General features: G+C 46.4%; 1 protein-coding gene across 2 annotated transcripts; it reads left to right on the top strand.

Annotated features, from left to right (window-relative positions):
* The first annotated feature begins 117632 nt into the window (after positions 1 to 117632).
* UBE2K (ubiquitin conjugating enzyme E2 K) lies at positions 117633 to 282082 on the top strand. 2 transcript variants are annotated; one of them, XM_069202022.1, is made up of 7 exons: positions 117633 to 117850; positions 160321 to 160414; positions 191117 to 191175; positions 203797 to 203879; positions 253432 to 253531; positions 262728 to 262856; positions 280538 to 282082. In XM_069202022.1, exons 1-7 carry the CDS (start codon positions 117788 to 117790, stop codon positions 280610 to 280612), a joined length of 603 nt encoding a protein of 200 aa, XP_069058123.1. In that variant the 5' UTR covers positions 117633 to 117787; the 3' UTR covers positions 280613 to 282082. The 2 variants fall into 2 exon arrangements, with proteins under 2 accessions (XP_069058123.1, XP_069058126.1); XM_069202025.1 differs by lacking the exon at positions 160321 to 160414 and having other exon boundaries at positions 117637 to 117850; positions 280538 to 281868.
* The last annotated feature ends 6276 nt before the right edge of the window (positions 282083 to 288358 follow it).

Raw genomic sequence — 288358 nt, 5'->3', positions numbered from 1 at the left:
TGGTGAAGGTGGCTCACAGTCAGCAGGCGAGGGTTCTATTAAGGGTGGAGATTTGAAGCCTGAAGTGCACATGTTCCATGTACGGAATGGCGTTCTCTGTGGTTGTTAAGCAGATGATGGCAAGTCCCTCCCCCTGTCTTCTGATGGTGGTTCTGTCATGCAATGTTGTAGCCTGCTGGGTCTGCTGTGATGATGTTCAGTGCCGATGTTGGGCTAAGCCACATTTTCGTTAGAAAGAGAAGGTCTGGTGTGTCATTGTACAGTAAGTCCCAGATTTCAGTTGCGTGTCTGCTGAGTGAGCGCGTGCTGAGTATTGTACGTAAGAGTGCATTTTGGGGTGTTGGTTTGCTGTTAGGTGATGTGTAGTGCAGGAGAATTGTTGTGGGAGCTGGGGCGTGTGTGGGGTTGCAGTTGGTAGCTGCTGGTGAAGCGTCAGTGGGCGCAGGTGAAGGCTCCCAATGAGGTGCGTGGCGTGGTGGCAACTGGGGGCGAGGCATCCCAGGTCAGGCGAGTGTAGGAGTGCCACAGTCTGTCACTGGGAGGTGGTAGGGCGGAGGAAGCGGGAGGTGGGAAAATGCACAGGAGGGCCTGGAGGCCAAAAGCGCACAGAGGAGAAGATCTGAAGAGCAGAAAGGGACTGGGGCAGAAAAGAGCTTAAGACAATAATTGTAAAATGGGCAGGAAACCGGGGGAGAGAGAAAAAGAGCAAACTAGCTGAAACAGAGCTAGAGTAAATGTAGAAACTAGCTGAAACAAAAGAGAAAATAACTGAAAACAGGCTAAAGCAAAGAGCAGAAAACGAGGTGAAAGCAGAAGAGCTAAAGCAAAAAGGGATGCAAAGAGCGTAAGCAAAGGCAAAAAGAGCTGAAGTGATAAACGGCCTGAGTGAGAGAAGAAAATAGCTTAAAAAGGGAAAAAGCTAACCCAGAGATGAGAAAGCGAGAGAAAGAGAAAGAAGATCAGAGAGTGAGAGTGTGGAAGAGAGAAAGAAAAAGAGAGATGAAGGAGAAGGGGCGGAGACTCGAGACAGTGAAGCTGGGTCCGGAATGGCCCTGGACTGGGCGAGATCTGGTCACAAGTAAGTGGGGGAGGGTTGGGCCTAGGCACGTGCTCCAGGTGGTGGGGCTGTCAAACACAGCTTGGCTGCTTGGTGATCTATATAAAGGTCTAAGTTCGGCCAATGTTTTTTTCAAACCCTTTTACTTAAAAAAAGACCACATTCAAGACTCTGCTAATTCACTCCAAAATTTGGTCAGTTATCTCAGAAAGATGGGTGATTACCAGATATACAGGCAAAACCTATTTAGGGTTAAATCCATCACTTTCCATTTTGTCCCATGAATCACTGCCAGTCAATTTGTCACATACTAATCAACGAAATCTAGGACAGTTCTTTGAAAACTGCTTTTTTAGTTCTTTCACCACTCTCTCCATTTTTAGTTCCTTTACTACACTTTCCTCTACGTTTGGCCTATCCTGAAATGGCTTTCAAAATAGCTACAGTTAAGGGATTTTATTTTAAAAAAACAGACTGAATTTGACCTAAATCCAGACAAATACATCGAAAGTATCTCATCTCTGAAACATAAAAGCCTCATAGGCTAAGTCTCTCAATGATTTATAGTGATTTACAACTGATGGCAGATACATGGTCTTTTAGGCTTAAGGAATTAATTTATTTTGATGAAATACACTGATGCATTGCTAAGTCATACAATTGTGAATGTGACACGCTTAAGAATACATCATCATAAATCATTACCAGACATATATGTTACTCGGAAAAGGCTACATTTATTTGGATCCCCCAGTAATTCTAACTGCTTTATGACCACGCTGATGCAGACACTGTGCATACCTTTATTAACTGCCCTAAAACAAAAAACTACTGGCAAGAAGTATTTAGAGAAATAAGGGACTGATTTCGAGTTTGGCAGACAGATTACTCTGTCACAAAAGTGACATATATCCCGTCCATCATATTAGAATTGTCACTGGATATAATGCACTTGTAATACGGTGGACAAGACAATACTCACATTTGTGACAGAGTAACCTGTCTCCTGAACTCTAAATCAAGCCCTAAAAAAAGAGTCTGTAATAACATGTATCCCTCATCTAAATTGTTACTTCTTTGTTTAACCCCAGATGTTCCTGTGAGAGTCTCCGGGATTATATTTAAAGTATTTATCCTAGCAAGACTCCAAATGGCCCAACACTGACTAAATCAGGATCTACCGGCAAAAAGTAAGTGGTGGAATGAATTTATTGGCCTATGAGGTCTAGAGATGGCTGTTATTTTAAAGAATCCAGAATGCTCCCACTTACTATTAATTTTTCAACCTATAATCTCTTTCATGGAAACATACACAGAGGGTTCACTCTTTTGCCACTAAATTTCATATTTTTTTCATTCTACTCCCTTAGGTGCAATGAAATATTTTATGACTATGGGCTTGATTTATATTTTGGTGGAGGGGTTACTCTGTCACAACGGTGACGGAAATCCCGTCCACCAAAAACTAAATCCCTTAGGAAACAATGGGATTTAGATTTTGGCAGACAAAATATCTGTCACTGGTGTAACAGAGTAACCCCTCTGCTGAAATCTAAATCAAGCCCTATGCCTTGCTTTGGATATTTATGAGTTGTTGACTATTTCCTACTGTATTGATTAACAGCTGTACATCTTCTCAAATGAACAATACAAAAAAAAAATAGTTTAAAGGCGAATCGCATTCAATCCACAAATTCTACTGTATTCTCTTGTTCTGGGTGTGTATAATCACTTAGTTCCGAATCAGCTTGCTGTCCATCAATGCAAATTTGCAGTTAAAAGCTAATTTATTAAGTGCAGATACATAGTCGTCGAGAGTCGTGCCCATTTAATGTAACCTTTTAAAGAAACTGTGCGTGTTACTGTAATATACATCATGATGGCATTTGCACACACAATAGTGTCCCCTGCCCTTCTTGCCCCATTTGCATTTGGTTTTAGACTCTGAGACCCTGAGGTCCCACTGAGGGCATTACTATTCTCTTTTTCTTTTCAGGAGACAGTGTACCATGATAATCCTCCAGTGTAGATAAATAATTAAAAAAATGTTTCTTACAATCTGCCCAGCTAATAGTGGGCTCACCAAGAGCAGGCTCCTTTTGAGAACTAAGATGAAAATGCTGCAACGACGAAGCCATGTAGGCCACAGTATAGCCATGAACTAAAACATAGCAGTAAGAGAAAACCATACCAAACACAGTTCCAGCCCAAGAACATTTATCTTGAATGCAGTTTTTTTTTTTAATTCACCACATCACAATACACCCAAGAGAAATATTGATTCCATGTGTTAAATATGAGTTGCTGGTCTCCCTTAGTGCATAGTAGAACTCCCCATAGGAGGCCAACATCATAAGCACAACTTTTGCGAGGAGCAGCAGACCTGCTGGTCTAAGCATTCTGCATGCGCAAAAACAATGCAAGCGGCAAAAAACAGTGCGATAAGAATAGCTTGAGGGTCACTCACAACAGTTCAGTTGAGCAGCGCCCAGTTAGCTAATGTAAATTGATGCAAATATGGGGCACAAAGGCACAGACACCATTTTACTTGCTTTGTGTAAAGAAATACCTTCACAGTACAGCTGCTGAAGGTTCCTCAAACCATTGATTCCTCCATAGAGGTATGGTGCAAAGTTAAAACCTTCCAGCTTTCCAGCACAATAATGTGAGCTCTGAATGGTTGTTCAAGCTCTTTCCCAAATTCTGAGGTAATTTCGACAGGACACAGGATGCAGTTGTGATCACTTTATTCACTGGAGCAGCTATGGTCAGAAGAGACATATCCTCTGTTCACCTCTCAGCTCCATCAAGCATCACTACTATAATCCCCAATCCTGCAAGTCCATCCATCCTTTATTACCTTATCAAAACCAGTTTCATAAAAGAAAAAGAATACAAGAAATAGAAAGGTGAACACCACAGGAAAGTTAAAGCAGTACCTAATAGTTATAGACAATAGACCCCGTTGGTCCATACTTGAACTTGGGGCATGCGGGCCGGGAATGAATGAAAGCCAAGATTGCATTCTTCTTTCACCCACATTACCTCTTTTACTGACTACCCATTTTAGCAAAAAGAACTAATGATGGCGATAGATAACATCTACCTGAATAAGTGGAGTGCAGATGTTATAGTGGAGCAAAAGGCATTTTGTACACTGAAGAAGTAAACAGTCCAGAGCTCACAGTCCCTCAGTATGGCAAAGTGGCAGGAGGATAGCTGCAAGGATGTGTGGTGGTCATAAATTTAATATCAGATTACTGGGCCCAGAAGGTGGGAGTGTGTGATGCAATGACTGGGCACTGGGGTCAGAGAACAGATTGAAGTTAAAATTGGCGTCTGGCAATGGGCCCCTCCCAGAGACTCACTCTGCTTCTGTGAGTGCAGGAGGAGCGTAGCTTCGGAGGGAGGGCGTTTGGGGTGTTACACCCCCTAATTAATGTATTTTCTGATTAATTCACGGTTGCAGGTGCATTCAGTCTGGTAAGGTGAGGGGTATGTCAGATTTCACAAGGAATTTTTACATATACACAGACAAAAACACACATACACTCTCTCCCTCTCTGTTTTGAAAGTCCTCACAAATGTTGGTTATTTTTCCAAAATATTGGGCCTGATTACAACTTTGGAGGAGGTGTTAATCCGTCCCAAATGTGACGGATATACCACCAGCCCTATTACGAGTTCCACAGGATATAATGGACTCGTAATACGGCTGGTGGTATATCCGTCACTTTACCGTCACTTTTGGGACGGATTAACACCTCCTCCAAAGTTGTAATCAGGCCCATTATGTTTTCTCAGGCTTAGGCCCTGATTTAAATATTGGCGGACGAGTTCCTCTTCACAAAGGTGACGGATATCCCATTCGCCGAAATATAAATCAGGCCCTTAAACTCCTACAAATCCGCATCCTCTCCCTTTCCACTGCCCCTTGGGCCCTTCGCATGCACACTGCTCATCCTATAAGGTATGATTAACAATATATGCCAGCGTGATTGTTGGGATAATCTGAAGCTCACCCCACCCCCCAATCTTACAAATCAAGCTATGCCACTGCCTGCAGAGGTGACCCTTCAGTGACCTGACTGACCCACATCACTTCACATCTTGTCAGGCTTTGGGTATGGCACGTGGGACCCAGTGCGCCAGCAGCTGAAGTCTGTTAAGGCATCAGACATACACTCTGTGTGCCAGTGATTTTATCTGACAGTGGCATTCTACTCCATTATCGTCCTTTGCTTTCACAAGTTCAAGTCGAATCAGCACTGAAACCTGCTGGCCTAAGGCTTTGTGCAGATTATCACTGATCTGGCTCTACAGTGGGCCCCGAGGCATGTATCAGTGATGTTCCAAATCTGAGACTCGCAACTGAACAGGTACACTTTATTCTCATCAGGAATATCACCTTTCTCTGAAAAAACGGGCATCTGTTTACATTTGCTATACTGGAAGGCATGAGCGTCAATTCACCAAAATGCCTGGGGTAGCGGAAGTGACATCATGCACCATTTGACCTCCACTTTCGTTCACAGACACATACTTACACATACAGACAAAATCATACTTACGAACACTCTCTCTCACATAAACACTCTAAATTCAGGTTATGCGGTTAAATCACTTATAGGTCTCAAAGCTGTGTGTGTGGTATTAGTAATGGAGTATACATGTCAACATCTTTTATTTTCAGTGGCACAACACATAGCTCATTCTAAGATGGCTCACTCTTATTGGTTCTGTAACAATGCAACATCCCTGGCTTTAAAATCTGCTGTGTCCGAATCTGGGGTATGACACCTGAGCACAGATCAGCAAACCCACAGTCATTGTGAAGTTTTAGTATCTGGGTTCTGTAGTGCATTCAATAATTTACATTGCTTTGTTGCCTAGCAATTACATGTACATGAAGTGTGCATGACGTTTTGGGAACAGTACATAAAATTACGCTTATTTATTCAAATGCAAAACCGGCATTTAGCTCTATATTTTAGTACAAACAGTATTCTCACATTCATTTTGGCCACAAGGGTGCACTTTGTGATTAATAGTAATAGTGCAAAAAATAAAGTGTTTTGAAAAATGTCCACTCACATCTTGATCATTCGTGTCGTTCCTGCTGTGCATAAGTTTGCTACGGATGCAGCATAATTATGCAACTTTAGCAACACAAAAGGATGATGGACGGAGTGCTGAAACTCTTCAAACACTCACCCCCTGTCACACGTCGTTCTTTTACTCACCATGCCACCCCATTTTGGACCCAGCCATATGCAAATCAGGCTTGACCCTGTTCCCCATGGGAGCAGTCCAGGCCGATCTGCCAGGCCAGGTCCACCGTGGACCGGAAACAAGCATCCTGGGATCTGTTTCAAGGTATCACCCTTCATCAGCCAGGTTAGCTTGAATCCACTGGTGTAGCGAGCAAGGGACCCATGTCTGGGCATGCCCTAGCCACTTAAAGGGCACAAGTTTTCACAAAACAAAATAAAATGATGGACAGAGTGTTGAAACTTTTCAAACACTCACCCGCAGTCACAGATCTGGGTTGACTCCATTGTTATTTTCTCCCAACGTCACCCCAGTTTGGACCCAGCCATATGCAAATCAGTCTTGATCCTGTTCCCCATGGGAACAGTCCAGCCCGTACTGCCAGGCTAGGTCCTCCCTGGACAGGAAACAAGTATCCTAGGACTGGTTTCAGGGTATCACCCTTCATCAGCTAGGCTAGTTTGAATCCAGTGGTGCAGCAAGCAAGGAACCTACGCCTGGGCATACCTTAGCCACTTATGGCGCACAGGTCAACATCACAAAAAGAAAAAATCCCCCATGGGGAACAGCGTCAAGACTGATTTGCACATGGCTGGGTCGAAAGTGGGGTGGCATGGTGAGCAAAAGAACGATGGATTAAACTGAGATCTGTGATTGGAGGGTGAGTGATTGAAATGTTTCAGCATTCCGTCCATCATCCTTTTGTGTTGCTAATGTTTCCCTAAGTGGGAAGGGTATGCCCAGACATGGGTCCCATGCTCAGCATGCCACTGGTTTCAAGCTAGCCTGGCTGATGAAGGGTGGTGCCCTGAAACCAGTTCCAGGATGCTTGTTCCCGGTCCATGGAGGACCTAGCCTGACAATTTGGGCTTCAACTTTCCATTGGTTAAAAATAATTCATGAAGGGGGAGAAGCCAAAATCGCACCCAAAAATGGACGCTCCGGGACGAGCTCCAGAGTAGGCCCCAGCTGAATCCAGAGGAAATCCTGCAGAATGATGGTGAATTTCGTATTCCCGCTTGAGGAGACATCGAGGTGCCCGTAGGGAGCTCGTTTGAGCCCCGGGAGTATGTAACGGTAAGAGGCGAATTAGTGGTCTTATTGCCGGCCTTGAGGCACAAAGAGAGGCAGACTGAGGCCTGGATCAGGGCCGCAACAGATGGCGGATGCCTTGGCTGGTCCCCGCTGCCCTCCGTGGGGGGCGAAGTAGATCGACTACCTGCTCCGGAGATCCCCTCGGCTCCCCATCCAGGGCGGAGAAATAATCCTTTCCTGAATGCACCTCTCTCTGAGAGGCGAGACTCTGCCAGCCTGACGGAGAAGGCCGCGGGCCATCAGCGACCACATTGTTCGGACCATCAGACCCCCTCTGGGTCAGCGATAGATACTTTGGAGACATGACGAGGTACAAGGAGCAACGCCCTACTCGCCAGAGGAAACTTGACAAATATGCAAATGTGGTGCCTTCCAATGCAGGAGACATTCACCCGTGCAGATAATACCGGACAATGCTGTGCTGTTGCAGGCCATAAGTCCTCCCAAGCCTCCTTGGAGGGTGGAGTTGATGAACTCGGAGCGAAGGTCTCGCTCCTTTGCCAGGATCTCTGAAACATGACCAAAAGAGTGACAACTGCTGAGAATAGAATCTTGGACTTAGGTGGTCCACACACTCAGGGAAGAAGCTACAGAAGCTAGAGCAACTACAAAAGACATATTGTGGCGTCTCGAGGATTCAGAGAACAGGGTGAGAAGAAATAACCTGAGATTTGTGGGGTTCCCGGAGGGGGTGGAGGGCCGGAATGCATGTACATTCCTGGGAGACTGGCTTATGCAAACGTTCTCGAAGTAGAGACTATCTACCTGCTTTGTGACAGAATGAGCTCACCGAGACCTAGCCAACAAACCACCACTCGGGCCCCACCATGACCCATGATAGTGCGGATCCTGAATTATGAAGACAGAGACTACATTTTAGCTGAAGCCAGGAGAATGAAAGAGGTGAGACATGGGAACTTGTTGATTCAGATTTCCCTGACTACACTAGAGAGGTTCAGAGTCAGCGCCGTACATTTGACTGAGTTAAGGCCAAACTGCGTTCCCTTTATTTGAAATACATGTTTCTCTTGCTGGCCAAGTTAAAAGTGTTATTCCAGGGAAAGGCTCACTTCTACCAGACCCCGAAGGATGGCTTGAAGAAAGGTCTCAGATGGTCAGGGAGATAACCAAGAATGGAGTGGGCTCAACCGACTCAGGGGAACGGACTGTACCAGGTGCCACAATAAAAATTCTCAAGTAAAGGGCCACACTCGACTCGGCGGTCCTCCAGATGCTGGGAACGCAGAACCCCTCACATCCTGATGTCACCCTCTGACACCACGGTAGTGGTGAAGAACAGTAAAGAGACCCCGCAACCAGTACTAACTGAAGATGATGCGACCGGAACAGAGGACAGGTGGACCCGGAATCGCGACACCACTTTGTGTCTGCCATAGTTAGTTTAGAGGAGGGAGAGGAGGCACCTGGCACGCTATCACCTGCGGATGGTGTGGAGCCGCCTGAGGGGCCACTCTCGCCTGCTAGTTAACAACGATTTCTGGGGCAATTTGATGACCAAAGGCCTCCTCCCCCCCAGCAACGGTGGCTCCAGCTGAAAATACCGTATCTGCACACATACCATCATTACCGTGCTTTAGGAGATGGCTTGCTGTTGTATTGGGTTATACAGTGCAAGTAGACACATTGTGAAGTTACGATTGGGGGGTATGTGATTACAGACCTCTACATCCTCTATGTGGAACAATTTGTTGGTTGGGGACCAGTTTCTCAGCAGGGAAATGTGGAAGGTGGGGAGGAGGGACATGGGAATTTTTGTGTTTAATGGTTCTGATGACTGGGTTGAAATGGAGACAGCGATTCGTAGACAAACACAACACTTTAGCATCAGACTGCAGCAGTTTTCGTAGTCAAGATACGGTCTGTTTGGCCACCAATAAGAGTGAGGCATGGTCCTAATGGGGGAAAATGAGAGGTACATTTTGTTGTCTTGGAATGTTAATGGCCTGGGCAGCAAAATTAAGAGGGGGCTAGTAATGAAATATACTTTCTTTTTCAGGAGACCCACCTTATGGGAGCCCATTGTCGCTTCTTAGGGAGAGGCCTATACACTGTTATCGCACACGTGGGATTCTCTATGGGGTCTAGAGGGGTTGCAATCCTGATTAAAAAGTCCCCACCATTCCATCCACAAAAACAAGGAAAGACCCCACAGGCACATCTGTGGCAGTACAGGGATACTGAGGTAGACAGGAGATGATGCTGATGAGGGGCTATGCCCCACTCAGGCTCCAGCAACAGATATACACCAAATTTTCTGAGGTCCTGTTGGAGTCAAATGCTCCACTTCATTTCATTAGGGGGAACTTCAATTATGTCATTTGTCCCAGTATGGATAGGTCGCAGCACAGAACACCTCCCCTGCGGGGAACCCCACTGGCTGACATGGTGTCCTCTCTGGGCGTGACCAAACTATGGTGGCGTCAACACCCTGGGGCCAAGCGCTTTTCTTACTTCTCATGGACTCACAGAGTTTTTCCCAGATTTGATTGTGTTCTGGCCCTGGTAGGAGAAGTGGCAGTTGTAGGAGAAGCAGAATATTTAGAAAGAGGGCTGTCGGATCACTCCCTCTTGTGGCTCACAATTGTGACCCGGGTGCCGAACAGCAGGAACTGCTGGAGGCTGAATTCAGGGGACCTAAAATATGCAGAAATAGCAAAGGGACTGAGAGTAGAGACTGAGCTGTATTTTAAGGAAAACAAGGGCTCCCTAACCTCAGCGATCACACTTTGGGAAGCATACAAACCAGTACTCCGGGATAGGGTTCAAAATATTATTGCCCATAAACGTAGAAGGGAACAAGAGGACCTAGAGTCAATAGAGAGTCAACTGCTGAAAATAGAGCGTGACCCCGATACCGCGACTGATTCCCATACCCAGCGCAAACTGTCGATCCTGCAGAAGGAATACAAGGCAATCGCGTAGTGTGAGGCGCAGAGCCTAGATCTAGCCCTATAGCACCACCTGTATAAAGTGGGGGATAGAGCGGACAAACTCTTGGCCTGGCTACGGTGACAAGAGAGAAGTGTGCTCGCATCTGTAATCAAAACGTTTGGCTGGTCTGGATGCATTGGCAGAGGAAATATCATGAAAGAGCCTGCAGAAAGGAAAGCTGCTAGAGCACAAACAAAGGGTTCATATTTAGGTTTGCAGGAAAGGGTGTATAGTACCTCCATCTCTCCCTCCTTATTATCAGGCTTCAAGAATCTTTTTAAAGCCTTCCAAGAGCAGTCAGAAGAACTAGGGCATGACATCACATATTTGTTGGAGGAGATAGAATGTCAAGTAGAATTCTTGCCAGACATTTCCTTCCCTTCATAATTTGTTCTTAAAAGATTAGAAAATGAATGCACTAAAGATGGCTTTTGTAGGGAAAGGACTGTAGGTACAGCCTGGAAGAAAATCTGTACATAATTCAGATAGAGATAAAACATTCTTTTTCTTTCAGGAAACATCAAGAAATTCTCCTGGTTCCTCTTCTTCTTCTTACAAAAATAGGGTATCATTGAAATAACCATCAAGAAGAGAGAACTTTGAAAGGAAACAGTCCAAAGCTTCTTTTCGAAGCTATCTCAAGAAGCAGTCAGGACTGGAACAGGTCAGTGTTCCTGACTATGCCTAGTCCCAGGAGATGGTTGAACAATTGAGAGGATCCACCATTTACTGGAGAGATGGAAAAAGACCACAACAGATGTATGGGTTCTAAAAATTGTGAGTCAAGGCTACCAAAAAAGTTTATTTCCAATCCTGCAGACTCAGAAACAATCCCAACTCCTTATTCTTGCTCTCCAGAGAAGAAGTTAGCAATAAAAGAAAGGGGACTCAAGCACTTCTGCAGAAGAGAGCAATTTTGTGAATGCTTCCATCTCAGAGAGGGAAAGGAATTTACTCAATAGTATTCCTTGTTCCCAAAGTCGAGAGAAAATACAGTTTTGTCACTGACTTAAAAGCCCTGAACAAATTCATCAAGAAGGTACCATTCAGAATGGAAACACTGCAAATAATAATCACACTAGTTCAGAAAGGTCATTACATAGTAACAATAGACTTGATTGATTCATACCTACATGTACCAATGGTGAAGAGTTATCAAAAATATCTAAGGTTTTGCATCCACAATCAGCCACAAGCGTATTTACTAAGGTAGTTGGTAACTCTTCTTCACACCGACGGTATTCCACTTTACCCATACTTGCACAGTGGATTGATCCATGCTCCAGAGGAATCAAAATTCTTTCCATTTATAGCAAGCAACTATACTTTTGCTAAGCCAACATGGGTTTCTTATGAACTTTCTCAAATATCAGATAAGTCAGAGAAGAGATCTGTTATTCATAGGAGCTAGGTGCCAAACAGATTTAGACAGAGTTTTTCTACCACATGAAAGAATGCTTCGCCTACACAAATTGTTGACTACACTCTTTCATCTGAAGAAAGTTCCTGCAAGGATTTGTATAATGATCCATGGCCACATAGCTTTATAAGTTTTTATAGTTGAATGGGAAAGGTTACATCTTTAACCCCTTCTGTGGCATCTAAACAGGTACCTACTATATCGTTATTGAGACCTGAAAATAATAATACCAGTTGTACAAGGGATCAAGGAAAATTTACAATGGTAAATGAATCAGGAAAGTTTACTAGGTGGAGTACCAATGCATCCAGACCAGCCTAAACTTTTGACCACAGATGCGAGCACACTTGGTTGGGGAGCTACCCTCAAAGGACACTTTGTACAAGCAAAAGAGAACCAGATGGGAACTGATGGCAGTACAACAAACTCTTATCAAGTTCTAGTGGAATACACCAATCACTAGGGCAGTACCCATTCAATGTCACTCAATGAGATAACATGTTTTCTGGGATCATGGGCAAAGAAGCCACTACTCTCAACTCAAGCAATAAATATCAATGCGGAAGACAATGTTGAGTCAAATTACCTAAGCAGAGTGTTCTCTTCATGACAAAATCTAGCATTATCAAACATAATGTAGAACAAGATTTGCAGAAAATCTGGCACCCCATTTCTAGACCTTTTTGCTTCTACGAAATACCATCTACTTCCAAGATTCTGCACCAGAGTTCAGGAAGAAAGAGCACGGGGTTGGATGCTCTGATAACACAGTGGCCAAAGAAGTTACGTTATACTTTTCTTCCCTTTTCCCTAATTCAGACTACTGAGAAAGATCGATCAGAAGAAAGCAGATATAATTCTGGTGGTTCCGTTCTAGCCTTACAAAACTTGGCTTGGAGACTGGCCATTCAGCTTTCATGTATTCTTCCTTTACTTCCTCTTCAGCTGAGAGGTGTGAATGAGTTGAATCACTTGACAATCACCCTGATGGTTTGGATGTTGAAAGGCTGAACAGGTTACAGAATGGTCTGTCATCAAAGGTTGCTGAAGCTGTTGAAAGTTTGAGATGATCTTCAATCCTAAAATCCCACACCAGACAATGGTTGATTTTAAATTCATGGTCTTTATCTCACTGTCTCTGTACCTTCTTGTAAAATTAATTTTTTCTTGAATTTTGGTAGTTGTTCACAAAAACATGTCTTTGTCAATGCTTAAGTTAAAGAGGTTCTTCATAAAGGCTTTCCATGGTGATGATTCCTCTCTAAAGTGATTGGAATCTCTTGTTTCAAGGCTTTTCAAGAGTTTCTACATTTTTAGACTTTTTTCTAATAACATGCTGCCTGCTTGGAATCCTTCTTTGGTTCTGAAATGCTAGCAATCTCGCTTTTGTGAACCTGTTGAACACAGTGGTTCTAACATTTCTTTCTGTAAAAGTATTGTTCCTTGTGACTGTCCCTTCTGCATGATGCTTAGATAAACTTTCAGCTTTTCTGTGTCATTCCCCTTTTTTGAGATTCTTGGATGACACAGAAGTCCTGAAACCAGATCCTTCTTTTCTACACAAAGTCAATTCAAAGTTTCACTCTAGCAAGAAATTGTTCCTACTTGTTTCTTCCTTTCTCCTGCCTCTGAAGATGAAATATTGTTACATTTACTGGATGTTAAGCATGCTTCGCCTATTTATATTGACAGATCTAGTAAGGATGGGAAGTCTGACAGTCTATTTATCACTTTTGGTTTACTTTACCTTCTTAAGGTAAGAAAGCTTCAAAAATGACAATAAGATGCTGACTAAAAGAGACAATTTGTTTTGCTTACACAAGTCAAGATTTACAATGCCCAAGTGACATTCAAGGACGCTGTACCAGGGGAATGGTAGCATCATGGACAGAATTCCAAGGTGTCACACATTCTAAAACAATACAGATTGCAAAACATAATACGTGAAGGGAAAATGTTTGGCATTGTAGTTTTGCAGTCTGCAAAAGAAAAACATTATGATGAGCTTTTTATTCAGACAAACATTTCAGAATAAATCATGTGGTGTAGACACGCATTTATTTGTTTCTGAAACTGCATAAACGTATGGTTATATCATTTCATCATTACATTGTTTTTAAAACTGATGGATTAAATGTCAAATGCCTTGTTGGCCTGGGTATACCTCAAGAGTGATGACTGAGATGAGGGTAGTAGAGGTAATAGCCTGTTTACTTACTAGTAATTTCATTACATCAAAGAATCTCACCAAACCAAATTCCTGCACCATGGACACTCCACAATCCCAAGACCTCTGCAACTCCCTCTCCAACTACTTCCACGCAAGATCGCAGACATACACAACAGCTTCACATTGTCATCACCCACCATCACCACCACCGATACAACCAACACCAATACACTCTGCCACACAATCCTACTGAACACCTGGACCCCCACCAACGACGAAGACAACATTCTCAACGTCTCCCAGTCTGGATTCCGCAAAAACCACAGCACCGAGACCGCCCTCATCGCTTGTACAGGCGACATCAGGACCAGATTGGACAAGGACGAGACCGTCGCCCTCATCCTCCTAGACGTCTCTGCAGCTTTTGACACAGTATACCACCAAACCCTCCGCACGTGCCTCTTCGACGCTGGAATTCACCACAAAGCCCTGGACGGGCTAACCTCCTTCCTCTCCGAGAGAACCCAAAGAGTTTGCCTCCCTCCTTTCCGGTCTACAGCCACCAAGACCATCTGTGGGGTCCCCCAAGGATCCTTCCTCAGCCCCACCCTTTTCAATATCTACATGGCTCCTCTCGCCAACATCATCCGCCCCCACGGCCTCATCATTTCATACGCTGATGACACCCAGCTCATCATCTCCCTCACGAGGAACACATCTACCGCCAAGAATAACCTACACGCCGGACTCCTCACCATCGCTAACTGGATGACAGCAAGCCACCTTAAATTGGACTCAGAAAAAAACAAGATCATCATCTTTGGCCCCAACAAGACAGCATGGAACGACTCTTGGTAGCCCACCACCCTTGGACCATGCCCACCACCCACGCATGCAATCCTGGCATCATACTGGACTCATCGCTCTCCATGACTCAGCAAATCAACGCCATATCATCCTCCTGCTTCAACACCCTTCGCATGCTACGCAAGACTTTCAAATGGAATCCTTTAGAAACAAGAAGAACGGTCACTCACGCCCTCATAAGCAGCAGACTGGACTACAGCAACACCCTCTACGCAGGGATCACAGCCAAGCTTCAAAGAAAACTCCAGCGAATCCAGAACGCAGCCGCACGCCTCATGCTCAACCTCCTCCAACACGAACACATCTCCGCCCACCTCAGATCCCTACACTGGCTGCCCATCAACAAAAGGATCATCTTCAAAATCCTTGTCCACACTCACAAAGCCCTCCACGACACCGGACCAGCCAACAGCTCCGCTCCGCTGACCTCGCCCTCGCTAAAGTCCCCCCCTTCCAACGCACCACCTCCGGCGGCAGATCCTTCTCCCACCTCACCGGCAAAACCTGGAACTCCCTCCCCACCAACCTATGCAAGACCTAGGACCTCCTAACCTTCAGAAAGCACCTCAAAACATGGCTTTTCGAGCAGTAAACCCCCCCCCCAGCGCCTTGAGACCCTACCGGGTGAGTAGTATGCTTAAGAAATTTGTTTGATTGATTGATTGATACTCTTAGTCCTACTCATCCTTGTCTCATTCATCACAAACCAACCAGCCCCTTACCTAGACCAGGCCTTTGATGTGGCTTGGTACTACAGGAAGTGCTAAAGGAAAGCCAGCCTATTATAACTCACAACTAAGGGTGGGTGGAGTTAGCCATAGCATTTCCTGTTTTGTTTTCTATTCTGAGGTGGGAGTCAGACGTCAGAAGTGATGAGCTGAATAAGGGCGTTTAGGACTAAGAGTAATGAAGATTACCGATAAATAATGGAGCCACTGTATGGCATTACAATTTGATGTATCATTATTAGCTTTAGAGAAATGACAAAAGTGCTTAACAAATTGTTTATGGTTGTTTTATCAATTTTGCTGGGCTTGGACTTGACACTCCAGAAGTATATATGGAATTTATGCATGCAATAAAATATGAAAATCATGGATTTTAAAGTTATCAGGTGTTATAACTTCCCCCTCTCCTGAGTTTTGTACTGAATATGCACGAACAAAAATCGCCAAGTCCAGATAATTCAGGCTTTGACCGCCACATTTTTAACAGGGGTGTGGCTTTATCAGCCTGTGTAATTACAGTGTGTCATAAATATCACACTGTTTAGAATTGGGATTATTCTACAAACCTGTAGTTGCACAAGGAACACAATTTTCCCTGGTCTCTCATAATCATGAAACTTCTTCAATTAAAATTAAATCTTTCAGCACAAAAGTGCTAATCATTATGAGTGTCAAAAAGGCAAGGTAAGTCTGATGAGTGTCCTTCGAGATTGCCTGATGAAAAAGAACTGCTCCCAGCAGCCACAGTGCCACCCTGTCCTGCTGCACAGAATACTATGCGTGTAAGGTGACAGGAGTCTCCTTTAGAGATTGCCAGCAAGGAGAAAACACACACATGGAGGGAAAACCTTCTTTGGTATCTGTCAAGATCTTGATTGATGATGTAGATTTCTTTGGTGATAATCAATGAGGCATCAAATTATCCCGGACAAGGATGTTGATCAAAACTGCTCAATGGAAAAGTACCAAATTAGCAAAAGATATACTAGACAACAGAAAAGAGAAATTTCCACACGGAATGATCCAAATCTGCTGGGAAATATCAGGGACAAAAATGTATAGCAAGGGGCCATTGTGACACATCCACCATGTCAAAATGTGGCCTTTTATATGTCAAAATCCGCCACTGACCTCAGAGGAATAGACTGTCTAACAGTGGTGGCTGCTGGCAATAACGGTTGGTGGGGTGAGGGGTGGGTCATACAGTGGGGGTAAGAGGTTTCAAGTGAGGGGAGGTGTAAATATATTTTTTTAAAAACACTTACCTGCTGCATGCAGCCTCCATGTTCCTCGTCGCCTCGGTGCTTCCCTGCTTCTTCTTTCCCACAAAATCCAGACGCGTCTCTCATGCTGTTACCCAGCATGAGAAAAATGCTTGGATTGGTCTGCGTGTGCTGAAAGGGCCTCAGCTGGTTACTGGGAGCCTGCACTGGTTCAAGGGGTGTACACAGTGTTTATGTAGGGGCAGAGAGAGGTGTGTGAAGCACTATAGAGCACTCCATACTCCTCAGTGCGCTTACATAAGTATGTAGCGCACCAAGGGGTATGTAATGCACTCCAGTGCAGTGCATAATCCTCAGTGCCCCTACATAAGTATATAAGGCCACCAAGAGGTATCTCCTCCAGTGCATACCCCTCGAAGCCCTTACATACTTATGTAAGGGCACCAAGAGGAACGTGCACTGCAGTGGTACTTAAACAAGGCTGGAAGAGGGAGCAGTCCCTCTATGTTTAAAAATCACCACGCCCTCAAAGCCCTGTTAACATACCATTACAGTGCTGATTTAATTCCACCAGCGGAACGTCAGAACACGCAGAATTACTAAATCACTCTATTCCGTCTGCGGAATTAAAATTCTGCCCACCTCTAGATATAGGGGGTCATTCTGACCCTGGCCGCCGGTGGCCGCCAAGGCCACTGACCACGGGAGCACCGCCAACAGGCTGGCGGTGCTCCCACGAGCATTCTGACCGCGGCGGTTCAGCCGTGGTCAGAAGCGGAAAGTCGGCGGTCTCCCGCCGACTTTCCGCTGCTCGGGGGAATCCTCCATGGCGGCGGAGCGCGCTCCGCCGCCATGGGGATTCAGACACCCCCTACCGCCATCCTGTTCATGGCGGGAAACCCGCCATGAACAGGATGGCGGTAGGGGGTGCCGCGGGGCCCCTGGGGGCCCCTGCAGTGCCCATGCCAATGGCATGGGCACTGCAGGGGCCCCCGTAAGAGGGCCCCAAAAAGAATTTCAGTGTCTGCCTAGCAGACACTGAAATTCGCGACGGGTGCTACTGCACCCGTCGCACTCCAGCAACTCCGCCGGCTCCATTCGGAGCCGGCTTCATCGTTGCTGGGTCTTTCCCGCTGTGCTGGCGGGCGGCCTTTTGGCGGTCGCCCGCCAGCACAGCGGGAAAGCCAGAATGGCCGCCGCGGTCTTGTGACCGCGGCGGTCATTTGGCGGTAACCGCATGGCGGGCGGCGACCGCCGCCCGCCGCGGTTAAAATCAGGCCCATAATACCTTAAATGGACCATGTGGAATATGTGGGCCATGTGGGACAATGGACCAAGTGAGATATTGAGTACCATGAGTTCCATCAGTAACTCATGGTTTCCATTATCCCACAAAGGCAAAATATGACCTTTCGTGAGCAATGCAGTATCTGAAGGCTTGCTGCACGCTCTTACCCGCTACCTGAAAGGAACTGCATCTGGGCTCCTGCGGGCCTGGAGAGCAACTCTGAATAACAGAAAGCCTTGAAGTGAACATGGTGTGGTGATAACTGAAATGCTGCACAGGAGCGTGTCACAGACTAATTCTTGTTGCTATGTCTTTGGTTTTAACCCTAAGTTTCTAATGCAAAATAGGAGTAAAGATCTTCTACTAAGTTCACATTTTTACTGGTTTTCAGAAGCAGATGCTCTTGAATTTGCTAGAACATTAGATGATTTTGAAATATGTAATTGTATATTGTACCACTTCCCAAATTTTGTGATGAGCTATTAGGAAAAACAATCGACGAACCTGATACATTCCAATAAACACTATTCAGTGGAAGACTCTCGATTTTTGAAGCAAACAATTGTATTATTTTGGCTGCCTCCCAACTGAAATTGCCTCTGCTTTAATAGAAGTCAATGGGGGGGACAGAGAATATATTCTCCCGCTTAACTTTTAAAATCTCCCACTTTCTTCTCTAAAACGTTGGCACGAATGGAACCTCTACCCAAAAATGTTGACATGACATGTTTTCTGTTTTTTAATTGGGCCAGTCCTTATAAAACCTGAAATGCTTCAGGATTGGAGGCTTGGGTATTACATCATAGTTGAGATAGAAATAGCACTACAATGTACCTGTAGTCTTTTACTATGGGATATTTGTTTCATGTTTAAACTTTTTCTTTATTGTATTTTGCCACTAGACTTTTAGGTAAAGAAAATTAAATAGCTGAACCTACCTTTTTGCTATAGAATTTGGATGTGGCATTTCGAATCAGATATGTTAAATACTTTTTTATATAATACATTTATTTATACAAAATAACTGAGCCACGGCTGGCTTCGGTTTCTGGTTGAATAACGTGTGAAATGAAAATTATATTTATAAAGCGCTCGAATGCCTCGGAGGCCTCTTGGCACTGGCTATTGCTAAGTCAACATAAGAAATTAAGTTAGTAAGAGGTGAGCCTACTATTTACTAATAACCATGTTTTTAAAGCTTTCCTGAATTGAAAGAGGTTTGTAATTTCTTTTAGTTTAAGAGGTAGAGTATTCCACAGCTTGGCTGTGCAGATTACAAAACTTCTACTTCACCATAAACTTTTGGCAATGCACAAGGCCTTAAAGGTGATCCGCTGTTTTTAATGGGTAACCAATGCAGCTCTTTGAATGCCAAGGATGCTGACTGATGCTTGGGAATTCCATACAGCATCCAGGCTGCCGCGTTTTGCAGTATCTGCAGTTGGCTAAGGAGCTTTAACTACAGATTGGAAAATAGCGCATTGCAATAGTCCAACTTCGATAAGACTAAGACTAGAGTTGTAATCACTGTTTTTTTCTGGCCCTTTGGAATACAGGGAAATATCTTCCTAAGCATTTTGAGACTATAAAAAGCAAAATATGCTACCAAATTAATTTGGCTTTTCAAAAGTCAACTTGTTGTCAAAAAGAATTCCTTAAATTCTCACTTTCTCAAAAGGTGTTGTTAGTGCACCTAATTCCTGAGGCCATCAGTTGTGTGACCAGACAGAGGTATTTTATTTTCCCAAACAAAAGCACTGTTTTTCCTGAGTTCAGTTTTAAACAGTTATTGTGCATCCTGTTCCCTATATGACAAATATAGTCATGAAACCTTGCTGCAGTGCTCTCAAAATTGGAGGTTTCTTCAACCTCGATCTGGGTATCATCAGCATATTTTATAGATGAGAAACCAAATGATTTTATAAGTCTGGCTAATGGGGTGAGATATAAGTTAAAAGGGTGGGGCTCAATGAAGATCTCTGTGGTACTTCACAAGAGAGTGCAAAGGGATCAGATGCAAATTTGGCAAAAGCTACACATTGATCTTGTTTGGATAAAAAGGATTTTGGAAGAGATAGGGCTGTCCCATAATCCCTAAGGAGTACAACCGGTCATGATTGACCATGTCAAGTGCAGCTGGAAGATCTAATAAAATCAATGCTGCATTTCCTCTTTTGTCAAGAATAGACCAAATATCTTCAGCCACCAAAATAAGGGCAGATTCCATGCTATGTTCACTTCTGAAGCCAAATTGAGTGGAATCAAGCAAATCATTTGTGTTTAAAGAAGGCCAACTCCAGATCCATGGTTTTTTCGACTATTTTAGCCAGAAAAGGCAAGCAAGAAATAGGCTGATAGTTGCTTGGATAAGCAGAGGAAAGACTGGCTTTTTTTTACTGAAGGCAGGGCAGAGGCTTTTTTCCATGCCTTAGGGAACTAGTCTGACCTGAACATTTCATTACAAATTTCATCTAAATCCGCACATATTATCTCTGGTACCTGTTGAAGAATTTTTAGAGGCCATGGGTAATTGAGGGAACCTGATTTCACAGCCTTAATTAAATTACACACTTGTTCAATGGTAAGCGACGAGAAAGATGTCAGCACTTCAGAATAAAGAATAACAGATGTCTTGCCATAAAAACTGGGGATCGATTAGGATTTACCCGTGAAGGCATTGTAAACATCCTCAACTCTGGCACGAAAATACAAAGCTAATATATTACAAAAGGAGTGATTTAAATTAATATTCTTATTTTCAGGGATGTTTGCAAGTTGCTTAACTATCTTAAAAAGCTCTTTAGTGGAGTTTTTAGCAGTTTTTATTTTTTTTTAGAAATAGCGAGATTTTTCTTCTATAATCATGGTTTATACTCTCTGATTAATTTTTTACATACTTATTTTTCATTTATTTCGTATCTATGTCTTCACTTACATTCCTGCATATGACAGCATTGCTTTTGAACCTTAAGTTTACCCGAGAACCAAAGTTCCAGCGGGACAGCTCTGCAGCTTAGATACTTTTTTTCAGGAGCTAGTTTAGGAGCTAGTTTAGATACTGCTTCCTCTGTCCAATAGTTGTAGTCGGAGACAGAATAGTCTAAATCTTTTGGGGATTTTGGTTTTGTTTTAGTGTGAGCCAGATCTAGCATGTCTGGTTCAATTTTATGCCAAGGACATTATTTTCTGGCCAGTTGAAAACAGTTCGCTAAGAGGACTTTGTGAAAATTACATTAAATATGACTGCCAGATGGCCAGAGCATGTACGAGGCAATCTCCTCTTAAAAAATAAGGAGGGATTATCCGAGAAAATCCCATTCAGTGTATGACTTGCCACATATGTTGGGGAATCCACCAGTTGTACAAGATCAAATCTGGCCATGATGTCAAGTAAAGATTCTGAAACTCTGTCTGACCGATTTTCCAGATGGAACTGAAAACCTCCAAGAACTGTGTAATTCGCAGCACACAGTGTGGATTCCAGGTATGGGCTAAAAACCTGGATAAAAATAGGGCAAGCACAATCGTCACCACCTTTGGCTTCTATGCATGATTACAGTGGGAGCCTACTGCACACCTTCAAATAACCGTCCAATACATCTTGATAGAAAGTTCTAACATGACTAGTATTCCAATGTGGGCCCCTGGGGGTACAAAGGCCTGTCTCCTCCCTGGACAACTTTAGGCAGTTGGGTCAGGCCAAAAGGTAGGGGGTCTGTGATAGGTTATGAGGGAGGTGGAGGGCGGGGCTTAGTAAAAGGATTTTACTGCATAGTATGTGGAGCCTTTTTTGTGATATCCATTTTGTGAGAGGGCTTCAGGGCAATTAGTTGTTAGGCATTACACTTTCTTTTACTAAAGAAGTTAGTTAATATACTTATTATAGCTGCTTTGGTGTATAGAGGACAATAAGTTCAAAATGTCCTGGAAGGTCTTACGCATGCTTTGGCGGCCAGACGGAATGAATTACTGAGGCCAGGAGGGCTGGAAGAGGAGTGGATCGGCATGCAGAGGCCCCAAAAGGAGGCGGCTGGTGGAGTAGCGGCTCAAATTGCTGCTTGCTTGCCACTGGCAAGCAGGTCCTAAATTAGGAGTCAGCGAAATGTATATTCAAAGTGATGGAGGGAGGAGAATAACAAGCATGCACAGACGTGTCTCCAAGAATGTCAAATGGATCTCGATTATGTCAGAATAGGCAGTCCTGCCAGGGGAGGGCCTGGCAGTGGGTGGCCTTATTGAATATGAAGGCAGCATGAAGCTGCCTTCCAGCCCACAGATGAACACTTCTCCTCACAGTTTGCTTCAGATGACCCCGGTCGATTTGCCGGGTTCAGTACGAGACAACGCTGAGGTATCAGCACAAGGCATTCTGGGAAATGTAGTAGCACCTGTTTCAATTTTTGCTGATTCTTCCAAGGGCAGTAAGTTTTTAGAAGAGCAAGTCACATGGCAGTAGACCCCCCCCATATGTTAATATTTCCAGAGTGGCAGACATAGAAGAAGGGAGAGCTAGTGTGGGGGCAGTCAGGGCTCATAGTGTGGTGCCTTACGTCAGTGCTCTTTTATTGGGGGGCATATCATCAGCTAGGAGGCATGACCCTAGGGCACAAGCTAGTACTAGCATGAAGGCTAGGCCCCAAGCGCCAGGAGTGCTGGATCCTTGGTTTGTATTTTGGAGGAGGAGGCCAGGAGGTCCATGCACGAAGCAAAAACGCATTGTGGGACTCATGGAAATGGAGTTGCTTCAAGTTCTGACGAACTAGGGTATGAAATTTGGTCTATACCAGCAGCAGGATACTCCAGAAATATGCAGAAGCCAGTGGAATATGGTACAGTTCCAAGACGTGGGCTTGAAGACATGAGTACGTCTGTGGTGGTTTGTCATCTGCAAGGGAGCTCCTTAACAAGAATCAACCAAACACTTCCAGTAAATGGAGGATTTATGATGGTGGTGTGTGATGGAGTGCGTCTGGGCAAAAGTGATTGGTGTGAGCCTGAGGCGATGGATGACTTGGTTTTGGATTATTGTAATGACAGTGACAGCTTGGAAGATGGTGAAGTGCGTGGCACTGATAACGAAGGGGTAGGAGTATGGAAGCAGTAAAGGGTGCAGCTTTCTTTGATGTGGCAGAAGTGTCATGGGATATAACGGGAGAAAAGAGGAGTTTTGGTGTCTTTCAGAGGTCAACGATGGATGAAAGGAAGACCAGTGATAATGCTGGACAATTGCGAAGGAGTAGATTGGAATCTAGAATGGAACCTGGGAGGCTTGTAACAAAGTTGCCTTAAGGTTCGGATGGTTGGTGGTCATTTTAGGATGCGGACAATGTAGTTCATGCTAAAGTGAGGAAAAATAGGTGGTGTGGAAGAAGGGAATACACATGAAGGAAGTGAACATGCTGCAAGTAAAAAATCAGCTGAGTCTAGCAAAAGTACAGGAGGGGAAAGAACTGAAAGAGCAAAACAAATGTGTGATAAAGAAATGCAAATCGATGCCAAGAATGATGGGGACAAGGATGAGGAAAAAAAGGATGAAGGAGAAAAAAGGGCAGCAACACAGAAAAGAAATTGCCATTAGGTTCTCATTTATCTGTAAAGACAAAAAATAAGATTTGGAAGGAAGAATTTGTGATTTTTTTTAAGCTCTTACACGGGGATTTGCAGCCTAAAGAAGGGCCTAAGGAAGAGGAGTGGGAACTAACGAGATGCCCTAGAGTACCAGTAAATGTAGATAATTGGACATCATCTTTTTGAATTTTGTCAGCACTTATTTGGTGAAATATATTGATAGAGAGGTTGCTATGTTAAAATATATAGGCATTATCTGTAACTATCTGTAAAGCTCAGATGCATTTTGGTGGGTATGCCTTGCTACATTACGATGAGGAGTACAGAGCTCAACTTAGTTTAAATCTGGGTAAACCATGGGGTGATGTAGATTCAGAATTATGGCAATAATGGATGTCGTCTACGCATCCACCGGCGACCACGCATACAGTGAGTGGTTTACCTATCACCTACTGGCTGTTTCAATATTGGCCTGTTCAAAAAGGTGAGGGAACACTGGGTAGGGAACAGGTCCTTAATTCAGGAGCGTGTTGAAGTTTCAATAAGGGTTTTTGCCCTAGGCAATTCTGTTGCTTCAAAAAAGAATGTTAAAAATGTGGGAGGTGTCACCCTCTCACACAAATCAAATCAAATCAAATCATTAATATTTATAAAGCGCGCTACTCACCCGTGCGGGTCTCAAGGCGCTAGGGGAGAAAAGGGGGGGGGTTACTGCTGCTCAAAGAGCCAGGTTTTTAGGAGTCTCCGGAATGCGGAGGGGTCCTGGGTGGTCCTGAGGCTGGTGGGGAGGGAGTTCCAGGTCTTGGCTGCCAGGAAGGAGAAGGACCTCCCACCCGCCGTGGAGCGGCGGATGCGAGGGACGGCAGCGAGTGCGAGGCCCGAGGAACGGAGGAGACGGGTGGGGGCGTAGAAGCTGAGGCGACGGTTGAGGTAATCCGGTCCCTTGTTGTGGAGGGCTTTGTGTGCGTGGGTGAGAAGTCGGAAGGTGATCCTTTTGCTGACTGGGAGCCAATGCAGGTGTCTCAGGTGTGCGGAGATGTGGCTGTTGCGGGGTACGTCGAGGATGAGGCGGGCCGAGGCGTTTTGAATACGTTGCAGGCGTTTTTGGAGCTTGGCGGTGGTCCCAGCATAGAGGGTGTTGCCGTAGTCCAGGCGGCTCGTGACGAGGGCGTGGGTCACGGTTTTTCTAGTGTCGGCGGGGATCCAGCGGAAGATCTTGCGGAGCATGCGGAGGGTGAGGAAGCAGGCGGAGGACACGGCGTTCACTTGCTTGGTCATGGTGGGAAGAGGGTCCAAGATGAAGCCGAGGTTGCGGGTGTGGTTTGCGGGGGTCGGTGCGGTGCCGAGGGCCGTGGGCCACCAGGAGTCGTCCCAAGCAGACGGGGTGTTGCCGAGGATGAGGACTTCCGTTTTGTCAGAGTTCAGCTTTAGGCGGCTGAGCCTCATCCAATCTGCAACGTCCTTCATGCCCTCTTGTAGGTTGGTCTTGGCGCTGGCGGGGTCCTTGGTGAGGGAGAGTATAAGTTGGGTGTCGTCACCGTAGGAGGTGATGATGATGTCGTGCTTGCGTACGATGTCGGCGAGGGGGCTCATGTAGACATTGAAGAGTGTGGGGCTGAGTGATGAGCCTTGAGGTACGCCGCAGATGATCTCGGTGGGGTCTGAGCGAAACGGAGGGAGGTAGACTCTTTGGGATCGGTTTGAGAGGAAAGAGGCGATCCAATCCAGGGCCTGGCCTTGGATCCCGGTGGAGCAGAGGCGGGTGATTAGGGTGCGGTGACAGACGGTGTCGAAGGCAGCCGAGAGGTCGAGGAGGATGAGGGCGACTGTTTCACCGTTGTCCATCAGGGTTCTGATGTCGTCTGTGACTGAGATGAGGGCGGTTTCAGTGCTGTGGTTGGTTCGGAATCCGGTTTGTGAAGGGTCGAGCAGGTTGTTGTCTTCCAGGAAGGTGGTCAGCTGTTTGTTGACGGCCTTCTCTATTACCTTGGCGGGGAAGGGGAGGAGCGAGATGGGGCAGACGTTTTTCAGGTCGCTCGGGTCAGCCGTAGGTTTCTTTAGTAGTGCGTTGACTTCGGCGTGTTTCCAGCATTCGGGGAAGGTAGCAGAAGAAAAAGAGGAGTTGATGACGGCCTGGAGGTGCGGGGCGATGATGTCGTCGGCTTTATTGAAGATGAAGTGAGGGCAGGGGTCCGATGGAGCACCGGAGTGGATCGAGTTCATGGTGGTTTTGGTTTCTTTGGTGTTGATGTGGGTCCAGTCATTGAGGGTGATGGTCGGAGGTGTGGGTTCGGTGATGCTTGGTTGGGTCTGGTGTCCGAAGCTGTCGTGGAGGTCGCTGATCTTGCAATGGAAGAAGATGGCGAGGGAGTTGCACAGATCTTGTGAGGGCGTGACGGCGTTGGCGTTGGCGTTGGGGTTAGAGAACTCCTTGACGATGCTAAAAAGTTCTCTGCTGTTGTGGCTGTTTTTGTCCAGTCTGTCGGTAAAAAAGTTCCTTTTGGAAGCGCGGATCAGGTGGTGGTGTTCGCAGGTAGCGTTCTTGAGGGTGGTCATGTTGTCAGCGGTGTGGTCCTTGCGCCAGGCCTTCTCGAGGGCGCGACAAGTTTTCTTCGATTCTTTGAGGGTGTCAGAGAACCAGAGAGGTTTTTTGGTGTTGGCCTGTCGATGCGTGCGTTTGAGGGGAGCAAGGTCTTCTGCGCAGTTGGAGATCCAGTTCGTGAGGCTGAGGGCTGCGTCGTTGGGGTCGGTGTGAGGGTGGGTTGGTTGGTGGCGAGTGGGGAGAAGAGTTGCTCTTCGAGGATTTTGTTCCACTGTCGACGAGGGATGGGTTGAGTGCGGAGGTGGCGGGTCTCGCGTCGGAATGTGAAATGTACACAGCTGTGGTCGGTCCAGTGTAGAGCGGAGGTGTTTGCTGGCGGAGAAGATGGGGTCAAGCGTGTGTCCGGCGATGTGGGTGGCAGTGTTCACCAGTTGCTTGAGGCCGAGGTTGGCGAGGTTGTCGAGCAGGGTAGTGGTGTTGGGGTCGTTGTTTTGTTCAGATGGAAGTTGAGGTCGCCTAGGAGGATGTAGTCCGGCGAGGCGAGGGCGTGCGGGGAGATGAAGTCGGCGATGGCGTCGCTGAAAGGGGCGCGCGGTCCGGGAGGACGGTAGACGAGGGATCCTCTGAGGGTGGTCCTGGGGTCGCTGCGAATCTGAAAATGCAGGTGTTCAGCGGCGAGAGGGGTGTCTTCGGTGGAGGTGGTGACGCTGATGGAGTCTTTGAAGACGATGGCGATACTTCCTCCTACTTGGTTGGTGCAGTCTTTTCTGGAGATCTTGTAGCCTTTGGGGATGGCGGTGGCGATGTCTGGAGCAGAGGAGGCGTTCATCCAGGTCTCCGTGATGAAGGCGACGTCCGGTGCTGTGGAGTCCAGGAGGTCCCAGAGTTCAACGGCGTGCTTGTGGACGGAACGAGCGTTGACCAGGATGCACTTGAGGTGGTTGATGGCGCGTGGGCTTGTGGTCGTGGTAGTTGCGTGGTGGAAGATGCGTTTGCAGGAGTTGCAGGCGAAGGGTCCATGGGTGCGTTTGGGGTGAGCTTGGAAGCAGGTGTTGGAGCGCCCTGGGTTGAGGGCGTGGAGGGTGGTGGGGTCGTAGCAGATCAGCGGGGCTTGGGAGAGCTGGGGACCAGGGGTCGTGGCGCTGGGCGCGGGCCAGGCGCAGACGGGCTTGCCTCTGGCACGCCACCGGCGCGCCCGCTGCTCGCTCGCGCAGCGGCCGCCATATGAGGTAGGAGGGGGGGAGGGGTCAGCTGGGGTCGAATGGGAGCTGGGGGGCGGGGGCGTGCAGGAGGTCGCGGCGGGAAAGCGCGAGGGAGGGGGGGACAGGTAGAGTGAGAAGAGCTGGGGAAGGGGGGTTTAAGGGTGGAGGGGGGTGAGTGTTAGGAGGTTTAGGAGATTAGGGAGAGAGATAGGAGTAGGGTTGTGAAGATAGGGGAGGGGGGGTTGTAGAGGTGGGTGAGGGTGAGAGGTAGAGTGAGAGGATAGGAAGAGAGGTAATAGTGGGGGTGGCGGGAAGGGGGGAGAGATAGAGAAATAGATAGAGAAAGTAGATAGATAGAGAAATAGATAGATAGAGAAATAGATAGATAGAGAGATAGGTAGATAGAGAGATAGGTAGATAGGAGGAGGTGGAGAGTGAGGGAGTTAGATAGAGAGATAGAGAGATAGGTAGATAGGAGGAGTGAGGGAGGTAGATAGCGAACGGGGTAGTTAGGTGATAGAGAGGGGGAGGCGAGTGAGGGAGGGGGATGAGGCAGGAGCAGGAGGGCAGGCGCGGGGAGAAGAAGACGGAGGAGGCAGAGGAGCCGAACACAGAAGATAGAAGACAGAAGACAGAAGACAGAAGAACAGAAGACCGGAAGGACAGAAGAACAGAAGACCGGAAGAACAGAAGAACAGGAGAACAATGTTTTGCCGTGGTCAATAATGGGGAAAAATGGGAATCCGGGAGAGGCAGAAGTCAACCAATTCAACCTATCCCAAAGGGCGCCTACACGAATTAAGGTGTCTAGACTGGTGTGGTGGCTACAATTCTAGCATAACAGAAAGAGTGTAATCTGTATGGCATTGTGTTTTCAAGAAGGTTTTCAGATGGTATACCAAGGTCCCAGGGTACATAGGTGGGCTCACAATTTGAAATCCGCAAAATAATTACTGCATGTGTTTCAGGAGAATCTAATTCGTTGTTCCCTCCTTGAAATATTTAGCCGTTTCCTACAGTGAGATTTTTCATTTTCTAGTTGCCATAAACTGGTTTGTCACTATTTGGATGACTTCCTTTTTGTAGGTAGGGTAGGGTCAGTGAGTGCCCTCGTGCTCTGCACTGTTTTGAAAACTTTGGCACAAGAGTTAGGTGTCCCGTTGGCAGCTGACATAACTGACGGCCTAACTTCTTTAACCTTATTAACAATAGAATTAAATACATTATTGAAGATTGACAAATTGCCCGACAACAAGGTGAAGGAGATGCAGATTTGTCTGGATTCAGTTATTGTGGCACGGTGCCATTATGCAGAGTACAGAAACTTCTTGTAAATTGTACTTTTGCATGCAGACTGATGAGAGCTGGTCCTACATTTTTTAGAGAGTTGGTCTTCACAATTTCGGAGTTTCTTTACCACATCACAGTATGGATCCCCATGGGTGTAAGGGCAGACTTATACATTTGAAGAACATTTCTGAGTGGCTTAAATGTGGTACACATTGGTTATAGGGATGATGAAACGGTACATATATTTTCAAAGGCAGCTGGAGGAAACAGCTATGGACTTTTCTGGGATGGCAGGTGGTGCTCTTAGGTATGGCAAACACTCTGGCTGAATCAGGGTAGAAGCATACCTTCCTGGACCTTTTCCCGCTATTGGTGGCCTTGAACATCTGGGGTGGGTAATTGGAAAACCGAAAGGTTATGTTTACTGTGGTAAACAAAACAGTAGTTGATTTGGTAAATGATCAAAAAGCAAAAAATATGAGAGCTCTGCATCTGCTGAGGAGATTTTTGCTTTTGCGTTTACAAATGAACATTGTCTTCAAGGCTAGACTTGTGCCCAGAGCGAACAATAATATAGCAGACGCTTCATCTTGTTCACAGTGGCAGCGGTTCCGCAAGTGGGCTCCTGGCGCAGAAGAAATGAAGGCAGAGTTACTGTTGAACATCTGGGCCTGGGATGAGTAAGAGTAGTTGAACTGGTAGAAAGATCTATATAAAACTCTACATAAAATACTTATCTGCAAACCTCATCAGGTTTTTTACACTTGGGTTGTTTTAAGTGCAAGAACCCATACATGGGTCAGAGTGAAAGGGAGAGTGACATTATCAAGTTCTTTATGAGTTTATTAGGTAAAGGTTTGTCACATAATACCATTGCTGGTAAACTAGCAGGCATTTTCATGTTATGGAAAGTTATGGTGGGGATACAATCCTGCTGCTGGTGAGTTAAGAGAGTGTTCAGTGGTTGAGGCTGAGAACAGGGCCATACGTACAAGCTGAAGGAACCATTTACTGTACATTTTTTGGCTAAGTTAATAGTTGATTTGCCTAGTTATTGTTCTAATGCATTTGAAGTGAAAGTTTTCCATTTCTAGTTTCTGGGCTGTTAGGTTCCAAGGCATGTGCAGGTTTGTTGTATAGTGACGTTTTGTATGAGACAGAAGGCCTGAGGATTTGGTTGAGAATCTCAAAAACAGATCAAAAGGGAAGGGGTAATTGGATTTGGTTATGTGAGAGTGAGGTGCCTGAGCTTTGCCCTGTGTGGGAATGGGAAAGTTTTTTGATGAAGCCGGGTCAGAAGAGCCTGAAGATATTTCGTCATGAGGAAGGGTCTCTATGACAGCCTCCAACTTGTTCGCAGTTATGTGAATGATGTTGTGCCATTTGGATTTGGACGAGGAGAAGTAGGGCACTTATTCTTTTAGGATAGGGGCAGCTACAGAGTCAGCTAAGTTGTATTTTTCAGGTCACATAATCAAGAGAATTGGTGGATGGAAGTCCTGTTGTTGTCAAAGATACATCAGAAAGCAGTTTTACTATGTTTTTTCATTTAGGTGTCCATATGCTGTGTTTTTGTTCTTTTTATGCAGGTTGCATCATTGGGCCAGCAATGGACAGGATCTGACCCCTCAGGATATTGCAGCATGGATTAACAAAATGTGTGGCACAATTAACTAAATTTAGGGGCACAAATATGGCATTTTTGTGGCATTTTTGCTGCACTTTATTTTGCAGTTCTTTAAGTACCAAGCACAGGGATCTTATTTGTATGTTTATTTACATTTTAGACAATTTGTTTTGGTCATGGTCAACACATATGACATAAACCTGTTAAGGATTGATACCCATGTAACCTGTATGCTTGCCTCCTTAGGTTTTAATCTTGGACATGTATATGCAATTCTTCTGAGCACCCCTAATCTAGCCCGATATTGTGTTGCTGATTATAATGTAAAAACAATAATGCTCGGATTGATTGTTCTGAGAGGGACTGACGTCTGGCTGACAAAATAATTTTGTAGATGCTGTTGCTCCTCTCAGCATCCTTAGAAGTGGTTACACAGTCCTTATACATAGATGCCAGCTGTGAAAGGACTGGAATTCGGTCAGCCATCCTACGCCAAAAGAGGTCAGTGCCAATCTCCCCTGAAACTGACGCCTGTACTGTTTTTGGGCCTACATGTTCAAAGCAGAGGTGAAGCTCCTGATCAGGCACCTTGCTCAAACCAGGAATGGCCAAATATGCAGTCTTGTCCTTGGGTAGTATGCACAGGCATGCAGGATTAAAAGACAAGTGTGCTTGTTTCAGGAATCCAATGCCTGGTTGGGCCTCCCCATGTACTTGCCCACCTTTTCAAGGCAATTTTCAAAAGCTGGGCTGTTATCATTTTTTTCTGTGCCAGAGTCAATGTAGCCCCTGCAGAAGTCTCTAGGAATGGTTGCAGTGACTCCAGAATGAGGGCTGAATTGTTTTTTAGGTTTCATGTGGAGGTCATCTAGATAATCATATACCTTCATTGTCATTGTTGTTTGACTCTGGACAATGTCCAACTGAACTTTAATACAGTTTTTCTGGTCATTGTTCAAAATCCTCCGCAGATTTTCAAGGGAATAGGGGGAGACTTGCAGAGTTGCATCTCAGACTCAACAAAGTGCTTGCAGTGGTACTGGACAGCAGCAAACCAAGAATTCCAGTGGGTACTGCAAGGGTCAGCTGCCATCCGTGTTTCATCCCATGGTTCTGAGCAAGGTGTTGCAGGTACCTTCGCTTTCTGCTACTGGCCATGTAAAACATTTGTGAGAAGTACAAAAGGAAGGCATTTTGCTCCACAAAAGGCTTCCGGAACGACTCGCCAATAAGGTTCATTATGTGTGCCAAACAGATGATTCGTATGGAGTTTGTCCATACAGGGTTGTATGCCTTGAGCATGTATGCTGCATTGTCTGTAGTAAAAGAAATTACATCCTAAAAGGCTATGTTGTACTCTGTGAGCACCCTCACAACTGCTTGCCCTACAGTTCTATGGTTGCACTGTGAGAGGAACACTATGTTTGCTAGGGGGTGTGGATTTGACAGCCACCTTGTGCAGAGACTACTGCAAATAAAACATCAAATACACATCGTCCTTTGACATCAAGGTGGTCATTACAACCCTGGCGGTCGGTGTTAAAGCGGCGGTAAAACTGCCAACATGCCGGTGGTAAAAAAAATGGAATTACGACCGTGGCGGAAACCGCCAACATAGACAGCCACTTTAACACTCAGACCACCAAGGCGGCACAAACAAACACTGTGGCGGTAACCGCCAACAGAGAGGCGGAACACAATGTACCGCCCATAGAATTCCAACAGGCCAATCCACCACCTTTTCCGGTGCGGATTCACCACGAACAAAAACACAGCAGAAACAGGACTTGGAAGGGGAAACGCTCACCTCTACACATCCCACGAGGAACCAGGACGCCATGGAACCGGAACTTCAGATTCTTCCAGCCTTTATCTTCCTGCTCCTCTACCAGGAGCACGAACGCCAGCGGCGAAGACCACGGTGAGTACTGCACCTACGACACAGGGGAGGGGGGAGGGAAAAAACAGTGACACACACACTCAACAAGCAACACTTCCACCCCCACCCTCACCCACAACAACAAACACACTAATACATCATAATACATTACAGTTACTCCCCCCAACCCCCCTGGAAGAATGCAAGGACAAAAGGAAATGAATCGAATGATTGTAATATATCCAAAGACTGTAATCAAAAATATATACATTTATAAAGATATTCACACTATAAACAAATATATACACCAAGAATACAAGTCCAAGGTATTCCACTATCATAGTCCGTGGACCACTGGGCCCAAAAGGCATGGGCGAGGCCCACACTCAGTACCCGAACAAGACGGAGAGAACACTGCTGGGGCATCAGATAGAAATAAAACAGGCACCTCAGGAGGAAGGGAAGTGGGGGGCACCTCAGCCGGATGAGTGCACGACGCCAGATCCACGAGGGGGCTCCATGCCCACTGTTCAGTCCTGGGGAGTGCAAAGCCACAGTCTCTCAAGTGGGTGGTTTGCCCACTGTTCAATCCTGGGGAGTGAAAAGCCACAGTCTCTCAAGTCTCTACAGTGGGTGGGTTGCCCACTGCTGCATCCTGGGGACTGCAAAGCCACAGTCTCTCAAGTGGATAACATTCTCCACTGGTTTCTGGAGGGGGATTTGTGCCCAGAGTGCTTCATCCTGCCAAGGACTGAGGTAGTGGATTTCTTTCTCCACTGGTTCTGGAGGGGGCTTTGTGCCCAGAGTGCTTCATTCTGCCAAGGACTGAGGTAGTGGATGTCTTTCTCCACTGGTTCTGGAGGGGACTTTGTGCCCAGAGTGCTTCATCCTGCGAAGGACTGAGGTAGTGGATGTCTTTCTCCACTGGTTCTGGAGGGGGCTTTGTGCCCAGAGTGCTTCATCCTGCCAAGGACTGAGGTAGTGGATGTCTTTTTCCACTGGTTCTGGAGGGGGCTCTGTGCCCAGAGTGCTTCATCCTGCCCATGGCGTCCTCAGTAGCATCGGATTCATTGGCGCTCACTGGCCTGCGGTGCTGCTGGCGGCGGTGTCCTGGGCAGCAGTGCCTCTGGCGGCGGTGTCCTGGGCAGCGGTGCTGCTGGCAGCGGTGTCCTGGGCAGCGGTTCTGCTGGCGGCGGTGTCCTTGGCAGCGGTTCTGCTGGTGGCGGTGTCCTGGGCAACGGTTCTGCTGGCGGAAGTGTCCTGTGCAGCGGGCCTGGTGGCGGTGGTGTCCTGGGCAGCGGTTCTGCTGGTGGCGGTGTCCTGGGGAGCAGTTCTGCTGGCGGCGGTGTCTTGGGCAGCGGGGCTTCTGGCTGCAGTGTCCTGGGCAGCGGGGCTGGTGGCAGCAGTGTCCTGGGCAGCGGGACTGGTGGCGGCGGTGTCCTGGGCAGCGGGGCTGGTAGCAGTCTTGTCTGCCGTGCAGATCTTCCCAGACTTGCCGGTTTTACTGTGACCCTTCCCCACCTTGGATGGTGGCGCAGCTGTCTCCACACTCCCAACTATACCCCTGGGAGCGGCTTTAGTGGTTGATTTCTTTCCCCTCTCCCGCCGGGCACTGGCCAACTTTTTATGCTTTTTCAGTTGGGGGACTGTCCGTGTTCTGGCTCCTTGCCACACTGGCTGTCCTACTGCCTGGCGCACTCCAGAAGCCGGTTACTACTGGCACCACTGGTCCCGCCGATGTTGTGGCTGAGGTGCTGGGTTAGTACCTGGAGAGTCGGGCCCTAGGAGACTGAAGGGGTGGGGGAGGTGAGGGAAAGAGGTCAAGGTTGGACAGGAAAAGTTTCTTAGGAACACTGGGACGGGTAGCTGGAGGGGGTTTGGGAGTGAAGGAAGAGGTAGTGGTCGTAGGAGGTGTACGTTTGGTGACTTTGGGTGAAGGTGCATGGGCTGGAGGCTGTCGTGAGGTGGATGGTTGTTGGGTGGGTGTGTGGCTGCGTTTGTGTACCTTGGGAGGTGGCCTCACAGACACACTGGGAGAGGACACAGGGGACGTGTGAATGGTAGTGGGGGTGATGATTGCACGTGAGCGGGGTGTGGTGGTGGGTGTGCTGGTGATGGACGTAGTGGCTGAGGATGTAGTGCATGCAGGTGTGAGTGGAGACGAGACAGGGAGGGAGGAGGGAGATGAGGAGGAGGGGGACACAGTGGAGGCAGTGGATGTTGGTGTGTCTGCATGTGTCTGATGCTTGCATGAGTGCCTGTGTGATGTGTGGTGCTTATGTTTGCCAGAGCTTCCCTTGTGTGTTGAGGTGTGTGCATGCTGGTCTGATGGCGTGCTTGGGATAGGCTGAGGTACAGGGGTTTGGGTCTGAGTGGAGGAAGTTGGAGGGGGAGGCTAGAGACAGGGACAATGGCTGTCATCAGTGCTGAGGCCAGAGTCTGAAAAGCTCGCTGATGGGCTGTCTGACCAGAGTGAATGCCCTCCAGGTATGCATTGGTTTGTTGCAACAGCCTCTCTACACCCTGGATGGCATTCAAAATGGTAGACTGCCCAACAGTGAGGGACCTGAGGAGGTCTTAGGCCTCCTCACTGAGGGCAGCAGGGGTGACGAGGCAGGGGCTGAGGTGCCTGGGGCGAAGGAGATGCCCACCCTCCTGGGTGAGCGGTCACGGGACATACACTGAGGGGCTGCTGGGAGGGCGGTGCTGGCAGGGGGGGTGGCGGCTGTACCTGTAGATGCGGGGGGCACAGATGTACCCGCCACCGCAAGGAAGCTCCCATCAAAAGGGAAGTCCGTATCGCTGGTGTCAGCTCCTGTCCCTGCCGTGGAGCTACCCTCGCCCTCCGTCCCACTGGTGAATTCAGACTCCGTAGTGTCGCCCTCCAGGGCCATGTGGGATTCAGCTCCCTCCTGCACCGGTGCCACTGCTCCTTCGCCTGATGATGCTAATGCACACAAGAACAGGGAGACCACAAAAAAGTGGGGGGAGACAGAAGAAAGACATGTTGAGTGCATGCAATACCGCTACTGTTGGCGGACACTACAAACAAAGAAGCCCCCTGCACTACGCCGCACACTTGGAGTTCCCTATTCAATCCCAGGGACATGGGTTACAAGGCTATGCCCGATTGCTGCACACATGGATGTCACAGGAGCCTGACTAGGTGTAGTTGGCACTGTACACAGGTGGGGTGGGGTGCCACAGGGCCTGCCTTAAGAAGGGTCCTTGCCTACTAAACTTGCCCTGGCCTAGGGGAACACACAGCCCACCTCCCCCACCCAGACACCTACAATGCACGCTGAATCAGCAGAATGAGAGTGTACTCACCCCCTTGTGGCTGCTGTGATGCCCTCAAGCGCCCATCCAACTCTGGGTACGCCACCGCCAGGATCCTGAACATCAGGGGGGTCATGGTGCGACGGGCACCCCTCCCACGTTGGGAGGCCAACCCCAGCTGGGCCTCCGCCTTCTTCTTGCTCCAGCGGTGAATGTCCTCCCATCTTTTACGGGAGTGGGTGCTCTGTCTGCGGTAGACCCCCAGGGTCCGGACTTCCTTGGCGATGGCACACCAAATATCCTTCTTCTGGTGGGCGCTGACCTACAGGAATAGTACAGGGGAAAAATAGAAGTTATTACCGTCCGCACCGTCACAGTCATTGGCCCGAATCCCTACCATTGCCATGACGCACATGCACTCACCGTCGTTTCATGCACGCCTCATTCTCACCCCCCCCTATCTTTCATCCACACCACTCCACACAGGCATTGCCCATACAGCATGCTCACAGTGTACTTACCTGTTTGTCTGGAGGACCGTAGAGTAGCGTGTACTGGGGGAGGACCCCATCCACGAGTTTCTCCAACTCCTCCGTGCATAGAAACCGGTAGAGTTACCATTCAATGAATGTGCAGATGGTGTGTTTGGCAGACCAGTACATCTCCCATGTGAATGCCAAATTCCCTGGCTCAGTGCATGACGCTTACATTCTGAGGAATAGCAGCATCCCTTATGTGATGGGGCAACTCCAAAGGCACCGTGTGTGGCTATTAGGTGAGGTCATGGACCCTATACAATGTGAATAGGTGTCTGGGTATGTCCCTATGAGTTAGTGTGTGTCTAACAGTTGTCCCTCGACATTTGCAGGTGACTCTGGTTACCCCAACCTGTCATGGCTACTGACCCCAGTGAGGAATCCCAGGACAAGGGCAGAGGAACGCTACAATGAGATCCATGGGCGAACTAGGGGGATTATAGAGCGGACCTTCGGCCTCCTGAAGGCCAGGTTCCGGTGCCTCCATATGACAGGTGGTTCCCTATTCTACTCACCAAAGAAGGTATGTCAGATCATCGTGGCCTGCTGTATGCTTCACAACTTGGCTTTGTGACGACAGGTGCCTTTTCTGCAGGAGGATGGTCCAGATGGAGGTGTTGTGGCAGCTGTGAAGCCTGTGGACAGTGAAGACGAGGAAGCAGAAGAAGAGAACATAGACAACAGGAACACGGTGATCCTGCAATACTTCCAGTGAGATACAGGTAAGAAGACAACACTGCCTGCTACATCTGATTTAATTCTACTACCTCTCATCTGTCTGAAATTTTCACCCAGTGTATGGTCACTGAGTTGTCACTTTCCCTTACGATTTCACAGATGTGGGTCCCACTGTGTGACATCTGCTTTGTTTCCGCATGGACTAGAGCTGTGTGACATAGGTATGTTGACATTAAATTTGATATAGCATTTTGCCACTGTAATTGCTAATACACAATTTCGAAATCACAGACAGACTGCTGATTTTTTTGTGATTTAAGGGTGTTTATTTAATTGCTCAGTATTGGAGGGTGTTGTAAAATGTTCAAGGGTGATGGTGGAGGAATGTCCATAACAGAGTCCAGTCTATCAGTCTCACAGGTGCATTGTCCAAAGGGGTATAGGAAGTGGAGCTGGGGCAGTTTAAGGATGGACAGGGTGACAAAGTGGGACAGAAGGATGACATTCAGGGTGGTCTCATTTCTTGGCGGGGGTCTTGGCATTGTTCCCTGTCTTTACCCTGGATCTCAGGGACTGCTTTCGGGGTGGTTCTCCAGCTGCAGGGGGTGGGGTGCTGGTGTGTTTGTTCCTGTGGCGGTGCCTCCTGTCCACTAGCGCCGGCGGAGGTGGTTCATCGTCAAGGCTAGTGTCAGGGGCCCCTTGTTGTGCCACAGTGTCCCTCCTGGTGTTCACGAGTTCCTTCAGCACCCCTAAATGGTGCCCAGGGTGGAATTGATGGATTTGAGTTCCTCCCTGAACCCCAAATACTGTTCCTCCTGCAGCCGCTGGGCCTCCTGAACCTTGGCCAGTACCGTTGCCATTGTCTCCTGGGAATGGTGGTAGGCTCCCATGATGTTGGAGAGGGCCTCGTGGAGAGTGGGTTCCCTGGGCCTGTCCTCCCCCTGTCGCACAGCAGCCCTCCCAGTTCCCCTGTGTTCCTGGGCCTCAGTCCCCTGAACCGTGTGCCCACTACCACTGCCCCCAGGTCCCTGGTGTTGTTGGGGTGTTGGGTTAGCCTGGGTTCCCTGTAGTGGTGGACACACTGCTGATTGACGTGTCCTGGGGACAGAGGTATGGGCCCACTGTGTGGGTGATGTGCTAGTGTTTCCAGAGGGGGGAAGCTCTGTAGTGGCCTGTGCCAGTGTGAGGGGAACCGACTGTCCCGAGGTCCCAGATGGGCCAGGCTGGTCATCTTGATCCAGTTGGACAGAGCTGCTGTCATCACTGTGGGCCTCTTCTGTGGGTGGACTGGACATATCTGGAACCTCCTGTCCGGTGACGTTGGGTAGGGGTCCTGCAGGGGTATAAAAGGATGTTTATTACATCTGTGTGTGCCATGGTGTGCAATGGGTGGGTGACTGTGTACCCCAGTGCTTGCATTCCTGTGTGGGACCTTGTGTGATGATGGTTTAGGCGGGTGTATGGGTATGTGCAGTGGGCATGCTTTGGTGATGGGTGTCCATGCTTTGGTGTTGCATGCAGGGCTTGGTGTTGGGATGTGTGGTTTCTGATGTTGGGACATTTGTGAGGAGTTGGAGTGATGGGGGTGAGGGTGGGGGTATGTGATGGCATGCAGGTAGGGTGGGGGACGTAATAGTTAAGATTTGACTTACCAAAGTCCATTCCGCCATCTACTCCTGCGAGGTCCTCAGGATGCAGAATCGCCAAGACCTGCTCCTCCCATGTTGTTAGTTGTTTGGGAGGAGGTGGGGGTCCGCCGCCAGTCCGCCGAACCACAAGGTAGTGTCTTGAGACCACGGAACGCACCTTCCCCCGTAGGTCGTTCCACCTCTTCCTGATGTCATTCAGATTTCAAGGGTTCTGTCCCACTGCGTTGACCCTGTCCACTATTCTTCGCCATAGCTCCATCTTCCTTGCAATGGAGGTGTGCTGCACCTGTGATCCGAATAGCTGTGGCTCTACCCGGACGCTTTCCTCCACCATGACCCTGAGCTCCTCCTCAGAGAACCTGGGGTGTCTTTGCCGTGCCATGGGGTGGTGTGGGTGATGTGTGGGGTGGTGTGTGGGGTGATGTGTGAGGGGATGTGTTTGTGTGTGTTGTCTGAGGTGCGTGGATGTTGCGTGAGTGATGGTGTTGTGTGCCAGTGGATGCTAGTATTGTTGATTGTGGTGTCTCTCTCTGTGCTTCTTTCTCAATTTTTGTCGTAGGGGTTTGTGGGTGATGTAGGTGTCTGTTTTATATTGTATTGGGTGTGTGGGTGTGGTGTGTGCATGTGTAACAGGTGTGAGTATTTTGAATTGTCCAATATGGCTGTGTTTTGTAAAAGTGTGTGTATTTTGGGCGCAGCGGTGTGTACCGCCAATGGAATACCGCGGTTGAAAGACTGCCGCGTGGATTCGTGTGTCGTGATAGTGTGGGCGTATTTCTGTTGGCGTGACGGTGGAAGTTTTGTTATCGCCAGTTTATCACTGACCTTTGGTGTGGCGGACTTGTGTGGATGTCTGAATTTTGGCAGATTTCCACGGCCGCGGCGGTGTGTTGGCGGTCTTCTGCACGGCGGTAAGCGGCTTTTACCGCCAATGTTGTAATGAGGGCCTATGTGTTTTCACCCACCACACCTATGCTGGCCAGTTTAGGAACACTGTTCACAAAGCCGGTGGTATTTCAGACAATTCCCCTGTAGAAGTGCTCCCATATTGCCCCGTTTGGCACTCAGAGATGCCCCCCAGGATTGACCCCTGGTTCCAAAACCTTCAGGGACAAGGTTAGAGAAAGAACGGACCAGAATTTCCTAGAAAATAAAGGGACCGTAGAGTCAGCTTGCATCTTATGAGAAGCCTTTAGGGCTGTAGTCCGTGGACATGTACAGGCCTTTATTGGGTAGACAAAGAAGGAACAGAAGTTAAAGACTGAAGCGCTGGAACACAAGATTATCACCCTGGATGTCTCTATACTGCAAGGAGGGTCTTAAGACTCTAGATTGCATCAATGGGCTCTGACTCAAACAGCACAAGTTGAGGGAATTTACTGAGAATAAGGCCAGGCCTATGCGCTGGCAACCCAGCATCACCGGTATGATGTTGGCGATAAAGCCGGTAAGCTGATAGCCTGGTTGGATAAAAGAGACAGGGGGCAGACCTGGGTTCTAGGAATCCGTGACGCAAATGGGGAACTAAACACGGCTGGGGCAGACATAGTAGAAGCATGTGCAACCTTTTGTGAAGCAATGTATGGATCCACTACCATTAGGTCAGGTGATGACTGTGCAGATCTCTTAAAAGACATCTACATTCCAAAGCACACAGACGAAGATAGTGGGGCGTTAGATCAGTACCTGACGGCAGAAGACCAGAGACTTATCCGAGACCAGCAGACTGGGAAGGCGGCTAGGCTTAACGGCCTGCCCATGGAACTATACAAACACATAGCTGACAAAATCGCGGGACCAATGTTAGATATGCTCCGGGCAGCCAAAGAGGAGGGCTGCCTGCCTGAGGATCAGAGAACTGCCACCATAGTAGTCATCCACAAGAAAGGTAAACCACGTATCGACCTATATCACTCCTAAATCTATAGGCAAAGGTACTGGCGAAGGCCCTTGCGACCTGGATATGAAAATTTATCAACACAGTGATCCATCAAGAGCAATCCAGCTTCATGCCACAGAGGGGAACCAGACTTAACCTACAGCACTTATATGGAGTGCCACATCTAACCACAGCCCCCCAGACTGAACGATTTGTGCTGCTCTCGGATGCCAAAATGGCATTCAATAGTATTGATTGGAAATACCTATTTGCAGAGCCCACTAGATTGGGATTCAGCACCAGGTTTTGTGGGTTGGTCAAACTTCTCTACCCGGTTCTGCTGGCAAGGGTACGTGTCAACAGCGGCTTGTCCCGGTCATTTGCCCTGCACGAGACAGGGATGCCCACTGTCCCCAATGATCTTTGCATTTGCACTTGAGCCATTGGCAACCTGGGTCCACCAACATCCACATACAAGTATTCACATGGTGGGGATAACATCATCTCACAGTAGACAGAATATTACATATTTTATACATTCTGAGACTACTCTGGATATCAGATTAAGTGGGACAAGTCTCTTGACCCAAGGGTAGGTCGCTCCCCCTGCCGCTGCAGCTCCTCCAGGTTCCTGAGTTCCTGAGGCCCACCTCACAGTAAGTACCCCCCACTTCCCAGCCCCTCGCCCTGCCCCGCGCTACTCACCCTCTCTCCTGCTCCTGCTTCTTTTCTTCTTTTCTCCTTCTCTGTTCTCCCTCCTCGCTCCTCTTCTGTAATCTTCCTCTGTACTCTTCTTTTCCCCGTCTTCTCTCTTCTTCTGTGTGCTTCTCTGCCTCTCCTGTCGCCTCTCCTCTTCTTCATCTTCTTCTGTGGTCTTCTGCCTTCTGTTCCTCGTCTTCCGTATCTTCATCTGTGATCTTCTGCTCTTCTGTGATCTTCTGCTCTTCTGTGATCTTCTGGTCTCCTGTTCTTCTGTTCTTCTGGTCTCCTGCTCTTCTGTTCTTCTGTTCTTCCGGTCTTCTGTTCTTCTGTCTTCTGTCTTCTATCTTCTGCCTTCGGCTCTTCTGCCTCCTCCGTCTTCTTCTCCCCGGGCCTGCCCTCCTGCTCCTGCCTCATCCCCCTCCCTCACTCGCCTCCCCCTCTCTATCACCCCTATCTAACCCGTTCGCTATCTACCTCCCTCACTCCTCCTATCTACCTATCTCTCTATCTCTCTATCTCACTATCTAACTCCCTCACTCTCCACCTCCTCCTATCTACCTATCTCTCTATCTATCTATTTCTCTATCTATCGATTTCTCTATCTATCTATTTTATCTATCTATTTCTCTATCTCTCCCCCCTTCCCGCCACCCCCCTCTATTACCTATCTTCCTATCCTCTGACTCTACCTCTCACCCTCACCCACCTCTACAACCCCCCTCCCCTATCTTCACAACCCTACTCCTATCTCTCTCCCTAATCTCCTAAACCTCCTAACACTCACCCCCCTCCACCCTTAAACTCCCCTCCCCCAGCTCTTCTCACTCTACCTGTCCCCCCCTCCCTCGCGCTTTCCCGCCGCGACCTCCTGCACGCCCCCGCCCCCCAGCTCCCATTCGCCCCCAGCTGACCACTCCCCCCCCTACCTCATATGGCGGCCGCTGCGCGACAGTGGTAGCGACCCTTGACCCAAGGGTAGGTCGCTCCCCCTGCCGCTGCAGCTCCTCCAGCTCCTCCAGGTTCCTGAGTTCCTGAGACCCACCTCACAGTAAGTACCCCCCACCTCCCAGCCCCTCGCCCTTCCCCGCGCTACTCACCCTCTCTCCTGCTCCTGCTTCTTTTCTTCTTTTCTTCTTCTCTGTTCTCCCTCCTCGCTCCTCTTCTGTAATCTTCCTCTGTACTCTTCGTTTCCCCGTCTTCTCTCTTCTTCTGTGTGTTTCTCTGCCTCTCCTGTCGCCTCTCCTCTTCTTCATCTTCTTCTGTGGTCTTCTGCCTGTCTTCTGCCTTCTGTTCCTCGTCTTCCGTATCTTCATCTGTGATCTTCTGCTCTTCTGTGATCTTCTGGTCTCCTGTTCTTCTGTTCTTCTGGTCTCCTGCTCTTCTGTTCTTCCGGTCCTCTGTTCTCCTGTTCTTCTGTTCTTCTGTTCTTCTGTTCTTCCGGTCTTCTGTTCTTCTGTCTTCTGTCTTCTATCTTCTGCCTTCGGCTCTTCTGCCTCCTCCGTCTTCTTCTCCCCGCGCCTGCCCTCCTGGTCCTGCCTCATCCCCCTCCCTCACTCGCCTCCCCCTCTCTATCACCCCTATCTAACCCGTTCGCTATCTACCTCCCTCACTCCTCCTATCTACCTATCTACCTATCTCTCTATCTATCTATTTCTCTATCTATCGATTTCTCTATCTATTTTCTCTATCTATTTCTCTATCTCTCCCCCCTTCCCGCCACCCCCCTCTATTACCTATCTTCCTATCCTCTGACTCTACCTCTCACCCTCACCCACCTCTACAACCCCCCTCCCCTATCTTCACAACCCTACTCCTATCTCTCTCCCTAATCTCCTAAACCTCCTAACACTCACCCCCCTCCACCCTTAAACTCCCCTCCCCCAGCTCTTCTCACTCTACCTGTCCCCCCCTCCCTCGCGCTTTCCCGCCGCAACCTCCTGCACGCCCCCGCCCCCCAGCTCCCATTCGCCCCCAGCTGACCACTCCCCCCCCTACCTCATATGGCGGCCGCTGCGCGACAGTGGTAGCGACCCTTGACCCAAGGGTAGGTCGCCCCCCCTGCCGCTGCAGCTCCTCCAGCTCCTCCAGGTTCCTGAGTTCCTGAGACCCACCTCACAGTAAGTACCCCCACCTCCCAGCCCCTCGCCCTTCCCCGCGCTACTCACCCTCTCTCCTGCTCCTGCTTCTTTTCTTCTTTTCTTCTTCTCTGTTCTCCCTCCTCGCTCCTCTTCTGTAATCTTCCTCTGTACTCTTCGTTTCCCCGTCTTCTCTCTTCTTCTGTGTGCTTCTCTGCCTCTCCTGTCGCCTCTCCTCTTCTTCATCTTCTTCTGTGGTCTTCTGCCTGTCTTCTGCCTTCTGTTCCTCGTCTTCCGTATCTTCATCTGTGATCTTCTGCTCTTCTGTGATCTTCTGCTCTTCTGTGATCTTCTGCTCTTCTGTGATCTTCTGGTCTCCTGTTCTTCTGTTCTTCTGGTCTCCTGCTCTTCTGTTCTTCCGGTCCTCTGTTCTCCTGTTCTTCTGTTCTTCCGGTCTTCTGTTCTTCTGTTCTTCCGGTCTTCTGTTCTTCTGTCTTCTGTCTTCTATCTTCTGCCTTCGGCTCTTCTGCCTCCTCCGTCTTCTTCTCCCCGCGCCTGCCCTCCTGCTCCTGCCTCATCCCCCTCCCTCACTCGCCTCCCCCTCTCTATCACCCCTATCTAATCCGTTCGCTATCTACCTCCCTCACTCCTCCTATCTACCTATCTCTCTATCTCTCTATCTCACTATCTAACTCCCTCACTCTCCACCTCCTCCTATCTACCTATCTCTCTATCTATCTATTTCTCTATCTATCGATTTCTCTATCTATTTTCTCTATCTATTTCTCTATCTCTCCCCCCCTTCCCGCCAACCCCTCCATTACCTATCTTCCTATCCTCTCACTCTACCTCTCACCCTCACCCACCTCTACAACCCCCCCTCCCCTATCTTCACAACCCTACTCCTATCTCTCTCCCTAATCTCCTAAACCTCCTAACACTCACCCCCCTCCACCCTTAAACCCCCCTCCCCCAGCTCTTCTCACTCTACCTGTCCCCCCTCCCTCGCGCTTTCCCGCCGTGACCTCCTGCACGCCCCCGCCCCCCAGCTCCCATTCGCCCCCAGCTGACCCCTCCCCCCCCCTCCTACCTCATATGGCGGCCGCTGGCGCGCCAGAGGCACACCAGAGGCAAGCCCGTCCGCGCATGGCCCGCGCCCAGCGCCACGACCCCTGGTCCCCAGCTCTCCCAAGCCCCACTGATCCGCTACGACCCCACCACCCTCCACGCCCTCAACCCAGGGCGCTCCAACACCTGCTTCCAAGCTCACCCCAAACGCACCCATGGACCCTTCGCCTGCAATTCCTGCAAACGCATCTTCCACCACGCAACTACCACGACCACAAGCCCACGCGCCATCAACCACCTCAAGTGCATCCTGGTCAATGCTCGTTCCGTCCACAAGCACGCCGTTGAACTCTGGGACCTCCTGGACTCCACAGCACCGGACGTCTCCTTCATCACGGAGACCTGGATGAACCCCTCCTCTGCTCCAGACATCGCCACCGCCATCCCCGAAGGCTACAAGATCTCCAGAAAAGACCGCACCAACCAAGTAGGAGGAGGTATCGCCATCGTCTTCAAAGACTCCATCAGCGTCACCACCTCCACCGAAGACACCCCTCTCGCCGCTGAACACCTGCATTTTCAGATTCGCACCGACCCGAGGACCACCCTCAGAGGATCCCTCGTCTACCGTCCTCCCGGACCATGCGCCCCTTTCATCGACGCCATCGCCGATTTCATCTCCCCGCACGCCCTCACCTCACCGGACTACATCCTCCTAGGCGACCTTAACTTCCATCTGGAACAAAACAACGACCCCAACACCACCACCCTGCTCGACAACCTCGCCAACCTCGGCCTCAAGCAACTGGTGAACACCGCCACCCACATCGCCGGACACACGCTTGACCCTATCTTCTCCTCCAGCAAACACGTCTTCTTCAGCCACACCTCCGCTCTACACTGGACCGACCACAGCTGTGTACATTTCACATTCCGACGCGAGACCCGCCACCTCCGCACTCAACCCATCCCTCGTCGACAATGGAACAAAATCCCCGAAGAGCAACTCTTCTCCGCACTCGCCGCCAACCAACCCACCCTCATCACCGACCCCAACGACGCAGCCCTCAGCATCACGAACTGGATCTCCAACTGCGCAGACAACCTTGCTCCCCTCAAACGCACGCACCGACAGGCCAACACCAAAAAACCTCTCTGGTTCTCTGACACCCTCAAAGAATCGAAGAAAACTTGTCGCGCCCTCGAGAAGGCCTGGCGCAAGGACCACACCGCTGACAACATGACCGCCCTCAAGAACGCTACCCGCCAACACCACCACCTGATCCGCGCTGCCAAAAGGAACTTTTTTACCGACAGACTGGACAAAAACAGCCACAACAGCAGAGAACTTTTTAGCATCGTCAAGGAGAACTCCAACCCCAACACCAACGCCAACGCCAACGCCGTCACACCCTCACAAGATCTGTGCAACTCCCTTGCCACCTTCTTCCATCGCAAGATCAGCGACCTCCACGACAGCTTCGGACACCAGACCCAACCAAGCATAACCGAACCCACACCTCCGACCATCACCCTCAACGACTGGACCCACATCAACACCGAAGAAACCCAAACCACCATGAACTCGATCCACTCCGGCGCTCCATCGGACCCCTGCCCTCACTTCATCTTCAATAAAGCCGACGACATCATCGCCCCGCACCTCCAGGCCGTCAACTCCTCTTTTTCTTCTGCTACCTTCCCCGAATGCTGGAAACACGCCGAAGTCAACGCACTACTAAAGAAACCTACGGCTGACCCGAGCGACCTGAAAAACTTCCGCACCATCTCGCTCCTCCCCTTCCCCGCCAAGGTAATAGAAAAGGCCGTCAACAAACAGCTGACCACCTTCCTGGAAGACAACCTGCTCGACCTTTCACAAACCGGATTCCGAACCAACCACAGCACTGAAACCGCCCTCATCTCAGTCACAGACGACATCAGAACCCTGATGGACAACGGTGAAACAGTCGCCCTCATCCTCCTCGACCTCTCGGCTGCCTTCGACACCGTCTGTCACCGCACCCTAATCACCCGCCTCCGCTCCACCGGGATCCAAGGCCAGGCCCTGGACTGGATCGCCTCCTTCCTCTCAAACCGATCCCAAAGAGTCTACCTCCCTCCGTTTCGCTCAGACCCCACCGAGATCATCTGCGGCGTACCTCAAGGCTCATCGCTCAGCCCGACACTCTTCAAAGTCTACATGAGCCCCCTCGCCGACATCGTACGCAAGCATGCCATCATCATCACCTCCTACGACACCCAACTTATACTCTCCCTCACCAAGGACCCCGCCAGCGCCAAGACCAACCTACAAGAGGGCATGAAGGACTTTGCAGATTGGATGAGGCTCAGCCGCCTAAAGCTGAACTCTGACAAAACGGAAGTCCTCATCCTCGGCAACACCCCGTCCGCTTGGGACGACTCCTGGTGGCCCACGGCCCTCGGCACCGCACCGACCCCCGCAGACCACGCCCGCAACCTCAGCTTCATCTTGGACCCTCTTCTCACCATGACCAAGCAAGTCAACGCCGTGTCCTCCGCCTGCTTCCTCACCCTCCGCATGCTCTGCAAGATCTTCCGCTGGATCCCCGCCGACACTAGAAAAACCGTGACCCACGCCCTCGTCACGAGCCGCCTGGACTACGGCAACACCCTCTATGCTGGGACCACCGCCAAGCTCCAAAAACACCTGCAACGTATTCAAAACGCCTCGGCCCGCCTCATCCTCGACGTACCCCGCAACAGCCACATCTCCGCACACCTGAGACACCTGCATTGGCTCCCAGTCAGCAAAAGGATCACCTTCCGACTTCTCACCCACGCACACAAAGCCATCCACAACAAGGGACCGGATTACCTCACCCGTCGCCTCAGCTTCTACGCCCCCACCCGTCTCCTCCGTTCCTCGGGCCTCGCGCTCGCTGCCGTCCCTCGCATCCGCCGCTCCACGGCGGGTGGGAGGTCCTTCTCCTTCCTGGCAGCCAAGACCTGGAACTCCCTCCCCACCAGCCTCAGGACCACCCAGGACCACTCCGCATTCCGGAGACTCCTGAAGACCTGGCTTTTCGAGCAGCAGTAACCCCCCCCCGCTTTTTTTCCCCTAGCGCCTTGAGACCCGCACGGGTGAGTAGCGCGCTTTATAAATATTAATGATTTTTTGATTATTTTTTTTGTCTTCCTTCTTGTTGGGGGTGCTCCACGCCTGTCACCGAGATGTGTGGCTTGGTGGTGCACTACAGATTTCACTATTTGGGCATCTGTAGCTCACAAAAGGCTGAGGAATTCTTAAAAGGAAATGTGCTCCCTCATTTAGATCGCATCCGGAGTGATGTTGCCTACTGGTGGACACCTATAGTGTCCCTGATGAGCAGGGTCATCCTCTTCAAAATGTTGATTCCGCCTGCTTTTTTGGGATGGGGCAGCTCAAGAACAGCAATCGGCAAACTCCAAAGAGAGGTAAATGAAGAGGGACTGGTGGGCTCTGACATGCTCAAATACTACTGGGTGGTGAAGTTAATAATAGTGTACGACTGGGTATTTGTGGACCCTGCTGAATCAGACTTTCTGGTAGACCAGAAGACCATGGGACATCAGGGCTACCCACCATTGCTATACAGGTAGTGAAGGGATGGGGCTCTGCCAACCCATGCACAAGCAGTGGTAAGAACATGGAGGGAAGCCATCAGGTTCTTTGGATGGGAGGGCAGATTGACAGACAGGACCCCACTGTGGGACAGCGATCTTCTATGGGAAGTTGGAGGCCTAGAGGGATTTTCAAAACGGAAACTGATTGGGATTGAATACCTGGGAGACGTCTGGAAAGAAATACAAGATGAGGGAGACAAGCGCTTTAGACATCTTTGGCTGGGGCATGTACCGAGGCATCATATCCTTGAGGGAGAACAATTACATGAGGCAATACCACTCGAGGATCACCTCCTTCTAGATCCCATGCCAGACAAAGCTGTTTCTTTGACATGGCATGACGAGGCATGGGAGGGAGACCTTTGCCTTATTGAGTACGAGGGTTAGGTGGAGGCGGTGCAGAGACCTCGGGAGGTGGCCATTCATTCTTGCTTCCATCTGGCCCAGCTGAGGATAATCCATATGTACTATTCTAGAATGCTTATCACCGACTTGGTAGGTGAGACTCTGATCTGTGTGCCATGGGTTGTGGTTTGATGGGCTCTTACTTCCATATACTGTGGGACTGTCCGGTCATCCAACAATACTGCAGGGGAGTAGTGCAAATTATGGCCCAGGTTACTGGACTCACTATCCCGCTAGAGGCTTGATGGCATCTCCTAAATATAATAAGCGAGGAGGTGTGGCCTAAATGTCAGAAAATCTGTCTGGCGCTGGCAGCGGGAGTTATAGATGTGATGTAAAGTCGTGTACACGCTGATGACTATATGCGTACTATGGATAATTCTTTTGGTTGTACTGTGACTTGTTTCTTTGAGATGCCTATTCTGCAATTTATTTATCAACTGTATGTGCTGTACGTGAGCAGCTGTTTAATAAAAAGATTTTTAAAAAGTTTAAGTGAGTGTATATATCTTTGTTAATGTATAAACCGAGAGATGAGTGACATTGTGTCCATAGTCACTGTGGCTTGGTCCATGTCCATAGAACAGCCTGAGGCTGTGTCTGAGATGTAAGTAGCAAACTTAAGTTGACACTTCCTCATGCATGACCCTTCATTATTGGGCCCAAGGTGAATAATCACATCAGGACATCCCCTGGTAACAAAGAGTTCAGATAGTTGTGAAGTCAACCTGCCCCATCTCATTCCACTTTTTTCCTTCCATACCATTTCCTGTCTGCTACTTGGAAGGCCCGTAGATATGCCATAAACGTGTTCCGCAAATTGTGCTGTGGATAAAGGAATGACCTATGATCCAGGTAACCATCTTGCAGACCCTCCAGGATTTCACGATTTGCCAAAAATTGAAAAATCCCGCACTTTTTACAAAAATGCCTCCAAAATGTAAAAGGAATGCGACCCTCATTGTATTGGTCCAGTGCGGAGCTACTTGACTAATGCAAGGAGGGTCTCACAGTAGGGGCAGGCCAGGTGGTGTATTTCTACTCCTCACTGCACCTGCCCTGCCTGCTGTTCATTCACGACGACGGAGGAGGACGTGGAAGTGGACAAAAAAGACCAGGCACCACAGGTAGGTAGCAGAACTGACACCCAGGTTTTGCGCAAGTTTCTCCACAAGCACGGAATGGTGGAGCAATACCTGGAAGTTATCAGCATCAATAACATTATTTACCAGAGAGATATGTAGGGGCTAAGGATGATCTGAAAAAAAAGCAAGATCAGTGTTATGTTTGACGAAACACTTGAGGGGTCATTACAACATTGGCGTTAAAAGCCGATTACTGCCATGCAGAAGACCGGCAACACACCTCCGCGGCCGTGGAATTCCGCCACGGTAATTATGACCCACAGCCCGGAATCCGCCAAAATCCAGACACCCACACAAATCCGCCACACCAAAAGTCAGTGATAAACTGCCGATAACAAAACCTCCACCGTCACGCCAACAGGAATACGCCCACACTATCACGACCCACGAATCCACGTGGCGAATCCACGTGGCGGTCTTTCAACCGTGGTATTCCATTGGCGGTACACACCGCCGCGCTCAAAATACACACACATTTAGAAAACACATTCACATTGGACAATTCCAAATACACACACCTGATACACATACACACACCACTCCCACACATCCAATACAATATAAAACACACACCCACATCACCCACAAACCCTTACGACCAGAATTGCGACTGAAGGCCAAAGAGAGACACGACCAGAAACAACACTAGCATTCACAGGCACTCAACACCATCACGCACACAACATCCAAGCACCTCACACAACACACTTCTAAATATTACCCCACACATCACAACACACACCACCCCACACATCACCCACACCACCCCATGGCCCGCAAAGACACCCCAGGTTCTCTGAGGAGGAGCTCAGGGTCATGGTGAAGGAAATCATCTGGGTAGAGCCACAGCTATTCGGACCACAGGTGCAGCACACCACCATAGCTAGGAAGATGGAGCTATGGTGAACACAGGGTCAACGCAGTGGGACAGCACCCAAGAACTAGGGATGACATCAGGAAGAGGTGGAACGACCTACGGGGGAAGGTGTGTTCCATGGTCTCAAGACACCACATCGCGGTTCAGAGGACTGGCGGCGGACCCCTACCTCCTCTCCCACAACTAACAACATCGGAGGAGCAGGTCTTTGCTATACTGCATCGTGAGGGCCTCGCAGGAGTAGCTGGAGGAATGGACTCTGGTAAGTCACTCTTCACTACTTTCACCCCCCCTACCTGCATGCCATCACATACCCCCACCCTCGCCCTCACCCCCATCACTCCAACTCCTCACAGATGTCCCAATATCACAAACCACACATCCCAAACCCAAGCCCTGTGTCTCACTGGAAATATTGCAGGATCACCGAGTTCCTGTTGTCCATGTTCTCTTCTTCTGCTTCCTCGTCTTCACTGTCCACAGGCTCCACAGCTGCAACAACACCACCTTCTGGACCATCCTCCTGCAGAAAAGGCACCTGTTGTCGCAAAGCTAAGTTGTGAAGCATACAGAAGGCCAAGATGATCTGGCACACCTTCTTTGGTGAGTAGAATAGGGATCCACCTGTCATATAGAGGCACCTGAACCTGGCCTTCAGGAGGCCGAAGGTCCGTTCTATTATCCGCTGTGTTCGCCCATGGGCCTCATTGTAGCGTTCCTCTGCCCTTGTCCTGGGATTCCTCACTGGGGTCAGTAGCCATGACAGGTTGGGGTAACCAGAGTCACCTGCAAATGGCGATGGACAACTGTTGACACACACTAACCTGTAGGGATAACCCCAGACAACCATTCCCACTGTCTTGCTTCCAGGTTCTCACCTAATAGCCACACACGCTGCCTCTGGAGTTGACCCATCACATAAGGGATGCTGCTATTCCACAGGATGTAGGCGTCATGCACTGAGCCAGGGAACTTGGCATTCACATGGGAGATGTACTGGTCTGCCAAACATACCATCTGCACATTCATAGAATGATAACTCTTCCGGTTTCTGTACACCTGTTCACTCCTGCGGGGGGTACCAAAGCCACATGTGTCCCATCAATGGCACCTATGATGTTGGGGATATGTCCCAGGGCATAGAAATCACCTTTCACTGTAGGCAAATCCTCCACCTGAGGGAAAACGATGTAGCTCCGCATGTGTTTCAGCAGGGCAGACAACACTCTGGACAACACGTTGGAAAACATAGGCTGGAATATCCCTGATGCTATGGCCACTGTTGTTTGAAATGACCCACTTGCAAGGAAATGGAGCACTGACAGCACCTGCACTTGAGGGGGGATTCCTGTGGGATGGCGGATAGCTGACATCAGGTCTGGCTCCAGCTAGGTACACAGTTCCTGGATTGTGGCACGGTCAAGCCTGTATGTGATGATCACATGTCTTTCCCCCATTGTCGACAGGTCCACCAGCGGTCTGTACACCGGAGGATGCCGCCATCTCCTCACATGTCCCAGCGGACGGTGCCTATGAAGGACAAAAGCGAGCACAGAGTCAACCAACTCAGAGGTACGTACCCACAGCTTACACAGAACACAAATCCTAATCCGAAAAGTGGCCTGTATGTGTGTTGAGTCTAGGTCTAGGTATGTGTGACGCAGTTCAAAATTAAGCCATGTGGGCCCCTGAAATGGCGGCTGCCTGACCTTTAAAGTGGGACAATGGGATGAGAGGTAACTGCGCTGGCGTTGTACACCGTCACGGTAGGCGGTCAAAGACCGCGGCGCAATGCTGCATTGGTTAACATTGGACCCTATGGGTCCCAGGAGCCAATGACGATGTACGCCGGGGGTGACGGTACGCACCGCCGCGGACGTGACTGCCATTTTCTATCTGTTCAATCACTCGATACCTGATCTTCGACAGGAGAGGACCTACACTGCAAGTGCTGCTGTGACCTCGGTCTGGAAAGACAATGGCTCGAGTGGCTGGGGAAAGGGCCCCTGCCTTCACATCGGAGGAGTTGGAGAAACTCGTGGATGGGGTCCTCCCCCAGTACACGCTACTCTACGGTCCTCCAGACAAACAGGTAAGTACACTGGGGGCATGCTGTATGAGCTATGCCTGTGTGGAGTGGGGTGGATGTAAGATGGGGGGAGATTGGGGCGTGCATGAAACTACGGTGAGTGCATGTGCCACATGGCAAGGGTAGGGATGGGGGCCTATGACTGTGACGGTGCAGTCGGTAATAAGTTTCTCTTCCCCCTGTACAATTCATGTAGGTCAGCGCCCACCACAAAAAAAGATATTTGGCGTGCCATCGCCAAGGATGTCCGGACCCTGGGGATCTACCACAGACGGAGCACCCACTGCCAGAAAAGATGGGAGGACATTCGCCGCTGGAGCAAGAAGACGGCGGAGGCTTAGGTGGGGATGGCCTCCCAACGTGGGAGGGGTGCCCGTTGCACCATGACCCCCCTGATGTTCAGGATCCTGGTGGTGGCGTACCCGGAGTTGGATGGGCACTTGAGGGCATCACAGCAGCCACAAGGGGGTGAGTACACTCTCATCCTGCTGATTTTGCGCGCATTGGAGGTGTCTGGGTATGGGAGGTGGGCTGTGGGTTTCCCTAGGCCAGGGCGAGTTTAGTAGGCAAGGTACCTCCGTAAGGCAGGCCATGTGGCACCCCACCCCACCTCTGTAGAGTGCCAAGTACACCTAGTCATGCCCCTGTGTCATACATGTGTGCAGATGTCGTCTATAGCCTTGCAGACCATTTCCCGGGGATTGAACAGTGGAGCCCAAGAGAGCGGCGTAGTGCAGGGGGCTTCTGTGTCTGTCGTGTCCGCCAACGGTAGCAGTAATGCATGCACTGAACATGTCTTTCTTCTGTCACCCCCCCCTTTTTGTGGTCTCCCTGTTCTTGTGTGCATTAGCATCATCAGGCGGAGGAGCAGTGGCACCGGAGCACGAGGGAGCTGCATCCCACATGGCCCTGGAGGGTGAGAAAACGGACTCGGAGTTCCCCAGCGACACGGAGGGCGAGGGGAGCTCCACAGCGGGGACAGGAGCTGGCCTCAGCGACACGGACTCGTCCTCTGATGGGAGGAGCTCCCTTGTGGTGGCAGCAACATCTGTGCCCCCGCATCAACAGGTACAGCTGCCACCCCCCCTGACAGCACCGCCCTCCCAGGAGCCCCTCAGCCTTTGCCCTGTGCCCGCTCACCCAGGAGGGTGGGCATCACCACCTCAGGCCCTGCCCCAGTCACCCCTGCTGCCCTCAGTGAGGAGGCCATTGACCTCCTCAGGTCCTTCACTGTTGGGCAGTCTACCATTTTGAATGCTATCCAGGGTGTTGAAAGGCAGTTGCAACAAACCAATGCATTCCTGGAGGGCATTCATTCTGGTCAGGCGGCCCTTCAGCGAGCTTTTCAGACTCTGGCCTAAGCACTGATGGCAGCCTTTGTCCCTGTCTCTAGCCTCCCCCCTCCAACTTCCTCCACCCAGACCCAATCCCCTGTACCCCAGCCTATCCCAAGCACACCTTCAGACCAGCATGCACACACGTCAACACACAAGGGAAGCTCAGGCAAAAATAAGCACCACACAACCCACAGGCACTCACGCAAGCATCACACACATGCAGACACACCAACATCCACTGCCTCCACTGTGTACCCCTCCTCCTCGTCTCCCTCCTCCCTCCCAGTCTTGTCTACACTCACACCTGCATGCACTACATCTACAGCCACTACTGCCATCACCAGCACACACACCACCACACCCCGCTTACGTGCAGTCACCACCCCCACTACCATTCACACGTCCCCTGTGTCCTCTCCCAGTGTGTCTGTGACGCCACCTCCCAAGATACACAAACACAGGCACACACCCACCCAACAGCCATCCACCTCACTACAGCCTTCAGTACATGCACCTTCACCCAAAGTCAGCAAAGAACACCTCCTACAACCACAACCTCTTCCTCCACTCCCAAACCCCCTCCAGCTACCCGTCCCAGTGTCTCCAAGAAACTTCTCCTGTCCAACCTTGACCTCTTTCCCACACCTCTCCCACCCCGTCCGTCTCCTAGGGCCCCACTCTCCAGGTCCCAACCTAGTACCTCAGCCACAATATCTCCGGGACCAGTGGTGCCTGTAGTCACCAGAATCTGGAGTGTACCGGCCACCAGGGCAGCCAGTGTGGCACGGAGCCACAGCACGGACAGTCCCCCACCTGTCAAGCATCAAAAGTTGGCCAGTGCCTGGCGGGACAGGGGGAAGACTCCAGCCACCAAAGCCGCTCCCAGGGGTCCAGGTGGGAGTGTGGAGTCAGCTGCGACACCTTCCAAGGTGGGGAAGGGCCACAAGAAACCCGGCAAGTCTGGGAAGAGCAGCACGGCTGAGGAGACCGCCATCATCCCCGCTGCCCAGGAGGCCACCGTCATCATCCCCGCTGCCCAGGAGGTCACTGCCATCATCCCCGGTGCCCAGGAGGCCACCGCCAGCACCTGCCCTGCTGCCCAGGAGGCCATCACCAGCACAAGCCCTGCTGGGCTAGAGAGGATCGCCAGCAGAAGCCCCGTTGGGACAGAGAGGACCGCAAGCACAAGCCCCGCAGGGACAGAGAGGGCCGTCAGCACAAGCCCCGCTGGGCTAGAGAGGACCGCCAGCACAAGCCCCACTGGGCTAGAGAGGACCGCCAGCACAAGCCCCGCTGGGACAGAGAGGACCGCCAGCACAAGCCCCGCTGGGCTAGAGAGGACTGCCAGCACAAGCCCCGCTGGGCTAGGGAGGATCGCCAGCACAAGCCCCGCTGGGACAGAGAGGACCGCCAGCACAAGCCCCGCTGGGACAGTGAGGACCACCAGCACAAGCCCCGCTGGGACATAGAGGACCGCCAGCACAAGCCCCGCTGGGCTAGAGAGGACCGCCAGCACAAGCCCCACTAGGCTAGAGAGGACCACCAGCACAAGCCCCGCTGGGACAGTGAGGACCACCAGTACAAGCCCCGCTGGGACATAGAAGACCGCCAGCACAAGCCCCACTGGGACAGAAAGGACCGCCAGCACAAGCCCCGCAGGAACAGAGAGGACCGCCAGCACAAGCCCCACTGGGCTAGAGAGGACCGCCAGCACAAGCCCCGCTGGGACAGAGAGGACCGCCAGCACAACCCCCGCTGGGATAGAGAGGACCACCAGCACAAGCCCTGCTGGGCTAGAGAGGACCACCAGCACAAGCCCCATGGGACAGAGAGGACCTCCAGCACAAGCCCCGCTGGGACAGAGAGGACCGCCAGCACAACCCCCGCTGGGATAGAGACGACCGCCAGCAAAAGCCCCGCTGGACTAGAGAGGACCGCCAGCACAAGCCCCGCTGGGACAGAGAGGACCGCCAGCACAAACCCCACTGGCCTAGAGAGGACCGCCAGCACAAGCCCCGCTGGAACAGAGAGGACCGCCAGCATCTGAGTCACTGCAAAGGAGCCCGCCGCCTCAAGCACCGCTGAACAGGGCACCGCTGCCTCAAGCACCGCTGAACAGGGCACCGCTGCCTCAAGCACCGCTGAACAGGGCACCGCCGCCTCAAGCACCGCTAAACAGGGCACCGCCGCCTCAAGCACCACTAAACAGGGCACCGCCGCCTCAAGCACCGCTGAACAGGGCACCGCCACCTCAAGCACCGCTGAACAGGGCACCGCCGCCTCAAGCACCGCTGGCCCATGAGCGGCAAGGGTACTGACGCTACTGAGTCCGTCACGAGCAGGATAAAGCACTCTGGGCACAAAGCCCCCTCCAGAACCAGTGGAGAGATACATCCACTACCTCTGTCCTTAGCAGGATGAAGCACTCTAGCACCATACCCCCTCCAGAACCAGTGGAGAGATACATCCACTACCTCTGTCCTTAGCAGGATGAAGCACTCTGGGCACCATGCCCCCTCCAGAACCAGTGGAGAGATACATCCACTACCTCTGTCCTTAGCAGGATGAAGCACTCTAGGCACCATGCCCCCTCCAGAACCAGTGGAGACTGTCATCCACTACCTCTGTCCTTAGCAGGATAAAGCACTCTGGGCACCATGCCCCCTCCAGAACCAGTTGAGACGGTCATCCACTTGAGAGACTGTGGCTTTGCACTCCCCAGAATGCAACAGTGGGCAAACCACCCACTGTATAGACTTGAGAGACTGTGGCTTTGCACTCCCCAGGATGGAACAGTGGGCAACCCACCCACTGTATAGACTTGAGAGACTGTGGCTTTGCACTCCCCAGGATTGAACAGTGGGCAAACCACCCCCTGAATAGACTTGAGAGACTGTGGCTTTGCACTCCCAGGATTGAACAGTGGGCATGTGGCCCTCTCGTGGATTTGCCGTCGTGCACTCAACCGGCTGAGGTGCCCCCCCCCTTTCCCTTCCCCAGAGGTGCCTGTTTTCTTGCTCTCTGATGCCCCTGCAGTGTTCTCTCCGTCATGGTCGGGGATCTTGTGTGGGCCTCGCCCATACCTTGTGGGCCCAGTCTTCCACGGACTTCATTGGAGCACTACCTGGACTACTAAGCTTGGTGTATATTTTGTTTATGGTGTATATATATATATATTTTTGCGTACTTGATTTAAAAATATTACAATGGTTACCCTCATTTCCTTTTGTCTTTGCATTCTTTCAGGGGGGTTGGGGGGTGTAACTATAATGTATAAATATGTATTAGTGTGTGTGTTGTAATGGGTGAGGGTGGGGGTGGGTGTGGGGGTGTTGCATGTGTGTGTCCCTGTTTGTTCCCTCCCCCCTCCCCTGTGTCGTAGGTGCAGTACTCACCGTTGTCTTCGCCACCGGCGTTCGTGCTCCTGGTAGAGGAGCAAGAAGATGAGGGCTGGCAGGATGTGCAGCTCGGGTTCCATGGCGTCCGGATTCCTCGTGGGGTGTGTAGAGGTGAGCGTTTTCCCTTCGAAGTCCTGTTTCCTCTGTGTTTATATCCGCGGTGAATCCACCCCGGAAAAGGTGGCGGATTGGTAGGTTGTGATACTGTGGGCTGTACTTTGTCTTCCGCCTGTCTGTTGGCAGTGACCGCCAAGCTGTTTGTCTGTACCGCCGTGGCGTTTGGAGTGTTAAAGTGGCTGTCTTTGTTGGCGGTTTCCGCCACGGTCGTAATTCCAATTTTTTTAACGCCGGCCTTACCGCTGCTTTAACAACGTCCGCCAGGGTTGTAATAACCACCATAGTCTAATCAGGAGCATCTCCCGTGCACAGTAAACATTGGTGTGAATTGTTGTGCAATCGGATTGTATTCCCTCTATATACCTATCAGGCCCATAGCATCTATACAGACCCAAAGGGGGCTGGCCCCACCACTAGCGGGGGTTATAGGCTCTCTGTCTAACTCTAGAGCCATTATAGCATTCATATCCCCGAGGACTAAAACATCAGGGGCTAGCTCCCACAACAGAGCACTGAGTGTGGGAAGAGTGTCTACGCGAAGCCGTGGTGGTGCATAGACAAAGCAGATGTTTAGGGTTGTTAAAGTAAGCCTCAGCAAGGCCTACTAGTGCAAGGGGTTCGCCCTTCTCTGCACAAAGTCCTCAGACCATATAGGAAGAAGTTGGCACAGAAACTAAAATAAAAGACAAAGTTTATTAAACCTCATGAGGTGGTACTACAGTTCAAACAGCACCCTTCGGTAATGTTTGAAGTAGCACACTGAACTAAGAGAGCATGCTCCTTTTATACCCACGCAGGGGCTAAAAGAAGGTGGTACAATTATAGAAGCAAGACTTACATACAAGTAAGGTCATATGGAAATGCACAGTCGACAGGTAGGAGGGGCTAACAGTTTCAAGGACTAGTTGATACATTACTGTCTGTTACTGATTACTAACAGCTGCAGATCTTACTGGGCATGTGCGAAAGTGGGAGATGCTAAATATAACTTGTCACTAGACAGATTTTCAAGAGTAGTTAACAGAAAGGTAGGACAGAGCACATGGCGAGCACATGGCAGAGAAAATGGCTGCCATGAATACAAAATGGATTCCGCCAAATGTTCACAATAGTTGCTAAATACAAGATGTCTTCTGCTAATGCTTAATCTAATCACTATTAAGTTACAACAGACGACCCTCTCAGCATTAGCTGAAGACATTCGTCTTTCGGGATAATCTAAATATTCATCTTGTATATTTATGCTCATCATTTCAGCTATTTCCTTATCTAACATATGTTGTGCTTTCATTTCTGTAATATTTCGTTTGGTAGGCATACAAGCAGTAATACACATGGAGCAGAACATTGGACCACACTGTATACAGATACAGCATCTGAAAAATATTGCAATCATTACACACAGGATAGTCAGTAGTTTCCAGCTCCAAGCGGAAATAAGAGCCCAAAACCATCCAGAAAAAAGTCCAAGTACCAGTCTCTGTGTAGATTTCTGCAGCAATTTTATGCAATTTAGATATTGCATCATATACTGAAGGTGAGTGATCTGGAATAAAAACACAGCAACTATTACCGATGATGCGACATGAACCACCTCGATCAGCTAATATCACATCTAGTACCATACAATTTTGTAGCGCTACAATCCTCGCAATTTGGAGCTCATTTGTAATATTCCCAAGTGCCAGAGCTGCCTGATTGGTAACAGCTTCCACAACCCTAGTCAATCGTCTCACTTTCCTACTGTTTAACGCAGCACCCACAAAGGAGAACAACCCTAAATTAAAATCAACATATTGTTGCAGGCTAGTATCCGTTTGGTCTACCTCATTTGTACTTATTGTCCTTTTATATCAATTTTTAATGATGTCATTGAACAGTTTAAAATCTCGGTGATATGATGCAGGGGCCAAAAACACAGGGGGTAATAGAAAATATACATAACACACACCTGACCACCCAACAGGTAGTTGGTAATATCCATAGTTACCACAAACAAAATATGTATTATGTGAAGCTGTAAAACTACTATTATTTACACCCTCAATAGTTAAAATCAAGGTACAATCGCTTATCCTTACTGGAATTCGCCTACTGCTACGTATACATAAATCTGCTTTAGTTTTTGTAACAGAAATCACAAATTGTTCTTTCTTGTCAGAGTCTCTTATATTTGTGAAGACATATGGTATTGAAACATTGTCTGGTTGATACTCTTCCCATTCCCATTTAGTTCCTTTGGCTTGGGGATACCCATCTTTGTCTTGGTAGCATACTTTATTAAGGTGAAAAAGAAGTCCGCCCTCTGTACGTTTTCCAGATCCAAACAAAAGCGTATACCAAGCTTGACAAGAACCATTGTGTGAAAAAGGAAGAGGAATGAAAGGTGTTCCTCCTTTCTTTTGATGGGCAGATATCATTCCACATACCCAACAGTTAGTAGTATTTGTAGCATTATGAGTATGATGCAACATCTGAATGAAAGTATTATTGAAGTACGATTGACGGTGCTTCTGCTCCTGATAGGGAAGCGTAAAGTAATAGTGATCCTCTGGTACTGGAGTAGTGGCAACAAAAAACTCATGAGCAGGAGCCTTCTTTTCAACAAACCAGGTAATTATTGCTATAACCACCAAAACAACAACAAACCCCATAGTACTAATGATCAGTTTGTTATTCATTTTAGCAACAGTGATAATCGACCCTTTCAGAAATTAATTAAAAACAATCGTTGGAGCTCTTATCCCTGGGCAGCCGCTGATTTCTTCACCACGGGCCAAGACGGGTGTCACTACTCTAATGCATGGCTGATTCCCACCCCCCTTGCCACATTGGCTCTCCATTTCACTAACCCAGGGCGGTAGCTCAACCAGTTTTCTCCAGCACTACGGGGTCTTTCCTCTGTCTCAAATTATATTGCGACACTCCAGAAATCGTATGGTCCGGGAAGACCTCCGCAGATTTGTCAGGTGATATAGCACAGCCTTTCTCCGTAGTCAAAATCTCTCGATGATCGGTCAGCACAGCAGGTTCCACTAAGGTAGGTAGTAATTTTTTGCAGTGAGTACTATGGACCCAATTCTTTCGGTTCGTCACTCAAACTGCTGTCCTTGTCGCAACGAGCACCTGTTCTGGGCCTCGCCACCTTGGTTCCAAGCTGCTTGATCTTTCAAAGGACTTAATCATCACCTGGTCACCAGGTCGGAGTTCATGGTCTTCACCTGTAGATCTGTCAGGGAGTGCTTCTCGAACCTGTTGATGAATAGAAACCAAATTGTCAGTTAACTGTGCCAAATAATCATTCATCAGGACACAAGATACATCATATACAGAATTTGGCTTAGGAACTCCCCAAATGTTCATTGGCCTTCCAAACACCACTTCGTAAGGACTAAGGCCGATTCGAGAGTGTGGCACTGACCTAATAGGCAATAATGCCAACGGTAATGCATCCGGCCAAGTTAACGATGTGGAAGCCTGTATCTTCGCTAACTTCAGCTTCAAAGTAGCATTATACCTTTCCACCAACCCTGCTGATTGTGGGTGGAAAACCGCATGGAATTTCTGTTTGTTCCCTAATCCTTTCAGGACATACTTAATAACTTCCCCAACAAAATGAGGTCCGTTATCATTCCATAAAAGTCTGCAAACACCAAACCTAGGGAAAAATTATTTCAAAAGCACCTTCACTGTGGTAATGGCAGTATTATCCTTTGTGGGGTACGCCTCTATCCATTTACTGAAGCGACATACCACCACCAAGACATAATTTAAATTGTTGCAGCGTTCAAGCTGAATATAATCCATTTGTAGAACTTCAAAAGGTGCAGTTGGTGTAACAAACCCTCCCGCAGGAGTACGTGTCCCTTTTCCAGGATTGTATTGTAAACAGATCAAACAAGACTGTACTACTCTATTAGCTGTACTGGAAATTTCTGTGTGCTCCCAAACTTGCGGAAGCAACTTTGTTATTGTTGAAGCTCCAACATGTGCCAGCCCATGTGCCATCTGAACCATAGATTGTACAAAAGCTATAGGCAATTTCCATTTATCCATCTGCTTATTCCGCCAACAGCCCTCATCATCCAATTCTCCTTCTTCAGACCATTGCTCACGTTCTTTCACAGAAGCAGATTTCTGTATATCTAATACGTCTTGTCTAGCATTATGCCAACGTTCAGCTTGTGACTTCACTACATACATAGAAGTAGTACTTCGCTGCATTGCACTCTCACGTGCTACGCGATCCGCAAGGGTATTACCTTGACCTATCTTATCGGTCACTTTCTTGTGTGCACTACATTTCACAATAGCTAGTTTCTTTGGATATGTCAATGCAGTCAAGAGGTTATGCACTAATTCTACGTGCATTATCTGCATCCCGTGGGATGTGAGAAAGCCTCTCTCCTTCCAAAGCAAACCAAAATCATGAGCCACTCCAAAAGCATAGCGGCTGTCTGTATAAATGTTCACACATAAGTCAGTACTAAGCTCACATGCTCGTGTCAAAACTATTAGTTCAGCTGCTTGAGCTGACTTCTGTGGTATACGAGCTGTCTCCACTACCGTGTGTATTGTGGTGATTGCATATGCAGCTGAGGCCGTACTGTCTGGCAACTTCAAACAAGACCCATCAACCCACAATTCCCAGTCTACATCTGGAAGGGGCGTATCTTTTAAATCAATACGACCCTTTGTCTGTTCTTCGGTAAGGAATATACAATCATGTGTTTCTTGTGACTGAGGCTGAGTCACCGGATATGGCAACAAAGTGGCTGGATTTAGTGTTGCACATCTCTTCAGTGTAATGTGAGGAGCCAGCAATGTCAATTCATATCCTGTCAGGCGAGCGCTAGTTAAATGTTGTGTCTTTGTTTGATTTAAAAGAGCATCAACCGCATGGGGTACTAACACCAACAGCTTATGTGACAAAACTATCCCTTCACTCTGACATATTGACTCAGCTGTTGCGGCAACTGAACGAAAACACCCAGGCAACACTCGAGCGACAGGACCAAGTACTGCTGAAAAATATGCACAGGGACGCTGCATATCGCCATGTGTCTATACTAAAACTGACAATTTACATCCATCTTTCTCATGTACGTAAAGTGCAAAAGGCTTCATGTAATCTAACACTGGTGCTGAACAAAGGGCTTGTCGTAGCTGCCGGAAAGCAGTCTCACATTCATCTCTCCATGGGAGGGGCATTGGAGTATCTTTAGTCAAAAGTGCTAGCAAAGGTTTGACAATGTAAGACCAAGGAATGCACGAACATCTTTCTGAGTAGAGGGTACTGGTGTGTCTAAAATTGCTTGAATACGATCTGATGTAAGTGCACGGCCCTCCTTAGACAAAAGGTGACCGAAATAGGTTACCTTTGGTCTACAATATTGCAATTTCTTTCGTGACACTTTATGATGGTGTGAAGCAAGAAAAGAAAGTAAGGACAAAGTACACTTTTCACATTGCTCAGGGGTATCAGCTGGCAACAAAATATCATCGACATATTGTATGAGAGCCACACCTTCAGGCAAAACAAAAGAATCAAGTTGTCGTTTTAACGCTTGACTATAAATACTTGGACTCTCAGTATAGCCTTGAGGAACTCTGCAAAATCTATATGATCGTTTATTCTTCCATCGCAAGATCAGCGACCTCCACGACAGCTTCGGACACCAGACCCAACCAAACATCACCGAACCCGCACCCCCAGCCTTCACCCTCAACAACTGGACCCACATCAACACTGAAGAAACCAAATCCATCATGAACTCTATCCACTCCGGCGCCCCTTCGGACCCCTGCCCTCACTTCATCTTTAATAAAGCCGACAACATCATCGCCCCGCACCTCCAGGCCGTCATCAACTCTTCTTTTTCTTCTGCTACCTTCCCCGAATGCTGGAAACACGCCGAAGTCAACGCCCTCCTAAAGAAACCTACGGCTGACCCGAGCGACCTGAAAAACTTCCGCCCCATCTCTCTCCTGCCTTTCCCAGCCAAGGTAATAGAGAAGACCGTCAACAAACAGCTGACCACCTTCCTGGAAAACAACAACCTGCTCGACCCTTCACAAACCGGATTCCGAACCAACCACAGCACGGAAACCGCCCTCATCTCAGTCACAGACGACATCAGAACCCTGATGGACAACGGTGAAACAGTCGCCCTCATCCTCCTCGACCTCTCGGCTGCCTTCGACACCGTCTGTCACCGCACCCTAATCACCCGCCTCCGCTCCACCGGGATCCAAGGCCAGGCCCTGGACTGGATCGCCTCCTTCCTCTCAAACCGTTCTCAAAGAGTTTACCTCCCACCGTTTCGCTCAGACCCCATCGAGATCATCTGCGGCGTACCTCAAGGCTCATCGCTCAGCCCGACACTCTTCAATGTCTACATGAGCCCCCTCGCCAACATCGTACGCAAGCACAACATCATCATCACCTCCTACGCCGACGACACCCAACTTATACTCTCCCTCACCAAGGACCCCGCCAGCGCCAAGACCAACCTACAAGAGGGGATAAAGGACGTCGCAGATTGGATGAGGCTCAGCCGCCTAAAGCTGAACTCTGACAAAACGGAAGTCCTCATCCTCGGCAACACCCCGTCCTCGGCAACACCCCGTCCACGCTGGGACGACTCCTGGTGGCCCACGGCCCTCGGCACCGCACCGACCCCCACAGACCACGCCCGCAACCTCGGCTTCATCTTGGACCCCCTTCTCACCATGACCGAGCAAGTCAACGCCGTGTCCTCCGCCTGCTTCCTCACCCTCCGCAAGATCTTCCGCTGGATCCCCGCCGACACTAGAAAAACCGTGCCCACGCCCTCGTCACGAGCCGCCTGGACTACGGCAACACCCTCTACGCTGGGACCACCGCCAAACTCCAAAATCGCCTGCAAAGCATTCAAAACGCCTCGGCCCGCCTTATCCTCGACGTACCCCGCAACAGCCACATCTCCGCACACCTGAGACACCTGCATTGGCTCCCAGTCAGCAAAAGGATCACCTTTCGACTTCTCACCCACGCACACAAAGCCCTCCACAACAAGGGACCGGAATACCTCAACCGATGCCTCAGCTTCTACGTCCCCACCCGCCTCCTCCGTTCCTCTGGCCTCGCGCTCGCTGCCGTCCCTCGCATCCGCCGCTCCACGGCGGGTGGGAGGTCTTTCTCCTTCCTGGCAGCCAAGACCTGGAACTCCCTCCCCACCAGCCTCAGGACCACCCAGGACCACTCCGCATTCCGGAGACTCCTAAAAACCTGGCTTTTCGAGCAGCAGTAACCCCCCCATTTCCCCTAGCGCCTTGAGACCCGCACGGGTGAGTAGCGCGCTTTATAAATGTTAATGATTTGATTTGATTCAAAGTAAAACCAAACAAATATCGGCTGTCAGGATGAATAGGGATCGAAAAGAAAGCATTCTTCAAATCTATCACAGAGAACCTAGTTGCTGTCGGGGGAACCAAAGCAAGAAGTGTTGTGATGTCAGATACCACAGGATATTGTGGTATCACAATCTTATTGACTTCTCGTAAATCAATAATGAATCGGTAAATCCTAGTATCAGTATCCTTTTTCAGAATAGGAAGAATCGGACTGTTACAAACATTATACGGAACTTCCTCAACAACTCCAACTGCAATAAGATCATGCACAATTTGTGTGAGCGCTTCTTCGCCCTCCTGTGAAATTTTGTATTGAGGCAAACGTGGCAATACAGCTCCCTCCTTGACACTAATATGTACCGGAGGAATAATCATTTGTCCCACATCAGTATCTGAAGTAGCCCACAAAGTACTAGGGAGTGAAGCTAATGCAATATCCTCTTTAACAAGACAAACTCTTTCCATCACAGGATGATTATCATTTAAAATAACATGCACCCCTTCAGGAGAGCATCGTATTGTAGCCCTGAAATACCTGAGCATATCAAGACCCACAATATTGTCTGGTGTATTTGGAGAAAGCAAAAATGGACATGGAGCAGTAAATTTATCAACATGGAATGCAAGTGGTTGTGACAATGGGCTAGGGGAAGGTGTTCCATCGAAACCTATCAATGTAATGGTTAAGCCAGACAGGGGAGCCCTTGGAATCAATTGTTTAGACAAGGCGCTACGAGTAGCTCCTGTATCAACCAGAAACTGATCAGTAGAACCCAAAACATGTGCTGTAACATAGGGACCCCTCTGATCTACTGGAACTTCAACTGATTCCTTACCCCATCCTAGGCAATCCTATGCATAAGCAGAATCTTGGAAATCAGGCTGCACATGGTTAGACATCTGGTATTGGTTCCGTCTATCAAAAGTGTTAAACCCATCCTGCCCTCGTACATTAGCACCAACCCTAGCATGATCATTCGTGCTTCTTCTAGGCCCTGAATATCCTGAGCGATTTCTCATTTGTCCCCGACCACATGAACACTGCTGAACACGTAGTGCTGAACAATCGGCAGCCCAATGCCCAAACTTCTTACAATACGCACACTGATCAACAGACAAATTTGAACGAGTGTAAGAAGAACCATAAGATCCACGTCCACCTCTATCACTACCTCTAAAAGGCGGACCATAAGCTTGAGCCAACATAACCTTTGTCTTTAATTCCTTAATCTTTTTATCCTCGCTACCTTTTGCTTCTAATTCCTGACGTTCATAATACTGAGCCATAGTCAAAAGAGAAACCAGGGTAGAGGTAGTCCATGAACTTTCACTAGCTTTTAGTCGACTAGCTATTCCTGGTAACAGATTTGCAACATATTTATCGACAAACAAATGTCTGCCCGTATCATCTGACAATAACTGGCCGCTAAAATCATGAAATGCTTCTTCAAAGCGTGTAAAGAAATCAGAGACCGATTCATCTGCCTTTTTCTTACAAGACGCTAAAACAGTCCAATCTATCTTTTTAGGGGGAATAATCGTTTTTAACTTAACTAATATGGCTGCGGGAAGATCTAGAATCAACTGATATGGCTTTTTCGCAGGTTCCCTATCCCAGTCCATCTGTTCTAATTCTTTCCATGACGCCCCAAAAACTACATGATCATCAATTTTACAAACAGTTCGCCACATATCTGGCGGTAATATCAATCCGAAAAATAAATCAATGTCAGCCAAAGTCATAGTACAAGAACTAATTGCTCCCTCAACTTCCTCATAAAAGGCGGCTGGATTTTTCCGCGGGTCAGGTAATTCTGTTTTAAGTGCCATTACATCTGCCCTATTCCAAGGAGTATACACCCAATTATAAATAAAATAACCCTTAGCATCAACAGAAGTTTTATCATCACTTGTACCCAATCCTTTAGGAGGAACATACAAAGGCGCGGCCTCCCGCATTGGTTTCGCGTGTACTATCATAGTCTTATCTGTTCCGAAGATGGAAGCTTGCACCCCGCCGGTTTGAAATGTCCATGCAACTACGTCCACGCCCCTTTTCTCCTCTTGCAAACGGACTGCCACAACACATAATTTCATCAAACGCCTAATTGCATCAGCCACCTGGGAGAAAACAAAAAGACCATCACTCATTTGTTTATGATCAGCTGCTACATCATCGGGCTCTAACTCATCAGAATATTTCCGATATAGTTCAATAACTTCTGTGCCAAATGTCTCAGTAAAATATAGCTGCTCCTTTTCCGCCAACCCTTTCATGTTGTCTAAAAGTTCAGAAGCAGAGACAACGCTACGAATTGTTTTACGAGCAATAGATCTAAGCTCAGACGCACGGTCAGCAGGCAACATACAGCGACTGTCTCGTATCTTCTGTTGCTCCGAACCGGAGACCTTAGCTAACTCATGAGGGGCAGAAGGAACGACATACGGAGGTGGAGGGCGATCTAGTAACAAAAAATCATCGTGTGGTTTATTAAGGATAGGATAGAGAGGTTGCCTAACGGTGTATTGGCCAGTTACCTGTAATTTACGTTCTTTCTCTTCTAGCTCCTTTAGGTCATTTATTTCTTTCTTTCTCATTTCCAATGTTTTCACATATACATTCTTCCGCTCTCAAGCAAGGCTTGCTCACGCTTCACTCGTCCACGCACTTCTTTCTCCCACATTCGTACACAGTCAAACATATCTTGCCTAGACTTTCGCTTACACATACATTGTTCCACATACTCAATCTTTTGCAAATCAAACGACCCATGCATTAGGCCAACGTAACTCAGGATCCGCATGAGTGTATTTATTCCATAATGTGCTGTACATTATAGAAGAAAGACCATGTTTAACATACATATCTCTATTGGGCGTCCCCTCTGGGGGTGCCGGTTGTGATTCTTCCAGTCTCAAATTGGTACCATTACAAAAGCAACACATCCTACGAAGTGCGCTAAAAACAGGCATGCCAAAAATAGTGCAGAATATGCAATATTATAATCAAAGTAGCACTTAAGGTGCCGTTCAAATCAAAATTAAATTGGAGAAAATTCTCCTCATTACCTGCCTATATAAATTGCAATTTATATATCAATTCAAAGGACACAAATTGACTAGTCACCCAAAAGACGAGAGCCACAGTAAGTAGTGCTAAACTTCATTACCAAACAAAGGCATCAAAACCCACAGCAAGTGCCGTAAAATGGCTCTTACCAATCACAGGGTGTCCAGGTTCCAACTGCCAAGTTCTAAAATCGACCAAATGGTCACTGCATGACGAATGAACAAAAAGGATCTCAGTCAAGGACCGGCGCCACCTGGATGGTCAAATCAGAAAGAAGGGAAAAACGCCGTGGTTGCCAAGACTCGGGTCTCCTCAGGCATTGATCGTCCGCAGCGAGATCCCAATCCTTCGGCGCAACCAATCCATTGGGCGTCCGAGTCGCCGATGAGTCCCTATTCGGGCGTCAATTTGTTGAAGTAAGCCTCAGCAAGGCCTACTAGCGCAAGGGGTTCGCCCTTCTCTGCACAAAGTCCTCAGACCATATAGGAAGAAGTTTGCACAGAAACTGAAATAAAAGACAAAGTTTATTAAACCTCATGAGGTGGTACTACAGTTCAAACAGCACCCTTCGGTAATGTTTGAAGTAGCACACTGAACTAAGAGAGCATGCTCCTTTTATACCCACGCAGGGGCTAAAAGAAGGTGGTACAATTATAGAAGCAAGACTTACATACATGTAAGGTCATATGGAAATGCACAGTTACAGGTAGGAGGGGCTAACAGTTTCAAGGACTAGTTGACACATTACTGTCTGTTACTGATTACTACCAGCTGCAGATCTTACTGGGCATGTGCGAAAGTGGGAGATGCTAAATATAACTTGTCACTAGACAGATTTTCAAGAGTAGTTAACAGAAAGGTAGGACAGAGCACATGGCGAGCACATGGCAGAGAAAATGGCTGCCATGAATACAAAATGGATTCCGCCAAATGTTCACAATAGTTGCTAAATACAAGATGTCTTCTGCTAATGCTTAATCTAATCGCTATTAAGTTACAACAGGGTGTAGCCCTCCCATGTACCGCAGTGTGCAACAAAGTGCCCCAGTGGGTCGTGCCATGTGCGGCGTGGAATGAAAAGAACTCGGGTTTTTATAAGGATACCAGATCCCCCTAGATTTGGAAGTAAAACCCACATGCGCCAATAGCATATATCCAAATCAGTCCAGCACCTTATAATGATGTTCCTTAATGTGTGTCTTCTGTAGGAACACCAGATTTGGGGCATGCCGGTGGAGGTATTGTGACACTCTAGAGCACTTACTTTTAATGCCAAGAATGTTGACATTCCACGTTACAATTTTCAACATCAACTGAGATTTGTGTCCCTATGGCATGTTTGTAAGCAAGTGTGGTCCACTCCATGTTGAATGGGGAGCTGGCCATGTCCCTTTTAACCTGCTCATCTCTGATTCTCTACCATGAATCATTGAGCTAACAAAAACATAGTGAAAAACTGGGGATATAACATAATAACATTGTCTTCCCCATTCGAATAACTGCCCCCCCACCCTGCCTCCCTGCACAGCAGGCTCAGAACTGCCCACATCCCCAAATTGACAAGCGCCCAAACAAGAACATATAGAATGGAACAGGGGTGGCCGGCACCACTTTAACGAACCGAACAATTAGAAACTTTAAATGATGTCCCTGCAATGACAATTTATTGTTTCACATCTGTCTAATATATATCGGTAGCCAAATCCTCCACAGCAGTCCCTGTCACCCGGCAAGGCAGGCATCCACTGTCAGTCAACACCTGAAACTCGTGTACCGCCAACGTTGTGCTTTTTAGCCTTCTTTTCCAGTGGTCCATTCCTCTGGTGTCATTATAGAGCGTAGCAGCAATACAAACAAGACCTGTGTTCATGTTTCTTTTGTGGCCTCTGCTCCAGCATGCCTTCCAGGTTGCCTAGGGAGGTCCTCGCCCAGTTTTCCAACTGATTGTCCTTTCTTCCACTCATGTTTGGCCCAAAGGCCAACAGAACACAAGACCTCCAGTCAATCCCAAGCTTCTTTTGGTGTGGTAAAGTGCCAGGACTTGCCTTCCGCCAAGACCCACAGTCTTGCTGGATAGAGCATCATATACATAAGTTGTTTGGTCCGAAGGACCTTTTTGACTTAGTTGAAACTGCGGCATAACACCTGCAGGGTGAAGACCAGGAAGAACTGGATAAGGATGTTCTAATAATGTAGGTCGCTGTGGGAGCAGCCACCTGTAAGATAGCATCTCTACTACAGTAGTTGAATATCTGGGCAACAACTATTCATGGGGGGGGGGCCCGGCTTCGGCAGCGGAACCGGTCCCCTATGGGTTTGTTGTATTGAGAAGAAATTTGATAAGCGCTTACGGCTAAGGGTAGTGACCCCCACCACCCTGATATTGTTTCTAAGTGCCCTGCCCTCCGGATCTTCAGGTTTAGTTGCTGCAGTGCCATTTTGCTTTGTTAGAAACTGGACTTGTTCTGCCAGTTTTTTGGGCGTGGATTGTAGAAGTTGATGTGGGTCTCAGCCGCTGTGACTTTTTCAAAAAATCTTTTTGAAGTCCACCCTGAGAAGGGTGACATCTACTTTCACAGCATCTATTTTGGGTTCTATGGTGCTTTTAAAGTTGCAAATTGCGGCCATGATGGCACTGAGGAAGGACTCCACAGTTTCTGTGTGATTGGTTGCTCGCTCAGCTGCATCCACTGTGATATACAGCCTCAGGGTTCCCAACAGACCTTCGGATCAGGGACCCCCCATTATCCACATGAGCCAGTCAATGGGGGTATTCAAAAGGGAGTGAGGGGGACAGAGAGCAGCGAGCACATCCCTGAACATGCCGAGGGCCCCCGCACCCCAGCTGTAAGATGACACAATTTGCCTTACCTCCTCAAGGAGGACAGATGTTGTGGGAATCTAGGTGCCCAGTGGCCACTCCGCAATGCCTAGTCCAACAATAGTCCTGGGGCCTTCTCTTATGACATGGATTAAGTCTCCTCCAGTAGCACTAATGTGCCAGACATTGCTCCCCTCGCCAGAGCTCTGCAGCAGCCAGGTGACGCCCTGGTAGTCCAGTGTGCCTCCGCCAGGCCCGCCCATCACTGCAGTGTGGGCCTCCAAGTCTCGTCCCAGCCTGCAGCCACCAGAGGCCTTCCTGTCCTCATCAACCCTCTGTGTTGCACCGCGGTACATGCTCCGAGCAGCCCTCCGAGGCACCGCTCCCCAGAGTTCTGCAGCAGTCGGGTCGTGTCCGGATACCTCAGCGCCCCTACAGGCAGGAAGCCCAGACGAGGCCCTCTCAGGGAAAGAGTGAAAGGAGTCTGGAACCCCAGCCTCTCCAGCATCTGAACAGGTCTGGCCCCACTAGAGGAACTGTCAGCACTCGCTTTGTTAACTTGGGCTGCTAAGGCGGCAGGCCCAACCATGAGGCAGATCTCAAGCGCTCACAGGTAGCTGTGCAGTATCCATGATCAACAGCAAGGGGGAGGTTTAAACACTCTCCCAGGGCCCGCAAAAGTTACTGCAAACTCCAGTGAACAATACGGGACAGACAGGAATGGAGATGAATACGGATGGTAGAGTTAAAAGGAGCAGTTGCCAAGTAGCTTAGTTAGTGTGCAGCCATCTTAGCTGTCACTAAGCCACGCCCCCTCACTTAAAGTTATTGAAGCATAGAGCCTATAGTAATAACAATGAAATTAAGGGTCTGAAAGAGCAAGCAAATATATATTGGAGCATTACGTGAAAAGACACTTGTTGCAAGTGCTAAATAAGGAATGAAAAATATATCAACACAAATAAACATTTGAGAAGCACCGGTATACATAACTAACTGGGAGGGCTGAATACTTGTAAGGGGAAGAAACCAGCAGAAAATAACTTTTCTTTAATATGGTTATATTAACTAGGTAAGCACTCTTCAAAGAAATGACTGACACTCAATTGACCTCATAATATTTGAGATGAAACTGGGGCAGTGCCACCTGCCCACTTGTCCTAACATATACCTTGCACTTATTGTTCTCTGGCCTAGTATATTTCCTACTCGTGGACTTATCGTCCAACAGATGTTCATCTCTGATTTCCATGTCTATCTTACTCTGGACTGAAACTTTCGTATTCAGATTGTGCCCACCAGGCCCCCCAAAGTTGACACCTCTTCCCATATTCCATATCTTCCCATCCTGAGTCATGACCGCATTACAAAAAAGTTTAATCATCTTCATTAGTTCTGTGAACTTTTACCCCTCTTTGTGACCAGTGGGGATCTCACTTTAACTCATACACCTAGCTAGAAAGTTTATTATCTTGGTCTTGTGTGCCTGGTCATAATGTTTCTTTTGTTCAACTTGACTGGTTTGTTTCTATCTTCACCTAACCTTTTTACCACTTCTTCCACCCAAGGACTAATCTGGAGTTGGGTCTCCTACTCTTTAATAGTTCAAAAAGTATCTTGCCTGCGACCTGGTGTGGAGTGAGATGATAAACTTCTCACCTACGCTTTACTTCCTCCTTCAAAGACACCCCATCTGCCTCTGCCAGTTGGATACCCTCCTCAAGAGATTTATTGAATCTCTCTATTACTCCATTCCTTTCTAGACGGTAGAGAGCACAGAGTTTGTGTTTCATTTCATGGCACACTAAAAATTCTTTGGTTTCTCTTGAGCAAAATTGTGCCCCATTGCCTGTCAATAATGTGTTGGGAAGATCATCATGCAAAACTATGATCACTGTACTAGAACTGATGTCTGAAACCATTTTCATTTCTGGCCATCATGAGAAGAGATCCACTAATACTAACATATATATGGAGAACTTCTTTCTCCGGACAATGGCCCCACTATGTCCATGACCACATCCATCCAGGGTCGTCCAGGTACACAGTCAACACTGCACTGGAGGAGTGTAAGATTTTAACACCTTATCACTGGCACCAAAAGATACACACTCTCTGACCACCCTTTCTAACAAAACTATGATCACTATACTAGAACTGATGTCTGAAACCATTTTATTTTCTGGCCATCTGGAGAAGAGATCCACTTATACTAACATATATATGGAGAACTTCTTACTCCGGACAATGGCCCCACTATGTCCAGGACCACATCCATCCAGGGTCGTCCAGGTAAACATTCACCACTGCATTGGAGGAGTGTAAGATTTTAACACCTTATCACTGGCTCCACAAGATACACAATCTCTGACCCCCCTTTTGACCGTTCCATCTATCCCAGGCCACCAGAAGTCAAGAAGCAATCTCTGTTTGGTTTTAGTGATGCTAAAGTCGCCTTCATATGCCAGTTCAATAAACCTCATCCTCAGATGACCTGGTGGAATTAACTTGGTACCCCTTGTAGGAAGTTGGCTTTGTATATACTATCTCAAAGTAAGAGATAGCGAGCACAGAGTCCAAGGGCTCCCCTTCGAGGTAAGATAGTGGCAAAATTAGATCATTCTAATGCTCTATTTTGTGGTAGTGTGTTCGAGCAGTAGGCTTATCAGAGGGTAGTGTTAAGCATTTGTTGTACACACACAGGCAATAAATGACGAACACACACTCAAAGACTTAACTCCAGGCCAATAGTTTTTATATATAAAAATATATTTTCTTAATTTATTTTTAGAACCACAAGTTCAAGATTTGAAGTAAATACAGAAAATACAAGGTACTCCACACCGGTAAGTTAGGAACTTTGAATTAGAGCAATAACATACACAGTTTTTGTTAAAATGTCAATAAGCTATTTTAAAAGTAGACAGTGCAAAAATCAACAGTTCCTAGGGGAGGTAAGTATTGGTTAGATTGTGAGGTGAGTAAGACACTTACAAGTCTCAGTTCCTGGGCATAGGCAGCCCACCATTGGGAGTTCAAGGCAACCCCAAAGTTACCACACCAGCAGCTCAGGGCCGGTCAGGTGCAGAGGTCAAAGAGGTGCCCAAAACACATAGGTGCCTATGGAGAGCAGGGGTGCTCCAGTTCCAGTCTGCCAGCAGATAAGTACCAGCGTCCTCGGGGGCAGACCAGGTTTTTTTTGTAGAGCACTGGGGGGGGGACATAAGTAGGTGCGCAAAACACACCCTCAGCGGCACAGGGGCGGCCGGTTGCAGTGTGCAAAGCAGGCGTCGGGTTTTGTATTGGATACCATGGAGGGACCCGGGGGTCACTCTAGCGGTGCAGGCAGGGCACAGGGGGGCTTCTTGGGCCAGCCACTGACTCGGCTAGGCAGAGGGTCGCCTGGTGGTCACTCCTGCACTGAGGTTCGGTTCCTTCTGGTCCTGGGGGCTGCGGGTGAAATGCTTGGTCCAGGCGTCGGGTCCCTTGTTACAGGCAGTCGCGGTCAGGGGGAGCCTCTGGATTCTCTCTGCATGCATCGCTGTGAGGGTCCGTGGGGGTCGTCTCTGGCTACACACGAGGTCGCAGTCACCTGGGAGTCCTCCCTGTGGTGTCGGTTCCCTGGATCTCAAGCCGGGGCGTCGGGTGCAGAGGGTGAAGTCGCACGCTTCCGGCGGGAAGAGTAGGGTCTTTGAAAGTTGCAGAAAAGTTGCAATATTGTGGCTGTTTGTTGAGCAGAGCCGCTGCTCATGGGAGTTTCTTGGTCCTTAGGTTCAGGGCAGTCCTCTGAGGCTTCAGAGGTCGCTGGTACCTGTTGGATGCGTCTCTGTTGCAGGTTTTCGAGTCAGGAGACAGGCCGGTAGGACTGGGGCCAAAGCAGTTGTCATCTCCATCGTCTCTGCAGGACTTTCAGGTCAGCAGACCCTCTTCTTAGTTCAGGTTGCAGGAATCTGATTTCCTGGGTTCAGTAAACTCAATTTAGGGGTGTGTTTAGGTCTGGGGGCAGTAGCCAATGGCTACTGTCCTTGAGGGTGGCTAGACCCTCCTTGTGCCTTCTCCCTGAGGAGAGGGGGCACATCCCTATTACTTTTGGGGGAATCCTCCAAAGTCAAGATGGAGGATTTTAAAAGGCAGGGGTCACCTCAGCTCAGGACACCTTAGGGGCTGTCCTGACTGGTGGGTGACTCCTCCTTGTTTTTCTCATTATCTCCCCTGGACTTGCCGCCAAAAGTGGGGGCTGTGTCCAAGGGGCGGGCATCTCCACTAGCTGGAGTGCCCTGGGGCATTGTAACACGATGCCTAAGCCTTTGAGGCTCACTGCTAGGTGTTACAGTTCCTGCAGGGGGTGTGAAGCACCTCCACCCAGAGCAGGCTTTGTTTCTGGCCTCAGAGGGCACAAATGCCCTCACCCCAGGGGGGCAGAAACTCATCTCTCAGCAGCAGGCTGGCACAAACCAGTCAGTCCTGCACTGAAGGATTCGGTAAAATACAGAGTGCATTTTTTTATACATCCAGCACTGGCATCAGTGTAGGTTTATTATTCTGAGAAGTTTGATACCAAACTTCCCAGTATTCAGTGTAGCCATTATGAAGCTGTGGAGTTCATTTTGATAAACTCCCAGACCATATACTTAATATGGCCACACTGTACTTACAATGTCTAAGAATAGACTTAGACACTGTAGGGGCATATTGCTCATGCAGCTGTGCCCTCACCTGTGGTATAGTGCACCCCGCCTTAGGGCTGTAAGGCCTGCTAGAGGGGTGACTTACCTATGCCACAGGCAGTATTTTGTGTGCATGGCATCCTGAGCGGGATGCCATGTCGACTTGGCCTTTTATTCCCCACCAACACACACAATCTACAATGGCAGTGTGTATGCGTTAGGTGAGGGGTCCCTCGGGGTGGCACAACACCTGCTGCAGCCCTTAGAGACCTTCCCTGGTCACAGGGCCCTTGGTACCACTGGTACCTTTTACAATGGACTTATCTGTGTGCCAGGGATGTGCCAATTGTGGAACAATGGTACATTTTTAAGGGAATAACACTGGTGCTGGGGCCTGGTTAGCAGGGTCCCAGCACACTTCTCAGTCAGGTCAGCACGAATATCAGGCAAAAAGTTGGATGGGGGGTAACTGCAACAGGGAGCCATTTTCCTACCACCCTGAACAGACACCCATCTGACTCAGACAATTCCTCTTTGATCATCCAGTATGGTTGCGCCTGTTCCTCAATTTTCCCTTCCAAGTCCTATCCCTTAACTAATTTTTCCAGAACTTTTTTGAGAATGTGATCTGCTTGCAATTCTTGTTTCCAACAGCTCTCTACAATGGCATGCTTAGTGATTACATAGACATCTTCTTTGGGTACATAAACATCCTCAATACTGTTCATTTCATGGTCACACTCTATATCTGTTTCTTTTACTAAACGTGATAAACAATTGCAGTACAGTTTCTAACCCCTAGAACATAGTGAACATCAAAGCTGAACTCTGATGTTGAGTATGTTCCTCTTCTTTCTATTTGAGATTGCCAACAAACCTTTCTTTTGTAAAAACTTCCTTATGAGGGATGTGGTTAGCCCTTACCTTAAATACTGCACCCCAAATTAAGTGTCAAAATTTATCAAGGGCCCAGTTTACAGCCAATGCTTCCTTCCCGATCACAGAATAATTGACTTCTGCTTGTCTAAGGGCTCTGGACGAAAAGGCTATAGTATGTTCACATATGCTGTGCTCCTGTAGGAAGACTGCTCCAAAGCCTTTGAGCTCGCATCAGTCCCCACTATCATTTTCTTTCCTGGCACAAATTAATTCAAACTGAATGTGTTGCCTAGGCTTTCTTGATGTCTTCAAATTCATCCTCACACAACTTGTTCCAGGGGTAAACAACGTTCTAATTAATTTCCTTATCTCAGATGTGCAACTCGCAAAATTGTCTATATATTTACTGTAGAACTCCACCATTCCCCAAAAAAACTTGGAGAAACCAAGTTCAATATAATGTTTAACAAGTTTGATTTAGGTAGTATGCCTTGTGATGATATTGTGTGTCTTAGATAATTGATTTCTGCACATTTGATCTTACATTTCTCCTTTTTGACTGTCAGCCCATACTCTCTAAATTTTGTGAGAACATGTCATAGTCTTTTATTGTGTATAGTCTTATTGTCACCAAAAGCCAATACATCATATTTTTAAAAGACAATCCCTGGGACCCCAGCTAGTATGGATGACATGGCTCTTTAGAACACTGATGCCACTGACACCAGGCCAAACGGCATCCATTTAAACATATAAGCCCCATAGGATTTGTAAAAGCCTGTAAGATCTTGAGAATCAGCATGCAAACATATTTGGTGATAAGGTGAAGTTATGTCTAATGCTGAAAAGTATTTAGCTCTAGGTACTTTGGTAAAGATTTCTGTAATTTTGGGCAATGGGAACTTGTCTACTACAACTTCCTTGTTAAGGGCCCTAAGATCTATGCATAAGCAAATTTTCCCATCCACTTTTTTAGCCACAAGTGGAGCCAATCATTCTGTTGCTTCAACTGTTAACCTGCATAATTCTTCCAGCTCAGCCCTGACTGCTTTGTGTACACTTAAGGGAAGGCTTATTGCTTTTGCTGATATCGGGGTTGCAATATCCTTTAGCTTTAATTTGTGCACAAATGTTTTCAGGCAGCCTAACTTTTCAGGGAAAACATCTGGAAATTCATTTTCATGTTTCCCATTCCCTGACTGTGATATGTTTGGTACTTAAATTTGTGGACTAGAGTTTGGATTGAGAAACACACCTTGATAATTTTGCACAAGCAGCCCTGACAATTGTTGCCATGCCAGACACACATATCCTACTTACTGCATATCTGTTCTTGTATTCTACCTTTCCAAGGAAGTAACTTTTCATTTTATGGGTTGTCCTCAATAGCCTGCTTAGAAATATCCATTTTGTGGAGTTTAACTTGTCCCTTGTGGATTAAAATGAACACCCCTTCTGAGAAGATTGTTAACCTGGAGAAAGAGTCAAACATGATTTCTACATCTCTGTCATCTATCTTTATCCAATCTTTTGAACTACTCATGCTAGTATCTGACATCTGTAATACAATCTCATTGTAAATTTTTATTATCATTTCTCTTTAAACTTCCCACCCCTCCAACATACCATGTAATGTCCTTTTTTCCCTACACTTGTTGCATTGAGCCTTGAGAGCCGGTCAATCTTTACTATTTGCCAGATGTCCAGAACGGCGACACCTGAAACACCGTCCTTTGAACTCATCATAAATTTTCTTCCCATATGTAAGATCTTTATTTTTTACCAGTTGAACATTAATTTCTTTTGTTTCCAATTGATGCACACTTTCTGTACTCACATTATCCATTTTTATCTCATTCACGCACTTCAACATGTGCTCCACTTCCCTGGCTACAATTAACACCTCATTTAAGGGAGGTTTGTCCTTAAGCCACAATTCTTTTCAAATTTTCTCGATGCTGCAATTTAACAAAAGCTCGTCTCTGATAAATTCATCATAACTAACCCCAAAGTTGCATGTGGCAGCTCATTTCCTAAGTACAGATACACACATACTCTTCTACACTTTCTCCCTCCTTTTGCGCATGATTGCTAAAGTGGAATTGTTCCAAACTTTTGCTAATTCTGGTCAGAAAATGATTATCTAACTCTTTTACACAAATTTCATATTAATTTAAACCTTTTGCTACATCAGCCCCTAGATCAGGAAGATGTTCCATTATTTCTTGCCCCTCCGCCCCTAAACAATGGAGTATTAGTGCTGTTTTAATGTCCAACCTTAAATTGGGTCCACACCCTACAGCGTAGTTATGGGAAAAAAAAATCCACTTGCTCAATCTCAAAGGTGGTTCACGAGGGCACGATAAAAAGAAAGAGGAGGTGTCACACTTGCTTGTTAGGAACTTTACACCTGTGGTGGAATTATATATTACAGCAAAATTGTGCCACTAATAACTGATTTAAACTTATCAAAAACATATTCTGTCAAATTAATTTGACTCAGAAATTAATGTCACATATAAGTGTGCAAATCACTAAATTAACTTATATAGTACTTTAACAGTATTCACAATGACTTTCTAGCTTATGGGTGTTTACACTATTCACATAAGTGTGTGACTCATTGAAGACTCTCCCTCAGTCACCCGCCATGTGATTTTCACACCTGAATAGTGTCAATCATTTTAAAGTGTGCGAATCACTGGAGAAGAGTACATTCATGTGTCCACAAAGACATGAGTGTTCACGAAGTGTGTAATTTTCTTTATAGAGGAAACTCTATCAAATGGCAGATCCTCCAAAATCCATTGGGTGGCAGTAGAATGGAAAAATAATGTACTAGGTACAGCTAAACTGTCAAGAGACAGAAGCCCTCTCTCTCTGGTGAAACAGCCTGCCCCTTCCTCCTGTGCGACTCCCCCCACCAGAAGTAGGAAACTGAGGAGGACACAACTCTCTCTCCCCAGTGACAACTGAACCCAGATAAATCTTATGACAGTTTATTTTTTGTTTACGTATGTGGTACCACTTACTGAATAGTACGCTGACACTCTGCGAGTGCATTTCCTTCATTGCACCTCATACCACACAGACGGCCTCCCACATGAGAATGTTGATAGGCGACATGCAAATTGTGTTCGCTCCACGGAAGCGGTCTGTGGAAAGGCTTGGCGGTACAAAGGACTCTGGGCCATGTGTATAGGGGAAAAGAAAGGTTTTTAATTTTTTTATGAAGGCGAAAAGGTAAAGAATGTTCGTATAAGGTGGCAACAAAAATGACTGATAGTAACAGTTCCACTTGGGTTCTTCTTCTCTTAATGTCTCTGTCCTTTTCTTCTCCTTTAGGTGTCTTGCGGGTTGTTGGGTCGCGCAACGTCCCCAGTGGAACCGGAAAAACAAAACACAGGAGCAAACAAAAGGTAAGTGGCTTTGTGGGGCTCTGGCGGAGTTTTAGTAGGGGAAAGTGCAGGGGGGAAGAAAAAGGAGCTGGTGAGATAGGGGTGAACAGGTATAGAAGTATGCCGGATAGTGAGGGGTGGAGGGTTTTCTTAGGCACTTGTGCCAATCCGCTTTTAGTGCTCAGCCCACCGTCTCACCCGTTTTGATTCCGTCCCCTGTGACCCCCCCTGTCTCAATCCCCACCCTCTCCTCTTTTCTACCACCCCCCTTGTGCTCAATATTATCTATAGTGTGCCGCCGTCCTTGTAACAAGGACCGTACCTTGTTAAGGCACGACCCTGGAGGGTCGTGGCGGAGACTGCTTCCGTCTGTATCTCGGCTTCCCGGTTCGTCGTCTCTGCGCCGTGCGGTCTTCACCTCTGATCCGGACCCGGCTTCCTCCTCTCGCGGCGTTTGACTCCTCTCCCGAGGGAACTCCTCCTCTCCCTTCTTGAAGTCCGTCCTCAGTTTTAACCCCGGAACCCGGAAATCCGGTCTTGATGTGTCCGAAGCCGTTCGCACGTCCCCATGGGAACGCGCGAGGGCTCCGGGTGACGCGCGCAAAAGGCACCAGTCTGCAGAGTTGTAGGACGCGGTCGAAGAGACCCGTCTACACTCCCCATCCCATGATCCGGGCTGGTAGAGGACCGAAGAGTCGGGACACCGGGACAGAAAATCGGCAGGGCCCGGTTGAGATCCCGGAATGTGGGGGGTGTGGCCGGGCCACGAAAGAAGATGGCCGCCTAAGTCCCGAGCTCTGCGCCGCAGTGACCCCAAGGAGGCGGCGGGGGCCCTATGGAGGCCGAAAAATCGCCTTAACGCACGCCGAAACCCTCCCACAACCTTGAGCTTCCGTCCGAACCTCAACAACTGGCCGCCGAGACCCTATCGGCCGACAGCGCGCCTCGGAGGGAAAGGGGGAAAATGGCCTACAGAGAGGGAGGAGCCGCGTCTCCTCGACCAGAAAACCATCTCTCTTAAGGACGGAGGAACCCACTCCGGAAGACCCTGAGGAGCCCCCCAAAGCCCAGGACCTCCGATCTTGAGTGGGGACACGCTCCGGAGCATCAGGGGACCTAGGGTGCACAATATCGAGGTAGGCCCAACTGCGGGGGAGGAGCCGCGCTCTCGAGCCGAGAGAGGAGCCGGCCTCCCTACCATTACGGCGACTGGAGTCGCAGGCACAGTCCTTCGCATCCTATTTCCAAAGGGAGGCGGTGAGCACTTATCCTCTATTTGGCCCGGGAGAAGAAGACAATACCGCGGAGCGGCGAGGGGAACAAGGTGAGGAGGCGAGGAGGCGAGGAGGGGCGAACCAGGACAGTAAACAATAGAAAGGAATAAAGACACGGAAACAAGAGAAGAAGGGGAGTAAGGGAAAAATAAAGGGAAGGAGGAAGAAAGAGCAAACAGAAAAGGGAAAGAAGAGAGCTAAGAACCAAGCTAAACAAAGAGGGAGAGGGGAGGCGAAAGGGGGGGAAGGAGGGAAAGAAAAACAAAACAGGAGGAGAAGACAGAAAGAAAGACGAAACACACCAAAAAATTCCCACACATCCGGGAACAGAAAAAGGACCAAATAAATTACCGCCTCAACCCTAAAATCCCCCCAAAACAAAACAAAAAAAGAAGAGGAGGGGAAAAAGAAAAGGGAAAAAAAAAAAGGGAGAACATCAAAAGTCAGAACACGTCAAGAGCCGGCTGACTGCGTAACACTGCTTTCGCCAGACTTCGAGGAAAACTCCGAAACCAGTTGGACAACACACACAGACGGACGAGGCGATGCCCGGCAGCAAAACAAACCAGAAACCCACTGGTAAGTCGGCACGACAATTATTATTCTCCGAAGCTCTCCATCACAAGCGTCCAATATCTACGATAACAGGACCTCACTCACCACCCTCCCCAACACAATCCACCACAATGTCTGACAAGGAACAATCAATAACCATGGAAAAAATACTACAGGAGATCACCGCTGTCAGCCGCCGAATAGAGGGAATGGACCCTTCTCTGTCTTCACTGACCCTGGAAACCAAATCTATGAGATTAGACATTGCAGGTTTTCAAACCAGGGTGACAGGCCTGGAACACCGCATGGGCTCATTAGAAACGCAGATGACCACTTATCGAAACAGAGACCAAGACCTCCTTTACCTTAGGAGTAAACTCACAGACCTAGAGGATAGGAGCCGAAGAGATAACATTCGCCTACTGGGAATCCCGGAGCATGAAGAAGGTACAGACATGCAGGCCTTCCTGGGCTCCGTTCTCCCCAAACTAATCTCCCTGGACTTTGACCCACCGCTGGAATTCCAAAGAGCACACAGAGTAGGCCCGAAACGTTCTGATACATCTTTAAGACCCATACCGATAATCGCTTGTCTATTACGCCACAACCATGCCCGACAGATATTACAAATGGCGCATAAACAGGGCCATTTCCGGATAGGCCAACATGACATCCGAATAACAGCTGATTACTCCAAGGACACCAACGAACGAAGAAAAGCCTTCCTAGCTCTAAGACCTCGACTTCGCCAAATGGGGATGAAATTCGGCCTCTTCGACCCCGCCAGAATGTGGGTCACCAATAACAGTATATCCAAAGACTTCTATAATCCAGACGAACTGAGCCTTTTCCTTGACTCTTTTCAACATCAGCCTATGGACTCTACCAATCCAGACTGTTCACAAGATACCGGGAGAGAAAACGAAGGGGGAGGACTCTTACCCCCGGGCCCAGAGAAAGAAGGCCCGCTCCATCATGACACCGACCTCAATCAAAGGGGCAGGGACACAGAGAGGCTAGCCAGACTACACGACGACAGGGGTCAGGTTCTCCACGCTGTGGCAACCTACACCGAACTGTCAGAAAGAGACAAATCCAGATCACCTCTAAAACCAATGACTGTACCCCCCTGAAACACCGATCCCTCGTTGGGTGCATGTGAGATGATTACAAGACATTGAAACCGGAACGACGAGAACTCACGGAAGGATGAGTACAAGCCCGGGTTTTGTTTGTAACCATTATTACTTAACAATCGTCAATAACTTTTTTTTAACAACATTAGACGACCATTATGTTTACATGTTCTACAAGATAACACGGGGCTTATTTTATAGCACTGTTGCATAGATATCCACTGTATAACACGAAACGCACAAGCCGGATCTTGCAGACCCCACAGGTGATGCAAACACATACATCGGGACCTTGCTCAGTAGGGACAAGTTCCCACACCTAAAGAGAAGCTACCACTCAACCCCTCACAGCACTACTACAATATAGAATATTTGACAACACAACACCACACAATAACAACAAGACTACATGAACAGGCCCGATCCTGCAGACAAGTCGTAACGCTGTCTCCTCTCAGCTAAATCTACCACCCTCCACTTCTCCCTTAAACGGCCGTTCCGGGAACGAAACGAATGTAATATAATCTACATGCAATAATACACATCCCGACGATCACTAGAGTACTGCCACAGGGGACGATAAGATATAATACAACACAACATTACATATTACGGAGATGCACCACTACTTCTTACGGGAACACTATGTGGGACATTCTGACCCTGGCGGTCAGTGTTAAAGCGGCGGCCAACCCGCCAACAGGCTGGCGGCCCAAAAAATTGAATTCTGACCCTGGCGGGAACCGCCAACACAGGCCGCCGCATTAACACTCCGACTGCCACGGCGGGACAAACAAACAGCGCGGCGGTCACCGCCAACAGGCAGGCGGCAGACGATGTACCGCCCACCCTATCACGACTCACCAATCCGCCACCTTTTCCAGGGCGGGAGCCCCGCCGATAAAAACACGGCGGAAACAGACATCTCCAATGGAAAACGCTTACCTCGACACACTCCACGCGGAATCGGAACAGCATGGAACCCGAACTCCACATCCTCCCGGCCATTGCCTTCCTGCTCTTCTTCCAGGATCACGAACCTCGCCGCAGACGACAACGGTGAGTACTGCACCTACGACACAGGGGAGGGGGGGAGGAGGAAAGGTTACGGGCACACACATACGCCACACACCCACCCCCACCCTCACCCCCACCGAAATACCTACACACCTATGCAGATAAAAAAGTCAGAGTGACACCCCCAAACCACCCCCCCCAAAAAGCAAAGACAAAAGGCAATGAATGTAAAAGTAGAACTATATTATTGCAACAATAAAGTATAGCGACCTTAGCAATATATGAAGAATCAATACACATCTAGAACTATATCCATACAAGTAGCAAAAGTCCGGGCCAGTCATTCAAAGTTCAAATGTCCGTGGGCCCATGTGCAGCAACACATGGGCAAAGCCCACACACGAGATCGAGTCCATTGGAGAGAACACTGCTGGGGCATCACAAAAATAAAAAAAACAGGCACCTCAGGGGGGAGGGAAGGGGGGGCACCTCAGCCACATGAGTCCTCGACGCCAGATCCACGAAGGCCCTCCATGCCCACTGTGCCATCCTGGGTAGTGCAAAGCCACAGTCTCACAAGTCTCTACAGTGGGTGGAATGCCCACTGTGCCATCCTGGGGAGTGCAAAGCCACAGTCTCACAAGTCTCTACAGTGGGTGGATTGCCCACTGTGCCATCCTGGGGAGTGCAAAGCCACAGTCTCACAAGTCTCTACAGTGGGTGGATTGCCCACTGTTACATCCTGGGGAGTGCAAAGCCACAGTCTCACAAGTCTCTACAGTGGGTGGATTGCCCACTGTTACATCCTGGGGAGGTCAAAGCCACAGTCCATCAGGTGGATTACAGAGACCACTGGTCATGGAGGAGGCACGGGGGGCAGAGTCCGTCGTGAAGGCCTGCCCGACACAGAACCGGGACTGCCAATGGGCCAGCGGTGCTTGACAGGAAGGGCCCAGCGGAGCAGTGCTTGAGACGGCGGTGCCCAGCGGAGCGGTGCTTGACAGGAAGGGCCCAGCGGAGCGGTGCTTGACAGGAAGGGCCCAGCGGAGCGGTGCTTGAGACGGCGGTGCCCAGCGGAGCGGTGCTTGACAGGAAGGGCCCAGCGGAGCGGTGCTTGACAGGAAGGGCCCAGCGGAGCGGTGCTTGACAGGAAGGGCCCAGCGGAGCGGTGCTTGAGACGGCGGTGCCCAGCGGAGCGGTGCTTGACAGGAAGGGCCCAGCGGAGCGGTGCTTGACAGGAAGGGCCCAGCGGAGTGGTGCTTGAGACGGCGGTGCCCAGCGGAGCGGTGCTTGACAGGAAGTGCCCAGCGGAGCGGTGCTTGACAGGAAGGGCCCAGCGGAGCGGTGCTTGACAGGAAGGGCCCAGCGGAGCGGTGCTTGAGACGGCGGTGCCCAGCGGAGCGGTGCTTGACAGGAAGGGCCCAGCGGAGCGGTGCTTGAGACGGCGGTGCCCAGCGGAGCGGTGCTTGACAGGAAGGGCCCAGCGGAACGGTGCTTGACAGGAAGGGCCCAGCGGAGCGGTGCTTGACAGGAAGGGCCCAGCGGAGCGGTGCTTGAGACGGCGGTGCCCAGCGGAGCGGTGCTTGAGACGGCGGGGCCCTGGTCAGCGGTGCCTGTCTTGTGTTTCCAGTGAACCACACCTGGCCAATACTTGCTGCTCAGTCTGCATCGGACCTTTCCGTTGCAGGGCCCTCCTGTGATGGAGTCCTGGGGCCCTGGGTCTCCTCCGATACCCCCGGAATGGGGCTGGTGGGGCCCTCATGGCCAGGTCGGCTGCTCCCTGCCTTTTGCTCCTTGCTGCCCTTGCCCTCCTTGGCAGACTGTCCGTGGCCCTTGGCTCCCTTACCCGATGTGGCAGGTGACGGTGCAAGGCTCCCCTCCTTGGGGGCAGGCGTATCAGGCCTGTCGCGCCTGCCCTTCAGTTTTTTGCTCCTCTTCCCAGGGGGGGGGGGCTGGCTGTGCCTTTGCTGCTGGACGATGTCCCAGCCCAAGGAAAGGGCGGACTCCAAAAACCTGGCACGACGTTCTTGGGAGTTGCTGGGCTGGTGGTGGCTGAGGTGTTTGTGGAACTCTTACGGGATGGAGGGGGTGGGTCAGGTGAGGAAAAGAGGTCAATTTTAGAGAGGAAAAATTTCTTTGGAGCTATGGGAAGGGTAGCTGGAGTGGGTATGGGAATGGAGGAAGAGGATGTGGTTGTAGGAGAGTCAAGTGTGATGTCTTTGGGTGCAGGTGCTTGGGCAGGAGGCTGACGTGAGGTGGATGGCTGTTGTTTGGGTGCCTGCCTGCGTTTGTGTGTTTGGGAAGCGGGGGTGACAGACACACTGGGAGAGGACACAGGGGACGTGTACATGGCAGTGGGGGTGGTGACTGCACGTGTGCGGACTGGTCTGGAGGGTGTGCTGGTGATGGGTGCAATGGCTGATGGTGGTGTGCTTGCAGGTGTGTGTGGAGACGTCACAGGGAGGGAGGAGGGAGCCGAGGAGGTGGGGGACACAGAGGAGGTAGTGACTGTTGGCATGTCTGCATCTGGATGTTGCTTGGGTGAATGCTTGTGTGTCCTGTGGTGCTTATGTCTGGATGAGCTGCCCTTGGGTGTTGAGGTGTGTGCAGGCTGGTCTGTAGGTGTGGATGGGATAGGCAGAGGAACAGGGGAGTGGGACTGGGTGGTGGGAGTCAGAAGAGGGAGGCTGGAGACAGGGACAATCGCTGCCGTCAGTGCTGAGGCCAGAGCGTTGAACGATCGTTGATGGGCAGCCTGACCCGAATGAAGGCCCTCCAGGTATGCATTGCTTTGATGCACCTCCCTCTCCACACCCTGGATGGCATTCAAAAGGGTAGACTGCCCAACAAGGATGGTCCTCAGGAGGTCAATGACCTCCTCACTGAGGGCAGCAGGGGTGACTGGGGCAGGGCCTGAGGTGCCTGGGGCGAAGGAGATGGCCGGCTTCCTGGCCTTGCGGGCATGGGCCGAAGGCCAAGGGGCTGCTGGGAGGGCGGAGCTGGTGCGCTGGGTGGCGGCTGTACCTGTAGGATCGGTGGGCACGGATGTTGCCGCCACCGCAAGGGAGCTCCCTTCCGAGGACGTGTCGGTGTCGCTGACGTCTCCACGGGTCCCCGTGGTGGAGCCCCCCTCGCCCTCCGTCTCACTGGTCATGTCGGAGTCTGTTGCATGGCCCTCCGGGGCCATGTGAGATGCAGCTCCCTCTTGCGCCGATGCCACTTCTCCTCCGCCTGATGATGCTAATGCACACATTCACAGAAAAACAAAGAAAAGGGGGGGGGTGGAAAACATAAAGACAAGTTGAGTGCATGCATTGGGAACACCGTTGGCGGAGAGGACAGACACAGAAGCCCCCTGCACTACGCTGCGCACTTGGGGTACACTACTCATTCACTGGGACATGCCCTACAAGCCTATGGGCGACAACTGCCCACACAGTATACACTGGTCCATGAATCGCGTTACTAGGCACCCTTCAGAGGTGGGGGGCGGGGGCACAGGACCATACCTCACGGGCGGGCCTATCCTACAGAAATCGCCTTGGCCTAGGGATACCCACAGCCCTCCTCCCCCACCCAGGCACCTCCACTGCGCGCAAAATAGCAGAATGTGCTGGTACTCACCCCCTTGTGTCTGCTGTGATGTCCTCAAGCGCCCATCTAAATCGGGGTAGGCCACCGCCAGGATCCGGGACATCAGGGGGCTCAAGGTACGACTGGCACCCCTCCTAGGTTGGGAGGCCATCCCCAGCAGAGCCTCCGCGGTCTTCCTGCTCCCGCGGCGGATGTCCTTCCACCTCTTGCGGCAGTGGGTGCCCCTTCTGTTGTGGACCCCCAGGGCCCGGACGTCCTTGGCGATGGCACGCCAAATGTCAATCTTCTGATGGGCGCTGACCTATGTGACATGTACAGGGGGGGAAGAGAAACATCATCACTTTTCTGCATTCTCGATGTGAGTGGCCCCCCCTCCCCAACCTTGCCATGTGGCACATGCTCTCATCTGTCGTGCCATGCATTCGTCATTCGCTGCCCTCCCCTCCATCGTACATCCTCCCCACTCAACCCACGCATTGGGCACTATGCATTGCCCCCCGTGTACTCACCTGTTGGTCTGGAGGCCCGTAGAGTAGCGCATACTGGGGGAGGACCCCGTCCACGAGCTTCTCCAACTCCTCGGAACTGAAGGCGGGGGCCCTTTCCCCAGTCGCAGCAGCCATTGTCACTTCCAGACCGAGGTCACAGCAGCACTTGCAGTATAGGTCCTCTCCTGTGGATGCTCAGGTCTCGTGTGATCAAGCAGATAGAAAATGGCGGTTACGGCCGCGGCGGTGCGTACCGCAACCGCAGGCGCTCACCGCCATTGGCTCCTGAAACCCATAGGGTTCAATGTTGTCCAATGCGCCTTTGCGCCGCGGCCTGCGATCACCTACCGCCACGGTGTGCCACGCTTGCGCAATGACCTCACTTCACATTGTCACACTTCACAGGTCAGGCAGCCGCCATTTCAAGGGCCCACATGGCTTAATTCCTACTGCGTCACACATGGCTTGGCCTTGCACCGACAATCATACTAGCCATTCAATCCAGAGAGATTTGTGTACTGTGCATGCTGTGGGCACTTACCTGTGGGTTGCTTGACTCTGTGCTCCATGTTGTCTTTCCTGGGCATCGTCCGCTGGGACTTGCGAGGAGACGGAGGAATCTTCCCGTGTACAGACCGCTGGTGGACCTGTCGACAATGGAAGAAAGACACGTCATACTCACCTACAGACTCAACCGTGCCACTATACAGGAACTGTGTGCCCAGCTGGAGCCAGACCTGATGTCACCCATCCGCCAACCCACAGGGATTCCGCCTCTAGTGCAGGTGCTGTCAGTACTGCATTTTTTTGCCAGTGGATCATTTCAAACTACCGTGGCCATTTCATCTGGGATGTCTCAGCCTATGTTTTCAAAGGTGTTGTCCAGAGTGTTGTCTGCCCTGATGAAATACATGCGGAGCTACATCATTTTCCCTGAGGTGGGTGACTTGCCTACAGTGAAGGGTGATTTCTATGCCCTTGGACACATTCCCAATATCATTGGTGCCATTGATGGTACCCATGTGGCCTTGGTTCCCCCAAAAGACGATGAGCAGGTGTACAGGAACCGAAAAAATTATCATTCGATGAATGTCCAGGTGGTCTGTTTGGCTGACCAGTACATCTCCCATTTAAATGCCAAGTTCCCAGGGTCAGTGCATGACGCGTACATCATGCGAAATAGCAGCATCCCTTATGTGATGGAACAGCTACAGAGACACTGTGTGTGGCTAATTGGTGACTCTGGTTACCCAAACCTGCCTTGGCTATTGACCCCAGTGAGGAATCCTAGGACCAGGGCAGAGGAACAGTACAATGAGGCCCATGGGCGTACCAGGAGGGTGATTGAGCGGACCTTCGGCCTCCTGAAGGCCAGGTTTAGGTGCCTGCATATGACTGGTGGATCCCTAATGTACTCACCAAGGAAGGTGTGTCATATCATTGTGGCCTGCTGCATGCTTCACAACCTGGCTTTGCGACGCCAGGTGCATTTCCTGCAGGAGGATGGTCCAGATGGTGGCGTTGTGGCCACTGTGGAGCCTGCGGAGAGTGAAGAGGACGAAGAGGACGACACAGACAACAGGGACAGAGTGATACTGCAGTATTTCCAGTGACACACAGGTAATAATCTACTCCTGCATTGTATTATATCTGTAACTGTAGTGGCTCTCTACTGTCTGACCTTTCACCCCAATGTATGGTAAACAGGCTGGCGGTGCTCCCAAGGGCATTCTGACCGCGGCGGTACAGCCGCGGTCAGAAACGGAAAACCGGCGGTGTACCGCCGGTTTTCCGCTGCCCTGGGGAATCCTCCGCGCCGCCATGGGGATTCCGACCCCCATACCGCCATCCTGTTCCTGGCGGCTTTGGCCGCCAGGAACAGGATGGCGGTATGGGGTGTCGTGGGGCCCTGGGGGCCCCTGCAGTGCCCATGCCAATGGCATGGGCATTGCAGGGGCCCCCGTAACAGGGGACAGTGCATAGCAGACACTGAAATTCGCGACGGGTGCAACTGCACCCGTCACACCCTTTCCACTCCGCCGGCTCCATTCGGAGCCGGCATCCTCGTGGAAAGGGGTTTCCCGCTGGGCGGGCGGGCGGCCTTCTGGCGGTCGGTCGCCCGCCCGCCCAGCGGGAAACACAGAATGACCGCGCAGCGGTATTCTGGCGGCTCCCGCCGGCACCGCGGTTACCGCGGCCGGCGGGAGTCAGAATGACCCCCTTAGTTGTGTATATCACTTCCTATTACAGTGCTCTGATCCCCACGGAGTGCCCTCTGGTTTTTTTCCCCATGGACTGCCGCTGTGTGACACTGGTATGTTGTCATCACAATGTAACTAGAAATGTTTTGTTGGTTATATCGAATACATTTGGTTTAAATAAATAGATAGCAGAATCCAGTTGGTTTTTGTGCAATAATTGTGTTTATTGAAGTTTTCAAATAGGTGTATAGTTCAAAAAGGGTGCTGGGTGATGGTGGAGGCATGTCCATGGCAGAGTCCAGACTCTCGTTCGCACAGGTGCATTGTCCATATGCCTGTGGAAGGTGGAGCAGGGGCAGTTCAAGGTTGGACAGGGTGAACAAGTGGGACAGTGGGATGGCATCCGTGGGTTTCCGTGCATGGCGGGGGTCTTGACATCCTACTCTGTCTTCTTCCTAGATCTCAGGCCTTTCTTGCGGGGTGGTTCTTGTTCTGCAGGGGGTGGGGTCCGGGTGGGCCGTTGCTGTTGTGTCGGGGCCTCCTTACCACTAGCGCCGGCGGAGGTGGTGGGCTGTTCTTCCTCCATGCTAGTGGCAGGGGCCCTTTGGGGGGCCACATGGTCCCGCAATGTGGTGACAATCTGGTTGAGTGCCACCACGATTGTACCCATTGCGGAACTGATGCTGCGCAGTTCTTCCCGGAACCCCATGTACTGGCCCTCCTGCATGGCCTGGATCTCCTGGAACCTGGCCAGGACCGTCGCCATCGTCTCTTGGGAGTGGTGGTACGCTCCCATGATGGTGGTGAGGGCCTCTTGGACAGTGGGTTCCCTAGGCCTGTCCTCCCTCTGTCGCACAGCAGCCCTCCCAGTTCCTCTTTGTTCCTGGGCCTCTGTCCCCTGGACGGTGTGCCCACTACCAGTGCCCCCAGGTCCCTGTTGTTGTTGGGGTTGTGGGTTACCCTGGGTGCCCTGTACTGGTAGACACACCGCTGCTTGACCTGTCCTGGAGACAGAAGCATGGGCCCGCTGGGTGGGTGCTGTGCTGTTGTTTCCAGAAGGGGGTAGGTGTGCTGTGGCCTGTGGCTGACTGAGGGTAACCGACTGTCCAGAGGTCCCCGATGGTCCGGGCTGGTCATCAGGTTCTAGGTCGACAGAGCTGCTGTCATCACTGGGGGCCTGTTCTGGGGGTGGGATGGACAAATCTGGACCCTCCTGGCCGGTGTGTTGGCGTTCGGGCCCTGCAGGGGTAAAATAGTATGGTTATTGATTTTGTGTGTGCCATGGCGTGCGATTTGTGGGTGCCCTTGTCGCCCAGTGCTGGCAGTCCCATGTGGGAGGAGTTGTGAGGGTGGTTTGTGGGGGGGATGGGTAGGTGCAGTGGTCATGCGTAGGTGATGGGTGTCCATGGTTTGTGTTGGCATTCAGGGGTTGGGGTTGGGTGGGTTGTGCTGGTGAGACATTAACAGGGAGTATGTGTGCTGGGGGTTAGGGGTGAGGGTGGGGGTGTGGGTTGGCATGCTGGTGGTTGGGGGGGTGAAGTAGTTGAGATTAGACTTACCAGAGTCCATTCCTCCGCCTACTCCAGCGAGGCCCTCAGGATGCAGGATGTTCAAGACCTCTTGCTCCCATGCTGTGAATTCGGGTGGAGTGGGTGGGGGTCCGCCGCCAGTCTTCTGCACAGCGATGTTGTGTCTTGACACCATCGACCGCACCTTCCCCCGTAGGTCGTTCCAGCGCTTTCGGATGTCTTCTCGATTTCTGGGATGCTGTCCCACAGCGTTGACCCTGTCGACGATCCTTTGCCATAGCTCCGCCTTCCTGGCTATTGTGGTGTGCTGCACCTGTGTGCCGAAGAGCTGGGGCTCTACCCTCATTATTTCCTCCACCATGACCCTGAGTTCTTGGTCCGAGAACCTGGGGTGTCTTTGGGGTGCCATGGGGTGATGTGGATGAGGTGTGGGGTGGTGTTTGTGGTGATGTGTGTGGTGGGGTGTGGTGTTTTGTGCGTAGATGTGGTGTGGGTGATGATGTTGGGTTCCTGTCTGTGTTGTGGTTTGCGTTCCCTGTGCTCTCTCTCTGTGTATTGCGCCTTGTCTCTGATTTTCGATTTGTGGGGGTTTGTGGGTGATGTGGGTGTGTGTTTTATATGGTGATGGGTGTGTGGGAGTGGTGTGTGTATGTGTATCAGGTGTGTGTATTTCGAATTGTCCAATGTGGCTGTGTTTTGTAAAGGTGTGTGTATTTTGAGCGCGGCGGTGTGTACCGCCAATGGAATACCGCGGTTGAAAGACCGCCACGTTGATTCGTGGGTCGTAATGGCATGGGCGTGTTTGTGTTGGCGTGACGGTGGAGGTTTGGTCATCTCCAGTTTATCGCTGACCGCTGATGAGGCGGCCTTCAGTGGATGTCGGGTTTTTGGCGGTTTGGCAGTTGTGGGTCAGAATGACCGTGGCGGTTTACCGCAGCCGCGGCGGTATGTTGGCGGTCTTCTGACCGGGGGTAAGAGCCTTTTACCGCCGAGGTCAGAATGACCCCCTCTATCTCCATGGAGACATGACAAACAGGTCGACATTCAAACGTATTCCCCAGAATCCTCCCCATGAGGGGATACAACCCCCCCATATACTCGCGATGACACCTGACCACGTAGATGATGAGCAGTAGACCAACCACTTGTATACACAACCCATGTTCCACCCTTCAATAACAACACCCACGCAGGGGCTGGTCCCGCGACATATAAACTAAGAGAATGTAATAAGATTATCTGTGTGGAAATAAGTTATATTGCATTACGTTATGCTATATTATACTATGTTATGTTATACAAATTAACAGATTGCAGTGACATTATGCTGTTTGACATTATATTGTTTGACATAACGATATTATGCTATATAAGTATAGTAATATTTCAACTGTTATTATGTACAAATGTACTCCAATATCCTGATCTGAACCGGCATTATGTTACTTAGCTCCCTCCCCCCCCCGCCCTCTCCTCTCCTCCGGCCCTTTAGACACCCACCCCTTGATCCCACAAATCACTTCTCCCCCCCCTTACACAAATACCAACACCTACGGTAACATCTAAATTACAACCATTACCACATTTATATCTATCATTATAATCATGATTACAAATACACACCCTGATCCACACCCACCCCCTCTCCTCGACCAATATATACCCTCACAACATAGAACCCACTGCGATGACATACATCAAGTACAGTGATCGCTAGCCCCCTTCCACTCGAAAATAGGATAAACATCTACCCTATTAACTTAGACACCGGACACTGCGAGGTATCAACTGGATCCTTCTCCATCTCTTAATCCAGGCCAGTGCGAACTCCCCCTCTACCACCTTTCCCACTGTACCCACCCCCGCCATATTAAAATTATGTCACCAAATCCTACACATCATACCCTCCCTCATCAACATAGCTACTACCCTCTCCCGGCCCACCCCCCCCCCTTCCATAATATGCCCATGGCTTCCTCCCATATCCGTTCCCCTCCTCCGGAGCTCAGCTCAGAACTTGTGCATTCGCCCACCTTGGATCAATACTGGCCTCCCCCTGCCCCAACGCCGCCTCCTCGGCAGAGAGGCTGCATCGACGGCATTAGGAGGTCGAATAGGACTCGGACTCGCCGTTTACAGACCGTCCCTAAGGGAGCATAGTACTCCCGATCCTCCCTATATCCCTCTAACCTCTTCCCCTCCTAATCATCACATCCATTCCCCTTTACAGATAAACGCTAACTCTAGCCTTCTTTCCTCCCATATTATCCCTTTCCCCTCCCTCACCAACCCCTACACGTTCTTGTTTCTCCCCCCCCCTTTCTTGTCGGGGTACCCGACCCTCATCAGCTGCCTCTGTCTCACCCCTCGAACTCCCAAATATTCATATTACAGCGAACACAGTACCACACGATTACCACCCCCAGTATTGCTGAAATTCCTTCCTCTAACTCAGTATGCCAGCGACAACCCCCCACATAGTACACCCTCTACGAATCCTCTCATGGAATGTTCATGGCATGACGAATTACATCAAACGGAAAAAGATCTTGTCATATCTCCAATCTAAAAAAGCAGACATAGCCCTGATCCAAGAAACGCATCTTGATAATATAGAGTCCGACAAACTCAGACGTGACTGGGTAGGAAAGGTCATCTTCAGCTGCTGTCCAGAAGATCAGGGAATCAAGGGAGGCACTCCTCGTAAATGTGGCGTAGCGATAGTAATAAGTAAATCCCTGCCGACCACGATCATTAAAACATGGAATGACACAGAAGGGAGATATACATTTGTCAAACTGAAAATAGGAAATACCTTCCTATGTGTGGGCTCTGTCTATGCACCAACCGGACCAAAGCGTTCCTTCTTCCTACAACTCAATCGCGTACTGACCGAAATAGGGACCACACGCTATATCATCGGAGGGGATTGGAATCTTACTAGAGATGCCATACTGGACAGGACAGGCCCCATCGATGTGGGCAATAACACCCGATAGGGCCTTACTGACGGACATCACAGCAGATGTAGGTCTAGTCGACTGCTGGAGACTAACACACCCAAAGGACAAGGAATTCACATTCATTTCGTCCGTCCATGGCACCCAATCACGCCTGGACTATTTTCTTGTATCACATACCATAATCCCCCAAATACTAGACACTAGCATCTTAGATAGCGGACTCTCAGACCATTCCCCGATTTCAATCTCTATTCAGGTGGGCTTGACCTCTCCTGGTCGTAAACCATGGCGCTTTGCCATACACAGATACCGTTCCCCCCAGGGGAAAGAGCAACTCAAGGCCCACATATCCACATACATGACCGAAAACATAGGCTCTGTGACATCCTAGCGGGTCTTATGGGCAGCGGCTAAGGCCACTCTGAGAGGGAACATGATGAGGGACGCAGCACTGGCCAATAGAGATAGGGAGGTCCGCTACCGCACCCTAGAAGACACGATCCAACGCCTCACCAAACAATACACTACTCAACCGTCCCCAGCGCTGCGCCGCTCCCTCGAACAAGCCCGAATGGCACACAACGATCTTTACACAACGCAGGCAGATATGCACTACAAAGATTACGTCACCGCCACTATGAACAAGGAGAAAAGGCCGGACGCCTCTTAGCGGCACAGCTCCGACAGAGAGATGCTGCCTCAGCTATCCCAGCTATAATGTCTCCCTCCGGAGCAGTACTGACCCGCCCGCAAGACATTGTGAATGAATTTGCTACATATTATCAACTCCTTTACACCCCGAAACCCCGACCAACCAGGCACAGACAGAGGCATTTCTCACTGCGGCAAAATTGCCCTGCCTATCAGAAGCCGTCCGAGCTCTCCTTGAGGGCGATATAAGCAAGGAAGAAATTATACAGGTTATCACAAAATTCCCATACCATAAATCCCCGGGCGAAGATGGATTCCCAGCGGAATTTTACAGATGGTCAGGAGAGGAGACAACCACGGCAGTACACGAGGCACTCATGGAGGCGTGCCAGGAGGGCTCTCTGGGTGCCCTGTCCAACAGGGCCACGATTGTCGTCCTGCCTAAACCCGGAAGGGACCCCCTACTTTGCAGTAGCTATCGCCCCATCTCCCTTTTAAACAGAGATGTTAAATTACTAGCTAGTGTCCTTGCAGCACGTCTACGCAAAGTCATACCGTCCCTAATACATCATACCCAGGTGGGATTCGTACCGGGCCGCACTTCCAGAAACCATATGCGCACACTATGCCACACCCTGCTTGAATCGTTAAACCTACCAGAAGAAGCCTTGGCACTATCCCTCGACGCGGAGAAGGCATTCGACCGCATCGAATGGCCCTATCTATTCACCACCATGAAACATTTTGGTCTCGGAGATCAACTTATTTCTAAAGTCCGATTATTATACGATCACCCTACGGCACAAGTTAACTGCGGGGGCTTTCTGTCGGACCCATTCCCCATCGGAAGGGGCACTCGACAGGGCTGCCTCTTGTCTCCGCTCTTATTCTTACTAGCAATGGAACCGCTGGCGGCAACTATAAGGAATTCTCAACAGATAACAGGTATCTCCTTACCAGGGGGTTCCTCCAAAATCTATCTATATGCAGACGATAGTCTGTTAACCTTGTCTGATTTAGAGAGATCCATCCCATCCCTACTCTCTATCATAGAAAGCTTTGCACCCTTGTCCGGGTATTGAGTAAACTGGGACAAGAGTGAATCGTTGCCCCTATCTCGCGTAACAACGAGAGCTGCAATCCATGGCCGCCCATTCAAATGGACCCCAACCCACCTCAAATATCTGGGGACATATATTAACCGAGGCTTAGAACACATGGTCAGGGACAACCTAGACCCTCTTATATCCCGGATGAAACAGGACTTTGCCAAGTGGACCTTTCTCGGCCTATCTATGTGGGGCAGAACACAGGCGGTGAGGATGGTCACCCTCCCCCGCTTCACATATGTTTTAGGTATGCTTCCCCTACAGATTCCGCTCTCTCTTCTCCGAAGGATTGATACTTTGATAAGGTCCTTTGTCTGGGGTTCTATACGGCCAAGACTAAAACCGGGGACAATATTAGCGCGCAGACCCTATGGAGGACTAGGTCTACCCTCAGTAGAACAATACGCTCTAGCCCTACAACTATCACAACTAGCCTACACACTACCAGGCACTCCAGACCCCCCACAATGGACAATTACGGAGAAACACATACAGGGACAACACTCCGAACTAGGCGGGATATATACCGACTACTCTCACTCGTCCAATCCTATCCTCGCGGCCACAAATACAGCGTGGCGCAGAGCCCACTGGCTACTGGGAGTGCACCCTTCTCTACATGCTCAAGCCCCTTTAGCAGGAAACAAATGTATAAAAATAGGGGGAAGTACCCTAAGATGGCCCCAGTGGAACGACGCTGGTATCCACAACATAACTCAAATAATAGATGGCAATGATTTCCGGTCCTTTGAATCCCTACAGGAAGAGTTCGGAATCCACAAAAATCAGGAATGGAGGTACAGGCAACTCATGCACTGTATGCGCAAGGCCCTAGGACCCCCCGTGGATGATTAAAACCTCACCCGTTGTCAATTACCTACAGAAATGGGGCCGGCACAGAGGAGTTATGGCCGGTCTATACGCAGAGATTACGAACCATCTTTATTCGCAACCCCTCCTAGAACGACTGCGTCTCAGATGGCAAGATCGACTAGCGATAGCCTACACAGTAGAAGATTGGCAAGACATAATCGAAGCCCTAGACAGAGGGGTCCGCGAGGCCCGCCTGAAATTCTGTCTCTTCAAAATCCTCCAGGACTGGTACTGGACCCCCACAAAACTCTTCAGGGCAGGTCTGATACCACATGCGAGGTGTTGGCGATGCGCAGAGCTCCATTGTGATCTACTTCATATTCTGTGCCACTGTCCGACGATACAGCCCTTATGGGAAGCTGTGTTCCAGACACTTAGGGATTTCATATCAATACCAAACCTGTCACCGATAACACTCATTATCTTACACGACATGCGCCCATGCCCCTCCCTATCACGCCCCCATAAACGACTACTTCACACGGCAATTGCCACAGCGAAAATCTGTATTCTTCGACACTGGAGGTCTACTGTTGCCCCAACACCAACGGAATGGATGACAGCCATGTTCCAAACAGCTACCCATGAGCGAGTCATTTATAACCTACAGGATCAAGCGGCCCTATTTACAGAAATTTGGAGCCCCTTCCTGACAAGACCATGAGGCAGCTGGCTGATGGTCAGTGGATGGCAGTTGACACCCCACCATCTTCCTTTCTCTAATTCCCTCGCTTCCCTCCCTGCTCTCGTACCCCTTTCCTCCACTCCAGAGACTATTCATCCCAGAGAACATCCTTTACACCATGCCATATCGACCCGCTTAAATACGTACTAGAAACTATCTTTCCTGGCTTTGCTCGATCAGAGGCTAACTGTCCAACATTAGTAGGCAAAACCGGATTCTTTATACATTTAATCCTGAATCCACACAGATACTCTCCCTTGTCTACCCTCCCCTGGAATGGCCCTCTCCCCCCCCATAACTATATCCTCTTGGCTCATCCTACAATACACGTTGATAAATGTATCACATGGCACAATCCTATAAGATCGTCGGCAAATGACGAGGAACAACCGGAATATTCATCTAATAACCCAGAAGCACGGAGCCAAAATATTTGCCTTTCCCCCCTAATATTCTACCTAACCCTCCTACTTCCCCGTTCTCCTCTCTATCACTCTTTTCTCTCTCCTGCTCCCTTCTATTACAATTTGACCCCCAATAACCTCTACCCCCTTCCCGCACCCTTCCTAATTTTCAAACCATAGTCTATGTCGACGAATCAATGTACCTATTAGACAATGTACATTCAGATATAATTTGTAAAATTATCATCTGAACCACGGATTACTGAAAAATGTCAATGCATACTGTGTATCGTCTTATGTTTTTCTCTAATAAAAAAATTTACAAAAAAAAAAAAAAGAGATCCCGGAATGTGGCGGACCTGGAAAGTAAAAGGCTGGAGCTCAAGAAACCAACGTAAGACCCTTGAATTAGTGTCCTTATGTGAGGCCAACCACGTTAACGGGGCATGATCGGTGTAGAGGACAAAAGGCCTGCCCAAGAGATAATACTGCAAACATTCTACGGCCCACTTAATAGCTAGACATTCCTTCTCAATAGCCGGGTAGTGACACTCCCTGGGAAGAAGTTTTCTGCTGATGAATACAATAGGATGTTCGTGACCCATACTGTCGGGCTGAGAGAGAACAGCGCCGAGACCGACGTTGGAAGCGTCGGTGTACAAGTGGAAGGGCATGGAAAAATCCGGACACTTCAACACAGGTTCAGTCGTAAGGGATCGTTTGAGCTGGTTAAAACCATGGTTCTGAGAGTCGGTGAAAAGGGGTAGTTTGGTGGGGTAGTGTTTGTTTAGGAGATCAGTCAGGGGAGCTGCAATCGTGGAGTACTGGGGAATGAATCTGCGATAGTACCCCACCAAACCTAGAAAGGAACGAAGTTCTTTCTTGGTTTTGGGCACAGTTACTTGTAAGATGGCCTCAATCTTATCTTTTTGTGGTCGCCGGACCCCGTTACCAATAAGGTAAGCGAGATAAGCAATTTGCGTGTTTCCTAAAATGCTTTTTTTTGGATTGGCCGTAAGGCCGGCCCCTGCTAAAGTGTGGAACACCTCTTCTCGATGATGCAGGTGTTCAGTCCATGAGTCGCTAAAAATTACGATATCGTCTAAGTATGCTGCCGTGAACGCTTGGAACGGTTTTAAGAGCTGGTCCATCAAGCGTTGAAATGTAGCAGGTGCTCCGTGAAGGCCAAAGGGAAGGACAGTGAAATGATAGAGACCAGACTGGGTTGCAAAGGCTGTCTTCTACTTGTCGGAACAGGCTAGTGGGATCTGCCAGTACCCTTTCATTAGGTCCAGGGTGGACATGTAGCGGGCACTTCCTATTTTCTCCAGCACCTCATCCACTCGTGGAATAGGATATGTGTCAAAAAGAGATATGTCATTCAACTTTCGGAAGTCGATGCAAAACTGGATAGACCCATCCGTTTTCGGAACGAGAACAACCGGGGAGCACCAGGGGCTAACATTTTAGCTATTTCTTCTTCAATGAGATGCTTCTGTGCTTCAGGAATCCGGTAGGGCCGTAGGCGAACGGTTTGGCCCTCCGGTGTTCTGATATGGTGTTGAATCAAAGAAGTTCTACCGGGTGTCTCAGAGAAAAAATTAGAATATTGTTGTAACAATGTGGATAGTTGGGCTTTTTCTATTTTGGAAAGAGAGCTGTTTACACAGGGACTTACCCACTGTTCTATGCTTGTGGTGGGATAAAGGTCCAGGCCTAACTCAGTGTTTGGTGTTATTAGGAACCCAGTAGCAGAGGGGCTAGGAGTGTCTTTGGGTGTTTCCCACTTTTTCAGAAGATTAATATGATAGATTTGAGTCCTTTTTGGGTGTGTATTTATTTCAATAAGGTAGGTGACGGGGGAAACCGCTTTTAACACTCGGTATGGCCCTTGCCATTTAGCCAATAGTTTATGTTCGGAAGTTGGCCGCATTATCAGAACCTGGTTGTTAGGTTGAAAAACCCATAGTTTGGTCCCCTGGTCGTAATACGCTTTTTGATTTTCTTGTGCCTTCTCTAAATGCTTTCGTACATCTTCCCAAACAGTCTGTAAATGTGATTTTAACTTATGGATATATTCTAGTAGGGGTTTTTCTTCATTACCTTCTTCTTCCCACATTTCGGCAGCCATGTCAAGTAAATTATGGGGTTACCTCCCAAACACCAGTTTGAAAGGACTATGGGGGTCATTCCAACCCTGGCGGTCATCGGTGGAGGACCACGGAAGCACCACCAACAGGCTGGCGGTGCTTCCGTGCCCATTCTGACCACGGCGGTAAAGCCGTGGTCAGAAAAGGGGATCCGGCGGTTTCCCGGCGGATTTCCCCTGTCTGGGCTGAATCTCCATGGCGGCGCTATGGAGATTCAGACCCCCTTCCCGCCACCCTGTTTCTGGTGGTTTTTACCGCCAGGAACAGGATGGCGGGAACAGGTGTCGTGGGGCCCCTGGGGGCCCCTGCACTGCCCATGCCACTGGCATGGGCAGTGCAGGGGCCCCCTGACAGGGCCCCAGCATGATTTTCACTGTCTGCTTAGCAGACAGTGAAAATCGCGACGGGTGCAACTGCACCCGTCGCACCCCTGCAACACCGCCGGCTCCATTCGGAGCCGGCTTCTATGTTGCAGGGCCTTTCCCGCTGGGCCGGCGGGCGCTCCTTTGGCGGGTGCCCGCCAGCCCAGCGGGAAAGCCAGAATGGCCGCTGCGGTCTTTTGACCACGGAGCGGCCAAATGGCGGTGACCGCATGGCGGGCGGCTACCGCAGCCCGCCGCGGTCAGAATGACCGCCTATGTCCGGTGGACGATTGTTCATGAGTCCGGATAGCATAGAGGACCAGAGGCAGTTTCTGGTCCCAGTCCTTTCCGGAGTCATCCACTGTTTTCCTCAGTAATGTTTTAATGGTGCGGTTATAGTGTTCCACTAAACCGTCTGTTTGAGGGTGGTATACTGCGGTTTTTATCTGAGTGATCCCTAGTGTTTTATATATCTGTTTCATAAGGGCCGATACAAAAGGAGTACCCTGGTCAGTTAGGATCTCTTGAGGAAAACCTACTCGGGAGAAAAAGGTTATCATGGCTTGGGCAACTGACTTCGTGGTCATACTAGTAAGAGGGATGGCCTCGGGATATCTGGTAGCGTAGTCTACTAAGACGAGTATATAGGTGTGCCCTTTGGATGATGGTAAGAGAGGTCCGACCAGATCCATACCCACGCGGTTGAATGGAGTGTCTATAATTGGTAGGGGTTGCAAAGGGGCTTTCCTCAAGGCTCCTGGTTCTACTAACTGACACCTAGGACACTGTGTGCAGTATTTTCTGATGTGGGCATGAACCCCTGGCCAATAGAATCGTCTCAATAGATATTCCTCAGTTTTTTCTCGACCGTAATGTCCACCCCTTGGCTGGTTATGGTCTAAGAATAGGACCTGAGTCCTGTAGGTCTCAGGTACCACCAGTTGTTTCTTTTCTCCGTTTGTGGTCATAGTGACTCTATATAGTAGGTTTTTTTGAATTAGGAAATAGGGACCCACCTCCCCTGTGGATTCCGTTTTGGCATTTCTCCATGCATGCACGAGGGTGGGGTCCTCCCGCTGGCTAGCTCTAAAAGAGACGGAGACATTGTCAATACGGGCTACCAGCCTCTCTGGGGAATTTTCAGATTGGGCTGTTGAATAGTTTCGTTTCTGTTGTCTTTTCTCTTTTCTGGTTAGTTTCCTCCGAACTGAAGGCCCCTCAATTGGACTGTTAGCAAATGGTGCTTCGGACCACCAATCAGGAGATTGTTCGGGTTTTCTTGTTTGGTCTAAGAGATCAGTGAACCGAGAATAATCTGTACCGATGACACAGTCTTCTATTCATTTGTCCATAATCCCTATGGGAAGGAAATCGTGATACTCTCCCCATTCTACTCTGACCAGGGGGTAGTTCGCTTTATCTCCATGAATGCAACAGATAGTAACACACTGGCTCGGGGTCGGGCTCATTTGATTTAACAAGTCCCTGCGGATCACTGACTGATTACAGCCTGAGTCGATCAATGCTTCTATTGGTGTTCCATTTACCTTTACGATCTGTTTGAACGTACGATTCCCTCTACCAATACACAACACTCTACCCCGGGTAACCCCTATTTCCATAGGTTCTACCCCTTCGTTTTTCCTGGGACACCCTCTTGCAATGTGGCCCCACTCCCCGCAACTAAAGCATTGCGGTTGTTGCATGGGATTAGATTCTCCGGTCCTATAATATCCTGGTTCCTCTGGTGTCTGTCGGGGAGGATATTTGAGTGGTCCTACGGGCGGTTTGATTATGTTCCTGGAGCTTAAAGTCTTAACATCAACAGACCGGTGATAGGCGCAGGCTAGATCAAATGCCAGTTCTGTGTCTATCTTGGGATGCTGCCGTATCCAATTCCTGGTAATACCGGGGAGTCTAGGTATTGTTCCAGGATAACTGCTTTGATGACGTCTTCTCGGTCTGTTCCTAGCGGCCCCAGCCATTTCAGTCCCAAATCCTTAACCCTAAAATAGAAAGTACGGGGATCCTCGCTCTGTCCCCATTTCACTTTTCTAAACTTCATCCTATAATACTCGGTATCATGACCCACCCTTTCTAGAATACTTTTCTTAATATCCTTGTAAGGGGTAGTGCCACCGGGATTTGCAGCCTGATAGGCTGTTTGAAGGATACCCGTTAGGAGGGGTGCGATGTACTGGTCCCACCGTTCTTCAGGCCATTGAGCCGAGGAGGCCACACGTTCGAAGTTTGTGAAGAAGGAGTCAGGGTCTTCTCCTTCTTGGAACTTTTGTAGTACCGAGCTGGGAACGTTAGGGTGGACTTTGCTGGCTGTGATGGTGTCAGTTAGTTTCTGGAGCGCAGTCTTGTGTACCAGCTGGTTATTAGCCATAATGATGGCTTGGCTTTTTAGTGCTGTTTGAAGGGCCTCTCGGTCTTCTTTTGCCTCCCTTTGATGGGCCTCCCATACCAGTTGGAGGTGGCGCTGGCCCTCTGCCAACTGCTTGATCATATCCTCCAGCGTGGGTTTCTTCCCCATTTTGTCCGCCTATATTTACTGCCAGGGGACTTAATCCCACTTCTGACACCACTGTGGAAAGGCTTGGCGGTACAAAGGACTCTGGGCCATGTGTAAAGGGGAAAAGAAAGGTTTTTAATTTTTTTATGAAGGCGAAAAGGTAAAGAATTTTCTTCTCCTTTAGGTGTCTTGCGTGTTGTTGGGTCGCGCAACGTCCCCAGTGGAACCGGAAAAACAAAACACAGGAGCAAACAAAAGGTAAGTGGCTTTGTGGGGCTCTGGCGGAGTCTTAGTAGGGGAACGTGCAGGGGGGGAAGAAAAAGGAGCTGGTGAGATAGGGGTGAACAGGTATAGAAGTATGCCGGATAGTGAGGGGTGGAGCGTTTTCTTAGGCACTTGTGCCAATCCGCTTTTAGTGCTCAGACCACCGTCTCACCCGTTTTGATTCCGTCCCCTGTGACCCCCCTGTCTCAATCCCCACCCTCTCCTCTTTTCTACCACCCCCCTTGTGCTCAATATTATCTATAGTGTGCCGCCGTCCTCGTAACAAGGACCGTACCTTGTTACCCTCCAGGGTCGTGGCGGAGACTGCTTCCGTCCATACCTCGGCTTCCCGGTTCGTCGTCTATGCAGCGTGCGGTCTTCACCTCCGATCCGGACCCGGCTTCCTCCTCTCGCGGCATCTTCTCTTCGTCCGGCGTTCGACTCCTCTCCCGAGGGAACTCCTCCTCTCCCTTCTTGAAGTCCGTCCTCAGTTTTAACCCCAGAACTCGGAAATCCGGTCTTGACGTGTCCGAAGGCGTTCGTACGTCCCCATGGGAATGCGCAAGGGCTCCAGGAGAGGCGCGCGAAAGGCGCCAGTCTGCAGAGTTGTAGGACGCGGTCGAAGAGACCCGTCTACACGGTCACAATCTCTTCCGTTTTGAAATATAATACAGCTGCAATGCAGAGGCTGCTGTAGTGCCACAGCAAAATCAAAGAGCGCTCTTCACCCTTCCCTGCCAATGACCCAGCGGTGACAATACCGCAGACTTGAACAAGACTGCTGCACTTGTGGTAGCACAGCTGTGCGTGTAACCAATTTTCAGCTATCACTCAGCGCGCCAGCCTCAGGCACAATTGCTGCGCTCCCTTAGAGGCTGCCATAGAACGCTGGGGTACGAGAGTTCTATGGAAATGGAGCAATCCACAGTGACTATAGACAAGATGTCACAGTTTCTTTGTCAAGTTTAACTTTACAGAAACAAATGAAAGATGATCTAATGCTAATTAAAAACATTTGGGTAGGGTAGAACACATTTATTTATTTATTTATACTTATACAGCACATCAAACCCAGTGGGCATCGAAGCACTAAGTGAGAAAAAGGCCCTCTGCAACAGGCTACAGCCCTACATCTACACCATCTGTCCTAAATAGCCAGGTTTTGACTGCCCTGCGAAATTCCAAATGTAAATCCAGCCTCCTAATGTCCAGCGGTAACATATTCCTGAGCCTGCCTGCTGAAACTCAGAAGGCTCTCCCGCCCCATCTGGCCTTCCTAAAACTAAGGATATTTACCTTCTTATTGCCAGCTGATCTAAGAGCTCTCCTGGGGGAATACCAAGTGAGAACAGTTGTCAGATATCCAGCACCAGTCTGATGAAGTGCTTTGTGCACCAGACATACTGCTTTGAAGCTAACCCACTTCCTGATCGGGAACCAGTGTTAGCCCTCAAGCCCTCCCTAACTGAGTGGCTCTTAGGGAGCCCAAGAAATAAATGTGCCGCCCTATTTTGGATCAATTGCAGCTTATTTAGGAAGTACTGAGTAATATTTGAATTAAGGGTGTTATAGTAATCTAGGTGTGATGCAATAAGTGCCAGAACTACAGGAACCGTTAGCTCCTCGTGAATTAATTGCTAAATCTTTCTCAGCATTTTAAGAATCCAATGGCATGTCTTCACTGTTTTACTGACCTGAGTCTCAAAGGTCAGTTCCTGGTCAAAAACCATTCCTAAGTTCTTTATTTCCTTTACCAGAGTAAGTAATGGACCACTGGCCTCCGGCCACCAGCTAAAATTCCAATTGGGGCTACTGGACCCGAACAACAGAATCTCTGTTTTATCACCATTCAGTTTAAGCCAATTTTGCTTCATCCGGCTACTGATCTCCGCCATGCAGGAAATAAATCTCATATCCACCTCTGTCCAATCCTTACCAACTGGCACAATTATTTGTGTGTCATCCATTTAGGATGCCACCTCTAATCCCCAAGACTTTATCAATTGTGCCAATGGGGTGACATACAGGTTAAACACAGTAGGACTGAGGGAAGAGTCCTGTGGCACCCCGCAAAGAAAATGAAATGGGGAGGCTCTGAAATCTCCACAAGTGACGATATTTGTCCGATTCCTAATAAAGGATACAAGCAGTTGCAGAGCCCTCCTCCCTCAGTCCAGCCTGCTAAATACCAAAGGTGGAGAAATGGTGTTGAAGGCTGTGTTACGAGAATGACTGCATCGCCTTGTTTCACCTGATGACAGATGTAATCAGAGGCTGATAGTAATGTGGACTCCGTGCTGTGATTGATCCTGAAGCCATGCTGAGATGAATCTAGGCATTCAGTCTCACCCAAAAAACAGGCTAGTTCCTCATTCAGATGTTTTTTTAGTTTTTTGGCTGGCGCGGGTAATAAGGTGATGGGTTGAAGATCCTTCAGATCATTTACAAATGTGCTAGGTTTCTTTTTAAGTGGGTGAATAATGGCTTCCTTCCAACTCTATGGATAGTCCCCCGTAGTCAACACTTTTGAGAACTCTGCTACTATCTCAGGGACCATTTGAAGCACTCTCAGTGGACAGGGGTCCTCAGGTTACCCTGATTTTCAGTAACAGAAAAACAATATTCTCTTGTGTAAGAGGAGCAAAGGCATCAAGTGTAGGCCTATTGGATTGTTCAGTGGGCCCTTCTCCCGAAGACTCCTTCCTCTGGGGCTCTTTAAAAGCTGGGAATATTGAGTGGATCTTAAGGATTTTATCCTTAAAATATAACGCTACTTTGCCACAGAGCTCCTGTGAGTTCCCCAGATCTAGTTGAGACTGGGGGGAATATAACATCTTTTCTGTTTTAAACTGTTCGTTTGGAATATTTATAGCCTTGCTAATTTTCTGAGAAAAAAAGGTGGTCATTACTTCCTTAATTGCAATCTTGTATATTTTTAGCAGACCTTTATGTTCCAGTTTGTTCTCAAATCTGGGATCAACTCTCCACCTCCTTTGTTGTCTGCGGCATTGTCTTTGAAGTCTTTTCAAGTCATCTGAAAACCACTGCGCCAAGCTTTTGCTCCTACCCTTCTTAGTTTCTCTAATAGGAGCTAATTGGTCAAGTGTGGCCAGTAGCCAATCTTTAAAGATACTGCCAGATCGGTCTCATTAACCCCAACACTCCTGACCATTTCAACCAATCTACGCTCCAACTCCCTACTAGAGAGGCAACCTAATTTCCTGGCTGCCACAATCCTTCTGGCTGTAGGGGCTTTCACGATCTTCCCAGCAAAAGAACATAACATCACTCTGTGGTTTGACCAACTGAGTGGCAAAGAGTTCCCAAACCACACTGCACCACTATTGGTAAATATGTCATCAAGTGTGTGGCCTTGCTGTATGTGTAGCTGTATCCACTATTTGGGAAAATCCTAAGTTGCTCATCAGGTCCAAAAAAACTTAGCTTCCTTCTCCTCCTTTGTTTTTAGGTGCAAATTGAAGTCACCCAAACAAATAAAATTATTATTAGTAATATCAGGCCCTATTAATTGGTGCCAGTTTTCAAGAAATTTACCTTTGGGGCCTGGAGGGCGATACACCAATAGCCCAGACAGAAGAAGCACTTTCTTTTTCTAAAGTCTAAAGGAGCCCACCTTACAACTGTCCCTAGCTCGAGAGCCCCTGGCTTTCAGTGTGCACCTTAACTCCTGGCGAAAGACAATCACAAGCCCACGCCCCTCTATGTCCATCCTGACAATAGCATACCCCTTGTGGACAGCATTTGCCAGGTCCGGGCCTGAGTTTTCCCTTGCGTAAGTTTTGGTGACGAAAAGACAATCCAGGCTATTGTCCTCAATTAAGTCATTGATCTCCCAACTGTGTTTGGGCTTTGACCGAGCATTAGGCAAGGCAAAATAAAGTATATGATTTGGCCCGCAAGCTCTCAGAATTTCACTATTTTGGTCCTTATTTAAATCCTCCTCCTGTCCCCAGTCATTCTTCTCTGAATTCCAGTTACAGACAGGACACCAGAAACTCTCAGTGTACAGGGAGTCCCACTTAACACAAGCCCCTTGCATAGTGAGTGGGTGTAATTCCAAAATATCCTTCCTAGAATACATGGACCTCCCGTTACCTTTAGCCAAATTGGCAGCCTCCCTGGCAGTGTCCTGGCGCAGGCGGGCTTGCTTTGTGTGTACCTTTGGAGCAAGCACATTGGCGTGCCTAAGAGCAGGCCCTGAGGTTATGTGACCCAAAACACTACAGCATGCCCCCAAATTCTGCGGTGTGTCCAAAAATGGCCACTACACCTACCAGTGAAAAAACAGGCTCTAACAGGCCCACACCAAAAGCACAGAATGCAGGCAGACCCACCCTCCAATCTGTTGTAAAAAAACACTAAAAATGAGCCAAGTCAGACCAAAGTAGAACAAGAGAATAAGTGTTCCTCCCGCTGGGGATTTCATCCACTCAACAAATGCATCCGCGCATCTGGGCGCCTAGGTGCAGGCTCGAGGTCATGTGACCCAAAACACTAAAGCTTGGCCCCCCGACTTCTGGGGCGTGTCCAAATATGGCTTTCATATCTATCAGTGAAAAAACGGGGTCTAACAGGGCCAAACCAAAAGCACACAATGCGGACCCCCAAACCTCCAATCAGTTTTAAAAAAAAACTTAAAAATGAGTCAAGTCAGACCAAAGTAGAACAAGAGAGTAAGGCCCTCATCATGACATTGCCGGTAAATCCCGCTTACCGCTCCGGTGACGGCCGCCAACATACCGTTGCGGATGCGAACATCCGTTCGCCATATTATGACACACACACACACCAAACTGACAGAATACTGCCACAAACACATATCTGCCAGACCAAAGATCAGTGTTAAAAAGTCGGTACGAACACCCATACCGTTACGCCAACAAAACAACGCCTACCACATTATGACCCACGAATAACCACGGCGGACATTCAACGGCATTAAACCATTGGCGGTACACACTGGCACGCTCAGAATGGCCACCCAAATACAAAACACAACATTGGCCAAAACGAAAATCACACACCTGACACTGATCCACACACCCACAGCACTATAAAACACACACCCACATTACCCACAGCCCTTTATGAACACCACAAATTGCCAAGAGACAGACAGGAAAATCCCTTTGACAACTACACCCATTCATCCGTCACACACCCCACATCCCACCACATTACTCAACACCCTCTGCACAACACACACCACCCATGTCCCCACTAAAGCACCCCCTATTCACTGATAAGGAGCTTTGGGCCATGGTGGACGAAATAGTCAGGGTAGAGCCACAGCTGTTTGGAGCACAGGTACAGCAAATATCCATTGCCAGGAAGATGGAGCTATGGCGGAGGATCATGGACAGGGTGAACGCCATGGGACAGCATCCAAGAACAAGGGACGACATCAGGAAGAGCAGGAACGACCTACAGTGAAGGGTACGTTCCTTGGCAGCAAGACACCTCCTCCCCCACAGCTCACAGCATGGGGAGAGAAAGTCTTGGCAATACTGGCAATACTGCATCCTGAGGGACTCACTGGAGTAGCCGGAGGACTGGACTCTGGTGAGTCAATATTTACTACTTACCACCCACCATACCTACATGCCATCTCACCCTGACTCCCATCGCTCCACTCCATCCCACACACAGTGCACCTACACATGTGACTAACCCCAATGCCAAGCCCTGCATGCCATACCAATGCATGTACAGCCCTCCCAGCCCTGCATGTACACCCATCACCAAAGCATGCACAGAATGCAGTACTAACAATCACACAATACATCACCATACACTAACAAAGGTGGCAGGGCAACAGCAACAATAGAGGGGAAGCTAGGGATGTACAATATGTCACAGACATGAAGCATTATACATCGCTTACATCCCCACAGGTGCACCAGACAATCCTAGAGAGAGGTGCCACGACTATCCAGTCCCCCAACAGAAGATGCCCCCCATGATGACAGTAACTCTGGACTTCAGGATCTGGATGAACTACCTGGCCCATCAGGGACCCCTGGTCAGTCGGCCACCCCAGCCCACTCCCAGTCCACCACAGAGCCTCCCCCCTCAGTATCCAACCCCACATCACCCACCCAACATCCCCACACCTCTGTCCGTAGGACGCATCAATCAGCAGTGTGCCCACCTGTACAGGGACCCCAGTCCACACCTCACCCCCAAGACAATCAAGGTCCTGGGGTCAGTGGCAGTGGGCACACCATTCAGGGGACAAGGGCACAGGGGGACAGGGACACTGGGAGGACAGCTGTGCGCCAGGTGGAGGACAGGCCCAGGGAACCGACTCTCCAGGAGGCACTCACTAATGTCCTGGGGGCTTGCAAACAATCCCAGGACAAGATGGGCCAAATCCTTACCAACATGCAGGAGAACAAGCGGCAGCAGAAGGTACACCATCAGGAGATCAGGGAAGATCTGCAGGCCCTCAACACCACCATGGTCTCCATAGGAGGGGCGCTGGCTGATATGGCTACATCATGAGGAAATGGACAGCACACCAGCGGGCCCCTGCCACTAGCCATTCTACTGACCAGCCCTCCACATCTGCTGCCGCTAGTGGACAGGAGGCCCTGCCACAGGACTCGCAGGCCACCAGCACCCCTCCCCCTGCAGAAGGTGAACCACCCCGCAAACGTTCCCTGCAACCCAGACAGAAGCCAGAAACACTTGCCAAGACCAAGACCACCGCCAGGAAATTAGACCCTCCTGAATGTCCCCCTTGTGTCCCACCCTATCACCTTGTCCACTTTGAACTGTCTTTGCTCCCCTTCCCAAGGCCCCTTGAACCCTGGACCTGTGCAACAAACAGACTGGACCAATACCCTGGACTTACCTCTACCATCACCCCATTCCTTTGCACTTTCCATCTATATTTTGCACTACAATAAACAACCTTGAACACAACTTGAGTGAGAATGTTTTATGTGATGAAAATGTGCAATTATGGAAACAGTCACATATTGTGCAAATGATCTGAACACTGTGATAGCATACAAATAATGACCTGTAGCTGTCTGCAACATCTGCAAAATGAGAAGGCATAGGTGACAGTCAGTTGAGATGCAAAGGAAGTGAATGCCATCCTGCTACAGCCACAAGAAAACATCAATAGTCAGAGGAATGGTCAGTTCCACTGTCTCACCTGTGTGTCATTGGAAGTATTGATGTGTAACTGATGTTCTGTTGTGTACATCCTCATCCTCACTGTCCTCGGGGTCCACTGCTGCCACAGGGGCATTTCCAATCTCCTCCTCCTCGAGATAGGGCACATGTCGTCTGAGGGCCAGGTTGTACAACATGCAGCATGCTACTACTATTTGGCAGACCTTCTCAGGTGAGTAGCACAGGGATCCACCTGTTAGATGGAGGCATCTGACCCTGGCCTTCAAGGGGCCGAAGGTACGTTCGATGATCCGCCTGGTTCGCCCATGTGCATTATTATACCGATTCTCAGCCCCTGTCCTGGCATTCCTCACAGGGGTCAGGAGCCACGATAGATTTGGGTAGTCAGTCACCTGCAATATTGAGGGACAAACATTAGCCTTACACAATGGTATGGGGATAACTCCTGAAGGCATACACTGACATACATTGGGTGGGGACTCAGGCTCACCTATTAGGCACACGCTGTGCCTCTGTAGTTGTACCATCACATTTGGGATGCTGCTATTCCTCAGGACCAAGGCGTCATGCACCTACGTAAGATATTTGGCAGTGACATGGGAGATGTACTGGTCAGCCAGGCACACCATTTGCACATTGAGTGAGTGAAAACTCTTCTGATTTCTGTACACCTGTTCATTTTGGCAGGGGAGACAAAGGCAATATGTGTTCCGTCAATCGCCCCAATAATATTAGATATATGTCCCATTGCATAGAATCCTGCCTTCACAGTGGCCAAATCTTCCACCTGGGTGAAAGCAATGTAGCTGCACATTTGTTTGACCAAGGCAGACAAAACCCTTGCCAGCATGACTGAGAACATTGGACGTGACATTCCTGCTGCCAAGCCCACTGTCACTTGGAAAGAACCAGTTGCCAGGAAATGGAGCACTGATAGAACTTGCACAAGAGGGGGGATCCCAGTGGGATGACGGGCAGCTGATATCAGATCATGCTCCAATTGAGCATACATCTCTGTGATAGTGGCCCTGTCCAGTCTATAGGTGAGTATTATGTGCCTGTGCTCCAATATAGCCAAGTTCACAAGGGGTCTGTTCACAGGGTCTTGTCTCCTCCTCCTATTCCTCCGCAGTGGTAGGTATCTAAGGGACACAAGAGTGAGTAGGGTGTCACAATTTGAACAATGGAACCACCACCTCAGTGTACATAGAGCATTAATGTGATGGGACAATGGGAATGGCAATGTATGTGCAATTTACAGCAATGACGCAGTGCTCGATTATCTGAATGTTGTCCACCACCATAAAATGGCGACCGCCTGTTCTGTATGTAGGGACAGGTGGAAGTGAGGTAACTCTGCCAGCTTTGGGCGTCATGGCGGAAGGAGGTCTTGCACCACCGTGCTAAAATGGGGCTCTATGGAGTACAGTAGTCAATGGGGATCACCGAAGGCAGTGACGTGTACACCGCCGTGGATGTAACCACCATTTTCTGTCTATAACCTCACTTGATTCCTGACTTTCCACAGGACAACACCTACACTGCGTGTGCTGCTGTGACCTGTGTCTGGATCCTGCTATGGCCCATCTGACCGGGGAAAGGGCCCCTGCCCTCACTTCGGAGGAGTTAGAGCACTTGGTGGATGGGGTCCTACCCCAGTATGGACAGGTGTATTGGCCTCCAGACCAATAGGTGAGTACACCATGGGCACAATGCATGTTACAAGGTTGCATGGAGAAGTCAGTGCAAGCATAGTGTCATTTGGCGGGGTGGTATGTCTTGTGGGAGTGTACCTGGCGGGCGCCTGGTGATGTATTTGCCAATGGAGATGGAAATGGGATTTGTGGGCCATGTGTGTGACAGACTGGATTGTATGTTTCATGTTGTCCTCGTGTCTGTATTACCTCTGCAGGTCAGCGCCCATCAGAAGAAGGGATTGTGGCATGCCATCGCCAAGGACGTGCGGACCCTGGGGGTCTACAGCAGGTGGAGCACCCACTGTGGAAAAAGGTGGGAAGATCTGAGACGCTGGGCCTCGAAGATCGCGGAGGCCCAGCTGGGGATGGCCTCCCAACAAGGGCGGGGTGCCTGTCAGAATCTGACCCCCCCTGATGGCCCGCATGCTGGCAATGGCCTACCCAGAGCTGGATCAGTGCTTGAGGGCATCACAGCAGCAACAAGGGGGTAAGTACAGTGCGCGTGACAACAATTATTAATAGGTGGCATGGGATCCTGGTGGTGGGTTTCAGTTACTGGGAGCCCCTTAATGCCAGGTCAGACATTACAGTATGATCCAGCTCAAGGGAAATGGGTGTATTTCAATATCTGGTGACCTAGCTAGGTTGCATTCCATGTCAGACAGGGCTTAGTGGGAGGGGTACAGGTGGCAGTGGTTGGCTCTCATCTTGCTGTGGCACCTAGACAATTGAATGCCAGTACGGTGCATAGTTCACAATCCTGATCCCTGTGTGTGATGGTAATGTGTATGCCAACTGTGGTGTTGGTGCTGTAATTGACCCAGTGTTCCCTTTCTCTCTCACCCCACACTTTTTCTTCTGTCATCCTGTCCATATGTGCATTAGCATCATCTGCCGGAGGAGCAGGGGCACCAGCGAATGAGGGAGCTGCATCGCACAGGACACAGGAGGTAGAGTCCACCGACGCCGAGGGGACCAGTGGGACGGAGGGCGAGGGGAGCACCACGGCGGAGACAGGAGGTGACAACACTGAGTCTGATTCCTCCTCTGATGGAAGTTCCCTGGTGGTGGCAGACACCTCTGGGACCATCCCAGCTACAGGTACAGCCGCCACCCCTGTACCAGCACCGCCCTCCCAGGACCCCCCCACCGAGTTGCTCGTGCCCACTCGCCCCTTAGGGTGGGAATCTCCTTCGCCACAGGAACTTCAGGCCCTGCCCCCATGACTCCTGCTGCCCTCAGTGAGGAGGCTATTGACCTCCTGAGATCCATCTCTATAGGGCAGTCAACGATTGTGAATGCCATCCAGGGGCTGGTATCCCAGATGCAGCAATGCATTCCTGGAGGGCATCCACTGTGGATTGGGGGCCCAACAGGGATCGTTTCAGGCTCTGGCCTCCCCCTGAATGGCAACCAGTGTCCCTGTTCCTACCGTCCCCCCTCCAACTACCACTTCCCAGCCTGCCACCTCATCCCCAACCCATCCCATGCACACATACAGACAAGCATGCACACAAAACCTCACACAAGAGTAGCACAGACAATCACAGGCAACACACTTCAGGCCACAAGCACTCACATAAACAACAGACAGTTGCACACACAGCAACGTCCCCTGCCTCAACTGCCTCCCCCTCCTCCTCCTCCCTCACAGTCACATCCGCACTCAGACCTGCATGCACTGCATCAACAGCCACCACCATCATCACCACACCAAGCAGCACACACCTCTCTTGCAGACACCGCCACAACATCCATCTACGCGTCCTGTGTCCTCTCCCACTCTGTCTGCCCCCCAAGAGACACAAATGCACGCACTCAGACTCCCAACAGCCATCCACCTCACATCAGCACACTGCCCATGCACCTGCACCCAAATCCAGCAGATGTACACCTCCAAAAACCACTCCCTCAACCTCCACTCCCATCCCTCCTCCCTCATCCCGCCCCAACGTCCCTAAGAAGCTTTTCCTTGCCCAACTTGACCTCTTCCTTCCCCCTCCACCCCCTTATCCTGCCCATAAGAGCAGGGTCCCAACAACCCAGCCCAGCACGTCACCCAAACAGTCTGCCACTGCTCCCATCAAGTGAACAGCTGCTGGCACAAAAGGGGCCCCAGAGTGTGACGGCTGCCACTCCTACTGTGAGCACACCTCCACCTCAGAAAGGAAGGACTAGGGTGATAAAACCCAAAAAACATGAGATGGGGAGAGTGGAGGCACCTCCTAGTCGTGGAGGCAAGAAAGGGAAGGTTCCCACTCCACCAACCAAGAAGAGGAAGGATCCCACTCTACCAAGCAGGAAAGGGAAGGATCCCACTCCACCACGCAAGAAAGGGAAGGATCCCACTCCACCATGAAAGAAAGGGAAGGATCCAACTCCACCACCCAGGAAAGAGAAGGATCACACTCCACTACCCAAAAAGTGGAAGGTTCCCACTCCATCAACAAAGAGAGGCAAGAGGCCCCCTCCACCAGCAGTGGGCAAGGAGCCCCCCCTCCAGCAGAGCCAGGCAGGCTAACGCCTCCACCAGCAGTGGGCAAGGAGCCCCCACCTCCAGCAGAGGCAGGCAGGGTAACGCCTCCACCAGCAGTGGGCAAGGAGCCCTCACCTCCAGCAGAGGCAGGCAGGGTAACACCTCCACCAGCAGTTGGCAAGGAGCCCTCCCTCCAGCAGAAACACAGCAGCCATTACCTCCAGCAGAGACACAGCAGCCCTCACCTCCAGCAGATGGCATGTAGGCCACCCTCCAGGGACGTTGTACAAGGGTCCCCCTCCAGAACCAGTGGGCAGGTTCCCCACCTCAGAGACTGTGACCTTGCACTCCCCTGCAAAGAGAAATGGGCATGGAGCCCCTCCAGAACCAGTGGGCAAGTTCCCCACTTCAGCTGAGGTGCCCCCCACCCCTCTTCCCCCTGAGGTGCCTGCCCATTTCCAACATGATGCCCCAGCACAATGTAATCCGGATGATGTCAGGAAACAAATTTGGGCTTGGACTGTGCCCTGTGGCCATTTTGTACTTTGTTCTGGCCATTGGCCCTTTCTGCACATTTACTCATATTTTTGTTATCACATGGACAATATGGTGGCTGTTGGCATCAAATTACAATATCAGTTAGACCTAAATGTAGTCCTTGCGTTATTATTGCGTGTCCTGTGACATTGGTTTTCCTCTGCAGCTAGATGTGTGTATGGTGTGTGTCTGAATGGTGTGTGTTGTGCGTGCGTGTGTGTGTGTGTCACTCTCCTTTTCCTCCCTCCCTCCCTTGTGTGCTAGGCGGCTGTGCTCACCGCTGTTGTCTTTGTTGGCGTTGGTGTTCCAAGTGGAGCATGGCGTAGAAAAGCATCAGGAAGACTTGTTGTTACGGTTCCATGGCAGTGGTGGTCTTCTCAGTGTCTCTGATGGTGAGTCTTTCATTTACTTTGCAGTGTTTCCGCCAGGCTTTTGATGGTGTTGGTACCGCCCTGGAAATCGTGGCGGTTTGCTATGTCATAATATGGTGGGTGGCACCTTGTCTTCCACCTGGTTGTTGATGGCTGCCACTGTGGTCAGTGGTGTTATCGCCCTGGCGGTTGGTGTGGTACATTGGCTGTCTATGGGAGGTATCACCACCATGGTCATAATTTGGCAGTAATTACCGCCAGCCTGTTGGCGGTATTACCGCCACTTTAACAGTCACCGTCATTGTCATAATGACCACCTAAGTGTTCCCCTGGGACTTACAAGTGTGGTCGAGACTGAATTTGTGCCAATAAGATTTTGGAGGGGTACCATGAAACATGCGGCGGTTGACAAGGTTTGACAAAACTTAAATAGAGCAATGAGGGTTTTTTGCCAGAATATTAGAGTAAAAGTGTTAGCTCATACTCATATAAAGGAAGAAGAAGAGGAGTTCTTGTTCAGGGCTGATGGTGTTCACTTGTCAAAGTTTGAGTATTCTTTTTATGTTTTGGAGTTACAAGAGTTGCTTGCAAGGACTTGGAATGAGGGATTGTGGTGTGGGTACTGAGAATTGTAAAGTTGTGAGTTACGTTTGTAAAATGGGGCGGGACAGGAAAACACCTTTTTCAGGGTTTTCCTAGGTGGTGTTTTGGGGGGGGTGGAGAATCAGGTGCTGGCATATCTATCCCACTGAGGAGGGGAGAACCCAGAGGGGGTGAAAAGGAGTTCGTTGGAGAAAGGGAGCTTGTTTGGAGATGATTGGTATGCTGGGTGAATCAGTAATGCAAGAGAAGATCTGGGACTGGAAGATGAAAAAGATGATGAGGGGAAAGCAAGTTAATTTGTTCTGGGGAATTGTTGCAAAGTTTGAGGCTCATTAAGTGAGGGGGGGTGTCAGGAATCTTCATGTATTAGTGAGGATTTTTTATGGTTTGTGTATTGTTTTTTATAGTAATAAATTTGATGACTACAAGCCTGTCCTAATAAAGTGGCCTTTTATGCTATACAGGTTTTTGTCAGGATGCTAACTGCAGGATGTGGGCCCGTGGGTAAGCAAAGGCCACAATCTCTGGGCAACTTCGAGCAATTCGGTCAGGGCGAATGGTAGGGGGTCAGGGATAGGCTGTGAGGGACGTGGGGCTTAGGTATAGGTATAGATATTGATGTGTAGCCTGAGCAGCCTTTTTGTTGTATCCATTTTGGGAGGGACGTTGCGGGGCAATTAGTTGTTAGGTCCACCCATCCACCCTAGATAATATTTTCACCAATGTTGTTTGTTGCTAAGGCTTACAAGGTAGTACTTCTTTCCTCAGGGTGGTAGGAGAGTCAATTGTGGGAGCTATCACCACTCGGAGGGAGGGGGGACTGAGAAGAAGGTGAAGAGGAGTTTGTTGGAGAAAGGGAGTTCGTTTGGAAATGATTGGTAGGAAGGGTGAAACATAGATTTGGTAATGCTAGGGAAGGTCTGCGAATGGAAGATGAAAAAGATGATGTTGTGGGGATATTAAGTTAATTTGTTCTGGGGAACTGTTGCAAAGTGTAGGAGTCTTTAAGGGAGGGGGGTGCCTGGAAACTTTATGTATTATTGATGATTCTTTCTGGTTCATGTATTTGATAATAATTAATTTGATGACTACAAGAGTGTTCTAATAAAGTATCCTTTAAAATTATAAGGCTTAAGTATGGATTCTTATTCAGTGATGTCACAAGCCCTCCAACTTTTTGACACAATATGTGTACTTTTCGAGGGATTGTCTGGGGCGGGTAATGGATGCACGCCGTATTTTGCAATTGAAACAAATCAACCCATTTCCCACAATTTAATAAAACCAGCATTTTTGTACACTTTCACTTTCGATATTATAGAGCTTTCCCAGACCAAGGATGATGACGCGAACCTGGCCCTCATACCCACACTTATACATTTTCAGCTTTCTAGCGAAGCGTCTAAGGACTCTAGGGAATGGGTGCCGGACCTTTTGTGCAGCGGGGCTTCTACCGCGGTCTGACAACAACAGACCTACTAGCGATTCGATTATGATGCGGTAGAAGCCCCATCGCGCTCGAAAGCGAGGCCTGTCCGAGTTCTCTACCTGCGACGCCCGCCATCACAGTCCCCATCATCGTCCGGCCTCCGTAGACCAACCCTCCTCTCCTGTGTAAGCACCTCCCCTACCAGTCTAGGCCGCCCCTCACGATCTACGGCGCCGGTGGAGACGCCGCACATGAGTGTCGTTGTGACAGGCAGCAGTGCGCATGCGCGGTCGCCATTTTGGCGGCTGAATAGTAGTCGGGGCGGATAATAGAGCGGCGGAGCCAGGGCCCGCACATTGCACCGGGCGCGGGACGGACAACGGCAACCGGGCCATAGCGAGCAGGAGGAGGGGCGAGAGGAGGAGCAGCGCCCGGCGCCAGACATGGCCAACATCGCCGTCCAGAGGATCAAGCGCGAGTTTAAGGAAGTGCTCAAGAGCGAGGAGGTAAGTGCTGACAGCTCGCGAGCCCACGGGGAAACTACTTGACCTCCTCTCGCAGTGACACCTTGCGTGGTCTCACGGCCAGCCTTTCTGGGAGACATCCTGCATGTAACGATACCCTGCTTCTCGGGCATCCTACTTCCCCTTCCATGGGAGAGACCTAATGTGGAGGAGAAATTAACTCCCCCACCCTCTCGTAGGTAAACATCCTGAACTCACCCCGCAGAGATCTTCTGTTGAACCACATTAGGTGTGAGTACTTTGTAAGTCGTGTGTTCTGCGCATTTTGGTACTTGCCGTTTCACTTTGTGATTCAGAAATCCCCTTCTAGTAGTACCTTGCTTAAAAAAAATAATGAATGGAATAAGTGGCTCTGCCGACATCTGGCAATCTAAGCTCTCTAGCCCCGAGATCCGTCTCCCACGCACGTGGAGTTCCCCTTGTCCCTTTGGCCCGTGGTTCCCCGTGTTTCATCACGTGCCCCGAGACAGACCGTAGTGTGTTGGATGGGCGTTGTGGTAGTCAGAGGCTATGCTTTGACAGGAAGGCTTTTGACACGTGTGTGCAGAGCCCACACTCCCAGTCGCCCCAGAGATCTTCGAAGATGCTTGCAGCACGGATAGGTTATTTAACAGTACGTAGATCCCTGGCTTTGAGAAAGGCAGAGCTGGTGTTGGTCTTGGAAACATGGGGTTATGAGCTGAAAATGGCTGATATGTTTTCTGCGGCGACCAATAAGTGCATTGACTCGTTATGTAGAAGGGCGGGTCGCACCGGTTTCTTGTAAAGGTTCGGGCATGCAAGTGCTCAGAATTGGGGATAAAGTTAGAAATTAGGTTGGATGAAGGGTTTATTATTCTGCTTTGCAAATTGAGTAGCCGTATTAGAACGTTCAGTGCAGTAGAACTAACTCGCTCTAAGATCACTTGATGAAAGTGATCAGCTTTAAAAATGAGTTGTTTGAGCACCTATTTTATCCCACCGTGCCAGGAAGCTGCATGCTTGGATACAGGATGAGTTGTAAATACAGGATTAATTATATTTCCTGATGCGGCCAGTTTGAACGCTAGGTGTGCGAGCTTGACATGTCCTTCCCAATGTAGGCTCATGTTAAATAAAGTGTTTGGTGGGTACAGGTATGCAAAGTCTTCATCTTCACTGCTTACTTAAGGTCGTTCTGAGTCTTGGTGGCAGTGTAAGATAAGGAGCGACACCTGCTGCGGGTGCGATGGATGTGGTGGGTGTGTGCACGGCGCTGCTCGTGAGGTGGATCTCATGTGTATTGTGAGTATGTGGAAGTTCAGTCGATGATTGACGTAGGCTGGTCCTTGATCATGCAGAGGTTTGTTAGGTGTGTGAGGTTCTTGAAATGGCATCTTTTCTGGATAGGTAACCAGTGGTGGTTTCTGAGGGCTGGGAGTGATGTGGATCTGTTTGGGGGAGTCCAGGATGAGTCTGGCTGTGGCATTCTGTATGGCCTGTAATCTTTTGAGGAGCTGGGTGGATATGCCGGCATATAGTGTTACCGTAGTCACCAGCAGTAGTCGAGGTGGCTGGTAACAAGGGCCTGAGTGACTGTATTTCTGGAGTTAACTAGGATCCATCTTAAGATTCTACGGATTGTGCGAAGGGTATGGATTTGTTGTTTCATGGTCAGTTCACTGTCGAGGAAGATGTCTAGATTGCATGCATGGTCTGTGAATGTGGGTGTTTGTCTGGGTTCTGCTGGCCCTCAGCTGTGGTCCCATATGGATGTCCTTCCAGAAAATCTGAACTTCTGTCTTGTTGAGTTTAAGGCAGTTGTGTCTCAAAGTTGGCTACGTTGGCCATGGTGTTGCAGAAGTTTATTCTTGTGGTGGAGGGATTTTCGGTTAGTGAGAAGATAAGTAGAGTGTCGTCTGCGTAAGAAATTATGTTGAGTCAGTGGGATCTGATGATGCCTGCGAGGGTGGTCATGTAGGTGTTGAACAAGATAAGGGCTGAGAGATGACCCTTGGGATACACCTCATAAGATGTCCTTGGGATCAGAGGTGAAGGGAGACAGCTGGATGCTGTGTGTGTGTGTCCTGTGAGGAAGAATTCGATCCACTTGAGGGCATTTTGCTGAACGCTGATGTTGTAGAGTCTGTTGATGAGGGTGTGGTAGGAAATGGTGTTGAAAGCAGCAGAGTGGACGAGCAGGATCAGGGCAACCGTCTTCCCCTGGTCGAAGAGGGTTCTGATGTCGTTTGTGGCAGCGAACGGGGCTGAATTTTATGTTTACCATTCTTTGTTCTCTTGGCTTTGTGTTATAAACTATATATAAATTTGCACAGTGGCAGAAGTAACTACATAAACTCACATACAGTGGTTATGTTGGTTGCAATTTAAGTGTATAGCCTTCAGTTATTTGTCATTAGTATGATGAATCAGCACAAAAGGATTTCCGGGTTTGGTAAATCCAGATTCTATCTTCTGGGAACAGTCTACAACTTCACTTTACTCATTCACCTGGTTAATTCAGTCTCTCTCTACTCTACAACACCCCATTACTATTGGAATGAATAAAGCACCAACACGTTAGTCTTATTTCATCATATTATGTTCTCTGAAAATGTCCACGTTTTCCTTCTTTCTGCAACTTAGGAATCAGAATTTCTCACTTTAAATGTTCCATTCTGCCTTTGACTGCTTTTGAAGCCTCCACATTCTTCCTTTTAACTTCAGCCATCAAGTATTCAGTCTTGTCACATTCTCATGTTCTTACATCATTGTCCATTCTGCTAGCCAATGTATTTAAATCCATTATTTAATTGTATTATTCAACTTTAATTTCTCCTTGATACCAGTCGCTTCTGTGACGATCCGATTTCCAGCTAGTCTTGCCGTAATGCAGTCGCTTTGTTCTGTTATTCTGCCACATGTGACCCTCTATTTAGCTTTGTCACAGTTCTTTCTTGTTGCGCAGGGCCTTGCTGTGTGGCGGCATATCTTTTTAGCTTGTACTTGAGTTGGAGTCAAGTCTCTTCAGTACACGAGCTCACAGGGACCTTCATGCACAAATCTGATATATATTTTTTTTTGTGTGACAAGATACAAAGATCATGCTTCCCTGTTACATTCCATGCAAGTTAGTCCATAGCTGGCTTGCACTGATCCAATGTATATGTTGTTGTTATTCATTACAAGTCCACAGAATAATTGGTCTACGTGTCTTGCACAGTTCAAAGCCTAATACAACTGCCTGTCCACCACATCAATTGCTGAACAATTAAAACTGCCCGTTACTGTCAGCAGGCATTGGTGCAGGATAGCTCCCAAGACTCTGTGGGGTAACTTCTTTTCAGGTTTTAGCTTAACAGAAAATCTTTCTGCAAATAGTAATGGTGGCAGCAGAGTAAGTGCTGTATTACACAAGTAAGGAAACTCGCCCAGTTGCCTAAACAATAATTGGGTACCTGTGGTCTAGCAGCTGCACACCCTAAACAAACAATTATGGAGTATGGTACCAGTAATGAGCTATGGTAGAAAATGGTGCCCAAGTGGTATCTACTCCCTGCTACCATAGGGTGTATGATGATCACACACTGAAATACAATCACTAAATTATAAATGATTCAGAAGCACCTAACACAAAGTTCAATATACAAGAGTCCATCAGCTTAGTATTGCCAAAAGAATCCTGAAGTACTTATTCTAAACATTAGTAATTGCAATAAATCAAGCCGTGATGTCGTCACTCATCAGTTTAGAGGAAACGTGATGATGTATGTTGCTCTTCGCAAATATGCCAGTAGAGCTCTTACAGTTTGAAGTTGGGGAAATTGAGTGGCAGTCATGTGGTTTAGTAAGCTGTTCTTTTCATTGACTAGTTTATTGTATATTAATATAAGGAAAACTTGGGTCTTGAGTTGTATCTAAATTCGGATGTAAATAAAACTAAGGCGAATTGAATATGCACAATAAGGGCAGTGAGTCTTTCAGATATTTATAACACATGGTACGTTTTGGAGATTGCATTGAGTGAAGCATAGCAGGCAGAATGATGACCTCAGCTGTACTCCTTGGTTTTTGCCTTTGAGAAACCCATTCGTCACTTCCATGCTGCTCCCCCATGGTACCTGTTGGATAGTTAGCTACAGGGTTTATAGTGATACGAGGCATCAACATCATCTTGTGCTTCAACTTAATGCCTTTGCCTTAAGCATGTATGATCTTTCACCATGGACCTCATTACATGATGGCAAGATGTTATAGGGGGAACCTTGAGTTGCTATAACTTGTGAATACGGATGTGGAATTAGTGTTCTATGTCTTAGCCAATTTATACATTTTAAAAACTGATTTAATCACACATCATCTCGTAGATTATGATTGACAAGTAGACATTCACAGAGCAGAAGTACATATTGTTCTGAGAGAGACAACCTTGTACAGAAGTAATGAATCGAAAAAAATGAGTATATTTGGTTGGTAGGAGTGTTGGCATGATCTGCGACCAGTAGTTGATGCTGCTTTTGATATAAGGTGAGGGTGGGTGTTGAAAGAGGCAGAGCAGTTATGAAATTTGTACTTTGTGAAGTCTTGAAGAGAGCTGATGACAGGTCTAGAAGTACAACATAAACAGCTATGAAAAGTAATTGCTTCTATAGGATTGCATAGCGCTATCATGTATATAATAAACGTTATTTGTTGACTAGTAAGCTATATGACTGAGAAAGAATAAGTTATTGGCAATATATGGTCATGACAGTCACAGACATAAATCCTCCTAGCCGTAAGGCTATTTCAGACCGCAAAATACAAATCAGCAGTTTAAATGCATTATAAAGAATCACCTCGAATTCACCCAGAATTGCATTTGCTTTAATATAGTTTTCTTCTTGTACATATTTAAATGTCACCGAATAGGCATATAACTTACACGTATTTAACAATAGAACAGGGATAGTATTTAAAATAAAAACAGAGTTTAAACACACACTCTTTTTTTTTTTGACATGGGGTGGTGGACACTGATTTCACCCAAATGATTTTTTCTTGCAAAGATTGCTAATTAAATTAAATATATGCAATTCATCTGTCTTTACCTTGAAGGCATTTCAGGAAGATGGCGATCTCTAAGACATTTGCAGTTCTTAGTACTACACATTATTTGTTTATGATGCATTTATTCTGTTAATTTCCATTTTGTTGTCTCTAACAACTGTATGTCTAGGGGATATATATTCTTACCTATCTGTAAGGTTGCATCCCATTCATTTTTTTTTTTTTTTATGGCACATGTACTACACAGCCCAAACGCTTTGTTTTGCGACACATTGAGGCTTCCCAGGAACATAAAGAGGCTCTTGGAGACTGTCTATTGCTTACCATTATTTGGATTTCTTTGTCACTAATTTGCCTGCTTCTTATTGGTGTCCCAGAATTGTCAGTTTTTATTTGTCCCTCCCATGGTGCATTGCCTCGTTACTATCTCTTTGGTTGGCTTCTGTGCTTCTACTGCTTGCTTTTTGAGCGTTACTTGTCTCTTCTGTTTCAGCCACTCCATGAGACTGCATGTATTTTCCAGCTTGTTTCTGCTTGTGTACTTCTCTTACCCTGAAGTTCTGTTGCTCTCTTCCCCCCCGTTTCCTTTGAGCCCCTTCCCATGTTGCTTTGCCGTTCTCTCCACCATCCCCTTGTGTTGCTTTGCCTCCACCCTACATTCTTCTGTGTTGCTTCCGATCCCCGACTGCTCTTTGGAAATAAAATAAAAAAAATCTTTTGCACGTTTTATTTTCTTTTTAGTTACCAATCCAACTCAGGTTGGTAATTAAAAATAAATCAAGCATTGGCAAAGCCAACGGGTCTCACCTAGGCAAGAGTTATTGGCTTTGCCAATGTGTTTTAGCCATGTTGTAAACCAGCGTGGCTGATGTTCAGCATTGCTAAAAGTTACTGGCGTAGAGGATAGTGGTGTGATGCAGGGTAGAGTGGCGCGGAATGGAGTGGCACAAGGTAGGGGAGTAGGGTGGAGTGGCGCAGGTTGGAGTGGCATAGAGTGTAATAGCGTAGAGTACAGCGGATTGATGTCGAGCAGACGTCGAAAAATCAAAAAAGTTTTAATAGACCTGCAGGTCGTGTAGCTGGACTAATCTACTCAACCTAACGGTGATGTACTTGACCCGGAAACGGGTCTCAAATTGTGCGATCCTAGGCAAAAATTGTATTTTACAGTCACCTTTTTCTTCATTTTCACGAGTACATCTTCAAATATGTGAGATCAACATTCCTGCTGTAAAAAAAAAAAAAAAAATCCTCTTTTGTTTGATTAAATACATAAAACGTTTGCTCCATGTATAATAAATCTAGCCCACATATAGGGTGCGCATGATCCATGCATGACTTGCCTCTTAGTTTAGTGATAGCTTTACCATCAGGGCAGGAGTGTTTCTCAGTTTATTTTTAAACACTCACTTTTAATAAATATGTTACTAAAGCATGATGTGGTAGCGCACTGTCATTTACAGGCAGTAAATTTCAGAGAAATGTCCAAAAATCTTCCCACTAACTTGCACCTTTACTGATAAAACTATATAGTGTGTTAACAATAATCTATGAACATTGGGTTTTAGAAAACATGTATAATTTGCACATCACCAAGTAAAGTGTTCTGACTTTTTTTTTCATTCTATTAAAATATTTTTTTCATTGCACAGAAGTAGAAAAAATGGTCTTTCACAGCTACTGAAATATATTTTTAAATGTTTGTAAAATTGACTTAGTTATATAAATGTTGTGTGTTAAGAAAAACCTCATACCAAAAGCCTTTCCTTTCACATAGGTCAGACAGTTCACCTTACAAAATCCTGGAACACTGCAGTCACAAGGAAAAGTATTTGCATTGCAAGAAGACAAACCGACTTTTGACTTCTGTCTCTGAACACAGAGCAAATGTGAGAAGAATAAGATTTAAAGGCATCTTCGTTGCTAATTCAGTTTCTGGCTGAACAGAACACATGTTCTTTGTCCACTTGCCAGAAGGGTTGAGTGGAATCTAAAAAATAGCTGGACCTCATAAAATAAAACTGAGTGAGTGATCGAGTAGATTTTTCGAGCCCTGTAGAGTGCAGGGGCCTAGAGTTGAATGTTAGAGTAAAGTGCATTGGCGTGGAGCAGTGGTTCCCAACCTTTTGACTTCTGTGGACCCCCACTTTATCATTACTGGAACCCGGGGACCCTCACTGAATCATAGTTAGAATCCGGGGACTTCCCTAAATCTGTAAATCTTATTTAATTTTCTAAGCAGTCGTGGACTCCCTGAGAAGGCTTTGCGGCCCCTCGCCTACAGGTTGGGAACCACTGGCGTGGAGTGTATTGTTAGAGTGGACTAGCGTAGAGTGGAGTTGTGCAGAGTAGATTGTGGCCTAGACTTGAGTGTGGTGTAGAGTGCATTGGCATAAAGTCGAGTGGTACAGGGTAGATTAGAAAGGCGTTGAGTGGTGTAAAGTGAAGTGGTGCAGAGTAGAGTGCAGTGGTCTGGAGTGGTGCACAGTGGAGTGGCATTGAGCGGGGGTATTCATGGTAAGGTATTGCACTGCCATTACAGCCTACACATTTTCAATTGAAATGACCATTATATTTGCACAGACATAGTTTTATTAATAAAACTGTACAGTTCACAGACAAAAATGTGTGGGAATTGCACCGCCTGGTGTAATGATTTGTTTTGATCATATTAAAGTATGTTTCAAGCATACTTCAGACATAACAGAAAATGTGCTTCATTTGTGTTCTTAATTCTGGATATATTCTGAAGAGCTTACACAGTTCATTTAAATGTTGTTGTGTGCTAGAAGAAATCTCGTCCCTAACACCAATGTCTAGCAAGACTGTCATATAAATCCTCACTTGGAAGTTTGGGAAAGAAAAGTAAACCAGAGCAGAGGAAGACCGCATCTGACATTTAACCTTGGCAAATGTGACAAGATAAGAACAAGATTTACAGGCCTGCTTACAGAAAGGGTGCACTTTGAAGAAAACTGTAAATAAGGTTTAGGCAAGGGAAGGTACAAGCTCAAGCTGGACGGCCTAAAACAAATAAAGCCAGCAGATACAAAGCAAGAAAATGTGAGCTACAAAACCAGTGGCAAGCATCAGGCAGAAGGTGTTCCTCGGCCAGCTTGCCGTCTTTACCAAACCAGATGGCTCTGCTGTCTGGCAGGCTGTGACCTGAAAAGTGCCCTTATCCTCTTTTAGGCAAGTATGTGTCTGGTGTGTGCACCTACAAAATCACACAGGTGGTGGCCACGTCAAAGGTTTGGTTTTTCAACTTTAGGCTGCACGTCATCGTGGATGCTGTGCAGCTTGACTAAAAACCATTGGTAAGACCTGTAGCTCACAAAAGTGAGACCTGTTAATTGGCTTTGCCAGCACTTGTTTACTTCCGGATTTGATGGCTGGCAAAGCATGAGATGCTGCTTGCCAATGTCACGAATGTGAGAGGGAGCTTCATCTCATCTGGATAGGAAAGGCTCTACTATTCGTACAAAATCAGAGATAACAGTTTAAGAAATGATGAATAGAAAGTCTGGCATGGGTATGGTAGCAGGTTTTCTCAGTGACAGAAAGCTCCTTCCTCACATTTGGCCCAGTGCTGGTGAGGAAGGTGAGATCAACCAGTTTGTTTTCATTGATGCTTTAATAGTTGTAGCTGTGGTAGTTTTAGAGGCAAGCTGTGATGTTGTGTGTACCCCACAAAGAATTGACACTGAATAACATTATCATGCAAGTGTTTACCTGGCAGTTACAACCAACCTTTTGAAGTCATGTAAGTGTCATGAGTGGTTGTTTTCATTGAGGTTAAAATAACTTTCCCTTGGTTTCTAGAGCGTACATCATTGTCAGAGGTTTCATTGAAATGTTTTACATTACAAAGAGGTTGCTGACAAAAAGCAAATGTCCGCAATGATCGCGTTGGGTGCTATTGAATGACATAAGGCTCTGAAGTTGCAGTCGGCAATACTTTTCAGGCATTCAGTAAAATAAATACTTCAGCTTTGACCTACACATTTTGATTACCTCACTACTGGCATTCATTTTTTTTTTTCTTTTATAATATTCATGTAATTTCTTGGACAAACATTCGTTTTATCTGGATCAACCTGCACAAGTGAGTTCTGTTTTTTTTTTTTTTCAGGATTCAAAGGTATAGTTGCCTAAGAATGTCTCCTGAATAGCTTGTTAGAATAATAATGATTGATAGGTAAAACTCGCGTCAGTTGAAAGGTGCTTGAATAAGTGGAGAATACATTTTAGTTATTAATGATTGAGAACATTTATTAATTGGATGTAATTCGTGTTTTGTTCTGCAAAAGTCTAAATTCCTGCAAACAAAAGTAGATACAGTCAAGTTTCTTGTATTTAGGCACCTGTGCCCACTCTAATAACCAGAAATTGGAAGCGGGGGAGGTGTTTATCCTTGTGTGCCCCATCTGTTTAGTTACCTTTCTTTACCTGCCTGCCTGAACCAGTGGATTCCATAAGTAGCATGTACAGTAGGAAGTTTGTTACTCACAAAAGCTTAAGCAGCTTATCGCAGAAGGTGTTATATACTGGTACTGTGGCAATATTTACCACCTGCTTGTGTCTACGTTCTTTAAATCCTGAACAAGGAATTATTTGCTAATTGCACATGTATTCCCCCCCCTTCATAAAGATTGCAGTGCCCACACAAGTCAGTGCACCATTTAAAATCCAGAGTTGTGCGTTATTGACTTTTTGTACTCGTATCAGGATTAGCAGAGGAAAGAACCCCAAGTATGATTTATTATAAAGATGCACAATCCCTTACAATTTTGAGGTAGCTTAGAGACTTTAAAATGAATCAGGCATGTTTGCGAATATTCTCTGTATCGAAATCTCCTCTCTAACCTTGCATGATGGAACATGTTGTACGCTAGTGTGGCTGCTATCCTGCATGGCTAAAAATGAGTGGCTTGGAGTGGGGAAGTAGTGTTATAGAGTGTATTTGTTATGGGCAGAGGGGAGGAAGTAGTGTCGTAGAGGGGAGTACAGTTCATTGGCAGAGTGTTGTGGAGTTTGGTGGAATACGGTGTAGTGAGTTGGAGTGGATTAAGGTAGGTAGGTGGATTGGGGTAGAGTGGATAGGTGTGGTGTGGATTGAAATGGGGTAAGGTGGTTGTATTGGGGTGGATTCGAGAGGGGTGGATTATATTGGATTGAGGTAGGTGGTTTGGATTGTAGTGATGGGGGGGTTTGGGGCAGCCTTTTGAATTGAAGTGAGGCAAACTGGAGTGGGGCAGATTAGATTAGGGTGGGTTGGAGTGGATTGGATTAGGGTGAGGTGGATTGGTGTGGGGTGGATTGTAGTGTACTGCACGATTATATGTGAAAGTATAATTTCCGACATTATTAGACATAATAAAGAAACAATGTATTGTTGCAATATTTAGGACAGGATATTTGTCCCCCTTTGGATAACAGCGCCCACGAACAAAAAGAAAACATGAGTGCAAAGTGAGAAAAGACGATTTAGCAACATAAATAAAAGTTTGCTATAAAAAAAATAAAACTTTGCAATTTTGTTTGTCCTGCTGGGCACGTTTTTGACAATCACACGCCTACTGTTTGTACTTTAATCTAGAAGTTAAAAAAGAACAAAATAGTACCTCAATCATGTCAGCAGCAGCAGACGGGCACTGATTAAGTTGAATCAATCAGTGCTTTGTCCCTGCTCCACACAGAGGAACGGAAATAATGCCAGGCCTGCAGTGATGACATATGAGGCTGTAAAACAGAGTGCCATGCAAACCAACAAATAGTAAGCAACAGGTGGGCTCCAAGTCCTTTACTGTACACACAGAGTCTCGCTAGCGCATGCCCTCGCAGGCTCGACCCTAATAACATGTTTTTTGTAAAACTTTCATGGTTTGCTTCATGATTGGTAATTCGAACTTGGTTTGGGTTAGACACACATACTTTGGTATTGACTTTAAGACAATTTCAGCTGCTCATTTTCCTAGTAAGAAAGAGGCAGCCATTTTCCTCATAGTCATTTTAATCATTTTGAGCTGGTAGAGCAAAGTCAACTCTCCATGGTCTATGTTGCTAAAATGACTGCTGTAATTACCTATGTTGGGACAATACAGTTCCCTGAAGTGTGTAACCTTTTGCCTGTAGAAAATTGAAAGATTTGGATTTTATGGTGGCAACCTTTTTGGACATGTCTAGGCCAAATTGTTATATCTTTGATTAAGTTGCATTGATATAGTCATAAATGTACTCATGTCAACTTTGGAGTCATATTACTATTGATCCAGTTTTTGGGCAAAACTGGTACCTAACTTTTCTTGTCCGAAAACAAACAGTATATTGTGGTACCTTCTCCTGTAAGTGAATTGCGGAGGTTCAGAGTAGGATTTTGTTAAATTTCTGGTTAGCATGAAATGTATTATGCAAACTAGATGTTCAAGAGGGGAGTCTAATAAAATATTTAGTACACTAAATTAACTTACACTAGTTTAGTAATCTGACTTAATTCATTATGAATTGTATTTCTTTTTGTTTTTTGTAATGTAACTGAACTTAAATGTCTAACTGCATGCTCTCAGAAAAATATATGTTGATGAAGTTGGGGTTTTGGAACGTACAATCACTTTGAAAGTGAAAAAAGTGATGATTGCCAGAAAGCCCTTGTGAAGTAAAATATGTCTGAGACAGTCAAACAGCCATGATTGTAGACCTCTTTTGCACTTTCTTGTACTCTAGTTTGCTACTTGGTAGGCTTGTACTTAAACAACTTTGTGTAGAGTAACACATGGTTGACCCTTTCCTGTGTGTGTGTGTGTGTGTGTGTGTGTGTGTGTGTGTATATATATATATATATATATATATATATTTTTTTTTTAAATATTAAAGTCTTGGAGCCTTCTTAAGATGAGTCCCTGCTTGATTACCTTGTATTATACAGAGAAGGTAGAACTATTTGCACTGTGATTGCTGGCAGATTTTGATTCCTGTTTTATAAAAAACTCTTGATATTATTTTGTGTTTAAGTGTAACATTTTACAGGGTTGTATAGTTAACAATCATGGACAGTAATTTAGGGCTTATATATTAAGCATGTTCTTTATTGAACTAAATGTCAGGTGTATTTGTGATTGATTTTGCTGTTGTCTGTACCCCTGTCCATTTTTGCTACACCATATCAAACTTGAATGATAAGTGCTTTTGTTAGGTGGCTTCTCAAATGGCCTTTTCTATGGTGAAGTTTAACAGCCCAATATAAATGAGATTTATAAACAAGATGTTTGAGTGAGGAGGGATGCTTAGTGTACACTAGTTTGAACTTTCATTTACTTATAGCATTCAAATTGCTACCCCATCACACAAAGGTTTATTGAGATAAAATATGTCTTGTTTTGTCATTTAGGACTTGACTAATGCTATTTACCCCTAGCATGAAATAACAAACGTTTACAAAGCTAATTATGTTAGCATTTGCATAGTGGTCGGTTTTGTCAAGATTTACTAGTGCCCACACAGCAGGTGCACCATTGATAGTGGCAGTGAAGGTACCACTCACACATAATGGGTAGAGCATATTAGCAATGCAAGCTTAACTCGCACAGAAGAGGCACACATATGCACTTGCAGTGGAAGCTCCTCATCCATGCGGGTCAGATGCAGTACGTGCTGTGGTGAAACTCCCCTTTCATACAGGAAAGGTACTGTGCAGGCAGCAGAGGTGCACTACACCCAAGAATAATGGAGGTACAGTGAATATGGCAGTATAAGCGTCGCTCCCAGGCATGGAATAGGTCGTTCAGCAGCAGTTCAAACTCCATTTGTGCAGAGAACATGGAAAGCAACAGTACAATCTTAAACACCCAGAGCCGTGACACATTATGTATAGTCCGCCATTAGAGAGATGCACACCACCTTTATGTCCTCCTTGCCAGATAGCTTACCGCAATCGATGGAGGGGGAAACACACACACATTGTTAGACCTGCCAGGCCACTCAGCAGTAGAGTTGCAAACACAGATTCATATACACACCACTTGCAATAAGGAGGCACAGTGCCAAACCTCTCTCAGCCCCCATCACATAGTTTCCAGACAATAGTAGTGGGACTGACATGCACCACCATCCACTCACCAGATGGGGTGGGACACAGTAGAGTGAAATGTGCTCTTTTCCTCTTCCACTCAGTCTGTTTCTGTCTCCCTCTCACATTTTTGTGGCACATTGAAAATGTAAGGTGTGTTTTGGGGTGATTTTGAGTAGTACTGGTATTAAAAGTGGGTCTAATGGTGTTTCATCTTATTTCTTTAGGTCTAGCATGCCAGCTGTATTCACCTGAGCTTATATGATCAACAGAGAAGGGGATTTCAGGAAAACTACTGGGAGAGAGTGGCTTGGGTTTAGCTCAAATGTTGGTTGCGTCAACTACAGCAGTCTTTGGGGCAGAAGTGTGTACTCCACTGAGAGTGCATTTATTGCGCTTTTTGCTTTGTGGAAAAGACAATGCTGTGCTCAAAACCACAGAACTGTATCAGTTATGGTGGCAAGCCAATGATCAAGAATATAGGGATGAATAGGCCGAACATTCATTGTGAAAATCATATATTAATGTCAATAGGCAGTCAAAGGTGGATTGCTGCTACTCTATATTAAGATCTTCAGAGAATTATTATTCCATGAAATCTCCCAAATTATCATAGCAGGCAAAGACGTTGGTGTTGATTACCCTCTTAAGAAAAAAAAAAAAAAACTATAGGGAAGAAAGATTTACACTGTGATATTTTTTTGGTCCCTCTCTGGAGAGGGACTGGTATACTTTACCAACTATAGCTTTGTATACTTTGTAATTTTATGCCTGTATTATAAAATGTTTTGACAGAGGTATTAGGCCTGGCTTATTAATTGTGAAACATTTATTAAAGCCAATACACCTTTTTGAACATTTGTCCATTCTTTTGTTAACCACTTTGCTGCTAAGCCTTTCCCCCCTCTTGTGCTAAGCCTTTTTGGCTATTTGGGGTAGTTCGCACTTAGGCCCCCATAACTTTTTGTCCACATAAGCTTTTCACGCCAAATTTGCGTCCCTTTTTTTCAATCCTGGGGATTCTAAAGGTACCCAGGGTTTGCGGATTCCCCTGGTGGGAGCCAAGAAATTAGGCAAAATAGAGCTATAATTTTTTTTTTGTTGGGAAAAATGGAGAAACAGTGCTGCGGATGAAAACATCTGTTTTTTTTCTTCCTACGAATGGCATCAACGAATGGATTGTGGTGCTAAAATCACCAGCATTCAGGAACAGGCAAACTAGAATCAGAAAAACAAATTTTCAACAAATTTTGGGCATTTTACAGTGACATCCCCATTTTTCCTTGTTTTTTCTTTTTTTTTTTTGGGTGCTTTTCAACCTCCTACCCAGTTAGTGACAGAAATGGGGGTGAAACTAATGGTGGATCTCGGAAAGCTATACATTTCTGAAAAGTAGACGGAATTCTGAATTCAGCAAGGGGTCAAGAAAGCATATGTATTTCGAAAATGGGCAAAAGAAATGGATTTTAAAGCAGTGGTTATTTTCCCATCTCAGAATTTGGGGGTACCGAGACTAGCATATGAATTACAGGGCTTTTTTTTTTTTTTTTTTGTATTCATTGCCTTAAATTTGGAAGGCGCAAATGCAGCGAAAGGCAATTGTTAATACCACTTATTCTGCTATTGTGTTCCCCCAAGTTTCCTGATAAAAATGGTACTTCACTTGTGTGGGAAACCCAGTGCCCGTGACAGGAAACGCCCAAAGACATGAGATTTTCCACTAAAAACTGAAGCGTTATTTGCAGAGTGCATAGCTGTGGATTGGATTTTGGGCCCTGCACCTAGAGGAATTCAGGATGGGGTGACTTGTGGGGCTTTAACCTGGTTCTGTCACCCAGAATCTTTTGTAAACCTCAATTTGTCTAGGAAAAAAACATTTTCCTCACATTTCGGTGATGCAAAGTTCTGGAATCTGAGGGGAACCACAGACTCCCATCCACCCAGCATTCCCCCCAAGTCTCCTGATAGAATTTTTTTTTTTACCTCACCTGTGTGGGTAGGGCAAGTGTCCACGACAAGGAAGGGCCCAAAACACAATGTGAACACATCAGAATTATCTATCACAAAACAACCTGTGAGTCATCTGCGTTTTTGGTCCCGGCTCAGTGTCCATCTGGGGAATCCTAACAAACCCAGATAATTCAGAAAAGTAGACACCTGAGAGCGTCCAGGGAATTATGGTTTGACTGGGTTCCCCAGTGTTTTCTAGGGGTAGATAATGGCCCCCAAGGGGGAGTGGGGGGGTAGAAACAGCGAAAATATATGCCCCCTAAAAGGAGCGACCCTTGCCCAAGGCACTATCCACAAAAATCACCCAAATTAATAATTCTCTGGTGTCTAGTGGTTTCAGGCCCCCTTGGGGGCAGAACATCCTAAAAACACGCCTCCCTTCCCTCCCCCACCCAATGTGGGGGGCAGAAACGGCCAAAATATACGTCCCCTAAATGTAATGACCGTTGCCCAAGGTGTCGCTCCCAAAAATGTCTACTCCCTTATGGCCTAGTGGTTTCCACCCACTTCATGGTTAGATCGGCATAAAAAAAAAAAGGTGATCTGACCCTGCCCACAGGGGTCAGAAACAACCAAAATATGTGCCCTCTATAGGGGAACGACCTTTGCCCAAGAGGCTATTCCCCATACATCTGAACACATGCAATTGTGCAGCTGGAATCCGTTTCATAGAGACATTGAGGGAAAGCGAAAAACTCACTCTCCTTTCCCATCAGTGTCTTTGATCCCCCTGAAACAAACCCCAGAGAGAACAAAACTTACCTGTTCTCTCCGGTGCTCGAAGCAAGTGGTTTCCAGCACCGCCAGCCTGCTCTGATGATGCCAGCACGTGGGGTGTGCGCCAATGTCATCAGATCGCTGGGGGGAGAGGTTGGGGTGGCTGCGGAAGTACTGCTACTGCCATCCCTAGTGGTGGTAGTGGTGGTGGGGTGAGAGAGGGTGGGACCTAACAACCTTGGGCAGAAATAGTGGGGTTTCATACACCTTGAGATGATCTTTGCTTATATGCTGCAATGTCACATTGCACGGGGTTGGATGATTAGTTATAATATTCTCTTGTAGTGATTGGCAATAATCTGCTTATCTATCCGGTGTGTACTTGAGTGGATTGCTACTCCCTTTTTTAAAAAAATTTTTATTCTAATATTTTCGATGATCATGTTGCATCGCTTTTGTTGGTACTTTGTACTTATGCTAATAAATCCAAAAAAAGAACTTGAAAAAAATAATAATAATTTCATGTATGGATTGGAAACATTGACCATCACATCATGATAACCTAATGTAATTTAGGACTAGTACATATTACCCAAATTCAAATCAAATCATTGACATTTATAAAGCGCGCTACTCACCCATGCGGGTCTCAAGGTGCTAGGGGAAAAGGGGGGGGGGGGGTTATCGCTGCTTGAACAGCCAGGTCTTTAGTAGTCTCTGGAAAGCGGAGTGGTCCTGGGTGGTCCTGAGGCTGGTGGGGAGGGAGTTCCAGGTCTTGGCCGCCAGGAAGGAGAAAGATCTCCCACCCGCCGTGGAGCGGCGGATGCGAGGGACAGCAGCGAGTGCGAGGCCAGAGGAGCGGAGGAGGCGGGTGGGGACGTAGAAGCTGAGGCGTCTGTTGAGGTATTCCGGTCCCTTGTCGTGGAGGGCTTTGTGTGCGTGGGTGAGAAGTCGGAAGGTGATCCTTTTGCTGACTGGGAGCCAATGCAGGTGTCTCAGGTGTGCAGAGATGTGGCTGCTGCGGGGTCCGTCGAGGATGAGGCGGGCCGAGGCGTTTTGAATGCGTTGCAGGCGATTTTGGAGTTTGGCTGTGGTCCCGGCGTAGAGGGTGTTGCCGTAGTCCAGGCGGTTCGTGACAAGGGCGTGGGTCACGGTTTTTCTGGTGTCGGCGGGGATCCAGCGGAAGATCTTGCGGAGCATGTGGAGGGTGAGGAAGCAGGCGGAGGACACAGCGTTGACTTGCTTGGTCATGGTGAGAAGAGGGTCCAAGATGAAGCCGAGGTTGCGGGCGTGGTCTGTGGGGGTCGGTGCGGTGCCGAGGGCTGTGGGCCACCAGGAGTCGTGATCAAGAGTGTATGTTTTTTTATATATATACATATCCACAAAAAAGTTGTCTTCAGCTACAGTTTACTGTAGCTAGAGGAGATAACTATGCTTTGGGTTGTTCATGACTTTCATGTTCCATTGCTTTAGCACCACTGTAGCTCAATGCTTATTTTCTACATTGTCATTCGCAAAAGTTCACAAAGGCTCATTGATGTCAAGGAGTGTCCACTGAATAGAACTTTGAATTGAGGGTGTCGTCGGGCATTGCAGCGTCGGCCCGATGAGCATGCTATATGATGAAGCATGACCTCCATCTGGATGTGAAAGCTTTTGCTCCTGAGCAATTGGATGCTCTGTATCTGATTCCACAACTGTTATACCGACCTGTATTTTGTCTTACTTTATTCTTCTCTACAGGAACTACATACTCCCCTTTTGCCACTTTAGAGTTATTTGGAGCACGTATGCTGGACCTTTATGCATTAATTGTCTCCCTAACCACCCTCCCTTCTTGTATATGGGGAAAATTGTCCTTTACTGGTACATCTCTACCACTCTGCCCAGGCTCAAATATGTGATTGTTGCCCACAGGTGGCATAGAAGGCAGTCAGGGTTCCACATATTCCGTATATGGTGTTTGGGTGGCCACAACCCAGGCGGACCTTGGGTGTGCTTTAGTAGCATGACAAAACCTTTCAATAAAAGTGAGACAGGAGAGGACTGCCAGAGAAGGAACAAATTGGGTGTAGTGGGTACCGATGTGAAACATCTGTAGCAGCAGCAGGGGGGGTGGAGTTATAAGGTGGTTACTGGGTTTCAGGGACCCGTGGCATTGGCCCAAACACTTGTGGAATCTGTATTTGGAAGAGATGGTTGTGATGAAAAAGATCCAGCAAGTCCTATTCTATATGGCTTTTCTCTTAAAAAATAAATTAATAAAAAGCAAAATAGCAGAGCTCCTTTACTGCTGGGCTGTTGTGGTTAGACATAGCTCAGCAAGCGCTGCAGTGTACAAAAGGAGCAAGGTATGACGCACAGTTTAAGTAGCATTGGTGAATCTGCATATGTAAAGTACTGTGGCTGGCCATGATGAGGCACAATGTTGGGTTACGGGAGGTCAGTGTGCAATATAAGATGCACAGTGTTTGATTGTGGATGGGGTAGAGAGTTGGGGTAAGGCACTTGAGCCAGTGTTTGATTCCAAGGCGTAAGTCTCCTGGCAGGTCTTAGACCCCGTCACCCCACCACACTACCCCATCCTGTGTTCAGATTAGAGCCAGTCCAAGACCACCCGTACTATTGGAGGTGGCATGAGCACCTGGTTATAGCACCTCAGACCATTCGGTACAAATGGAGCAAACCAAGAATCATTCTTGAAGGATGTGGAAGGATCATGTTAATCTTATTTCAGTACATATATAAATTGAAGAAGGATTATTACAGTATACTTTTACTGTTTGCGATGGGTGCACAATAGACTATTAAAAACAAGACTACTTCTGTTTTCAAAGAATCCGATTTGCTCCAGTGTTCACTCACTTGCAGACTCCCATTCTTTCCCAAACATTATTTCCTTTAGGACTGAGTAAAAAAATTGAGAACATGCAAGCGTGAAGCAGGAAGGAGCGATGCAGGCACGATTTAACTGCAGTGATGTGTGGCAAATATTGGATTAAGCGCGTCTTAAAAATATCTAAAAGCGTATATATCTGATAGTTAGGCTTAATGGGATGACACCCAAACCTATAAAAAATGTAGAATTCAAATATAGGCGAAAATTGTATGGTGGGACATACAGTACCTGTGGACAATGCATGCAGAGGTTGCATCAATATAGTGCAATACTCCTAGAATGGTATAAAAAAGATCTTGAGTAACCATGATGGCACGCAGCCTGACATTTTAGCTTTCTGGAGTGCATAATTAGTACGATATGCCCAAAGAAAGGTAGAAAAATGTAAATAGGTAATGGGGTGTCTAATTTGAAAGTGTAAAGAAAATAAGCTATTTTACAAAGCTCTGGAAATTATAAATATTGGCATGAGGATGGAGAAAAAAGTAAATATGCATTACTGCAATTAATAGGAGATGAACAATAACGAGAAGTAGTAGTAGTATACAGAATGAATTACAGCATGAAGATTTACAATCCGGATCAGCGCAGTACTGTGTGTGTGTGTGTGTGTGTGTGTGTGTATATGTGTGTATTTAGATAGATAGATAGATAGATAGATATATTCCTTTGACCACCCGTCTTCACTGAAAAATACGAACACCGGCACAGCTCAGGTTCACAATGTGTGGACAGATGTATTGTCAATGCGTGGCTTAATACAATGGTTGATGCGTTTCAGCCGTAAATGCGGCCTTTCTCACAACCCCACCGTGATCACCTAGTGCAGTCTTTTTTATTAGTGACGTGTCTCCGCCAAATGGCTTGTGCACCCCAGTATAAAACAGAAAAAAAGACTCACAAGAGTACAGGCTAAATCTGTTAAAAAATGTACATCAGTTGCTCCCCACACATAGGCCCTCATTACAAGTCTAGAGGTCCTGGGACCGCTAGAGTTGCGGTGGAGGTTAGACCGCTGCCAAAGCAGTGGTCAGGCCTCCACATTACGACCGTGGCGGAGCCACCACGGTCCGACCTTTGGCGCTGCCAGTCAGCGTGCTGGTGGTATTAAGTTTGTTGGGGATTAAAAGACCCCCCTCCGCCATCTTTTGCATGGTTGTCCCACCACCATGCAAAGGCTGGCAGAGACTGGGTGATTGGGGTCCTGCACTTCCCATGCAGTGCGGCCATTCCTTACTTTGTCCGTGCTCCCCTTCCTGAGCCACAGTGTCTAAAACATCCTCCTTGCTGAACATTTTTCAGAAACACTTGCTCTGCCTAATCCATTCTGCCGCCATTGCCACTGACTACGGACCACAGTTAAATACTGCTCTCCACTCTCCCCAATACCTGTTTCAACTGCACATTTTTGGCTTACTGTGAATCCAGGCGTCCTCTGATACTCCAGTCTCACTCGCCTTCCTGCCCTCCGTCTTTTGGTCGGGGGGTATTCTACGGCGTGTAATTTCATACAGTCCGCCATTAGTCGACCGTAGTGCTCCTGAACGAGAGGGCATATCAGTTTCCAGCACCAGCCAGCTTGAGCCTACATTCCTTCGACTGTCCATCTTCACCGCTGAAAAAAAACGAACACCAGTGCAGCTCTGGTTCACAGTGCGAGGACATATTTATTGTACATATGTATGTGTGTGTGTGTATAATATAATATATGAAATGCTTTTTGGATCACGAGGTGTCCAACAATCTTACTAATAACTACGGGTTCTTCAAGAAAAGTGGACTATAGAGTGGAATAAATCCTGGGCCACAGGCACTTATGGAAGGAAGAAACGAGGAACATCCTAAATAGAAGAAATAATGGAACACTGATTACAAACCAGTGAAGTACGAATGGAGGCATGCTGTTGTATGTGAGGAAAATAACGGATAAAAGGAAGAAAGTTAATATAATATCCTGTTTATTAATGTACAGTACCTATCATGAAGACTCCGTTTAAGGTAGCGGAAAGGAGGATTTGAATGCCTTGGGATAGGAGAAACTAGTAATATTGTTTCCAAGAAAAGTAGTCGCCAAACAGGGAATTACTTAAATAGTGAAGATTGGAATTATTATTTGGATTGTGTAGGAAGGTAGCCTCTTTCTAGCCTTGTTACCCCAACTTTTGGCCTGTTTGTGAGTATATGTCAGGGTGTTTTCACTGTCTCACTGGGATCCTGCTAGCCCAGGACCCCAGTGCTCATGAGTTTGTGTCCTGTATGTGTTCCCTGTGTGGTGCCTAACTGTATCACTGAGGATCTGCTAACCAGAACCTCAGTGTTTATGCTCTCTCTGCTTTTAAAATTGTCACTGTAGGCCAGTGACTAATTTTAGCAATTCTGATTGGCACACTGGAACACCCTTATAATTTCCTAGTATATGGTACCTAGGTACCCAGGGTATTGGGGTTCCAGGAGATCCCTAAGGGCTGCAGCATTTCTTTTTCCACCCATAGGGAGCTCAGACAATTCTTACGCAGGACTGCCACTTCAGCCTGAGTGAAATAACGTCCACGTTATTTCACAGCCATTTTTCACTGCACTTAAGTAACTTATAAGTCACCTATATGTCTAACCCTCACTTGGTGAAGGTTAAGTGCAAAGTTACTTAGTGTGTGGGCACCCTGGCCCTAGCCAAGGTGCCCCCACATTGTTCAGGGCAAATTCCCCGGACTTTGTGAGTGTGGGGACACCATTACATGCGTGCACTACATATAGGTCAACACCTATATGTAGCGTCACAATGGTAACTCCGAACATGGCCATGTAACATGTCTAGGATCATGGAATTGTCACCCCAATACCATTCTGGTATAGGGGGGGACAATTCCATGCATCCCCGGGTCTCCAGCATAGAGCCCGGGTACTGCCAAACTAACTTTCCGGGGTTATCTCTGCAGCTACCGCCAACCTTAAGACAGGTTTCTGCCCCCCTGGGGCCTGGGCAGCCTAGTCCCAGGAAGGCAGAACAAAGGGTTTCCTCCTGAGAGAGGGTGTTACACCCTCTCCCTTTGGAAATAGGTGTGAAGGGCCTGGGAGGAGTAGCCTCCCCTGGCCTATGGAAATGCTTTGAAGGGCACAGATGGTGCCCTCCTTGCATAAGCCAGTCTACACCGGTTCAGGGATCCCCCCCAGCCCTGCTCTGGCGCAAAACTGGACAAAGTAGCAATAAGACTACCAGCAACATTGTAACGCCTCATCCTGCCGGCTTTCTCAACTGTTTCCTGGTGGTGCATGCTCTGAGGGCTGTCTGCCTTCACCCTGCACTGGAAACCAAGAAGAAATCCCCTGTGGGTCGACGGAATCTTCCCCCTGCCAACGCAGGCACCAAATGTCTGCAGCCCCGGTCCTCTGGGTCCCTTCTCATCCTGACGAGCTTGGTCCCTGGAACACAGGAGCTGGGTCCAAGTGTCTTCGACAGTCCAGTGGCCCTTCTGTCCAAATTTGGTGGAGGTAATTCCTTGACTCCCCACGCCAGACAGTAATGCAGTGTACTGCGTGAACTGCAGCTGCTAGGGCTTCTGTGCACTCTTGCAAGACTTCCTTCGTGCACAGCCTAGCCCAGGTCCCCAGCACTCCGTCCTGCATTGCCCACCTCGCTGAGTTGGACTCCGACTTCGTGGGACTCCCTTTTGTTGTGCTGAGTCGACCGCCATCCTCAGATCTTCTAAGCGCCCGTTCAGGTGCTTCTACGGGTGCTGCCTGCTTCTGCATGGGCTTTCCGTGTTGCTGAGTGCCCCCTCTGTCTCCTCCTCCAAGGGGTGACCTCCTGGTCTTCCTGGGCCCTGGCAGCACCCAGAATCCCCAACTGCGACTCTTGCAGCTAGCAAGGCTTGTTTGCGGTCTTTCTGCGTGGAAACAACTCTGCATCCTCCAGCACGCCGTGGGACATCTTCTGACCAAAGGAGAAGTTCCTGGCACCTTCCGTTGTTGCAGAGTCTTTGGCTTCTTCCACCCGGAGGCAGCCCTTTTGCACCTTCATCCGGGGTTTAGTGGGCTCCTGCCCCCCCTGGACACTTGCGTGACTCTTGGACTTGGTCCCCTTCCTTTGCAGGTCCTCAGGTCCAGGAATCCGTCTTCAGTGCTTTGCAATCAGTTGTTGTCCTTGCAGAATCCCCTATCTCGACTTTGCTGTCTTTCTGCGGTAGTAGGGTAACTTTACTCCGACTTTTCAGGGTCTTGGGGTGGGGTATCTTGGACACCCTTAGTGTTTTAACCACTCCCAGCGACCCTCTACACACTACACGAGGCCTGGGGTCCATTTGTGGTTCGCATTCCACTTTTGGAGTATATGGTTTGTGTTGCCCCTAGGCCTCTTGTCTCCTATTGCATTCTATTGTGTTCTACAGTGTTTGCACTACTTTTCTAACTGGTTACTTACCTGATTTGGTTTGTGTGTGTATATTTTGTGTATATTACTTACCTCCTCAGGGAGTATATCCTCCGAGATACTTTTTGGCGTATTGTCACTAAAATAAAGTACCTTTATTTTTTAGTAACTCTGAGTATTGTGTTTTCTTATGATACAGTGCTAAGTGATATAAGTGGTATAGTAGGAGCTTTGCATGTCTCCTAGTTCAGCCTAGGCTGCTCTACTATAGCTACCTCTATAAGCCTAAGCTTCTAGAACACCTCTAATCTACTAATAAGGGATAACTGGACCTGGCACAAGGTGTAAGTACCACAAGGTACCCGCTATAAGCCAGGCCAGCCTCCTGCAGATTAACCTAAGGTTTTAAAAAAATATATATATATTAGGCTAAATCTGAGGATTAATGTGAAGGCGAAAGGAAGCCCCTTCTGTGCAAGACCATGATAAACTGCAGAGAAAAGAAAAAACTGCAGGTGTACAGGTAAAATTGTCAATATTGGCGATATATAAATACGAATTTGAAGATAATACATTGTACATATGTGTTGGAAAGGATTTTTTTTTTTAACTTAATTGGATAGGGGTGGCAATATGTGGTCCGTCTCCTCAAACCTAGAAAAACAGGACGTTTGAGGGATATTATTGTATGTAAGATTATTTTAATGGCAGTGTTTTGGTAAGTAATGGTTCTCAGTCTCCCAGAATATTGTGTGCTTTGTAGAAGTATGTGCTGATGAAGGTGGTGTAGACCAATTTGAAAACCACTGAAATGCTGCGTCAACAGATTTTTGGATTTTAAATTGTTTGAGAATCTTGTAATTGTGTTAAAATTGATGCATGGACTAAAAAAAACTGTTACTCTAATTATTATACTATGTATATTGTACTGTAAGAAATGTTGATTAATTGCATGTCTTTAGAGTGTTAGGCATATCATTTTAATGGGGTACCGAACATACGAATTTTCAATATAAGACTAAATGAATATTTTTATAAGGCTGCAGTGGGCAGAGTTTTTTTTTTTTTTTTGTGTTTTTTTTTTTTTGGGTTTCAATTGTTACAGATTTTTTGATCATTGCGTTGTATAATTAAGATTGTTTTGTTGTAGCGTAAATTGTATACTGAGGTTTTATCTGCTTGGTTCAGAAGATTGGTATGGTATGATATATGCACACAAAAGGGAACCTTGTTTGTTGTTGTAGTCATAAACTACCCTGCCCTTTGTTGGTGTGGCGGGCGACACTACTTTGGTTTTAAGAAATCAGAATACACCTTTGCGCTATTTGATCCAACACCTGCAATACTGGTTTTATTGCAGCAACCAACTATGCATTGTCAGGGCTCACCGATTTCTTTAACCACATTGTGCCCCATAATGTTCTGTCCCACAAACAACCATTTTCCATATTCCTTAGCTGCCCATTCTAGAGTAATTTGCAGATTGGCACTCTAATTTTGCAGGAGATAAGAACAGACCAATCACTCCTTTACTCTGGAGCCATAAAGAGGAGTTCACACCCGATATAAAATCCATCATATTTCTTTGCATGTCTTCTAGATCTATAGAGGTTGGTGAGCAGAAGTAATTACAATTGGTTGATTAATATAGCAGGCATAATAGTTTTGGCATTATTAGTTTCAGAAAGGTTTCCATGCTATGCGATCCTCGTTGATTTGCTTACAGAATTTGGCTATCCGAACCCTCCTCTTCGCTTGTCTGTTTTTAACCCAGGTACCTAATTAATTTGGTTGCTCAACAGAACGGGAAAATCTTCAGCACTGTTTGAGCAGGAAGTGAGAGATTCAGGATTAGATACTTCAGTTTGTTTATATTGCAGCCTTGCAAAATTCCAATTTTTTGTAATGTTTTAGGATTTTTCAAAGTGTTCCGTGTGACATGAGCGAAGACGCACATTCTACAAGCTTTCGCATCTCATTTATCTCCGGGTTCACTCACACTCTAACTGCTAGGGACTCTACCACCAGTGCAGATAATGGCGGGAATACTCTGCCTCATCCTCTGTATAATGGTAAATTCAGAAAACTCGTCAGATGGCTCTAATCTCGCCTAGTTTTTGGGACTTTTTAATTCCCTTCAAATTCTTTCCATACATGTGCTTTGGAAAACTGCTTCCAGAAACATTCCACTCGTGATCTCGTGAAAGAGATTCTTTCTGTCAACCTTTTTTCACCAAAAGTGCATGTATATGCTAAAAAACGACTTGGTTAGGTTCATCCAGGTATGGTAGCAGATGTCCAACAGATTTGCAAGCACTTAAGTGACGATCTTGGCTTTCATGTTTCATAGTGTATCCGCCTGTGGAAGGCGGGCTATTCTGGGTTTGAATATGAGTGCTGCATCTGCCTCTGACATAGTAGCGGGGAGGCCTGTAGATTGTTTTAAAGAAGATAAAAGGGATGATTTATAAAAGATTATGGGGAAGCCTCCTGGATGCATGGTTTTGTTAGAATATATTGTTTCACATGCTGCACGGATTTCTGCTACGTTTAGTTATTTCTTCAAGGACTCGATTGTCCCTCTTAGGATGTTGGCCATGTCACATCAGTCAAGATCGGTCCATATTTCAATACTTTTTCCGGACTCCTTGCTGTTGGAAGAGAGAGAGGCAGAAGTCTGAATGTGTTTAATTTTGTTCCATCAGTGGCTTTCCTGAGCCTTACTGTCTGCTTTTAGACTTCTGAAAAAGTAGGATCCTAGCCAAGAGCATCCCAACTGTATCTCCTGTTACCTTACCCCAAAAAAACAAAAATCGTCTTCCCAATTCTAGGAAAGTAGATTACACCCTTTGGTCTTCACAACATTGCATTATTATATTGATTGAGACAAGTGGGATTTTATTTAATTTATTCAAGCTAAAGCAAACTCTTCCCACTAGGATTTTATATGTATTAAAGGTGTCCATGAAAGGGCTAAAGCAGGAGCTCTTAAGTATTGGAGGCCACCCTCATTCCAATGGCCTAGAAAGAAGTCCTGCTGGGGTAGACAACCTTCTCAGTCCAGGGTTTTGATGATCTCATAGAGAAAGAGCTTAAAATAGTAGCAAGATTGGAAAGACTAGAGCTGGCAGTTTAGAGGCCAAAGTAAAGTACAACTTTGTTCGGAAGACCTGGCTTTCCTATGCTGGGGAGCTGATATCCAAAACAGGCCTACCAGTTATCTCCTTGGAGTTCTGGGTCAGCAGCACAAATTATAATTTGTAATCCCTCTACCTATTGTTTACAGTATAATTAGTACTATATACTGTAAATTGTAAAAATATGTTGGGAAATAATACTAAGTTTCTGCCCTTAGACAATACCCAATCAGTGACAAGGGACTGAAAACAAATATTGCTAAAATATAAATCAAAGTAAAATTATGCATACCTCTTGCACAGTCTTATTTAACATTTTTCAGTGAGAACAGCATCACTCATAAAACAACCCACAAGACAGCAGCAACATGTACACAGATATAACAACCTACACAAACAGTTGTTGGACATAGACAAGTATCATAATTACAGGAAGTACTACAAGGAGAAACACAGAATAATTATTTTATTATTCTGCATATATCAATGTTTCAGTTGTCTGTATTAATTAATAATGGACCATCATCAGGAAGGAAACGCTAATGCCCTAACTCCTTAATTATTTTCTTTTATTTCCACCTGATATTTGTATTGAGGGCAGATTTCAGTCTGGTTTGTGAATTCACTTTATCCCAATGCCTCCTGTCAACTCGCAGCTGGCATCACACTGACTTAAAGACCAAATTGGCCCATACATACAAACAGAACATATTAAAAATGGCCTTTTATTTCTATTAACTTCCACATTCGAAACAATAAATAAACCTGTAACTTAATGGAATTTACTGCATGTATAAGGGTCAACTTAGTGACTGTCCAAACTGTGTTGATGAACATCTCTACCTTTGAGTACCCATGCTGTATTCTTTAATGATGGCTCTGTTGTCAGTGACTAATGTAAAATTGTGGAAGAAGTATTTAATTACAGTTTTTAATTTTATATTCTTTATATAGTCCTTTCTGATTGTGTACTAAGTGTGAATGTTGAGTGTTTTTCCAAATTTGTTTAAAAATAATACTGCTAGGTTATTATTTGTAGTATTTCTTGGGGGATGGATGGTTCTACAGCTCGATTTTTAACATATTACGTCCCCTCTCCTTTTGTGTATCAGCAGTCTGACACATGGTGAGCTGACCCAGCAGGGTTGCCTCCTTCTTGCGTGTCTTCAGACATTAGCACCCATTCTGTCTTCATTGGCCTGCAATGGCCTTGCTACTTGTCCACACTAATCCCAGGCACTTATGTTGGGGGAGACATCTTTTTCTATGGTGTTGTCCCTGAACCTGACGCATGTCTTAGTTGGAGTCGGGATGCCTCTTTGTCCTGCTTAGGCTTCCATTCTTCTCTGCCAGGACATTACCTTTGGCTAAATGGCACCTCTTCATTTCGTTATTGTGCTCATTTGGTATGTGGAAAGTGTTCTCATGCTTTCCCCATTCTTCCATATACACATGCCAAGACCTTTTCTAAAGTTACCTGCCACACTACCATACATTGTATAATTAAAGCATGGGGTGTCTGGCATTCGCCTTGCTATGTATATGCACATCCATGATCCTCATGAAGTAGCCATTTTGTCAATAATGAAGTTAAACTCTGCCAAAAGATAAAATATGATTTTAAACATCTGAAATTTTGTACAATTAAAATAATTGGATCACTGTTGCTTTAACCATCGGGCTATAGACCTGGTGTATAAACAGGTGGAAAACAAAAGGAAAATGTTTTAGTGACATCACTGAACGTGTAAGCAGAATCATTTAGAACAGTCGTCATTTCTGCTGCCTTCTGAAATTTCCCCACATTGTGTTAGAATGTGTAATTGTTTAGTTTTAGTTGAAAGAAATATCTTGCATAAAATTTTCTTTTCATGGTATTTCAGTTGGTGGTGGTTCATGGAAATGTAATTATCAGTGTTTATCTCTTTACACTGATCGTCTGATGGATACAACTACCTGTGGATTCCTCACCTTATGAATTCTCCCGTGCGCCAGCATTCGACGGAAAATCTTCTTCCCAGCTCTCCACGTCGACGAGGACGTCACAATTGGACGGCTCCATGCGACTCAGTCTGACGTCAACGTACCAATAAGAGGTCCTCGCCGGCGTGCTGACGTCCGTTCCCTTTTTTCTGTGCCTTTGACAGTAACGGTTTTCTCCTAGCTCTCGCTACTGTTATAGGTGTTCAATCTTGTTTCTGGTTGCAATGTCTCCTCCTAGGAAGTCGAAACTTAAGCCCTGTTGAGAGTGCGGGGTCGCATGTCAGTTACTGACCCTCATGAAGATTGTCTTTGGTGTTTAAGCTCCGAGCATGACGTCGGAGTGTGTATCCTGCCAGAGCATGAATCCAACAGCTCTGAAGGAGAGAGAAGCCAAACTCTTTTTGGCTAAGGCTAAAAAAGGACATAGGTCATCACAGGTCATCTTCTCACACTTCGTCGAAGAAGCACAAAAAGCAACGTCGTCCTGACTCAGCGTCGTTCGGCTCGGAGCCGTTCAAGGTCCAGGTCTCCATCTATGCGGCGATGTGGGAGGTTAATCTGCTGTGATTCCGCAGCATCAAAGCCCTCCGGCTTCTCCGGCGCCGTCTGTCTCCAAGGTGGTCGCGCCTCCAGAGAGTCCTCGCTTTTCACATGTGGCGCAGGATTTGGATGCTCAACCGGTGCAAGTGCTGCATGGAGACCAGCGGTATCCTGCCTTCCCGGCTCCGAGAGTGGATCCGGTGGCATTTTTAAATGCCATGTTTTTATGTTTATTGCTATGGCTCATGCTGGTGCACCGGCTGGTCCCACGGGTCCTTTGGCATTTACGTTGGGCTCACCGGCTCCTTACAAGACGGCGCCGTTTATGCCCTTCTATCCGGCTGAGGGTGCTGGTTCGGTGCCGATGACGTCGCCTCAAAGACCTGCGGCTCCATTGACATCACCTTTTAGACCTGCGGCGCCGATGTCATCACCATATAAGTCAAGGCCGATGACGGAGCCACAGGTGACCATGGCGCCGATGGGATCTGCTCCGGTGCCAGATGGCTCTGGATTAGACCGTAGTCAGCCGCCTTCTGGTCCGTGCCTTTCAGTCCTGAAGCCGTGTCATCGATGTCTGTTAATTCTGTGTCAACACCACGGTTAGAGGCCAGGCTGAGGTTGCGCAGAAAAGCTTTAAGACTTTTGGAGGAACAGGAGTACCAAAGGCAGTTGCTGGAGGAAGAAGAGATTGTGGAGCCCTTGGGGGAATATCAAGGGCTTGACTCAGCCAGTGGGCTTGACACTTCCCCGGACTGGGACCTTTCTTCTCCAGGGGAGTTTACGGAGGAGGGGGCCTCTTTTCATACTGTGGTCAGGAAGGCGGCAAATTTTTTGGATCTTCTGTTGCCTGATGCAGAGATCAAAACAAATATTCTAACTGAGATCCTGCATCCTTCTTCGGCTTCAGCGGATCCATTTCTTCAGTTTTAATGATGGTTTTACGGAGCCTATTTTAGAGGTATGGAGGAAGCCTGTGTCGTCCTCAGCTGTCAACAGATCTGTGGCAAGGAGGTATAGGGTGGCTCCTGGAGATACGGTATTTTTGTCTAAACATCCTACCCCGGAGAGTCTAGTTGTTCAAGCTCCACACGGTCTGCACCAGGCTCCTTCCCTGTGATTCCGTCGGACAGGGAGTCCAAGAAGATGGAGCAGTCAACGAAGAAGACTTTTTCTTCTTGTAGTATGGCCCTCAAAGCAGCAAACTCTACCTGTGTATTAAGTAGATATGTGCACGCCCTGATGGATTCAGCCAGGGCTATGGTTCCAGACCTGGCGCAGGAGGTGGAAGGACAAATAAGGGAACTCCAGTTGGATGCTCAGGCAGCAGGAAAGCAGATAATCCAGTCTGGTCTGGATTCTACAGATTCGGTGGCCAGGGCGATTGGTACCTCTTGCTACCAGGAGGCATGCAAGGTTGAGGTCCTCTGGCTTTTTCTCCGATGTCCAGTCTGCTCTCTTGGACTTGCCTTTTGATGGGGAAAAGCTTTTTGGTGCTAAAGCTGACTCTGCCTTACAGATCTATGAGGACAGTAGGGCCACAGCAAAGTCTTTGGGTCTGCATGCTTCCACTACTACCCCTTTCAGGTCCTTTCAGAAGTTCAGGGGGTTTGGGCGTGGAGCCGTTTACCGTGGGAGACCTCAGTCCACAGTCAAACAGCCTGCAAGCCTCCCTTATCGGTCCTTTAGAGAATGGGGGAGGGTTCGGACAAGAGGGGCCACCCTGCATCATACTCTTCCTCTGGAGGACAACAACAAGGGAAGCAGCCCTAGTTTTCTGCCCATTTTCAGCCATACTTCTCCTGTAGGGGGAAGATTACGTCTTTTTCTCAGCGAGTGGGAGTTAATGATATCAGACTCCTGGGTTCTGAACATTGTGAGTAAAGGATATGCTCTTCCTTTTCAGGAGATTCCCTCTCCCATCCCTCCCCGTCCCTCGTTTTGTTCAGAAGACCATCTCTTGTTGCAGCAGGAGGTTCAAATCCTGTTATGAAAATGTGCGGTGGATTTGGTTCCAGAGCAGGAAATGGGTCAGGGTTGTTATTCGAGATATTTCCTGATTCCCAAGAAGAATGGTCGATTGAGGCCAATCCTGGACCTGAGGATTTTGAATTGGTTCCTCAAGCAGGAGAAATTTAAGCTGCTGACTTTGGCGCAGGTGCTTCTGGTGTTGAACAAAGAGGATTGGATGGTGTCTGTCGACTTGCAGGATGCTTACTTTCATATCCCTATACTCAAGTTGCACAGGAAGTATCTCCGGTTTGTGGTGTGGTTGCAACATTTCCAGTTTGTGGTCCTTCCGTTTGGTCTTACTTTAGCACCTCGAGGCTTCACGAAGGTGATGGCAGTGGTTGCAGCAAGTCTCAGAAGGAAGGGAATATCTGTATTCCCTTACCTGGATGATTGATTGATCAAAGCCAAGTCTCCAGAGCTCGTGCTTCATCACTTACAGATGACAACTCAGTTGTTGTTCAGTTTGGGCTTTTCGGTAAACGTGCCCAAGTCTCATCTGGAGCCCTCTCAGCACCTCCTGCTCATAGGAGCAGTACTGGATACAACATTGAATCGGGCCTATCCTCCGCTTCAGCGGATTCAGGGCATCCACGCGTTGGTTCCAGTGTTTCAAAATGGAGCCGTTGTTCCAGTCCTACGCCTGCTCGATCTGTTCACTTCTTGCATTCTGTTGGTCACTCATGCACGTTGGCGCATGAGGGCTCTCAAATGGTGCCTCCGCAAGCGATGGTCTCAACACAAAGGGGATCTCGAGGAGTCCATATCGATCTCCAGAGACGCTGCAGTGGATCTGCGATGGTGGGCTGTGGACGGCAACCTTTCTGAAGGAAGGTTATTTTCACTACCACCTCCAGTGGCTACGGTCATGACGGATGCTTCCACTCTAGGGTGGGTAGACCATCTGGGGGACCTGGAGATAGAGGGGCGTTGGTCTCCAGTGGAACAGGCTTTTCATATCAATCTGTTAGAGTTGCGGGCGATACGTCTGGCTCTCAAGGCCTTCCTCCCGTCCCTTCGCGCTCAGTCAGTTCAGGTCCTGACTGACAACACTACCGCAATGTGGTATAAAAACAAGCCGGGATGATTGGGGTCGTACCTTCTCTGCAGAGAGGCTCCGCGGCTCTGGTCCTGGCTTCAGGATCATCGGATTTGCTTGGTAGTGAATCATCTGGCCGGAGTGCTCAACGTATGTGCGGACACTGAGTCGACATTTCTCGGGCCAATCATGAGTGGAGTCTCAATCCAGATCCGGTCCTTCACATCTTTCAGATGTGGGGTTCTCCAAGGATAGATCTGTTTGCCACTTGGGAGAACATGCACTGCCCGTCATTCTGCAGCCTCCAGTATCCGGTGCAAGGAGCTTTGGGGGATGAGTTTCAGATCTCCTGGTGCAACCAGTTGCTTTACACGTTTCCCAGGTTCTAAGGAAGATCTGCCAAGATCAGGCTTGGGTCATTTTAATAGCCCTGGATTGGCCAAGAAGGGTGTGGTACATGGACCTTCTCCAACTCTCACTGTGCCCTCCGCTCCGTCTCCCTCTAAGGGCAGATCTCCTCTCGCAGTCACAGGGGCAGGTTTTACACCCCCACCTCCAGAGCCTGCACATTCATACCTGGAGATTGAACGGGGCAATGCGAGTTCTTTTTCTCTCCCACTAGAAGTAGTGGATTTTATTTTATCAGCCAGGCGACACTCCACTAAGACTGTTTATGCCGGCAGGTGGGCAAAATTTGTGCCTTGGTGTGGAGTGAAGTAAGTTGATCCTTTGAGGGCCCATCTGTCTGATGTTCTGTTGTTTGCATTAGCTTTAGCACCGAAGGGTTGTGCAGTTGCTACTGTTTAAGGCTATTTGGCGGCACTGTCAGCCTTTCTTTGCCTGCCGGATCAGCCCTCCTTGTTTTAAACCGCCTATTATTATTAGGTTCTTAAACGGTTTAACTAATAAATTTCCTCCCACTCCTTTTCTTATGCCTCAGTGGAATCTGAATCTCATTTTAACTTTTTTTTTTAATGGGTTCACCGTTCAAACCCATGCATTCTTGCCCGTTAAGATTTTTAGTTCTTAAGACGGTTTTCCCGATAGCTATAACATCGGCTAGGCGTGTTGGTGAGCGTTAGGCTCTTAGTGTTAAACCTCCCTTTACTTTATTCTTTCCTAATAAAGTTGTGCTGAAAACCAGGGCGGCTTTCCTACCTAAAGTTGTCTCTCCTTTTCATATGGGGCAGACCATTACCCTTCCATCTTTCTACCCTCCTCCTCGCCCCTCGAAGGAGCAAGAGAGGCTCCATTGTTTGGACCCCAGTAGGTCTCTCCGTTTTATTTTTTATATTGAGAGGACAAAAGACTGTCGCTTGGAAGACCAACTATTCCTGGGATATGTTGGAAAGAGGAAGGGCAGAGCGGTCCATAAAAGAACCGTATCCAGGTGGGTCATTCTTTGTATCAAGGTTTGCTACTCGTTGGCAAAGAAGGTTCTCCCTGAGGGTATTAGAGCCCATTCAACCGGGGCTAAGTCCGCCACTTCGGGCCTGGCTAGAGGGGTTCCGGTGATGGATATTTGAAAGGCAGCAACTTGGGCGTCCCTCCACACCTTTGCAAAGCATTATTGCTTGGACTTGGAGGTTAGGTGGGACGGCTGTTTTGCACAATCTGTGTTGCAGGATTTCTTGGTGTAACCAGTCAGACACCCAGCTCCGAGTGCGGTACTGCTTTGGGACTCTGCTCATAAGGTGAGGAATCCACAGGTAGTTTGTACCCATCAGAAGAACAAGTTTCTTACCTTCGGTAACGCTTTTTCTGGTATTTTAGAATAGGGCAGCCAAGCGACTGTTAATTTTGATACAGTCTACTAGGTGTGGGAAGATTAGTGTAATTCACCAAAACATCCCTTCTACATCTCTCCTTCTCAGGCAGATTTAGTATGTGAGGCCATTTGGGTGAATCAAAGACCATTTACGAATCTTTACAACAGTATCATATATGAAGTGCTGAAGAGTAGAATGTATGCAAATTATCAGAGATGAAGCCCGTTCTGGAAGCATTAGAACCCACACTTAAGGCTGCCACAGTACCACTATTACTTTCGCCAGAATTTCTTTGTGTGTGTGTTTATCCGGGACCATGGCTTTTAGAATGTGCTCTGGCTTGGGTGTTTCCCAGGCTTTAAAAGCAATGTATCTATGGCATCGCATAGCATTGGGGGAGGTGGAGGGGAAGAATGTTGAAGTCGTAGCTGCCCCCACTTGCAGGGCTTGCTGTAAACTTCTAACTAGTGCATCTATTTACCCATCTGTTTCTGGGGCCTTGCAGGTAGCAAGTTGGTCAAGTAAAGCTGTCCTATTGTACAACTTGGCCAGACTGGCACCTGAAAGATATTCCTCTATTCAGTCTTTGGGAATATTGATCTCGGCTATGTATAAAACTGCATAGTAGTTAGTACTTACTTTATGGTATTTCAGGTGTTGTACAATGTGCTTAGTTGGATATGTCGATTCGTGAAATGTCTGTGGATGCCTATTTGGGTAGTAATAGCCTGACCAGTGTCCTGCTGAATTGTCGCCCTCATCATACCGATTTGTCAGTGGTTACTTCAGGGTTGTGTCATTTAATAAAATATCTACTTGTCCATGGGACAGGTTGCTTCATAAATCTACTTGTCCTATCAAAAGAAATCTACTTATCCCTTTGGTGCCATGTAGTGCGGCGACAAATTATGGCAGCAATCTCATTATGTAAGAGCTCTGATAATAGCCTCTCTGATTAATGCCAGGTTTATTACTGTAGTAGGGCTTGAATACTTGCAATTTCAATCCCTACTATAGCAATTTCCTTGTTTTGCCACCTTTCCGCAGATCTCCATACTAGGGCTGGAGGAAGCAGTAAGCAGTAGTTCCAGGGCTGGAATGCCTTTGAGTCTGCAAACCTACTAACATGCATTTTACCACTGGTTTTTCACCTGCTCTTCTGTAATTGTTTCCCATAATGAGAATTTGGAAATTTACTCCTGACAATAGCAGAAGTAGAAGTTCTTCCAGGGTTGGAAAAAACGTGGTTAGAGGGAAAGTGAACATGTAAACATAGGCAAATCTAAACATACAAATTTGCTCATGCCAAAATACAGTTCAAAAATATTTGATAGGAGTATGATTCCTTGGTCTTCTTCTGTAAGTTCTTGTGAATTCACTAAAGCCAGTAATTCAAAGACCTATACTATGGGTGCACTTTTCTGACTTTCTTTAAGCCTTTGGTCCCCAGTTAGGTCCGGCGTTAACAAAGACATTTTGTTTTCATTAAACTTCTTTTTCTCTCTCTATCGGTTGACTTTACTGTGAGTGATCACATTCTGTTCTTCCACAAGGAGCATAGTGGCACGTAAAGTAGTTTTGTTCAGTGCCAGGAACTACTGTGGCAATCGGTGGCGTAACAAAACTGGAGGGGGGCCCCCTGCAAAGAACATGGAGGGGGACCCCTCTCAGACTCACTCAGGCAGGTGCTGTGCTGAAGGGGCCCCCTGGAGGGGGGCTGTGGGGCCTTTGTTATGCCACTGGTGGTAAAGTGTGCTTTTTGGGATCAAAAACTTGTTTTTGCCAGTGTTTGTTGCAATGGTGGGGGCCTTGCAGCATAAGTGTTACAAAAGCCATGTCAAAACAAGTCACGCATTGACAAAACCAAAAGACACAAAACAATGTTGAATCAGTTGGCTTTGTCAGTGCTTGTTTATTTGTATGCTTCCCACAATCTTGTTGAAAATTGTTACACTGATTTTCCATTAGGAATATTTTACTAGCATGCATCAACACATTTTACTAAATGACACTTCAAAGAAATAGGACCTAAAATGTCATAGTAGTGAAACGTATTTTCCCCTGCTTTATTTCCTGAACATTTTATTTTAAAAGCATAGATTCGTCACTTTTGCTTACAAGCTTCTGAAAAATTTGCATTTAATCAGAGCATTCTGCGACCATTATATATAGCCTTATATTAAACTTTTTCAAAAGTATGTACACTTTTTTTTTCTTCACTTGAACCACTGTCCGTAGTGCAGTGTGACCCTAAAAAGTTTATTTACAGCACTCTTCCTAATAATGAAGGCTTTTCATTAAAGAACCATGAATACAAGTTCAAACAGCATTAACTTATTGACACACATATATTACCTCAACTGCATACAGTTTCCCCACTGTGTAAACTGGCAGCCAAAGGGTTTGTGCTGCAGGGGATTGGGCCTGCTTACCCCAAGGACAAAATAAACATGAAAACTTGTTGACCTTGACCCCAAACTATATGTTCCGGGCACTCAGCTTTTTCTCAAAACACCGATAGTGGCTTGTGTATGTCTTCTCCTCCTTTTCTTAAAGCATGTTGGCCTACTGTTATCTTCTTACAGGACTTGTAACTTCCTTTCTAATGCTCCACATGGTGTGTATGGACATGAGAAAGCCAGTTTGCTTAGAAATTCTACCACTGCATGAAAGTCTCCCATAATGTAGCACTGCTTACAACTGGGCTCTCATTTATTTTAAAAGTCTACAATTCCTTGTCTGAGTTCCTCTCTAAAGACAGAGGCCGATAGTACCCTAGAAGGAAAAATCTTTGACTGGTGGGAGCTAGTGTGTGCTAGATGCTTCAAAAGCAACATCACTGCTTAATTTTTGGCTAAGATACAAGGAAGAATCTCTACCTCCAGTGTTTATATACAAACATTCCTGGTCACAAACTGGTAGTCACTCAGATAAATATTCTGCCTTGGTTGCTGCTTTTAGGCTTTTAATTGGAAGATATTCCTTTACAAAATGAGAAATTAATGCATACTTGGACGGTGCTGGAGGTGTCATAAAGTGTCTGTCCTAGTGTGTTCTGTTGTAGGGTATGGCTCTGCTGTATGCATGGTTATACCCAACTATATGGTGGTTTCCTGTTTAGATTTACAGTGTTCGATCTATTGTGCATTATTGGAAAGTTATGCATATTATATATTAGTAATCAAAGATGTATACTCTCGTGAGAATTGTGATACATAACTTGTTGCTTATCTGTACTATATTTGATGTGTGTGTTCTATCTGAAATGTTATGCTTATAGGAGTGCATACCATACAAAATTATAATGGGTCCTTGAGGGCTTTTCAAACAATTATGACAATTGCATAAGTGAACGAAGTCGTTTTTATCAGCCCTTTCACATGAAAAGCAGTTGGTGGGTGAAGTCAGAGATGTAGGTTACCACTAAAACTACTGCTGCAGTTGAATTGAACTGTGGGACCAAAATGAGGGTTGCCAGTCTGTTGTTGAGATGTGGTGGTATGCCAGTGGTGTTCACAACCTCAGTTTCTATTACGGGCTACTATAATGCCCTAGTACTCCAAGAGTAGACTTTTATGGTTAAATGGGGTGCAACTTGAGCTCTCCGAGAGCAGGGATTTAAGGCAAAAGTAAGAGAGCGATTCACTGTGACAAGCGACAAAAGGAGTAACAAAAATGTTAGGATAACATAGAAAGCTTGAAGAATAATGTCAATCTTGGCACCCTGAACAACTCAGGAATTCAGAAGCAGCCACATGATTTTATCTGGGTATGATAATAAAGAGCACCCTACCTTGCATGCAAGGGCAATTAAAATACTTCTAAACGGGAAGGCGGGTGGCTTGGAGGAGAAAGAAGATTGTGGCTCCCCTGTAAGTTTCTGTGAAACTTTTGTGCTGCCTTAAAAACCCATTTGCAGAACTGTATGGTTGCCTCCTTTGTTCCAAACAGTGTCAAAACGTGGGGTGAACAAGGGTTATGTTGGGTTCTTGAAAATCCCTGTATTGTGGTGAGCAAAATGAAGCCACACACTTTACCTATTTTCAGTTGGCTTTTCAATTTGGCAGTTCGTTAAAGTAATGCTGTCATGAAATAAATTGCACCTGCCAAGCATTCCAGCTCACCACAGTTATGCCATCTTCTCCCCACCTTTGCTAAACACTCCAAGACAGCTCATCTGTCTGGGCCAGCCGTTACGGCAACCTAGGCAGCATGCCTCTGCTGCCTTGCTGAATCGCTCTGTCTAGACCACGCTGGACCAAATCATTACCCGTCTGCACTGTCCGCTCTTTATCAACTGAGGTTTATCACTGAAACACACTCATTTAAACACTGATAATGTATCTGTACTGATGCGGCCCCAGACACACTAAATGGTTGGGCAGGCTCGATGATCAAAGCAAATGGTGCTGTGCCACACTAAATGAACGTTACCCAAGCAATGCTAGTCCCCTTGGCTGTGCCTTGCATGTTGCCTCAACATTACACAACCTCAACCGCTTCATTACCTTCCCTGTTTCTACAAAAAAGCTCTTAAGAGCTATGCTACATTGCTCCTGAACATCAATACCACCACTGTTGTTCATGAGAGAAACCAGTGGGACCCGGGGACACAAGTCTGCATGTAGCAGGTTACAGTACACCTTGTGATAGTGTTGGTTTTCTGCTGTTAGTCTAGATTGAAGGCATTCATCTTGCCTTGCAGTTTTGCATTAGAACCTCCCAATGTTAACCCAGACACAAATGTGAATGTCTGTTTGGTGGGAGTACGAGTCTCTAACACAGTGGGTCATTTGCAGCAGCACCGATATGCTCACCAGCAGTTTTGCATCTTGCTACTAGTTTGCCCCAAATAAATCTTTACGTCATCCTTTGGCAATGGTCTCCCAAATATAATTGTACAACAGCTACTAGGGCTCTGCTGAGAACCATTTTTCTCAACACAGTGCAGCACTCAAGATTCAACATGAACCCCACCCCTAAACCATAATTACCACTGCAGCTTGAACGTAGTGAACCTCACTGCCATCCAAGCTCAATCATTTACAGCCATACAGATAGTCTTGGTTGACGCAACAGCTAATCCTCAGCGAGTAACACAAACCCGAAGCAGACCAAAAACAAAACATCCTGGTTCAGCAAGTAAGATCAAAATGTGTGCACCCACAATTTATTAAAAAATAACATCTTCAAACAATAATGTTGCTTCAATAACTAAAACAGATTAAAGGGGTAGTTATACTGTTGTACAGCTGCACAACTCTGAACAAGCATTTGCTTGAGTTAGAGATATTAGTGTTGTAAATTCCTAACTGGACTTTTTTTGCCATTGGAATCGAAAATGAAAAGTAACAGTTGACAAAAGCGAGTCGATTCAAAGTGCAAGGCCGCCATGAGCGCGAAGTAGAGACACAAAAAGAACAAAGTTAGTTCTCAATCAAACAGCAATCGTGCAATTATCCATGCAACAGGGGCAGTCTGCAAGGGCGGGTAACAAAACCTCCCTAAGGAGGGACAAACGTAAAACATATACCTATGATAACAAAGGATTTTTGAAAGGCAAACCCACGAGCGAGTGAAAGTGATGGGTGTGCAGTGGGTGTGGTTTAAAGCCCACAATTCTTAAAACCGGTCAAAGCGCTTGCACACTCGACGTAAAAGTGGGGAAACATGTCAAAGAATCTAAGGACAGCCTGAAAAGATATAAATTGGATCCCCTGATCCCTGAATCTTACCCCCTAGCAAAATTCGGAGTGCAGCTAGACCCAAAATGTAATTTTGAAGAAATTAAATGCAGTTCATGATATTGCACAAAGACGTATTACATGCAGAAGTGTATAGGATCAGAAAAAAAGATCCACACCGGGATTGCAAGTACAAAAACGGTAACCTAGACGACAATGATAATTTATACTCAAAACGCCTCCAAAAAGCAGTCCACATCCGTATGAGATCACAGACCTTGAAGACTGCAACATAAGAAGTACAGAGGAGAGATCCAGAGCAAAACGAACAAAGACGGTCTACTGCAGGTAGCCTCCAGCACCTAACAGCTAACATTCTCCAGAATATTAAGTGATAAACTTGTTTAATAGGTGTATAAGTAGCCAACTTTCTAACTTCTTTGTCATACAGTAGTAGTACTATGGTCATAATTGATTTACATGTACAAACTAAAACCTAGTTTTTCCCTCCATTGCAGTAACCCCTTCACTTAACTAGTGCCACTGGGGTTGATGTACAATTACCTTGACAAACCCACTTGCGTATATCCTAAAATGTGTTCTCTGATGGTCATTTTTGTCCGTGTATACCTGGAAGTGTAGATACAGGAGAGAACACTAAATGATTACATTGCTATGTAACGTTATATTTACTAAAAATACATAAGATTGATAATGTATAGGTTGCAATTGTACAAAATTGTAAAGTTTACATTAAGAGGTACATCAGCGCATGGGGTGAAAATTGACAGATGAGCCACTGCATGCCCATTAAGCTAATTTGACTCTTCCCCCTTCTTGCATGTGTTGTTCATTTGATGATGTGTTATGAAGTGTTTCAGGGAGAGAGAAGTTCTAGTGTCTCTTATTCGAGTTTGAGAATTTCCTCTAGTGGATGGGTAGGTAGATAGTTGGTTTTTGGTTTATATGGGTTAGAGTTTCTGATTACTACTTTTTGTTTTATCCCCTTAAACGTCTTAGGTCCATTGACTACCCTTGTCCCTCTTTTGCTAGTCAAGTGTCAATGCGAGTCTGTCACAAATCGCATGGAGATACCAGCGTAGTACATACACTTAGCCTTGTTCCTCCTAATAGGCTCACAAGCCATCCTGCACCACTTGTGAAAGTGGTCTTGACTAGAATCATCTTGGAGACTGCAAAAGGCTTCCACAGAACATCATTCACAAATGCACCCATTATAATTTCACACAAAGCCATTATAATTCTCTCACTAAATATGAAGGGCCTCAACCACCTATTCAAAAATTGATTACTGTAATAAATTAAAAGGTGACATAATATTTTTCCAAATAAAATAAAATTGGCTAGCGCAGATACAATTGTGAGATTGGGATGGGTAGAAGTCTCAATCAGCAAGACAAATTGGAGTAATCACATTAATATAAAGGCACTGTGACCTCTTAATCATTATGAAGGAACTCGACAGTGAGGGTAGATGGCTTGCACCAAACTTGAGAATGGTGACAAGGAAATATACGCTATTAATGTGTACTCGCAGAACTCCTGTGCCTACAGTTCTGGCAATCCCTATTCATAACGCTATCAAATCTTTACCCTTGGTGCCTTCATCAATCTCTGAGACGACTTCAACCTACCCATGAACGGGACATTAGAAAACCGCTAACACAAATCCTGACCATCCAAATGGGCCAAACAGATGAGCAACATCTGCTCTAGGCACAAGCTTAATGTTGTCTGGAGATATCAAAACCCAGATGGTAATGAATTTACATTCTACTCGCTTCTCACTGATGCTATTGGAGTATTGACTATTTACTAGTAGTCTCTAACCAGGTGCGATCAGACACAGTAACCTCAGTAGAACCAGTGATTATCGTAGGTCAAGCACACATCACTGACACACAACAAAACAACTCAACAACCACTAAAACCCAATCCTATTTTATGAATTCAGAAATACTAGAAAATAAACTGATGTGATGGAATTGGAAAAAGACATTTGTTTCTTCATAAAAACGAAAAACACAGCTTTATGTCCCTCACCAGTCACTGTTTGGGATGCCCTTAAATGCAATATCAGAAATGTAATTATCAGCTGCTTGTCTGAGAAATCATACTGAAATTAGATATCCTAGCCAATGTAGTTAAAGGAACAACATTGGGAAAGTGAGTTCTAGAAGTTAGAAAAAGCCACCCTTCCTGATAAAACACGTTCTGAAATCTGTAACAAAAAAGTCATCCATTCCCTTTTCCAGTCAAAACTGTTCACACTCAACAAAGTGTAGACTACTGGGAAGCTTGACAAACTAAATCTAATTGGCTCCAACCTGATCCAACCTAAATCTGATCCCCATACTCAAACACCCACTGAACCCAAAGTGAGACACCTGCAACATTCCCACCCTGCCTCTCTGCTCACCTTGTCCTGTCTTTCATTTCCAATTTCACAAACTAGACCTTTGCTTATCTCACTACACAAGATAATTGTGTTTTGCTTTCACATCCAGGAATCTCCTCAAAAGTCTAACTCTTATTGTTTAAAGTATTGATCTTGATAGATTCAATAGAATCAAACTGTCTATGTACTTTCTCAATGCCAGGTTTTGAGACATAGCACTTTTGAGACACTGTACCTCTCTTGCATGTCTGCATCCATACTTGCTGTTATTCCTTTAAACATTGTTTTCTCAATAAAAATATCTTGAAGGGAAAAAAGAATACAACTGAACCTAAAGCAGTCCATTTTTGGTAGGCGCTTATCATCTTAAGGTGCATCTTAATGGGACCTCCACAAACACCTGCTTGTTCCCCACAGCAACTTACTTTAAGATTGTTTTATATTAATATGCTGTTCTGAAACTACCATATTTAAAAAGTTGTAGCTTCTAGGTTTGTTCAGAGTTTCTGGGTTTGGTAAATATAAACGGGATGAAGTAATGGGTGCAGTGTTTAACTTTGCCGAACTGTTCTCTCCTTGTTAACATTTTGATGTTTAACTGTTTTAATTGTTCAACAATTAAATTTTGTAATCTGCATAGATAAAGCTGTGAGAAAAATGTGGCACCTGTTTTCACATGCCGAGTTAAAGAATGGATGGGTTAAATTATGTTTTACAAGTGTTTTTATCAATATATACATTGTTTGCAGTGCATCTGTATTCTTGCTTGTTATTAATGTGTTCATTATTTGTTTGTTTGTTTTTAAGACCAGCAAGAATCAAATAAAAGTAGACCTTGTAGATGAAAATTTTACAGAGTTAAGAGGCGAAATAGCAGGACCCCCGGATACGCCATATGAAGGCATGTATAGCTTTTGTATTTTAACCTTATTGAGTCCTCAAACTTCATAATATTGTAAATTTTATTACGATTTGCACAGCCCAGATGCTTTAGGTCATCAGTCAAGTAATACATATAGAAAGCGTTTTTTGCAATTCAGCATTCTTTTATCAAACATGCACAGTGGTAAGATTCCCTCCGTTGTTCCTTATGTTCAAAGACATACAATGTTTTAGAGTCAAAACCAAAGCTTTCGATGCATGCTCCTACGGTTGAAAAAACTCTAATCATTTATAAATCGGTGGTCAAGTGACTTTGACTCCTTCAGCGTATAGCACGGTTTTGTTCTTTCCAAGCCGGACCAGTCATATTAAAGTTTATTTAATTCTCAGAAGCACTTTTATTTTAAATATTACCTGAACAAACAATTAATATGACTAAGTAATTCATATGAGATGCACAAACTATTCGCAATATTGTGTGCAGCACATCAGTACTAGTAATGATTGACTGTCAATATAACCTGTACTTGAAAATACTTAGAGAAATGTTTGTGTAAATCTTGCGTTCATGTCTTAATTTTTAGGATGTTTACGCCTACGCAATATCACATAATGTTTCTAGGAGCTAATGTATTGTGGCTAGATGTTTGTGGCTGATTGAATGTGTAATGATTGAGATCTCATCCTGACAGCCTAGTGCGTGGCAAGTAATCTGTGTGTTTGTGCGTGGCATTGTATTTTGACATTTGTTGAATGACTGAAGGCATCAATAATTGTGAAGTTCTTGTAACTCTCTCAGGTATCATAAGACGATCCCTGGCTGATAGAAATCTTTATAATATTTGATTAAAACCCTAGCTTGTATCCTTCTCGTGCTAATATTTAGAGGGGACGTCTGGCATCAATATTCATGATTCCAAATGGCAGAACCCGCCCTTTCTGACCTACAGAAGTAATTGATGAAAAGTTTGACTCTGTGACTAGGGAACTGCAGATGATCTGCAGGGTTACTTTATAGTACTGTTGAAAGAATGTCTCATTTACCTTACAGGGACTGTCCAACAGATCGGACTGTCAGAATGTGCAAAGTGTGAATGAGAGCTGAGGAATTGCCTACCTTCTTAGTGTCTCTGTTTACAGTAGTTGGCAAATTGTTGTTAGGCTAAGATATCTAGGGTGTTTCAGTCCATAATTAGAAAGGGAGCTCTAATGTATTTGTGCTGCCTTAGCTAACTGTCCGTATTCCTTTAATTAGGACTTAATAATTTTTTTAAAATGTGAGTTTGTTTTCTAAATCAGTGGCGTATTTCATTGCAGTGACTTTATCTTGCAACTGCAAACCAACCAAGCTTAACAGCTGTTTTGTAACAAGAGACATTTGTCTTTTTTTCAGATTTCATATTTTCAAAAAAGGAATTTCTTTGAGCCTTAGACATTGTGATAATTATTGGTTTATTATTGGCAGGTATATAAATATCAAATCACCCTAAAGACAGAAATTTCTGTTTTAGTCAAAAGCTGAAATAATTCAAACGTTAAAGGTAACTCAGTATATCTGCTCATTTTTTGTTGTTGTTTTTTTTTGTTCAAAGGAAGTACAATTGGATCTGAAACCATGACCTGTATATCCAAACCTGGTTTTATAGTTGGTGATGAACATTAGGAACTTAAACACTGAGAGGCTGTCTAATTTCTGAGTTTTCCCATTCCACATTCTGTGCAGATTACCCTTGTTTAACCTCGAAAATAATCGACAGGTTGTGGAGGATTCTGTGAGATTCAACTGAGGTTTATCATTGAGACACACTCATTTAAACACTGATAATGTGACTATCTTTTATTCAGCTTCACAGTACAGCATTAATACAGGTACAATACCCTCGCTTCTGTGAGTTAGTTCTCCCTTTCTCAGTTGGTTTCAACACCATTACTTAGGGCTTGACATCTACTGACTGTTATTATGTAGTGTAAGGAGACCTAAAGCAATATATAAAACCTTTCTTCTGTTGTGTGTGATGTCAGTTGAAAAGTGGTTCTGTTTTTTTAGGTTTATGTAGCATGTGTTCCTCACAGGACTGAGCGAGAACGCAATTAACGCTCCTGTTTTTAAATCATTGTATAAAACGTTACACAATTAGAGGTTAAATAATTTAAAAATGATGAAACACCAATAAGACACATTAATAGAATTTACTTTAAATGCAAATGTAAAGAGCATCTTAACAGGTTATATGTTTGCCACAAACAAACATGGGTTTGAAATACGTCTCTGGTTTAAAAAAAAAAAACAAAAAAAAAAAACATAAAACTTGTATTGTTAGCGTATATAACCAAATAGTTCTGCTACCAGTAGTGATTCTGTAGCGCTAGGAGACCTCAGAGGAGACCGTGCACTTTATAAAACCTCCACATCATTTCAGAATAAATACCTGCATCTTTGTTCATACCTACTATTACAAATAAATAACGTGCATTTGAAATTCTTTCTGAAACCATTAGCAGCTTGAATTGCAATACTTGTGCTTCTTGAATTCCAGCCAGGCACCCTTATCCCGAACCAGGATTAGCCCCACAGACCTCAAGTTTAAATGTGTTGCAGCTTTGACTTCAATGATGCCTAAAGTGAAAGTTGAATATTAACAGATTGTTGGAAATGGCCCTTTTTGCCCGCAAACCTTTGCCTTCTTCCTCCTATTTTTTTCAGATCTCTTTTTGCTGGTTTATTGTCTCTGTGCACTTTACCACTGTTAATCAGTGCTAAAGTGCAGGTGCCCCCTATATAAATTGTACTGTTGATTGGTTTATCCATGATTGGCATATTTGATTTTCTGGTAAGTCCCTAATAAAGTGCACTAGAGGTGTCCAGGGCCTGTAAATCAAATCCTACTAGTGGGCCTGCGGCACTGATTGTGCCACCTACGAGTAGCCCTGTAAACGTGTCTCAAGCCTGCCACTGCAGTGTCTGTGTGTGCAATTTGTAAACTGCCAATTCAACCTGGCAAGGGTACCCACTGCCAGGTCCAAACCTTCCCGTTTACTACATGTAAGGCACCCCTAAGGTAGGTCCTACGAGCCCCAGCGGCAGGGAGCAGTGTATGTTAAAGGTGGGACATGAACGGATGCTTTTTACATGTCCTAACAGTAAAATACTGCCAAATTCGGTTTTCACTGTTGCAAGGCCTATCTCTCTCTTAGGTTAACATGGGGGCTGTCTTTAAATACCCTTAAAGTGCAGTTTCCTTTTAGAGCAGATAGACATCTGGAGTTTGGGGTCTCTGAACTCACAATTTAAAAATGCATCTTTTGGTAAAGTTGTTTTTTTAAAATGTTTGTTTGAAAATGCCACATTGAGAAAGTGGGCATTTTCTTGCTTAAACCATTCTGTGCCTCTGCCTGCTTGTGTATTCCCTGTTTGGGTCAGACTGACAGCTGGGCTGTTGTGAATTCCCTCTAGACAGTGATACAAAGGGAGCTGGGGTGTAGCCTGCATATCCTGATGGGCCATCTGGGCTAGAGTGAAGGGAGGAGTGGTCACTTACACCTGAAGTGGCTTTGCCTGCCCTTACACAATGCAGTCTTCAACCCCCTGGAGTGTGTCTGGGGCCAGTCCTGGGCAAGGCAGGATGTTGTGAACAACAGAGACTTTCCTTTGAAGTATGCCTACTTAAAAGGCAGAAAGGGGTATAAGTAGTGGACCCAAAACCGCAGACTTTAGAATCTTTCTTGATCAAGAGGAACCTCTGCCAAGGAGAAGAGCTGAAGGAGGAGTACTGCCCCTTTGCTGTGTTGCTTTGCTGGGTTGGCCTGCAGTTGCTGCTTCTGCCGTAAAAGAGAGCAAAGGGCGAACTGTGCTGTGTATTCTGCTTGAGAGTTCTCCAAGGGCTTGGAGTACAGCTTGCCTCCTGTTGGAAGTCTCAGGGACACCAAACACTTCAGTTAATCTGCCCACAGCACTGGGAACTGTGCGTTTTGTGCAGTTCAAGAAGAAAAACCACACCGACGCTGCTGGCCTGCACGGTGACCTGCTGACGCTGCACTGCCCCGCTTCGCACCTGGTCTCACCGACGCTGCCATTCGATGCCGCTACCGAGCTTCTGCTTGCACCATGACCTGTGGGCCCGCACTCCGGCATCGCCTTGCTAACACCGCAGCCTGGGCATCTCCGAAGATGTCGCTCCTGCTGACACCGGCGCTGCTGCCTGCATCATGGCCTGTGGACACCGCTTGTGAGGTACACAAAGCCCCGTTCCGCACCGCAGCCCCAGCCCACCGATGCCAGCACCATTGACTCCAGTGTCGTCATCAGATGTCCCTGTCTGCACTACAACCCAGGGACGCTGCACGAAGCCCGTCGCGCGTCACCAACTTGGGCCTACCGACAACATTGCTTCAGCAACGATGATGCCTCTGCCTGCACTGTGACCTGGTGACACTGCATGTTGCACCTCCCCGCTTACGACCACAGCCCTGGTCTCACAGACGCCGCTGCCTGCACTATGACCTGTGGGCACTGCACATCGCATTGTCCCTCTTCGCAACGCAGCCCTGCTAACATCCATGCCTGCGCTCCTGACTTCTTCAGCCCGGAGTTTGATCCACAACGTGTGTGACTTCAAGGGCCCGACGACTCCCCACACCTATCTCCAGAACAGATGCCTGTGACGCCACTCTTAGGATCTCATCGCGAGGATCACAATGCCCTACATTTCTGAAGTATGTTTGTGGGTCTTCCCGACACCGTAGCTAGCCCCCGGGCAGCCTGAACTGTTGGATTGGTTAATCACAACACCGTGATAGTCCCAGATAGAGCTATCAACTTCAAGTAACAGTATTTCGAAGTTAATTCGTACAAAATTCATCGTTATTATTGTATGTTAGATTTTTCTCGTTTTAGTCTTATTTTGTATAGATAAATATTGGCTATTTTTCTAAAACTGGTGTGGTGTCCTTTTGTAATGTTTTCACTTGTTACTGTGTGCTCTGTGCAAATGCTTTACACATTGCTTCTGAGATCGGCTTGACTGCTCGAGCAAGGGTTATCTGATCGGGTAGCTACCTTATCCTGACTAGAGTGAGGGTCCCTACTCAGACAGGGTGCAAACCAACTACCAACTAGAGACCCCGTTTCTAACACAGATTAATAAAGTGTATATAAATGAAGACGCAAAAAGTCATTTTGTCAGTATAAAGGAATTTGAAATTGGAGGCTAAAAAATGTTAGTTTGAGTTTATCAATTTATGAAGCGTGAACATATGCCTATGGGTGTCTCTGTGCTGCCTCTAATGCCTGGGGTAGAGATCAGCTACTTAGTGCTGCATAGAGTGGTTAAATGGCAAGTTGTTAGGAGTTTCCTGAAAGGTAGCAAATTTGGCTGGTTCCTTATGTGATCTAGGGTCATATGTACGAACATATTTTCCCATTGACACATCTGGCCCCTAGTATTTGGTTCCAAAGATGGAAAGTATAGTGGCAGAAACTCCTACTGCCCCAGGATGCTTGAAAAATTCTCGGGTGATTAACATCCTTGCAGTAAATGATCTGGGGTTCTGAGAAGGAATGTGTAATGCGCTGCTATTTTTGAGGGGAGCTGAGGCAGTCTGAAAAAGGGGTTCATGGACAATGAAGAGTGAGTTAAAGATGACTCTTTTGATAATGGGGAGCCAGTGTAGTTTCCCTTTGGCCTTGGACACTGAGTCATATTTCTTTAGGTCCTTTAATAGACGTTCAGCCGAGTTTTGAATTCCTTGCACTTTAAGAATCCCTGTTTGGGCTCCAGCATATAGAGCATTGCAATAGTCCAGTTGAGAATCAACTAATGACGTCACAACAGCTTTCTGTAGTTTGTAAGGTAAGAAATGAGAAATGTGTATTTTCTTTATTATTTTCTTTTTTTAAATATTTTTCTGTTTTCAGTGTGTGGTTTGTGAACAAGAGCTTGGTGTCCATAATGACAACAAGATATCTGACTTTAACTACTGGGGTAGGCGGCGGTCCCAGGAAGTGTGGTCACCAGTCTGAGTTCTACATGGAGGCTTCAAGACCAAGGAGGAGTACCTCAGTTGTGTCCGAATTTAGATTTAGACAGTGAGAACTCATCCAATTGACAATCACAGGCATAGAGTTCTTAAAGCGCAGGGCTATGTTGCTAATGTCCGTAATGGGTAACACGTCCCTGCAGCTGACCCTGATCTGTGGTGTATAATCCTGCCCTAGTCTGTGGTGTTTGATCCTGCCCTAGTCTGTGGTGCTTGAATCCCGCCCTAGTCTGTGGTGCTTGAATCCCGCCCTAGTCTGTGGTGCTTGAATCCCGCCCTAGTCTGTGGTGCTTGAATCCCGCCCTAGTCTGTGGTGCTTGAATCCCGCCCTAGTCTGTGGTGCTTGAATCCCGCCCTAGTCTGTGGTGCTTGAATCCCGCCCTAGTCTGTGGTGCTTGAATCCCGCCCTAGTCTGTGGTGCTTGAATCCCGCCCTAGTCTGTGGTGCTTGAATCCCGCCCTAGTCAGTCTGTGGTGCTTGAATCCCGCCCTAGCTAGTCTGTGGTGCTTGAATCCCGCCCTAGCTAGTCTGTGGTGCTTGAATCCCGCCCTAGCTAGTCTGTGGTGCTTGAATCCCGCCCTAGCTAGTCTGTGGTGCTTGAATCCCGCCCTAGCTAGTCTGTGGTGCTTGAATCCCGCCCTAGCTAGTCTGTGGTGCTTGAATCCCGCCCTAGCTAGTCTGTGGTGCTTGAATCCCGCCCTAGCTAGTCTGTGGTGCTTGAATCCCGCCCTCCCTCACGCCCTAGTCCGTGGTGCTGGAATCCTGCCCTAGTCCGTGGTGGTGCTTGATCCAGCCTGTGAGAAAAGGCCTCTTTTTGACATGGTTAGCCACCCACTTTTTGTCTGATAAATGATGAAGCCTAGAATTTGCCTGGTGCAAACCAAAAACACAAACTCAACATGACACACTGCCTGTGTGCCCTGCCCACCATACACTTCATTCACAATGTATAAGACACCCCCCTGGGAGGCCTTCCAGCCCTAAGGCATGGTGCACCACATTATATGTGAGGGCATAGCTGCATGAGCAATATGTCCCCACTGTGTCCTTGCCAAATCTGTGACATAGCGAGAGAACAGAGCAGCCATTTTGATACATGTGCTGGACACTGGTCAACACGAGTCTCTCAACCACATGATGGCCACACTGAACCCTGGGTTGTTTGGCATCAAACAACTCAGAATGATAAATCCAAACTGGTACCAGCATTGGATATATCCCTAAATGTACCCAGGGGCCACCTTAGAGGTGCCGCCTGCAAAAGCTAAGTACCCTGGCATGGTTTCTGATTGGGTGTCTGGAGGTGGAAGACTGGATAGGACCAATCTACAAACCTTGGGGGGGAGAGACCTGGCTAACACCCCCTCCAACAGGAATGTTCCCTGCCCTGGCGGCAAGCTTCAAATGGCTTACCGCCTTTGTAACTCAATTACCAGGTCTGTTGCTAGCAGCAAATGGTCACCCCCTTTGCAAGCCCCCACTTTTGGCGGGAACAAAGGCGGGACACTACACAGAGTAGGAGGAGTGACCCCACCTGGCATGCACCACCCTTAAGGTGTTGCCTGCGAGGTGGGCTCTCCATTTCAATTTCCTCCGTCTTGGGTGTAAGGAAAATAGCCAATCGGGGATAGGAAAGTGACCCTTCCCTCTGGAAGTGGTCAATGTAGGGGGTGTATCCACCCAAAGGTAGGTGACCCATTGGTCACTACCAGGTTCCCCCTAAAACACCTACTAAATTCAGTATTTAGTGGGCATCCCTAGACCAGGTAATCAGATTTGAGGGACAAAAGAAGACCAGCACCAAGAAGATCCAAGGCACGAGAATTGTGGACCTGCTGCGACAAAGGAAAGGTGCCAAATTCTGCCTACTACACCCAGGGCCCGACAATTGCTGCTGAGGAGCTGCTGGAAAACTGGAAAAACTCTCAAGAACCCCAGGCTTAAAAAATCACCATAACACTCCCTCCAGAGTGGAAGTACCACTCTACAGCAGGAGGAAACCCAGCAAGTCAGTGAGGGTCACATCACTGATTAGCTGCTAACTCCCGAACCGGAAGCTGCAGTTGGACCAAATGACACACCAGCGACCGCAAGGACAAGCCCTACAAGTGTGCCAAGTTTGGTAGCACTGCACCCTCCAGTGGTCAAACCGTACCAATACCCTGTGTATTGGTCAGCCAGCGCCGGACATCGAGAAATCCAGCCCGCCCTGGGCTAAAGAAGAACCAGGAGGAATCCCCAGTTGAGGGGCTTCAGGAACACCCCAGACCTTCCACGAGAGTGCCCCTGTTGTCCTGCAAACGACCCTTGAACCAACTTACCACCTGCTCCAGAAGGCATCCTTGCGCACAGCTCCTGGCTCACCGATTAGCTTCGCAGCCGGCCGCCCTGTACCGTAGAACCTGCCGTGCCTTAAGGATCTCACATCCCTTGCGACCTTGAGACTCCAAGAGGACCCCAAGGAACCATCTTTAAACTTACCTGTGCAGTGCCTTTCAAAGTGCTTCTCCCACAGTGGCTGTGCAGCAGCTCCAGAGACCTTTCATTGCTCCTCCCTTTGGAACCAGGAGCTGCCTGAACTTCTCCAGCTGGCACTGGTGTGCTCACCGTCGACCTCAACCAACCTGCAAAATACTCTTTGTATTTTTAAAGGTGACTTTCCATTGATACCTATGCTGTGTAATTATGCACAAAAAGTCTATTTTTTTATTAAATTAAAAAAATCATATCACAAAAGGTACTTAACCAATTTTAATAATCTTGGTCTTAAAATTTGCCTAAAAATCTGAAGTGCTTTTATAAATTGGTCTTGAGTTATTCTTTTTATTGTGTGAGTTGCAAGATTGATGCTGTGAGTACAACAAATGCTTTGCACTTCTCCAAGATTGGCCTAACTGCTCGACCAAGCTACCATACAAATTAGAGCATTGGGTGATCTAGTTTTTACTCCTGTAAACCAACATGTGGTTGCCTTGACCTCCTGCACAATGTGCCTTGCTTTGCACACTACATAAGGGGCCAGCCACCTACACCACCCTAGCCTGTGGTGCTTGATCCCACCTGTAGCCTGTGGATCTTGCCCCAGTCGGATTGCCAGAAAGCGGCTAGTAGGTCCTCCTTTCTGTGCTTTCCATGTGGATATTGCTGCCGTTTCGGTTGCATCTACTTTGGTGTTCACGTCACAATGGGCAAACTTTACCAGTTGACATTTCAGCCTCTGGCTGTGGTCTCCCAGCAGTCCACCAAGAGTGCTCATGATCCTCGCTCTGTGACCATGAATGTGAGCGAGGAACATAATCCTGTCATCCTCAGACAAACCAAACAATATACTGCCTGCCATTAGGAAGAAAAGAAGCCACTCAAACATAATATTGCTACTGAGGCCCTCATACTGGACTACTGATGATGTATCAGGATTTTTGCTGAGCACTCGAGTTCCTGTAAATGAGTGAAAGTTGATGATGCTCCAGCGCAGAGTGGAGGAGATGCACTGTCTGGAGTTCCATTCTGAGGATGCAGCTGGTTGCAGAATTCATGAGCTGAGTAAATGGGCTGGTTGATTTGGTGGGGGTTAGGTACTTACAGATTCTTTGCCCTGTTTGTTATGGCAGCTGGCATGGTTATCAGGGTAAGTGCTTGCCTGTGTTTATGTTCTGATCATATTTAGTAGATGGTAATTTGACCATTTCCTGGAGGATCTGCTCTTATTTTATTGTGCAATCTGCTGAATAGAGACACCTCCTGGAATGTTGGGGGGGCTTGTGGGATTTATTCTAAGAGCATAGGATTTGTGCACATTCTGAAAGGGACAAAGTTTTACCCTCTTAGAAACGCATGTGACTAGGCTGAATGGTGAAGGATTACAATCCTTATTGTTTAATACTTTATATTAATCTTATACAAGAAGGGCATTGTTGTAGATCAAACCTGGGGTCTCCCTTGTGGTTGTTAATATTGCTGAAAATGATGTCAATATACGCTATGATGTGTACCCATATCAACAAACTTGCATCACAGTTGTCGAATCCACTCAATGTGACCTTCTCATTGACCCTGGGTCAGAAATACTTGGTCAAACAAGCTCTGTGACCTAGACCTGAAGTAACTGAGTGACAGATCACAGCTGGGGTGACGCGTAGCCCATAGATAAACATGCAAACAGGAAAAACCCAAGTCAATCCCTTGGAAAGGCAGCAGCACCACAATGGTCCTAAGTGATTGGCCCCATATAAAACACATTTAGCCAGAGGGGTGCATGTTCCCAAAACAGCATAAACGTTAGATGCCACATGGAGTTAAGAACACAGCACGCACACAACATGCAGTGATCACTCGCTTCCCATGCCGTACGTCTGAACATGTTACCTACTGGCCCACATTATGTCCATGCAAGGTCGAGACCCACCTGCGCACTTTATCAGATGGTCAGATTTATGACACAGTGACTATACCCGAATTCCTTTCTCCAAAGAATGCATAGAATTGTTTTATGAAGCTTCGAGAAATGTATATAATGTCGCTCAGAACCAATGTACCTTGACAGTCATCAGACTCCAACTCCGTACTGCTCTCTGACCCGCTGCGTTTAATTAAACCAGCTGTTCCTGGTTTGTCAAAAGCCTCTTGTCTTTTATTCTTTACGGTAAATCCACATTTGAGCAACACTTTGACGAGCCAGCCAGGAGACATAGTTTTTTTTTAACCCGACTGCAGCTGAAGAAAAAGAACCCCACCCGTACGGATTTACATCTGTGTAACAAAAGAGGTGAGCAGACACTGCTATTGATTGAAAGTTCTGCAGAAACCGCGGGGTGGTGGTCCACCCTGAAGCCACCGTTAGTGGGTAAGAGACTACATCTGATCCTTACTCCCAGCATTTGGTGAATGGCAAAATTGGAATAAGTGTAAAAATGTAACCTGAGCGCCCTGCCACTGAGCGAAATCTAACACATTGCACATTTAATGTATCCAAACTGAGTAGTTGAAAGGTGACCTCGGTGGCGAGCCTGCCAAGGTCACCTTTTTAGTCACCACACGGCTTAGGAAATTTAGTGTTTAGTTGCTTGGACCGCTGTGCGTGACACAGATGACATGCTTGAGCCCTAGGTGTGATACAGAGTACCGCTTTGACCGCGGGGTATGGCACAGATGGTATGCATTCCCCCGGAGTGTGATATAGGGGTGAGACATCACTGCTTGGACTATTGGACGTGACACAGACAGCACATCTTAAGTCAACACCTCAATCTTCTTGTTTTTGTTTTGTTTTTGTTTGTCTAAAAATGTTTTTATATGTACCTTCAATTTCTTAACATTGGTGGAAACTGAAAGAAGTGAAAGGTGTTATTTGCTTGGACCTCTAGGGGTGACACAGATGGTACGCATGACCCCTGGGCGTGACATAGGGTGTAATTCGAACATTGGGGAAAGAGTTGAATCTTCAAGATTAGGTGTAGCGTGGGCTTGGCATAGGGGAGCCTGTAGTTGTTGAGTTGTCCCTTCTTCTCTGCCTAAATAGTTTCTCAGTTTCTCACCCCCTGTCTGATATTGATGGACCATCGGGTTCAGCATGTAGTATGAGCGTACTAAGGGCTTCCATTCTAGCCTTCTGAGCTCTAATGATCTTTGAGCCAAGCGGGCGTAGCTTTTGCGAGGGATTGCATTAAATCTGGGAGAAGTAATCACAATTGGGATTTCACCTACATGCAGCAATGCCTCTCGTTAGGTGGGAGAGAATACAAGACAAGTCATGGTAAGAAAGGAAGTGAAAGTAAGTAGAAAGAAGATGAAACAGGACCAGAAATGCCGGTGCAAAATACTGGAACAGGGAAGCACTCAACCATTGGTTAAAGCTGCAAAGGTGGCGGCATCAGTAAGGGTATCGTCGCAGAGGTTCGGGAAGAATTTAGCATGTAGTGACTAAATTCATGGAAGTTGTAGAGAGTACCCCCAAGGCCGGGACTGAGCCGCATTCCTCTTTCCGCTCACAGAACCAGATTAACAGCAGGGTCGGCATGAGTGAACCCCTGCGCTGGACAGGTGAGACCACCATTCTCACATGTCCCTTATCGGTAACCCGATGAGGAGCCCACTGTAACAATATTGATAAATAACATACCCTACAGCTTCCTGATTGAAACAGTGGCAAAAAAGTACTACCTAAAGGAAGGGATTGTGTCCCTGTCCAAGGACTTCATGGACATGCAGGGGGTTCTCAGGCACAATCATGAGGGTTCCCTTCACGAAACCCCTAGAGTTAGACGTGGGAGGCAGCTGCATGAAAGGGGAAACTGCTATAGCGCCCCTTATCCCTGACTAATCTTCTAGTAAGGGACTTGATGGCCAAACTAAACATGAACATTAGTTTCTCAGAGAACGGGACAATGATGTGCTCGACCTCTGAGGTTGCCCTGTCAAGACTTATGTCCTTGATTCGCCCACATTGCACAGACAGACCAGCAAGAGTGACAGCCGTCGATCTGCCGGCCTTCACTAATGCCATCCTCATCGCTAACACACAAGTGCTGTCGGGACGGAAGCTGCAATTGTCCCATGAATTTGGGTTTTGCCGGGAAGGTCACCACGATGCAGGACCCCAAGGGGAAGCACTGATCATCCTGGAGGCTGTCTAAATACAGCCCATATATGGGATCCAGCCAGCAACCGACCAAGTAGATGCATAAGAGGCATGTGTCTGCTTCGTCTCACCCGGCCTCAGCATACAGGAGATAACTGATGACCAGTTGCTTCTGAGTGCCTGAAGGTCTCAGAAATCTTTGCCGATTCCATCCAGGTTAGAGTGGAGTCACGGAATGGGGCTCCGTCACCAATGGTTGTACTAAAAACATTGCAGGAACAAGATTTGGCCACAGTTGTGGGCTAATGGGCCCTTTGATGTAGGGCTCATAAACGCCAACCTGTACGGATAACACTGCGAAAAAAGAGCTATACTACCCCGGGTGCGCCAGTACCCGCTCTCCATGGAGTCAGATGAAGGTATAGCACTCAGGATCCAAGCGCTAATTGATCTAGGGGTCTTAACTTTACCAAAGCGTGTGGCTGTGGTAAAAAAAAATGTGATGTGTCTACCAGGGGCAGGGACTTCATATCTCGGGGAGAATGCGTTAGCTGACCAGATTGCGAAAAAGGTTGCTTACAGAATGGTCAAACACACACATGGTCACCTCACTGCAAACTACAGAGACAGGACCATCATGGACAAGCCATACACTGAGACAGCAAGATTATACATGAGGGAATTGCAGGAAACTGCACTTCCCGATGAAAATTGGCGATGGTTAGCCAGTGATTGCGCACAAACTGCCACAACCTTATATACTGACATGTACCCAGAGACTAGTCAATGTACCCTTACCCCAATTGCACTTACTGGCACACACGGCAAAAGGTAACATGATAGCTGAGCGACTGGTTTATACCCAACCTTACTGAAGTGGAAAACATGTATTTAAATAGGTGTACCATCTGCCTGCTATACTCACCCAAACCTGCACTGAAGGTCGTGTCATCAGCTATCTGTCGACCAATAGGACCATTCAAGACACTGCATATCAATTTTATCAATATGATTGAGCGGTGTGCTCGCTATTGATTTCTGATAACAATGGTCTGCTCATACTCCAGGTGGATTGAAGCCAGTCTAGCATGCAGAGCAAGGCAGCAGCCACGTTCCTCGTCAGGGAGGTAATACCAGGGCGGGGGGGGGGGAGTGCAATACCAGAGGTCATCCCATCAGACAATGACAGGCACTTTGTCAACTCCCATGTTTGACCAACTCTGCATCTTTTTAGGTATAGTGCACAAATTGGCAGCAGTATAGCATCCCCAAAGCAGCGGTGTCTTTGAGAGACTCAACGGGCTGTTGAAAAACACAAATTAAACTAAATGTTTTGCAAGTCTTAACAAAAAGTGACTTTACTGTCTGCCCCTTGCCTTGTTCACACTAAATACACGCCTAGCAGCAAGCACCACCTTACACCACACCAGACTGTAACGGACAGACTCATGGGAGTATCCATCACAAAGACACGGACCAAATTAAGGGCTGAGGTGAGTTCTCATGTACTATGGGACAAGCTGCATGTATATCGGAGTTAATCAAACATGCCAAGTTCTTTTCTAGATAGGTCTGCCACCAGAACTCCTAAGTGCACTGTCCCTAGGCTACCGTACCAAACACCTCAACCTGGGCAGGAAGTTTACATTCGCAACTTCGTGAGGAAATGGAAAGAGGACAAGTTTGAAGGGCCCAACAGAGTAATCTTTGCAACACCTACTGCCCTTAAAGTGGAAGGAAGAGGGGCCTGGGTCCACTTCTCTGACGTGCGACTTACACCCTCACTGGCAAATCCTCCATAACTATACCACAGACTTTTTTTTTTTTTTTACAGACATTCTTCTATTAACTCTTTTTCCAAAAGCAAAGGCACCCCTGGTACCGCAGCACCTTGACAGAGCAGAGACACCCCCCATTCTCCAGAAGACTACAGATGTTTTCCCCACAAAGCCATCTTGAAACCTGCAGAGTTCCAAAAGTTGTGTATTTTTGCACTGATGTATACCCTCTGTTTGCTGTGGGTGTGGCCGCATCCGCATCTATCCATACCAGAAATCTGCCTGGTCACATAGAACTTACCTTGACATTTCTACTGCACTTGCATAGGGGTCTTTCCCACATCACTTATAATTACACTGAACCTAATGTTAGTATTCCACACAAACTACACAGCGCACTCTTACGCAACACATGTTATCAGCATGTGACCACTGTGGGCACCCAGACATCAGCCAGACTGTGCTATGTCTGTTCACTGATCCCATGCACCATAGGTGCAGCTAGGCTTTATTCATCGCAGGATATAGTCCCCGATGTCTCATCCATCTGTACCTATATGGGATTAGGGCCAAGTTACAATGTAGTAGAGTGGAACCTCATAGGGTAGTAGTAAACGTCACTCAATATGGAACCAATCCCACTAACACTGTACCTTTTACACCAAGCCTAGCGATATTCAAACTGAGCTAGACAGGATGTGCAGGTGAGACACTGTAGGGGAGGACACTGTTTGGCCCGAAGACTTTCCAGAAAATAAGTTCTTGGAGGTAGCACAAATGTGTCCGCTCCTGCCTCCGTCTGTGGTCCCACAGTGGCCCTTAGCATGTCTGGGGCAGTCTTATTTAATAACAAATGGACATTGGACATGAAGTTCCTGTGTAGGCCCATCCACCTCAATGATACAAGAGGAAATGAGCCTCATTTAGGAGGATTGAATATCAGCATAGGTGCCTCATGTCAGGAAATCTAGGATGCTGAAATGGATAGGTACACGCTGTTAGAAGGGAATGGGCAACCCCTAATTGTACGAAAACTTGCACTGTATTCCTTGTGTTTCAGAGGCAAAGGGGCAATCGCGCTCAGCACGAATTAGCTTTGTGAAGTAATACTGCATGTGAACCAGACATGCAGTGGGGCACCTCCGCGCTGATGGACTTCTTCTGACAGTGTGGAGAATTTGCCTACGCACAGCTTGTCCCCGGATGGCAGGGCCTCTGCTCCCTCATGACCATACACACACCAACACTGCTCATCCCTGGAGAAGGCCTGTCTGAGTTCTTCCAACATCCGCTACAGAAGAAAACAACTCTGTTGAATCAGGCTTGAGAGAAAAGAACTGATTATTTTGTCTGGGCTCAGGACAAGAACATTGCTGAAAAATTTAGACTATTCATTGACACTCAAGTAAACGCAGGAGGGTCCATACCCTCCTTCACCCTACAGACAAAACAACTGCCCGCTGGTTGCAAATAAGGTGAAAGATGATGAAAATCATCAACAATGCTGAGCTTGGCCTAAATGCAATCAAGGAAGAATTAAGAGCCATCCACCTCATGATGATGCAACATTGGTTTGTTTTGGACTTGATGACCGCGATGGAGGGTGGTACGTGTCCCAGGATCGGTGCATTCTGTTGTACATTTATCCCTAGTCACTACTTGACCAATGGGACACTACCTTTTGCCATCCAAGCACTGCATCATTTACTAGCTGACATAAAGGCGTGAGGTGCCTCTGAGCAGTACTGGTTATTTGATTGGTTTTCCTGGCTCCCCTGGTGGGTGACCAGACCCCTCCTGCTGTAGGGGAAAAAACTGTTGTCGAATCCACCCAAAGAGACTTCCTCATCAACCCCAAATCGGAAATACATAGTCATGCAAGCCCTGCGACCTAGGCCTGAAGGAACTGATTGACAGATCACAGGTAGGGTGACGCGTATCCCGTAGACAAATGCACAAACAGGAAAAACTCAGATTGATCACTGAGGTAGGCAACACCACCACAATGGTCCTAGGAGATTGCCCCCCCAATAAGACACATTTGGCTGGAGGGGTGTGCTTTCCAAAAACACCATAGAAGTTAGATGTCACATGAAGTTAGAAACACTCAGCCAATCAACACTTCACACACACAACACGCAGTGATCATGTGCTCCTCATGCCCGACATCTGAACATGTTACCTACTGGCCCACATTATGTCCACCTAAGGTCGAGATCCACTTGCGCACTTTATCAGATAGTCAGATCTGTGACTCCGTGACTAGGCCCAGATTCCTTTTTTCAAAGAATGCATAGAATTGTTTTATGGCGCTTTGAGAAATGTATATAATGACGCTCAGAACCAATGTACCTTGCGACAGTCATCAAACCCCAACTCTGTACTGCCCTCCCGGCCTCTGGGTTTAATTAAACCAGCTGTTCCAGTTTTGCCAAACGCCTCTGGTCTTTCATTCATTAAGGTAAATCCACATTCAAGCAACATGGTTAAGAGGGGGTAATCCAACTGCTATAGCAGGCATGTCATAGTTGAAGGCCTATAAGATGGGGATGTGTTGCCTTTGTGGAAAAGATGCCAGCTAGGCTCTAGCTTCTAACAGGGCTGTCCTTGAACAGCTTCCTGTAACTAGTACCTAACTGAAACCAGTTGAGCTTCGGGTAGACCGCAGGAAAGACCTTACCTGCTTGCATCAATCTTTTGAACTTTCGTGTTCGATGCACCACACAGAAGCTTTCAGTGAATTTAACTGTCCTCTATTAGTACGGGCCACTGCTCCATTGGGAGCAGCAACCACCGTGGTGTCCGAGCTGGCCCTGCACCTCGCAGGCTTGGAGTCTGAGACTTCCGCTTCCACTATTGTAAACTGTCTGAACTAGCCCTGTATTCAGCATGTGGATTAGATGGTGAGGCAGTGTTGCTCTACTATAATTTAGCCCATGGTTTGAGGAAGCAAGAAAGCTGGAGTGGATGCTGAAGGGGGCAGCAGTGAGATGGGGTGGTGGGGAGGGAGTGCAAGCAAGTTAACAGTGAGTGGCAACCATGTTTCCAGTATTACCCCTGTTAGTTTTGTTTGAAAGGTAGGTAGAAAGAGCTGGTCAATTTGAAAAAAGTTATTGATGACTCTCAATTCCTGGCCACATCCCTAATAATGTGGCAGTGCCAGTTAAAACATCTTTGATGGACAAATAAATCTTTAAACTGTACTTACATTTCTGACAACTTAGCTGAAGCTTTGAGCTATAGTTGCTCTACTGTGTAAAAAGGCTCAGTATGTACTAGTAATGGAACAGGGAGTACAAGTAAACATTTAAAATTTGCCAAAGATGCCTGTGTTAGTGAATATGTAGTATCCCATGCTACTTATCTGCATACAGTAACAGCAAAGCAGAGCTTTCCAACCTGTATAACCTGCAGCATGATTTTAATCTGGATGAAAGAGTAGTAGAGGTAGACGTTACAAGTGCACAGGCGGTTGGTAACAGCCAAACAGAGAGAGAAAACTGTTTCCCTGTTGTTGGTTCTTCCTCCCAGGTCACTCCGTTGCCACGATCCAAGACGGGTAAAAAAAAACTGAAGAGAGATTTTATATTATGTAGTTTGAAGCTTCCGTATCCTGCCTCCAGAAGTGGCTGTGATACAGACCCTTGGGCTGGCAATAAAACGCTTGGGCTTAGAGCTAGTCCAAAGGGTTATAGTTATTACAGAATCTTGCCTCAAGTGATTCTTTCTTATAGTAAAATGCCGACACCCACAGCATGTAAGACCACTCTAGACGCTTCCTCCGCCCCCCTTTGCCTGACTCTCCAGCTGTAGTTGTAGCAGTTTGGGGAAATGAAAACGAGGACCAGGGACAGCATCTGATAGTCTTAATCCTAAAGCCTGTGAGCCTACGTGCTCTGAAATATTTCAGTTTATTTAAAATCATGGAGAAGAAATAGAAATCCACTGTGTCGAGATTAAGTTCAATCATGCTAAGACCCTGAAAATTGTACATTGGCCTGCAGAAGATGTGGGAACAGTTGTCGAACAAATTAGAGTTTGATCACAGACCCACTGGGAATGAGGTAGCTCATTGTTGACAAGGAAGAGAATGTTGACTAGAAAGATCAGAAGTTGAAGGACATGAGGGGAAAGATCGAACATTTGGAAACAGACAATGACTTGAAATAGAAGGCAGCGAAGGGAAACTTTCCAGATCCATCATAGTCTAATTGTTCATGAAGGCTTTATTTTTTTATATATAAAGGACGGGGATTCTCAAATTTAACAGGCATGCATGTTTCCTTTTCAGCAAGACTTCACACAAGGAAAGTACCCTCCACATCCTCTACCCCCATTCTGATAAATGTGGATTATTTCATCTTGTTTCAGGATTTTTTTTTTTTTTTTTGCTTGTAGGCCAGGGTTCTCCAGCATAGATAATCGGGTGCTATTGCTAGCTCTAAAGCTACCTTTGAGTAACTCTCCTGTTTGTAGCCCAGCCTAGTAAATTAAAGCTTTGGTTTCATCTAATTAGGTTGAAAATTATGTATGTAGAACTAAAATGTGTGTATTTTCAGAACTGATGCTATTTAAAAGGTATTTTAACACTGTTTCTGAGTCTTTCTACCAGTGTTCTTTCTTGGGTGCCAGGGGGCATTAGGTAAATAACTTCTATGACATGTAGAGGCATTCAAAACTGAAATTGATCAAACTTTTGTGTGCAAGGTGGAGCCTGAAGCTAAAGACTTAATAATCTGATCGTCCAGAGTGCCTAAATCCACAGCTGGATACCAGTCACATATTCAGTGCCGTATTAATTAGACCAGTGGTTCCCAACCTGTGGTCCGGGGACCCCTGGGGGTCCGTGAAGCCTTCTCAGGGGGTCCGCAAGAACCTAGAAAATAAAAAAAAATATTAACAAATATTGACAAATTAGATCCCCAGCTTCCAGTGATGACTCAGGCGGGGGTCCCCGGATTCCAATGATGATTCAGTGGGGGTCCCTTGGTTCCATTAATGTGGGGGGTCCACAGAAATCAAAAGGTTGGGAACCACTGAATTATACTAATTCTTGACATACCCTAACTGATGTTGAGTAAGGGGGTGGAGTATAGGAGGTAAGGCTCTGGTATATAGAGAAACAAGTACAATGAGTATAATGACCTAATTTTCTCTTTCAAATTATGATTACTATGGCCACGATATATTGATAAAATGGGTTCAGTCATGATTACACGCTTGTTTTTTTTAAGAGTGTTGCGATTAGGCCTTGTTGATGCCATCTATCATTGACTGCAGAGGAGAAGTTGATTTTCCCCGGGTGGTTGAGGTTCCCTTTGGTGAGCACAGGTCAGGGTACTGTATTTTAGGGAAGGGTGCAAAGGGATACAGCTGCAAAAGAAATGAGCATTTGCAATGCAGCGGGTCTCACATTCGCTTGAATGAGACCTATTAGCGCTCTAAACTCCAAACTGGACTTTTCTTGCCACATAAATTGAAAGAAAAAAAACACGATCGCGCTATGTAAAACCCATCGCGATCTCACTGAAATTTAAAACCAAAAAACCCAGTGTAATTGCGCTGTGTAAAACCCAGCGCAATCACGCTGAGTGGAAAATAAAAATGTAAAGTAGCGCAGAAACCAAACTGGAAACATGGAGCCTCGTATGTTTTCAGTAGTTGGCGGTTGCACTCGAGGAGGGCTAAACACCAGAAAAGGCATGACGTATGCATGCCTTTCACTAAGGAAATCAAGCAGATTTTAAAATGCAAGCCCACGAACCAACGGAAAAGACGGGCGTGACATGGGCATGGTTCAAAGCCCAAAGAGATTACAATAGGGAGGGCGCGCTTGTGCACTCGACCCTACAAATGGCAGGTGGGTGATGAAGGTGCTCAGGGTCTGCAAAAATTATACAGCTAACATGAAGTTTAAGGGAATAGTAATTGACAGATATGACAGGTGCATGGAAACTTAATTTGCGGCAGTGTGAGGTTCAAATAGCTCTCATAAGCGAAGATTAGTAAATGAAGTATTTGCTACTTATAATGCTGATATCGTGTGTATGCTTGAAACCCCTATTGCTTACTAAAATAGACCTGCATACAAGCAAATGAGATATGAGCAATTAGTATGTGTCTCGGAACAGATGTCTTCATGGGGTATTGCAGTTCTTAGTAAAAAGTGGAGTGGCATATGTGTGTTATGACAAATAGCTGATAATGAAGGGTGCTAGGCTATAATCAAATTAAGGTTATGTACTAGATATTCATGTTAAATTCAGTGTATTGTCCTAATATGGATAATCCAGATATTCATCAAGCTTTCAGTTGAGCTTGCTGGGTGGTATGGTGACTTAGAGCCTGATTTAGGTATAGGCAATAAAGTTACTCCGTCACAACTGTGACGGATATCCAGTCTGCCGAAATCTAAATCCCATTATATCCTATGGTATTTAAGTTTCATTGACGGGGATTTCTGTCACCAATGTGACTGAGTAACTCATCTGCCAATATCTAAATCAGGCCCTTAGTTTGACTTGATGATTTTAACTGTTGTGGATTATAAACTGAACTCCTCTAATAGATCGGAGCCCCCTAAACATTCTTATAGTATGTAGTGCACTATGACAGTTAACATGCAGTGTCTCGGATATGGTATTTGCCAGCCTTAAATTAATGTCCCATGCTACTATGGACATCTGCCTCATGACCATATCGGACCATAACCCAGTCTTTAGGTCTTGCCTGAGACCGCATGTGCTATATCTTGTGCAATTTGTTGTTATCTTAAAACTGGAAAAAAAAATGTAAAGGAGTTCAAGCCTGCCCGTTACTTACCATTGGTTGGCTTTGTTGTCACTCATGTTTTTTTATTGGTTAGTGGTAGCATGTTTTGTTTTTTTTGGTCTCGTTAGAGACCGCTTTAAGAGGATTTTGATTTCTCCTTTACATCCGACACACACATCAGAGCACTGCAGGGAAATCCTGTCCATTTGCTTTACAAGTCCCATCCCCTTATTCGTTACAGTTCATTACACAGATAAGCACAGCTGCCACAACTTTCCTTTCTGTATGGAGAAAAACAAGGTAATAAAACAGCCTCTTGTAAAGAAGAATGTGCCCCTTTTAACTTCTGCATAACAGGCAGAGACTCTGCAGCTGGGAACAGTATGTTGTGTCAATGATGAGCCAATGTCTCAAGGCCTTAGGATGAGAAGGGCCCATGGTTACTTGAGAGGGAGCAGAAGCCTTTAGACAGGAAGGATGTACATGGTTCTTTGACTCGTAGCCTGATGTCATATGGGGCATTTTAGTGTCTTAAAGGCGGGCACAGACTAAGGAAACCAACAAATTCAGGTACCCGAAGTAGATAAATGTAAAGGCCTGAAGATCAAGTATGACGACCTTTGGGTGAGTTGCAGTAGAGTAAAGGTGTTTGTAGTCTTGGACAATGCTATCTTAGAAAGCTTAATTAATTGGAGATTTCTCCAAAACGTATTCTCCTGATACTAAGCTATGTTTCATGAAAGGTCATTATCCACAAACGTGGGCCACTTTTTCTTTGGTTACCCAGGCCTAATTTTAGTCCCAATCCAGCCCTGCCATGACTATTCTGGTGCTACATTTCTGGCTGTATTTTTACTTCATTATCCATGCAATGTCCTGAAGAACCGGGTAGTTTGTACCTTTTGGGTTTATTTGAAAATACTGCTACTGTTGAGGCTGCACATGGCTCAGAATTGCATCCACTCTTGAAAATGGTAGGTCGAATGTGTTTTGTTTTCAATGTTTGCCTAATGACATCACACACTTGGGGAGAGAGGTGCTGGCTTCTGTACATACTATGACACAAAGCACTAAATCATACGAGGACCCCCTGTATGATAACAAACAACAGGGCATTTTATACACAGCTAGTCAGAAGTACTAGTTCTTCAAATCCTTAATGTTTTGTTACATACCAAGGTAGAAGGGCTGCCATCTGTAAGTCCTCTAAGCTCTCTAGTCCCACAGGGTTGAAGGCCTCTACCCTCTTCCGATCCTTAGAACAGTTTACACAACTGATAAAGGGTTGTTGTTTTCCTCGGATATGTTTTTTTTTATTTGTATTTTTTATTTTTTTTAAACCACACACCCTTATATATTGAGTTTTCCAATACAGATAAAAAAGCGACAGACCTAGAACAGATCGTCTTGTATACTATGCTTTTTCAGTGCACTTATTCCGACAAAAATATGAACTCTCTGATCATTCGAAAAGGAAAGAGTGGGTGAGTGAGAGTGTTATGGAATGATGTTGATCCGCCATTACCTAAGGGGCCTCGTCTCACGAGCTGTATTACATGTGGTAGGGCACCATTAAACCAGTTTTGACGTTCTTGATAGGTATTTCAAGATACTGGTATGATCAGTACCATTGTTTGACATTAGCTATTTTGTAAGTGTGGAATGTATGTGATCGTTGGTCTTCCTCAGGGAAGGTGACCCAAGAGTAGAATGTTTCTGCTTGGTAAGCTTCATTAGCTTCTACTATGAATGTGACATCCCCGCCCTCATCTGTTAAACCATGCGCTACTAGGTGTAACTTTAATGCTGGTCTAACATTCTCAGGAATGTCTATGGCATTGGCCATATTTTGTAATAGGTAATAGAGACCGAACACCAAGTGGGGAGAAAAGTTATTTTAATCGTAGAGCCGAACAACCTACAGCCTAGTTAAGTGTTCCCTGTTGAGCTGAGGAGGATCTTCCCCAAGGCCACGGAAGTCTCCGTATAACGGTACTTAGGGTACCTTTTTTGTGTGAGACTGTGATAGTCCGGGTATCTGTGAATTAGTGCCTAAACACCATGTTGTAGTTTGACTCTTGCAGTAGGCAAGACTGCTGGTTTAAGGATGACCGTACTTATGTTTGTAGGTGGCTATGCCTGTCCTACGACAAGTCGCAACTGTCGTCCCAACCCTCTCGGCTCACAAGTAGTACCTCCCAAAAAACCCAAATAGTAAAAGGTGATTTGTGGCAGCCTTTACGCATGGACTCGAATGCACCATATCGGGAGTGTTGTGGTTAAACGGAGATGACCCCTTTCTCACATGCACAGCATGTCTCAGTCAAACACACAGGCAATGAAGGAGATGCAGTAAAAGCTTAATAGGTTTTTATTAATAATCCTGCAGTCTACGGTAAATTGCATGGGCTGCAATAATTAGGATAAGGAACAGTGCAAGAAACAGAATTGTGAAAACAAGTCATTAGTACAAAGACCCTCCCCACCCCACCACAATGTGGCTATAATATAAAATGACATGAGATGATATGTACTAATACTCTAACATGATGAACCTAACCTAAAGAGAGCTAAACTTAATCTGCCAATGTGGTGTCCATGAGAAGAGGGCCGCCCCCAACCCTTGTTACCTTGGAATGAGGTCTCTAGCTCAGACTCTGTGGGGAAACGAAGACTGGGTCAGCGTCAAGGCGACGTGCAGCATAGATAGCAGCGATGGAACCTGGTCGGAATCCCTCTGACTATTTATCTGTGTGAGATGTATTTATACAGATCTGATCGGACCCCTGATGTAGGTCTGTTCCCAAACACTAGATAGCAAGATATGCTTGGGGTGGCACGTTATATAAACAATTCCCTCGAAAGCGCAAAGAGGGAAAGTACCTAATGTGAATACCTATAGTTTGTTTATCTTTGTCGCTTGGTATTGACGCCTTAGCGCGGTGGCACTGATAACATGAAACTAAAACATTGGCCTAACTAGAAACAGTGCAGCCATCTTGAAAGATATAATTAAATAAATGCACTAAAATAGAGCAAACTAAGTAGGGTAAAAGTCACTGGGTGATAGGGGCATGAATCTACAAACCAGAGGGCTAAGCTACCTCCTGCTTCCCATTAAAACAAGATCGGATTCACTACACCCCCTCTAAGTCCGAAAATCATGATTTAGATCATAAGGAGGATTAAGGTGCATGAGAGAGTCCCATCTGAGGGGAGACATTGATAGCATTATCAACAAGAACCATTAAATCAAATGATAAAAGAACAACAACAAAGTACTGTGGGTGGTATGGCAATAGCCTGTTGCCCAGACTAGGTAACCAGCTCATCCTGTGGGGCGGGGCGGGACAGGAAGAAGAGTGTCCAGGTATTGGCCGGGGATCCAGAGTGTGGACGGTTTGATTGAAGGGGTGATCCCCACCCAGTCCAGGAGAGGATCCAAACCTCGGGGGCTGGCAAGTTTAATTCTCTGGTTTGAGCCTTGGCTAAGTCATCATATACGATGAACCACCATCAGTCTATATAATGCTGTCTGCTTTTGGGGGAGTGACCTGTTGGAGCAAGCATGGGTCCAATAGGGTAAAAGCCCGGGAACGTCCGGTTCCTGATATGACTGACAAGGAGAACTCCTGGTTTCTAATATGACTGACGAGGAGTCTGAATGACCCCCTTGGGAGCCGCCACCACTTCAGGAGCAGATTGGCGGGCATCCTTGACCTTCTCTGGGAATAGTGTCTTTTTGTCTCTGTTCCATCGACTGGTTGCCCCTTCTCTATCCATCGGCTTGATTGAGAGTGACGCCATAGCCTAGAGCCAGTCCCAGGCCTTGGAAGGCTTTGAGGGGAAAAAAAAAAGAAAAGATTTATTGTCCCAATCACTTTCAATTTCAAGGGGATCAGGAAGGTGTATTTGAGGCCCAGGTCTCTTAGTTTACATTTGACCCCAAAAAAGGGCACCGGTTAGTGCGATCCGCCAAGGTTTAGTTTGTAAAAAGAATATAGTGCTTGTCTTGGAGGACCGAATTTAATTGTCGAGCCACCAGAAGGATCGCAACGCAGTCTTTAAAATGTAGGAACCTGGAGACGATCGGGTGTGGAGGTCCCTCTGGAGTGGTGTGCCTTGTGGGAACTTGATGGGCGCTCTTGATAAAGAAAAACTGTGTCAGTTCCTTTGCAAGCACCAGGTCGCTAAACCAGTTTTCCAAGTGGTCTACCACATTGGGGCCCTCGCTGCTCTCAGAAAGACCAGTTATGCGTATTTTGACATGCCTGGCCCACCTCTCTGTTTGCACCTCGTGGAGTTATACGTGCTCTTGCAGGTCCCACAGTTGCTTTTGCAGGTCCAATGTCTTAGGCTGGAGGTCATCTAGAGAACTCTCCATGAGTATCACTCATTCAGACCGCTTTCTCCGATCCTGTCTGAGTAGGTTAATGTGTTCAGCCACTGTGTTCAGCCACTGTGTCCACTTTCATTTCCAGGAGTACCCTCGAAGTCTTGATTGCTGATAAAATGGCATTCATTTAATCTTTGTGGTGGATCCGACGGTATCTCTGGATTGCGCTTTGGGAACTGCATGGATTGCGCCAGTATGTTAGCTGGTTTCATGCACCCCATCCTGTGATTCTGGGTTTTGGTAGGGTGCTTCTCGTGCCAGCTTGCCTGACTGTTAATTATGTGCAGGCAGATGAGGCAGCACGAGTAGCTCTATGCTCCTGCAGGAAGAAGGGGGGGGGGCACTAAGTATCCCGTGGGGCAGGGCCTTCTTATCCTTCCTGTAGTGAAGTAATGCAGGGCAGCACAAGCACACTGGGTGGTGCAATGGAGGGAATTGCCCATGGGTGGGCGCAAATCGACTGCCTCCCCCCTGTGCCGTGGGGGGCCTGTGGTATAGGTAGCCCCTCCCCAGTATCCACAGGACTTGTTCCCCACACTTCAGCTTGGTGGAGGCAGATATTCATGGATGTGGATAGACCAGGAAACCCGATTTAGGATATGTCTAATCAGTGCAGCTTGAGCCTTAATGAAGATAAACTCCTCTTCCGCTGCACAAAGAATAAAGAAAACGAGGATTGGCAAAGGAACTGTATGGTTACAAATTAAACATGGATAAGAAAACAAATGATAATAAACTGTGCACCCACAGGATTAGGACACAAGGGTGGTTAGAGTTGCTGTCTATCCCAATATCCAGATATGAAGCAATATCAGGCAAATTGTGAAAATATTTTTTGATAATGCACTTGAAAAAATGTGTTTGACACTTCCGCAATTGGAATAGGCTTCCTATTACCCTAATGGGGCCGTGTAATGTTAAGATAAGTATTCTGCCCAAATGTTTATAATGTTTAGCTTTGCCCCTGTGTGCATCCCCAATTTGTATTTGAGGCACCTGGAGGCAGCAAGTAATAGCTCTGTATAGGGCTATCGAAAGGCAAGAAGAGCTATTTGTATCGTTAAACTGCTGGCATGAAGGGGAGATCCTGCACTGCCAGACTTAAATGTGTGTTATTGGGACACTATGGTACAATACATACATGCATTTTGTACCGATATTAATGATATATTCTCTACAGGGCTTGGTTAGAATATTTACTTTTTTGAGGTACCTCAGTGATCTGAAGTTTTACAGAAGAGTGCACTTTAAGATTTTACTACCGGCAACAAACCTGTGGAACTAATGGGTCAGTTCTTGTGACATCACATCTTTAAATGTGTATTCTTCTCTCTCTGATAACCCATTGTTACCTTGTATATTTTAAGATTGCACTATAAAATCATGGTCGAAGTCTGGACTTAGTCCAGTTGGACAATTATTTTGTAATGGCCTTTTATCATCTGCTGTGTTGTTAATGACTTAGAAAATCTCTCTCAAAAGTGGTTTTCTGGTTTTGGCTGGGAAGTTTGTACTGCCGATGTTATAAAATAACTAATAATTGGTTTTTTTTATACATTCAGAGCATCCAGTCTTCACTTACATCATGTTCAGAATCTTAAATTGTTGTATTTCATAACATAGAAATTGCTTAAATGGAACTGTTGTGAAGCTTCCAAATGCTTAAAATGTAACACAGAAGGTGCTGATGAACTACATATGCTTGTACACAATGGGTGCTAGATCTAATTCTAAACTAAAGTAGCTAGTACTGTTTTGGACCTAAAACATTCAGATATTACTTTAACAACCTGTTATTTTTGGCTTGGACAGTGAAGGAACAGTGTTCTACCCCACTTTACCTTCAATGCTGTGGTACTGGCTAAATTTAGTTTTGCCCTAGAATGGATTAATTATTACCCCTGAGGCCAAACAATTAAATATTGGCGAAGAAGACTTTTCTTTAAAAATAAAATAAAAAAAGACCACTGATGACAGTGGACGTCTAAGGATTATTTAGGTGTCAGTCTTCTTCTGCTTTGCACCCTTAATACTACAAGTATCTAATGCACTTTGTGTATCTGCATATAAATGTAGATTATTTATGTACATTTCTCTGTCAAGTACATTTTTTTAAAAAAAAGATGAGGGTCTGCAATTTGTATTCTTGTGCCATCTTTTGCCATTAAGTACCAGTATTGATCAGGGGGAACTTTGAGAAGGGTCTTTCAATGTATTCATTACAAGGCCATTCACCTTCATGACCCTCCCCTATATGTACCCTCACTGAAAAATAGGTGACTTGGACTGGGGTTTGAAGTTTGACTGACATATGGTGGCTGCATACCCTCTTTCTAGGGAATATTCAAAGTTGTCTTCCATACATGAGGTACACAACAGGCAGGATATGATAGTCTGTTCCCTACACTTGTGAGGACTTTTATCACTAACTGAATAATTTAGGAAAATATTTAGGATTGTATTCTCTCTTACTGCTTACCAGTATTCCTAGTTGGCGGCTATAATCCCTACGCACTTAGAGATGAACTTACAGGGTCACTATTAAAGATGTTATGCCACTATTCCTGGAGAAAATGCTTTCTCTGTGGCTGTCACTCATGTTGAGTGGGAAGCCTTTAAAGTCTACCTAAATTAAGGTGTTGAAGATAGACTGGACCATGGGCAACAGAATCTGCATGTGGATCTGTATGTGCATTGCTATAATCTTACTGGTGCTTACCAAGGTAGCATGTTCATTGCAGCTTAGATCCGAGAGGTTGTACCTAAAAGCAATGTCTCTGGCATTAATATAATTATTTAAACGGCTCAGATTCTCAGCCTCATAATGCCTCAGCCACCAAGAGCAACTTCAAGCCACGTTTCTCATACCAGGGGCTAAAGGAAGTAGTCCATATTTGGGACTGAAAGTTAAAGCTTCACAAGACGGCTGGTGCAGACTGTCTCTAGATACTTCAGCCAGTTAAACGGGAACTGCATTCATGGCGTCCTGAAGGCCTATCGGGTCTTTACAATAAATATATTAAAGGCCCTCTTTCTGGATCAAACATCACACCACCAACAGGCATTATGGGAAAACGTCAGGTGCTAATTGAAGACTTCATTTGGGGGTGATTATTTAAAGGTCATGCCATAGTCGCCCAGAGGAAGGAGGCGTGCAAATTCTGAACCTGATCGGCTGCTGCTGGCTGGCTCAACTCTTATGTTAGAGGAGATCAGAGAGTGGAAGCAATCACCAGATCGTACATATTTGAAAGATCTCATGGCTACTATAAAGAGTTAGGGTATGGGAGACTTAATTCCTTCCTGGTATTGCGGATCAGACTGGAGACATGGCATCTGGCAGCCGTAAAGAATGGGCTTGAGACTTTCACCTTCAGTATAATGCCTTTAATTGACAGTCCTGATTTTACCTATGCCTTGGAGGGGAAATCCTTCATGGAATGGTAGAGATCAGGCGGAAAAGAATAGGGGGATTCTATCATGAGGACCTCACATTGTTTGAGGAAATAAAACCTGATTATGGGATTTCAGAAAGGAGAGTTGTAGCGAACTGGGTTCTGGTTGCAGTACCCCTCACTTTGTGCCTGGCTTTTAGATGAAACTGTGGCTGAAGTGCACTGGGTCCCTGCTAACCAGGTCCCCAGGGCGTCTTCCCTAAAACTAGACTCCTGGTCACTTGATCCCCAAGTGAGCAGGTCCTTCGCCCCCTCTCCCCCTTAAATCCCTAGTAAATGGTACCCCTGATACCTGGGGCATTGGTACTGACGAGAGCCCCTCAGAGCTGCAGCACAACGTGTGCCACTCTGAGGGACCCAGCACCAACCTTATACAGACTGCCATTACAGACTGTGTGACAAGGTGCTCCCAAAATTGAAAATACGATATGGCACACACTTGTGTGCCATGACCCCTAAAACAGTGCTTGTAATATCTTTAAGTCACCCCTACAGCACGCCTTCATCCCTAAGGCAGGGTGCATGATATTACAAGTGAAGGCATATACGCATGAGCAATATGTCCCTACTATGTCTTTGTTGATTCTTTGACATAGTGAGTGTGCGGGAAGCCATTTTAAGTACATGTGCTGGATACTTGTCAGTACAAGTTCCCCATCTACATGATGGCTTCTCTGAACCTAGGGATGTTTGGTATGAAACATCTCTTATTAATAAACCCTCACTGATTCCAGTGATGGCTATTAATATATGCACCCAAAGGGTATCTTGGAGGTGCCCCTTGAAAAACCTACTAACTGCCAGTGAGCTCACTGAATGAATGGTTCTGGCCTGCCTGCTTTAAAAACAGACAAGTATCTGACCTCCCGGGGAGGGCCGCCGCTTTCGAGAGGTCAGAAACAAAAGCCTGTCTGGGCTGGGGTATTACCCACCCCTCCCCATAGGATGACTTGCATTCCAAGGCAGGAGCTTGGAAGAATCCCACCGCCTTAGATATGCAGAACTGTCCTTCCTTCCCCCCCGTGCCCTAGGGTCCCTCTGGCACCTGTACAGGCTGGAAAATTAGCTATGCAGGAGCCATGTCACACTTCCAGACTGGGAACACCCCTAGGGGTGACCAGCCTGAAGTGGACACAATTTAAGAAATCCCGCTATCTTGCATGTGGTAGAAATTAGCAGCTCTGGATAGGACTCAATCAGATTAACTCAATCTGTCCTACATCATTACATTTCTAAAATCGTCTCAAATAGCATTTGGCCCCCGAAAGCTCTTGAAGGCATGGTAGAGTACACTTAAAGTAAATGTACAAAGTACAAAATAAAGGCTTTGGGATCTTAAGTTATAACACCATCTTGACCTCTGTATGACAAATTTGACAGTTTGATTTCTCACTTGACAAGGACTACTTCGCTGTTCTAATTTGCAGTAAAACTTGTAATTTCTCAGTTTTTAAGACCACATACTTGGAATTGTGATTGCTAGAAGTTGGAGGTATCAAAACAGGGATGGTGATTGTAAATTGTAAAAGGAAAAGCATTCAAAAGAAAATGCGGATAGTCAATGTTTTAATCCATTATGCTTTGAAATGTGAACCTCTACCTTAATCATTGTTAATGTTTTTAAATTGAGCACTCTGATTACATTGAGTAATAACTGTGTATTTTTCTCTCTCTCTATATATCTATATAAATATATATACATATGAAGGTGGACGATATCAGTTGGAGATAAAAATTCCAGAAACATATCCATTCAACCCCCCCAAGGTAAGTGTTCCCTTACAGACTGATTAATTTTATTAGTATTCAGAGATTGAAGGCTATAAACTCTGCAGTTGGTACACTGTTTAATTTGATAGATGTTTCACACTACTTTTCAGACACACCACTTAATGACATTTTTGTAGGTCCTATTTCTTTAGCTGGTTTGTTTGTATCAAAGACTGTTTAAAACACCTTTTTGTTTTTTCTCTGTTTAAGAGGAATCAAGGGCTTTCATTGCACTCTAACCCAACGTGATATATTGTAGATAATTCCCCTGTGACTTTTCTTTGATCTGCTCTGGGGTGATGACAGTGATTTAGCATGAGAAGCCATAAATAATGGTTGCCTAAAGGCAGTTGTAGTGATTGAACTAAGTCTTCCAGCACCACCCAATGTCACTTTGTCAGAAATGTGAAGGAACTGTGCAGGTGCTAAGGACATGTTTGTGCCTTTGAACTCTGGTTATACTGCTAGTTTTGGATAATTTTGAGCATTGTGCATACTGCTTCCGAAGGTATACACTGTCTTCTGCTGGCAGGATGCTCATTTCAAGTTTTGTAGACAACTGCAAAACAAATATTTTCATTGAGCCTTAACTTTGCCCTCCAAAAAGTAAAAATGCAATTGGTGGAAACTACCCCATACCCTTAACCCCAACCCCTCCCTAACGCGCCCCCCCCCACCCTCGGGTGCCATAGGGACCCTCCACCCCATATGTAGGAGCGTGCGTGTGGTTCATAGAAGATGCCCCACTCTCATTGCTCTGGGGACTTCCACTCTCTGAAAGACGAAGGAGACGTAGGTATTTAGGGCAAGTCAACTCTTGAAAAACGGGTGCCACAGATCTCTGTAGGATTGGTCCCGTGCCTGTAGGGCCCACCAGAAGCCTCACGGGACCTTGGGCGCTACCCCTTCAGCTACGGGTGGTCCCCATCCGCCGCTGCTGCCTCTGTCTCGCTGCCACTCCTCCACCGGGAGCCGCGCGGCCAGGAAGCACACTCCCCACTAGCCTCCGCAGTCGCTTCCCGCGCCTTTCACCTCCTCACAGGTACCGCTGCCCCTCTCCTCACTGCTGCTGGCCCCACCGGACCCCATGCGCCACCTCTTCCCCTCGCGTGTGCCCCCCCCGGGGCTGGTGCCATTACTTCATGGGGGCCCCCGCAGGGGATACCACTACAGAGCTGCGTGCCCGCAGGGTCCCCCATGCTCTCCTCTTCCCAGTCATCTGCACTGCCACTTACTGGGCCGCCGCCAGATCACAGTCCGCCCCCTCCTCTTTATTATTGTGGGGGGCCGGGGACCGTGCCATTCGTGTCCCGGGGCCCCAAAGGCTGCATGGTTCGCAGGCGGCGGGCAGGGAGGCACTAGTCCTGGTCCCGCCCGCCATCTTAACGAGACGAACGGGGACCTCCTGGCCCAGTCACCGGCCCCACCTCTGTGACCCGGTCTGTCGCTGGGGTCCGGTCATCCCAGCTACGACGGGTGCAGTGCTTTTCCTTCCCTAATGGGCTCACTGGCGGCGTGGGCCTCGGGCGGCAGGCAGACAGACACCAAACTCCGTCTCACCTGTCTGCCATCTTAGGGCGTGTCCAAAACAGCTTTCTTTAACCCCTTCGCTGCCAGGCCTTTTCCCCCTCAGGTGCCAAGCCTTTTTTTGGCTATTTGGGGCAGTTTGCGCTTAGGCCCTCATAACTTTTTGTCCACATAAGCTACCCACGCCAAATTTGCGTTTTTTTTCCAACATCCTAGGGATTCTAGAGGTACCCAGACTTTGTGGGTTCCCCTGAAGGAGGCCAAGAAATTAGCCAAAATACAGTGAAAATTTCGTTTTTTTAAAAAAGAATTGGAAAAAGGGCCTGCAGAAGAAGGCTTGTGGTTTTTTCCCTGAAAATGGCATCAACAAAGGGTTTGCGGTGCTAAAATCACCAGCTTCCCAGCTTTCAGGAACAGGCAGACTTGAATCAGAAAACCCAGTTTTTCAACACAATTTTGGCATTTTACTGGGACATACCCCATTTTTACGACTTTTTTGTGCTTTCAGCCTCCTTCCAGTCAGTGACAGAAATGGGCATGAAACCAATGCTGGATCCCAGAAACCGAAACATTTCTGAAAAGTAGACAAAATTCTGAATTCAGCAAGGGGTAATTTGTGTAGACCCTACAAGGGTTTCCTACAGAAAATAACTGGAAAAAAAAAATTTGAAATTGAGGTGAGAAATTCTGCAATTTTTCTCTACGTTTTACTCTGTAACTTTTTCCTGCAATGTCAGATTTTTGAAAGCAATATACTGTTACGTCTGCCGGACTCTTCTGGTTGCGGGGATATATAGGGCTTGTAGGTTCATCAAGAACTCTAGGTACCCAGAGCCAATAAATGACCTGCACCCTGCAGTGGGTTTTCATTCTATACCGGGTATACAGCAATTCATTTGCTGAAATATAAAGAGTGAAAAATAGCTATCAAGAAAACCTTTGTATTTCCAAAATGGGCACAAGATAAGGTGTTGAGGAGCAGTGGTTATTTGCACATCTCTGAATTCCGGGGTGCCCATACTAGCATGTGAATTACAGGGCATTTCTCAAATAAACGTCTTTTTTACACACTCTCTTACATTTGGAAGGAAAAAATGTAGAGAAAGACAAGGGGCAATAACACTTGTTTTGCTATTCTATGTTCCCCCAAGTATGCCGATAAAAATGATACCTCACTTGTGTGGGTAGGCCTAGCGCCTGCGACAGGAAATGCCCCAAAACACAACATGGACACATCCCATTTTTTAACAGAAAACAGCTGTGTTTTTTTGCAAACTGCCTACCTGTAGATTTTGGCCTCTAGCTCAGCCGGCACTTAGGGAAACATACCAAACCTGTGCATTTTTGAAAACTAGATACCTAGGGGAATCCAAGATGGGGTGACTTGTGAGGCTCTGACCAGGTTCTGTTACCCAGAATCCTTTGCGAACCTCAAAATTTGGCTAAAAAAACAAATTTTCCTCACATTTCGGTGACAGAAAGTTCTGGAATCTGAGAGGAGCCACAAATTTCCTTCCACCCAGCGTTCCCCCCCAAGTCTCCTGATTAAAAATGGTACCTCGCGTGTGTGGGTAGGCCTAGCGCCCACGAAAGGAAATAGCCCAAAACACACCATGGACACATCCCATTTTTTTTTTTTTTACAGAAAACAGTGCCTACCTGTGGATTTTGGCCTCTAGCTCAGCCGGCACCTGGGGAAACCTTGCCTACTTGGGGGCAGATTCACCTAAAATCGTCTGATTTGCCCCCAAGGGGGGAAGAAATGGTCTAAATACAATTTGCCCCTCCAGGGGAGCGACCCTTGCCTAAGGGGTCGCTCCCCATCTCTAAACAAACAAAAAAAACACACACAAAAAAAAAAATTTTTTTTTTTTTTTTAGCCCTGGCGCCTAGAGGTTTCTTCCCCCCGGGGGGGCAGGTCGCCTAATAACAAGGGGGGGCAGAAATGGCCCAAAATAAATTTGCCCCCCAGGGGGGACGACCCTTGCCTAAGGGGTCGCTCCCCTTACGTGAAATTCACGAAAAAAAAAAAGTCCCTGGTGTCTAGTGGTTTCTGTCCCCTTTGGGGGCAGATTGGCCTCATAAAAATAGGCCAATCTGCCCCCAAGGGGGGCAGAAATGGCCTAAATATAATTTGCCCCCTATGGGAGCGACCCTTGCCTAAGGGGTCGCTCCCCACATCTAAAACAAAAAACTAAACAAAACAAAACAATTTTTTTTTTTTAATCCCTGGTGCCTAGAGGTTTCTGCCCCCAGGGGGGGGGCAGAAAAGGCCTTAAAAAAAAATGTCCCCCCGGGAGCGACCCTTGCCCAAGGGGTTGCTTCCTTATGTCAATTTCATTTTTGAAATAAAATCCCTGGTGTCTAGTGGGCGTTTTGACAGCCGGATTGCTTTCAATCCGGCTGCCAAAACGCAGAGAGATTTTAAAGGGAAGAAAATAACTTTACTTCCCTTCGAAGTCTCTCTCGGCCTCCCCCACGTGATCGGAAGAGAAATGCAAAGCATTTCTCTCAGCTTCCAGCGCGATGGGAGGAGACCCTGTGACAAACAGCGTGCAATCACGCGCTGATGTCACACGTGGGGGGGGTCAGGGGTGGAAGGGATTCCCCTTTCAGCCCTGGCCTGGGGGGGTGGGTGGCCCTCGCGGGGAGCGATAGCGCTTCCCATGAGGGCCGGTCCCAGCACGTAATGGTTACGTCCATGGCGCCACACGGGCGCAGCCATGGACGTAACCATTACATCCGTGGCGACGAAGGGGTTAAAGCATCCTCATACATCTGTAGTTGGAGTTAGACACCTCAGTGTTGCAGTCTGGTGACATGTGGACATTTGTATGACTAACTAAAACAGGACCACTTGTACTGTGTTTTTTTTCTCTAAGAATTTTTTTTCTTGAATTAAAAAAATAAAATAAATAAATAAGTTGCAGTACCTAGCTGTACCTAGCAGCATTGTGCTGCACTTACCAAGGTAGCCTATAATCAAAGTATCTTCGAACCTCCCTTCAGAAGGAAAGAAAAATGGAGAAAAAAGTTGCCTATCCGGTCAAATGTGCATAGGTTGCAAACATGTTCCTTTTAAGAAGCCAGCAGCTTCCATCTCAGAGTATGCACTCTACTGGCAGTTTGGCTCACAGCCCTAGTTCTGTTTTCTGCCTCGTTCTGACTGTCTCGCTGAACACTCGTTTTTTTTCTTCTTTTTCCCCCTTCAGATTGTTAACATTTTCAACATCATTTGCTGTCTTTCACGTCTTAGAATAGGTTCTCACTCTTTTCCTGTCTTTAAAGGATTAAAAGATTTTTTTTTCTCATAGAATGCCTTCACTCTTTGGGAAGTACCGCTCCTACCTTTATACATACTGTAAAGAAGTGTTACTCTGTCAGAAAATGACAGAAAGAAATCTGAAAGTTTACAAGGGGAAGTTGCCTCTGAGGAAACCTAGAAGACCTCAGGCAGAATAAGAAAGAAAAAAACCTTATAGAGCATACGCCCTCTAAATCTGTGGCATCTCATGACACTCTCCTAGAGGAAGATCTAGGGAGAGAGAGAGGCACCACCAGTTTAGGCACACCTGCCCACATCCAGAAATACCAGTCACCCTTGAAACTGGGTGGGGCGCCAGCCTGCTTGCCATCAAGGAGTTTGACAGCAGCACTGACATTGACACCAAGACCACAGTTACTGAGCACTCTACAACAGATCTGGGGACTGTAAGGAGATGCCATTGGTCGACATCGAGCAGTTCTAACTCCATGTTGTCAAGATCACCATAGAGAACATCGAAGCCAAGTGGTTCGACTTTGAGCCACTCTTAAGCCCTTTTTTAGCCACATTTTCTTGGCGTCAGCCCACACCCCCACCTGCAGAAACACCATTGTTTCCTTAGATCCTGAGAGTGTCTTTGTTATGCGTCTTGGATGAGGTTTGAAGCTAGACTCCCGTCTTAAAATTATCAGTCTCCCTTTTGCTGAAGCTGTCCTCTTTGAATTTCATACTGGTGACAGACTGAGAAGATGAAGGAAGCAGTGACAACAAAAGTAGTGGGTTTAGAAGAGAAGTACACTTCAAAAGTGTTTTTTTTTTTAATGAGGTTTATACTAGAAAGGTTTGTCCGTGTGCTCCCTCAATCCTTGCCTCCCAACCTCACCCTGAATCCAGTGAGGGACAAATCAGTGCTTCTGATTTTGTTATGCAAATTTCTTTAGAGGGGAACTAGGATTACAGGAAAGTAACTTACTATTCTTCCATTTAAAACACAGTATTGCTCTTATCACAGCTATCGTGCATTCAAGACTTGATTATTGCAACATAATCTATCGGGGAGCTCCTAAAATAAATTACTTCAAAAGTTGCATCAACTGTAGAGTCAAGTAGCAAGTTTGTCTAATATGATTTAATCAAGCATCAGCCCAGCACTCAAAGAACTTATTTGGCTTACTAGCACCTCATAGAATTAAGCTCATACTTGTGTGCTCATTCAGTGTCTAGTCCAAAGAAAAAGAAAAATGGGCACAAAACTGTGTGCTTCAGATTAAAATCCAACATTCCTTTGGTTTATCACATCCCTGATTCTTTGGTTGTACCCCCAGCAAAATCAAAGCTTCATGCTCGTAGTTGAACTTTGTGAACTGCTCCAGAGAAAGAAAGAATAAAGTGGATGCTTTTGGTGTAGTGTGCCAGAGTTCCTTGCTAGACCAGTATGCAGTGTTCTTCCCTGTGTCAGAGGCAGGAGTATGCAGACTTTCTGGCTGTCAGCTTAGCAGTTTTTATTACTTTTGATTTCAACACCAAAAATGCCCTAAACAAAACCTCTGAAAAAATACAGGTGGAGTTCCCACCAAGCGCGTTCTGTTTCTTCTGATGAAGAAAAATATACTCTCCACTCCATTTGGAGAAAATAGTTCTAAATTCAATGCCTATCTATGCATCAGGAGAAAAGGGGGTGGGGTTTTTATACAGTGTAATAGGTATTAGCCAAGGCAGCTAAGCTATATACAAAATTACCTATGGCAAAAACAGATTACAGTATAGCCCTGCATGCTGGGATTCTACTCTGAACTACAGCCATGTGTCCTGGGATTCTACTCTGAACGGTAAAATTGTCTAAGGAACCAACTGCTTCCGTACTTCATTCTAAAACTGAATACCGCAATATCTGCCTTAAGTAGACAGTGCACTTTTCCTGTATCTGATGCAATCTGAAACATATCTTCCTTATATTTCACCTTTAAAAAGATGTGCCATTGTTGTCAGTGATGCTGCTTCTTTTGTGTATAAACTCGTTTTTGTATTTGAATGGGTTTTTAATGCATTTGTTTTTATTGAGATAGGAAACCATGCCTTGCATAGGTATTGTCCTTTGGGGAGTTTTTTTTTCCTCTCCAGCTTTTCTGTTAAAGTGCTGTGAAATCTTCTTGATGAGTTTAGAGTTTATTCTGGGCTGAGAGTCCACAGGGGCAAAGATAGTCTCCACCTGGGGTGGGTGGGGGGAGGTCACAAATACAACTGATTGGGCCACCTAAGTACAGCTGAGAGTATTAACTACAGTAATACTTTACTTGAGAATACAAATATTAGAGAAACCTGCTCAATACCGGGACAGCAAGATCTCTCCCTTGATTGCCCGTAGCAGCACTGGTTGCCCCTTCCTATATTCCTTTTGTGTTAAGGGTGACTGTGTAAAATTGTGGAACTATCTAGGATATTATATTTTCTGGAAAATGTCCATCGCAAAGTACCCCAAAAATGTTTTAGGCTCCATACAGCATTGGTCCACACTTTCCTGGGCATCATTGGGGCACCCTGGGGTTCTACCAGCAACTGAAGCTGTTGCCATTGTCTAGAGTGATGTGACAAAGAATATGGAGTGTCAAGGGAAGCGGACAGCACAGATTCCTTGGTAGATGGTAATAACTATGCTGTTGGGGTTTTAAAGCTGTTTGGAGTTTCTATGCTGGGAGATGTGGTCTCCGCTAACACTGCCAGGGCCTTCTCAGAGTACAGGGTGAATATTGGTTATTAAATACCCAATTGATCAGGTACCTACATCTTCAGCATGTTGAGACCGAATATGTTGCTGAATTAGACAACATTACTCAGTTTAGTTTATTGTAGGCAAAGGTTTCCATGGCCCCCTTTCTAGGGAAGAAATCTCACAAATATGCAAAAATTGGGAATCCACGCATTAGATTTCCTTTCAAGCTCTTCTGTTTAATTGGGAGGCAGACATGGGTCCAGTGGACGATGCAAACTGACAGACTTCACTAATGACCCTTTGCCAGCTTTATTGAGGTGCTGAGGGCTGCAAGGGTTTCTTTCATTTGGTGTGTGATTGTTTGACTTTTAGGCCTTAATGGGGTAGAGTGGCCAGAATACTGTCCAAAATAATGGGGGTTGTCATTGAAGCGATGCCTCAACTGTCCTTGTTTGATGCCTTCGATGATGTAAACCCTGTTAGGTACTTGACGCTTTTTGTGGGGCTGCGGTTTCCTGATGGCCAAAACTATCCTAGACTTGAAGAGCTGCAAAAGTTTCCCCCACTGTCAAAGTGGAGCTTGGGATAGACTTCTGTCAGAAGCTAGAAAAGCAAGTCTGAGACTTACGAAGATGCCTGCAGAAATATGAACACACTTGGTAGGAGGGTTGAGTACAGCAAATTTGGCAGAAATCGCAATCGGCGGCTTGGAATGCAAGGTTGAATTGGGAACTCTAATATATGATGGAGAATGTTGATTTTAATGTAGCCATATCTTGTGTTTGAGTTACAGACGATGCTGTTACATTTTTATTTTAACATAAAACAATTTAATTTTTTAAAAAACTTTCAGGATTCTCACAAAGGTCGAAATAAATCAGCATTTGTGAATGTAATACAGATCAGTGTGAACTGGCAAGTATCTCCCACCAGTTTATGTGGTCTGTGTAAGGAAATTTAAACTATATATATATATATATAAGGTACTAACGTAATGGCTCTGAAATGCCCTGATACACAGGACTCTATGCATGCATCGTGACCCTTAAAATGGTTAATGTTTAACTGGTGTGACCAGAATTGAAATAGCCTAACTTACTTGTAAGTCCCTATTATACAGGACGAGCGGTAGCCACGGCCTGTAAGTTAGTGTCTCCCACAGGGATTGCAGTACTTGCTGTGCCACATTGAGTGGTACAAGGTAAATCATGGCTACCAGTCTGCCAGTAGAGACTGGAAGAGCTAACTCAACTTTGCCATTTAAGGTAATGGCAAAGCCCAGACCTCCGTTTTAATGTATATGTTACCCCTATGGAAGGCCTAACATGCCCTAAGGCAAGGTGCTGTACGTTAAAAGGTGAAACCTGTATTTCTTCATGTTCCACAGCAAAAAAAACTAAAATTGCTGTGGAAAGGATAATAACCCCTTTGGTAAGTACAGATTTACAAGCTGGCACCCCAGCCCCACTAACCTCTGAATAGGACTGATAAGATTGGTACTGTTTGGTATCAAAAGAATCAGTTAATTTAATTTGTTTTGATAGTTATATCCAATATAATGGTGGGCAAAATGCAACTTTAGAAGTTGCCATTTTAATTGCCTGAGGTTTTCATTGCCCGGTTACTGATGTGCATGGGACTTGTCCTACATATAGCTTTCTGCCATCCTGGGGAGACGTGCTAACAACTCCTAGGAAAGGACACAAAGGCCTGAATGGGAGAGAGGTGTTGCCTCCCCTCCCTCCTCCAGGAAGCCACATGGGTGTTAGCAGAAAAGATGAGCTTCAAAGGAGAAGCTGCCTTTCAAGGGCAAATGGGTAACACTTGAGAAAGAGGGCTGCTCTATTGTTTAGCCAGACTGTAGGAAGCTGGCTCTGTATATACTATATCAAAATGAGATGTAGTGTGCACAGAGTCCAGGAGTTACCCAGAGGCTTAACAGAGGGTAAAGTAGATAACACTAATGTTCTCTTTTCTGGGAGTGTGGTCGAGCAGTTAGGCTTATCAGAGGGTAGTGCAAAGCATGTGTTGTACACACACACACACACACAGGCAGTACATGAAGCACACAATCAATGACTTAACTCCAGACCAATGTTTTTTTGTTTTTTTTTAGAACCACAAGATTCAAGTTGCAGGTAAGTACTTCAATAGATTTGTATTTCACACATGAATCAACAGTACTTTGTTTGAAATCGATAAGTTATACAGTTTTTGAATTATTGGCAATTATCTCTTTTAAAAATGGACACCGCAATTTTCAGAAACAAATCTTGGGGCGGAAGAAATGTTAGATCTTTTTACAGGTAAGTACAATACTTACAGTTTCAGTCTATGGGTTTTAGGAAGTCCACCGGTTGGAGTTCAAGTTAACCCCAAACACCCACTACCAGCAACACTTGGCCGGCCGGGTGCAGAGGTCAAAGTTGAGCAAATTTAACGTGGGCTCCTATGGAGATGGGGGACTCTGAATCAGGCCTGCCTGCAGGTAAGTACCCGCAGCTCGGAGGACAGACCAGGGAGGATTATAGGAGCATTGGAGGGGCCACAAGTAGACACCAAACACACACCCTCAGCGGCACAGGGGTGGCCGGGTGCATACGGGACGTCAGGTGTCGCTGCAGACGAGGACCAGGGTGGTGTCTCGGACACACTGCCGGTTGGACAGGGAGGATGGCCACCTGCTGAACGTGGCTGCCCCAGGTGTCTGTTTCTACGAGGCCTGGGGGCTGCAGGTGCAGTGGGTCCTTTGGTGTCGGATATTTTCATCCGGAGCTTTCGCGGTCAGGGGGGGTCCTCAGGATTCCCTCTGCAGGCATAGTCGTGGAGGGGTCAACCCAGGGTGGGCACTTGCTCGGAACCACCTGGGTATCCTCTCTAGCTGGTTCGACCACCTGGTCACGGGCTTTGGGCGTCTGGTGCAGAGTGGTTAGGACTCACACATTCGGAGTGAGGTGGGAGTCCTTGATTGTTGGTTTCTTCTTGGACAGGGCCACTGTCCACAGGAGGTCTTGGTCCTTTAGGGTGCAGGGCAGTCCTCTGGAGCTTGACAGAGGTCTCTGGTCTTGCTGGATGCGGTGCTGTTCTTTTGCAGGTTCTTTGAAGCAGGAGACAGGCCAATAGGGCTTCCTTCTTCTCTGCTGGGGTTTTCAGCTAAGCAGTCCTTCTTGTCAAGTCGCCAGGAATCTGGTGAGCTGGGTTCAGAGAGGCCCTTAAATCCTAGATTTAGGAGCATTTTAGGGGTCAGAGGGCAGTAGCCAATGGCTACTGTCCCTGAGGGTGGTTACACCTTCCTTGTGCCCACTCCCTTTGGGGAGATGGGAGCACAAACCTAATCCTATTGGTCCATGTCCATTAAACCAAGATGGAAGATTCTGCAGAAAGGGTGTCACCTCACCTCGGTACACCTTAGGGGTGGTCCTGGCTGGGGTGTTCTCGCCTCCCTGATTCTCCCGCCAGAATTACTGCCAAAAGTAGGGCTTTGCCAGGGGCAGGCAGCTCCTCTAGCTTGAGTGCCCTGGGGCACTGTAATCCAAGGCCTGATCCTTTGAGGCTCACCGCCAGGTGTTACAGGTCCTGTAGGAGTGAGGTGTGACTCTCCTCCACCCAGGACAGGCTTTGTTTCTGACCACAGACTGCCCTCACCCCATGTGGTCAGAAACTTGTCTGAAAGCGGTAGGCTGGACCAGACTGGTCAGTCTGACACTAGCAGTTTGGCTTACATTCAGGGGGCATCTCTAAGATGCCCTTTGTGTGCATTTTTCAACAAAATTCCACATTGGCATCAGTGTGGATTTATTGTGCTGAGAAGTTTGATACCAAACTTCCCAGTATTCAGTGAAGCCATTATGAAGCTGTGGAGTTCGTAATGACAAGCTCCCCGACCACATACTCAGTATGGCTACACTACACGGATGGACTTAGACACTGTAGGGACATATTGCTCATGCAGCTATGCCCCCACCTGTGGTATAATGCACCCTACCTGTAAGGCCTGCTACAGGGGTGACTTTCCTATGCCACAGACTGTGGTTTGGGGGCATGGCACCCTGAGAGGGGTGTCATGTCAACTTTCTTTTTCTCCCCACCAGCACACAGAGGCTGCAAGGCAGTATACATGCACTAGGTGAGGCGTCTCCTAGGGTGGCATAATACATGCTGCAGCCCTTAGAGACCTTCCCTGCCCACATGGCCCTTGGTACCATGGGTACCTTTTACAATGGACTTAACTGTGTGCCAGGGTTGTGGCAATTGTGGAAACTAAGGAACAGTTTTTGGAAAGAACACTGGTGCTGGGGCCTGGTTAGCAGGATCCCAGCTCACTTTCAAAGTTGACATAAACACTAGGCAAGAAATGTTGGGGGTGTGGGGGTAACCATGCCAACAGTGTCACTTTCCTACACAGACAGATTGGCAGTGGGTACAGAAAAGGAGAATCTACTTGTTAAACCCTTTTTTGCCCCCAATTGTTGGGGGCTCGGAGTGTTGAGAGAGGGTTTTTGCTGTTTTGGAAGTCGGGAGGTTAATGCATCCTGGGATAACCATATGCCACACTTCTCAAGAAGTTGTCATCAGGAAGTAGGTAACACAGTAGCCCGTTGCCTATCAACCGCATCCTACCTTTAGGGCATTTTTTGAAGATAAATAGGGCATCCCTAGATGGACTGCCACGCTGCACTGAGTTACCAGCGGAAAAGAGAATGCACAGACAACTGCACCTGGTGGCTAGCGAAGAGAGAGGGAGACTGCTTGACGTGTGCTGCTCAAGGAGAAGCCCTCTCTGGAGCCCAGCCAAGATAAGAGAACTCCAACAGCCAGCTGACTGCTCTCTTGGTCTTGAGCTTTGTAGATTTCTTCTTTAAGTGTTTTGGTATTATTTAAATGTTCAACACTTGTTCCTCTATGTAACCCTTGCTGCTCAGTGCCACAGCTACCCAGAGTTGAGCTGACGGTTTTACAGACAAAACCTACTGTCCCCAATGAGGGCTGGTAACCGCATTAAACGGTGAGGTTGTACAACCACACCATATAATACACTCAATTTCCTCACAGTCTAATACTAATAGTTTGCTGTTTTACTTTTGTGGTTGTTTCATAGTATTATTTTATGTTCTAGGTGCGGTTTATAACCAAAATATGGCATCCCAATATTAGCTCAGTTACAGGAGCGATTTGTTTGGACATCCTGAAAGATCAGTGGTAAGCCACGTTATATGTTTAACACCCTATGTAAATGGCATTGACAGACTTTGAATTATTGTTAATATTTTTATTTTTATATAACAGTTGCTCCCACATCTTTCTAGCATTTTGAAGGAATCAGTCCTCAAAGTATATTTTGTGATTTAATCTAGACGGTGCTAACATGAATGAGCGCTGGTTCCAATCGTCTGTATTTATTTTAAGTTGTTAACCTTATATGATTAAATTATAAACAGTCATTTGATAACTTCGTTTAGCTTGCCAGGTTTTAATTCAATGAGTATTGGTTCAACTGTTTAAGTATGCCAATAACTGATGTGTGTTATGTAGTGAAATAATCACTTCTGCATATTAAGGTTTTCACTGAGTCACCCGTCTGAAAAGTTGGCATTAAGGAAAGTAGGCAGGATCTCTCCAGGGGCTAGATACCGATTTTACAGCTAGTCTCTGAAAATCACTTCTTTTGCCAGTTATGCTGTCATCCTTCCTTACGATCTAGCATTTTGGTGCTCTTTGACTTTCAGCCTCTGTGCAAGATAATTGGGTAGGTTTTTTGCTATTGGTCAGGTACAACGTAGCTTGACCGCCACACTATCTGTACTTTTTCCCTTTGTAATCTGGAGTATTTCACCTATTTGTGCATGCCTGCTAGTTTTCTTTATGCAGGCCAACATCTTTTAAAGGCAATTTACTGTGCGTAGAGTAACTAACTAGAGCCATGAGTTTTAGAATACAGTATCTTCTTACTTGGCTGCCTGGCTGTGTTAAGGTGGAGACGTTTAGGATACTCGTCCTCAACGAGAGTACCTGGGCCTCTCCTCAGCTAGCTATTGTAATTTCAAGTATATCAGAATAAAAACAAGTAAGACTACACAAAACTAACATACCCCTACCAGCACATGGATGATTGTGGTCATTGATGTCAACTTATTTATATCAATTCATATCACTGTTTTGGTAGTTGGGTCAGAGGCTATATATATGTTTGATGGCATGTGTAGCTGCAGATATACATGCTGTGCATATAGTTCTGTCATCTAGTGTTGCGTTCGGAGTGTTACAAGTTGTTTTTCTTCGAAGAAGTGTTTTCGAGTCACTGGATTGAGTGACTCCTCCTCTTCGGCTCCATTGCGCACGGGCATAGACTCTATTTTAGATTGTTTTCTTTCCGCCGTCTGGTTCGGACGCATTTCCTTTCGCTCCGATAGTTTGATTCGGAAAACTTTGAAAATGCTTCATATCTCGTCGGTATTGTTTCGATCGCGTTACATCTTCTATCGACAATTAGGTACCGTCGGAACAAACATCTCTACTCTCCCTTCGGGGCGCGTGCGCCCAACTCGGGCCTGGTCAGGCCAACCGCGTGGAAGCCTCATGGATCAGACTCCATTCCGATTCTGTCCTCTGTGCTATGCTAAATTCCCTTATATAGACCAACACCTCGTCTGTAATCTTTGCCTTTCCCCAGATCATCAGGAAGAAAATTGCAAGGCCTGCCGATCCTTCTGATCAAAAAAGACACTTCGGGACAGAAGAGCACGAAGGCTGGAGATGGCGTCAAAAAGCTCCGAACATCTCGACGTCTAAGTGGAAGAGATCATGCAGACCGCAGTCTTCGTTCGAGGATCCGACTCCAATCAGGATTCCGAGGAGGACAGACCGGTCACGGCAGGACAGCACGTTACCAGGCCTGCCCCTGTGCCTGTAAACCAAAATTTAAGGCCTCGGGGACGCCACTGCCGGAAGGCCGTGGCTCGACCCGAAAGAAGACACCCGGTGACCAAACCCCCAGTTCGGCACCGAAAAAGACCACTCCTCCGAAGCCATCGGAGTCGACCAAAAGCTCAGTCTCTAACTCGAGTAAACACCGCTATTCCGAGTCGAAAGTTCGAAAAACCCTTTCGGAGCAGAGACCATCCACAACGCCATCTTTTTCAATACTGAAAAAGCCCGCTTCGGAGCCGAAAAGAGCAGGTTACGCTGAGGAACGTTGGACTTTCTAAGACACTCAAAGAAAGCAATAAAACTACTGAGGAGGACTCCCAAATACAGCCAATTCTGGAAGTAATGGATGAAAGGCAAGCCAGGATTCATATCCATAAAGAAACTGGCAGAATTGTAACAGCACCTCCTCCAAAACCTAAGAGGAAATTAGCCTTTCAGGAGGAATTGGACACTACACAGCCTCCAGCTAAAGTGCCAAAGACAAAGGAGAGACCTTCTCCTCCTCATTCTCCTCCTCATTCTCCTCCTCATTCTCCTCCTCATTCTCCTCCTCACTCTCCACACGTGCATATCTCTCCTATTACCAGTACTACACCAATGCAGTCACCATCACATTCATTTGACTCGTAGCAGGACAATGTGGACTCATGGGATCTTTATGATCCATACCCCATTTCTGACAATGACCCTAATTGCTATCCCTCTATGCCTTCACCACCTGAGGATAGTACAGGATACAATCAAGTGTTAGCTAGGGCTGCAGCATACCATAGTGTCACCATGCACACGGAACCATTGGAGGCCGATTTATTGTTTAATACACTCTCCTCCTCACATACAACATACCAGTCGCTCCCGGGCATGCTAAAATATGCTGATCAAATATTTAGCAAGCCTGTTAAAGCAAAAATACTAACTCCTAGAGTAGAAAAAAAATACAAACCACCTCCCTCTGATCCTGTCTATATAACTCAGCAACTCCCTCCAGACTCAGTAGTGGTAAGTGCTGCCAGGAAGAGGGCAAACTCAGTTGTCAGGTGATGCACCCCCACACCCCCAGACAAAGAGTAGAAAATGTGATGCTGCAGGGAAGAGAGTGGCATCCCAGGCAGCCAACCAATGAGGAATAGCCAACTCTCAGGCGTTGTTGGCTAGATATGACAGGGCCCATTTGGACGAGATGAAAGATATAATTCAGCTTCTCCCCACGGAACATCAAAAGAGGGCACAGCAGATAGTGGAGGAAGGGCAAGCCATTACCAACAATCAGATTAGGTCTGTTCTGTCCTAGATTCAGCAGACACAGCAGTCAGGAGCATCAACACTGCTGTCACAATCAGGAGGCGTGCATGGCTTAGGTCCTCAGGGTTCAAACCCGAAATCCAACAAGCTGTGTTGAATATGCCGTTCAACAAAAAACAGCTTTTCGGCCCAGAGGAGGACACTGCAATTGAAAAAATGCATAAGGATTCAGACACTGCAAAAGCGATGGGTGCACTATACACCACACAATACAGGGGATCCTTTCGGAAACCCTAGTTTAGAGGTGGATTTAGGGCTCAAACTGCACAGGCATCCACATCGCAGCCAAAACCGGCCTACCAACCTCTCAATACCAACGAGGTGGTTTTAAGAGCACATTTAGAGGCCAGTACCCCAGAGGTACAGGGAAATATCAAAGACCTAAACAAGCCTCACAACACAGTAAACAGTGACTTGTTTCATTCCCTTCCACTCCTCCCCTGTGGGAGGGAGACTACAAAAGTTCCACACCAATTGGCAAAACATTACCACAGACAATTGGGTATTATCAATTATCCGCAATGGCTATTGTCTAGAATTGATATAAACTCCACCAAAACCACCCAACACATCACTCTGTTGCAGGAAGAAGTCAAATCTCTATTACTCAAACAAGCAATAGAACCTGTGCCACAAAATCAAGTAGGGACGGGAGTTTACTCACTGTATTTCCTCATCCCCAAAAAAGATGGCACCCTACGGCCAATATTAGATCTCAGGACCCTCAATCTCTACATCCTGTCAGAACACTTTCACATGGTAACTCTGCAGGATGTTATCCCATTACTCCAAATACACGATTACATGGCAACATTAGATCTCAAGAATGTGCATTTTCATATACCCATCCATCCAGCGCACAGAAAATATCTCAGGTTTGTCATTCAAGGAAAGCACTATCAGTTCAAAGTGTTACCCTTCGGAATAACAACACCGCCAAAGGTTTTCACAAAGTGCCTAGCGGTAGTAGCAGCCTTCCTAAGAAGACAACATATACTTGTCTTTCCGTATCTAGACGATTGGCTAATAAAATCAAACAGTCATACGCAGTGTCAAAACCATGCGCATTACGTAATTCAAACCCTGCACACAATAGGATTCTCAATAAATTACCAGATGTTGCAACTACAACCTGCACAAATACAACAGCATTTAGGTGCAATGCTAAATACTCAAAAAGCGCTAGCAAGTCCAAATACACAGAGAATACAAGCAATCCAAAATATAATTGCACACATACAGACAGGTCAACAGTACACTGTCAGATTTGTCATGAAAATATTAGGGATGAGGGCATCATGTATTACAATTGTTCCACATGCAAGACTAAACATGCGGCCCTTACAAGTGTGCCTAGCACAACAATGGTCACAGACACACAGTCAGCTTCAAGATCTAGTGTTGATAGACCGCCAAACATCCATGTCCCTTCAGTGGTGGAATTCCACAAATCTAAACAAAGGGTGGCCATTTCAGGACCCTGTGCCTCAGACCATAATTACAACAGATGCATCAATGATTGGCTGGGGAGCTCACCTCAACAATTACAACATCCAAGGACAATGGGATGCCCAACACAAACCGCTACACATAAATTACTTAGAGTTGTTAGCTGTCTTCCTAGCACTCAAAGCTTTTCAGCCTCTTCTCACTCAGAAGAATGTCCTGATCAAAACAGACAACATGACCACCATGTATTACCTAAACAGACAGGGATGGTCACATTCGTCCCAACTCTCCCTCCTAGCTTAAAAAATTTGGAAATGGGCAATACACAACCAAATTCACCTGACAGCACAATACATTCCAGGGATTCACAACCAATTGGCTCAGTTCTCAGCAGAAATCAACAACAAACACACGAGTGGGAGATTCACTCTCAAGTACTTCAAAAATACTTTCAACAATGGGGAACACCAAACATAGATCTGTTCGCCACAAGCGAAAACGCAAAATGCCATAACTTCGCATCCAGACACCCATATCCAAGGGCAATGCTCTATGGATCAATTGGTCAGGGATTTTTGTTTACGCTTTTCCCTCCTCCCACTCATTCCATTTGTAGTCAACAAATTGCGTCAAAACACACTCAATATGATACTCAGCACCGACGTGGGCACGTCAACCGTGGTACACAACATTGTTACTACTGTCAGTAGTACCACACTCCAAGCTCCCAAACAGACCAGACCTGTTGACACTAAACAAAGGGCAGATCAGGCACCCAAATCCCAACACACTCAATCTGGCAATTTGGCTCCTGAGGTCATAGAATTTGGGTATTTACAACGACCATCAGAATGTATGGAAGTGATTAAGCAAGCAAGAAAACCCACTACTAGACAGTGCTCTGCTAACAAATGGAAAATATTTGTATATTACTGTCAATCTAAACAGATTGCCCCTCTTACAGCATCAATACAAAATATTGTATGCTATTTACAAAAATCAAATTCAGCGTTCTCTTCTATAAAAATACATCTTACTGCAATTTCAGCATATTTGCAAAATGTACAGCACAGCTTTTTATTTAGAGTTCCTGTTATCCAAGCCTTCATGGAAGGCTTAAAACACATCATTCCACCCAGAACGCCTCCAGTTCTTTCTTGGAATTTAAACATAGTGCTTACTAGACTTAAGAGCCCACCATTTGAACCTGTGCACTCATGTCAAATGCAATTCTTAACATGGAAGGTTGCCTTCCTAGTCGCAATTACATCATTGCGAAGAGTCAGTGAAATTCAAGCTTTCACTATTGAAGAACCGTTCATACAAGTACGCAAACATAAAGTTGTACTACGAACTAACCATAAATTTCTACCAAAGGTGGTATCGCCTATTCATATTAATCAAACAGTGCAACTACCAGTCTTCTTCCCGCAGCCAAATTCTGTGACAGAAAGAGCTCTACATACATTAGACATTAAAAGAGCACTAATGTACTATATAGATAGAACGAAACCATTCAGGAAAACTAAACAGCTGTTTGTAGCCTTTCAAAAACCTCATACTGGTAGCCCCATTTCAAAATAAGGATTAGCAAGATGGATAGTAAGATGCATCCAAACATGCTATGTTAAAGCCAAAAGACAACTCTTAGTTACTCCAAAAGCACATTCCACAAGGAAAAAAGGTGATACAATGGCTTTTTTAGGAAACATACCAATGGCTGAAATATGTAAAGCGGCTACTTGGTCAACACCACATACATTTACTAAACGCTAATGTGTAAATGTTTTAGCAACACAGCAAGCCACAGTAGGTCAAGCTGTTCTCAGAACATTATTTCAAACAACTTCAACTCCTACAGGCTAACCACTGCTTTTATGGGAGTACTAACTGCTTTGTAGTTTATGCACAGCATGTGTATCTGCAGCTACACATGCCATCGAACGGAAAATGTCACTTACCCAGTGTACATCTGTTTGTGGCATGTTCCACTGCAAATTCACATGCACCCTCCCACCTCCCCGGCAGCCTGTAGTCATTTAAGTTAACAACATTTGTACATATGTAGATGTAGATGTATATAGATATGTTCGATGGCATGTGTAGCTGCAGATACACATGCTGTGCATTATCCTGCCATCTAGTGTTGGGCTCGGAGTGTTACAAGTTGTTTTTCTTCGAAGAAGTCTTTTCGAGTCACAAAACCGGGGGACTCCTCCCTTCGGCTCCATTGCGCATGGGCGTCTACTCCCTCTTAGATTGTTTTCTTTCCGCCATCGGGTTCGGATGTGTTCCTCTTCGCTCCGTATTTTGAATCGGGAAAGTTAGCTAAGCATCGAAAATTCAACGGTATTGTTCGCGCTCGGTACCGGTTTAGTGTTAGTATATCGACACAGATAGTAGAAGCGCTCCGGCGGCCCTTCGGGGCTTCCACTCTTCAGCGGGGCCTGGTCGGACCGACCGCGTCCATCGTCGAAACCCCCTTCCGCTTCTGCCCGAATTGCCACGCCAAGTATCCTTATACAGACCAACACTTGGTCTGTAATCTGTGTCTATCACCGGAACACAGGGAGGATACTTGCGAGGCCTGTCTGGCATTTCGATCGAAAAAGAGCCTACGCAATCGAAGAGCAAGAAGACTACAAATGGCGTCGACACCGACAGAACAGATCGATGTCGAGGAGGAGGAAAGAATCTCCATACAAGGAACGGACTCGGACGACTCTGAAAGTGAGCTACCGATGACAACGCAGAAAACTGAGCAAAACTGCCCCGTCCAAGTCTCACTCCAAGATCATAAGGGCCAAGGGGATGCCACTGCCAACAGGCCATGGCTTAACCCAAAAACACGGTGACCAACCATCGGCACTGAAAAAGGCCACATATCAACCGAAGACATCCGACTCTGTTCGAGATACAGGCTCCGAACCATCTCAGCACCGAGAGTTCGACACACCCAAGGTGAAAAAGGTTACCTCGGAACCGAAAAAGACTGTTTTGAAACCTTCGGTACCGAAAAGGTCAGCCTCTGAGCCGAAAATAGGCTCCTACATGGAAGAGCACGGGCTTTCCAGCCAAATGCAAGAGCACAGATTTGAGCAGGAAATAAGTATGGGGGACCAGACCATACTCAAAGGATGCTGCACATCCAGAAAGAGACTGGTAAAATACAAACTCTTCCTCCAATTAAAATAAAAAGAATCTGGCATTTCAGGAGTCAGAGATGCAGCCAAAGGCAAAGGTGGCAAGAGATAAAACACCACCACCAAGGTTTTCGCCACAGCCTTCTCCACTACATTCACCACAGCTGTCCCCGGTAACAACACCCCCAATGCAGTCACCGACACACACGGGGATGACACAGGATGACTCGGATGCATGGGACTTATATGATGCACTGGTCTCCGACAACAGTCCCGATTGTTACCCGGCAAGGCCGTCCCCTCCAGAGGACAGCACTGCATATATGCAGGTATTATCGAGAGCAGCTACTTTCCACAATGTAGCAATGCATGCAGAGCCAATAGAGGATGATTTCCTATTTAACACCTTGGCATCCACCCACAGCTCCTACCAAAGTCTGCCAATGCTCCCAGGCATGTTCAAACACGCAAAACAGGTCTTCCAGGACCCAGTGAAAGGCAGAGCTATCACGCCTAGGGTAGAGAAAAAATACAAACCTTCCCCAACGGACCCTGTGTTTATAACACAGCAACTGACACCAGATTCGGTGGTCGTGGGAGCAGCAAGAAAGAGGGCAAACTCCCAATCATCAGGAGACGCACCACCGCCTGACAAGGAAAGTCGGAAGTTCGATGCCGCGGGCAAACGAGTGGCAGCACAGGCAGTCAATCAATGGCGGATTGCTAACTCGCAAGCTCTACTGGCTCGCTACAACAGGGCACACTGGGATGAGATGCAGCACATTATACAGCACTTGCCCAAGGAACACCAAAAACGTGCCCAACAGGTTGTTGAAGGTCAAGCAATTTCCAACAATCAGATAAGGTCTTCATTGGACTCTGCAGACACAGCAGCACGGACAGTCAACACTGTGGTAACCATTCGCAGGCATGCATGGTTACGGAGCTCAGGTTTTAAACTGGAAATCCAGCAAGCTGTGTTAAATATGCTGTTTAACCAGGAACAATTGTTTGGGCCGGAGGTGGACACGGCAATTGAAAAACTAAAGAAGGACACAGACACGGCCGCGCTCTACTCCCCACAAAGCAGAGACACTTTTAGAAAGCCACAATTTAGAGGGGGGTTTCGTACTCAAACCCCAGAGCCTTCCACCTCACAAACTAGACCCACCTATCAGGGGCAGTACCAGAGAGGAGGGTTTCGAGGCTCATACAAGGGTGGACAATTCCCAAGAGCAAGGGGGAGATTCCAAAGCCCTAAAACAACTCAAGCCAAACAGTGACTTCAATGTCACAAACCCCCAACACTTAACACCAGTGGGGGGAGACTTACTGCATACTACAAAAACTGGACAAACATAACTACGGACGCATGGGTCCTAGCCATTATCCAACATGGTTATTGCATAGAATTCATAAATTTCCCACCAGATGTGCCCCCAAGAGCACACAATATGCCCAAACAACACTTAGACCTATTACAGCTAGAAGTCCAAGCATTGTTACAAAAACAAGCAATAGAGCTAGTACCCAACCATCAAAAGGGAACAGGTGTCTACTCCCTATATTTCCTAATTCCAAAGAAAGACAAAACGTTGAGACCCATATTAGACCTCAGAACGCTGAATCTCTACATCGAATCAGATCACTTCTACATGGTAACACTTCAAGACGTGAGTCCCTTGCTCAAAAAACAGGACTACATGTCAACGTTAGATCTCAAGGATGCATATTTCCACATACCCATACATCCTTCTCATAGGAAATACTTAAGGTTTGTAATCCAGGGCGTGCATTACCAATACAAGGTGCTACCATTTGGGAATAACAGCCCCAAGGGTATTCACAAAATGCCTTGCAGTAGTAGCCGCTCATATAAGGAGACCGCGCATGCAAGTATTCCCATACTTAGAAGATTGGTTAATAAAAACTAGCACTCAGCAACAGTGTCTTCTTCACACACAATACGTTCGAGAAACTCTACACAAACTAGGGTTTTCTATAAATTACCAAAAATCGCATCTAAAACCATCCCAGATACAACAGTACTAAAAAGCGATTGCCACTCCAAGTCTGCAAAAGGTACAAGCGTTCCAAAATATAACATTAAACATGCAGCCAAACCAGCACTACCAAGTGAGGTTTGTAATGAAACTCCTAGGCATGATGTCTTCATGCATAGCCATTGTCCCAAACGCAAGATTACACATGCAGCCCTTACAACAGTGCCTGGCAAAACAATGGACACAAGCACAGGGTCAACTCCCAAGATCTAGTGTTGGTAGACCGCCAGACACACTTCTCGCTTCAATGGTGGAACCCTATAAATTTAAACCAAGGGCGGCCATTCCAAGACCCAGTGCCTCAATACGTGATCACAACAGATGCTTCCATGATGGGGTGGGGAGCACACCTCAACCAGCACAGTATACAGGGACAATGGGACAATCAACAAAAATAAATGCACATAAATCATTTAGAACTGTTGGCAGTGTTTCTAGCATTGAAAGCATTTCAACCACTGATAGCCCACAAACACATTCTTGTCAAAACCAACAACATGACGACAATGTATTACCTCAACAAACAAGGAGGGACACACTTGTCACAACTGTGTCTCTTAGCACAGAAAATTTGGCATTGGGCAATTCACAATCACATTCGCCTAATAGCACAATACATCCCAGGCATTCAAAACCAGTTAGCCGTCAATCTCAGTCGAGATCACCAACAACCACACAAATGGGAAATTCATCCCCAGATCCTACAAGATTACTTTCTTCGCTGGGGAACACCAAAATAGACCTATTCGCAACAAAAGAAAACGCAAAATGCCAAAACTGCGCGTCCAGGTACCCACACCCTCAGTCCGAGGGCAATGCGTTATGGATCAGTTGGTCAGGGATATTTGCTTACGCTTTTCCCCCTCTCCCACTCATTCCTTATCTGGTAAATAAAAACTGAGTCAAAACAGACTCAAACTAATACTCATAGCACCAACTTGGGTTCGCCAATCGTGGTACACAACACTACTGGACCTATCAGTAGTACCTCGCGTCAAATTACCAAACAGGCCAGATCTGTTAACTCAACACAAACAACAGATCAGACACCCGAATCCAGCATCGCTCAATCTAGCAATCTGGCTCCTGAAGTCTTAGAATTTGGACACTTAGACCTTACACAAGAATGTATGGAGGTCATTAAACAAGCTAGGAAACCTACTACAAGACATTGTTATGCAAACAAATGGAAAAGATTTGTTTACTACTGCCACAATAATCAAATTCAACCACTACATGCTTCCGCAAAGAACTTTGTAAGTTACTTATTACACTTACAAAAGTCTAAACTAGCATTCTCTTCTATTAAAATACATCTCACAGCAATATCTGCCTATCTGCAGATTAAACATTCAACATCGCTTTTTAGAATCACAGTTATCAAAGCATTTATGGAGGGAATAAAGAGAATCATACCCCCGAGAACACCACCAGTACCTTCGTACAACCTTAATATTGTATTACCACAACTCATGGGACCACCATTTGAACCCATGCACTCTTGTGAAATGCAATACTTAACTTGGAAGGTAGCCTTTCTAATAGCTATCACATCACTTAGAAGAGTAAGTGAGATACAAGCATTTACTATACAAGAACCCTTTATACAAATACATAAACATAAAGTGGTTCTCTGTACAAATCCCAAATTCTTACCAAAGGTTATATCAACATTCCACCTAAACCAAACAGTGAAACTCCCAGTCTTCTTTCCACAACCAGACTCAGTAGCCGAAAGAGCCTTACATACATTAGACATAAAAAGAGCACTAATGTATTACATTGACAGAACAAAACAGTTTCGTAAAACAAAACAATTGTTTGTAGCCTTCCAGAAACCTCTTGCAGGAAATCCTATATTCAAGCAAGGCATTGCCAGATGGATAGTGAAATGTATTCAAACTTGCTATATTAAAGCAAAAAGAGACCTACCTGTTACACCAAAAGCGCATTCCACTAGGAAAAAAGGCACCACAATGGCTTTTCTAGGAAATATACCTATGACAGAAATTTGTAAGGCAGCCACATGGTCTACGCCTCATACATTCACAAAACATTACTGTGTAGATGTGTTAACAACACAACAAGCCACAGTAGGACAGGCTGTATTAAGTACATTATTTCACACAACTTCAACTCCTACAGGCTAAGCCACCGCTTTTTTGGGGAGATTACTGCTTATTAGTCTATTCACAGCATGTGTATCTGCAGCTACACATGCCATCGAACGGAAAATGTAATTTACCCAGTGTACATCTGTTCATGGCATGAGACGCTGCAGATTCACATGCGCCCTCCCACCTCCCTGGGAGCCTGTAGCCGTTATAAGTTGGATGAAAATTGTAAATTTGTAAATAAATACTTTTTTAATACACATTATGTAAATACATACTTACTCCATTGCATGGGCATATTTAGTATATTCACAACTCCTACCTCACCCTCTGCGGGGAAAACAATCTAAGATGGAGCCGAAAGGGAGGAGTCCCTCGGTCTCGTGACGCGAAAAGACTTCTTCGAAGAAAAACAACTTGTAACACTCCGAGCCCAATACTAGATGGCAGGATAATGCACAGCATGTGAATCTGCAGCGTCTCATGCCACGAGCAGATGTACACTGGGTAAGTGACATTTTCCATATATTCCATTAGCATGGACATCTCTTTTCTTTATACTCTATCACTCCTACCTTACCCTCTGCGGGGAAAACAATCTAACATGGAGTTGATGCCCATGCGCAAAGGAGCCGAAGAGGAGGAATCTCTCGATCCTGTGACTCAAACACTTAGAAGAAAAACAACTTTACCTAGTTTCTTTTAATTTTGTTTCCTGCGTTGCCTGAGGGGTGGGGGAAAACACTATAAAACCTTATAAGGGGTCATGATACATGCATCCTGACCCCATAGGACACATGGGGGGGGACCTCTCATGGGCAAAAAATATCCCCCCCCCCCCAACTTTTTTTTTTTTGTTTTCCCTTCTTCTTTGCCTGATCTGTGAATTCAAGGCTCCTCTGCAGATTTGAGGATCCTTTCCAAATCCTCCTCAGATCCTGGGGAAAAGCAAGGTCCTGATTGGCTTACCACAACCTGACATTTTACCCATACAAAACCATAGAAATTCTGCATTTATAGATATACTTATAGTTATACTTATGTTAAACTATAACTTGTTGCAAAAAGTTACTTTCTGGCACAAGTTATAGTTTCTTCAGATAAGTGTAACTAGAACTGCTGAATTTCGATGGTTTTGTATGGGTAAAATGTCAGCCGAACTATAACGCCCCTGCTGTTACCGCTGTTTTTTTTTTTTTTCATTGTAGCTGTGTGTGTGTGTATATGTATGTATGTGTGTATATGTATATATATATATATATATATATATATTTTGTTAGTGTCAAAGTGGAAGGTAACCACACACTGCTAATGTATCACCCACTTTCTTGAGTTTTATCAAGATCATGGGTGCCATCTCTAATAAACTGTCACACATCTAATACAAATCATGTAATCTGTGAATCCAAATGTATGCTCAGTAATTTTTACTTAAAATAACTTTGTGGGGCAGTTCATAGTTCCATGGATATGGTCATGGAACTATTTCCATGGCAGTCTCACTTGGTCTCACTTCACCAGGACCAAGGGATTTTTATTAAATTCAAAAACACCGGATAGTCACACTCAGGCGCTGAATACACATCCCTTTCAAACACTGAGAAACAGCTCTCCAAATAAATTCATGTGCACATTGCCTATGCATAGAAATCATTCTGTCTGCATTTTTTTATTTTATTAAATATTTGAGGAAGATTATTACAGAGCCTACCCTAAATGTATGAATGCATCTGAAAACATGTAAGGCAACATTGCAGCATGAAAAAAGCACAAACTGCCCGTTTTTAATATAGAAAAGGAAAAACGTGAAAATCACAGCCACATCAACAGTCCTTCAGTTGCTTTTCTGGCTCATTGTAGATTGATTCCTTTGAATTAGGATTACAGGTAGGTACCTTTTCTTTACTTGTCGGACAGTTTTTGGCTTCTTTGTCTCTTCCATTTGGAGGTAAAGCTTTTTACAGGAATTTATGGAGCTGCAGGTTGGAGGTTCAGGGTTGTGTAATTTAATAAAATATCTACTTGTTCGTGGGACAGGTTGCTTTACAAATCTGTTTGTCCTGTTAAATAGAAAAAAAGATGTGCTTGCCCATTTGGTGCTATATAGTGTGGTGACAAATTATAGCACCAATCGCGTTATATAAGAGCTTTGATTATAGCCTCTCTGAGTATGCTAGGGCTCATAATATAGTAGGATTAGAATACTAGCAATTCCCTTAGGGGCATATCTATCAAGAAATCATGCAGTGCAGCAAGTCTCCTGGCTGCGCTGCATGATGGGGAAAGGGCAGGAATGAGCGGTACTTAACATTGTAAGGCATATTCCTGCATTGTCAGCAGGATTGTTGTTGTGCAAGAAGGGGAACCTTCCTGCACAAAAACAATCCTGAGGCATTTTCCTCTCTGTGTCTGCAGCAGAATGCCGCTCACACAGGAAGAGGAAGTAATGAGGAGAAAAGATTAACCTCCTCGTTACGCCTCACCTGGAGAGGCAAATTATTTTGAAGCATTCCCAGATGCACCAGTAATGGTAAAACTGAGAATGTGCCAAAATCCATGGGTGGATGCATGAAAATACCCAGGCTCCACTAATGGATCAACTTCCCAGGGCAGAGTAACGCCAGGCAGCAATTTGATCTGCGTTGTGTTACTCTAGATTTATCAAGCCAGGCAAAGCTACGCATGGTGGCCTTATGTGGCTTGATAAATCTAACATGAGTTGCGCCTATGAAGCACCTGTTGCATGGCGCAAGGGTGACACAAGTATTTCATAAAAATGCCCGCTATTTTGCCGCTATTCTGCAGATCTACATACTGGTGTTGGACGTAGCGGTAAGGAATATTCAAGGGTTGAAATATCCTTTTGAGTCTGTGCAAACATGCTAGCTTGTATTCCTTTTATGGGTTTTTCAGCAATTCTTTTCTTTTCCCATATTGAGAAAGGTTGGAAATTTACTCCTGAAAAGGGCAAAAGTAAAACAACTTCCAGGGTGAAAAAAATGATTGGAGGGAAAGTGAACTTGTACTTTTCACATGAGCAAATCTACACATACATAATTGCCCTTACTAAATTGCAGTTCACAAATATTTTGTAGGAGTACTATTTCCTGGCCTACTTCTGTAAATTCTAATTTAATCTGTAAATCTGCACTAATACAAGGAACTATACAATAGATGCAGTTTTGTGACTTTATTTTACGAATTGGCTCCTAACTAAAACTTTTGTTTTTATTAAATTCAGTCCGTCTGTCGGCTGGCTTCACTGTGAATGACATTGTGCTCTTTCACATGGAGCATTTCAGCACACAAAGTCGTTTTTTTCTGTGCTAGGGACCACTGTGACAATGTGTGCTTTTTGAGACCCAAAAATATTTGTGCTTTTGCTATTGTTTGTTATAAAAGTGAGAGCACAACAGCTCCTACAACAATAAAGTTTTACAAAAACCATGTCATAATAAAGCACGCATTTACAAAACCAAGTTTATTTTCATGTTTCCTATAATCTTGTTGAAACTGGTTACACTGATTTTCTATTATGAATATTTTTGGGAAATACTAGCATGCATCAACCTATTTTACTAGAAATTGTATCTAAAATATCTGGTAGCGACTTCTAGTTACAGATTCCTTACCTTTGAATTTCCCCCACACTCCAGTTTGATCCGGAGAATTTTCTGAGCAGCACCCGTACGTGACATTAGATGGTGTTGATCGGCTCTGTGTCTGTCGTCCGCACTGAATATGACATTGAGGGTCCTTTATAGGTGCCACCCCAGCACGCTGACGTCTGCTCTTTTTTTCCGCGCAAGCTAGCACTGATCCAAAGAGGTCTACCCTTCAGTCATTTTCTGACTTGCTTTATGTTTTTTTCATTTATTTATTTACTTTTTGTTGAAGAATTTTTCAGTTTTCAACTCCTGGTGCATTGAGGTTGCCATTGAGGAAAGCAGAGTTTTAGCCTTGTTTGTCGTGTCATGGGACGACGTCTCGTCTGTCGGCTGACGAGACGAGGGAAACATTGGTGCTTTAGCCCTCATTCGGAGAAGCCTGGGCCGGCTCCTTGCCTCCCTGAGTTTCCGGGTGTGACTCTTGCCCAACTTTGTGAGTTCTGAGAGGTCATGCACCTCATTTTTGGACAGCCTGACTCTGCTGGAGTGCCTTTGGGCTCACTGAGTCGGAAGGGCCCCCTTCGGGTTCTGCGCAGGTGGCTTCAGTGCTGAAGGGCATCCATGGATCCGATTCTGGATCTGGAGTGGTGTCTATCGTCCCACCCGACCTTCCCCGATGCTGGTCCTGGTGCCGCCGACGGGTGGCACCATCCCCATTCTCATTACCTATTCCGATAGCGAGCTGGAATGGTGTTGTTCATCCCCTGAGTCCGAGGCCGGCAGGAACCTTGCCTCCTGTGTAGGATCCTGACCCCCTTTATTATGCGCTAGGCTATGATGAGGAATGGGAGGGTTCGCTGGACCGTTTAGAATACCAGCTGTAAGACCCAATGGACTGGCGTGCAGACTTGGGTGAGGCCAGCAGACTGGAAACTTATCTAGACAGTGGCATGTTTTGTTTTTCTTTTCTTTTTTTCCTCCTACCGTGGCTATGGAAGAGTAGGCTTCTTACTCAGTGGTGGTTAGAAGAGCAGCTGAGGGCTTGGACCTTGAGTTGCCTTTGGTGGCAGTCAGGGCTAACCTCCTGACTGAGGTGCTTCAGGTCCTCTGAACCTGTGCTCCCCTTTCATGAAGCCATTACAGATGTCCTAATGGGTACCTGGTCCAAACCTTGCAGAGAGTCTCCTGTGAACAGGACAGTTGCCCACAACCATCGCCCTGTTCAAGGGGACCCAACCTTTCTAACACGTCATCCAAGCCTCCACTTCCCAGGGTGTGTTCCCTTACACAGCCCTGGATAGGGAATCCAAAAGGTTGAATGCTCTTGGGAAGAAGATTTTTTTTTTTTTTCTTCCTCCAACTTAGCATTGCAGTCCATGAACACTGCAAGCCTTTTGGGGCTGTTATTCCCATTAGTTGTGGAATATTGTTGCACAAGTGCTGCCACAGATCCCAGAGGAGGCCCAGGCTGTACTTTCTCAGGCAGTTACTGATGGGAGAGAGGCAGCAACTTTAACTAACTGTTGTGTACTGGGCACAACCAACTCACTGGGCAGAGCGGTTTCATCGACAGAGGTCCTGAGGCGCCACGCCTGGTTGAGAATGTAGGCTTTTTGGGGGATGTCCAGGCTATTTTGGTGGACATGCCCTTTGATAGCACCCATCTTTTGGTGAAAAGGCAGACTTGGCGCTCGAGCACTTAAGAGTCTTATGCTACGACTAGGTCCTTGGGCCTTGCCGTGGCTCCTCGTCCACCCCAGTCTGCCTTTCGTGGCTACGGAAGGGGCCTCCAACCACGTCCGTACCCGGCCAGGCACTGCACTACGCATGCTGCCCTGTGTCTGTGTGGCTGAGGGTGTCGAATCCACCGACCTCCTGGATCAAGGAGTAGCCCAAAGGGGTTACTCCCTCCCCTTTGAGACTACCCCTCCATCCGTGCCATCACCCTCCAATTGTATGATGGAGGATCATTTGTCCCTTCTCTGCGAGCAAGTTATGGCTTTCTTGGCTAAGAAAGCCAGAGTGCGTTCCTGTGCCAGAAGTAGGCTGTGGTTCCTATTCCCTCTACTTTCTGGTTCCCAAAAAGGACATGGGTCTTCGCACTATCCTAGACCTTTGGTCCCTCGAGAAGAAGCTCAAAATGCTCACTGTGGCTCAGGTTTTATCTGCCCTGGACCTAGGAGACTGGATAGTAGTGTTAGATTTTCAGGACACTTATTTCAATATTCCCGTCTTACTGACCCACAGACGTGACTTGGGGTTCATGGTAGGCCACAAGCACTTTCACTTCACCGTACTACCCTTTGGCCTTACCACCACCCCTCGGGTGTTCACCAAGGTGATGGCAGCGGTCGCAGCTCATCTGTGTAGATCGGGGTTTCAGTCTTCCTCTATCTCGCCAACTGGCTGTTGAAGGCACGCTCACCCCAGGCTGTTGTCTCCCGCCTACAGCGGACCTCCTGCATTCACCATAAACGTGCCAAAGTCACCCCTGACTCCCTCTCACATCCCCTGTTGAAAATGGCCCTTTTTGTAGGTTTATCACCAAACTGTTTACCTCTGACCTTTTGCTTTTGCCTGTGTGCTGCATTTCGTTTTTGTTGGCTTAAGGACTCTGGGCACTTTACCACTGCTGACCAGTGCTAAAGTGAAGTGCTCCCTATCTAAATTGTATGGGTGATTGGTCTAGCCATGATTGGCATATTTGATTTACTAGTAAGTCTCTAGTGCAGTGCACCAGGTGTGCCCAGGGACTGTAAACCCAATGCTACTAGTGGGCCTGCAGCACTGATTGTGCCACCCACGAGTAGCCCTTCAAACATGTCTCAGGCCTGCCATTGCAGTGTCTGTGTGTGCAGTCTTTAACTGCCATTTTGACCTGGCAATTGCATCCACTTGCCAGGCCCAAACCTTCCCTTTTACTACATGTATGTCACCCCTAGAGTAGGCCCAAGGCAGCCCAATGGGCAGGATGTAGTGTATCCAAAAGGTAGGACATGTACTTGTGTGCATTACATGTCCTGATAGTGAAATAATGCTAAATTCGTTTTTCACTATTGCAAGGCCTATCTCCCCATAAGGTAACATGGCGATTACCTTGAAATATCTTAAGTGTAATTTCCCATTGGCAGAAAATAGACTTTGAGTTTGGGGTCTCTGAACTCAGTTTAAAAATACTTCTGTTGGTGAAATAGTTTTTTTGAATTGTAAGTTTGAAAATGCCACTTTTAGCACCCCACCCAAGGAAGTGGAATCCGTATAAGTGAGCTGGAGGAACTAGGAACCCAAAGAGGTGAGTACCAGAGTGACCCCCCCCAGCTACCAGGAGAGTAGAGGTAAGCACCTGGGTTTCGTGAAAACCAACAGGAGGACTTTGGAAAAGGATTGTGAAAGACCCAGCCCAGACTGGAAGAACCCAAAGGTGAATCCTGACAGAAGAGGAACTGCAAAGGAAAGGGATCAAGTCCAGTTTGAGTTGGAATGTCCGGTTGTGACAGGAGCCTCTATCCACCCTTCTGTGGATGCACGACTAGGTCAACAGTGGATGAAGGTGGTCAGCAGTGTAGCACAGGAGCCGAAGAGTAGTCCCAGAAGTTATGCAAGTGATGTCCCACGTGAGCGGTCCAGATGCAGTCAGTCAGTGGTGCTGGAAAACCACCAACAAGCCTTGGCAAATGCGAGAGTCAGAGACGAAGGTTTGCACAGCTGAAGAGGATCAGCAAGGTCTAGGGGACTGGACCCAAGGAGGGGAGTCTGGGGTGCTCCCCAGCAGGTGGGAGAGTCACAAGAAGAGGAGGCAGCCCCCACAGGCAACCCACTGGCAGCAGGCACAGGAGTCCCGGTGAGGCCCACCTAGCACACCTGTAGGAGTGTCCCACGTTGCTGGAGCAGCAGGCAGGAGGAAGTGCTGGGGGCCAGAGCGACACAGAGCCTGAAGATCCCTTGGAGGAGGAACCAACAAGTCTTTGTATCCGCAAGAGTCGTGGTGCACAGGGGTACTGTCCTGCAAAGAGAGGCAAGGGCTTACAGTCTCAAGTTAGGCAGCTGGTATAGAGGGCCAGAGCGACCACTCCAGACCACCACCTGTGATGCAGAATCCACGCAGTTCCGTAGCAGTGAGGATCCACACTGCCGGTCATCGTTGCAGTCGGTGCCTGCTGATACAGGGGAGTGATTCCATCACTCCATGGGAGATTCCTTCTTGTGCAGGCTGAAGACTCATTGCCCTCAGAAGATACACAGCCGGAGAAATGTTGCAGTTGCTGGCAGGAGCCGGAGAAACAATGTTGCAGAACAAAGTCGTCGCTGGACGTGCAGGTTGTCAGTTCCTGGAGGGTCCATTTGCAGTCCAAGTGGCCAGAAGATGAAGTAAATGATGCAGAGGAGTCCTGCTGGAATCCTGCATGTCGAATCTGAGGAACCACCCAAGAGGGAGACCCTAAATAGTCCAGGAAGAAGAGGTTTGGTCACTTAGCAGGGTGACCACTTATCAGGAAGGGGCTGTGACGTCACCTGCCTGACCTGGCCACTCAGATACTCCCAGGGGGCCTCTGCCCACCTTGGATTCAAGATGGCAAAATCATGTGGCCACCTGGAGGAGCTCTGGGCACCACCCCTTGGGTGGTGACGGACAGGGGAGTAGCCACTTCCCTTTCTTTGTCCAGTTCCCCTCTAGAGCAGGGACCGGGGTGGGAGGTCCCTGGACTGGTACAAACTGGTTTATGCAAGGAGGGCACCAAATGTGCCCTTCACAGCATACCAGTGTCTTGATGAGGCTACCTCTCCCAAACCATGTAACACCTATTTCCAAGGGGAGAGGGTGTTGCCTCCCTCTCCCATAGGAAATCCTTTGTTCTGCCTTCCACTGCTTGAGCTGGTCAAGCAGCAGGAGGGCAGAAACCCAACTGGAGGGTGGCAGCAGCACAGGCTGCTTGCAAAACCCTGGAAGACTAGTAGGAGCGATACAGAATGTCTGCTAAGGAGCCCCCAGAGTGCATGGAATCATACAACCAACACTGACAACAGTATTGGGGTATGATTGTGACATGTTTGATACCAAACATGCCCAGATTCAGAGTTCCATTATGTAGCTGGACACATGTGGTGACCTGTGTCCAGTATATGGATAAAATGGCTTCCCCGCACTAATGAAGTCAAGGGAAATTCGTAGGGGCACCTCTGCTCATGCAAGGGTGCCCTCACACACAGGTACCTGCACCCTACCCTTTGGGCTAGGAAGGCCTACCATAGGGCTGACTTACAGTGACCTGGTGCACCAACTTGTAGTGGAAGGGTGCATGCACCTTTTCACACAGCCTGCAGTGGCAGACCTGCAGACACATTTTGCATGGGCTCCCATGGGTGGCACAATATATGCTGCAGCCCATGAGAAACCCTTTGTTCCCTAATGCCCTGGGTACCCAAATACCATTTACTAGGGACTTGTATGAGGGCACAAGTATGCCAATTGTGGGGTGTGCAAAGTGCTAAGCAACCAAATTTAGTGGGAGAGAGCAAAATCACTGGGTTCCTGGTTAGCAGTATCCCAGTAAAAACAGTCAAAACACACTAAAAGCAGGCAAAACGTGGTGATAATCATGTCAAAAAGAGGGTGCTTTCCTACAATGGGTACCTTCAACAAGGGACTTAACGGTGTGCCAATTGTGGAAACAATGGTACAGTTTTGGGGAAATAACACTGGTGCTGGGGTCTAGTTAGCAGGATCCCAGCACACTCTGTCAAGTCAACATCAATATCAGGCAAAAAGTGTGGGGGTGGGAGGTAACCATGCCAAAAGGGGCCCTTTCCTACACTTATCAAAGCACCAGTTACCGATTCGGAGGAAAGGAAAGTCTGTTTTCCAAAAAAGCAATAATCTGTCCACACAAGCAAAAGGGTCTAGGCATATAGATTCAAAAGAAAGGGCCTCCAGTGAGAATTCAGACTGATTTTTAGACCTTCGGTGCACAACTGATATCAACTATGAAAGTTTTTGAATGCTTGCTATTTATTAAATCATTCCACTTCTAAGGTATATGATTGGTTGGGTGCAGTAGAAGTCAGCTCTTTGCATATTCTCAAACGTTGACAGTAATAGTGGCCTGTCTCCAAAGAATGGGTTTCTACACTTATCCCTACATGGATGGCAGGCTGACTGTTCAAAGCAAATAATAAGCAGAAGGTAACAGAAGACCTCAAGATAGCTTGCACCCTATTGCCAAAATTAGGGCATCAAGTCTGTATCCAGAAATCAACTCTCCAGTAAAGATGCTGTCATACCTAGGAGCAGCAACAGGTACAGTAAAAGGAGAAGTGTTTACTTCAGCTGAGGGAAGATATCTTAAGAGTGTGGAACACCCTCTTTATACCATGTGTGAGGAAATGGGGTGTATTAAATGGTGTGGTTGTGCCAGAGAGTCCAGTCCACTGCCTTGCAGCTCCCTGACCAACTCTGCAGACGACCAGGAGGGGTACCTGAGTTGTGGAGGGCCAGGACTGTCTCCCCACCAAGTGTGACACCTGGACTAACCAGAGCGATGCAGCACCAATCCTCCGGGGTACCGGACACCCTGCACCTAGCACCAACCCTGAGAGCGTCCATTCTGGATTCTCACTTCCCGAGGATCAAGCAGCCGTCGAGGGACGTTATCACCGCTGAGATCCACTTTGTGAGTGGCCCAGCAGTGTTAATTTTGCCCCTGCCAGCTGTTAGCCTGTGACCACAAGTAGCACCTTTGCGCCCCGAGCCCAGCCGCCATGTCCACTCTGCATCCGAGCTGTCAGGCCCAGATCTTGAAGAACTGGCTGTGCCCCCTTGCGACCCAAGGACCCATTTGGAAGCTCTTGGACTAGTCCCCTATTGCAGCCTGTTTCCAGGTGACCTCCTCTTCTCCGTAACGTGCCCAGCTACAACTTCACCAGCACCCTGCTCCTGGTGGATTTCGGGGAGCTCCCGATGAACTGCTGGTAGTGCTTTGGTCCTTGGGCCCCTACATCTCTAAACCCAGAGGTTAAACCCCTGAAACAGACCGTGCTTACCTTTTATGCATTGACTTTTCCTTCCATTTGCCTGCATTGTGTGTAAAGGAGCACAGGTTTGAACTCTGTAAGAAGCAATAACGAAAGCAGTGCTTACCCTTTTACAATGTTCTTGGTTTCAAAACATACATAAAAAGAAGTATTTTTCTAAATTGGTCTCAGATTTGTTCTTTGTCTCTCTCATTTATTGCCTCTGTGAGTACAACAAATGCTTTGCACTGCCCTCTGATAATCCTAACTGCTTGCCCACACTACCACAAAAGAGATTTAGTATTATCTACTTCTGCCTCTGTCAACTAATTTGGAATCCACTGGACTGTGTGTGGTGTACTTCTTTTTAGTGCACTATATAGAGTGGCAGCGTCCTAAACATATGCAATGGACTTACAGATATGTTAGCTTATGCCACTTGGGTATATGTCAAGCCAACATACAGTTTTAAGTCGGAACACTGGCACTGCCATCTGGCTAGTAGGCCTCAGTATACTTTCAGAGTCAAAAAACCAGCAGCATCACTCCAAAACTTTGGGGGAAAAACTGGCTGGAATGCATCCGTCAGTACAGTATGCATAGTGGGAAACCCCTGGAATTCTAAAGAGACAGAATGCCTTTTTCAGAACTTTTAGTTTAGGGTTATCAGATTGCATTTTTCCTTCCTGGTATTAACTTTTAATCCATTTTTCAACAAATATGCTTCACTACAGGCTTGAAATGGGTGTTTCATAAATTCTAAAAATTTGTCAGTAAAGAATTACCTAAAGGGTGCTGTTCAAGGTATACATTATTTCTTCCATTATCAACATTAAAGCATCCTATACCCATCATCAGGACAGGGAATGAGCAATCAATTCAGTTCAACTGCATTAGGAATGCCAGGGAGTTTACTCCAGGTATTGTCCGGTTCAGTTAAATGGCCCCAAAGAGAAATACAGACAGAGATTAGACCAACCATTCACAAAAAAGTTTATCAAGAAATAAACATTTTGGATGCTCGGTTTGCTTCATATATATCCGCATCTACAGTACCAGGAATGGATGTTCATAGTATATTTGCAAGATGTGTATTTTCACACCCAGTAGTGAAGCATCACAGGAGATTTCTCTGATTCATTGTAGGGAAAAATCACTATCCATCCACAGTTCTGAGTTGACCTCGTCTGCTCCTCAATTGTTCTCAAAATGTATAGCAGTAGTAGCAGCCCACCTGCAGAATAAAGGAATTTTAATCTATTCTTACCTGGACAACTAGCTGCTAAAACCTGTCAATCAGTCAAAGGTGAAGGATTTTCTAAAAACTTTGGGGCACCTGCACAGGCTAGGTGTTCAGATCAGCCATCATAAATGGATCTTTCTTCCAGTAGAGACTGGGTTATTAACGTTAGACAATATACATCATTATCCAGTATTGGATCTTTCATAAATTCACATGCTTGAATCATCCCCGTCATCGAAGTGGGAGTCCCACGGTACATAAAATAGCAATAAATAATTTATTTTTGCCATAGGCTATAATGGAGCCAGCACTTGCTCACATAGCCTATCCATGTCCTTTTGTGAAAGGACCCAAACCTGCCTGCTGTCCAATCAGGCACCAGCACCCTCTAGAACCTTCTCCAGAGAAGCTCCCTTCCTCAGATTTTCTACCGCACGTCGTGTGAAGGGAGTCTCCCTGAGCTCTGCTCAGTTTATCTTCTACTTCAGAACTTTTTCTCTCAAAAGAGTTGAAAATATGTCAGATTCTTCTAGGAAAGGCCTTTTCCGCCCTTGCAAGATCTGTGGAAAGAAAAGGCTCCATGTGGATAACCCACATAAAGACTGTTTGTATTTTCTCTACCCACAACACCAGGTTAAGGACTGCAAAATATGTCGCACCTTCTCCACAAAGACCCTCAGAGACCGTGAGGGCAGGCTCCTGACATGGTTACAGGCCAAATCCTGTACTTCAGGTGAGGAGAGTGGGTCAGAGAGGCCACACAAAAGGTCCAGATCTGAGGACCTAGGCCACACAGAAAAATCCAGGAAGAGGCAGAAATCACATCATGGAAAGGGCTTACAGACTTCAGTCTCCTCTCCTCTTCAAAAGGAGGAGTCCTACCGTCTATCTCCTTCCTCAGAGCCTTCCACTTCTGGAAAAATGACTCTAAAAATTAGATCGATGACCACACCGTCGACGACCGTGACGACGACGACAGTACCAACAACTACCGTCTCCACTACATCGTCGACGAGACCGTCGTCAGCGTCGACGACCTTAACATCGACGGTAAGGGATCCGATCCCCTCTCTCAAGACTCCATCGACGAGTACAGTAAAAACATCGTCGGTTGCAACATCGTCGACGACTACCCCGTCGACTATAACGTCAGCGACGCCATTGTCATCGGCGCTTTCGCCATCGACGGGGACACAGTCAAAGAAGCTACCGTCGACGACACTACCGTCGACGAAACCACCCTCGACGAAACCACCCTCGACGGAAAAATCTGTACCATCCACGGCTGCATCAGCTTTCACGACATCGACCGCAGTGGTGCCTAGTAGACAGGTTGAGGCCACTCCTACCTCTTCCAGGTCTCCAGATCTCCGAGCCATGGTCAGGATCAGATCTCTACCTGCACCAGACATTTATCCAACCGACACATCTCCAAACAAGGTGTCAGCTTTAGTATCCAGTCATTTTCTTGACTGGGAGGAATCTGACGAAGGTCCTTTCGGAGATGCACATAGCCCCTCGCAGCTCCATGTCAAATACCAAGATGAGGATGAAGAGGATGAGTACGAACAATATCAACCATACTACTCTCATCAGGAGCAATATTACGAAACACGAGAGCCTCAACACAGAGATACCGTACAAATGCCTTCCTCCTTAATCCAGGATTTACAATCCATGCTTCAGGATTATAGGAGAAGGTTCCCAGCGGAAGATCAACCACCAGCGCCGGTCTCTCCGGTGACACCAGTTAGTGCTCCTCCTCCTCCAGCTACTCCAAGATTGACATCCCACTCGGTGTTAGCTGCACCCCCCAGAGATGAAAGTTCCACTTCAGGGGAAGAGGAACAAGAAGGAGACATTTCCACTCCACAACATCCTACCGAGGAATGGGATGATTACTTGGCCCCCACTCCTTCTCCACCACCTCCTCGCCCCTCTGATTCTCTGCCCGAGGACATAGGTGGTTTCCATAATCTTATGGGCAGAGCCGTGGTACGTTTCCACCTTCCAACATCTGTCTCCCAGTCGGAATGTTTCCTACATGATTTCAAGGAGCAATCACGGAAGTCGGTACGGTCCATTCCGATTATTGATTTCATATGGAGCGAGGGCACAAAGATTATGCGAAACCCGGCTAAGGTTCCTCCAGTTCCACAAAAACTGGATAAAAAATACAAGGCAACCCAAGATTCCCCGGCATGCCTTACTGGCCATCCAAAGCCTGACTCCGTCATCTCACAGGCTGCTCAAAGACGCTCCAAAAATCCATCAACGCCTATCTCTACTCCTCCAGACAAGGAAGGTCGCAGACTTGACAATATAGGCAAGAGATTCTCCTCCATGTCTGCAATCACTGTCAGGGCAGCAAATTATTTAGCGATTTTAGGCCGATATGACCGCCAAATGTGGTCCGACATGCAACCTTTCCTGGACCTCATCCCGGAAAATAAACAAGCAGAGGCACGAAAGATCCTACAAGAAGGTGAGCGTACGTCGGAAGAAATTATCGACTGCGCTCTTGACATAGCCTCCACTGGTTTCCGCCAACTGGCAGGTGTCGCGGTCTTACGACGACAAGGTTGGCTCAAGGCCACATCTTTTAGACCAGAAGTGCAGTCCCGAATCCTAGACATGCCTTACGATGGCGAATCTCTATTTGGCAAACATGTGGATGACGCACTTCATGCCATCAAGACGGACACAGACACCGCCAAGTCCCTGGGTACCCTGCAGTACCAGAAACAGCCCTTTCGGGGGCTAGAGGAAGAGGTTTCACCTCATTTCGAGGTTCCTTCTATAGACAATACCAGCAATCCCAGTACAGGCCTTCATACCACCACCAGCAGTACAGGCAATCATCCACTGCCTCCTAGACCAGACAAGGAGGTAAACGAAGGCAGGGTTCGCAATCCAGAGATCAACCCAGAAAACAATGATCTTCTACAGGCACCGGCTATACTCCCCCTATGCCCACAAAATCAGCAAATAGGAGCAAATCTTTCCAACTTCATCCAAGAGTGGAAGAAAATCACATCAGACAGATGGGTGCTGGATATAGTGACAAGAGGTCATACCCTGGAATTCACACAAAAGCCACCGCTTCACCCACCAACATCAAGCAGGTCTCTCCATCTTCGTCTGCTTCAAGCGGAAGACTTCAGCCTTCTGGCCAAAGGGGCTATAGAGGCAGTTCCTCTGCAACAACGGGGTCTCGGATTCTACTCCCGGTTTTTCCTCATAAGGAAGAAGTCAGGAGAGTGGCGTCCTATACTAGACCTCAGGAAACTCAACAAGTTCCTTCGAAAACAATCCTTCAGAATGTCATATATCTTGCACCTCTTGAATCCTGGAGATTTTATGACAACTCTAGATCTCCAGGACGCCTACTTCCATATTCCAATACACCAAAAGCATCGCAAATATCTCTGTTTTACAGTAGCCGGTGCCCATTATCAGTTCAGAGTCCTACCATTTGGCCTCAGATCAGCTCCGAGAATCTTCACGAAATGCCTTGCCCCAGTCGCAGCCTCCCTCAGAAGCAAGGGTTTCCAGGTGTTCCCATACCTGGACGACTGGCTCATAAAAGCTCCGTCATCTCTACTAGCCTCCAAAGCCACAAACGCCTGCCTAAAACTATTCAACAGTTTGGGTCTAACAGTGAACCTTCAGAAGTCAGTCGTGCTTCCTGCACGCAGGAGAGTTTTCCTGGGAGCAGAATTAGACACTATCCAAAACAATGCATATCTTACCCTAGCAAGGCAGCAGAAGCTGACCCAATTGGCTGTCACAATCTCCGCAAGAAAGTACGTTTCAGTACGACTATTCAAATCGCTTCTGGTCATGATTTCCTCAGCCATAGTCCTAGTACGGCTAGCAAGACTCAAAATGAGGCCGCTGCAAGAAGAACTGCAACTTCAATGGACCCAGTCGCAAGGATCCTTCGACTACTTAATAACTATGACACCAAAGATTCGGCAGGTGTTAGAATGGTGGGCTCACATCAACCACCTCTCCCACGGTCTAACTTTTCTGGCACCAATAACAGATTTCGTCATCACCACGGACGCCTCCTTGGAAGGATGGGGAGGCCACTTACAGGACATGCGCATTCAAGGCAGATGGTCCAAGCTCCAAAAAGAGATGCACATAAACCTGTTGGAGCTGAAGGCGATTCATCTCACGCTCAAAGCTTTTCTGCCACGCATCGCAGGATCATCAGTGTTAGTCAGAACAGACAACACAACAAGCATGTTCTACATCAACAAGCAGGGAGGAACAAGATCCCTCTCCCTCTCAAGAGAAGCTCAGTCTCTCTGGAACTGGCTCACACTGAACAACGTCCGCCTCAGGGCAGAGCACCTGGCTGGGGTCAACAATGCTCTAGCGGACTCTCTCAGCAGGACAGACGACAACTGTCACGAGTGGGAACTCAACCAGACCATACTCGAGGACATCTTCCAACGATGGGGTCGGCCGATCCTAGACTTGTTCGCCACTAATCTGAACGCCAAATGCCAGTTTTACGCCAGTCGATACCCACTCCCGGAGTCGTGGGGAAATGCTCTTTTGATAAGGTGGTCCGGGATCTTTGCATACGCTTTTCCCCCCATTCCACTGATTCCCAGGCTCCTCAGGAAAATGAAGACCGAATGCTGCAAGATCATTCTCATAGCCCCCAAGTGGCCGAGGCAGTACTGGTACACGGAGCTCCTACTCCAGTCAGTAGCCAATCCACTCCGCCTCCCTTGCAACCACAATCTTCTAACGAGGAACCAGGGTCTCATCTTACATCCCGACCCAACTTCACTACACTTGCATGCTTGGCTCCTGAGTACAGAGAGTTCCAAGATATGAACATTGATCAAGAATGTAGGCTCATATTATCTAAGGCACGAGCAGAGAGCACGAACAAGACATACAAACTCAAATGGGAGAGATTCTGTGTTTGGTGCTCTCAGAACAATTTTCACCCATTTCAGATTAATCCTGAGCAAATTCTTTCTTACCTGCTCTCCCTCTCCAAAGCTGGTCTTTCCCATGCATCAGTCAAGATTCACCTGGCAGCTATAGCCTCTTACAGACGATCGGCTGACATGCCGTCTATCGGCTCAACCAGAGTCATCAAACGGTTTATGAAAGGGCTGTTCCGCACCTTTCCTCAGGTACGCTTACCTCCGCCAGAGTGGCATCTCAATATTGTTCTCTCCCAACTCATGAAAGCTCCTTTTGAGCCCATTCATAGGGCGGAACTCAAGTACATCACCTGGAAAGTGTCACCCTTGCTCGCTCTCACCTCTACCAGGAGAGTCAGTGATATACAGGCGTTCACTACTAAAGAACCCTTTTTAGTTTTCTCTGAGGACTTCGTTATGCTCCGAACCAATCCCAAATATATTCCCAAAGTTCCATCGTCGTTCCACCTCAATGAACCCGTTATTCTACGAACCTTTTTTCCAAACCGTACTACGATAGCAGAGAGAACTCTCCACTCTTTGGACATCAAACGATGCCTAAAATTTTACCTGCAAAGTACCAAGCACATCATAAAATCAGACCAACTCCTAGTATCTTATTCTCTGGGACGTCAGGGAACAGGAGTAACCAAGGCCACTATAGCCCGATGGATTTCTTCAACAATCCAATTTTGTCACACCAAGGCAGGAAAACCTTGACTAGGCGCCCGAGAGCCCACTCCACAAGAGCAGTCTCCACATCGGCTGCTTTGTTTCAAGGTATTGCCCTTGATAAAATTTCCAGGCTGCGACATGGAAAACTACGCACTCCTTTACGCAGCACTATTGTTTGGAGTCATCACAAAGAACAGACTCTCTAGTAGGACAAGCTGTGCTACGCCATCTATTTCATTAAGGTGAGACCTTTCCTTAGTTATAGTCATATGGTTTGAGATGCAAATAACCATGTTTCTATTATGCTTCCATGTGAATATGTAAGGTGTATGTACTTATGAATGTGTATACATACATACATATATATATATATATATATATGTGTGTTCGGTGGCATGTGTAGCTGCAGATACACATGCTGTGCACATCCCGCCATCTGGTGTTGGGCTCGGAGTGTTACAAGTTGTTTTTCTTCAAAGAAGTCTTTTCGAGTCACGAGATCGAGGGACTCCTCCCATTTCGGCTCCATTGCGCATGGGCGTCGACTCCATCTTAGATTGTTTTTTTTTCCGCCATCGGGTTCGGACGTGTTCCTTTTCGCTCCGTGTTTCGGGTCGGAAAGTTAGTTAGAATCACGGAAAAATCGTCGGTATTGTTTGCGTTCGGTATCGGGTTAGTTATAACAGATAGACACCGACTTTTGAAGAGCTCCGGTGGCCCTTCGGGGTTTTTTCGATCCCCCCCATCGGGGCCTGGTCGGCCCGGCCACGTGTCTCTTCAAGGCTGATGGAACGGACCCCATTCCGCTTCTGCCCAAAATGCCATAACAAGTATCCATATACAGATCAGCATCTGGTCTGTAACTTGTGTCTGTCTCCAGAGCACAAGGAGGATACCTGTGAAGCCTGTCGAGCGTTTCGGTCGAGGAAGACATTAAGAGACCGAAGAGCAAGAATACTGCAGATGGCGTCGGCCCCGACAGGACAAGGGCGTTTCGAGGAGGAAGAAGAAAGCTTCTCCATCCATGACTCGGACGAGCTCGATCCCTAAGAAACGCCGAAAACCGTGAGTAAGACGTCGAAACATAAAACTCACAAGAAGACAACAAAAGTCCAGGGGATGCCACAGCCAACAGGCCATGGCTTAACCCGAAAAATAGGTGACCGATCATCGGCACCGAAAAAGGGCATGCATGTGGCAAAGTCATCCGACTCCGGTCGAGATACCGCCACACAGCAATCTCGGGCCCGAGACAGCGGCTCCGAACAGATTCGGCACCGAGAAACCACGACGCCGAAAATAAAGAAGGTTGCCTCGGAGCCCAAAAAGGCGACCGAAAAGATTTAGATTCCGAAACATCCAGCCTCGGAACCGAAAACAGGTTCCTACACAGAGGAACAGGGATTGTCCTCCCAGATGCAAGGACATAAGTTCGGAGAGGAACTTCAATCTGTTGAGCCAGACTACACTCAAAGAAGGCTCCACATTCAAAAAGACACAGGGAAGATAAGCACTCTTCCCCCAATTAAGATGAAAAGAAGACTTGCCTTTCAAGAAAAGGACAAGCAGCCACAGGCAAAGGTGGCAAGACAAACAACTCCACCACCATCTCCACCACCATCAATGCACACATCACCGGTAGCCACTCCACCACTGATGCAATCTCCGACTCCTACTGCAATGAGTCAAGATGATCCTGATGCATGGGACCTTTATGATGCTCCTGTATCAGATAACAGCCCAGACTGTTACACTACAAGGCCGTCGCCATCTGAAGACAGTACATCCTACACGCAGGTGGTCTCAAGGGCAGCTGCGTTTCATAACGTCACCTTGCATTCAGAACCAATTGAGGATGACTTTTTATTTAATACACTCTCCTCCACTCATAGCCAATACCAAAGCTTACTTATGCTCCCAGGAATGCTAAAACATTCAAAACAAATATTTCAGGAGCCTTTTAAAGGCAGAGCCATAACTCCAAGGGTGGAAAAAAAGTACAAGCAACCACCAACAGACCCTGTTTATATTACGCAGCAATTAACACCAGATTCTGTGGTTGTTGGGGCAGCTCGCAAGAGAGCAAACTCTCATACCTCGGGAGATGCACCACCTCCAGACAAGGAGAGTCGCAAATTCGATGCTGCGGGTAAAAGAGTTGCAGCACAAGCAGCAAACCAATGGCGTATTGCCAATTCACAAGCACTTTTGGCAAGATACGATAGAGCTCATTGGGACGAAATGCAGCATTTCATAGAACACTTACCCAAAGAGTTCCAGAAAAGGGCACAACAAGTGGTAGAAGAAGGACAAAGTATCTCCAATAATCAGATACGGTCATCAATGGACGCAGCAGATACAGCTGCAAGGACAGTAAATACTGCAATAACAATAAGGAGACACGCATGGTTGCGTACGTCAGGATTCAAGCCGGAAATACAACAAGCCGTGCTGAATATGCCCTTTAATGAACAGCAGTTGTTTGGGCCGGAAGTCGACACTGCTATTGAAAAACTCAAAAAAGATACTGATACCGCAAAAGCCATGGGCGCACTCTACTCTCCACAAAGCAGAGGCACATTTCGCAAAACACCATTTAGGGGAGGGTTTCGAGGTCAACCTACAGAGGCCACAACCTCACAAGCAAGGCCCACTTATCAAAGCCAATACCAGCGGGGAAGTTTTCGGGGGCAATATAGAGGGTCACAATTCCAAAAAAAGAGGGAAGTTCCAAAACCCCTCAAAACAAACAGTGACTTCCAAGTCACACATCCCCAACACATAACACCTGTGTGTAGGAGACTAAGACAATTTTACAGACATTGGGAGGAGATAACAGACACTTGGGTACTGGCAATTATCCAGCATGGTTATTGCATAGAATTTCTCAAATTCCCTCGAAACGTACCACCGAAAACACACAATATGTCAAAACAACATATAGATCTTCTAGGACTAGAAGTTCAGGCATTACTACTAAAAGAAGCAATAGAATTAGTACCAGAACACCAGAAAGGAACAGGAGTTTACTCTCTGTACTTTCTCATACCCAAAAAAGACAAGACTCTGAGACCTATATTAGAACTTCGAACATTAAATACCTACATCAAATCAGATCACTTTCACATGGTGACATTACAAGACGTAATCCCACTACTCAAACAACAAGACTACATGACAACACTAGACCTAAAGGATGCATATTTCCATATACCGATACATCCTTCACACAGAAAGTACTTAAGGTTTGTATTCCAAGGAATACATTACCAATTCAAGGTGTTGCCATTCGGAATAACAACTGCGCCAAGAGTTTTTACAAAGTGCCTAGCAGTCGTAGCTGCACATATCAGAAGGCAGCAAATACATGTGTTCCCGTACCTAGACGATTGGTTAATCAAAACCAACACTCTAGAAAGGTGTTCACAACACACAAAGTATGTCATAGAAACCCTCCACAAACTAGGTTTCTCAATCAACTACACAAAGTCACACCTTCTGCCGTGTCAAACACAGCAATACTTAGGGGCTACAATCAACACAGCAAAGGGGATTGCCACTCCAAGTCCACAAAGGGTTCAGGCATTTCACAATGTAATACAGGCCATGTATCCAAATCAAAAAATACAAGTCAAAAAGGTGATGAAACTCCTAGGCATGATGTCCTCATGCATAGCCATTGTCCCAAACGCAAGGTTGCACATGCAGCCCTTACAACAGTGCCTAGCATCACAGTGGTCACAGGCACAGGGTCAAATTGTAGATCTGGTGTTGGTTGACCGCCAAACATACACCTCGCTTCAATGGTGGAACAGTATAAATTTAAACCAAGGGCGGCCTTTCCAAGACCCAGTGCCACAATATGTAATAACAACAGATGCCTCCATGATAGGGTGGGGAGCACACCTCAATCAATACAGCATCCAAGGACAATGGGACACTCACCAAAAACAGTTTCACATAAATCACTTAGAACTATTGGCAGTATTTCTAGCGCTGAAAGCATTTCAACCCATAATAAGCTACAAACACATTCTTGTCAAAACAGACAACATGACAACGATGTATTACCTAAACAAACAGGGAGGCACACACTCAACACAGTTGTGTCTCCTGGCACAGAAAATATGGCATTGGGCGATTCACAACCACATTCGCCTAATAGCACAATTTATTCCAGGAACTCAGAACCAGCTAGCGGACAATCTTTCTCGGGATCACCAACAGATCCACGAATGGGAGATTCACCCCCAAATACTGAATATTTACTTCCAGAGTTGGGGAACACCACAAATAGATCTATTTGCAACAAAGGAAAACGCAAAATGCCAAAACTTCGCATCCAGGTACCCACAAGATCAGTCTCAGGGCAATGCGTTATGCATGAGTTGGTCAGGGATATTTGCTTACGCTTTTCCCCCTCTCCCACTCCTTCCATATCTAGTAAACAAGCTGAGTCAAAACAAACTCAAACTCATACTAATAGCACCAACATGGGCAAGGCAACCTTGGTACACAACACTACTAGACCTCTCAGTAGTGCCTCATGTCAAACTACCAAACATACCAGATCTGTTAACGCAACACAAACAACAGATCAGACACCCAAATCCAGCATTGTTGAATCTAGCAATCTTGCTCCTGAAGTCTTAGAGTTGGGACATTTAGACCTTACACAGGAATGTATGGAGGTCATAAAACAAGCTAGAAAACCTACCACTAGACATTGCTATGCAAATAAGTGGAAAAGATTTGTTTATTACTGCCACAATAATCAAATTCAACCCTTACACGCATCTGCCAAAGACATCGTAGGATACTTACTACATTTGCAAAAATCAAAGCTAGCTTTTTCTTCCATTAAAATACATCTTACAGCAATTTCAGCTTACCTGCAAATTACGCACTCAACTTCTCTATTTAGAATACCAGTCATAAAAGCATTTATGGAAGGTCTAAAGAGAATTATACCACCAAGAACACCACCAGTTCCTTCATGGAACCTCAACATTGTCTTAACACGACTCATGGGTCCACCTTTTGAGCCCATGCACTCTTGTGAAATGCAATACTTAACATGGAAAGTTGCATTTTTAATTGCCATCACATCTTTAAGAAGAGTAAGTGAAATTCAAGCATTTACCATACAAGAACCATTTATTCAGATACACAAGCATAAAGTAGTTCTACGAACAAATCCTAAATTTTTACCAAAAGTCATATCACCGTTCCACTTAAATCAAACAGTAGAATTACCAGTGTTCTTCCCACAGCCAGACTCTGTAGCTGAAAGAGCACTACATACATTAGACATCAAAAGAGCGTTAATGTACTACATTGACAGAACAAAACTAATTCGCAAAACAAAACAATTATTTATTGCTTTCCAAAAACCTCATACAGGAAATCCAATTTCTAAGCAAGGCATTGCTAGATGGATAGTTAAGTGCATTCAAACCTGTTATCTTAAAGCAAAAAGAGAACTGCCTATTACACCAAAGGCACACTCAACTAGAAAGAAAGGTGCTACCATGGCCTTTCTAGGAAATATTACAATGACAGAAATATGTAAGGCAGCTACATGGTCTACGCCTCATACAATTACCAAACACTACTGTGTAGACGTGCTAACAACACAGCAAGCCACAGTAGGCCAAGCAGTACTACGAACATTGTTTCAGACAACTTCAACTCCTACAGGCTGAACCACCGCTTTTGGGGAGATAAGTGCTTACTAGTCTATGCACAGCATGTGTATCTGCAGCTACACATGCCACCGAACGGAAAATGTCACTTACCCAGTGTACATCTGTTCGTGGCATTAGTCGCTGCAGATTCACATGCGCCCACCCGCCTCCCCGGGAGCCTGTAGCCGTTTAGAAGTTGATCTTGAACATCTGTATATATGTAAATATATATATTACTTTAAACTACATTATGTACATACGTATTAACTCCATTGCATGGGCACTATTTCTAGCATATACAACTCCTACCTCACCCTCTGCGGGGGAAAACAATCTAAGATGGAGTCGACACCCATGCGCAATGTAGCCGAAATGGGAGGAGTCCCTCGATCTCGTGACTCAAAGACTTCTTCGAAGAAAAACAACTTGTAACACTCCGAGCCCAACACCAGATGGCGGGATGTGCACAGCATGTGAATCTGCAGCGACTAATGCCACGAACAGATGTACAACTGGGTAAGTGACATTTTCCATATATATATATATATATATATATATATATATATATATATATAATGTCGGTATTTACAGCATGAATTTTACTATATATATATATATATATATATATATATATATATATATATATATACTTAAAGTATCTGTATTCCTTCGTAACTCACGGTCAGAAATGTATGAGTTTACTATTATTATTATTATTATGATTATTATTATTATTTATATTTGAGATAGAGGGTCTTCATGCTCGCACCCTCCACCCACGCTGGATACAATGTTTATCAACCATACTGCTGTCTATTCAGATTCAAGCATGTGAATTTATGAAAGATCCAATATTGGATAAGAAAACAAGTTACTTACCTGTAACTACAGTTGTCCAGTATTGGTATCTTTCATAAATTCACATGCGACCCACCCTCCTCCCCTTTGATGCTCGCATTTCCTCTCAGGTTTTAATTTTTCACTCTCGTGCTGGAAAATCTGAGGAAGGGAGCTTCTCTGGAGAAGGTTTTAGAGGGTGCTGGTGCCTGATTGGACAGCAGGCAGGTTTGGGTCCTTTCACAAAAGGACATGGATAGGGTATGGGAGCAAGTGCTGGCTCCATTATAGCCTATGGCAAAAAAAAATTGTATTTATTATTTATTGCTATTTTATGTACCGTGGGACTCCCACTTCGACGGGGATGATTCAAGCATGTGAATTTATGAAAGATACCAATACTGGATAGCTGTAGTTACAGGTAAGTAACTTGTTTTCTTCGCCTTCAGAGGAGGCAGTGTCATCTGTCCAACTCAGCAGTCAAATTACCTTACTTTTAGCCTCGAAATCATCTTGTATTTACCTTGTTCCAGATGCAAGATTGCATGTTAGACAGCTACCGCAATGTCTAGAGGACCAACACAAACCTTGCTCAAAATAGATCTCTTTCAGATGCAGCTACTTTCACAGGTCATAATGTTTGATGCTTCCCTGTCAGGATGGGGAGCCCAGGTACAAGTTTTGACAGTGCAGGGACAGTGGAAAGGGAAAAAGTTTCATAGTACATAAATTGTCTGGAACTGAGAGCATTCCATTCCAGGTCTTGTCTCATCCCCGAAAAAGATCCAGATTTAAACACAGTTCCACCACCACGCATTACCATGACAGCCAACGAGGCATCGGGTCGAGACTTTTGTCCATGTACGAACAATCTAGCACTGGGCCTTATCAAGGGATCTGCCTCCTAACAGTGATGCACATTCCCGGCAGAATGAGGCAACAAACTTTCTCAGTTGCTATTACAAATAGTCTCACAAGTGAATCTTGGATGACAAACTAATAAGATGTTTGAAGAGTGGAAAACACCCTTGTATAGACCGCTTTGTAATGGCAAAAAACTGAAAATAGTGAGACTTCTCATCCAGGCTGCAGTAGAGGTCTTTGTGAAATGCCGGATTGATCAGATGCTCAAGGCCAATTCTTTACTCTTTGACACAAATCCCTCTGATCCCCTCAGTAATACTGAAACTAGAGCGATATCCATGCGAAAGTTATATTAATAGTACTGAATTGGCTGAGGCACCACTTGCTGTGGTCCATTGAACCACACAGGAGATACATGTGCAAGCTGGATCTGCTGACCTGACTTCGAGGGCAAATTCAACACCTGATTTTAACATAGTTGGATTTCACAGCATGTCCGCAGAAGTCAAACAGTACAGCTACTTCATCTTTCATTGGCCTGCACGCAAATCTTGAAAGAAACAAAATGTCCCTCCACAGGACTTATTTCATAAAATGGAAAAGATTGTACATATGGTGCCATGGTAATGGGCATCATTCAGTCACCTGTCAGGAGGAATTTATTTTACTTTTGCTGCAGTATTTATCTTGAGACCAGTGTTAATTCACACCAGCAATTGTTCCTCTGACTGCAGTTACAACCCACAGAAAAACTCCAAATCAACTATCATCTTTTAAAATACCTGTCATCAGAGTTTTTGGAAGAACTCGGTGTTTCCCCCCCAATTAAACTTTCTACTCCACCATGGGAGTTGAAAATTGTTCTGTCAAAGATGATGGGCTCTCTTGTCTGAGGTGATACAAAAGGTATTGCAAAAGCTCACTTGTAAGGCATCTTTCCTAGCTGCCCTCACCTCCTCTAGGAGAGAGTTATAAGCGTCATTAGCATTTGAACCCTAAACTGTTTTTCACTCTTAATAGGGTGGTAATGAGAACAAATCTTTCATTCCTCATATCAATCTAATTATTACTGTGCTTACTTTCTTTCCCAGTCCTTCCTCAGCAGTATGAGCCCTCCATTCAGGAAATATTAGAGGAGCCCTTTGCTTCTAGCTAGTTAAAAAAAAAAGAACTTGAGAAAAGCGAACCAACTGTTTGTTTCTATGGCTAAATAAGGATGGGACTAACCACAGCCAAGCAATCTATTGTGAGATGGATTGCAGCCTATGTAATGTTCTGCTACCGATTAGCAAACAGACCTCTGTCAGGCAATCCTAATGCTAACTCTACCAAAGAAAAAGCAGCTACAACGGCTTGGATTAGAAGTATACCGATTTGCTGACACAGGCAAGGCAGCAACATGGAAATTGATCCACACATTCATAGGACACTACTGTTTAGAATCAGGCATGCAGGCTGATGCTAGAATAGACCAGGACACCCTGAAAAATCTCTTTAAATATGTAAATTATGTTAGTCGCACTACGCTCTGTACACTTAGTACTGTTGTATGTTCTGTTTCTTCCTGCTGTCTGGTGGATAAAGCTAGGTTGCTACACTGTTCAAACATTTGTGACTACTGATGAAGATGCAGCAATGCAGAAGAAAAGGTTTCTTAACTTGTAGTTAGTTTTGTCCAATGGGATTCTTCACTGAAGTTATACACAAGCTACCCACTTCCCCAGCTGAGTAAGGTTGGGCATTGTTAAAAATATATCCTGTTTCACTGTTTAGAACTGGCTTCATGAGTTAACTGCCAGTAGAGTGCATCACGGGCAGAGGAAACATTTGGAGTCTGAGATGGCATACATGTTGTAAGGAAATGCCTCCTTGGCATGGTTGCCCCCTGACTTTTTGCCTTTGCTGATGCTATGTTTACAATTGAAAGTGTGCTGAGGCCTGCTAACCAGGCCCCAGCACCAGTGTTCTTTCCCTAACCTGTACTTTTGTATCCACAATTGGCAGACCCTGGCATCCAGATAAGTCCCTTGTAACTGGTACTTCTAGTACCAAGGGCCCTGATGCCAAGGAAGGTCTCTAAGGGCTGCAGCATGTCTTATGCCACCCTGGAGACCTCTCACTCAGCACAGACACCCTGCTTGCCAGCTTGTGTGTGCTAGTGAGGACAAAACGAGTAAGTCGACATGGCACTCCCCTCAGGGTGCCATGCCAGCCTCTCACTGCCTATGCAGTATAGGTAAGACACCCCTCTAGCAGGCCTTACAGCCCTAAGGCAGGGTGCACTATACCATAGGTGAGGGTACCAGTGCATGAGCATGGTACCCCTACAGTGTCTAAACAAAACCTTAGACATTGTAAGTGCAGGGTAGCCATAAGAGTATATGGTCTGGGAGTTTGTCAAACACGAACTCCACAGCACCATAATGGCTACACTGAAAACTGGGAAGTTTGGTATCAAACTTCTCAGCACAATAAATGCACACTGATGCCAGTGTACATTTTATTGTAAAATACACCCCAGAGGGCACCTTAGAGGTGCCCCCTGAAACTTAACCGACTATCTGTGTAGGCTGACTAGTTTTAGCAGCCTGCCACAAACCGAGACATGTTGCTGGCCCCATGGGGAGAGTGCCTTTGTCACTCTGAGGCCAGTAACAAAGCCTGCACTGGGTGGAGATGCTAACACCTCCCCCAGGCAGGAATTGTCACACCTGGCGGTGAGCCTCAAAGGCTCACCTCCTTTGTGCCAACCCAGCAGGACACTCCAGCTGGTGGAGTTGCCCGCCCCCTCCGGCCAGGCCCCACTTTTGGCGGCTAGGCCGGAGAAAATAATGAGAAAAACAAGGAGGAGTCACTGGCCAGTCAGGACAGCCCCTAAGGTGTCCTGAGCTGAAGTGACCCTAACTTTTAGAAATCCTCCATCTTGCAGATGGAGGATTCCCCCAATAGGGTTAGGATTGTGACCCCCTCCCCTTGGGAGGAGGCACAAAGAGGGTGTACCCACCCTCAGGGCTAGTAGCCATTGGCTACTAACCCCCCAGACCTAAACACGCCCTTAAATTTAGTATTTAAGGGCTACCCTGAACCCTAGAAAATTAGATTCCTGCAAACTACAAGAAGGACTGCCTAGCTGAAAACCCCTGCAGAGGAAGACCAGAAGACGACAACTGCCTTGGCTCCAGAAACTCACCGGCCTGTCTCCTGCCTTCCAAAGAACTCTGCTCCAGCGACGCCTTCCAAGGGACCAGCGACCTCTGAATCCTCTGAGGACTGCCCTGCTTCGAAAAAGACAAGAAACTCCCGAGGACAGCGGACCTGCTCCAAAAAGACTGCAACTTTGTTTCGAGGAGCAGCTTTAAAGACCCTGCAAACTCCCCGCAAGAAGCGTGAGACTTGCAACACTGCACCCGGCGACCCCGACTCGGCTGGTGGAGAACCAACACCTCAGGGAGGACCCCCGGACTACTCTCCGACTGTGAGTACCAAAACCTGTCCCCCCTGAGCCCCCACAGCGCCGCCTGCAGAGGGAATCCCGAGGCTTCCCCTGACCGCGACTCTTTGAATCCAAAGTCCCGACGCCTGGGAGAGACCCTGCACCCGCAGCCCCCAGGACCTGAAGGACCGGACTTTCACTGGAGAAGTGACCCCCAGGAGTCCCTCTCCCTTGCCCAAGTGGAGGTTTCCCCGAGGAATCCCCCCCTTGCCTGCCTGCAGCGCTGAAGAGATCCCGAGATCTCTCATAGACTAACATTGCGAACCCGACGCTTGTTTCTACACTGCACCCGGCCGCCCCCGCGCCGCTGAGGGTGAAATTTCTGTGTGGACTTGTGTCCCCCCCGGTGCCCTACAAAACCCCCCTGGTCTGCCCTCCGAAGACGCGGGTACTTACCTGCAAGCAGACCGGAACCGGGGCACCCCCTTCTCTCCATTCTAGCCTATGCGTTTTGGGCACCACTTTGAACTCTGCACCTGACCGGCCCTGGGCTGCTGGTGTGGTGACTTTGGGGTTGCTCTGAACCCCCAACGGTGGGCTACCTTGGACCAAGAACTAAGCCCTGTAAGTGTCTTACTTACCTGGTTAACCTAACAAATACTTACCTCCCCTAGGAACTGTGAAAATTGCACTAAGTGTCCACTTTTAAAACAGCTATTTGTGAATAACTTGAAAAGTATACATGCAATTTTGATGATTTGAAGTTCCTAAAGTACTTACCTGCAATACCTTTCGAATGAGATATTACATGTAGAATTTGAACCTGTGGTTCTTAAAATAAACTAAGAAAAGATATTTTTCTATAACAAAACCTATTGGCTGGATTTGTCTCTGAGTGTGTGTACCTCATTTATTGTCTATGTGTATGTACAACAAATGCTTAACACTACTCCTTGGATAAGCCTACTGCTCGACCACACTACCACAAAATAGAGCATTAGTATTATCTATTTTTACCACTATTTTACCTCTAAGGGGAACCCTTGGACTCTGTGCATGCTATTCCTTACTTTGAAATAGCACATACAGAGCCAACTTCCTACATTGGTGGATCAGCGGTGGGGTACAAGACTTTGCATTTGCTGGACTACTCAGCCAATACCTGATCACACGACAAATTCCAAAATTGTCATTAGAAATTCATTTTTGCAATTTAAAATTTTTCTAAATTCTTAAAAGTCCTGCTAGGGCCTTGTGTGTTAAGTCCCTGTTTAGCATTGTCTTTTAGAGTTTAAAAGTTTGTTAAAGGTTTGAAATTAGATTCTAGAAACAGTTTTAGATTCTTTAAAAAGTCTTCCAACTTTTAGCAAAATAATGTCTGATACAGAGATGAATGTGGTGGAACTCGACACCACACCTTACCTCCATCTTAAGATGAGGGAGCTAAGGTCTCTCTGTAATATCAAAAAAATAACCATTGGCTCCAGACCTACCAAAATTCAGCTCCAGGAGCTGTTGGCAGAGTTTGAAAAAGCCAACCCCTCTGATGATGACATCACAGAGGAAGAAATTAGTGACTTGGAGGCCAATGTCCCTCCTCCAGTCCTAAATAGGGAGAACAGGACCCCTCAAGTCCTGTCTCCAACTGTGTTAGTCAGAAATAGTGAGTCCCTCACAGGAGGGTCCCACATTTCTGAAATCACTGAGGATGCTCTCAGTGAAGATGACCTCCTGTTAGCCAGGATGGCCAAAAGATTGGCTTTAGAGAGACAGCTCCTAGCCATAGAAAGGGAAAGACAAGAGATGGGCCTAGGACCCATCAATGGTGGCAGCAATATAAATAGGGTCAGAGATTCTCCTGACATGTTAAAAATCCCCAAAGGGATTGTGACAAAATTTGAAGATGGTGATGACATCACCAAGTGGTTCACAGCTTTTGAGAGGGCTTGTGTAACCAGAAAAGTGAACAGATCTCACTGGGGTGCTCTCCTTTGGGAAATGTTCACGGGAAAGTGTAGGGATAGACTCCTCACACTCTCTGGAAAAGATGCAGAATCTTATGACCTCATGAAGGGTACCCTGATTGAGGGCTTTGGATTCTCCACTGAGGAGTACAGGATTAGATTCAGGGGGGCTCAAAAATCCTCGAGCCAGACCTGGGTTGACTTTGTTGACTACTCAGTGAAAACACTAGATGGTTGGATTCAAGGCAGTGGTGTAAGTAATTATGATGGGCTGTACAATTTATTTGTGAAAGAACACCTGTTAAGTAATTGTTTCAATGATAAACTGCATCAGCATCTGGTAGACCTAGGACCAATTTCTCCCCAAGAATTGGGAAAGAAGGCGGACCATTGGGTCAAGACAAGGGTGTCCAAGACTTCAACAGGGGGTGACCAAAAGAAAGGGGTCACAAAGACTCCCCAGGGGAAGGGTGATGAGACAGCCAAAACTAAAAATAGTAAAGAGTCTTCTACAGGCCCCCAAAAACCTGCACAGGAGGGTGGGCCCAGAGCCTCTTCACAAAACAATGGGTACAAGGGTAAAAACTTTGATCCCAAAAAGGCCTGGTGTCATAGCTGTAAACAGCATGGACACCAAACTGGAGACAAGGCCTGTCCCAAGAAAGGTTCCACTCCAAACTCCCATCCAGGTAACACTGGTATGGCTAGTCTCCAAGTGGGATCAACAGTGTGCCCAGAGCAAATCAGGGTCCACACTGAAGCTATTCTAGTTTCTGAGGGTGGGGTGGATTTAGCCACACTAGCTGTCTGGCCGCCTAACATGCAAAAATACAGACAGCAACTCTTAATTAATGGGACTAGAATAGAGGGCCTGAGGGATACAGGTGCCAGTGTCACCATGGTGACGGAGAAACTGGTTTCCCCTGGCCAATACCTGACTGGAAAAACTTACACAGTCACCAACGCTGACAATCAGAGAAAAGTACATCCCATGGCAATGGTTACTTTAGAATGGGGAGGGGTCAATGGCCTGAAACAGGTGGTGGTCTCCTCAAATATCCCAGTGGACTGTCTGCTTGGAAATGACCTGGAGTCCTCAGCATGGGCTGAGGTAGAACTAAAAACCCATGCAGCAATGCTGGGTATCCCTGAACTGGTGTGTGTGAAAACAAGAGCACAATGCAAGGCACAGGGTGAACAAGTAGAGCTGGAGTCTGGAAGAATGGCCCAGCCTACCAAGAGAACAGGAAAGTCAGTTGGGAAACCAACTACAACACAGCAAAAGAAAGGGAACCTCTCTTCTCAGGAAGAAGTTCTGCCCTCTGAGGGAACTGAGCCTTTGGAGCTTGAACCTTATCAGGTTGAGCTCTTAGGCCCAGGGGGACCCTCAAGGGAGGAGCTGTGTAAGGGACAAGAAACCTGTCCCTCTCTTGAAGGCCTTAGGCAGCAAGCTGCTGAAGAGTCCAAAGGCAAGAAAAATGGAACGCATAGGGTCTATTGGGAAGATGGACTCCTGTACACTGAGGCCAGAGACCCCAAACCTGGTGCCACTAGGAGAGTGGTAGTGCCTCAGCTGTTCAGGAAGTTCATCCTAACATTGGCCCATGACATTCCCCTTGCTGGACATTTGGGACAAACCAAGACGTGGGAGAGGTTAGTCAACCACTTCTACTGGCCCAATATGTCCATCATGGTTAAGGAGTTTTGCCTCTCCTGCCCCACCTGTCAAGCCAGTGGTAAGACAGGTGGGCATCCAAAGGCCCCCCTCATTCCACTTCCAGTGGTGGGGGTGCCCTTTGAAAGAGTGGGTGTGGACATAGTTGGTCCACTAGAACCTCCCACAGCCTCAGGAAATATGTATATCCCGGTAGTAGTGGATCATGCTACCAGGTATCCTGAAGCTATTCCCCTTAGGTCGACTACTGCCCCTGCAGTAGCCAAGGCCCTCATTGGTATCTTTACCAGAGTGGGTTTCCCTAAGGAGGTGGTGTCTGACAGAGGTACCAACTTCATGTCAGCATACCTAAAGCACATGTGGAATGAGTGTGGGGTGACTTATAAATTCACTACACCATACCATCCACAAACTAATGGCTTAGTTGAGAGATTCAACAAGACATTAAAGGGCATGATCATGGGGCTCCCAGAAAAACTCAAAAGGAGATGGGATGTCCTCTTGCCATGCCTGCTTTTCGCTTACAGAGAGGTGCCACAGAAGGGAGTAGGATTCTCACCCTTTGAACTTCTGTTTTGTCATCCTGTAAGGGGACCACTTGCCCTTGTTAAAGAAGGCTGGGAGAGACCTCTCCATGAGCCTAAACAGGACATAGTGGACTATGTACTTGGCCTTCGCTCTAGAATGGCAGAGTACATGGAAAAGGCAACCAAAAACCTTGAGGCCAGCCAACAGCTCCAGAAGTTTTGGTATGACCAAAAGGCTGCACTGGTTGAGTTCCAACCAGGGCAGAAAGTCTGGGTTCTGGAGCCTGTGGCTCCCAGGCCACTCCAGGACAAATGGAGTGGCCCTTACCCAGTACTAGAAAGGAAGAGTCAGGTCACCTACCTGGTGGACCTGGGCACAAGCAGGAGCCCCAAGAGGGTGATCCATGTGAACCGCCTTAAGCTCTTCCATGACCGGGCTGATGTCAATCTGTTGATGGTAACAGATGAGGATCAGGAGGCAGAGAGTGAACCTCTCCCTGATCTTCTGTCATCAGACCCAAAAGATGGCACAGTAGATGGAGTGATCTACTCAGACACCCTCTCTGGCCAACAGCAAGCTGATTGTAGGAGAGTCCTACAACAGTTTCCTGAACTCTTCTCCTTAACCCCTGGTCAGACACACCTGTGTACCCATGATGTGGACACAGGAGACAGCATGCCTGGCAAGAACAAAATCTTTAGACAATCTGACCATGTTAAAGAAAGCATCAAGGTGGAAGTCCACAAGATGCTGGAATTGGGAGTAATTGAGCGCTCTGACAGCCCCTGGGCTAGCCCAGTGGTCTTAGTCCCCAAACCTCACACCAAAGATGGAAAGAAAGAGATGAGGTTTTGTGTGGACTACAGAGGGCTCAATTCTGTCACCAAGACAGATGCTCATCCAATTCCAAGAGCTGATGAGCTCATAGACAAATTAGGTGCTGCCAAATTCTTAAGTACCTTCGACTTGACAGCAGGGTACTGGCAAATAAAAATGGCACCTGGAGCAAAAGAGAAAACAGCATTCTCCACACCTGATGGGCATTATCAGTTTACTGTTATGCCCTTTGGTTTAAAGAATGCCCCTGCCACCTTCCAAAGGTTGGTGAATCAAGTCCTTGCTGGCTTGGAGTCCTTTAGCACAGCTTATCTTGATGATATTGCTGTCTTTAGCTCCACCTGGCAGGATCACCTGGTCCACCTGAAGAAGGTTTTGAAGGCTCTGCAATCTGCAGGCCTCTCTATCAAGGCATCCAAATGCCAGATAGGGCAGGGAACTGTGGTTTACTTGGGACACCTTGTAGGTGGAGGCCAAGTTCAGCCACTCCAACCCAAGATCCATACTATTCTGGACTGGGTAGCTCCAAAAACCCAGACTCAAGTCAGGGCATTCCTTGGCTTGACTGGGTATTACAGGAGGTTTGTGAAGGGATATGGATCCATTGTGACAGCCCTCACTGAACTCACCTCCAAGAAAATGCCCAAGAAAGTGAACTGGACTGTGGAATGCCAACAGGCCTTTGACACCCTGAAACAAGCAATGTGCTCAGCACCAGTTCTAAAAGCTCCAGATTATTCTAAGCAGTTCATTGTGCAGACTGATGCCTCTGAACATGGGATAGGGGCAGTTTTGTCCCAAACAAATGATGATGGCCTTGACCAGCCTGTTGCTTTCATTAGCAGGAGGTTACTCCCCAGGGAGCAGCGTTGGAGTGCCATTGAGAGGGAGGCCTTTGCTGTGGTTTGGTCCCTGAAGAAGCTGAGACCATACCTCTTTGGGACTCACTTCCTAGTTCAAACTGACCACAGACCTCTCAAATGGCTGATGCAAATGAAAGGTGAAAATCCTAAACTGTTGAGGTGGTCCATCTCCCTACAGGGAATGGACTTTATAGTGGAACACAGACCTGGGACTGCCCATGCCAATGCAGATGGCCTTTCCAGGTTCTTCCACTTAGAAAATGAAGACTCTCTTGGGAAAGGTTAGTCTCATCCTCTTTCGTTTGGGGGGGGGGTTGTGTAAGGAAATGCCTCCTTGGCATGGTTGCCCCCTGACTTTTTGCCTTTGCTGATGCTATGTTTACAATTGAAAGTGTGCTGAGGCCTGCTAACCAGGCCCCAGCACCAGTGTTCTTTCCCTAACCTGTACTTTTGTATCCACAATTGGCAGACCCTGGCATCCAGATAAGTCCCTTGTAACTGGTACTTCTAGTACCAAGGGCCCTGATGCCAAGGAAGGTCTCTAAGGGCTGCAGCATGTCTTATGCCACCCTGGAGACCTCTCACTCAGCACAGACACCCTGCTTGCCAGCTTGTGTGTGCTAGTGAGGACAAAACGAGTAAGTCGACATGGCACTCCCCTCAGGGTGCCATGCCAGCCTCTCACTGCCTATGCAGTATAGGTAAGACACCCCTCTAGCAGGCCTTACAGCCCTAAGGCAGGGTGCACTATACCATAGGTGAGGGTACCAGTGCATGAGCATGGTATCCCTACAGTGTCTAAACAAAACCTTAGACATTGTAAGTGCAGGGTAGCCATAAGAGTATATGGTCTGGGAGTTTGTCAAACACGAACTCCACAGCACCATAATGGCTACACTGAAAACTGGGAAGTTTGGTATCAAACTTCTCAGCACAATAAATGCACACTGATGCCAGTGTACATTTTATTGTAAAATACACCCCAGAGGGCACCTTAGAGGTGCCCCCTGAAACTTAACCGACTATCTGTGTAGGCTGACTAGTTTTAGCAGCCTGCCACAAACCGAGACATGTTGCTGGCCCCATGGGGAGAGTGCCTTTGTCACTCTGAGGCCAGTAACAAAGCCTGCACTGGGTGGAGATGCTAACACCTCCCCCAGGCAGGAATTGTCACACCTGGCGGTGAGCCTCAAAGGCTCACCTCCTTTGTGCCAACCCAGCAGGACACTCCAGCTGGTGGAGTTGCCCGCCCCCTCCGGCCAGGCCCCACTTTTGGCGGCTAGGCCGGAGAAAATAATGAGAAAAACAAGGAGGAGTCACTGGCCAGTCAGGACAGCCCCTAAGGTGTCCTGAGCTGAAGTGACCCTAACTTTTAGAAATCCTCCATCTTGCAGATGGAGGATTCCCCCAATAGGGTTAGGATTGTGACCCCCTCCCCTTGGGAGGAGGCACAAAGAGGGTGTACCCACCCTCAGGGCTAGTAGCCATTGGCTACTAACCCCCCAGACCTAAACACGCCCTTAAATTTAGTATTTAAGGGCTACCCTGAACCCTAGAAAATTAGATTCCTGCAAACTACAAGAAGAAGGACTGCCTAGCTGAAAACCCCTGCAGAGGAAGACCAGAAGACGACAACTGCCTTGGCTCCAGAAACTCACCGGCCTGTCTCCTGCCTTCCAAAGAACTCTGCTCCAGCGACGCCTTCCAAGGGACCAGCGACCTCTGAATCCTCTGAGGACTGCCCTGCTTCGAAAAAGACAAGAAACTCCCGAGGACAGCGGACCTGCTCCAAAAAGACTGCAACTTTGTTTCGAGGAGCAGCTTTAAAGACCCTGCAATCTCCCCGCAAGAAGCGTGAGACTTGCAACACTGCACCCGGCGACCCCGACTCGGCTGGTGGAGAACCAACACCTCAGGGAGGACCCCCGGACTACTCTCCGACTGTGAGTACCAAAACCTGTCCCCCCTGAGCCCCCACAGCGCCGCCTGCAGAGGGAATCCCGAGGCTTCCCCTGACCGCGACTCTTTGAATCCAAAGTCCCGACGCCTGGGAGAGACCCTGCACCCGCAGCCCCCAGGACCTGAAGGACCGGACTTTCACTGGAGAAGTGACCCCCAGGAGTCCCTCTCCCTTGCCCAAGTGGAGGTTTCCCCGAGGAATCCCCCCCTTGCCTGCCTGCAGCGCTGAAGAGATCCCGAGATCTCTCATAGACTAACATTGCGAACCCGACGCTTGTTTCTACACTGCACCCGGCCGCCCCCGCGCCGCTGAGGGTGAAATTTCTGTGTGGACTTGTGTCCCCCCCGGTGCCCTACAAAACCCCCCTGGTCTGCCCTCCGAAGACGCGGGTACTTACCTGCAAGCAGACCGGAACCGGGGCACCCCCTTCTCTCCATTCTAGCCTATGCGTTTTGGGCACCACTTTGAACTCTGCACCTGACCGGCCCTGGGCTGCTGGTGTGGTGACTTTGGGGTTGCTCTGAACCCCCAACGGTGGGCTACCTTGGACCAAGAACTAAGCCCTGTAAGTGTCTTACTTACCTGGTTAACCTAACAAATACTTACCTCCCCTAGGAACTGTGAAAATTGCACTAAGTGTCCACTTTTAAAACAGCTATTTGTGAATAACTTGAAAAGTATACATGCAATTTTGATGATTTGAAGTTCCTAAAGTACTTACCTGCAATACCTTTCGAATGAGATATTACATGTAGAATTTGAACCTGTGGTTCTTAAAATAAACTAAGAAAAGATATTTTTCTATAACAAAACCTATTGGCTGGATTTGTCTCTGAGTGTGTGTACCTCATTTATTGTCTATGTGTATGTACAACAAATGCTTAACACTACTCCTTGGATAAGCCTACTGCTCGACCACACTACCACAAAATAGAGCATTAGTATTATCTATTTTTACCACTATTTTACCTCTAAGGGGAACCCTTGGACTCTGTGCATGCTATTCCTTACTTTGAAATAGCACATACAGAGCCAACTTCCTACACATGTTTTTACCTTACAATGTAAGCTTATCAGACTGCATTTTTTAACCTACATTTTCATATACTTTAAAACCTCATCTTGCACATTAGGTTCCGCAAAGTGGGCTTAAACTGCTCATTATATGTTAATTTGTTTATACCCAGGCCCAAAAAATTATCTTTAGATAGGCTGTTACAGGATGCTGGTTATCATAAGGATAGATGAACACTGACATATACGGAACATACTCTGGGGCCCTCGTATGCAGCAGGGAGTTAGTCTAACGTTTATAAATTCAGTGAAGAGTCCTACGATGTCGAGCTAAGACTACAAGTAAATAACCCTTTCCTGTTTACTTCAGAATTGATTTTCATTACATTTTTTAATAATGACACCCGTTACTGAGGTTATTTGTTGTAAATGTTACTGTTTGCTCCTTAGTGTTGGTAAATAATTTCATATCCTGTCAGTCATTTTTCTTATGTGCTTTAGAGAGTTGTTTTGAAGACAATTAAAGTCTGTTAATGCCCCTCAAAAAATATGACAGTATAACTAGGAGAGAAATCAACCACTATATTTTATATTGATTTTAGGGCAGCAGCTATGACCCTTCGGACGGTCTTGTTATCATTGCAAGCCTTGTTGGCAGCAGCAGAACCAGATGATCCTCAAGATGCAGTAGTTGCAAATCAGGTACGTTGTGGGCACTGTGGTGTTTATCAAAAGCTATTCCACAGATCACATGCTTACATAACTAACATTTGAAACATTGTCTTACCTTTCCTGCTGCCATTGAGGTAGATATTTGGTGTAAACGCAGATACTCCTGTTGATTTTCAGTTTAATGAAAACTAGGCGCACAATAAGCAGTGTGTGGATAATAAATCTTAAGACATAATAAAGTGCATCTAATAGTTAATACGAACTAGTTCTGCTGGGCTGCTTTTTTTGTACGGTATTTGATAGGCCCTCTGTTGCAACCAGACATTCAGGGTACTTAGCCACTTTGATTTCTATCTAAAATCCAAATTGGGTGTTAGCTGTGGTTTCATTTCCCTCTTAAAATAAGGTGTGTACCGGATAGGTCATGTGTATATTATTTGCTGATTGTGGAAAAAGGAGTTTGCCTGAGGTGAAAAAACGTGAAGCCTTCCTCAATAAAATCATTTTCTTGGAATGTTTTGACTTCCTGTTTATAATGTTGGATGAAACACAAGCATTTCTCACATTTTTGTAAGTTCAAACCTTAATGATCAAAACCTCAATTTCACAAATGATATCGGCAAGAATGTCAAATGTTTGGACAATGTGGCAAATTGAAGATGACACAATAAAAGGCATTCTCTTATGGCAAGAAACAGCCACTTGTAGAGTGTCATGCCAGCAAGTATTATGAATAAAATTTTAAGTAAAGAATCCAAGGTCGAAAACTGTTACTTATAAAGAGAAATTTTCACCGGAGTAGAAACTCTGAAACCTGCTGATTTGGCCAAAGAATGTGCACCTTGGATATCCTGAGCATGTCCTTGTGAGGGCACATGGGAGAGAAACAATAATGGAAAGGGAAGCTCTGAAAGTAGCAAACAAAGAAAATACAGAAGTTAAAGAGGAAGATTAGGTCAAGCTTATAAACCACCTTCAGCAGACAATCCGAACATATCACAAGAATATTCAAAAGTATTGTAAAACAGCTTAGAATACGACCTTCAGAAAGGTACAATCAGTTAAGATTATGATGATTTATCCAATTTTTTGTCAGATTGTGAAAATGACTGAGTGCAGTATAAGAAGGGTTTGGAAATGGGATAGCTGTAAAGGACATAAAATGGCTATTAATAGCTCTAGTCCTGGGCACAATTGATAAGGTGAGATTTCGGTTATCCTTTACTGCACGTTCATGCTTATATAATCCACATTCAAGTTTCTCTATTTCACATCCACACTGTATTTCTTCTCCTACTAACCCTGGCCCCAGCCTCCACACAGCTGCCTCTTCTTGTCTTAGTCATGTGCTACCACGCCATTGGCCTGCTTCAGACTGGGAGAGCAACCACCTTGTGGGGAAACTAATTTCAAAGCAAAATCCTTTTTCAACCATGTGCTTGGCAGTGATATCTGTTAAGCCAGCATGTAAGACATTACAGGAACTTCTCTTTCCACTCTTTGAATTTTTTTTTGATTTATTCATGGCATTTTGGGTGTCGTAATGAAGCATGGTCCTCCATTGGAAATAGCATAAAACTTCAGAAAGCTTGTGCCTCCCACTAAGGTGCTGGTTCTTGGTTGGAGGTCTTTTCTCATCAAGAATATCTGTTGGTCCGTGAGCATTGTCACCCCATGAGGGTTTGATTCCACATTCAAGCCTGGAAGACCATCACATGAATGCATGCATCATCCCATTCTCATATTCTTTATGGAGCTGCTGGGTGAAGTTATGAGACTGTTGTAATTGGATGCAGTCAAATCTGTTCCTCGTACTGGTGCAATAATGCTTTTTTAATGCTTTCTGTTTTTCAGTACATAGTAAAAATGGGCTTGTACTCAGGTTTATGCCTTCGGCTATTAACCCTGTTTTACCCAGCAGTTTGACGTTATGACTTTAAGCTGATTTTGTAAAGTTAGCAACAAGCTTTCGGCAGCCTTTTCATCGGCTTTGTCAGTATGAATGTCTGCACAGGAAGATTTTTGGCCAAACAGTCCACTGTCAGTACATGGTGCACCTGGCATTTTCAGCTGGGTTGCAACTCTGGTGAAAGCCTTTCTTCCTAGATAACTGGTTTGTCTTAGAATTGTGTTGGTATATATTGAGCGCGCTTCATACCTCTTTGAAGGACTAATGCTTGTTTTTGATCGGCCAGATTGCATTATTCATATAGCACTCCATACTTTTGGCAAGATTGTGAAATTCCCCAAATTGCATTGGCTTCCTGGGCGTTCTTCTGAGTAGCTAGTTGAAATGTTATGTGGGTTGGACTTTGAGACATGTTTGACCTCTGATGTGTGACTATATTGTGGATATGCAGAGTGACCACCACTGAGCATAAGCATGGTATTGGAGTGAGAATAAACGACACCTGGCATACAAGTACTTAAGATCTTTATAGTGGACATTAACACAAGAGTAAAACACTTGATGTGTACCAGAGAAGTCAGACCTATAGAGGCACCATTAAACCATCAGGGAGGATTACATGGATTATATCTAGGAGGGAGGGTTGGAAAAGGTTTAGAAAGGAGGAAGAGACTGGAATCTTGCCCCTAGCTCCTACCACGCCCTAACATGGAAGGCACCACATGAAACACTTCTATTCCAGAAACTGACTTCAGATCTGCTGTTCAAGCCCTCATACTTTCTCATCTAGATGATGGTAACACCATGCTCCATGGTCTCCCATACTTCACACTGCAGCTCCACTTAAGCCCATCCTACAGTCTGCTGCATGTTAAGGGCCTGAAGAAATGATCACATCACCTCCATCCTGCTGGCCCATGGCATCTTCAGAACCAGCTTCATCATTTACAAAGCCATCACAGCCAGCAGCACCCTTGTTTACCTTAAAAACATGCTCACCATCTCTGAGGGCTCATCATACACCTGCCGCCAGGACGCCATCAGAGTGCAGACTCAGATGTGTAAAAAAGAAGAAACAAGGCGACAGGCCTTTTCCATCTGTGCACCCAGGATCTGGAACAGCAATCCTGTACCTAGCAGGACAATTCCATTCCAGCTCCAGTTTAGGAAAACAATTGAAGATGTACCTTTTTAAAGAATACTACATAACTGCCCAAAAATCAGCTACCTTTCCTCTCTTTGGCCTTGTAGAGCACTCTGCTGCCTTTTTGGTATGTTAGTGCTATGGAAATGCTCCATACATACAAGATTACCCTTAAACTTTGATCCTATTCTTTGATGCCTGAGATGGACACAGCAGCAAAGAAGGATTAGGTATGGCAGGCAAACAGTGGTGTCACTGTCACAGATGCTAAGTTAAGTGTACTGTACAGTGAGGTTGCACAACTACACCATATAATACACCCCATTTTCTCCTAGCATTGCTTGTAAAAATCAAATAAAAAAATGTAGCCCAGCAGGCTGTTATTTTGTGAGAATTCATGCTTTCTTCTGACAGTCTTAGTGGACTTTTTAAGCATCTGGAAAGTGTAACCAAGTGTCCACATGAGCATGTACTCTGTGCAACGGTCTAGTATATTAGTGAGCTGTTTTTAACCTTCCCTCATACTCCTAGTTCTAACCAGAGCTGGTTCGTAACTGAGCTGTACATGCCTAAAGACTGATAACCCTTTGAGGAGCTCCTCTCAATCACACTCCAGCTATAACCAGAAGAGAGCTTGACTCTGCACAGCCCCACCCCCTTCCATCTCAATCCTAGCAATTGGATGATGGAGAGAATTTTCCTTTAAGCACCCACATGGGAGTCTCCAACATCAAATTTATAGGGAGGCCAGATTGTGCATACCAGATGTACGTTGGAATTCGTACAAAGACCTGTCTGCCCGTCCAAGAAGGAACATCATCTCCACTTGAGAGAGCTGCAACAGTAAATTCTTCTTCTCAAGGGAAGAATAGAAATTGGAAAATCTAGTCTAGTTTCTTTTTTATTAAAAAAAAGAAAATGGTACATTGAAAACCGATTATAGTCCTCAGACAACTGAACAAGCTATTAAAAGAAGCAGACCCTTCAGATGGTTAAACTCCAACAAGTCCTCCTGATGGTCCTCTGAACATAATTCCCTGGAGTATCCAGATGCGTACTTCTACGTTCCTATCCACCAGAAGCATCTAGACTTTTCAGTGGGGGGCCAGCACTTCCAACTCAAGGCACTCATTTGGCCTCAAATCAGAACCTCAAATTTTTGCTAAGTGCCTGGTGCCTTCCTTGAACGACAAGGTCACCAAGCGTACCTATTCTTGGAAGACTGGCACAGCAAGGCTCCATCAGAGGAAGAGGCAAAGGCTTCTAGGCAGCCTGGAACAGTCAGTCTCACATTTTGTGCCTCATGCTGAACAAAAGGAAATCATCCCTAGAGCAGCATGCAAAGATATGGTTCTTGGGAAGGATACTCTATACACAATTAGGAAAGACACTCCCATCAACAAAAAGGATGGTGAAATTGGAGACAATTTCAGATAGTTTATCTACCATGCAATCCATAACAGTTAGGCAGCACAAGTCCCTGCTGGGCCTATTGTCATTCTTCATAGGCCTTCTACCCTTTTGCAGGCTCCAAATGAGACCTATCCAGAAAGAACTAGACATTCAAAAAAAAACATCCATGACTCATGGGACAACATTGTCAGAGTCACAAAATGTCTAAAACAAGCACTGTTGTGGGGGGAGATTCTCAGATAATATTAAGGTGGCCTCTCCTTCCATCCCTCATCATACAGAGTAATGCTAACAATAAGTGCGTCCATGGATGGCTGGTGTTCTCATATGCAGAAGCTGTTGACCTGAGGCCTCTGGATAAAAGCATGCTTACATATCCATATACTGGAGCTATGGTCTTTTAGACTGGGCCTACAAGTGTCCCTTCCAACAATAATTTGTCAATCAGTTCTCATTAGAATGGACAATATGACATCAATGTTTCATGACTCAATCCAACGCAAGAGCTTTGGAACCTGTCGGGGCGTTACAATGATCAGGCGGAAGTGCTTAGTCAACAACGTTCGGACTGCCACAAGTTCTGACTTCATTTTCTGAGAGTGGGATCAGCCGACACTGGATTTATTCTCCACCCAGAGCAACAGGAAATAGAAGTTCTACTTTAGCAGATTGTGGCAACGTGAGACCATGTGCTAATAGAGTGGGTGAAGCACTCCGAGTCTGCACTGGACACAAACAAGTTTACACTTGGTGTTATATGTCTTAGTGATTGCAGGCACCTGTGTCATTGCTATGATGTTCTTACATTCCATTGGAAATCAAAGTAACCAAACTGTAAGTGGTCAGGTACCATGCTGTGCAGTGTCAGTGCATCGCTGTACATGTAGATCGTTGCAGCATTTTGTTGTACCAGTACTGTGGTGACCATGCCGCAGCAATAAGAATCAGGATTCAGTGATCTTATTTCACCTTCCTCAGTACCCGGGGGATCAGAGGGAACTGATCAAAGGCATCCGCAAAGACATTGGCAATCTGACTGAAAGGGCATGCCGTCTCAGCAGATACATCCATACTTGTTCAACCTAGCCAAGAGTTGTCTTAAATACTAGTCAGTATGAGTTCATCTGGCGACAATATCTCAATTTAAGATGGTAATCACCTCTTCCGCTCTGTTCTCTCAAAGGATGGTAAAACAATTTATGAAAGGGCTCTTTAGGACATTTCCACTTGTATAGCACACTCCTGTATCATGGGAACTATACACTGCCTTGAGCCAACTCATGCTACTGCCCTTCGAGCTGATACACAAGGCACAACTAAATCTCTTGGGGGAAAAAAAAACCACTTCTCCAAGCGCTTACATCAACAAAGAGGGTAGGCAAAAGGTAGGCTTTCACCATCAAAGGACCATTTCTCAGAATGACAAGAAACAGTCCTCTAACGAACCAAGCCTATATCCATCCCTAGTGTCCCTTCTGACTCATCTCATTGAAGCTGTTTTACTACGTTCATCTGTTTGTATCCTTTGGCCAGCCAGGAAGGAGTTGACCACTATCCAAGCAGGGAATACAGTATATTGGCCCTCAGCCTGCATCACTTTCTGCCACCGCAAAGCCAAGTGTCCACAGCAGGGCAGAGTGAGGATCTGGCACATGTTAAAGCACCACTGCCTCGATGTGAATGCTGAGGCCAACTTAGCAATGAGACAGCAGTTCTTTTAAACCTGTTTCATTAAAGGTGAGCCTGCTTCTAGGTTTCTTTGCATTACTATGTTTGTGTGATATTGCTTCCTATTCTGATTCAAGCATGTGAATATGTGAATGATCAATTCTAAAGAAGAAATTAGTCACTTGTAACTCCAGTTCTGAAGTGTTGGTATCTTTAATATTTTGACATGATACCGTTCTTCCTCCCCGGTCAGAAGCCCATTTATTATATACTCTACTCACCCATTGTACTATGAAATGTGAGCTCCTCTAGGAGTAGGAGAGCTAGCACGTCGACCTCATTGGCTGAAGTTCAAATTGTTTGAAATGAGGTGGATGTGCTACTAATCAAACACTTTTGTTGAGACCTATGACTACTTAACATTGCTGGGGATTCCCAGCCTGATAACTGGGAAAGATGCAGGCATGTTAATATGTGGAAGATGTCAACCCTGGGGAGCTGGGGGTTAAAGGTAATTAATTTCTTCGCAATGAAGGACGCACTGTACCTCTACAGAGCATTGCTGTTTGGTCTCAGTGTTGCCCCTTTGGTTTTCACATAGGTACTGGCTCCAGTGACACCTAGGTTCACAGGTACTGATTCCTAGACAACTGCTTCATTCAGTCTCTCTAGGAAGGGTGCTGACTCTGGTAAAGGCATTTTTCCTGTAGCGAAGGTAACTACCCTCAGCCAAGTAGTGGGTCTTTTCTTGTGCAGTGGATTGTGACAGGTTGATGGTTCCAGAGACTTCTTGCATGGGAGTTGTACCACACACCTAGCTCCAGATGCACTCCCTGAAGCTTCATCTTACAAAGCACTGGGACATATCTTTGAGAAATCCATCCTGCGTTATGATCTTGGAATGGTGGAATCATTCTGCAAAACTCTTGGTAGAGTGCCTTTCCTGTCTGACTTATCTATTGCTTATGAAAACCTACTCATAGTGCTGATGATGACAGCCTGTATGGGAACCTAGTCAGTATCTTTTGTGACAAATCACGTATGTCCCAGCACATATGTTGGAGCTGAAGGCAATTTTCTTGGCTTAAAGGCTTTACTACTAGTGCTTGACGGTTCCTTGTGATGTTCCACACAGACAATACTATAGGGGGCACCTATTCCTACAGACTTGCTGGCTGACTAGCCCTTTAGAGTGGGCATTTCCACAAGTCATATCCCTGTTATAGCCTAGGCAGACATCACTACTTTCCTAATATGTGGTACATCTTCAAACAAGTCCTTGACTGCATCTTCAAGCCTGGCATCTAACTCTCGTTTACTGGCACAATTCAACTGTACACCAGGTGCAGACAGTTAAATGGGCAGGGAACCTGGTTACTTTGAGGACAGCCTGACATTAAAAGGACAAGGGCGTTTCTACATGCTTTTCTCATAACCACTTTGATTACATAATCTCTGGTGTGGGCTATCTTGCCAAGTCTGGTACTTTGATCTGCCATTTAGAGAGGGACCATACATACCTTAAAGTGAGAGACTTACTGGCCATGGTGGGGACGCTTACCATGGGTCAGTTTGAGTGCCTCATTCTTGAAGAGTTGACCTTTTCTCTCAGAATGTGGAGATTCTGGTGGCTGCCACAATATTCTCTGTTAAAACCTAATATGTGAGCAAAAGTCTGTGGGTTGGACACTGCTCCTTAGCAGACCGCATCAACCTGCTTTCATGCTCACTGTTAACTGTGTTTTTTCAAGTCACCTAGATGAGGGCATCCTGAACTATTGTGTCTTGAAGCATGTATTCCACTTTTAGCTTTCCTTAAATAATGAAAAATGGTCAATGTTTCATGATCTTTGCCAGACATGATGCCTGCTGGTAAAATCACAGTGGCTAATTAGTAACTGTTGTGCATTGCCAAATATACTCTACATGGAGTTTAAACTCTATCAGGTGTAAGGACGCATTCCACCAAAAACAAATTGGTGTCTGGGTTTTCAGGACATGTCTATCCAGGATGCATGCCAGGCAGCTAAATGGGCAGCTAATCCAGACCACCTTTTTGGGCTATGCTAAATTTGTCCAGAAAGTTATGCAAAAAGTATTTGTCTAGGAGGAGCTGTTGGATGCTTCCGTATTTCACCTAGTCCTTTTCTCATTTGCTGTGGAATCTACCCTGATGTAGAGAATTGGAAAGAACCAGGATAGTATTCTAAAGTTACTTTAGACACTCTCCCATTATCAATACGTTCCTGTTGGCCCGGAACCCTTTGGTCAGTAGGGATCTGGTAAGAGCATGCATACATACAGGAAGAGTGCCTAGCTTCTCCAGGATGGTCTGTCATGTATGAAGAATACATGTTTACATAGTACTGGTGCGCAAAAGCTCCGAAATAACCTGCTATAGTATCCATTTCCAGTTGTGGTATTTGGTAGCAGGGATTTCCGCAGGTTGAAAATGGTAAATAGTGTCGCCATAAAGTTAACTTGAATTTTTTCCTTGTGCACGTTTAAAGAGGAATACAAGTAGCACTTTTCTTCTCATTTTGAGAAGAATTACATCTTTGGTGCAGAATCTGATCTGCTTCGGAAGGGGAGGCAGAAGTAGGACCCTTCCTAATAACTGTGTACAGCCAAATGTAAACATTTTGAGGCCACAGTAATAGGTGCTATGTTCATGCCCTGACATACAGCATGGATATGGTCCTGCCACCAGCACAGATTGTTTCCAGGAATAGCAGGGTTAATCTCGGATATCTACGAAGCAGACATATCCTGAATAATAATCCAAACGTAAAACTCTGACAATGATAAGGCAAAGCCCCCAGCTGCACAGGTCACTTCCAGCTCCCTTTCAGGTGCCACTGTTGATCCTGGCCAGCAGTGTTGACCAATTTCTGGATCATTCAACATTACACATGGGGATATTTCTGTATGAGTAATCCATTGGAAATAGTAACCTAAGGAAATATCTTGTCACCATATTTTAAGACTCCACTTAGAAATAAGAGTAGGAAAGAATGTTCACTGATGTAAATTATATAATTATACATGACTGCTATCTTGTGTCTAATATTTTCGTTCTTTTTTTTTTATAGTACAAACAAAATCCAGACATGTTTAAACAGACAGCTCGACTTTGGGCACATGTATATGCTGGAGCACCAGTTTCTAGTCCAGAATACACAAAAAAAATAGAAAATCTTTGTGCAATGGGGTTTGATAGAGTAAGTATTCCTACTAGTTGGTTGTACAGTTAATTATCAAAAAGATTAATCACTAATGGTGTTGCATGATACTAATGATATTACTCATAAGACTACACTCCAAGAGTACGGGCCTGATTATGACCTTGGCAGAGGGGATTACTCAGTCAAAGACTTGGCGGATATCCCGCCTGCCGTTTTACAAGTTCCATAGGATGTATTGGAACTTGTAAATACGGGATATCTGTCACGTTTGTGACAGAGTAATCCCCTCCGCCAAGGTCATAATCAGGCCCTTAGTCAGATGATATTTTGATCCCTTGTCCTATGCTAATCAGTTGTAATGATGTCTTTGGGAGTTAGAGAGGCATGCCTTCAAACAGTAAATCTTATTAGTCTTTACTTTAATAATACAATAGCTAGAGAATAACTTGTTGCATACTTATTTCTTACTTTTCATTAGTAGCCATTTCTTTTAAAAACTGTGTAACATGCAGGAAAACGTACTTGCTATGAGTTTTTTTTATTAGTGTTTTTTTATGGGGTATCTTGATATTATGCAGTTCTAAATGTTTGCAAGAGGGTATCACTACTTACATTTAATAGCCATGTTGCAATTTTACAACTAACCTGTTCTTTTAATCCGTTTGTTAGCAGCTCCTATAGTAAAAGCTTATTCTCATATACATGATTCCTTTCATTTACTTTTCATTTTTTTATTTAACCTTTATTCATTTTGTGTTGATAGACTGTAACAAAAGCATATCGCTACATTATATTTTTAGTCACCCTTTACAACGGTATCAACAAATATGCAGTTCAGCCAATTTGTACACACTCATGCCAAGTGCCTTGTGACACTGCAGGCTGCATGTCTGTATCATGCACAGTCCTCCTCCTTTGCTCCTCCAATCTGATAGACTTCTAATTGCAGATTCCTTACCTTAGAATTTCCCCCAGGTGTCAGTCTGGATCCGGAGATTTTTCTCGAGCAGTACCCCTGCGCGATCAAGTGCCATCTGGTTGGCTGTGTGTTTGACGTCGTGCACGCCGAATGTGATGTCACTGGGCCTATATAAGCACCACCCCTGCCAGTTCTTTTCTTTCCGCTCAAGCCAGCGCAGGTTTGAAGAAGAGCTACTTCTCAGTTGCTTTTTGACTCGTCTCTTTCAGCTTTTTATCAGAGATTTTTGAGTGTTTACACCCCTGATGCATCGAGATGTCGTCACGTAAGACCGGATTCAAACCCTGCGGATCCTGTCATCAGGCAATGTCAGTGACTGATCTGCACCTCGTGTGCTTGTGGTGCCTGGAATGCGACCATGACCCGAAGTCATGCTCCAAGTGCCGGGCCATGAATCCGAAAGCTTTAAGGGAGCGGTCCTAAAGCTTATTGCGGCCGGGCGCTTGGCTCTGTGTTGTAGGAAAGTATCACCTTTTCGGAATAGTTACCCTCACTTTTTGCCTGGTGTCAGTGTGTTTAGACTGTAGTACACTAGGATCCTGCTAATCAGCCCCAGTGTTGTGCACTCTCCCCTAAATTGAGTTAGTATGTTTTACACCACATAAATTGGCATGCTGTTGCACCCATGTAAGTCCCTAGTATCACCCCCAAGGTAAGCCCTTCAGCCCAAGGGCAGGGCGCATGGTTCTCACTGTGAGGGTACCCCTGCATGAGCAGAGGTGCTCCGACACCCCGACTCCATTTTCTGGGCTTTGTAAGTGTGGTGCAGCCATCTTAAGGTATGTAGTGGACACTGGTCAACACGAGATGTCCAAATACATAATGGCTTCACCAAACCTACGCATGTTTGGTATCAAACCTGTTGGAATCATGCAAATACGCTGATTTCAGTGCTAGTTGCATGATACCATGTACTCGGGGGGTTCACTAGGGGATCCCCCATGTTTGCCTGTAAAGCTTTGCAGGGTCCGCATGCCAGCCTGTGCTGCTGCCGACCCTAGACACTGTTCTGCCTTCCTTCTGCTGAGCCTAACTCGGGCAGGGGAAGACAGAACAAAGGATTTCTTGTAGAGGAGAGGTTTGACCAGTTGTCTCAGGTGTCACTGGGCTGGGGTGGGGGTTGCCTCTGAGCGCAAACCAGACTGCTTTGAAGGGAATATTTGATGTTCTACTTTCATACACTGGTTTATTCCAGCGTAAGAGCCCCCACTCCCACTCTGATGCAAAACCACACAAAGGACAGGTGATTAACCCCTCCCTCCCCTTTGATAGGTGGGTCACTGCAGTTAGTGTCCAACCCCCTTCCTGGGTTACTTAAGGGGTCCCCTGAAGGAGGAACCCTAGATTTGTCTGCAAGATTTTAAGAACTGTATGCAAGTCTCCTCTGCAAGACACTTCTGCAACCTGGATGCCGGAACTGCTGCTGTTCTTTACTGGAACCAAGAGCAACACTGTAACCAGTAGGAGTGATCCTACTGCAACTTTCTTTGCAAGTTGTGCAAAGACCTCTGCAGCTCTGTAGCCGTGCATCCTAACCCCTGTGTACTGTGTCTGTTTGCGGTTGCCAAGACTTGTTTGTGCTTTAGTTCGAAGACCTAGCTACAAGAAGCCCCGGCCTCCAGCATTCTCCAGCTCCAAAATGATGTCCTCGCTTATTGTGTTTGGCTTTCATTATACTAAATGAGATGGATGCATTCGGGCAGCAGCACCACCAAGCTGTGGGAAATTGAGTCAAATTCCACACTGTGTGATAACTGTCAGCCGAACCCTTCTCGCCAGCTAGCAGCACCTGAAAGTGGTGGTAATTTGTGACAGCCGTGTGCATAGCATTCTGATTTGTCTGGAAAATCGTGGTGCAACAAATCTCATCCTTTTTTCTCAGTTACAGAAGCAGAAATCTGTTCAATATATTTTATTGAATCAACTGTGTTGTAGATAAAATAGCATGTACTCCAATGATTAGGATGGTAAAACAGAATAGTAGCAATGCAGTGACCAGGAAAGTGAAACACAAGACAAGTCCCACTACAGTGTCAGAGTGCTAAGTGTCAGGATTCCTACCTACGCCACTAAGGTACTACTGGAGCACAGCAGTGTTAGCTCTAATCCGCCCTTCAGGTTCCCTAGGAAGACACCATCTCTCATACCTGACTGACAGTAGTGAAGAGGGCTGTTGGTCCTCTGAGCGTTCTCTCTCATGTAAATGGAAAGACGCCAAGTCTCAGCAGACAGCTGCAGTGAAGCGACAGCTTGCAGTGGCAGTTTTCTGGCTTGTACTCTCCCTCTAACGTATAGGGGACAAAGGGATGTTTTATAAGGTGTTCTAAGGAACCTGCCCTAACATAAGAACACGTATGTTTCTTGTTAAGTGACAAAGATTGCGGTGTTCCACTTTGTACTGACAAGATATTGGAGACAGCCTTGAGCAAAGCACAGAACGAGAATGTCTGATTAAAAGGAATAAAAACAGTTTCTGTGCTAAAAGCGTATGAGATAAAGGAAAATAAAACATCACCACAGAAGAGTGCGTCGGCTCAGAAAATAAAATGAATTACTAGGCTAAAGGGTACATGCTGCAGGCCTACGGCTAAAATAACGTGCCCATAGAAGCTACTAAAATAACATTACATCTAAACTACATAAAAATGAATTAAAATATATATCTAAATGTCAAAGTAGACAAGCAAGCATACTCAAAGAAGGCCACATTAAATATTGGTCAATTAATTAAAATAAAATTTTAAAAAAAGAAATCTTGATATTGAAAGCTGAATGTCATATTTTAAGTCATTGCCATTTTGAAAAGAGCCAATTATATCCAGGACAATCGAATCAAGGAATGATCCCACTTCCACAGACGTTATTGTGACCAAATCGATGCCAAAGAAAACTAAAGAGCACTTGTGTTCCAAATCCTCCGCTCCAGCCAAGGCGGTAGTAGTTTGTGCAGTGCCAGACGTTAAAGTGCCCAGACACTCTTGATCTTCACAGAACGGCTCATAGGAGGCTTACCGTAGCAAACTAACCCTCAACTCGCATGTCTGGTAATTTAACCCTCATCAAGAACATTAACAGATCAGCGTCCAGCGAAAGTAAGTGACACATAGAAAGACACAGTTTTGTAGTGCACATTCGAAAAGGCAACGAAACACGGACTGCACACAGTTCAGTACTGGTCTGAACGACAGAGACCATTTGCAATTCAACTCCTCAAGGAGTGGTGCTCCGACATACTGCATCATGCGTTCACGATACAGTTGAGCTGGTGGAAGCGCCATCAGTCCTCCTTGTTGAGATGGGACAGCCATTCCGAATAAAAAACAGCAAAATGCCACCTAGTAAGGGCAAAGTAATCAGGAATCCCCCAAAAATATTCAGTGTATGGCTGAAGGTATTATGCCAAAGATGGATGAGCAGGTGTTGACAAACCCAGAACCAACAACCTTAAAGTGTACAATCCCAGCACTATTGAACACAATAAATGTTCGTCCCACGAGTTCACCAAAGTGTCTCTGAACGTTTGTATTTAAAAGGTACTGTATTTACCCCAGGTGACCTTGCTACTTGGAGCACGTAGGTCTTGCATGCAGATATCAGCACTATATGTTTCTAAACAATAGAGCTTTTAGTCTGCTCAGCTTTTCAAAAATGTACATTAGCAGTAGCAATATGAGGCCAGATGTCTGCTAAATTCATCTGTTGCACAAGGGGGGGGGGAAATGACAGTACCGCAACAAGTTACAATTTGGGAGACTGAAACAATGTAGGCGATTCCAGCTTGCATTCCACAATAGCTCTTGCTGTTTAGAAGTACATAACTTCCATTTGAGAGCACCTGGAATGGTGGTCGAATCAAGAGGACAGGATCTCCCTTCATATACCAGGCCAAATTTGCTGCTGAAGCATTTCATGCTCCGTGCAAGAAAAGCTGTTTGCAAACCGTTGAATGGCTCGCGGAAGTCACGCATTCGCTGCCGCTCAGAAAGACCTCTTTCATGCTATTGAAACATTTCTTCGCAAAGGGCAGTTTCCACACCTTTTGAATGTAATTAACTCCCAGCCTTTTCATATCTGCCTACAAGAATGTGTTTCAAGCAGGATGTGAATTGAAGTGTTGAAATAGGCAGACTAAAAAACCCATGAATTAGCCAGACAGCAGGTGGTATTTCCGCCAAAGCAAAAAAATAAAAATTCAAATTTTTCAATGTTCAAATTAAATGTGGCAAACGGGTCCTTAAAAAAATATAAAGACCCAGCCCGGAAAAGAAACTTCCACAGGGAGAAATAAATTATTTTTGTTTGAAAAACCCTCACCCACCAGGATCCTGAGGAGGAGTCTAGGGGTAGACTCCGAAACATGTAGACCACCTAGGAGGACAGGTACAAAATATACCCACCCTCCCCTTACCCCTTTTTAATCATACCACCCCTTTGAGACGTATTAAATTGGTAATATCATCCAGAGGGTAGTATTTTTAACTCACCTAGACCCCACCACTTTTGTCCCTTACTAGTATGCACATTGTTGAAACCAACGGTGCTCCCACGTAGTCCGTCGGTTGCAGCACACCTCGTTCTGCAGCAGAACGAGAAGAAAGCCAATGATGAAGCATGCCATCAAGGGGTCACCCTGGTGGATGAGGGTTTTTCAAACAAAAATACTTTTTTTCTCCCTGTGGAAGTTTATTTTCCGGGCTGGGTCTTTATGTATGTTTACTGAAGCTTTAAGGGGACAGACCCAGTCCCTCTAAAACCTCCTTCTCCCCTTTAGTTAGTATAAACAGGTCCTTAGCCTTTACATATGGCCACGGAACACAACCATTTTTCAGTGTTTGTAGTGTCCAACCTCACTGCATAATAGACCTAAGTTGACTCTGTCCATGTTGTAGAGATGACATGTCAGTTTGCATAATGTCAGTTGCAGAAGAAACGTTGTTGTTGAGAGTGTAGATGCGGTCAGACAAGGTGTTAACCTCATTATCTACAACGGCTAATGCTTTCTGTACGTTTTCTTGATTTATTTGCCATAAGCGGGCTGCAGCTTCTTGTTGTGAAAGTTTCCAAATTTAATTGTAAATTGCACATAAGAAGCGCTTTTTACGTTGTCTTCTGGGGCCTAACAGAAAGTCTTGTAAGTCTGTGTTATTAACAAGGAGACTGAGGTGTTATACATCGTCTAGTGAGGCATAATTTCCCACACTGTATGTTGTCACAATACCATAATGTTCAGATGACACATAGCGAGGGTCCCCTCGTGGAGTTTACAAAATGTGCACGACTACCATTTGTGTCCATATGCCTCAGTAACCACCCGCCAGGACGTGAAAGTGTTGTGTTGAAAGTTCCATTTTGGACCCACTGATCGAGCTTTTCTTCTGTTGCAATAATGTATTTTTTGCCATTTGGAAACTTTTGCAGGAGTAGGAATACTGGGCACATTTAACGCTTTAATTTTTGTCAAGCCTAAACAACTTGTCTGCTGCACTCATTTAAAATATCATTTGTAAATGTATCGTGCAAGCTTCCCTTGCCAATATTTAGTTCCCCAAACACTCTTTAAGTCAATCAACTTCATCCAATGTTCATATTGTCCATAAGTCCCAATTAGCGGGGTAGGACAATGTTCCCATTGTGTGTAATTCAAAATAGTCTTTCTGGTATTTGCTCTATGAATGAAATGATGTCCATAATAATTGTAACCTAACATATCCCCATAATTTTTTGTTTGGTGAATGTCTTCACTTTCAAATACAGTAAAGTGCTCTAATTCAAATAATATAGAATCAACAGTTTTTACATCCCAGTTATCAGAAACAACCCAAGGTATTATTTCATCATTTAAAAGAAAGTTTAAAAACATATGGTATTTTCAGAACTTGCGTTGGACCGAATATATAAAAAGATACTTTATCCCAAACAATCCCATCGGGAACTTTTATAGCTGAAATGTTCACTAGGGACAAGTCTCAACAGACCTTATGAGAAGAAAAATGTGTTTTTAGGACTTCGTCCACCAGTTCAACTGCAGAGCATTCAGTAAGGTAATGACCATGTATCTGTAAGAAAAAGACGATGACAAACCCAACCCAAAGAAGAAAGGCAAGTACAGATAATAAAGGCCACAGATAGTTCCATGAATGAATGAGATAGTTATCTTTAAGCCAATTTATCTGCTTATGTGCTCTTGACGATGGTGTCACAGAAGAAGTGGATGAGTCAAAGGAGGAATCATCTTGATTGGCAAAATATCTGGAAGCAGTTTGTACAAAAGCTGGAATTGCCTTTGGAAGTGGAGAGGTAACAGAAGTCTCTCTCGGTTGTTCGTAGTAGACAATGCCATCCGTTTGAGTTGCATTTCAGTAGTAGTGCTCATTACTTTGGTATTTTCTTGTCACAGATGAAGATAGTGGTGTAGGAAAAGTCCCCTCTTTTAGGCTTGGTTCACCTTTTATTTGCTGATAAACGTCACAGCAAAGGACATATTGTTTTGTCTGTTTGTATAGACCTAGCCACCAATAACCTTTCTGCAGTAAAGAAATAGTAGCTGCCAAACCTTCATGGGCAGAGGCAACTCCATCATGTGCCGCTTTTAATCACTCAGATCTTTGATTTTGGTTTGGGATCACACGATCACCCACCCCTGGTATTGTTACTAGGGCAGTGTTTAGGCTAGTTATACTGTAGGGATGTTTGGCAGGATATGCCTTTGATAATGGCTTACCATCAGCTGTAGCTTTCACAGCAACAAGTGTTTCATAATCCAACCTCATTCGTGAACAAGTTATTTCAGCAACAGAAGCCACAGCTACTGCTGAACTGGCCACTTCATCAGCCAAGGTATTGCCTGCAACATGTTGATGTACTAATGTATGCACGACAGGGGCATTCAGTAGCGTTTTCTTCAGACCCGCTACTTTCCCCCACAGTAACCTGTGTTTGGTGTTGCCTTTTGAATCTCTGAACACATTCTGACGCCAGTAATGTGGATATTCATTGAAGGAGTGGACACATTAGTATGAATCACAGACTATCACTGTTAGTTCCTCTGGATCCATGTGTTCCAGTGCCAGGACCAGAGCCTTTTCTAGTTGTGCAGTGCAGTCCCCTAAAGTCTGAGTGTAAGTGTTGTGTGGATGGAATTTACCATCTTTCATGTAGGAACTCACAGCTGCCCAAGCTGCAGAGTATTGATGTTTTGTGCCTATGGCTGGTTGGGCTGATCCATCAGTGTAAATCATTTTTTGATATTGGTCAATTGGCAAAGTGTTTGCCGGTACTGGATATTCCATTTCGTATTCAAGGAATTCTTGAGTTTGTAATTTAGTCTTCATCAGTGGCTGTCAAAGATGTTACCCATTGAATCCAATGTGGATTAAATGCTTTTGCGTTAACAAGGCTAACCTTTGTGACAGCCTCAAGGGCTGGGATCAGAGAAACAACAATGCGTTTCCCCTGAACCATAGGTCTCTTTTAAATGACAGCTATCTGAACAGCAGTCAGAATCTTTTCTTGGAAGCAAAGCGTTGTTCAGCTATGGAGTACAAGTGTGATTTGTATGCAATAAGGACGGTATCGCCCTCATTAACTGTTACATAGGTGAAACCGATGGCACCAGCAATTACTCTGATGACCAACTGTGTCTTGTTGTCCCTTGTGTGTAAATGTTTTGCTGCAAGCATGTCTTGTTGTAATGCTCTGAGAATGCATTTGTTCAACTGTCCAGGATTCGCTTGAAATGTAGGGTGTATTAGATCATTTAATGGTTTAATATGTGGTGTATAATCTGGAATGTAAATTCTGCCAAAGTTAAAAAAAAAAAATTAAAAAAAAAAGACTGGAGCTTTTTTATGGTGTTTTGTGGTTGCAATTGTGCACACTTTTCTAGAAAGTGGGGCGCAAGGCTTTTGCCTTTATCTGATAGCTCCTATCCCAAAAGTAGGACCCTGAGAGGCAATTTTTGTTTTCTTAAAATTAAATTTGTAGCAGCATTCGGCAAATCCCAGCAATACCGGCCATCCATTTTAGGTGGTGAATCAAATCATCATCGGTTAGGTAGATGTCATCAACATAGGACAATGCCTCAGGGACAATGTCGTGTAAAGTGGAAGTCACGTGAGCTAAAACCCCTGTGAAAGCTTTGAAACCTTTTTCTGCAAGTCTATAAAATGCTGTTAGATCCCTGCTTTCAGCACTGTATTTTGGCAGAAGAAGCCATTGGACATAATCTAATGTCGTTTTGTATTTTTTGTGCTCTATATTTAGAGTGCTGTGCTGTGAGTTTTGAATAGCAGATGTGCGTGTATGACTGTTGGTGTGGCATTTCGTGCCGAAATAGCTGCCAGCTTCTTTTTGAATTGGGGTTTTTGTTGTGGAAGTTTCTCTTCTATTTTTAAATGAAATTTCTGCTGAGCTTTGTGAATCTTTTTTAATTTACACACCCTCTGTTCGTTGTTTTGATTGCTCACTAAGCTTATCCAGTGAGTCCTGAAGAGAAAGAGATTGGGGTGCATCTGTATATCGATATCTATCAGGAGTTTTTATATTATCCCTATTTCTTAAATTGTAAGGTTTCTCAGGGGTCTCAGATTGTGGAAATTCTCCCCAGTATTTTTTAACTGTTTGTTGTTGTTGTTAATCCCAATGTTTTTTTTAGAACCCTCAGTCTCTAGCTTGGTAGATTCCTTATTGGATTTACTTTGTAACTGTGGGTTACTTGTTCTGGATCCCAAACTATCCTGACCTATACGCGAATGGGGTTCAGCAATAATTTTAGGCAGCCTGCGTTTTTGATCCTGAACAGCCCCGTATTCAGCTTGAATTTGTTTAAGCACTTCCACCAGATTGACAAGTGTTGGTGTACCGTGTGCTGTAGTGTAGAGCATGACAAATACTGTGCCCCAAGTGTTGCAGTTGTCCACTGTTGGAACCATGCCAAATTGCAAGCACATAGTGAGAATTCTGTATTTATCTGCAGGTCTCATATGGGGGGAAAAACAGCTTCAAGCGCGTTTTTTTGATTTTTTTATAGCTAACCAGAACGGAATTTCTCCACATTTTGTGGGTACTTCACCCATGATTGAGTGCACCGTCTGAGGGTTGATGCCTGGTGTGACTGGCTCTCATTATACTAAATGAAACTGCTGGATTTAGGTGGCAGGACCACAAGTCTGTGGTGAACTGAGTCAAATGCCACACCGTGTGTCCACTGTCAGCCTAACCCTTACGGCCAGCTAGCAGTACCTCACCAGCACCTGAAAGTGGCGGTAATTTGTGGCAGTCGTGTGCATGACATTCTGATTTCTCAGGGAACACATGCAAAGAAAAACTAAAGCAGAAATCGGTTCAATATATTTGATTAAATCAACTGAGTTCTTGATAAAATAGCAAGTACTACAGTGATTACTATGATAAAACAGAATAATAGCAATGCGGTCACAAGGAAAGTGAAACACAAGAAGAGTCCCACCATCGTGTCAGTGATAAGTGTCAGGATTCCTACCTACGCCGCCAAGGTACTACTAGAGCACAGCAGTGTTAGCCCTAATCTCCCCTTCAGAATCCCTAGGAAAACACCATCTCCCATACCTGAAAATGATAGTAGTGGTCTGAACGACAGAGCTGTTGGTCTACTGAGAGTCCTCTCACATGTAAATGAAAAGACGCCAAGACTCAGCAGACAGCTGCAGTGAAGCATACAATTCTTTGGCTGGAACTCTCCCTCTTACGCATTAAGGGCAGAGGGATGTGTTCTAATAAAACAGCTGGTGTTCTGAGCAACCTGTCCTAATCTAAGAACACGTATGTTTCTCGTGAAGTAACAAAGATTGCGGTGCTCCACTTTGTACTCGCAACATATTGGAGACAACCTTGAGCAAAGCACAGAACGAGAAGGTCAGAGTAAATAGAATGAAAACAGTTTCTGTGCTAAGTGTATGAGATAAAAGAAAATGAAACATCACAGAAGGGAGCTTCTGCTCAGAAAATAAAATTGATTGTTACTAGGCTATAGGGCACAAGCTGCAGGCCTGTGGCTAAAATAACATGCTCATAAAAACTACTTAAATAACATCCCAACTCTCAGCAACTCCTGTGATGTGGGCATTCCTCTTTGCTGTGCAGTTGAGGCCTCCTTGCGACTCCCTGTGCCTGCTGCCAGAAGGTCCTGCTGGGGGCTTCATCGATCCTTGCTGGCTCTTGCGTGCTGAAGGCTGGCCCTGACCTACCTTCCAAGGTTGGGTCACCTGGACCTTGCTGGTCCCCACAAATCCTGCAAACTCTGTGCAATGCTTCCCTGCATTTGCCAAGGCTTGTTGGTGGCTCCGCTGACGTCTCTGCAGTTTGATGACCAGCATGGGCGTGGGACAGCTTGTGGACGACTGCTGGGATCTTCCTGTATCGATGGGACTCCACAGCTGCACTTCTTCCACCATCCAACAGGAAAGCATCTCAGAAGGGCGGGCATTGCCCTCCTGCACCATCAGGGCACCTCTGGTTGCTGTGGACTCTGTCCCCAATTTCCCCTCTTTCCTTAGGTCCTCTTCTTCAGGGATCCACGCCTGGGTTCCACTGACCTGTTCCATTGGTCACTACAGCAGCTGGACAACCGAGGTTCCCATTGACTTCCACAAGGCATTGCAACACAACTTCACCCCTGTTCACCTGGGCTCCCTGGTATACGTACACCACTGTTCTGGATATCCACTGGTGGGGTCACTATCCGACCTCCTTTTGTCCTCTAGGCACCAGGGATTTTTTTTTTGTTTGTTATGTTTTATTTTTTTATATGTGGGGAGCTACCCCTTAGGCAAGGGTCGCTCCCCTGGAGGCAAAATTATCTTTGGTCCATTTCTGCCCCCCTTGGAAGCAGATCGCCCTATTTTTATTTTTATTAGGCCAATCTGCCCCCGGGGGGGGGGGCAGAAACCACTAGACACCAGGGATTTTTATTTTTTTGCAAACATTTCACGCAAGGGGAGCAACATCTTAGGCAAGGGTCGTTCTCCTGGGGAGGAAATTTATTTTAGGCCATTTCTGCCTCCCTTGGGGGCAGAGCTGCCTATTTTTATTAGGCCGATCTGCCTCCAAGGGGGGTAGAATCCACTAGGCACCAGTGATTTTTTTTTTTTTGGCGCCAATTTCACGCAAGGGGAGCGACCGCTTAGGCAAGGGTCGCTCCCCTTGGGGGTCAAATTTATTTTAGGTCATTTCTGCTCCCCTTGGGGGCAGATCGGCCTATTTCTATTAGGCCGATCTGCCCCTGGGGGGCAGAAACCACTTCGGCACTAGGGATTGGTGGGTGGGTGGGTGTTTTGTTTGGGGGGGGGGCAGCCCCTTGGGCAAGGGTCGATCCCCATGGGGGCACATGACTGTTGGCCATATCTGCCCCCCTTGGGGGCAGATCGGCTTATTTTTGGAAGGCCCATCTGCCCCCAAGAGGGGCAGAAAGCCCACCAGAGAAGATTTGTTTTTCAAAATAAGAGGGTGGAGGTATGGCCATACCCCCACTGCAAATAAATGGGGCCAAAGTTGTTCTGCCCACCAGTGGGCAGATGGGGCAATTACCCCCGATCTACACCCCAGGGGCAGGAAGTCAACTAAATGCCAGGGAATAAAAAAATAAAAATAAATGAATAGTGGGGTGGTGGCTCCCAACCAGTATGGGCATGGTTATGCCCCCACCCCAACTGAAGGGGGTAACAGTCTCAGCTCTCCCCCGCACACTAAAACATCTTATCCCATGGCAAGCAAGTGGACATTTGATTATTTGGGGTTTTGGTTTTACATTTGGGCCATGAGAGCTTGGCTAACTCTCAAAATCGTCCCCCTTGGAATGGTGAGGGCTGCACTTTTTGGACTTTGGGACGCTGCCATGTAGAAAAATCCACAAGGCCTAGACACATCTGAAAACTAAACATCTGGGTGAGTCCAGGGTGGTGTGCTTCACATGCACCCGCACCATTTTCTTACCCACAATGCCCTGGAAACCATCCCACATTTTTGTGATGGAACTTACCGGAATCTGCAGGAATCCACAAAATTCCTACCACCCAGCATTGTCTCATCTATACCGATAGAAATTCTGCCCCACTTGTCAGCCTAAAAATGTTTTTTTCCAAACTGCCCTTTTGGACCCGCTTTGGTTCCCCCTCAATTTTGACATGTTTTTGGGTCTTCCCTGTCACAGGCACTTGGCCCATCTACACAAGTGAGGTATCATTTTTACCGGGAGACTGAGGGGAATGTTGGGTGGTAGGAAATTTGTCCCTGTGCGGTGATCCCACACAGAAATGTGGGAACATTTTTTTTTTTTTTTTTTTTTTAAAGCTAAATTTGAGTTTTGCTGAGGATTCTGGGTAAGAAAACACTGGGGTATCCATGCAGGTCACACCTCCCTGGACTCCCTCAGGTGTCTAGTTTTCAGAAATGTCTGGGTTTGGTAGGTTTCCCTGTATGGCTGCTGAGTCCAGGACCAAGAACGCGGGTGCCCCCGCAAAAACAGGTAGTTTTGTATTTGATCATTTTGATGCAAAGGATTCTGGGTAACAGTGGCTTGTGGCTTCTCTCAGATTCCATAACTCTCGGTCACCGAAATGTGAGGAAAAAGTGTTTTTTTTAGCCAAATTTTGAGGTTTGCAAAGGATTCTGGGTAACAGAACCTGGTGAGAACCCCACAAGTCACCCCGTCTTGGATTCCCGTAGGTCTCTAGTTTAAAAAAATGCACAGGTTTGTAGGTTTCCCTAGGTGCCGGCTGAGCTAGAGGCCAAAATCCACAGGTAGGCACTTTGCAAAAAACACCTCTATTTTCTGTGGAAAAATGTGATGTGTCCACGTTGTGTTTTGGGGCATTTCCTGTCGCTAGGCCTACCCACACAAGTGAGGTACTATTTTTATCGGGAGACTTGGGGGAACATAGAGTAGCAAAACAAGTGTTATTGCCCCTTGTCTTTCTCTACATTTTTTTTCCTTCCAAATATAAGACTGTGTGTAAAAAAGACGTCTATTTGAAAAATGCCCTGTAATTCACATGCTAGTATGGGCACCCCTGAATTCAGAGACATGCAAATAACCACTGCTCCTCAACACCTTATCCTGTGCCCATTTTGGAAATACAAAGCTTTTCTTGATACCTATTTTTGACTCTTTATATTTCAGCAAATGATTTGCTGTTTACCCGGTATAGAATGAAAACCCACTGCAAGGTGCAGCTCATTTATTGGCTCTGGGTACCTATGGTTCTTACAACCTACAAGCCCTATATATCCCCGCAACCAGAAGAGTCCAGCGGACGTAACAGTATATTGCTTTCAAAAATCTGACATTGCAGGAAAAAGTTAGAGTAAAACGTAGAGGAAAATGGTTGTTTTTTTTCACCTAAATTTCAATATTTCTTTATTTCAGTTGTTATTTTCTGCAGGAAACCCTTGTAGGATCTACACAAATTACCCATTGCTGAATTCAGAATTTTGTCTACTTTTCAAAAATGTTTTCTGATTCAAGTCTGGCTGTTCCTGAAAGCTGGTGATTTTAGCACCGCAAACCCTTTGTTGATGCCATTTTCAGGGAAAAATACACAATCCTTCTTCTGCAGCCCTTTTTTCCCATTTTTAAAAAAAAAAAAGAAAAAAGAGTGAAAGTTTCTATGTTGGCTAATTTCTTGGCCTCCTTCAGGGGAACCCACAAAGTCTGGGTACCTCTAGAATCCCTAGGATGTTGGGAAAAAAGGACGCAAATTTGGCGTGGGTAGCTTATGTGGACAAAAAGTTATGAGGGCCTAAGCGAGAACTATTCCAAATAGGCACAAAAAGGCCTGGCACAGGAGGGGGGAAAAGGGCTGGCAGCGAAGGGGTTAATGAAGCCCTTACTGATGTCCTACGGGGGCCTGGTGCAAACCTAGCACAGGGGCTCCCCTGAACAGAACAATTGCACGCCACCATAGACCCGCTCCAAATGACCCTGACCCAATTTTCCTGATGCAACCCCTGAGAGCTTGGTTATCCAAGCCTGTACGTTCCCAGGTGCATCCCCTTCCGCACCCCCTGATAGATAATCCCAGTGGCTGGTTCAACTTGGGAAGAAGATGTTTTTTCCCTCCAGCATGGCATTGCCGTCCGTGAACACTTCATGCCTTTTGGACCGAAACACCCACACTTTATGGGACACAGTTGCTGCCATGGGTCCCGTAGGGTCATTATCTCCCAAGTTGTTGCTGATGGGAGAGATGCAGCGAAGTTCACAATACAATGTGGGCTGGATACGCCAGACTCACTAGGCAGATTGGTTGGATCGACGGTGTCCTTGGGGCATTTCCATATACCTGTCCTGCCTGCCCACAGGTATTACTTGCGGATTGCGGTAGGCCACGAGCATTACAGTTTACCTGCGGGTGTTCACCAAGGTGATGGCGGTGGTCACAGTTCATCTGCACAGGTCAGAGGTTTCATTCTTCCTCTACCTCGACGACTGGCTGTTGAAGGCAGGTTGGCCCCATGCTTCCGTCTTTCACCTCCAGACTACGGCGGACTTCCTGCATTCGCTGGGGTTCACTATAAACTTGCAGAAGGTACACCTGACTCTCTCTCTCTTGGATGCTCCCTTTAATCACAGCTGTTCTGGACACTATGCTCGGGAGGATTAGCCCAAAACTGCACAGAGTCCAGGATATTTGGGCTATAATACCGATGTTTCAGCCTCTATCCTAGATTTTGGTGAGATTGAATCTGAGGCTGCTGGGCTTCATGGCGTCCTGCATCCTGCTGGTGACACATGACAGATGGCGGATGTGGGCTCTGCAGTGGGACCTGAAGTTCAAGAGAGCACAGCATCAGGGGAATCTCTACGACATGGTCCTGATTTTGGAGGGAACTGTGCAAAATCTACAGTGGTGGCTCTCGAACCGCAATTGCTTCAGAGGCACATCCCTCTCCCCTCCCCAACCAGATCTGACAGTAATGACAGATGCGTCACTCCTGGGATGGTGCGGCCACATGGGAGTATCGGAGATCAGAGGCGTCTGGTCTCCAACGGAGTCCGGGTTTCACATCAGTGTTTTGAAACTCAGGGCAATCAGACTGGCATTGAAAGCATTCCTTCCTCCTCTCAAAGAGAAAGTAGTGAAGGTGTTCACAGATAACACTACTGCCATGTGGTACTGCAACAAGCATGGCAAGGTGGGGAAATGGACCCTGTGTCAGGAGGCAGTGCATCTCTGGACATGGCTGGAACATCAGGGCATTTCCCTGGTAGTTCAACACCTGGTGGTTCAACATCTGGTGGGCTCTCTGAAGGCCAGAGTGGACAAACTCTGCTGACCATGCCTGGTAGATCACGAATGGCGTCTCCACCTAGAGGTGGTGCAAGGTCTCTTTCAGCAGTGAGGAGAGCCTTGGTTATATCTGTTTGCTCCCGCAGAAAATGCGCAATGTCAGCAGTTTTGTGTGTTAGAGTTTCCAAAGCAGCACTAGTTCGGCAACACTTTTCACCCCGAGCTATTGAACATGGCCATCGAAACGCTGATCAGACTGCCCCTTTGGGAGGATCTTCTGTCGCAGCAGCAGTGGAGGGTACTCCACCTGAAACTGTCCAGTCTCCACCTTCTTGTGTGGAGATTGAGCGACAGTAGTTGACAGAAGTCTGTAACGTTTTTGGCAGCCAGGCGTCCCTCCACTAAAACGGTATGCGCCTGTCGATGGAACAAATTTGTGGCATGGTGCACAGACTAGTCTGTTGACTCCCTTTCTGCCCCTGTTTCTGATGTCCTCTTGTTTATACTTTCTTTGGCCCAGCAGGGCTGTGCTTTAGACACGGTCAAAGGTTATTTGTCTGCTATCTCTGCGTTTCTGAGATTACCTGACCAACCCTGTAGGTTAAAGTCTCCTATAGTTAGTAGGTTCCTTAAGGGTCTACCCATGTTTCCTCCATCACCATTCATCATGTCCCAATGGGATTTAAATTTGGTTCTGACATTGCTTATGTATGCCCCTTTTGAGCCTCTTCACAATTGTCCTCTCAGTCTGCTAACATTAAAACAAGCATTTGCAATGCAGTGGGTCTTGCATTTGCTTGATTTAGAACTATTAGAGTTGTAAACTCCTAACCGGACTTTTCTTGAACACATAAACTGAAAATGCAAACATCATGAGTGTACCTCGCCATATCGCTAGCTCCACAGATTGTACTTGTGCTCTGTCATAATACCACACCCAGGAGGATTACACATTGCCTCCTGAATCAACTGTCTCGCCTGTCAGCCTACATTCTTCCCTCTGGTCTCCCCACCGCTGCTTCTTTTACCCATCCCTTTATTTCACACCTCCCCTGAACTAGACAAAATCAGTGTTTTATAGAATACAATATTGGTGAAAAACTTTCTTGCATGGCTACTGTTTGTTTTTTCTTCTGCTATTATAACATCACTAAAGTATTATTTGTTTTTTTTAATATGGCCAAGGACTGCTGTGCTTAATTGCATTTGTTATAGCAGGCATATGCCTGCCATCTTTATGCGGCAGAATGTTGTCTTTTTTTCAACATGTATTCTTTTAATTTATATTGCGTTTTTGTGTGGGATTTATTGTAATTGTCTCTGGGTGAAAGTAAAAGTAGTTCATGAAATGGCAAACTGGCGAGTACTTTTACTCCTCATTTGCTTACCATGGCGTTGTACAGCATAATTGTTTAACTTCAAAGACAGTAATGAACATGTTTTCCCATTAAATCTTTCTGTACCTTTGTCCACAGAATGCAGTAATAGTGGCCTTGTCTTCAAAGTCGTGGGATGTAGAGACTGCGACAGAACTGCTTCTGAGCAACTGAGATGTGGAAATAGCCACTTCTATAGTCCAGCTTGCCCCGCCGGAAGAGCACCACCATCTGTTATTTTTAGAATTCTGCATAGGTTCCCTTTTAAAAATGACACTCTTACCTGATAATGCTATCCTAGGCACTATTGGAGACTGAGAAACTGCTCTGTAAATAAAGCTCATTAAACGTCTGTGTAAATTTAAAAAGGGGAAATACTTTAATTTTTTTCTTACTAAATATTGTAAAAAGAAATGAGCAAAGTGAAACAGTTGAAAATATGCATTCTTTAATGTTTTGCAGTGTCTGGGATTCCAGGAGGTAGCTCCAGGTTTTTGGTTTACTGATCTTAATTACTTGAGTACCATTCTGAGTGTTCGCGTTATCAAATTACTGCCTTCACTCATTAAATAGCCTACTATTTTTAATATGGATCCTATGTGCCTGTGGATTTGCATGCTTGTACTTTTAGTAAACCTGGTCTGGCAGGTGTATGAACAGTATACCATTTTAAGTCAAATGTCCATGTAGATTACTTTTTTCTGTAAAGTTGATGTTTGCACATGGTTTGAAATGGTCGACTGTTCGCACCCTAATCCTTACCAGTCCTGTGTGTGTGGAAAGCTGCTCCACTCTTCCCTCAAACAAAGCCAATACATCACTCAGTTTGTTTTCTCTTCATTTTGTCTGTGCCATTTACAGTAGCCCAACTGTTAATTTTAGGTCTGTTTGGAGAACAATGACACAATTGTGGAATCTTTCCATAGCACCCGCTAGACGTTTGGTTGGTTTGAAAATTGAGCAACTGAAATAAAAAAAGATTGTTAGTCCGCTGCTTTTTTTTTTTTTTTTTTTTTTTTTGCTTTTTCACCAGTCAAATCAATAAAGAAGTTAGAGACTGCAGTAAAAATACAAGGACATTTGTATTTGGACAAGAGAAATCTGGTACATTGAAAAGATTGCCCTTTCAAGATAAAGCTTTCCTCCATTACAAGTACAGTACTTGCTGTGATGCAGTCATCGTTTTGTTTAGCAGTGTTTGGCTTTCTGACATTGGATTGCTCGCCGAGTACTAAAATATTCACTCGTTTATGGAGGCTGTTGTGTTTCTCTATTGCTGTACATACTGGAAGTGCACATAAGAACTAGAACTGTGTTCTAAATTAACTTACTTTAAAATTGATGTTTCTGAGAAGCAGAATGGAAATCTTACGTTTTCCGTGTACATAGTGGGACTTTCTATTCATATTAAAAAGACATTGCATCCTGAATTGAAAGATTTGAGAGTTATTAGCACTATGTTTGGGAACACTCTAAAGACCTGTTAAATTTGCAGCACCTGTTACATATAAATATGCAGGCTTGACATGACATGTCAGCTGCGATGCATGCTGTGACATAGACTTAAAGAATTGAAGATGCATCCATGTTTCATTGCAGACACGTTGTTTGATAATTAAACTAAGTACTCCATTTTTCAACTAATTATGTCCTATACGTTACCAGTTTGTTTTATTTGTGGCGTACAAGAACAGTGTCAAAGACTGAGGGTATATTTGTGTCAGTTTTTACACCATTGTACGATTTAGCCATGTGGGTGTTCTCTGTTTTATTTGGAAATGTTGATAATAGTGTATGCTTTTTCATTCTAATGCTCACATTATGTCTGAAGCATAAACAATGATGTTTTGCTACTGCTGGTCTTTAGAATGTTTTGCTCTATTTTTGTTTTCTATGCCCATCTTTCTTAATCACGTTTTGTAGAAAACATTGTTCCCCTGTCGGTGAACTCTGTAAAAAAGGAACAACATGAACCGAAGACTGTTGGGCACTACTACATTTAAGTGCATTTTCATTATGTGGTGCTCAGACACTTTGAGAGAGTTGTGGAGCAGTGTGACCGCTGCACAGCATGACTAAGATTGTTTTGTTTTCAATTAAAAAAAGCGCTATACAAGTTTTTTTTTTTTTTTAAGCTGATTCAGGAAGTTTTTAGGAAAATATAGCGTTATGACACTGCAAGTACTGGCTGCGTTATAGAGCTCTTTTTTTTCTTATGACGGGTGCGTGAAGTGGGCATTACTGACAACTTTGGGGTGGGAGGGAAGAGGCAACATGTACAACAGGGGTGTGGGGGATGAAGAATCACAATTATAATTAACTTTTTCCTTTTTTATTAACCTCTAGTCTGAGGTACTGCTGCATCGTTTTGTAGTTCTCCTGTAGTTTATCAATTGCAATTTCAGGAATGAGACAATAAGTGCGTGCCCCTCTTTGTGACATCAACCTAGGACCATGCTCCGGTGAGGAGCGTAGCATTTAAATCGCTTGTAGCTGCCAAAATGAGACTTGTATAGAGACTGTGGATGAGTCTAACTTTTCGCCGAAAGCTTTTTGTACCCGTATTGTCATATAGGTTAGATTCACTATACATGCCGAAGTCTACCAGATTTCAAGGAGGGCTTATGCTCAACATTGATGTGGACCTGCGGACCTGCTCCATTTGAACATAAGGTGGCGGGCCTTGCTTGAGCCAGCAAGTGTCAGGTTAACCGTGCAACCACAAATGTGCCAGGGAATATTGTCTGCTTATGATAGATATCTTGGCAAATTTGAGTGTACACCCTTCACTGGCTAAAACAACCTTGGATCTTCAGAAAGAACTGTTTGACTAGTACAGTGGGAAATGTCCTGGTCAATACAAACTTGGAAAGGAAGTGCATTTCATTGCTGAGCTACAGTGGCTAGTTTCTACTTTGTCGGACATTAACACACAATTTAGTGGTCACAATCCATACTCTATCTTGTTTATCCAGTATTGGATCTTTCATAGATTCACATGCTTGAATCTTTCCCGCCGTCGAAGTGAGAGTACCACGGTATCCTACAAAGCAGTACATCATCATCATAATAACCGTAGAGTCTACAATATAGGCAGGCCTAAATTTGGTTGTCTGTCCATGTCATTTTTTTTTTTAATGGCCCAAACTTGAACCATAACCAGTCGGGCAACAGCACCCTCTAGAAATCTCCCAAGAGAAGCTCCCTTCCTCAGATTTTCACCGCACGTTGAGTGTGAAGGAAGTCTCCCTGAGCTCTGCTCAGTTCTTTTCACAGTTTTCTTCGGAGAAGGTTTGGACTTTCCTTATTTCCAAATGATGCCTGATTCTAAAGGCCTCTTTCGTCCCTGTAAGACCTGTGGGGAAAAAAGTTCATGTGGATGATCAACATAAAAACTGTATCTGTTGCCTTCATCCTACTCATAAGGCAAAGAAATGCAGAAGGCAGATTATTATTGTGGCTACAGAAAACTAAAGCTCAGAAAACATCATCTGATGAGGACAGTGTTCCTAAATCTCACAATAGGGCTAGATCTATTGAGGGAACTTCGGAAGAGAGCTGGAAGTCCCTCAAAATTCATCATCCTTTTACGGACTCAAAAAAGAGAGAAAAGGAAAAACAACCCTCTTCAGAAGTAGCTTCATTTGCTCTATCTACCCCCTGTAAGCCACTGAAACAAAAGGTGCAAACATTTCCTGTTGTTTTGCCATCCACGATGAAGTCACCGTCGACAGCAACATCGTTGACGACCACCGTCGTCACTGTATCGCTGACTAGACCATCCATGTCGACAACAACATTTTCCACACTGGTGTCAATTTCATCTGCAAAACCCTCTGAGACATCTAGGACTTCGCCAACGGCACCGTCGACAGCATCACCATTGGTGACGCTCCCATCGTCGACACTCTCATTGACGCTTCCTTCGTCGACGCTCCTGTCATCGATGCCTCCATCGACGACATCCCCATTGTCGACTCTCCCACCATCGACCATCGTGGACTGTTTCACTGTTGACGGTTCCACCATCGCTAGTATTACCTTCGACAGGGTTAGGATTTACCATAAACCCACCATGGCTTATGGGGCAAACATTTCACCTCTTCTTCCAAGTCACCTTTTGGACATGGAGGACTCGGATGATGATGGACCTTTTGGACAGGCTCATAGTCCCTCTGAGCTCCATGTCAAATATCAGGAAGAAGAAGAGGAAGACTAATATTATGAGGATGATCAAGGACAGCAGGGAGGGATATTATCATACACCCTCTACTCAGAAATATGCTGAACACCACTATTATCTGGGCTACCATTGTCCACAAGACCAGACAGTTATGCCTTGTTCGCTTATAGAGGATCTTCAGAATATGCTTGCGGATTACAGGCGGCGTTTTCCGCCACAGGCGGAGGTGCCACCATCTGCTCCGCCAAGTACAGCTTCTGTTCCACCACCAGAGATTCTACCTCTAATAACACCCAGGATGACGCCGCCACCACACGCTGTTCCTCCGCCTAGGGATGATCATTCCACATCGGAGGATGACATGAGAGGAAGGCGAATTACCATCTCAGCATGACGGATGGCAGGATTATGTTATTCCTACTCCATCTCCTCCTCAAAACCCTTCAGCTGATTCCCCTCCTGAAGACATTGGGGGGTTTCATTCAATTATGGAAAGGACAGCAGAGAGGTTTCATCTACCCATCACAGTGAAGGATTCTGATTGCTTCTTGTATGATTTTAAGGACCAAGCACGGAAATCAGTAAGGTCTATTCCTGTTATTGACCACTTATGGCAGAAGGGTGTCAAGATTATGAAGAATCCAGCTATGGTGCCAGTGGTTCTGCTACGGATTGAAAGAAATACAGGGCTCCAGATGATGCTCCTGCATGTCTCACGGGGCACCCTCGGCCAGACTCTGTGATATCACAGACTGCACAGAGACGTTCTAACCCTAGCTATCCTTGCTCACTATGATAGGCAGATGTGGTCAGATATCAAACCTATGGTTGATCTCATCCCTGATGAGCAGAGGCAGGAAGCAAAAAAGATCTTGCAGGAAGGAGAGTGAGCCTCTTCTGAGATCATTGATAATGCCATGGACATAGCTTCAACTAGTTTTTGGCAATTAGCAGGCACTGCAGGTCTGAGGGGCCAGGGCTGGCTGAAAGCCACTTCATTTCGACCTGAAGTAAAAAATAAAAGATTTTGGATATGGCATACGATGGAGACATGCTTTTTGGTAAACATATAGATGAAGCCCTTCTTGCCATTAAAACGGAAACTGACACTGCTAAGTCCCTTGGTTCTTTGCAGTATAGAAAAATACCTTTCTGAGGGGCAAGGGGGTGGGGCCCTTTATCCTATAGAGAATCTTATTTCCGTTCCCAGCAGTTTCATCCGTCCCAGCAATACAGACCATCACAGTCATATCACCAACCAACTATGGCTGGTTTCTCTAGGCAGGGTGCCCATCGGAAGTCTTCGCATCAGCCCAGAGACACAGGACGCAAGCCATGACCCAGTAGAAGAACCAGCTACTCACCTGTTCCAGCATCAAGTAGGGGCAAACATATCCAAATATCTCCACGATTGGAAAACTATCGCCTCAGACCAATGGGTGTCGGACATAGTGAATTCTACGGTGTGGCCATAAGCCACTAACAGGCTGACAATCACCTTCACACCCTCCCTCCCCCACACACCCACCAAAAGGAGCGCACTCCCCTCATCTTCTTTTATTGAAAAAAGAGGTCAGATTGATGCTTATCAAAGGAGCAATAGAAGAAGTTCCAATGGTTCAGAGAGGGAAAGGATTCTATTCCCATTTTTTCCTGGTGCAAAAGAAAACAGGTGAATGGAGACCTATTCTAGATCTTCGGCATTTCGACAAGTACCTCCGCAAACAAACTTTCAGAATGATCACTCTTTCAGACATATTAAACCTCCTGAACAGCGGGGACTATATGGCATCCCTAGACTTGGATGAAGCTTATTTTCATATCCCTATCCATTCCAAACATTGCAGATATCTCCGATTCACAGTGGCTGGTACTCCCTATTAGTTCAGAGTCCTTCCCTTTGGGTTTGGATCAGCTCATTGCATATTCACCAAGTGTTGGCTCCAGTAGCAGCTGTTCTCAGGAAGCAAGGTCACTAGGTCTTTCCATTTATAGACGATTGGCTTCTGAAGGCGTCCACTACGCAAGGACTTTAGCGGCGACAAAAGATTGCATAACACTTTTTCAAAGACTAGGGCTCACACTCAATGTCAAGAAATCTTGCACAACACCCACTCAGAGGATGACTTTTCTCGGAGCTATCCTGGACACACAGCTGAACAAAGCTTTCCTGACACAGGAACGGCAGGATCGCCTAGCATCTCTGGCCCAAATCATATCAAAAAGAGGGTTTGTTTCAGTGAGGTTGTATAAATCGCTCCTGGGTATGATATCTTCCACCATCAGCCTGGTACCAAATGCACATCTCAAATGAGACCGTTGCAGACCGAATTGCAGGCTCAGTGGAATTAATCGCAAGGTTCGTTCGAGGATCACATTCTGGTTACCCCAACAATGGTTAAGGCATTGAGCTGGTGGGCTTACCAGTCTCATCTTTCTCAAGGCCTCACATTCAAGTCTGTTAGTCCCTCAATTTATAATTACCAGGGACGCTTCCATGGAAGGATGGGGAGGGCATCGCCAAGATCTGCAAATCCAGGGGAAATGGTCAAGCCACAAAAGGCTGATGCATATCAACAGCCTAGAACGCAAAGCTGCCTTCTTCACGTTGCAAGCTTTCCTCCCGAGGATAAAAGGGTCTCGAGTGTTGGTGCGGACAGACACCACAGCCAGCATGTTTTATATAAACAAACAGGGAGGCACGAGGTCTTTAACACTTTTACAGGAAGCTCAGCTACTATGGGACTGGCTTACAAAACACAACATTTCTCTGACAGCCGAGCATGTTCCAGGAGTGTGCAACCCGCTGGCGGACGCACTCAGCAGGACCAACAGCGAGTGTCACGAATGGGATCTGAATCAAGCTCAACTGGACAAAATATTGGCAACATGGAGGTAGCCAACTCTAGGCTTATTCACAACGAACGACAATACCATATGCCGATTTTACGCAAGTTGGTATCCCCTCCCAGGGTCCTGGGGAAATGCCCTTTTGATGCTATGGTCCGGGATCTGTGCATATGCTTCGTCCCCCCCAATTCATCCCATAGATTCCAAAGGTCATAGCCAAAATTAAGAGGTAACCTTGTAGCCTAATACTAATCGCTCCTAAATGGCCCCGGCAATGCTGGTACATGGAGCTTCTATTATCGGAAGCCGTGCCAATATGTCTCCCTCCAACTTCAATGCTACTGTCAATGCATCATGGGAGATTCTACATCCAGATCAGATGTAATTGCATTTGCATGCATGGCTCCTGAATTCCTTGAATTTCAACCTCTAAAAATAACACCAGCATGTAGAGGTATACTGTCTAAAGTATGAGCAGACCGTACCAACAAAACGTATTGATTCCAATGGAAGCGGTTCTGTTGGTGCCAGCAACACAACTTACAACCTTATGAGGCCTCTCCAGAGCAAATTTTACCATACCTGTTACTGCTGGCAGAATCTGGCCTTATGCATTCTTCAGTAACTGCATTTGGCAGCAATTTCGACATACAGACGTTCTTCAGACACGGCTTCACTTTGCTCGTCGCGTCTTATTAAACAGTTCATGAGAGGTTTATTCAGAGATTTTCCTCCAGTAACATTGCCTCCTAAATGGCACCTTAATGTTGTACTCTCACAACTAATGAATCATCCATTTGAACCCTACGGTTATTATGATTAGGATTATGGTGATGTACTGCTTTATAGGAGACCGTGGGACTCCCACCTCGACGACGTGAAAGAGT

This window comes from Pleurodeles waltl, chromosome 1_2 (assembly GCF_031143425.1).
Source record: "Pleurodeles waltl isolate 20211129_DDA chromosome 1_2, aPleWal1.hap1.20221129, whole genome shotgun sequence".
Classification (NCBI taxonomy): domain Eukaryota; kingdom Metazoa; phylum Chordata; class Amphibia; order Caudata; family Salamandridae; genus Pleurodeles; species Pleurodeles waltl.
Note: the sequence above shows the minus strand (reverse complement) of the source record. Positions and strands in the feature narration are given on the sequence as shown.

What these genes read in the sequence shown, in the direction of transcription:
- UBE2K (XM_069202022.1), top strand. Translation starts at nt 117,788, where the DNA reads ATGGCCAACATCGCCGTCCAGAGGATCAAGCGCGAGTTTAAGGAAGTG. An exon ending in CCCGGATACGCCATATGAAG is followed by an intron (nt 160,415 to 191,116) that starts GCATGTATAGCT and finishes ATACATATGAAG; the next exon opens with GTGGACGATATCAGTTGGAG. An exon ending in GTGCAATGGGGTTTGATAGA is followed by an intron (nt 262,857 to 280,537) that starts GTAAGTATTCCT and finishes CTTTGTCCACAG; the next exon opens with AATGCAGTAATAGTGGCCTT.